General features: G+C 36.8%; 6 protein-coding genes, 3 long non-coding RNA genes and 1 other non-coding gene across 39 annotated transcripts in view; 6 read left to right on the top strand and 4 right to left on the bottom strand.

Moving 5' to 3' along the window:
- Positions 1–68,085, top strand: part of lrrc7 (leucine rich repeat containing 7) — a 154,166-nt gene extending 86,081 nt beyond the window's left edge. For 6 of the 17 annotated variants that reach the window (XM_017304405.2, XM_008406230.3, XM_081606037.1 and 3 more), the window contains 32 exons: positions 1,231–1,433; positions 10,910–11,027; positions 12,390–12,468; positions 14,679–14,768; positions 16,042–16,098; positions 16,879–16,942; positions 17,922–17,996; positions 18,087–18,231; positions 18,976–19,048; positions 19,900–19,917; positions 23,322–23,451; positions 23,957–24,072; positions 24,299–24,368; positions 26,790–26,889; positions 28,038–28,162; positions 28,914–29,132; positions 30,211–30,384; positions 31,676–31,787; positions 32,915–33,140; positions 35,233–35,739; positions 35,849–36,073; positions 36,434–36,668; positions 37,650–38,000; positions 39,121–39,366; positions 45,515–45,727; positions 47,805–47,972; positions 48,923–49,042; positions 49,161–49,371; positions 51,294–51,544; positions 53,072–53,164; positions 59,712–59,786; positions 63,154–68,085. In XM_017304405.2, coding sequence (XP_017159894.1) covers positions 1,245–1,433; positions 10,910–11,027; positions 12,390–12,468; positions 14,679–14,768; positions 16,042–16,098; positions 16,879–16,942; positions 17,922–17,996; positions 18,087–18,231; positions 18,976–19,048; positions 19,900–19,917; positions 23,322–23,451; positions 23,957–24,072; positions 24,299–24,368; positions 26,790–26,889; positions 28,038–28,162; positions 28,914–29,132; positions 30,211–30,384; positions 31,676–31,787; positions 32,915–33,140; positions 35,233–35,739; positions 35,849–36,073; positions 36,434–36,668; positions 37,650–38,000; positions 39,121–39,366; positions 45,515–45,727; positions 47,805–47,972; positions 48,923–49,042; positions 49,161–49,371; positions 51,294–51,544; positions 53,072–53,164; positions 59,712–59,786; positions 63,154–63,264 — 4,986 coding nt within the window. In that variant the 5' untranslated portion in view covers positions 1,231–1,244 and the 3' untranslated portion in view covers positions 63,265–68,085. Of the gene's footprint in view, positions 1–1,230; positions 1,434–10,909; positions 11,028–12,389; positions 12,469–14,678; positions 14,769–16,041; positions 16,099–16,878; positions 16,943–17,921; positions 17,997–18,086; positions 18,232–18,975; positions 19,049–19,899; positions 19,918–23,321; positions 23,452–23,956; positions 24,073–24,298; positions 24,369–26,789; positions 26,890–28,037; positions 28,163–28,913; positions 29,133–30,210; positions 30,385–31,675; positions 31,788–32,914; positions 33,141–35,232; positions 35,740–35,848; positions 36,074–36,433; positions 36,669–37,649; positions 38,001–39,120; positions 39,367–45,514; positions 45,728–47,804; positions 47,973–48,922; positions 49,043–49,160; positions 49,372–51,293; positions 51,545–53,071; positions 53,165–59,711 lie in introns of all 17 variants that reach the window. The other 11 variants (XM_008406225.3, XM_017304407.2, XM_081606040.1 and 8 more) reach the window with 11 other exon arrangements.
- On the top strand, positions 2,760–4,433 carry LOC145551397 (uncharacterized). Of its 2 annotated transcripts, XR_014087218.1 has the most exons (3): positions 2,760–3,254; positions 3,743–3,857; positions 3,952–4,433. It is a non-coding gene; the product is annotated as an uncharacterized LOC145551397 (long non-coding RNA). The 2 variants fall into 2 exon arrangements; XR_014087217.1 differs by having other exon boundaries at positions 3,743–4,433.
- LOC145551399 (uncharacterized) lies at positions 49,615–53,059 on the bottom strand. The gene is made up of 2 exons (XR_014087220.1): positions 52,721–53,059; positions 49,615–51,574 (listed from the first exon to the last, which is right to left on the bottom strand). It is a non-coding gene; the product is annotated as an uncharacterized LOC145551399 (long non-coding RNA).
- Positions 68,086–72,758: 4,673 nt separating the features above from the next.
- LOC103463088 (discs large homolog 1-like protein) lies at positions 72,759–194,895 on the top strand. Of its 13 annotated transcripts, XM_008406246.3 has the most exons (26): positions 72,759–73,040; positions 74,461–74,631; positions 78,972–79,719; positions 80,194–80,290; positions 107,067–107,510; positions 110,565–110,687; positions 142,304–142,357; positions 146,154–146,204; positions 149,700–149,824; positions 150,139–150,308; positions 151,432–151,568; positions 151,725–151,869; positions 154,764–154,896; positions 157,846–158,002; positions 159,393–159,495; positions 172,339–172,453; positions 180,193–180,375; positions 184,169–184,232; positions 185,669–185,684; positions 187,393–187,434; positions 187,712–187,762; positions 188,554–188,655; positions 188,938–189,110; positions 189,188–189,297; positions 190,221–190,312; positions 190,935–194,895. In XM_008406246.3, the coding sequence occupies exons 1-26, from the start codon at positions 73,022–73,024 to the stop codon at positions 191,039–191,041; spliced, it is 3,732 nt and encodes a 1,243-aa protein (XP_008404468.2). In that variant the 5' UTR covers positions 72,759–73,021; the 3' UTR covers positions 191,042–194,895. The 13 variants fall into 13 exon arrangements, with proteins under 13 accessions (XP_008404468.2, XP_017159944.1, XP_017159943.1 ...); XM_017304455.2 differs by lacking the exon at positions 110,565–110,687 and having other exon boundaries at positions 72,761–73,040; XM_017304454.2 differs by lacking the exon at positions 187,393–187,434 and having other exon boundaries at positions 72,763–73,040.
- LOC103463089 (uncharacterized) lies at positions 110,574–118,088 on the bottom strand. Its single transcript, XR_533455.3, has 4 exons — positions 117,640–118,088; positions 115,175–115,285; positions 110,861–110,957; positions 110,574–110,743 (listed from the first exon to the last, which is right to left on the bottom strand). It is a non-coding gene; the product is annotated as an uncharacterized LOC103463089 (long non-coding RNA).
- Positions 194,896–197,780: 2,885 nt separating the features above from the next.
- meltf (melanotransferrin) lies at positions 197,781–210,708 on the top strand. The gene is made up of 16 exons (XM_081606042.1): positions 197,781–198,398; positions 199,332–199,486; positions 200,396–200,495; positions 201,684–201,866; positions 202,979–203,135; positions 204,341–204,408; positions 204,478–204,662; positions 204,976–205,141; positions 205,939–206,090; positions 206,171–206,267; positions 206,334–206,528; positions 207,498–207,651; positions 207,844–207,911; positions 207,985–208,172; positions 208,706–208,898; positions 209,793–210,708. Exons 1-16 carry the CDS (start codon positions 198,344–198,346, stop codon positions 209,852–209,854), a joined length of 2,178 nt encoding a protein of 725 aa, XP_081462168.1. The 5' UTR covers positions 197,781–198,343; the 3' UTR covers positions 209,855–210,708.
- Positions 210,709–210,992: 284 nt separating this feature from the next.
- On the bottom strand, positions 210,993–212,221 carry LOC103463091 (protein NCBP2AS2-like). Its single transcript, XM_008406256.2, has 2 exons — positions 212,065–212,221; positions 210,993–211,993 (listed from the first exon to the last, which is right to left on the bottom strand). Exon 2 carries the CDS (start codon positions 211,943–211,945, stop codon positions 211,640–211,642), a length of 306 nt encoding a protein of 101 aa, XP_008404478.1. The 5' UTR covers positions 211,946–211,993; positions 212,065–212,221; the 3' UTR covers positions 210,993–211,639.
- Positions 212,222–212,799: 578 nt separating this feature from the next.
- fkbp2 (FKBP prolyl isomerase 2) lies at positions 212,800–214,385 on the top strand. The gene is made up of 2 exons (XM_008406258.3): positions 212,800–213,377; positions 214,009–214,385. The coding sequence occupies exon 1, from the start codon at positions 212,925–212,927 to the stop codon at positions 213,339–213,341; it is 417 nt and encodes a 138-aa protein (XP_008404480.2). The 5' UTR covers positions 212,800–212,924; the 3' UTR covers positions 213,342–213,377; positions 214,009–214,385.
- A 565-nt stretch (positions 214,386–214,950) lies between these two features.
- ncbp2 (nuclear cap binding protein subunit 2) lies at positions 214,951–219,337 on the top strand. The gene is made up of 5 exons (XM_008406259.3): positions 214,951–215,111; positions 218,079–218,165; positions 218,254–218,348; positions 218,478–218,616; positions 218,878–219,337. The coding sequence occupies exons 1-5, from the start codon at positions 215,037–215,039 to the stop codon at positions 218,974–218,976; spliced, it is 495 nt and encodes a 164-aa protein (XP_008404481.1). The 5' UTR covers positions 214,951–215,036; the 3' UTR covers positions 218,977–219,337.
- A 5,244-nt stretch (positions 219,338–224,581) lies between these two features.
- Positions 224,582–224,745, bottom strand: LOC145551539 (U1 spliceosomal RNA). Its single transcript, XR_014087412.1, has one exon. It is a non-coding gene; the product is annotated as a U1 spliceosomal RNA (small nuclear RNA).
- Positions 224,746–253,415: the final 28,670 nt, after the last annotated feature.

The following is a 253,415-nucleotide window of genomic DNA, read 5'->3' as shown; positions in this document are numbered from 1 at the left end:
TTTCCCAGTTTTACATCTCATTTCAAATCCATTTTGATTTCACAGCCCTGAAGGCTGAGTCCACTTTGTTCCCTCTGTTAAAGCTGCAGTGAGTACATATTTATTAAAACTGTCACCATGTTGAGGTAAAACGGTGTGAGAAAGAAACTCTGCGACAAAATCAAGCCGCAGTTTGCTAAAATGCAACGGAGGAAGGTCTCAGCGCTGTCAATCAGGCTTGTGTACGCGCTGCTAAGTGTATTAATGGTGGAGAAACAACTGACTCTTCCAGGAAAACATCATCAGCGGCTACGCTAACTAGCGTCAGCATTCACAGCAGGTTATGTTGTCATGAGCCAGCTGTAGCTTAGCAAAGAATAAGTGAGAGTGTGAGAGTGATTGACAGCGCTAAGACCCGCCTCCTGTCTCCGATTGGTTATATACTAGAGCGCGATTCTTTTCACAGATTTTCCGTCTCATGCAAAGTGACAGTTTCAACATATATGTAACAAGTAAGTTTTTATGAAAGTTACATACTGCAGCTTTAAAGGAAAAGTCAGAAATCGTACGACCAAAGTTTTGCTGAGTTGTTCAAATCCAGTTTCCTGTTAGTGTTGAAGATAGTATTTGTATTTGGGGGGTTTTTTTATATTAAAAATGTCTTTAAAATCTTTATCCTGTTAACACCAGAGTCAGTTGATAACCAGTTAATTTTTTTAAAAAGTTCTTGTTCCACTGGCAGATTATTTCACTTGTAATAAAACATTTTTTTCGTGTCATGAGTGAAATTATCTCCCAGTGTAACTGGAACGTCTTCATCCGCATTAAGGAATTATTTACTTAAAAACAAAATTTCTTAAATTTAGACGAAAAATTACATGTAAGTTAGTTTTGTCTTATTTCACTAAAATGTTTTCTCTAGAAACTAAACCAAAATCACTTGGTAAGATTTTGTGTTTTTGCAGTGCACTGTTACTAAGAGTGAATCCCAGACTATTAGAACCAAGACAGAGTCCCAATTTTTGATAATAATGTTTTTAATGTGAGAATTTGCAAAGATTTGTTTTTCATTTTACAGTCAAAGTGTTGCGTTTTAGTTTCTGTTCTCACTCATCAAAAACACGTCAGTCTGAATTAATGCAGCTCAAACAACTCGTGGCTTTTAGCACCAGCTCAACATTTTTTATGATTCTCTTTTGGAATAAATGTGTAAAATTGAACATCTCCCACCTCTTGTTGTTGTTTTTACAGTGCAGTGTCTGGAGATGACCACCAAGCGGAAGCTGATTGGCCGGCTGGTGCCGTGCCGCTGTTTCCGTGGTGAGGAGGAAGTGATCTCAGTGCTGGACTACTCTCACTGCAGCCTTCAGCAGGTCCCGAAGGAAATATTCAGCTTCGAGAGAACCTTAGAGGAGCTCTACCTGGACGCCAACCAGATCGAAGAACTACCCAAGGTGAGCTCACCTGGCCACATGGTCACCTGGTCGCTTGCTCACCTGATCACTTGATCACCTGGTCACCTGACCACCTGCTCACACTGCAAAAACTGAAATCTTAGTAAGATTAAATATCTTAAATTAAGGAGATTTTTCTTGTTTTCTTTCTGACAAGATAATTTTTCTCACCAAGAGGGATTTATGTTAGAATATTTTTCTTATTTTAAGTGTTTTTGTACTTAATTATCTCAGTAAGATATAAAAGCTTAATATTAAGAAAATATTACTTATTATGAGTAAATATGTGCTATAATCTAGAATATCAATATTTACCAATCAAACTTCAAGTCTAGAACTTATTTTATATAAGTAAAAATTTCTTATTTCAAGCACATAAAGCGAAATCACATACTTAATGAAATGTCTTCAGATAATTAAAACAGACTATGTCCAAATGGAATCCTTTGTGTTATTGACAATGAAAAATAAAAACCCCTATGAACTTATACTCTTGTATAAGTTGGCAGAGTGTACTGGAAATTATAATTTAATATTTAAACGGTTGACATTTAACACAACAATTTCAGAGACAATATCAGTTTATATATCAAGATAATTCTTGGCATGTTTCCATCTGCTAAGGACCTTCTTAATCTGATCTTCTTGATGCAAGATGTGGGACCTCTTACTGACATGTCATTAAATTTCTATTGATGTGTGATTTGAAATGGCTGGTATTCCACACAATGAGATTAGAATCAACAATATTGATTAGCTCAATGTCATGATAAATATTTTAACTTTTGGTTTATATTTCAAATTCTTACTTTATAAGTTATTAATATTAGTTTGAACAATATTTTATTGTTCAAACTAACAATAACAAGTAGTCCTTGTTTGATTTAATTATGACATCATACAATCCAAATGGGAAAGCGCCCAAAATGGCAGTGAGATAGTATTAATGTTCGATACAACAGATTTTCTTTCCGATCCGATACCGAGTAAAATTTAAGCTGGTATTAGCAATACAGATCCCATACTTTGTGCAAAGACAGTTAATTTGTTTCTTAATTAAATAAAAAATAAATGTAATCCATATCTTGGCTTCATAAAAAGAACACAATGTACTCTAATGCACTCATTTTAAACTCAGAAGTACATTGAGAACAATCTCGTTTACTATAAACTATTTTAATTCAGCTGAAATATACAAAACATGTGAAAATCGAGTTGCAAACTAAAAAAAAGAAAATTAGTAAAGTAATAACCCTACTAAATACATCCTTGTTTAATTATTAAAACTACTATAAAATGACAGCTGAAATAGCTCCATGGCACTTTTTTTTATAATCTGTCAACATGTTCATTTCTGAGTGAGTGAGCGTCAGCAGCACGCTGCGCTTGGGCATTACGTCCTTACACATTACATACTTACCAAGCGGAAGAAAAAGTAGTTCCCATTAACAACGTTTCATTTAGGCAAGATCTCAATAATTTAGTTACTTTTTAACGTACTCTAGTTAATCTACATTATCTAAAATTACTAAAGTGTTGAAAGTATTGATCCTTGGATCTGACAATAGATTTTAAAGAATTAAGTTCTGGTATCGGAAGAATCGATATTTCAGTATCAATCCGCACATCACTAACGGCAACGCCAGAGATCATTTAACTGCCCTGATTAACGGTTAATTCAGTTGCAACAGCCTAACTAAGCTTTTATCTACTGTACTTTTATAAGATTTTCTTTTGGCAAATTCTCTAATCTCGGTTGGACATGAATGACGATGGAGGACTTTTTTACGTGTATAGACCCTACAGCTGCTGTACTCAGAGGTAAGTTTAAAGTTGTCTGTCTTTCTAAGATAAGCTAACTGAAGCTAGTTAGCATGTCGTGAAATGCCAATTTTCATCCGCGGTTAAAGAGCCGCTCTTGTGAATGTGAGCTTTGAACAGTTATTAACCACAATAGCTGTGGCTTAAAAATAATATCGACACGAGTTCTTGGTAGCTTCCATTTTTTAACATAGCTAAGGTGGCTTCTCATATAGCTTCTGATTCGGGAAATGGTTAAAGGGCAATTCCGCCTAGTATTTCACTAACTGAGGCTGTTTGATGTGCTGTAATTTAAAAACTTAAATACAATGAGTCTACAAGGTTAGATATTCCACACTGTTACCAGAATATTTTAAACACTATTTTTGATTGGTGAATTTAAGTAGTCCTTGTTTGATTAAATTAAAATAACTTTCTTGTCATCTTGAATTCATGCAATATTGTAATGGAGCACATGAACTAAAATAAGACTTGTTTTATTTTTCAAGTAAACCAAACTGTTGCCATGGTGAAGCCTATGCCAGACACATCGTCAATCACGTATTGCACCATCTAAAAGAAACTTTGGGAATTGCAAGTGACGGCGTCCTTCACATTCTTGAGGTAAGAAATTTATGATACTGATTCATCATTACACTGATTAGTCCCTAAAACGTGGTTTGTTTTGTGATTGTTTTTCTGTCTGTGCTCCAATTAGCAGATGACCCAACAACTTCAAACAAGACCACTTTTCAGCTCTGTGGTGATCGTGAAACCAACTTTCTACTGGCCATTGGAACCATGCCTGCCCTGATCTTCTGAAAGGAGGACATCACAGCTACTACACCTTTCAGCATCCGTGTGTGTGGCCACTCCTCTCTGTGCTGCTGACAGACGTCTTGAGAACAGCGTCCGTAACTGAGGCAAGACTTCCACATATAAAAGGCTATGGCTGATAGGAAGAAGTTCATTGCGGAGGAAGCTCCTATTGTTGACATCTAATCCCAAGATTTTTTTTTTGCTTTGGACAATTTGGTTTGCTTGACTCTTAGTGCGGCAGATGTGTCAGATCGATATTGTTCTGTCATTTTACAGGATTGTTTCAGAATCAGATGCCCATCCAGACTTTAAATTCTGACCAGTAGTCATGTTTTATTGTGTTTATGTGAAACTTAAATGTAATAAAGATGTTAAAAGTAATTGAACTTATGTCTTCATTTCAGCAAGCCAATAACATCTCTTGTTCCAGTATTCACAGGATCAATTTTTGGATGTTTGTCTTAGCATAAGAACCTTGAGTAAAGCTGTGACAAAATATATATTTTAATCCTATGCAACAATAAAATAAACTAGATTTAGGTATATCACTGCAAAAGTCCCCTTTCAAAACAAGAAAAAAAAGTACAAAAATAGGGTATAATTTTCTTAAAATAAGAAAAATTATCTGCCAACAGAACAAGAAAATTTATCTTGTCAAGATTTTCCAAAACAAGAAAAAATATCTAACCAAGATAAACCTACAAATATCTTAAAATTAGTGTATTTGTACTTAAAACAAGCCAATTTTACTAATACAAATAGAATATATGAGATTTATTTTCTTAATACATAGAACATTTTCCTTAAAATGAGAAAATTTTACGCTATTTCAAGAAATTCAGTGTCAAGTAACATTTTCTTTACTTGAGATAATTTTTCTTAAAATAAGATAATATATCTTACTCGTATAAGTAAAATTGGCTTGTTTTAAGTACAAATACACTAATTTTAAGATATTGTAGGTTTATCTTGGTTAGATATTTTTTCTTGTTTTAGAAAATCTTGACAAGATAAATTTTCTTGTTCTGTTGGCAGATAATTTTTCTTATTTTAAGAAAATTATACCCTATTTTTGTACTTTTTTTTCTTGTTTTTGAAAGGGGACTTTTTGCAGTGCACCTGATCACTTGATGACCTGGCCACCTGATCACTTGATCACCTGCTCACCTGGTCGCCTGCTCACCTGCTCACCTGGCCGCCTGCTCACCTGGCCACATGGTCACCTGGTCACCTGGCCACCTGAAAACCTGATCACCTGCTCACCTGGTCGCCTGCTCACCTGCTCACCTGGCCACCTGGTCACCTGATCACTTGATCACCTGGCCACCTGGTCACCTGGTCGCCTCCTCACCTGGTCACCTGGCCACCTGATCACCTGCTCATCTGGTCACCTGATCACCTGGCCACCTGCTCACCTGGTCACCTGTTCACCTGCTCACCTGGCCACCTGCTCACCTGCTCACCTGGTCACCTGATCACCTGGCCACCTGCTCACCTGGTCACCTGTTCACCTGCTCACCTGGCCACCTGCTCACCTGATCACCTGGCCACCTGCTCACCTGGTCACCTGATCACCTGGCCACCTGCTCACCTGGTCACCTGATCACCTGGCCACCTGATCACCTGATCACTTGATCACCTGGTCACCTGATCACTTGATCACCTGGTTGCCTGGCCACCTGATCACCTGGTCACCTGATCACCTGGCCACTTGATCACCTGGTCAACCTGGTCACCTGGTTCCGCTCCAGTTTCTGGTTCTCAATCTGAAAACATTTTCTATGACGTCGTCTTACAAGTAGCAGCTTTTATCTCGATTAGTGGTGGAACTCTGCAGGTATTTTTGATCAAATTAATGTAATTAATTTATTGCATATTTTAATTGGAAATCATATATCAACAAAATAAGCTGCATTTTCCCATTTGTGCTGCTGAATTATGGTATTATTTAGGTTATTCAACCATCAGGTTGGTGTAAAATGACATTATGATTCATTTTCTAAGTGTTTCAGGAACTTTCTCTCAGAATTTTGACTTTCTTTTCAAGTTTATTGTGTTGTTTTTTCTCAGAATTCATTTTTTCAGAATTCTGACATTTATCAGAGAATTTTTACGTTTTTCTCTGAATTTTTTCTTTTACCTCAGATTGTGAGTTTTGATCTCATAACTGTGAGAAAAAAGTAAAAAAAAGAAAAAGAAATGTGATCTAAAAACTCTGAGTTTAGTGTCAGAAATCTGAAAATCTAAATTCTCAGGAAATTTTTTTTTAAATTCTGAGGTCAGAATTTTGAGAATAAAGTCAAAATATATATATTTTTCCTCAATCCTTTCCTGTGGTTGAGATAAAAACCTGCTTGTGGTTGAGGATCCTCCTTCTTTCAGCTCCTTTGGTTCTCAGCTGGAGTCTCTGCCCTGATCAGAGGATTTTAAGCATCTTGTTCATCTGCGATGGGAGGATGGAGGATTTTCTGGCCCGACCCACTTGGAGGAAACGCCAAAGCAGAGGCAGAAAACACGTTAGGGGCAGTTTTATCCCCTCTGGTCTGAGAAATGAGCCTGAAAGTGTAGCTGGGGGAGGAGAGAGGATGTTTCCTCCCCTGGGTTTCTGTGCAGCTTGGTTAGATATTCATACGTTTGAGAAGACAAGTTAAAATATTCACCTAAAATCTGTAACAAGACAGATTTTAGGTGAATTCACATACTAATCAACATGTGTTTCTGCTGCAGATGTTCAGATTTTGTAAAGAAAAAACAATCATTAACATTTCCTTCCACTTGTGTTTGGTCCAGTGCAGAAACTTAGTGCGCTGAAATAAGGCAACGAGTAATTTCACGTAACTTTAGCTTGTGTTGAGGCAGTAGTTCCTTGAAATTGACGAAAAAGAATAGTTAGTTATGGAAATATGTCTTGTTGTAAGTATCTTTTGATCAGTGTTAAGGAATTATTGACTTAAAACAAGCCTCTAGCTGTCTGAAAAGTTACTTTTACGTTAGTTTTTTTTTTTTTTTTTTTAAGTGCACTGAGATATTTGCACTAGAATTTATTTAAAAAAAATACTCGGTAGGATTTTCTGTTTTTGCAGTGCAGAATTGGGGAAAAAACTGCCTTTTTTGGGGGAAAATCCTGGAAAATCCAGTTTTATATTAACATTTTGCAAAGAACTATAATTGCACTTGTATAGCCTTTGCTGTTTATTGACCAGGACTCTTTTGAAAGCGAAATTTTTAATTACGATGGCAGTGTCCTGGTTAAATAAAATAAAAATAAGAAATGCTTCATCACAAGAAGTCCCAGTCAAACGCGCTCTTTGACTTGATGAACTGTGTGACCCGTTGGGTGAATAGCTCAGTCTGGCGGTGGCTCGCTCGGCGCCCTGCAGGTCGAGCAGCCGCTAAACGGCCTCCTGATATCTCAAGCAGAATTAAAGGTGCTGTTTATAAGCGGGCTGTCACATGTATTGGTATTCTGTCCTGGTTTAAATGACAAAGATGGTGAATTGGATTTCTAAATTTAGCCTGCTTGGATGGAGACCAGCTATTATGTCTTTGTGAGCGGCAGGCCAAACGTGCATTTAACCGAATAAATAAAGAGTCTGCTCGGCCATGACAACGCGTGCCAGCATCGTGTTCAGCTGCTGATTGATGGGCCTGTATAAGTGAGCTGGACAGGCCTTTTCATGTGTTTGAGTTCGTCCCGGCGCGAGCCATCATCTCCACTTATTTCAGAGGCTGAAGAGCCGGATGCGACTGTGGCAAAGCTGCTAAGATATGGACAAATAAAATCAGTACAGACGTTCGATTTGTCCACGACATCAACCAATATATTTACTAGGGCTGTAGTGATACAATAATCTCACTATACGACGCGATACACGATATTCTGCTCACGATACGATATATATTGCGATATTCAGCAAACGACACATTTCAATACACTTTCGCGATTTTCTGAAATATTTTAGAGGGACAGAGTGATTTTGGTGACATTTTGTGACTGTTATAGAGTTGGACTGAATTAATTTAACTGAAAACTGATTAAAAGCACCAACTACACAATACCTGGACATGGACACAGACTTAAAGTCGACAGCTGGACAAAATGAATCAAAGAAGTGGTGAGAAAACATGTTTCCTATAATTGAAACAGTACAAACTGTAGCTTACATGCATTTGTGAAGTAAATAAAGTGCATAAAGTACCTGCTCTGAATAGTTTGATACCTTTTTAACACTTAACATCTGAAGGAATCCCTCTAAGCTTGATGACCTGATCACTCTCCCGGCGAAGCAAGCAGTGAGTGAGCCAGGTGACAGTTGGATGTTACGATACTTGCGGATGAATATCGATTTTTTTCTAGGATAGAAAATATCGATATATATCGCAAAATCGATATTATTACACAGCCCTAACATTTAGGAAAAGTATTATGGAAAATCAACTTTTCTGTGCTTTGCAGCATGTTTTAATGTGATTCCTTCATCAAATACATGCATGTTTGAGAAATCGTTTAGTAACCGTAGCAACCGTTAATCTGTGCAGAACACCTGGGGGATCCTCCTACAGACTAGCCAGCAGCAATTAGCAAACGCCTGGTGGAACCGAACATCTGCTGAGCTCGTTATGCTTCTCAGAGAAACGCTGGGAAAAATGTTGGGTAACACTTTGTTTGAAGGGGGGTGCATAAGACTGACATAACACTGTCATGAACATGAAGAAGTCTTTATGAATGTTGTCATTAAATTGTGAGGTTGCACAGTGGCGCAGTTGGTAGAGCTGTTGCCTTGCAGCAGGAAGGTTCTGGGTTTGATTCCCGGCCCCGGTCTTTCTGCATGGAGTTTGCATGTTCTCCCTGTGCATGGTGGGTTTTCTCCAGGTACTCCGGTTTCCTCCCACAGTCCAAAAACATGACTGTCAGGTTAATTGGTCTGCCTAAATTGTCCCTAGGTGTGAGTGTGTGTGTGCATGTTTGTTTGTCCTGTGTGTCTCTGTGTTGCCCTGTGACAGACTGGCGACCTGTCCAGGGTGACCCCGTGACCCCGCCTCTCGCCCGGAACGTTAGCTGGAGAGGCACCAGCACCTGCTGACCCCACTGAGGGACAAGGGTGAAAGAAGATGGATGGATGGATACAAAATCATGCAAAGTTGTCACTTTTAATGGGCTTTTAATGCAACTTTTAGAGCAACTTTGATTTAAAGTGTCATTATTTACCGAATGACACTTCATGACAACGTTCATAAACATTCATAAGGACTCATTCATGTTCATGACAGATGTTATGTCATGTTTATGAACGTGTTATGTCAGTCTTATGCACACCCCTTCAAATAAAGTGTTACCGCTTCTTAAAGAGACAGAGGCCCAATTTTAAGGCGTTAAATTACAAAGTCAAATTTGGTTTATGTAGCATTTTTATAAACAACTCAAGGTAGCATAGTTACTTTATTGTGCTCTAAAATATATTTATTTATTTATGCTTCTATTATTTATGTATGTATGTATTTATTTATTTATTTATCTATTTCTTTATTTATTTGTTTATTTTCTTTCATTTTCTTAACTTTTCCATGCCAAAAAAAAAAAAAATGCACCAAATGAGCCAATTTCTGCAAATTTTGTTTCATTACAATAAATAAATGCTACAAAAATTGACAATTAAAATTTAATAGGTGAATCAGATTTTTTTTTTCTTGCAGAATAAAGCGAGCTCTCTGCACTTGCATTAAAAAAAAAAGTTTATCCCCATTTATGCATCAGAACATTTCGTCAGTCGGTCGATAAAGAACCGTCATTTATTTCCCCCAAATCTCAGTTCTGCTTTCTTCCACAGCGATTTGGGGCTTTTTGCATAATATATGTCGATGTGCATATTGGTTTCACGTCTCTGGAAAACTGCCGTAAACTGTTGTACGGGTTATGTTTTAGTGTAAATTCAGAGAATCTATGAAATGCTGCAGTAAATTAAATTACTTTAAACCTGAAACAGTGGAGAGACGAGGACAAACCCACTGAACCAAATGTTCAAATTACCTAAATCTGTTTGGTGGTTTGAAAGTAACAAGTTGAAATTTAGGTTTGTGCCTTTTTGTGAGACGTTTCTTCACTTATTTTGGGGGAAATTGTTAAAGATTTCACCACAACATTCAGCTAATTTCTCATCTTTTCATTTCTTTCTTTGAAGGAATGGAAACTAATTTGTAGCAGCTCTTGAATCTAAACTCTTCAGGCTTCCTAAAACACCTGGCAAAGATTCTACTGACAGATTATCGTCTTAAAAAATAAAATAAAAAAAGGGAGATTTGGTTTTAGAATATTTTTATAATATTTGAATTGGGTTTATTGCATTTTTAGCTACATTTTTTGTGAGAAATATTAGTTACATCATTAGCAACTCGTATATATTCGCGTTATGTAATATTCAGCATTTTAATAATGTTACTAAATTCTGCAATATTCAACTCCACTGAGTCAAAACTGTGTTTTTATAAATTAATTTTCAGTGATGCAACATATTTGTTGATGAATTTGGTCATTTAAACATTTTTTTCATGGTATTTAGAGAATTTAAACCCTCTAAATTTGTTTTTATCAATGCTCTATTCACCATTATTTGTGCTGCATTTCCTCATACATGATACTGAACGCTGCTTCTTTTTATTACTCTTTCGTCCTCCAGGGCAACTGTACTGGGAAAATTAAATCTGCATTATTTATGGGAAGAAGCAGCTAAACAGCGCAGCTTATAGCCTGCAGCAAACTTTCAGTTCTCTGTCTGGTTATGTGGCGTCCTGTTTGATGTCTGTTTGACTTCTTCATGCGATTAAAATATTCTTTTGTTCTCCATTGTTTTCTCTCGCAGCAACTCTTCCAGTGCCAGGCCCTAAAGAAGCTGAGTTTGCCCGATAACGACCTTTCCAATCTTCCCACCACCATCGCCAGCCTGGTCAACCTCAAAGAGTTAGACATTAGTAAAAACGGTAAGGTGCTCAGAACAGATGTTGTAGTAAAATATATTGTAACTACAGCTCAGAGAAAATATTTTAAAATGCTGCTGTTACTTTATAAATCACCACAATACATCAAAGACGTGCTGCTGTTGTTGTATTAACTTTCCAAACCTCTCAGGTCTTTTGGTTCTGGAACCAAAAATGTAGAAACAGCATTCAGCTTCTATGCACCACAAATCTGGAACAAGCTTCCAGAAAACCTAAAAACTGCTGAAACACTGAGCTCCTTTAAGTCTACACTTAAAAACCCACCTGTTTAGAGTTGTTTTTGAACCATAATCAATGAAACGTGTTGATGTGTATTTTTACACATCTATATGTAAAAATAATACATGAATATTATATAATAATGCAATAATACATTACAAAATGTAATGTTTACTGGTTTTCTCAACTGTTGACTTTGTATTTTTGTGCTTTTATGATGTAAAACACTTTGATCTGCTGAAATGTGCTATTTATTGTTTACATCCGGAAATTTCACGCATGCACACAAATTTGGAGAGCCAAAACACTCGACTTCAATTTGCGGTAGAACGACTCCGTTAACTAATGTAGATGTAAGTACTACTGATTAATGCTTTGCGCCACAGCAAAGGAGAAAATAACGCGGAAAAAACGTTGAAGAACAACTCAAAACCACTTTTTTTTCTCGCTCTCTGTGTCACTTAGTCGACACAGAGACTCGTTGCCATAGCAACTGACAACAACACCGCTTTATGTTTCAGGATTCAACACCAAAAAAACACCCAAACATTTTCCACACAAAGAACAGAACATGCAGTACGTTACAGTTTTATGTTTTCAGGTTTGATGTTTGTTTTGTGATTATTAATAAGTGATAGCTGTGGTAGATTAGCCACCGCTGCTAACAGCTAAGCTAACACAGCGGTGGTTAATTAGCTAATTTAAACACCTGCTCTACTGATGATCTGTCAGGGTTAGTGTTTAGGTTTCCTGTTTTATTTTTTTGTAACTGAACCAAAACACAGAATTCTGCAGCACATCTACATGTTAAGGTTCTCATAGTCATGCTAGCATGACTAGCCTACTTTCCTCGCTCTCGCCGTTTTCTTTCTGACCTTGTTATCTAGTTATTGCAGTGTTGCAAAGCACTGCGTCCCTTTTAATTTTGTATATCAGGCGTACAGTTACGGTTTAGGGCGTTTTATTGATAACTTAACAGCAGAAGCCAATGCTAATCATCGTTAGCCAGCAGCTCTTTGCCTTCCAGCAGGGAGATCTTGGATGCATGACGTCACATTGCAACAGGTCCATGCAAATAAACCTTATTGATTGATTGGAACGTGATATTATGACTCACTCCAACAGGAATCCAGGAGTTTCCAGATAATATAAAATGCTGTAAAGGCCTGTCTGTGGTAGAAGCCAGCGTCAACCCCATTACCAAGTAAGATCCGAATACTTTCCATCTCTACTAACCTGAACCTTTCTCTTTATCCTGGTTTGACTGAAACAACAGCAGCTTATTGTAATGCCTCCACTTAGCAGCTCGGGGAAAGTCTCACTAAATAACTCAGAAATATCCTTAAAATAAGTTTCTTTAACTTCCCGAAGGAAAAAAATGTTTCTTTAAAACTTGTAGACATAAAACCTGAACACATATTGAAGTATGGATCCACCACAGGGTTGAAAGATTGACAATTACAAGAAAAAACTGACGCAGCTCTTGACTTGGATTCTTTTTAGTTAGTTGCCTTGATTTTTTCCTTGAGGTTTTCAATTCAGATAAAATTAATTTAATAGAAATGTTGCTGTTTACTTGGCGACTGTGGCTTGAAGGGAAATTGTGAGTTTAATTCCAGTTTCCAAAAACACAAATCCTATATTTGGTCTATTTTCTGGTGTAAACTTATTAGTATACTTGAAATAAGACAAAACTAAATTTTAAATAACTTTTAAAGGAGCTTGTTTTAAGTAAATAATTCCTCAATATTGATAAAAAAGTGTAGATTTAACTTAAAATGTTTTATAATCTGCCAATAATTCTAGCACTTTTTAAAAATCTATATTAATTTAAAACAAGCTTCTATATATTGCTGATGAGTTTTGTCTTATTTGAAGTATATTAAGATATTTGCACTAAAACCTAAACCAAAATTTTAGCTCTATTATGAAAAATATGAGTTTTTGCTTGAGCAGTGACAATACAATGCACAGAATAAATAAACACATTTAACCAAACAACTTATTCCTTTCTGGTAGAATAATGAGTTGAGTTGACCAACTTTACGATCTAAATTGTTTCTTTACGGAATAAACTGTAGAGTTTATATAAAAACATTACTTTTTTCATGGTGAAGTTATAAACTTTATGCATTTACTTGTCATTTTGAACTGTTAATAAAACCAGAGAAAATTACAAATAGACTTATTGCCTGATCTAAACCCCATGAATGTCGTTTCTTATCCGTTTAATTAAATTAAAATAACCCGATTGTTGGTTATTTTTTTAAACTAAAACTTGATAGAAGCACCTTTTGATTTAATTTAAACATTTATTTGCGTACAGTAAGCCAAAATTATACCTATCTTTGGTTGATTTAGGTCTTAAGTAATCTTTTATTTTACCAACATGTATTTTGTATCTGGGGCTGCACAGTGGCGCAGTTGGTAGAGCTGTTGCCCTGCAGCAAGAAGGTTCTGGGTTCGATTCCCGGCCCCGGTCTTTCTGCATGGAGTTTGCATGTTCTCCCTGTGCATGGTGGGTTTTCTCCAGGTACTCCAGTTTCCTCCCACAGTCCAAAAACATGACTGTCAGGTTAATTGGTCTGTCTAAATTGTCCCTAGGTGTGAGTGTGTGTGTGCATGGTTGTGTGTCTCTGTGTTGGCCTGCCTGACAGACTGGCGACCTGTCCAGGGTGACCCCGCCTCTCGCCCGGAACGTTAGCTGGAGAGGAACCAGCACCTCCTGACCCCACTAAGGGACAAGGGTGAAAGAAAATGGATGGATGGATGGGTATTTTGTACCTGTAGCTAATTTGGAAGTGGCCCAGTCAAAGTTCAGACTCATAATCAAAGGAATTTTCTCAAATTTTAGTAGAAACTTTTGATTGGTGTAAAGTCAATAAAGATGTTTAACTTACCCCTGCTTTAGGTGATGATTTAATCAGTAAACCAAAATGACTGGAGTTTTTTTATTTTTTATGTGAAAAATGTTATTTAATGCGAGCATTTTTATCTGAACCCAAACTAATTAAAAAAACAAATACAGGCTTTGTTTCCTCTTTTATTACCCAAGTGAGACGCCTCATAATAATTAATAAAAAATATCCAGACACTATGCAGTCTTGTCTCCGTTATGCCGTCTCATCAGATCTGCATATTCACAGGAAGTAAACGCGTTTACCGCTGGAGTCTCAGGTGTAATTACTGCTGCTTTGTGATGCTGAAGTGCTGCGGAGGAAAATGCTTCTTGTGCGTCTCTGAGCTGCTTGTGCAGCAGATGAGTCATCTGCAGGCCAGCAGTGGTTAGCTGCTCCTGCTAGCTAGCATGCTAGAAACCGGTCCTGTTTCATTCAGTTGGAGCCGAGTGAAACGGCTCCAGTTTGTCTTTTGTTTCCTCTCCTGTTGTTTTTCACTGAATTCTTCTCGTCTCAGACTCCCAGATGGTTTCACGCAGCTCCTGAATCTGACCCAGCTCTTCTTGAATGATGCCTTCCTGGAGTATCTGCCCGCTAACTTTGGCAGGTGAATTAAAAACGCAAAATAAAGTAATTTTGTCCAGTTTCTAGTGCGAATACCTTAGTACATTTGAAACGCATTAAAACTAACTTACAAGTAACTTCTCAGCAAGACGCATGAGCTCGTTTTAAGTCAATAATTCCTTAATGTTGATTAAAAAGGTCCATTGGCAGTTTATTCCACAATCTACCGGCCGATACACCGTTGCCTAGCAACCCCAGCCCGACCCGTCACCTAGCAACCAGGTTCCAGTTCCATTGGCAGTTAGAACATGGAAACACTGTCATATTGTAAGTTAAATAATTATTATTGACTTAAAACAAACTCCTGTATCTCCCTGAAAAGTTACTTGTAATTCAGTTTTGTCTTATTTCAAGTGTACTAAGATATTTGCACTGGAAATAAGATTGAAAATACTTGGTAAGATTTTGAGGGTTTTTAGTGTAAATTTGTGTTTTTTGTGTTTTTCGGGGGGATTAAATATTTATTCACTATCAAATACTTTTTTTTATAGTTTTTAAAGTTCACAGCTGAATTTTGTGTTTAGCATATTTCTGAAGATGCCTTCCTTGTACAGGACATGCATGAGAATTATGCCCTTAAGGCTAATTTTAAAGCTTATATTTTAGGAAGCATTATTAAATATGACTATGGAAATGCTGTGGGATACTGACCTTGCTTCTTATTTATAATTTATACAACTTTTTCTCAGCAAAAAAAATAATAATTTAAGCACGTATGTTATTACTGCACTCTTTTTCTTGGTTTGCTTTAAGTTTTTTTTTGTTTTTTTTTTTTGAGAAAATTATCCCGTAAACAGAAAAAACAGCTGATCTAATTAAAACAAACTCAGTTAATTTGTTACAAGTAGTGAATGTATATTTTCCCAAGTTTATTAAGTTGTGTGGTTACACAAGCATAAATATATTGCATTTCATAAACTTAATGTAACAAAATAACTCTTTTTTTTTTCAGTCGGAGCTCCATTGGTGACAATATTTGTTAAAAATAAAAATAAAAACACTGATTTCTGGATGGAACTTTTTTTTCACACCATTTTTTTTTGCTAAGTCTGTTTTTGTATTTCCTACTCAAAACTTGCGTTTTCTGATGCTTTTCTTTTCACTTGATCTTATTTTAATTTAGTTCTTTTTTGTGTTTCCTCCTGTTGCATCTTTGGATGTTTTTTATTTTAGTCCCTTTTTTGTATTTCCTACTGTTGCGTCTGAGTGCAAATGGAAGGAATTAAGTTTAGGCTTTTCTTCCATCTGTTATTCAGGCTCTCCAAATTACGGATTCTGGAGCTGAGAGAGAACCACCTGAAAACCATGCCAAAGTAAGACAGGATGCCATATGTATACTTTACTCTGTGTGTTGGAGTGAAAGAGACAGACGGATTTAAAATAATAATTCTGCAGCTCTCAAACATAAAGAAACTGAAATAAATATTAATATTTACTACTACAGGGATGTCCAAACTTTTAAATTAATAATAGAAACATGAAAATACATTAAAGCAATTCAAATTGTCTGATTTTTCTTGTTGTTTTGTAGAAAACGGATGTTATTTATTGTATATCCAAAACTTTAAAGTTATTTTTGCCATTTTCTGAATTAGAAGAAATTTCTTTTGGGCTTGATTGAACAAATTTATTCTGTCGAAGAAAAATATTTAAGTTTGTATTTCAAAACTCTTGCTATATTAAGTCCAGTTAATTAAATTAAATAAAACCTAACTTAGTCTAAGCAAAATCGGCTTTACAGTAATAGACTCTATATAAACTTTTGGTTACAAAGAAACAAATACTTAACATTTTTGTCATAAAATGTTTCTGTTAGTAATACTTTTACTGTATTTAAAATTAAAAGTTGTGACGGATCGGCCACACAAAATCACTCCCAGGGCCACAAATGGCCCCCAGACCACACTTTGGACACCCCTGTACTAGTATGTTTCTATCACTATCACACATAGAAATGTAACTGTTTTTGTTTTGCTTTTGAGAATGCACCCTGAATTTTAGATTATTTTTAAAAAATAAGGAATCCCACTGTGAGAAAATGAATATTTAATAAAACTGAAGTCACAGAACTGTTTCCATTTCCCTCTGGTGAGGTCCATCCACAGACTGACACAGCTGGAGAGGCTGGATCTGGGCAGCAACGAATTCTCCGAAATGGTGAGATTTTAATGCAGATTAAATTACACGTCAGATTGTGAGCTGGAATAAAAGTAAAAAGAGAAACAACAGAGAACCACTGAGATTAAAGGAAGCCTGTCACCATCTGTTTAGACACAAAGTAGAAAACTGCTTGGAGTTCTGCCAAAGTTTGGCTCTAAGATCTTAGGTACCAATCTGTGTGAAAGTGACAATAAATTGACGAATTAAACTATCATATTAGAGTCTCTGCTGCTTTTTTTGGCTTCAATTTTTCACCTAAAATGCTGAATGAGAAGAAGAATCGTTCCAGTTCCTTGTTTTAGGAAATACCAACATTTATCTATTTCGTAATGTATTATCCACAGCGACATGCTGGATAGTCATTTAAATGCAGAAATAAAGTCGTGTACTCATGATTTTTGACAGTCTGAGGTTAAAACTACCTGTTATCTTTGTACAGTAAATGTACAAAATGCTTTTAATTTACTTAGTGAAGAATGTTGTAAAATTCTCAAACAGAAATCCTTGCTTCTCTTTTTATATTTGTATTTCTATCACTTTGCTTCTTACTGGTGCAAGTCTTTTTTTTTTTTTTTCTCATAAATTGAACCATTAGCTACACGACAACCCGACCCGAGGAATCATCTAAAGATGGTTCAGATTTTACAAAAGCGGCCATCTTTACTCTTTACTCGACCCAAACTCTTCTATAGTTTATTTGCATTTGTAAACAGATATTTCCAAAAAACCCTCCTCTAGTTGTAGTGTTCGCAAAATTAAATATATAAACTTTATACAAAACTTTATTTGCCATTTTAAAAACACAAACATCAACCCAAACAACGCCAGACCAGTATTTTATTTCTGTTTGAGTCCTGATTTACAGACCTGCGTTCTCTGATGCTGGATAAGATTTATTAGCGTTTTCATGCGTTTGCTTCTTGTTTTTTCCCATTATTTGCATTTGACCGTGTGAAATCCTGTTTTATCTCGTTAGCCAGAGGTGTTGGAACAGATGCACAGCCTGAAGGAGCTGTGGCTGGATAACAACTCTCTACAGTCTATACCTGGGGTGAGACAACGTTTCGCAGTAAAATCGGAGCATGGGAGCAGAAACGGCACATTGTGGCAGACCTTAACTTGTTCGTCCGCTCTCCTGCAGCCTATAGGGAAGCTTCGCCAGTTGCGGTACTTGGATTTGGCCAAGAATCGCATTGAGACGTTGGATAGTGACGTCTCAGGCTGTGAGGCCTTAGAAGATCTGCTGCTCTCCTCCAACATGCTGCAGCACCTGCCAGACTCTATAGGTACTTCAAATCAACCTGCTTATTATTCACAGTAGTTCCTAAAAAAAGGGCTGTTGGTCTTTTTGTATCATTTTCTGCCAGTCTGCTACAAATCTGCATGTAATTATCTATAATTATCTAAAAAATGTAAGTGGTAATTTATGTAAATGATTGTGTTAAAGGGGCAGTTCGTTTCTTTTAGCTGTACATCAAGTTATAATCCTGTTAGCTCATCAAAAATAAACCTGGAGTGTTTCCTTGATTCTCTCATGCATGTTTGAGAAATCCGTTCGTCTCCATGGCAACCAATCAGCTGTGCAAAACGCCTGGGCGGACCTAGCTCCGCCTTCGAGACGCAGCTCCGCCCCCACTCAGCTCCTTCAGACTAGCCAGCAGCAATTAGCAAACACCTGGTGGAGCCGAAACTCTGCTGAGCTCGTTGTAGGAGCTGCCTCTCAGTGAAACGCTGGTAAAAAACGTAGTTAAAGGAGCCATGCTGTGATGACTTCCTGAAAGCAGAGTTTTTAAAGAGATAGGCCCAATTTTAAGGTGCAAAATATCAAAGTAACATTTCTTTTAGGCCATATATGTAGCATTTTTAACAACTAGAGTTAAAATAGTTACTTGGTTGTGCTGTAAAATGGCACAAAGTGCCTGGAAAACACATAATACTTCCTCTTTAAAGCAAAAGGGATGAAAGCTTTTTGGTTTGTAGCTGCGTAGGTTTCGTATGACGCATGTTTGCACCGATGTTTTTGCGTTTAGGAATGCTAAAGAAGCTGACCACTCTAAAGGTAGATGACAACCAGCTGACCTCACTGCCTCACACCATTGGGAGGTAAGAAACCAAAACAAATCCGACTCCTCAGCTGAAGTCACGTTAGCTTGCAGCAGCGTTCAGGAACTTTTTCACATTTCACCATCACAAACGTCAACGATTTCAGTGGTATTTTAAATAATAGAAGTAGCAGACATTTGTATACGGTAAAAACCAAAATTATTCTGATTTAGGTGATGAGCTATTAATTTGAGCAGCATGAATCCTTTCAAAAAGAATTTTTTTCTTTGATTGTTTTTTACCTTCAATTTTTAATTAAATGTAAAAAAAAATAGAACCTTTATATTGTTTAGATTTTGAGAGATTTCTGTCAGAAACGGTGTTCGTGTTTCAGTAAAAATACTTTTAATTGAATAGTTTTGTGCCTTTTTCAGGTCCTCCAGTCTTAATTCTTCAGTATTATTAAAGTCCGTTTTGATGCCTCTGAACCAACTTTATGTTTAGAAAATCTGGTTTTCTTTTTAGTTTTCTGTGGCAAAATGCCTCAAACTTGTAAAGGTTGGATGTGAAACTGTTTTATTTGAGAGCAGTCGGTTGCACTCAGTTTTATTTTATGGAATCAGAGTAAAAGAGGCTAAATACACCATCAGCACTAATCCCACTAAAAAAAAGTTAAACTTGTGGTTGTGATGTGACAAAATGTGAAAAGGTTTACAGATTATGAACACCTTAGTAGTATTCTTTGTTTCGCTTTACTTTAAATCCTCCGTCGGCCGACTGTTAGTAGTTTATGAGGGTTTGCAGGTGAAGGGGTGTGTCGTTAATCTTGTTTATTGCTGTGTTGTAATGCTGGCTGATGATTGGTTGGGGGGGGTCTGTGTGTTGTGTTTGCTGCCGTGCTGTGGCGTTAGTCCGAAGCCAAAGCAAGGGTGAGTAACAAGAGCCTTCTGGATCCGAGGGCTTGTTCAGAGACAGATGTTGAGCTGTGCTGCAGATACAGAGAATCAAAGCTTGCTGCCACATGCTGCCAATATGGGGAACTTTTCATGCCCGCAACAATTACATGCAAACATAAAAAAAAAAACGATTCTTATCTGTAAAGTTTTGATTTAATCTCTAAATATGATTCATGTGCACGAAATGAAAATGGTTGCATGTAAAGTTACTGCAGTGATATGGATGAGCTGAAAAAAACTAAATCTTACCAGTTGTTTTGGTTTCGTTTCTAAAGGTTAAGGTAATTTTATTTATATAGCACATTTTCAGCAGCAAGGCAAAAACAAAGTGCTTTACAGGAATTAATAACAAACCAAAGGAAGGAGCAAAAGAAGAAAAAGCTAATAATGTTCATCCAAAGTTTATAAACTAGATGCTTCTAGTGTAAATTACATTAGAAATAAGACAAGATATATAGGATCTTATTTTAATTCAATAATCCCTTATTTTGGATTGAAAAGTACAAGTTCCACTGGCAGAACGTTTCACCACCGTTACCTAGCAACCCCAGCCAAGCCCAGGCCGTCACCTAGCAACCGAGTTGTAGTTCCACCGGAAGATTCTTTCACTTTTAACAAGATATTTTTCCATAAGTGTAACAGAAATAATCTGCCAGTGAAACTAACACTTTTTCATCAATATTAATGAAATAGTGACATAAAACTAATATCTTTATGAAATGTTACTTACAAGTTTGTTTCTAGTGTAAATATCTTAGTATACATGAAATAAGACAAAACCAACTCACAAGTGACTTTTCAGCAAGACATATGAGCTTATTTTAGGTAAATAATTCCTAAGCACTAGTTCCACATGCACATTATTTCATTGACATTTTTCTCATGTTATAATTAAATAATCTGCCAGTGGAACTAGAACGTTTAATCAATTTTGAGGAATTGTACTAGAAACTAGACCAAAAATAATTGGTAAGATTTTTAATTTTTGCAGTGTTTTTTTTTTTTTTTTTTTTTGAGCTCATAATAAAGGTTAAGCAACATTAAATGTATTGTTTTCTTTAAAGAGATTTGAGATACAATGATAAAAATATGTGAAATGAATCCTGTATTTTTATTATTATTATTTTAATACGTTTATTGACTCACTTCATTTGTGGAAAGAATCATTCAGTTCTTTCCTTGAATTTTAGAGTTAAACTGAATGACTGTAGAGATTCGATTAAACTGTATTTCTTCTAAGCTGAACATCTTTGCCAGATCTGTATCTGAGCACTGAAAGCTTCCTGTCTTCATGAACAAGTCCCAGGTTGTAGTCTTGATAAGTAGTTCTGTAGATTAATTACTTCCCTTTGAAGCTCCTTATTGTTTCGTATCCGTTGTTTGAAGTGTTTCTTACCCCTGATGAAAACGATCCCTTTATTCTGTGTCTTTTTTTACATTTTTAAATAAGCTACCACATAAGTTTCATACAGTGTGAACTTTTATTTCATTTTTTTTTTTTGTTTTACTTCCTTCAACCTCTTTAAAGAGACATGAGCTTTGAACCACAGATGTCATATTTTAAAGCCAAGTAAAATAGATTAAAGGACCTTCTCTGCTTGTAAAAAATGAAATTGTCCCAATGGCGGGTAGATTGAATGTTTCTGCTGACGACTTTCATCAAATGCTGGGAAAAAGTTGTGAAATTATCATTTTGTTTTTACTTTGGACTGCGCTGGAGACGAGAAAGCAGTTACCCCTGTAATTTATTCCTAAAGCAACATTTCTGCCACTACCTGAAAATTACCATTTTTTCACATGCAAAATTCTTGTTTGTTTTAATTTTGTAGCTTTTACAGTTTTAGCTTAACATTTTTCTATTTTGGGCTATTTTTCATGTGCAAAAATCTGATAATTTTGATAATTTTTAAAATGGGGGGGTGGGGGGAGTTAGAAATATGACTTTTAATACTGATGAAAAAATCCAAGTTACTTCTGTTACGCTTATAACATGGCAAAAATGTCTTGTTATAAGTGAAAGAATCTTCCAGTGGAACTAGAACCGGGTTGCTAGGTAACGGGCTGGCCTTGGCTGGGGTTGCTAGGTAACGGGCTGGGCTTGGCTGGGGTTGCTAGGTAACGGCGCCAGTGGAACTAGTACTTTTTAATCACAAATAAGGGATTGTTGAATTAAAAATAAGCTCCCAAATCTTGTTGTGGATAATAACGTTGTGCTTAAAGAACTGTGAATAACTTGGTGGCACTTCATTGTGGTTTTGAACCTCAGTTCAATTAATGCAAAAAAAATTTTATATATATATATATATATATATATATATATATATATATATATATATATATATATATATATATATATATTCTCAGTTATCTTGAATACAATGATTTTTTTGTTGTTGCTAATTTTCACTGGATGTAAAACTACGTCTTGAACTTTACTCCCAACCAGATAGTGGCTTCATTTGAAAAAAGTTAAAGGAAACAAAACAGAAAAATTGGATCTAAAAAATGACATCTTGCTTAGCAGAACCTTTATCTTAATTGTAACCACAATAGGAAACACAAATGCTATTCACTATAAGCTAACCTTGCCTTACACCTCTCCTCGTGTTTCCTCCCATCTCATCTGCTCCCCTTTAGTCCGCATGGTAGTCCAGATGGTCCCGTCTGTTGAGAATAATAATAGCAGACTAATGTAATGTTAACAGTGGCAGTACGTGAATGTAAAATTGTTGTCTCATTAGCATTAGCATGCTGTTACCTCGGTGTCAGGACAGAGAATACACACAAAGGGGAGTCAGGTTTTCTACAGTAGATGTTACAGTAGAGAAGCTGGGGTCTATAAAAATGTACAAATATTGTTGACATACTTTTCTAGATGATTGATTTCAAGCCTTTATCTTTAATTTTAATCATAATTTAATAATCACTTGGTATTGAACTACAGCTCCAAATTCACACTTACAAAAGTTTTAACATTTTTTGTTTTGATTTTTAAAACAAACTTATATAAATTTTCCAGAGATTTTACTCATAAATACTTCATAATAAAATTACTCAAGTAAGAATAAAAAGCACAGCATGGGAAAAATACTCCTAAAAGTACATTTTTTTCAAAACATAATTGAGTAAAGATAAGTAGTTACTACCCGACTCTCATTGTGTGTTTCTATCATAATAAAGCAGAATTTTGCAGGAGGCCTAATGCTGATCTTTGATTAGATTTTAAAATGATTTTGTTTCTCGTTTCAGTCTTTCCTTAGAGTTAGTTTCCAGTTGTAGAGAGGAATAAGTTTTTAAAACTGCCTCAGACATTCTGCATCTTTCAGAATGACTCTTTTCCTCTTTCTGCCACCATGTCCTCTCCTCGTTTTCTTCAGCCTGTCTCTGTTGGAAGAGTTGGACTGCAGCTGTAACGAGTTGGAGTCGCTGCCTCCCACCGTCGGCTACCTGCACAGCTTGAGAACGTTTGCTGCAGATGAGAACTTCCTCACGCAGCTGCCGCGGGAGGTGAGCTAATTCATGGCAGCTTTAACGTTGACATAAAGCAGGTTAAACAACATGTAAGATATTAGATTTAAGATGTTAGTGTAATCAAAAAACAATTAGAAATATTTGCTAACGTCACATTTTGGACATTTTTGTGCTTCCCACTGCTGCTTCTGAAAACAGCTCATGTGAAAATAAGTTCATGTTTTTTGTGTCTAAAAAAAATGAGGTGATTTCTGAATGCATTTGGTTGCAATGAGTTTATATTCATTTATACATGAATATAAATTTATGCTGCACATATTTACGCATTTGTATTTGCAAAAACCTCTGCACCACTTTACGTAGCTCTAACATGCAAAATCGCCACGCACACAAACGTAATCCTTTGTCACTTAAACAAAAAAAATGCATCAAACTTCTCATTTGTTTTGATAACGTGTGTGTGTGTGTGTGTGTGTGTGTGTGTGTGTGTGTGTATGTGTGTGTGCGTGTGTGCGTGTGTGTGTGTATGAACCTGTGTTAGATCGGTAACTGCAAGAACGTGACGGTGATGTCACTTCGGTCCAACAAGCTGGAGTTTCTGCCTGACGAAATCGGACAGATGACCAAACTGCGCGTGCTCAACCTCAGCGACAACAGGTACCGGCGTGAGCGCGTCGTCACCAGGCGAAACTTTCTCAATGGCAGCTCCACTGCCCTCCTTCGCACTGCTGAGGCGGCCTGTGGTTGCTGTGGGAACCGGCGAGTGTGTTGCCATGGTTGCATGCTCTGCAGGCTGTACAGTGCGTGGGAACATGAAACATCTCCATTCTTCACCCGCTCCCCCATCCCCTCCTTCTTTCTCTTTCTGTGTCTTCCTTCGTAGGTTAAAGAATCTACCGTTTACCTTCACCAAGCTGAAGGATCTGGCAGCTCTGTGGCTCTCAGACAATCAGGTATCTGTCCTTTACCCTGCAGGAGAACACACCGGCGAACCCACATGGACCCCTGCATGTTATTGCTCACATCCTGAAAATGTGCACAACGCTGGAGAGCAAAAAGACGATTATCTTTCATGCCATTCATAGCCGCGCCGCCGCGGCAGAACAGCTCCATTAACTAAATGAAGCCTGGACATGAAGGTATTCTTCACTTAGTGCTACGCGCCACAGTAAGGGGAGAAATAAAGCAGAAAAAAACGCTAAAGAACAACTCAAAACCACTTTTTCCTCGCCACACTCAGACTCGTTGCCATAGCAACTGACAACAACGCCACTTTATGTTTCACTCAAACATTTCCCACACATAGAACGGGACATTCAGTCCTTTACAGTATCATGATTTTTATTTTGCGATTATTACGAAGTGATCACTGTGGTAGGCTAGATATGCTTGCTATAAGCTAAGCTAACAGAGGTGGTTGATTAGCTACGCTTGCTATAAGCTAAGCTAACAGAGGTGGTAGGCTAGCTATGCTTGCTATAAGCTAAGCTAACAGGTGGTAGATTAGCTACTCTTGCTATTAGCTAACAGAGGTGGTTGATTAGCTACTCTTGCTATAAGCTAAGCTAACAGAGGTGGTTGATTAGCTACTCTTGCTATTAGCTAAGTTAACACAGGTGGTAGATTAGCTACTCTTGCTATAAACTAAGCTAACAGCGGTTAGCTAGTTTAAACGCCTGCTCTGCTGATGATCTCTCAGAGGTGGTGTTTATGTCGCCTTTTTTTATTTTGTAACTGAACCAAAACAATGAATTCCTCATCACATCTACATGTTAAAGTTATCAAAGTCAAGCTAGCATAGCTGACCTACTTTCTTCTCAATCGCTATTTTCTTTCTTATTTAAAACTTTTTCCTCACCTTGTTATCAAGTTATCATAGTGTTGACAATTAGCAGCAAAGCACTGCATCCCTTTTTCTTTTATATATCAGGTGTGAATTGAAGTACTTAACCGCTGAAACCTATGCTAATCATCGTCAGCTAGCAGCTTTTTGCTCTCCAGCAGAGAGACGGAACGGGATCTTGTGCGCTTGGGCTGCAAGGGGTCCATATGCAACAACACCTTGAACTAATTGCACTAGAAACTAAAGCTAATTAATTTTTTTAAGTGTTAAATTGCGCAATTATCTGGTCAGTGGAAATGCAGTTATAGACACAAACAACAATTTAAGATGATGAAATTATTCTATATATTCTATAAAATATAATTTTTTTAGACTTGATTTTTTGCCATCTTTACTTCACCTAATTCTCTTGTAAAATAAACTTTGCTACATGGAAGTGCAGTGCTGATTTATTTCACTACCTTTAAATCCTAATTTAATTCCAGGCTACACTACGAAGCTTCAGAATATTTTAATACTTAGAGTTTGATCAAATGCTATAAATTATAATAAAAGCCATTACAACAGTGAATCTTAATGTCTCTGTTAAAGTCAAAAGCACATTTAAATTTCAAATGTTGATGAAATGTCAAGGCAAACATATATTTCCATTTAAAAATGTTGCTAATGTATTCACACACTTCCACAAATTTCAATTTGGACATTATTAGCATATTACATATATTACTAATCATGCACATTAAAGTTTCATTAAAGGGCCACTGGTTATTTTTGGAGTCAGTTCCCCGAATTGATATCTATCATATTAGGGTGCGTCCACACTGCAGCCTGAAGTGACTCAATTCCGATTTTTTGGCAATTCCGATTTTTTTTTTTGCCAGGGTCGTTCACACTGCCAGTAAATGCGACCTGTATGTGTTCTGCAGTGTAAACTGGCAAACAACCTGAAGTGTCCCGCATGCGCACTAGAGGGCGCCATAGCGTCAGCGTTGTCAGTGTTCTGCCAACCGCCATAAAAAGAAGAAGAAGAAGAGCTCAGTGTTTGCGGAAGTAAACATGGAGGCTAACGGTGGCGCTTAGCTTATATATTTGAAGTTGTTGTCCAACCGGAGCAGCAAATTAACAACTTAATCCTCATATAGTCCGTTATGGTTGTTGTTTTTCTTCCCACTTGCGCGTATCAGGAGCAGAATAGTGAGATTTGTTGGTTGAGAATCAGTGACGTTCAGTTCGGATGAATGCGACCTGGACGTTATGGTCGCATTTGAATCGGATACGTATCGGATTTGGGTCACTTTCTGAAAAGAATCCGACCTGAGCTGTTCACACTGCCATGAAAAGATCGGATACAGGTCGCATTACGTCAAAAAAAATAAAATCGGAATTGGGTCACTTCAGGCTGCAGTGTAAAACTTAGTGTTGACAAAATTAATTTTTGATCTAAGGGTGACCTAAGATTTGGCTTGTTTCCTCTAACAGTAAAAAGGCGAGTGGAGAAATGAAAGTTTGACCGTTTGTTTCTGTTTTCCAGTCCAAAGCTTTGATCCCGCTGCAGACGGAAGCCCATCCAGAAACCAAACAGAAAGTTCTGACCAACTACATGTTTCCGCAACAGCCCAGGCATGACGAAGGTAGAAAATATCTGTTTTTATGTCGCAGAAAGTTTGAATGTTGTCATGTGATATTTTTGGTTTGGACAACATCACTGGGTGATCCTGAAATATTGATAAAACCAAAACATTTAGGACTTAACCCCAATCTTTTTAAGGTTTAAAAAAAGCCAAACTGAAAGAGCAAAACTTAAACTTACCAGTGAAATTTAGATTTTGAAGAATACACAGTTCTAGTTTTGTTTTATCCTTCTACTTGCTGCTGTAAATATTCGTTTTTTATGTCTTTACATTGCATAACAGTGAATTATCCTCTGACTGTTTTGTGATGCTTTGCAGCTTCAGTGCTCATGTAATTCCCCTGAGGTTCACAAATCATTGTTTTTAAATAATTGTTAGTTTGTTTGTTTTTTAAATTGCTTCTCAAATATTACAAAGTGTGCGAGTAACAAACAGCTGCTGCTACTCGCTCAACACTGAAATCATAATAATAAATTTCTCTTATGAAAACTAACACAAAAATAAACTAAAGTAACTTTTTAGCAAAATACTGGAGCATGTTTTAGATGAATAACTCCCTAATAGTTGAACTGGCAGATTATTTCACTTATAAAAACCTTTATTTTGTTGTTAAAATGTGAAAAGCATCTTAGAATATTACATTTTAGATATTTTGAGATTTTTTTCATGTGCTTCAGTATGCCATAAATAAATAAAAAAAAGCTTATAGCTAAAGCGTCGTCTCCATTAAGGGCATTGGATATTTGTTAACATGATTCTGTTCATAATGCTGAAGCAATATTATTTCAAAGCACCCATTAATGTTTTTATATGTATATTTATTATTTATTGAATTTTTATAACATTACAACATGATTATTTCACTTAAAACAAAAAAAAATCCCATGTTAAACGTAAAATAATCAGTAATAAATACTTTTTTTTTTTTCCAATATTAAGAAATAGAAAAGATCATTTATGTAGCTAAAAAGTTTCTTCTAAGTACTTTTTGTCTTATTTTAAGTCCACTAAGATATTTACATTTGAAACTAGACCAAAAATACTTGGTAGATTTTGTGTTTTTGCAGTTTAACATGAGGTTAAATCTGTTTATCTCTGTAAAATTCACCCTCCGGTCTATTAAATGTAAATTCTCTGTATTTTTACAGATTACCAGTCGGATAGCGACAGCTTTAATCCTACACTGTGGGAAGAGCAGAGACAGCAGAGGATGACTGTGGCCTTCGACTTTGAGGACAAGAAGGATGAGGAAGACAACTCTGGGAAGGTCAAGGTCCGCTTTTTGCTTTCTGACACTTTTATAGCTGTTTAATAATAACTAGCATGATTAAAATCTTAAAAAGAAAACTAATAGTGTTTTCTTTTTAACTGCATTTGTCCAGAAATCTGGCCTGTAAATGTAGATGGATGCTTTTAATTTGTAATCAGGGTAAAAATTGTTACCTACAAAATTTTCTTTTTTATTACTAAGTTTTAGTAAAAGGTAAAACCAGGTTCATCCAGAGACTTTTACTGAAAAGTTGCACCCAAATCAGTTTTTATTCGTGGCTGAATATAGCAAGAATTTAGAAAGAAAGTGACCCAAATCCTGTTTGTATTACTGAAAAAAATGTATCAAACCCAAAAGAAACTGAAAACTAGACATTTTTCTTTTAATGCAGCAAACATGCAAAATCTGCTGCAGCGTATTAGGACCGTTGTGACAGTAATCTTATAAATTATCCACAAAAACATGGAAATTTCCTGGAAAAAAAATGACATTTTCAGATATCAAAAAATGTCTACAAAATATTTTCTGAATTTCAAATGGCAAAAATTTTCTTTTGAAGAATTTCCAGAAGCTTTCTAGAATATTTCTGAGATTAATAACAAGATTTCTGACATTTTGGCAAAATGTTCTCCTTTTATTCTACAATAAAAATCAGACTGTTTGCTGTCTTGATTTTACATTGGAGGTTTTTTTGGCTACAGTTTTGGACAAACAGTTTGGACAGCCCTGACTTATCGGTTTCTGTTGGCTTCAGGTGGAGATAAACCTGAAGCGCTACCCGACGCCGTACCCTGAGGATCTGAAGAACATGGTTAAATCAGTGCAGAGCCTTGTGGGTAAAAGCATGCATCCAGGACACGGGCACCAGCACCAGCTGAGCTCAGGCACCGCCACCTCAGCAGGAACCAACATGGAGCATGCTCACCTCAGCAAAGAGCAGTACGAGCCGCCGTGGCCCCTGCCCCCGAAAGAGGTGAGAAACAGGCGGAAAACTGCAGAAGCTTCCTCAGTATTTCATGTCTTAATCTGAATTTTACATTGTTTTTACAAAATTTGGATTTATTTAAACATGATTATTGCCTAAAATATTCAGATACCAAAGAGTTTAAAGCTACAGTGTGTAACTTTCATAAAAATTATATTTATTTAGTAAATGTTTTGAAACTGTCGTGGTACAAGGCAGATAATCTCTGAAAAATTGAGCTCTTCTGCTTCTCCCACTGCTAACTAGAAACAACCAATCAGAGCCTGTAGGCGGGGCTTAGCGCTGCCAGTCATGCTGTCAGTCATAACGCTGCTATAAAATAAACAGTTTCTTTTGGTGATGACACACATCAAAATGTATTGTTGATGGTGTTTCTTTATAAATTTGTGATTCTGTATTTCTATGACGTAAAGCACCTGCTGCTGAAATGCTCTACACAAATAAATTGATTGATTTATCCGCCATCAGTGGTGGCCATGGCAACTGGCCAAGAGGGAGGACAGGAGCATTTCAGCAGCAGGTGCTTTAGAAATACAGAATTAGAATTACAAATTTATAAAGAAACACCATCAACATTACATTTTGTATGTGTGTCATCAACAAAAGAAACTGTTTATTTTATAGCAGCGCGTTCACGAAGCTGATTCACAGCGCTAAGACCCTCCTCCTGGCTCTGATTGGTTGTTTTTGACCGGGAGCGGAGCATTTCTTCAGACAGCAGCTCAGGGAGGAAGAGGAGAAGTTCAATCTTTATCTGACTCATCACTACATAGAGACAGTTTTCACAAATATGTAAAAGAAAAACATATTTTTTAAAAAGTTACGCAAGACGTCGCCTCTCTATTTGCTGCTTTAACTTTTCGGTGAACGCTCGCCAAAAGGTTCAGGCGTTCATTTTTGAGGTCAGACACTGATGTAGTCTCATTGCAAATCTCTTTGTCAGGTTTAGACGTTGCCATGGAAACGGTTAGAGCGCCTGAATTACAGCCTCTGAATCCATGATGTTGATGTGAAAATGAAACGCGTTTGACCAAAGTGTGTCTTAACCTCTTCTTGCTTTGCTCAGTTGATGCAGGTGTTTGATTCGTTTGACGGACGAAATGAAACTGTTTGCCAGGTGACTGACAGAGAGATGCAGGACTTCTCTCAGGCTCAGCTAATGGATCAAGGATCGATGCATAATTCTGGCATCGACATTCCCAAGAGGAAGGACAAGGAGGACTTGACAGAAAGCTCTGAGGTACAAAACTAACGGCGCTAGCTGATAAAAACAAGAGTTAAGTGTTTACTGTGGGGTTGTTCTGCTTTTCTTCGTGTTGTTTAATACAAGATTCATGCAGTCATTGAAGGGATAAAACATTTTTTTTTACTGAAATGAACAAAAACATGTTGATGGGTCATGATGCTGTGCTGATTATTTGAAAAAAATATATTTATTGACACCATGCACCCTTCATATTTAAACTTTAAAACTGATGTTGCATAAAAATCTAACATTTTTTTCAGTGTTTAAATCCTCTGTTAGTAATTTATTTAGACAAAAAATTTAGAGGCTTCAGATTCGAATTAGCTTCATTTTAGATAGCAAAAAAAGCAGCAAATATAAAACGCTGTTTTACAAACCAATAATTTACTAAAAGCAATAGGCTTGTCCTATAAATCTTTACATTTTTTACAGGTTCTGAGTATCTATGAAGTTTTGTAACATAATCCAGGCCTTTTTGTCCCAGCTGCTGGGTCTGTGATCCTTCGTAAAAGGATGTAATGCCATGTTGATGAACAGGAACTGTGAAATTAAGCAGCACACTGTAAAAACACAAAATATTACCAAGTAGTTTTGGTTTAGTTTTTAGTGCAAATATCTTAGTACACTTGAAATAAGACAAAACTAACTTTTTAGCTAAATATAGAAGCTTGTTTTCAGAAAATAATTCGTTCTAGCTCCACTGGCAAATTATTTCACTTAAAAATTTATTGTTACAAGTGAAAGTTACATGTAAGTTAATTTATCTCATTTCAAGTGAACTAAGGTATTTACACTAGAAAGACGACAAAAATTACTTGGTGAGATTTTGTGTTTTTGCAGTGCAGAGTTGCTGAGTGTAATATATTAGAAGAAATTAAACTTAATTTTGCGCTGAATAAATGCACTTAAGTTGAAGCTGCTTTGATGTCTTCCATGGTTTTATGTCTTTAATGTTTTTAATTTCTTTTTATTTCTTTTCTACGTTTTAATGATGTAAAGCCCCCCAGAAAACATCCCAGTTAAACGACGTTTAACTGAAATCCTAAAGGGGTTTTAATGTTTTTATCTTTTTTTTTTAATCTCTTTCTCACTGTTTATTCAATGTCACATGCTGTTTTTATTTTAATTATGTAAAGCACTTTGAAATGCCTTGCTGCTGAAATGTGCTATACAAATAAAATTGGATTGATTGATTGATACTGTAACTCTTTCAAAGTGAAATAATGCTTAATTTACTTTTTGTTCCTTTTGCACATCTTACCTGGGTTTGTTTATCGGTGCTCAGGACTCGATGGGCGGCTCGCCTAATGACATCCGTATCTCCGACATGCGGCCGACGCTGGTGGAGCCGCCGATGTACAAACCAAAGGTGGTGCTGCTGGGGAAGGATAAGAAAGGTACCGCATCATGCAGAGAGTCGTAATCACAAAGCTGCAAATGATAACCTAATGGTTTTATTTTTAGCAACTGTGAGGCTTGTTGCAATGGCGTCCATCAATTAGTCACAATGTGAGGCAGATTAACTGTAACAAAAATAAGGAACGTCTTAATTTATTCAAATTTACAGCTGTGAAAACGTTCCTTAAAAGGGACGCATGATGATAAATTTACATTTTGCGTGTTTTTGTGCTTCCACTTGTGTTTTTACTGCTCCTGAAAGCCGCTTAAACAGTTTTTTAAAAAGCCGTTTTTTGGCATTAAGTTCATGTTTTTTGGTGTCTGAATATTGAGCCGTTTCAAAAACTTGCCCCTCCCCTCACCTAGCAACCCAGCCCGTTACCTAGCAACCCAGCAAAGCCTAGCCCGTCACCTAGCAACCAGAGAACTGAGCAGGCTAAAATCTCAGTATGTGAGAATTATTTGGTTAAAAAATGTAGTGAACCTTAGGCCGATCCTAATCTGCTCTAAAAGCATCTGAAAACTGTATTCAAGTAAGAGCAGCACCACTTCAACTTATTTTTACACGAGTAAAAGTAAGAAGTATCCAAAATTACTCAAGTAAAAAGTAAAAAAGTATTTGGTTACAAAGTCCACCTGCGTACAGAGTATCTCATCAAATTATCTATCATTTAACATTTAAAACTTACATCATCCAAAATATATTTTGTTTTTTTTTTTAAGAACCAAAATGTCAATAATTCATATAATTAACAAAAAATAACATAAGAACATTTTTCAAAATCAGTTTCTTTCAATAAAAAACGTATAAACTTTAACACAAACTGCAGGTGTTTGTGTCTGGTGAATCTTTTCCAGAAATTTTACTCATGTTACAGTAGCGATACTTCATAGAAGATTAACCAAGTAAAAGTAGAAAGTAAAGCACAGTAAAAATACTCCTAAAGTAAATTTTTTTCAAAAAGGTTCCTCTAGTAAATATAACTAGTTACTACCCATCTCTGCTTAAACCTAAAATGAAACAGTAAAATCAACCAAAATGTGACCTTCAGAAGCACAAAGCTGTTTATTCTGCGTTAGACGTGTTGTGCAGGTGAGACGTTTGTCCTTCTGTGTCCCCGTCCAGAGTCGACAGACGAGGAGGTCGATAAGCTCCACTGTCTGAACCACAGTGGCTCCTCGGCCACCTACTCCGACTACTCGCCCTCTCAGGGCTCCTCAGGCTCCTCCAATCCCTCCGCCAACACACACTCACACACACACACACACACACACTCTCATGCGCACGCACACACTCCTGCCCTGCCCGCCCCCAGTAAGGACCAGGCCCCTCAAACACACTGGACCAACAGGTAAACACACCGGCTTCTCAAAAGCAAAACACCTTACGGAGGTTTTCTGTCTCGTTGCTACAGGAAACATCTTGGTTCACCTGAAGTAAGACAAAAAGAACTCAAGTATATTTTTGAGTTAATATTGATGATAACATACGAGCTCCACTGGCAGATTATTTCACTTATAACATGTCTTGTTATAAGCAGTGGCGTCACAAGACCTGTTTTATGGGGGCCCGAGCCCCTGAAATATTATCAACCCCCCTTTGAATAATTTGGTGGGTTTTTTTTGTTGCTGATATAATTTTTTATTTGCCAACAAATTTAATATAATGTTACCAGAGTATCAGTTTAAAATGTCGTTTTTAAATTAAATATGATCATAAATCTGTCAGTTTTCCTTTACTTTATATTAAAACAGTCTGGGAAATATTGCTGTACTTAGAAGGTGAGCAACATTTGCTTGGAAATCATTTTATCACATTGATTAACTATTTATAATCACATTTCATAGCATTTGTACTATGAATACCGTTTTAAACAGTAGAAAAGCAACGTCTTTGTTTTTGTTTGAGAAATTTTGTACTCGCCTGTTCATCTCCTGGGGACTAAGCCCCCCCAATGTTTAAAACCTAGTCACACCCCTGATTATAAGTTAAATAATTCACCATTTTCATTGATATTAAGGAATTATTTATTTAAAACAAGCTCATATATCTCGCTAAAAAGTCTCTTGCAAGTTAGTTTTGTCTTATTTCAAGTGTTTTAGAGTATTTCCACTAGAAACTCGACTGATACTTGGTAAAATGTTGTGTTTTTGCAGCGTATGTTCTCATCAAACATCTCATCTATTATCTAATTTTCTCCAGCAGTTTTCTCCATCTCTTGCATATCTCAACTCGCTCCGTCTTTTCTCTTCTCCCTCCATCTTTGTGCAACCTTCTCGCCTGTCTGTTTGCTCGTGAAGGTCAGAGAGTCTTGTTAAGATGCTGCAGATTGCCGTTCAGTTTGTTCCTTCTCTGGTTTGAAGAGGCTTCCTGTGTGGGATCCACTGTTTGGAGGCGCGCTGCTTTTTGCACAGAGAGATGAAAAGAACCAATTAAAGAGGCATGGCTCCTCTGCGGAGGGTATTGCACATTAATGATATAAGCTGACGTATGTGGAACTGGGAATCGCATTAAAAATTAATATCAAAACGTGTTTTGAATCTGGTTTCTGACTCGCAGTAAAAAAAAAATGTAATCTCAGATCGCAAGCCAAATCTCTTACATTACGGCCTCAGGCGTGATGATTAGTTTTTATTAAAATCAGACTGTGTATTACTGACAAATAATTAAAAATATTTTCAATAAAAGAGATTTAAATCTTGTAAAAAAAATTCTTAGAATATCTATTTGTTAAATAAATCAGGTAGCAGTTATAATTAAATTATATGATAAATAGAAATCATTTTAATTTTTAAGTGAAAGTCATCAACAAATAGAAAAAGAAGGCGTTTACTGAATGTTTTGTGCTAAAACTTATTTAGTATCTACGGTTAATTTAAATCAACGTTGTGTATTTTTATGGAGGACTGAGAAACTCTGCTAGTTTGAGTCTTCAGAAATAAACATATGCAGATACAAAATGTGTGGGATCCCTGAAAAATTACATTTTTGCATCTGATAATCCAGATTTTTCTGGTGTTTGACTTTGAAAAGCTCCTGCACTAGAAACAGACTTCCTCTTTGTTTCCCAGTCTTTCTATCTGACTTTTATTTTGTAAATTTTTTCAACATTATATTAGTTATTTCACAACGTCTGTTCAGATCTCAGTCTCTACGATGTGTTTTTTATTTGCCTGCATCCTCGTGAAACATATTTGTTTACAAAGATGCAAATGACAGTGAAAAGAGTTTGAAGGCACTTGCATTTGGCATCCATCCTCTTAGAAACATAATTACTCCAAACATGGTTCTCTGCCCAGTTGATGTTTAGGAGGAACATCGGGGAAAGCTGTCGGGTCCAAGTGCCAGTGGGTTGGACTGCAGCACATGTTCACGATGCACCGACTATGAAACAGTTCAGTTTGTTCTCTTTATGTGACTCCTGATATGTTTTATTTTTGTAGACTTGCACAGTCATTCCCAAAGCCTATTGACTCCAAGCCCCTGCTGTCTCAGAGAGAAACCCCTCCGTCGGGAACGCTGCAGCAACGGGGAGATCGGCGTCCGCTCAGCGAGCCTTTTGATTGGTCGGAGGCTCAGCACTATGACAACACGGGTTTTGACGCTGAGGAGTCTCCGATGAACCCGACGTCCTCTAACACGAGTCAGGGCAATCCGCCGCTGGGCTCCAAACCCCGCAGCCAGTCGGCTCATGGCCGCCGGCCCCTCCTCAGGCAAGATCGAATCGTAGGAGTCCCCTTGGAGCTGGATACCCAGACACTCCCCTACCACGGAAACCAGCGCTCCACCCCGGATAACGACCCACAATCCTCTGGACCTTCTTCCCAAAACCCCTGGCAGAATTGGACCAGGACGCCCAGCCCGTTGGAGGACAGGACTGCTTTCCCCTCAAAGCTGGACCTGACGCCAACCTCAAGCCCCAATCCTGACCGCAAGGACATGGACTCACGGTGAGCCATCGGACTTAATGGACTCACAACTAATACTGGTTTATGGTTTATTAGATTAAAATTAGTTCCAATTGATTATCTGATTTTCTGTTTCTGTTATAATTTCCAGACTGGAGCAGGGCTCAGGACCTTTGCCCGGATCCTGGACGTATCACAACAGCCAGGGGGAGCAGATCAGGAAGGACCAGCTCACCATCAGCGGGGGAAACAAGGTCACAGTGGTGATGAGTAGAAGCTCCGACCGACTTTCCCCCATGATGAAGGAAACCAGATCCAAGTTTAAGAAGTCCCAGAGCATAGATGAGATCGACATCGGCTCCTATAAAGTCTACAGGTCAGTTCAGTGTTCATATTCAGTCTGAGAGTCAAGAGAGACTTCTAGAGATTCCTACAGTCAGCGATTTGGCCTGCTGATAACGATTTTAGACAGTTCTGATTATGTTCAGGAATAATCTTCAAAACGTTTCTTTATAGCCTCCCTACCATTAATTGTAATTAAAATAATATATTATTATTAAGAGAGTAAACTGTGTGTGAGAGAGAAGCCCAGTTTTCACAAATATCTCCTTTTTGTTTTGAAATTATACTGAATGTAGCTAAAGTTGAGTTTCTAACATGATACGTTCACTGATCAGAAACAAGATTGGATCTTTGAGTTTCTGATGTTGCCTTGTATTTTCCTCTTTCTTCCCAGTATTCCCATGGAAAGCTACAGTTCATCCATTGAGCAGCAGACCAGTTTGGACCGCCCAGAGCTCCCTGGTTCCATGGAGCAGACCAGCATGTCTCGGTCTCAATCTGCCCCCATGTTAGATGACGAGCTGGGCTTCCCAGGACACGGAGGCGGCAACCAGAATCAGTCTGGGCAAAATCAAAAACCTGCCATTCCTCACAAGGCCTATCATTTTGACCAGAACTACAACCCCCAGGTCAGAAATGCATATATATATATATATATATATATTTATATATATATATATATATATATATATATATATATATATATATATATATATATATGACATTGTGTCTGTGTGAGAAAATATAGATATCGTTTACATCCAGAAACTAACTCTGCAGGACAGAAAGTTGATTCTCTTACCTGCTGCGATAGAACAGCTCGGCTAACAAAATGAAACCTGGAGACGTAGGTCTTATTAATTTAGTGCAGTGAAAATCACACAGACCAAACCTATTAAAGAGCAACTCAAAACTGACACTGTCTGGCTATGCGCAGATACGTTGCCATGGCAACTGACTGACAACAGCTCCACTAATGTATCGGCATACGTCAACATTTCACACACAAAGCACATTACATGTCATTCGATTACAATTTCATGCTTGTTTAATGTGTATTATTGATAAGTGATAACCTGAACACAGCAGTGGTTGATTAGCAAATTAAAACACCTTGCCTTAAAAAAAAAAACGTAAACTGAAGCGAAACACTCCGAATTCTGCAGCACATCTACGTGTTAAGATTGTCATAGTCAAGCTAGCATAACTGACCGACTTCTCTCTCCCTCGCCATTTCTTCTTTTTTTATTAAAAAAAGTGAAATGTGACACCGTGGAGCTTGTTATCTAGTTATCATATTGTTGACATTTAGGAGGAAATCTCCACATCTCTTTTTCCTACAGATGTCACACGTGTAGTTAAGATTTAGCGCATAATGTTTACACCTTTACAACTTTTGTGGTAGTCATCAGTGCCGAGCAGGTTTTTCCCTCCAGCAGGAAACTGAGGGGTGGGATGACGTCACGTTGCAACGTACTTAAAAAATGTTTTAAATAAATGCAGCATTTTGGGGGTAAATTCAGATAATTCTCAAATACCAGGTTTAGTGTGTCAACGATGATGCCTGAATCCTTTCCACTGACTCATTGATGAACTTTCTACCCAATCAGGTGACCATAGATCGCAGAATCCCTCCTCCATTCCCCAACACACCAGATTATGTAAACCACTCCTCAAAGGCCATGGATTACTTGAGTCAGCCGGGAAAGACGCTACCCAAGGAGCTTGTGAGTCCTCGGTATCGCGCGTATCCACCGCTGGAGATGTTTTCATTCCCCCAAGCCCCAATCAACCAGGACGGCCCGTCCAGCCAGCAGCAGCAAACTATCTCAACTCAGCGCTCCAGGCCAGGCTTTCTGAGGAGAGCCGACTCTTTGGTGAGCTCCACTGAGCTCGCCTTGTTTCGCAGAGTTCATGAAGCCCAGCAGGAGGCGCTACAGGAAGCTCAGTACAAGCATCAGGTAGGAGCCAGTCAAAAAAAAAACAAAATAATGCCTCTTTAAAATTCATCGCATATCATGTGCAACATCAAAAATGTGTTTATGTTAATCCACACAGCACATGTGCTGCTATAAATATATGAAAGCAATTACGGTAATCAAAAACAAATCTGTTAATCTTGTTGTGTTGAAGTATTTTTTTTTTGAGTGATTGCAAATCTTTTCTGTTCTAATTATTACAGTTGTTTTCTTTTATACTGTTCATAAAGTGTGCACTGCAAAAAACACAACGTCTTACCAAGTAATTTTGGTCTAGTTTCTATTGCAGGCAGTATATTTGAAATAAGACAAAACAGACTTATAACCAGACGTTTCTGCCATTTTATAAGTGAAATAATCTGCCAGTGGGCCTGGTACTTTTCCACCAATATTAAGGAATTACTGACTTAAAACAAGTTTCTTTATCATGCTGAAGAATTACTTATAAGTTTGTTTTATTTTAAGTGTAGCAAAATATTTGCACTAGAACCTAAATCAAAAATACTTTGCAAGATTTTGTGTTTTTACAGTGTATTTTGAGGAAACCAAATCTTTCTTCTTTTAAACTGTATTTCTGGCCATTCCATCAAAAATACAATTACTTTTGTGTTTATACTCTTATTCCAACAGATTTAATTTAATACAGCAATAAAATAATTTAAATCAGTGAACACCAAATTAGCTAAATGTACATTTTTAACAGTGTATGAAGGCCACTGCAGATAGACGAAATTAGTACATTTCTAACAAAAATCTCAGAAAAATCTTCGAAATTTCTGAGCATGAAAAGTCAAAAATGTTTGAGAAAAAATGTATTGACTTGAAACAAACTCCTAAATCTTGCTGAAAAATTGCTTGTAAATGAGTTTTTTCTTATTTCAGATCAGATATTTGCACTGTAAACTAAACCAAAATTACTTGGTAAGATTTTGTGTTTTTGCAGTGTGTGTCTGATACATGAAGATTTTCCGTCTTATCAAAAGATAAATGTGTATCTTATTTCAGTTGTTTGATTTAATTTATTCTCCTGATTTGCTAATACAGGTGCTGTGCATCGATTGTGATAAAAACAGGCTAATGTAATTTGTTTGCTTGGACTCAGACGGACCCGCCTCATTACAGTCGGGCTCTTGCCTACTCGTCCCCCATGGAGCATTCTGCCCTCTCCAACATGTCCGACAACCAAAATCAGATGATGCACAACAAGAGAAACGGTCGCTACGACGACGACTACACCACTTATCAGGAGCAGAAGAAGCCCATGATTGGTTATCCGACCAAAAGTCTGACTCAGCGTCGCCCCCTGTCTGCTCGGAGCTACAGCACCGAAACGTACGGAGCATCTCAGGTAACGCAAAAATAAAAACCAACCCTTTAGCAGCTTCTCTTTGCTGGGTTTTGAGTTTTTGATTTCATCCATATTTAAATCAGTTTATATATAATTAGATATGATATATAACTTTTGTTTTGGTTAAAGTGAAAGCAGTCTTCCCATCTATAAAACAACTTTGTTTTTCAATGCTTTCTACTATTTGTATAATTTACTTTCTCAGAAAGAAAATTTTAAACGTAAACTATTACTAAAAGAAGAAATATTTACTTCTCAGTGGCAATTTTCTACTGATCATTATGTGGCTTCTACCTCTTCTTATAGTATTACAGAAGAAATAAATATTGTTTCCTACAACACATGATAATAAAAACCCACAGAAATGAGATCAATCAGAAAAATGAAAACATATTTAAGCCTGGTCTATGTTTTAGATTTATATTTAAAGAAAACAATAAACACAGATACAAATTATTAGGATCTTTTTACAGTTGTACTGTAAGAAATCCTAATATTATCTGAAGTATTGTAACAACTATAGATATGTTTACATTTTCTTTATCACATGCATCATTTTAAAGTTATTCACTGTCGGCTTTCAGTAAGTTAGCCTCACCTGTAAATGATGTAAGTAGTTGTAGGGATTCATAAATAAATCGATGTAAACATGGAGTTTTATTCATAAGCTGAATGAGACGAGGAAAACTTTTTTTTATTTCCTTAGCATGCAGAGTATTAGATCTTGTTTGGTGTTAATTAGTTGGAGTCGGCCTGTTGAAGCTTCCTTTCAGCCAGCTGACTGGCAGAATGTTGCAACAGATACAGGAGAGGCAACTTTAAACTAGTAGCATTTTGTAGCTGTGACTTTTTTACACTTATATGTTCAGTACATTTTGCATGATAAAGTGACTGATTTACAATTATATGTTAAGCATAAGGGGCTGCACAGTGGTGCAGTTGGTAGAGCTGTTGCCTTGCAGCAAGAAGGTTCTGGGTTCGATTCCCGGCCCCGGTCTTTCTGCATGGAGTTTGCATGTTCTCCCTGTGCATGGTGGGTTTTCTCCAGGTACTCCGGTTTCCTCCCACAGTCCAAAAACATGACTGTCAGGTTAATTGGTCTCTCCAAATTGCCCCTAGGTGTGAGTGTGTGTGTGCATGGTTGTTTGTCCTGTGTGTCTCTGTGTTGCCCTGCGACAGACTGGCGACCTGTCCAGGTGACCCCGCCTCTCACCCGGAACGTTAGCTGGAGAGGCACCAGCAACCCTCCCGACCCCACTGAGGGACAAGGGTGCAAGAAAATGGATGGATGGATGTTAAGCATAATTTACATGATGATTATTATTAATTGAATTGAACATGATAGTATATAATTACACAGGTGAAGTGAAATATATTTAAGTGCGAGACGTGATTTATTTGAATAGAGGAAGTCTTTTATTTTGAAGAATGCTGGTTCTGTTTTGTCACCATCTTGCTTTTTGGTGACTTTTGGTTGCTATCTGCACATCCACTCCAAAGACAGTACCAATGCTGTGCCCAAACAAAACAAATGCAGGAAAAATGACCCAATTTCTACTACTAAATTATAAAACCCTAGAAGAAATTATAAGTCAATTAAGCTCCAGTTCCTGCTGTCTGGATGTCCTACCCACACATTTCTTTAAGAAAGTCCTGCCTGTTGTTGCTAATGATCTGATCCAAATAGTCAACTTATCGCTCTCTTCAGGTGTTTTCCCCCAGGCTTTGAAAACAGCAGTTATCAAACCACTTATAAAAAAGAATAATCTAGACAAATCCCTACTGCAGAATTACAGGCCGATCTCCAACCTCCCATTCATCAGCAAAATTATTGAAAAAGCTGTTTTTAAGCAATTAAATAACTTCCTAACAATAACAAACTGCTTTGACTCCTTCCAGTCTGGTTTTCGTGCTCACCACAGCACGGAGACGGCCCTTGTAAAAGTGTTCAATGACATCCATATAAATACAGACTGTGGGAGAACCACAGTGCTGGTTCTGTTGGACCTCAGTGCAGCTTTCGACACTGTTGACCACGACATTTTACTGAATCGACTGGAGAGTTGGGTCGGACTCTCCGGTCCAGTGCTCAACTGGTTTGAATCTTACATAAAGAACAGGGATTTCTTTGTTTCAATTGGAAACTTCTCATCAGAGAGGTCAAAGGTCACATGTGGGGTACCCCAAGGTTCAATCCTAGGACCCCTTCTTTTCAATATTTATATGCTCCCACTGGCAAAGATTATAACAGGACATAGGATTAGCTACCACAATTATGCGGATGATACACAGCTCTACATCACGATGTCACCAGGTGACTCTGAACCCATCCAATCACTGAATAGATGCTTAGAACAGATCAATGTGTGGATGTGCCAAAACTTTCTCCAGCTAAACAGAAACAAAACTGAAGTTATTATCTTTGGACCTAAAGAGGAACGAACTAGAATCAATGCACAGCTTCAGTTATTACAACTAAAAACCAGCGATCAGGCCCGAAACCTGGGAGTAGTGATGGACTCTGACCTGAACCTTCAGAGCCACATTAAGACAGTCACAAAGTCGGCCTTCTATCACCTGAAGAACATCTCTAGGATTAGAGGACTTATGTCTCAGCACGATCTAGAGAAACTCATCCATGCATTTATCTTTAGCCGCATTGATTACTGCAACAGCGTCTTCACAGGTCTGACTAATAAATCAATCAAACAGCTGCAGCTGATCCAGAATGCTGCTGCTCGGGTTCTCACTAAAACCAGGAAGATAGAGCACATAACACCAGTTTTAAAGTCCCTACACTGGCTCCCTGTAGCTCAGAGGATAGACTTTAAAATACTGATGTTAGTTTATAAATCTCTGAACGGTTTAGCACCACAATACCTTAAAGATCTGTTATTACTGTACCAACCATCTAGACCCCTCAGATCTTCTGGTTCTGGTCTGCTCTGCATCCCCAGAACCAGAACCAGACGAGGAGAAGCAGCATTCAGTTTCTACGCACCACAGATTTGGAACAAACTTCCAGAAAACTGTAAAACAGCTGAAACACTGGGTGCCTTTAAATCTCAACTTAAAACCCACCTGTTTAGAGTTGCTTATGGCTAAATTAGGGTTAGAGTGCGGGTTTTGATGTCTTCCATGTTTTTATGTCTTTAATGTTTTTAATTTTTAATTTTTTTTTTTTTTTTTTTTTTTTTTTTTTTTTCTTCTTTCTTTTATGTATGGGGAAGAAAGTGAAAAATGAGGGTGGAAAACGATGAAAATTAAAGTGGAATGGAAATGGAATGGAACCAGTTAAAGTCCGCGGGAGGGCAGACTCCTCTAACTATAAGTTAGTTAAATTCTGTGTGGGACGGCGGCGTCCTCTGGTAAGGGAGTTTGTTTTTTTTTTTTTTTTTTTTTTTTTTTTTTTTTTTTTAATTTATTTTTAATTTTCTCTCTTTCTCACTGTTTATTTCTGTTTTTGTTTTGGTTGTGTAAAGCACTTTGAAATGCCTTGCTGCTGAAATGTGCTATACAAATAAAATTTGATTGATTGATTGATTGATAGGTTACGAACAGCCGTCGCCGTTTTTCTCTTCAATAAAAACTGAACAGAAAGGTTCAGTAAAAGTCATACGAGCCTCCGTCTTGTTTGAAGAAACCTTCACTCCGTAACAGTAGCTTCTCATTAGCTAGCCCACTTGCTACCTGGAATAAGAGCCCAAAAGCATCTATTCCATCTTCCATGAATTGGGTAATAATCTTGCAACTGTAGTCAAATTTTATTTCTTTTGATGCTGTTCAGAGACCTGAACTCAGGCGTATTCAGTTGCTTATAGGTGTAATAATTCCTGGAACATGCAGAGAGATGGCCTATTTTGGCAGAGGAGTTTAAGTATCTGGGATTACAACAGCTTCTCGATTCTTTCCTTTAATTATCTCGGCGTGAGTGAGGATGCTGTTCATCCTGTTTCCTTGTTTTTAAGACCCACTCCTTCATAAATAATCCCTTCAAGATATTCTGGGTTCGTTACAAGTCAGATGTTCCTAAAATACCCACAGAGATGTGTCCAACAGCATACCTGATTAGATGGCGAAGCATTTCATCTGCTGTCGTTCAGCAGGAGAAAGTAGGGCACTTGGTGCCTCTGTGGCTGTTTGCAAAACTCAAATTATATGTTTTCACTACAGTGCTCGTTTTGTTTAAAGTATTTAGGTTTTATAAAAACTGATTTATTTACGTATTTGTTGAAACTGTCATTGTGGCATTCCTTTTTCCAATGCTAACTAGAAACAACCAATCAGAGCCAGGAGGCGGGACTTAGCGCTGTCAATCATCTCTGTTTTTGAGAGCATTTTCGCATATTGAAACATTTAGAATATGTTTTATTTTGTTTTTTTTCTATTGGAATGTTCTGACCAATATGTAGACATATTCCAGATGAGTTCAAGTACTTCTTCAATAACTGTTACATTTATTTTGTTTGTATTAATGAGCTGCACAAATCTTGATTCTTAAAATCATTACAATGACACTCTATTAGGGCCTTTGTAGACACAAAAAATGAGTCAATTTACACCACAAAACTTAGAAATTTCTACATTAATTTAATACATTTTCTAGAAAAAAAACTTGGACATCTCTGAGTTTGAGAAGTTGAATATTTCCAAGAAAAAAAACCCTGAAATTTTGAGATTATTCTCTGGAAGTTTCTAGAAAAAACCTGAAAATGTCTAAGTTTCAAAAGTTAGAAATGTTTCTTTTTTCCTAAAAAAAAAAAAATTTTGAGATTAATTGTGAAATGTTTGTTTTTTATAGCATTTTTTTTTTACTTTTTAGACACAAAAATAAATTTTGAGATTAATCTCAGAAATTTTCATGAAAAAAAAAGGAAAATATTTCAGTTTCCAGAATTTTTCTAGCCAATTCTCGACTTCTCAAACTTAAAAGTTGTATCAGTTTTCTTTCTAGAAAAATCCTGAGATCTGCAGGCTGATTGCTGTTAATAAAAGATAGCAGGGTTGCACTATGCCTGTCGCAATAAATCAGCTATAAATGAAAATAAACTCAATCATTTCCGTTTTTATGATTTTTCCGTTTTCTTTTTTCTCTTTGTTGTAAAAACTGAATGACCAAAGTTTCCAGTTTGGTGTTTTGGACTCAACTTGCTCTGTTTTTGAAGGACGGTTTTCTTCACAGAAACTTGATTTTGTTGTTTCTGCTGTTTTGTTCATTTCTTGCGAATATTTAAAATGTCTTCCGGTTCCGGTGTTAAATGTTCATTAGAATTTGAAGGTTTGAGAATCAGTTTTCGCATTATTACGTCATTGCTTTTGTATTACTTGAAAATGATCTCAACACAACAATATTATTGTTTATCGCAAAAACGTCTGGGGCAATTTATCGTCCAACATAATGTGTTATTATGATAGGGTCAGGTTGTACCGATTGCAGTTTTCTGGCTTATTACCAATATTTTAAAATCCTGACTAATTTTTTTACCTATTTTTATTTACTTTATGCAATTGTTTTTTTTTTTAAAGTTCTATTTGTTTACACTCTTTTCCTCTTTTCAGTGATATTTAAAAAAAATGTGGTAACACTTTATTTGAAGGGGGGTGAATAACACTGTCATAAACATGTCATAACACCTGTCATGAACATGAATAAGCCTTCATGAATATTTATGACTGTTGTCATAAAGCGTCATTCGGTAAATTATGACACTTTTAATACAAAGTTGACATTATTCAAAATGTCTTTGTTATGACAACTTGACATTAACCAAGAAATCATTATTGTTTAAACTTTACCTTTAATAACATAAAGTTACCTAATTTTTAAAGCGCAATCAGTAATACTATTATAACAAATTTATAATAGTAATGATTTCTTGGTTAATGTCAAGTTGTCATAACAAACACATTTTGAATATTGTCAACTTTGTATTAAAAGTGTCATAATTTACCGAATGACGCTTTATGACAACAGTCATAAATATTCATGAAGGCTTATTCATGTTACTAACAGGTGTTATGACATGTTTATGACAGTGTCATGTCAGATTTGCATCTCTATAAAAACATATTTTTGCAGCAGTTCCATACTCTGCGCTCCCTTCGCTCTCTTCCCTTTGAGTTTGTACATTTTGCCCCCCCCCCCCAGGCCCGCCCCGTGTCAGCTCGCCCCACCATGGCCGCCCTGCTGGAGAAGATGCCGCCCGACTACACCCTGGCCACCTGCCCCGAGAAACCGTCTGAGGACACCATCAAAGTGAGACCCGTTGTCCCGCAGAAACCCGAGGACATCACCTCCAAGATGCCCGCCGACTGGAGGCAGCAGCTCCTCAGACACATAGAGGCCAAGCGGTTGGACAGGGTACGTCCACCACCCCAGAAAACATGTTTACAGCACACACACACGTAAACACACAGCACTGAGAAGCCCCCTCTGTCTGTGTCCGTGTTGGTCTGTGTTGTAAGGTTGTAAGGCTGCATGTGTGTCCACTCCACACTGTCGCTGTCAGCCTGATCAACCGCACACTCGCCGATGGATATGTGCTTGAAGAGTCACATTTCCTTACATTCAGTTCAGCAAAACCTCCATTCTACTGAGCAATCTGGTCCTGCCTCATTTTATCCTTTTCTTTTTTTATTCAAGGTGAAAAGTGACTCAAACATGATGGCGCATCAGTCGGGTCATGGTAGATGGAAAAACTGAGGAAATTTCCAGCAAAACATCTTTGAGATTAATCTCTAAAATCTACAAGAAAAAACTATTAAATGTCTAAGTTTGAAAATTTGCTACAAAAACAAAGACATTTTTATACCTCTGAAATTTCCTGGAAAAAAAAAACCTAAGTTAAAAGTTACATTTTTTCAGTTTTAAAACTCAGAAATGTTTCGTTTTTTGTAGAAAATATTTTGAAATTAGTCTCAAAATTTCATAATTTTTTTCTCCATGTTTGAAATGCTTAAAATTTGCTAGAAAAAGCAGAAATTTTGAGATTAATATAAAAAAAATTTAGAAAAAAAGTCAAAACATTTTTAGCTTTTGGGAAAAAGTTTTTTTTGATTAATTTCAACATTTCCGTTATTTTTTCTGAGTTTTAAAAAATTTAAATTTGCTAGGAAGAACTGAAAATTTAAGATTAATCTCAAAATTTTTAGGAAAATGTCAAACATTTTTCATTTTTGAAACTCAGGTTTTTTTATATTAATGTTTTGAGATTAATCTCAAAATTTTAGGGTTTTTTTCTGTTTGAAAAGTCGAAAATTTGCTAGAAGCTCCTCCTACTCAGTAATTTTTAAACATTTTTCACTTTTGAAACTCAGAAATGTCCATGTTTTTTTTCTTGCTTCCCCCCCCCCTCACCCCCCCTCTAAGATTTCACAGAATAATCTCAAAATTTCTGAGTTTTATGTTCAACTTTTCAGGCTCTGAAACTTCAGGATTTTTTTTTCAGAAAATTTCTTAAATTAGCCTTGAAATTTCTGAGTTTTGTTGTGGAAACTGACTCCTCTTTTTCTGTGTACGCTGGCCCTAATACAGTGTCATCTCTTCTCTAAAATCCCAGTGATTTTAGAAAAGAGATTTTATTTAAAATTGACAGAAAATCTCAATATAATGCTGAAATTCCTTTTAATTGTTGTCACTTGTCTGAAAAAAGTTGGGAAATCCTCTAAAGATGATATTTTGAAGTTTACATTGTCTTCACATCAGTAAAGTTGAAAATTAACTCCCTGTACAAATATAAAATATTTACTTTCAAATAATTTGTCTGTGGAACAGTTAAGGCCAAAAATATTCACACCCCCCGGCTGTAGATTCATTTGGGGAGGCGTCTCTGAAAAGAAAACAAAACCATGTAAAGTCAAATATTGCAGGTATGTTTACACTTTACCAGAAAAAAGGCATTTGTAAAATCATTTATGTTATTCTCAGTAATGTTTGGAAACTTATTAATTGGTATTACACCAGTCCAATCCCTCTTATTGCAGCTGAGCAGCTTGTTAAGTTTTCCTTACCACCATTCTGCACTGATTTTTTTCATTTTATTTTTTCTGAATAAATTAAAACGTTCAGACAGAAGCAGGAGAATTGGGCAAAACAAAAAGGTTAAGAAAAATAGACACAACTCTTATTTAGTCATGCAGAAAGCTACATCTGGTTTTGATGATTTTTCCCAGGAGCATTTTAAAACTCGTGGTTAGGTGTTAAGTTGCTGGAATGAACTGATCCACTTCCTGTTTTGTGCGTATTGACCAATCACTAGCTAACATTTTTCTGTGCTTTCAGCAACTCTGCACTGTTGTTGTTGTTGTTGTTGACTTTATATCAGTGTTGTTGTTTGTTTTGTTGTGGAGCTGTGCTGGCTCGCTGTGTTGGCTCCGCCCCCTTCCCCCCTCCCCCCCGTCATTCACCCATGTCATGTGATGTTGTCTCCTCCAATCAGAGTGGTGTCCTAAAGCACAACACGCTCACCCTGGGCATGCTCTATCAGGGCGGGGGTCACGGCCAGGGGCGCAGCACCACTTTGAACTTTAACCTTTACAATAACACTAGGCATGAGCCCCCTGCTGGCCGCTGGCTGCCACTACCTCCGCCTCCGTCTGCCATCACCGTGAGTATCCTGATGAGAGAACTGAAACCTGATTACAGTCACTGCATACATGTGATCGCAAAAAGCTTTGGGGAGCTGCAGGCGGTGGTCGTTTTAACCACATTAAACGTTCTTTCTTTGTTTTGTGACTGTTTGTATCACTGTTTAAACCTTCATGTTTTATCCAAACCACTTATATGAATCTAACAAAGTAGTATGGACTACATTTGTGGAGGAGGATTTGGACTGCTGGGGGGAATCGAGACGGTTTTCTCAAAATCCTGATTTTAAATTGAGAATTTTGACTTTAAATTAAAAATTCTGACTTTAAGGCTTGTGACTTTTTTTCTAAAAATTTACATTTTTGTCTCAGAATTTACCTTAGACTCTGAATTCTGACTTTTAAATCAGAAACTGACTTTTTTTTTTCCTGAATTCTTTTTCCGAAAATTTGTTTTCTGAAATTTTTGACTTTTTTCTCAGAATTTTGACTTAATTATGAATCAAGCTTTTCCTCTCAAAATTCTTATTTTTTTTCCTTAAAATTCTGACTTTTGATCTGAAAAGATTAAGTAAATCTGTCTATTTGTGACCAGATTAAACTTGAAGTTAGCTTCAGGTTTAACAGTTTTAAACTTGTTACAGTTTTACTCTACAGAAAAACATACCGATAAATTGTTGACTTCTGTGAAACTAGCATCTACGTTTCAATGAAAGAATCTCAAATTCTTAAAAGTTGCATCAAAGTACTTTGGTTAAAATCTTATTTTTAAGGTATTTATAATATTTGTTGAAGCTCGAGAGTAAAAAACAGACATGCCTGACTTTGTGTTGGTAATTAACTGATTTTAGTTGGAAAGTATAATCTTCCAGCCATAATCCTGTTAAAAAGTTAATCTCACCAGCTGCAGCTCAGGAGAATCACTGCTGTGAACCTTTTCAGTATTTTTCTGTCCGTCTCTTTTCCCCAGACGCCTTCTCAGCAGGCTGCAATGCTGGATAATGACCAGGAGGGGGTGACAGGGAGCAACCAGTGGGCTCCCTACTCACTCGGTCGAAGAGACGTTCCACCTGAGAACCTCATGAAAAAGGTAACGGATCGATAATCGGTGAATGTAAACCCAGTGAAGTCAGACATGAGGAAAGTAAAACCTGGTTTTAGGGAAGTTTTTGTGACTAATTGTCATTTCGTGGTTCTTGTTCCCACAGGGCGGACATCCACACAACCCCTCCCATCAGTCACACAACACCATGATCGTCACCTCCACCTCCTCGTCCTCGGCCGCCGCGCCTCACCGCGTTGTCGGGCAGCAGGTTTACGACGGGATGATGAACAAGGGGGGCCAATACCAGCAAGGAATGTCGCTGTCAGTGGTACCAGCAGGCGGTCCGGGCCAGTACCAAGGCAACGTCTCACAGGGTAAACAGCAGATCTCCATGCTATGCTTTAATGAGCTTTATTTTGCACAGTGGCGCAGATGGTAGAGCTGTTGCCATGCAGCAAGAAGGTTCTGGGTTCGATTCCCAGTCTTTCTGGATGGAGTCTCCCTGTGCATGATGGGTTTTCTCCAGGTACTCCGGTTTCCTCCCACAGTCCAAAAACATGACTGTCAGGTTAATTGGCCTCTCCAAATTGCAAATTGCCCCTAGGTGTGTGTGTGTGTGTGTGTGTGTGTGTGTGTGTGTGTGTGTGTGTGTGTGTGTGTGTGTGTGTGTGTGTGTGTGTGCGTGTGTGTGTGTGTGTGTGTGTGTGTGGTTTGTGTGTGCATGGTTGTGTGTCCTGTGTGTCTCTGTGTTGCCCTGTGACAGACTGGCGACCTGTCCAGGTGACCCTGTGACCCCGCCTCTCGCCTGGTACGTTGGCTGGAGAGGCACCAGCACCTCCTGACCCACTGAGGGACAAGGGTGTAAAGAAAATGGATGGATATTTTACATTTAATGCCTTGCAACACATGAAATCTTACCATTTTTATCTTACTGTACTTATAAAACAGTTGCAGTGAGTAAAAGTAGCTATTTGAACTTATTTTAACTAAATAATTCCTTAACAGTGATGAAAAACTAGTAGATTATTTTTCCTGTAACAAGGGAAAAATGTCTTGTAATAAGTGAATTAACCTGCCAATGGAAGAAGGATTTTTTCAGCAATATTAAGAAATTAATTAGTTGAAATAAGTTCATTTTTATTGCTGAAAAGTTTTCTCTTATTTTAAGACATTTTCCCCCATGTGCCTAAAATCAGCTCTGCAAAAACACAAAACCTGATGAAGTATTTTAATCTAGTTTCTAATATCTTATTTAAATAAGAGAACTAACTTTTCAGTTGAAGCTTGTTGACAGTGAATGATTATTTAAAACTGGTAAAAAAAGTACTAGTTCCATTCAGCTGTAACAAAGGGCTAACACTTTTTCATCAATATTAAGGAATTATTTAGTTAAAACAAACTCAAACAAAGTTTTCTCTTCTTCCAGTTGAGCTAAGACATTTGCACTAGAAACTAAATTAAAGTTACTTGGTGAGATTTTGTGTTTTTGCAGTGAAACGTATCAACATCCTTTGACTTTTCTAACATTTTGTCATATTGATGAAGTATTTAGTGAATACAAAATACTTCATTTTTGTGATGTGGAAGGAAATTGAATGGTTTTGTAATCAGGAACACATGAAGAAGTCGTGTTAAAAGACCAACATTCTTCATATTAAGTCACTTAACTTCTTATTTTGACTATGATGTTAAAAATCTTTTAGAAAACAGTCTTAAAAGATGAAAGTTGGCGTTTGAGTGTTATCAGTAGTGCTTTCCAGTAACTACCTGGTCAAATTTTTTAATTTCCTGTCAAGTTTTCTTGGGGAAACCAGACATTTAAATGAGAAACCAAACTTTTGTTCATTTTGAGATTAATATAAAAAAAAAATTGGAAAAAAAGTCAAAACATTTTTCTTCTTTTGGGGAAAAGTTTTTTATCTTTTTTATTAATCTCAACATTTCCGGGGTTTTTTCTTTGTGTTTTAAAAAATAAAAATTTGCTAGGAAAAACAGAAAATTTGAAATTAATCTAAAAATTTTTAGGAAAATTTTAAACATTTTTCATTTTCGAAACTCAGGGTTTTTTTATATAAATGTTTTGAGATTAATCTCAAAATTTCAGGTTTTTTTCTGATTGAAAAGTCGAAAATTTGCTAGAAGCTCCTCCTACTCAGTCATTTTTAAATATTTTTCGCCTTTGAAACTCAGAAATGTCCATGTTTTTTTGTTTTTCCTCTAAGATTTCACAGAATAATCTCAAAATTTCTGAGCTTTATGTTCAACTTTTCAACTTTTCGTTTTGTGTTTTGGTCAGGCCTTCCCTCCCCTGGCCAGGCGTACCCCAGCGGCGGCCTGCCCATGGCGCTGTCATCATCTGGGAACCAGTCTCAGTACAACCCCCACCCCTCCCATCAGCCGGCTACCAACCCGCAGTACCACGTGAATCAAGGCATGAGCCACAGCAACCAGGCCGTCATGGCGACCCACACCAACCCGCGGCCTCAGAGCGCCCGCTGCCTGCTGCAGACCAAAGGCCAGAAAAGCACCGACGGTTTCCAAGAGCAGGTATGGAGGCAGGCTGTGCTGGTTCTGCTGCTGCTGGGCACACAGGAAACGTTGGCATTCATCAAATACAGCAGCGGCTGATTTTCCACAAGCAGATTTTGATGCAAAAGACATAAAGTCAGTCTTACCAAGTACGTTTGGTCTCGTTTATAGTGCAAATATGTTAAAGCAAAACTAACTTTTTAGGAACATACAGGAGCTTTTTTATGTAAATAATTAATATTGATGAACTACTTCCACTGGCAGAAAAATATATTGTTTTAAGTGAATTAGTACGGTTTTTTAAAAATTAACATTAATGAATTATTTACTTAATTCTCAGCCTCTATATCTTGTTAAGTTACTTTTAGGTTTTATCTTATTTCAAGTGTATTAAGATGTTTGCTGATAGCTTGACCAACATCACTGCAAAAACTCTAAATATTACCAAGTAATTTTGGTTGAATTAAGACAAAACTAGCCTAAAGTCAATTTTTTAACAAAATATAGGAGCTTGTTTTATGTAAATAATTCCTTAGTGGTGACAATTTAATTCCACTAGTGGATTTTTTTCACTTATAAAAGGAGAAAAATGTCTTGTTATAAATTAAGTGCCAGTAGTTCTTTTTTATTATTAATGTTAAGGAATTATTTACTTAAAACAAGCTCACATGTAAGTTAGTTTTATCTTATATCAAGTGTACAAACATATTTGCTCTGGAAATTAGACCAACAATAGAATTTAATAGTTTGACCAACGTCACTGCAAAAACACAAAATCTTACACAAAAAGTGTTTTTGGTCTGTTTTCTGTTTTCTCAGTACACTTTAAAAAAGACAAAACCAACTTAAAGTAACTTTTCAGCCAGAAATAAGAGCTTGTTTCCAGTCAATAATTCATCAATATTGATGAAAAAATACAGTTTCCCTGGCAGATTATATCGATTATGACATGGAAAAAATATCTTGAAATAATCTGCACCTTTTCATCAACATTAAGGAATTATTCAATAAAAACAAGCTCCTATATATTGTTGACAAACTGCTTGCCATATTTCAAGAGTACGAATATATTTTCACTAGAAACTGGACCGTAAATACTCTGTAAGGTTTTCTCTTTCTTTTAACGACGTCGCTGCAATGAACAAGCAGCGAGTATTGATAAAATGTGGAGATAATTATGTAACTTAGCCTCACGGAGCCTCAGTCTGTGCTGAAACGGAGCCAGAGGTGTCGGTCGCAATCAGAAACGCTGCGCAGATGGAGAGCGCCGTCCCAGTTCAGAAAGGGACATGAAGTCATTTGCACCAGTCTGCACCGCGACCTGCCTCCAGGGTTTTCTTTTTGTTTTTCTTGTTTTCCCCCCCCTTCATTGCAAGAGATGGCTTCCCATTATGCCACACAGCGTTACTGGTGGCCTGGTTGTTCCAGATAGCCGCCGAAGCGCCGCTCCTCGTGTTTGTTTGCTCTCTGCAGTTTTCGCCGTGCGTGCGTTTCACTTTCAGCTCTCTCTCTCTCTCTCTCTCTCTCTCTGCTCTTCCTGCCCAGCTGTGTGTGAGGATAGAGAAGAACCCCGGCCTTGGCTTCAGTATCTCTGGCGGCATCAGCGGCCAGGGGAACCCCTTCAAACCCTCCGACATGGTACGACCTGACCCAGCCTGTCAGCCAATCACAGCCTCCTCAGCACTACCTCAGAGTTGCCATGGGAACTGCAGCTCGTTACCGCAGTGTTTGTCAGCGAGGCAGAGAGGCCGACGTGGTTAACTTACAGTGAATGTTTTTGTTTTTATAACCAGCTGAGGTTCATTTATTGGGCTTAATTTGACTTAAAGAGGCAGGTTGTGTTTGTTTCCAGGCACATTGAGGCATTTTGTAGCTAAACTAACCAGTTCCCGAAACTTGTACTCTAGTAAAAAGTAGCCAAGAAATTACTTAAGTAAGAGTAGAAAAGTATTTGGTAAACAGTTTACTCAATTACTGATCAAATTACCAATCATTTAATGTTTAAAAATATAAAATTAAGTCAAGATTTTGGTATTTTAAGGACCAAAAAGACAATAATTCATCTAGCAATAATTAAATTCTTTCAAAATAAAACTTATGAAACTTTAACAAAAAGTGGAGGTGTGTGTCTGTGTCTGGTGAATTTTTGGTTAAAACACGTTTGTTTTTCATTTAGCGGGTAGAAAATCCAGACATTTTACTCAAATAAGGGTAAAAAATACTGCGTAATAAAAATATTTTATTTTTCAAAACAGTTACTCAAGTAAGTCAATACTACTAAACTCTACGATCAAGTAACTTTATTACCTTCAGTTGTTAAAAAATGCTATAAATGTCAAATATGTCTTGAAATTGGGCCTCTGTCTCTTTAAATCCTCGCGCTGTCTCTGAAGTCATCACAACATGGCTCCTCTAGCAACCCTTTAAAAACGTTTTTATCAGTAAAGTAGCTCGTATGATGAGCTCAGCAGATCCTTGAGGTGTTTGCTGATTGCTACTGGCTAGTCTGAAGGAGCTGAGTGGGTGGGTGGGCGGAGCCCTGTGAGGAGTCTCCAGGAGGAGCTGCGCTTTGGAGGTGGGGCTACATCCACCAGTTTTCATTTAACCAAATCTGATTATTTTTTTCTTAAAAATAGCTGAATTTTCGCATTTTCACATTCAAATGCTTGGAAGCGAAGCAGGTGAGGCAGCAGCGAGCTGAACCTCACCTGGGATTGCGCAACCTCTCGTTACTGCCACTCTATGACAGCATGCTCCGACCTGTCTGTACGCCAATAAAATGGTTAAAAACATTTAATGTATGAACTGATTTTCCATAGTTTAGCTTATGTATTTAATGTACTGAGTTTTTATTGTCACCAACTGTGTGTGTAACGTGTTTCGTGTGCTGAGGAGCGATCAGAAACGGCAGAGAACAGATTCGAGGTGAGGCAGGCAGTTCTCCTGCCTCATGGCTGGGGGCGCTCATGATCCCAGACATTGTGACTGCACAACTGCAGAGTAAGAGACGGTAACAGTGAGCTAGCCATACAGTAGCTGCGCTGATACAGAGAGCGAGAAAGACGTGGTTTTGAGTTGTACTTTAATGGTTTCTTAATTTGCTGTTAAGCACAGCACGAAATTAATAATATCTACATGTCTAAGTTTGATTGAGATAACGGAATTATTCTGCGGCGGCGCGGCCAAGTACGCATGCGCGAAATTCCCTTATGTAAACAATAACATGCAGGGGGTCTAGATTTGTAAATCCGATTATAATTAAGTCGGTGCCTCACCAGCTATGAACCTCACCGCACGTCACTGACGTCCACCTACCTGAATGGTTGCCATGGAGATTAAAGGATTTCTAAAACATGAATGAAAATCTCAAAGCAGTGCTCCGGGTATGATTTTGATGTAAAGCTACAAAAAGCCGATTTAAGCGAGCACTGGCCCTTTAAATGTATTAAAAGTGTAACTGAAATTCATCAGGTTAGTAGAAAAAAAAACCTAACGTATTTTCCGCCGTCCGTCTGCAGCTGTTCTGAGCCGCCTTGTGGCGTCATCAGACTCAGATCTTAATCTCTTTCATCGACGGGACTTCTAAATTTGACTGGGCCCGTCTGCAGCAGCCCGAGCCCGTTGGGTCGGAGATCCCCCAGGCCCGCTCTACAAGGCCATCTGTCCCAGAAACAAGACGCTCCGCTCGGCCTCAAGGAGCGCGGCGCCGCACCAAAACGCTGCAGCTGCTTTTTTTAGCCGCCCGCTCGGTTCTGGGACGCTGTGGGCGATTTTAGATGTTCGCTTTGATTCAGGGATGGAAGGTTTGACGTTTTATTCTGACAGGACGTCCCACTCTGAGGACGAAGTTTTACTGTGAAGGTAGAAGGAAAACTGTCGTTTAACTTTTATATTAAGGTCGGGTAGCTGCTGACTTGAGCAGTTATTTAATAGTTCCTATTATACCTGGTCATAAAGAGGCAGCAGAGTCTGCAGATGAACTTTGAGTAAGTCATGACAGAATGCATGTTCTATAAAAAACACCTTAAATTACGATATTTTATTGTGAAGTTAGTAAGTAAACTTTATTTATAGAGCACCTTCCTCAGAAATCAGTCTCAAAGTGGGAATTATTTACTTTAGAAAAGGTTATAGGTTTACTTTAAAACATAATAAAAAGAGCATTACTATGTAAAATTGAGGGCTGCACAGTGGTGCAGTTGGTAGAGCTGCTGCCTTGCAGCAAGAAGGTTCTGGGTTTGATTCCCGGCCCCGGTCTTTCTACATGGAGTTTGCATGTTCTCCCTGTGCATACGTGGGTTTTCTCCAGGTACTCCGCTTTCCTCCCACAGTCCAAAAACATGACTATCAGGTTAATTGGTCTGTCTAAATTGCCCCTAGGTGTGAGTGTGTGTGTGCATGGTTGTGTGTCCTGTCTGTCTCTGTTTGCCCTGCGACAGACTGGCGACCTGTCCAGGTGACCCCGCCTCTCACCCAAAATACTAGCTGGAGATGGGCACCAGCAACGCTCCTGACCCCACTGAGGGACAAGGGTGTAAGAAAATGGATGGATGTAAAATTGACTCTTTTAAGCTTTACATCATGTTATAATGTTATTAACTCATGAAAAACATACCTGGAAACAGTTTACTCTCCCATGGCAACCAGTCAGCTGGGTGGACCTGCTGGCTCCTTCAGACTAGCCAGCAGCAATTAGCAAACACCAGGTGGAGCCGCACATCCGCTGAGCTCATTATGCAACGCAGGTCAAAATGTTGTGAAAGGGTTAACAGAAGAGCCATGTTGTGATGAAGGTGGAGTCACAGAAAGACCAGGAGCTTTTAAAGAGACAGAGACCCAATTTCAAGGTTTTAAGTTACAAAGTAAAATTTATTCTAAGTCATATTTGGTATATATAGTAACATGGTTACTTGGTTGTACCATAAAATGGCAAACACATAATGCTGCCCCTTTAAGGTGTTGGAATAACCCTTAAAAATGTAATTAAATTTAATTGGGAATCTGCAGAATATTATCCAGTTAATCTGAAATTCTGTAAATATGCTACAAAACACTAGTAAAATATTTTAAAGAAGTGGATGGAACCACCTTTTCCTTCAACTTTACAGTATTTTACAACTGCAAGAAAACTCAGTAAGACCCACTAGAGTGAATTATTCTGCAAAGTCCTGTACATCTTAGCATGGAGACGGTTATATTTCAGGTGAAACAGCCTGTAAATCTATGAAGAGCTTTAAAATACTAACTCTCTGCGTTCCAGTACAAAACAATTATTGTTAAGTAAAACATCAGCAAAAATGTTGCTGATTTTCACTCATATTTACCCCGGATGTAGCAAACGGGGTGTTTTGTGTAAAAGAACGATTCCAAGTTTTGGCCTTTTAAATTCACAAAATTACACATCAGTGCTTTGATTACCAGAGCTAAAGACGTACAGTGACACTAATCCTTAGTGCGGTAGCGCCCTCTAGTGTTCAGCTTGATTTTTGCATTATTTTGAAATGAATGATCTCAACATGGTGTGTCAAACTGAAGGTTCTGGGGCCAAATCTTGGCAAACAGCTTCTTATGTGGCCCTCTGGACTCCAGACAGGTGCAGCAATAAAACCTGATGCGCTTAAATATTATTTTATCAGTTTTTTTTTGTTTGCTGCCAAACAGTCAGTCCCTCCAGTTTATTGCAAGTTTTCCACAAAGAATGGTGAAAAACATTCGGCTAACAGATGCTAACTCCCACCTCCCTCAGCCGTAGCAAGGAAATCACATTTACTGCCATATGAAAGCACAAAAATGTTTAATATATCTCCAGAAAACAATCATTAAAGAGGGACGGATCAGTGTGAAAGCATATGTAGAGCAGAACTTATTTAATGTGCACACAGCTATTGATTAGCGTTAAAACAGTTTGTTAAAAGGTTTTTATCGATATGTTCTGTAATTCAAATGGCAGATTGACATCCTTGACGTTGGACCTACTGTACAATGCAAGGCATAAATGTAACGGTTTCCATAAACGTCGCCTGATAATAAATGGGAACTTTAATTTGTATTTAAGTGAAGAACTAAAAAGTGACGCCTAATTAAGTTCAAGTCACAGCAGAGTATTCTCTGAGTCGGGTTTGGTCCGTTGATGGCACCTGCAGAAGTCATTACTCGGTGTCTGAAGAGCAGCAACAGTAATCCTGCAGGATTGACTTAGAAAACCGTAGCGGCTCTCGGCACCTCCGGGTCCGTTTCAGTTCTGGTTAATTAGAGCGCAGTAAGAAGAAACGTTGCCTCGTATTGACCGGATCTTTGATCTGTGTCGCTTTTCAGAAGAAACTGTTTCCTTCCTGCCCGTCTTTCTTCTCCTATATATGCATTATAAACGGTTCTCCTCTGAAAGGTAAAACTGACAAAATGGAAACTGGAATTCAGAAAACAAATTTTGCTACCTGAAACAAGTGAAAACAAAAACTGCAACTATAATATAAAACTATCTTTTCTTTTAATTTTTGTATATACAACAAACATTACAGACTGACAGAAGCCAAAAAGAGGTATTAATCCACAAAACAATGAACCAGATAATAGAATAAATAACAAACAAGTAGGTTTACATTAAAATGGGAACATTTGAAACGAAACAGAACATAATCAGCTGGTGTCACAACAGAAACAATGAAATAGTTTAACAGACGCGGATTAGGAGATACTTTTTTCAATTATCGTCTTTTTGCATTATTATTTTTCTATTCTCTTTTCTATACGGTTAGATTATCCCAACGTCACAGACATTTTGGGTAGAAGAGGAAAAAAGAGGGAGAAAATAGAAAGCAAACAGATAAATAAATAAAAGTACATCCCAGAATGAAGAATAAATAAATAAAGGATAACTTTAAAAAAAATACACTCTGTGATCTTATTATCAGGCTCTCCCTTTTCCTCTCTCCTCTCCTGGTCTTTGGTGGCACTAATTACCTAAAACAGACTGAAATTATAGATATAATAGTCTTTGTTTTCAGTTTTATGACTCTTTCATTCCACGATTTTGCAAAAAAAATTAAGTAATTTTTAAAAATCTTTTGCTAAAATGTCGTCCAATTAAAAGGTTGTGTTTTTCTGTGATGAAAGATGAATTTATTTCAAACTAATGATTGTTCTTTCACCAGAAATGCCCTCCGCTGGGGACGTTGTCCTTTAAAACTCCACTTTTTTCCCCTTTTTCTTATATCACTGTTGCACACTAAGCTAACTCTGATTTAGCTGCTAAAACCTCATCAGTTTGTGGAAAATATTTCTCCATTTTTCAGATTAAGACCATTTTAACGATACCTTACTTTGTTGCGTTTTTCAGCTATGTGTGCAACTGTTACTAACAGCTGAAGGCATATTTCCTTAAAATATACAGTGAGCTTTATCCAATCAAAGACTAATCGACTCCAAGCAAATGTCAGTGAAATCATTGTCTTTTCAAGAGTCTGCTTGGCAAACCAACCAAGTTTGTTGTGGGATAATTGAAGTATTTTACCGTCTGTATGAGGCTCACTGTATGATTGTCAGTTAACCCCTATTTGTGTCTCTTGCTGTGTCGACTCACTCACTGTAGTGTCCTGGATGGTGCTGCACCGTCTCTACTGCATCATTTCTTTATGTGTGGTTCTCTCGTGTCCCTCCTTAACGGCACGTTTATCTGTGTTCAACATGTAAGCCGCCTGTTGAACCGTGTGGAGTTTCTGCAGCTGCATTGTCTGACTCCTCTGTGTTCGAAAACATCTTTCAGCTCTGGGTGAAAAGATGTTGGTGTTTTTACAATCTCTGCCTTGGGTAATTGAGAGAAAAGGAACAAACATTGGGGTGGGGGCGGGGGGTGATTGCTGATATCAACTTATTTCCAAACCCACACATATTTTCCTTCCCATATTCTTGAATTATTTGCGCATTGTTTACTTTACTACATTTTTTGCTATAGCCAATAAAAGCTATTTTCTTTGAAAAATGCTAAAGCAGTTTCTAAAATATCATAAACAATCTTTAGTAGTACTTTTGCAGTATTTTGATTCCTTTGAGGGAGAAATCTGATTTGTTCAAATCTTCGTTTTGTGTTTGGGGTTGGGTTGGATACTGAGATGAGCATGAGAAAGGCAAAGATTCTAAACCATCGTGTCCCTGTGTTGTCCTAACGGTGTATCATTTTGACTTATAGGGTATCTTTGTTACTAGGGTACAGCATGACGGGCCCGCCGTCTCCTCACTGAAGCCCGGAGACAAGATACTGCAGGTAACGTCCTCCCACTCGTCATAACGTCAGGCTGCAGTCAGCAACATCCGACCTTTTCAAATAATGAGGCAGCATATTCAGCAGGACATAGAGCACAGTTTTCCATACAAAGATGGTATGAAATCTCATCTTGGTAGCAACATGCAGTGCCTATAGTCGCGTTGCCAAACCGCTAGCCAACGATAACGACCATCGGTTTTGGCTAAAATGAGCTAAATCTTTAATGTATACGTGATATATGAAATTGTCAACACTTAGATGACAAAGTCAGGAAAAAGTTTTAACAAAAAAATAGCGAGGGAGACAGAAGTAGGTTAGCTATGCTAGCTTGACTATGACAATCTCAACATGTAGGTGTAGCTGTGGAATTTCATGTTTTGGTTCAGTTAGATAAAAAATGGCGACACACACACCAACTCTGACAGATAATCAGTAGAGCAGGTGTTAAAATCGCTTAATAATCGCAGAATAAACACATTATTTAGCAGTTATTAATGTTTTTCTCTCAAACAAAAACACATTTTTGTTTGCAATATTTTTTTGTTGTTTTTTTGCAAACAAAAAAAACATTTCTCACACAGAAATGTTTCCCAAATATTTTTATGTGTGGGAAATATTTGCGTGTTTTTTTTTGTGTTGAAACCTCATACCATAGTGGAGCTTTTGTCTGTCAGTTACTATGGCAACGGATCTATGCGTAGAGAGCAAGAAAACAGAAAAATGCGAGTGGTTTTGAGTCGTTTTTCAATGTTTTTTCCTTGTCATTTTTCCTTTTCTGTGGTGCGCCGCACTAAATTAATAATAACCTAAATCTCCAGGTTTCGTTTCGTTAACGGAGTTGCTCTGCCGCCGCAGCACGGCTATGGATGGCAAGTAAAAGAATCATCTTTTACCAAAAATGTTTGGTCATTTTTCTTTTCTCAAAACAGCAAAACTTTGTTGATCATGATTGATTTGTGAAAATAATTTTTTTTAAAAAGTAAAACATCTAAGAGGTTTTTATAGGCACTGTAGCTGTAGTAAATATGAGGATTTATAATGTAAAAGCTCCACATTTGATTCTGCTTTATATTCTGCCTCGGTATCACGACCATACAGATATCTGGCATGAACTTTCTCCCCCCGACTGTTTCATTTTTGTTTTCATCATTAGTTTTTAAAGCTTAAATATTAGAGCTATATTCTTTAATAAGAGATCTATAACATATTAACTACAAACTCCATGTTTAATATAAGTTATAGACCATAATGTAATGTAATATTACAATCCTAACTTGTAGGAATTGTCGATAAATAGGAATAAAAATCTTCTGATCTTCATAATGAATCATGTAGTTCTGTTGTTTAAATTATTTCACTTTTAACAAGGCAAAACTGTCTCGTTATAACATAATCAATCCACTTCTTTCCTAATTATAAGGAATTTTTGTCCTAAAACAAGCTCCTATATATTGCTGAAAACTTACTTGTAAGTTAGTTTTGTCGTTATTTCAAGCTTACTAAGATATTTTTTCTAACAACTGGACCAAAAATACTTGGTAAGATTTTGTGTTTTTGCAGTGCAGAAGTCGATGCTGGTAACCAGCACACGCCTATTTGCACTTTAGGTAAACAAGCAATTAATCAATAACAGTATATATGCAGATAAACACGTGATCAGTATCAATAACTAATAAATCTGGTAGAATATTCAATAATTTCCCTGAACTTTGATCCAGAACCGCACGGCATTCTGGGGGATTTAGGCAGAGGAACGGCTTTAGCCGCTCTCACAGCAAAGGGTAGTGGAATCAACTCACTCTCTCACTCTTTGGTTACCTAGCAACTCACTCACTCTTTGGTTACCGTAGCAACAACCTTTTGAGTAACTGGTTTCCCCACCATGCCTCATAGCTACTTAAAAATAGAGAAAAACGATATTCACACCACCAGTTTGGCAGCATTTCATACATTAAAAACAGAAAGCTAATCAATAATGATCAATATCGACGGATAAGAAACTCTTATAGATTTTCATTTTATCCTAATACTTTAATACTTTCATTTTCTACAGAAGAACTCATACAGTCGTAGCTCAGTGTTTCTCAAACTGTGGTCCGCCCTCTGGTGGGCCTGCCAGGTACTGCATGTAAAGTGATGATCGGCGGAAACCGAGTCATTCCTGCCGAGAGTTTTCATGAGTCGTTCACGAACGATTCAATTCTTTTGAACGCGTTTCAGTGGGTGAGAACTGTTCTTTGTTTTTTACGACTTTGCTTCCTTATAATGCAAATCCGGCCCACCACAGCTTTTTATGTGGCCCCCTGGACTCTGAAGGGACATTCATGGAACAGGATGGCATCATGCTTAAATATTATTTTATCAATCAAATCAAAGCAGTTTTTATCTGTTTACTGTCAAATTACATCAATCAGTCCCTTCTGTTTCTTGCGAATTACCGTGGAAATTCACGCAAAATCAACAAATCCCTGCACTTTTTGTGCTAATACATAATTGTGAGTTTATTGCAGAATGTTGGATCTAAGTGATTGTTTACAGTGTTTCTTACTAAACAGCTGCTTCACTTAATCTCAAGTTATAATCTATAATCATATTGCAAGTAATAAAAAGCTGCATTTACCATCAAACATAAGTACAAATATTTCTAAATTATTAACACAAACACTTGGATTTTTATTTCAAAAAATCACAAAAATAATTGCAAAATCCTAGAAAGACTGAAAATTTGTTTATATTTTAACAGTTTTGTTTGCGTGTTTTATTAATACATTCTGGGACAACCGGCCCTTTAAGAACAATCATGATTTTGATTTGGCCCAAAATTAAAATGATGTTGACATTTTAATTTTGATGTTTATCACGGGGCAATTTAAGGTTAGCTGGTCTGTGATTGTTTGTTAAATGTGATTCTCAGCCTGAAACGGTAACGTAGCTCAATGCAGTCGTTTAAACTGGATCCCAAAGCACAAATAAGGACGGCTAAAACTTCAATCTTTCGGTTTTTTGAACATTAACAGATCGATCAAGATAAGAAATCAGCGTCATCTATGTTCCCCCCGCCTCCTCTCTGTTGTCTATCATCTTCACTCCTAAAGTTGTACAGTTTAGCTGGATGAACTCATCTGAAAACCCTTTTTTGTCTTTACCCCTTCTCTTTCTACAGCATGACTGTGTAGCTCCTCCTCTTCTCTCTCTTTTCCCCCAACAGTGATGTGTTACTGAGCTAATGATGGCAGTGACCCTCCATCCTACCACAAAACACTCACACATTGACATGTGTATGGAAAATCTGCAGAACACATACCTCTATACACACATGCGCACACACACACATTGCTGTTGACTGTGCTGCATGTTTGCCTTGCAGGCTAACGGACATAGTTTTTTACACATGGAGCACGAGACAGCCGTCTCTCTGCTGAAGAGTTTCCCTCGGACCGTGCACTTGGTGGTTCTGAGAGACGGCAGCACGCGATAGAAATAGTTTTATAACAAACAAACCCCACTTCCCATCTCTACTCATCTCCATTCAACTCTACCCCACCTGCCCTCTGCTGGAGGCTTGTGGAACTGACATATGAGCCGTCTTTTTTTTTTTCTTCTTCTTCTTCTTGGTTTTTGTAACCTTTTTAAAGGAACACACAGACATATATTTGCCTATTGCTGGACCAAAGGCAAATACTAGTGCCAAAAGTACCATGGGAAACATCTCTTCTCTTCTGTCTACCAGAGGTCAGCGACCTGATTGACGGACGGACGGACCATGAAAGGATGCAACACTTTTCAGTTCCTTCAGGGCTGCTGCAGTTTGGATATTGTGGTTGTTTTCGAATGAGGCAGTTTTTCCATCAGCCAATCACATCTTTGTTGTTTTTTATTGGAGGATTTTTTTTTTTTTATTTCTTTTTTTTTTTTCTTTCCTTCACTTTTTTCTTTTTTGGTTAACTCCAGTATGTAACTTTTTTATTTTTTACATATTTATTGAAACTGTCACTATTTCATGACATTTTGGTACAAAACAGATAAACTATGTGGGGAAAAATGACCTGTCCCAATGCTAACTAGAAACAACCAATCAGAGCCAGGAGGCGGATCTTAGTGCTGCCAATCACTCTCAGAGATGGGCACAGAACCCAAATATTAAACTCAAGTTAAACTAGCACTACTTCAACATATTTTTACTCATGTAAAAGTAAAAGTAGCCAACAAGTAAGAGTAAAAAAGTATTAGGTAAAAAGTCCTGAGTAACTGATTAAATTATCAATTATTTCATATTTTAAAATGACATCATCAGAAGGGACAAAATATAAAGTTAAATAGAAATTTGCTAATTTAAGGACAAAATTACCAAAATTCATATAAGTAATAAAAAAAATTCCAAATCACTTTTTTTCAATTAAAAAACTTATGAAATTTTAACAAAAACTGCATGTGTGTGTCTGTGTCTGGTGACTGTTTTTATTAAAACATGTTCGTTTTTCATTCAGTGGGTAGAAAATCCAGAAATTTTCCTCAAGTAAGCGTAGTGATACTTTGTAATAAATTTACTCAAGTAGAAATAAAAAGTACAATGTCTGAAACTACCTTTTTTACTCAAGTAATTGTAACTCGTTTCTACCCAACTCTGATCACCCTCCATCTGATTGGCAGTGCTACCACAGAGCGAGCTGCAGCTAAAGCTAGTTAGCATGGCGGATAAATGTTTTTCCTGTAATGGCAAGTTGTTTCTCCACCGTTACCACATTTAGCAGCATGACCATGAGGGTGATTGACAGCGCTAAGACCTGCCTCCTGGTTCTGATTGGTTATTTTTGGCTGGGTGTGGTACATTTCTTCAGAAAGCAATTATAACTTTGGATCAGAGCGAGAAGATCGATTTCCTTTCACAGATTATCTGTTTCATAACAAACTCTCACAACATGGTGGCAGTTTTAGCAAATATTTAAAAAAAAAATTTTTTTTAATAAAAGTTACACACTGCAGCTTTAAATGAATGTGTAGCATCTTGTTCATTGCCTTGTCAGTAGTTCTGTTTTTTATAAAGCTTCTTTCTTAAGCCTCGCCCATCATTCGCGTTTATTTAATTTCTCGTTTTGTTTTTTTGTCTTTATGTTTTTTGCCTCCAGTGTACAGATAACTTTCTGCCTTTTTGTACATATATAAAGATTTGGCTTTCCTGAGCTGCACTCTCAGTTGGGCCCAGACTGAAAGCTCTAAAGGTTTATGATTAGTATAACTGTTAATAAACTATATTCAGATTTTTTTTATTTCCTGCAATTTTACAGGAGCCATTTCTCTGAATGGATTTATTTCTTTTTTTTCCTAAAGTACACCACTGTTTTACCTGTAAAGAAAACCCTTTTCATAGAACATCATTGCTGATAGTTTTTAGGTTTGAGAAGTTTCGCTTGCACAGCTGTGTGGAAAAGAGCTAAAGCAATATTTCTGCAGCTATTTGCAGCTGAGCCAACCTTGTCCTCTAGTGCCATCTACTGTACAAGTCATGCTAATGTTTACACCCACACTGCCATTCACTTGAACTAATAGGGAAACACAAAAAGAGCCCTGTGCCCCCGCACTCCCACACTGCATTTGCACGCCCTGTGCACTGCTGCATTATGGCGCCCAATTTGTATCAGAGAAAACAAATTCCTACTCCTTGATTTATCACCAGTGATAACAACCGTGCCATTGTTTGAAAGCCCAGCCTTCTTCCATGTCCAGATTCTTCTTTTTTCAGATGTTTGACCTGTACAATAGCCGGGCTTTTTTCCATTTAAATCAGACTTGAAAGACCAGACATTTGAATACGCTGATGTTTTTCCATAGAACTGTTTGGCTTTAAAAAGTCAGTTTTGCTTTGTCGTGGCTTGGATGAGATTTGAACTGAAATCTGGTGTCATGGATTAACAGTGTTGTACTAATGGGACAAAAATTGGCACCGATTGATGATCAGATCTATGTGGAAGAGGATTATTGCCATTTAAAGAAAAGAATCTTAACGTCAAAATTCTGACTTTAATATCAGAATTCTGAAATTAAACTCAGAATTTGAACTTTTTTTCTCGGAATTTCGACTTTTTTTCTCAGAATTCAGATTTTTTTTTCTCCTTCAAAATTCCAACTTTTTCTCAGAAGTCTGACTTTTTTCTCTATCATTATTGATTTGAAACTCAGATTTTTGTCTTTTTTTACTTGGAATTTTGACTTCTTTTCTCGGAATTCTGATTTTTTTTTCCCTCTTCAAATTCCGATTTTTTTTTTCCTCAGAATCCTGATTTTTTTTTCCTCTCAGAATTCCAATCTTTTTCTCAGATGTCTGACTTTTTTTCCTCTCAGAATTATGACTTTTTCTCTCTCATTACTGATTTCAAACTCAGTTTTTTATCTTTTTGGGAATTTTGACTTTTTTTCTCAGAAGTCAGACTTTTTTTCTGTCATTACTGATTTAAAACTTAGTTTTTTGTCCTTCTCAGAATTCAGATTTTTTTTTTCAAAGTTCAGATTTTAAACTCAACTTAATCTTTTGAGATCAAAAGTTAGAATTGGGGCTAAAAGTCAAAAATCCAGAAAGAAAAAGTCCAAACAAAAAGTTGCAATTCTATTTCTTTTTTCCTGCAACCCTAATCCTCTTCCATAGATTTAAGTCTCAAAGTGTTTGTTGTTTCAGTGCCTTGAAAAAAGTATTCATACCCTTTCAACTTTTCCACATTTTATGTTATAACCACAGTCTTCATTGTATTTTAAAAGGCTTTGGTACAATGAATCATGTTGTTTTCAACATAGTAAAAACTCACTTTTCACTCAATGAAAACTTTAAAAAAATTTTAGATATATCTATCAATTTAGACATCTATAAACCGATTTTTCTCTTTTTTTAGTTCTTTTCAAAATAGCCTACACTCAGTCAAACAGGATGTTGGAGGAACCTCTTAATTACGTCTTTCCACAGATTATTCGCTCCAGATTTTGACTAGGCCAGATCTAAAAACTCCATTATTTCATAATTAGTCACTACTTTATGAATAACGAAAAAGCTGTGGTTGTAATGGCAACATGTGGACAAGTATAAAGTAGTGTGGATACTTGCAATGCACAGTAAACTTCAACTTTCCCTCGAATATTTGTAGCCTGAAGTGGGAAAATTAAGTTTAAAGGAAGAAAAAAACGACAACTCATAATTCTCTGTTTTTGGCCAAAGATTGATATACTGAGTTGAATTGATATGACAAAAGTAACAACCTTAAAAAATAAAAAGTTTTATTTTATGTTTACATTTTGTCATATGATAGCATCTTTCACTTTGCTGTGCCCATTATGTGTCAGTCACACTTTCATACGGACACAACACGGCACAGTTTAAATATTGTGGTTGAGAGATTGAACCCTATTTAGAGTTTGAAATATCAGAAGTTATTATGATGTGAACAGAGACAAATGTTTGATAATATAATTATTTTTTACTCTATGTTTCAGGTAATTCTTTCTAAATATATTGATATACCTTAGCTTTGCTCAAAACTTGTGATATTTTGTAAAGACACTTGTATCAAAGATATGGATAGAAGTACGCACAGTGTGACTTAAAGACCTACACAAGTACTATCCAAAACTTGTACAAAAATGTATTTCTACTGTAATTGTGAATTTGTGTTATACAAATGCATATTATTATATATATGTATATGAATATAAAAAACACCCATTTTATATGTGTTTAGATGATATAAGAGATGAACAAATGAGGACGGTTTCACTGTATATAAACTGTGAATGAAATATAATTTAAAATTACTCATATTGATTGTGAATGTACTCATGCTTTCTGCAGTACTTAACACGTACCCAACTTGAATGCTGCTTCTTCTTCTGTAGTGTGACAAAAATGTACTTTGACCTCCAAGGAGAGAAACCCTGTCGAGTTATGAGTTGGACAAATTTTAGTGATGATCTTACAGAACTATTTATTTCTTTATTTATTTGCACATGCAAGTTGAAAATCCTTCCAGTTTTAAGTTTGAGTATCAATGCGAAGAAATGCAATTGCTGAAGTATATATATAATATATATCATGTGTTTAGAATGCATTTTGCAGACACTACCTGTACATACTATTTAAGATACAGTTTTTACAACAACAAAAAAAATATATGTATAAAATAGAAAAAATGCTGTGCAGCGATTATGCTGGAGCCATTTTGGGCTTCGGGGCGTACCATTTTTTCAATATATAAGAAGTGTTTTGAATAATGTACTAAAGTCTCTATTGTACAAATAATAAAAATGTCAATATTGGTAATGTTTGGTTTTTCTGGTGTTTTACATTGTTTTTATTCTTTCTTCGAATTGTATTTCTTTTCAGAATGGAGGAGAATGGAGAGATGAAGAAAATGTTGAATAGTAAACATGAAAAAAAGTGGAGATGGAGAAAACATTAATAGAAGATGGGAATATGAATGTAGGACTACATGACTGACATAAGTAAAAAAGAATTTTGTAATTATATTTTTAACATTAGTAACATATTGATTCATAAATGAATCAAAAATGTATGCATATTAAATATATTTAAATATTTTATATTTAAAATACTCATATATTTATGAATATATTACATATATTTAATTTATATAATTTTATATTAAATGTAATAGAAAATTATATTTACATTTATAATGTAATTTATAATATAAATTGTGGATGGATGGATGGATGGATGGATGGATGGAAACTATTCATCCTCACAGCACCAATACATCAAATCCTTAAACAATTTTTACGTAAATGTCATTTTTATATTATACATATATAAATACAATTCTTATATAAAAAATATAAAATGTGTTTTATAGAATATTTTTATATAAAAGTATGATTTACTTCATTATTTTAAAAAATTATAGATTGCTATCATGTAAATTTTTATAAGAATTTGTAATAAAAATTTATTACTCAACCTCATTGATCACAACTCATGATGCATAAAAAGTCTTTATATAATTTAAATAATTGTAAGTTATTTAAAATAATTTATGACAAATTATTTCATATAATAAAATATATTTTAAGCACCTCCCCACCCCACTAATGGACAAGGGTGTACAGAAAATGGATGGAAAATATATTTTATATTTTGTTGACATAATATTTGATAAAATAAATAAACAGGGCTTTTTTAAAAGCTCTAGCATTTGTTATATTTGTCATATTGCATGGCAGAAAAGTAAAACAGCATTTTAAAGAATGTCTTGGATTAAAATTTTACTAAGTAAAATTTGATTAAATACAACATTTGGTGGCTTAGATGCTAAAATATTTCTAAAAAACAGCATAAAAGTTCAATTTCAACTTTGTTTTACCCAAGCTAATGCTTTGAGAATGCTGATAATATAAAATTAGATATAAAATAAGAGATTAATGTAGATCACAGTTGTTTTTCTGTGGGTTTTACCTGAGCAGATGCTGCTTTGTCTCCCAGTTCATTAGTTTAACAGCCTGGAAATGTTTTCATCCTTCCTGATCCGCCCTCTCAGCTTTGTTTGACATTTATCTGAGTTGAGAGGGACAGTTCATCCCTCGTGCTCCAGAAACCAACCCTGAGGGGACAAAACCAAAATATCCATATCTTTTACACATACATAAACTCATAGTTTAGAAATCTAACGTAAAAAAAAATGTTTCACTTTAAACATGATGAAAATGAGAAACAAAATCTTGCGAAGTTTTTTGGTCTAATGCAAATATCTTAATACACTAGAATAAAACTTACATGTAACTTTTCAGCAAGACATATGAGCTTATTTTAAATCAGCAATTCTTGAATTTTGATTTAAGAGTTCAAGTTCCACAAGCAGACTATTTAACTTATTGAAAACATTTCAAAACTTGATTTTTTTGTTTTACATTCTTTGGAAGCGTGGAGAACAGTTAAACATTCTCACACTGCAAAAACCCAGGTTAAAACTTTTAGATTTTACTTATTTTAGTTTCATTTTTAGGTTTCATACAGCCAATCCTTCATTTTCTGACTTCTGCCTTGTTCTAAGTAGATCATTGAATATTACACTGCAAAAACACAAAATTTTACCAAGTATTTTTGGTCTAGTTTCTAGTGCAAATATCTCAATACACTTGAAGTGATTTACAGTAACTTCTCAGTAAGATATAGGAGCTTAATTTAAGTCAGTAATTCTTGAATTTTGATGAAAAGTAATTGTTTCATTGGTTGATTATTTCACATACAACATGAAAAAATGTCTTATTATAAATGAAATAATCTACTTCTTTCCCAATTTTAAGAAATCATTTACTTAAACCAAGCTCCAATATCTTGCTGAAATTTACTTGCAAGTTAGTTGCATCTTCTTTGAAGTGAACTAAGATATTTCCACTAGAAATTAAACCAAAAATACTTGGTACGACTTTGTGTTTTTGCAGTGCATTATTCTATTGACAGACTTTCTTTGCTCTTTCCTTCACATCTAATTTAACTTAATTATATATTTTCTGACTTGTACCATTCCCTGCTGCTGCTCTCTCAGCATCAGTAGCCTTTGTACTAGACTGACAATAAACAATAGAGTTTAGCATTACACAGACACACACAATTGTGTTTTCATGACTTGTGGGGACTTTACGTTGACTTCAATTCATTTTCGAAAGTCTAACCCTTAACACACCCTGAACCACCACATACCTAACCTGAACCCTAATCCTAAACCTAACCATCACAAACCTAACCCCTCACCAAAAAACAAGAGAAAATGTCCCCACAAGAAGCTGTGGTCCCCACAATTCCACATTGTACACAGGTCCCCACGAGGACATAAAAACCTGGTTCACACACACACGTCCTTTTGTTCCCTTCCTCTTTAGTCTGTATTTTACACACTGGCTTTAAACAAAAATGGTACTTCTGTATTCTGAGAGCCCAACCCACTTACATAATGATGCATGTATTTCTACCCACACTGATGCCGGAATGAGTGTGTGAATGTGAGTGTGAGAGAATGTGTTTTGTTCACCAACCACAGCAGTCAATAATAAGCTCTTGTGACTGGATCAATAACAACACCAGAGACTCTGACCTGCATTCAGATGATGATAAACAGCCAAATCTATCCAACATGCAGATTTTTTTTTTATTGTCTTTAATTTTCAGTTTCTTTGAAAACATAAGAGTTACATTTGTAAGTTTGGTTACAGCTGAACGAGATTAAAATATCTTAGTTAGCATGCTACATTTGAAATTCGGAGAAAAATTTGTCGATTTGGAGAACTCTACTTGGTAATCAAAGCTGAATCAATAATAGTTTGTGCTTGGCTTCGGTCATTCTGAAAATGCATGTGATATATTTCATGTATGGCAGCAAAGCATCACTTGTACTGATTTTAACCTTTTTTGACAAAGACAGAACAATATTAATGCAGCAATAAATAAATTATTAGATATTAAGGCAAAAATGTGTCATGATTCTGGTCCGTCTGCCTGCTTTGTTTTCCTCCTTAGCTTTCATCTCTCCAATCATGCTCGTCTGGTTCAATAGCTACATTTACTTGAGTAACTTTTTTGAAAAATTTACTTTTAGGAGTATTTTTACTGTGCTGTACTTTTTGCTTTTGCTTGAGTAATTTTATCTCAAAGTGTTGTTACTCTTACTTGAGTAAAATTTCTGGATTTTCTACTCTAAATGAAAAACAAACATGTTTTAGCCAAAAATGCATCACAGACACACTGCAGTTTGTGTTAAAGTTCCATAAGTTTTTTTATTGAAATAAACTGATTTGGAAAAATTTTCCTTTGTCTGATTGTGTTTTTGTTACTTTTATGAATTGTCATGTTAGTCGATAACATGCCAACATTTCCACTTTATGTTTTGGTCTCCCTGATTATGTAATTTTTAAATATTAAATTATTGATCATTTGATCAGTTACTTAAATACTGATAAAAGTATTTTTAGTAAAAATACTTTACTAAAAATAAAGTATGCTTTATTTTTACTAAATAAAGTATGTTATTTAGTAAAATACTAAATATTTTACTAAATAAAATATTTAGTATTTTATTTACTAAATATAATACTATATTATATATAGTATTATATATAATATAGTATATATAATACTATATTATAGTACTATATATACTAATACTAAAAAATACTTTTTAGTATCTTTACTAAAAAGTATTTTTAGTAAAAATACTTGTACCAAAAAGTATTTGGTAAAAGTAATTTTTACCAAATACTTTTTACTCTTACTTGAGTAAAGTGTTTGGGTACTCTGCCAACCTCTCCTTAAAATCTTGCTGAAATGTTCCTTAAAAGTTAATTTTGTTTTATTTCAAGTGTACTAAAATATCTCCACTAGAAACTAGAACAAAATACTTGGTAAGATTTTGTGTTTTTGCTGTATTTATACTGCCTTAGATGTGAAATGAATTGTAAATTTGTGTGTATGCGTGTGTGTTGACTTTGCAGCAACAAGCCGTGGCTAGAGGTTAGCTTTACAAACCACACATTTTTCAGACCCGCACGGGAACGAACAAGCCCAGGCCACTGCTTGGATTACACCTGTAACATTTCTCTACCACCCACTCGTTTTAAACAACTTAAAAACAAACAAATATAAATCCACACAAACCAAACACAATAAGGGCAAGAGGCAGCTTTCTGAGTCTATATCTAATACAGATGAGAGATCTGTCAGGGGAAAAAACTAAATCTTTTACTCTGCTGTGAGTGGATTAGGTGTGGATTCAGCGCACACCCTGAAATAGATGGGGCGTTTATCCACTGCGCACAATATAGCTGTTTAACATCACAATACCAGCAGGACACACAAGCTCCTTATAAAGAGCCTCTTTACTGACTGTGTGTGTGAGTGTGTGTGTTGGCCAAACCGGTTGGACCACGTCAAGACACCTGAATGAAGAAATGGAGAACTAGTTTGACCGGGATTTACTTTAAAGCGAAAGAAAAAATAAATAATAAAAGTCAGGCGTTACCGGCGGACTACTAAGTTCAGGTGTTTTATCGTTTATGTCAGCGAAAAGCAGCGTCTTTGTTTGTTTGTTTGTTTTGAACAAGTTTCCTTTAGCTTTAAGCGACCAATTGTTGCGGAGACATTTCGGTGTCCCAGTTTGGAGGAAGGCTGCGGCAGGACAGACGCACACATCTGTAATAACACGCACACACTCCCACACAGCAACACAAGCTGCGCTGCGCCTGTCACCATGCCTGTGCGACAGAAAGGTAACTCAACTCTTTTTTATTAAATATCCTCCCGTTTTATTGTTAACTTGCAGCTCGTTGAGAAACTTAATACCGAGCTTTTCCTTATTCCAAACTGTTGGAAATAAATCGCCTTTAGCGCTCGGAAAATGTCGCGTTGATCGGATCCTGTTTCGCCGGTGCACGAACTTTTCTGAAACACCCGCAGTTTATGGTTTAATTGTTCACTGCTCTGATATGTGAAGTAAATAGAAGCTATTTGACCTTAGCAGTTCACACTAACGATTCCAATGCACATATATGAGTAATAAGGGTTTAGCCGACAAAAAATGTTGTGGTCGTGTCATGTCCCACTGTATCATGTTGAGGAGCGCTGTAATCGAGAGTAAATGGCACCAACAAAGAAGACGAAGAAATCCTACATGGTAGGCTGGTTTTTCGGAGTCATGTATCCAGGCATATTAATGGAAAGTTGAGTGGAAGAAAAAAATAGGGCAGAGAAAATCTCACAAGCACCTAGCATGACTGGATTGTTTTGGTGTTTTCAAATCAAAGTAAATTTAGAGATTCGTAATCCACGTTGCTCAATGTTTGATGATTGGGGGAGTCCACTGTGTTTTACAAAGTCCCAAAAAATGGAAATGAAACTTTAGATATAGATTTAAGAATATTCTAATTTCATTTTCCAGCAGGACTTCGCGACTAACAATTGTACCAAAAGTTTCAATTCCTGGACTAACTGATCAACAATTCAATTAAGTTTTGGTAAAAGGAAGATGAAAAAAAATCTTTACTAAGTATAATAATTTTACAATTTTCTGAGAAACTGAAGGTTTGGGTTCTAATACCAAAGTTATCAGAAGTAAAATATTCGACATATATTTCTGTTTGTGTAATGAATCTATGCATTCGTTTTACGTTTTGATTATAACTAATTGCATAAAATTTTCAATGTTATTTTAAATTACTGTGATGTGTTTGCATTTTAAGTCCAATTAAATTAACCCAGGATACTAAAATGAAGTTTATTTCTAAAGTTCAAAGGTCACACACATTTACAGGTTTGTTTTTCCAGCTGGACCAGTTGCTTGCAGGAACTGCTCCATATTGACATTTGTCTTCAGGCAACAGAAAGATTTGGAAACACCTGAATAAGAACATTACTGAGGCTGTTCTTGTAAAGCTACTTTTAAAAACAAGGATAGTTTACATAAGTTTGAAACCAATTTGTGACATAAATTAAACCTGTTTTATTTTATTTTCAGTGTATAATCATATTATTTCAACCAGGTTTAATCCAATCCAGCTCTTAAACCACAATAATCTACAATTTTATGAAGGCTTTTAACGCAAAATGCATAATCTCCTTACTTTACTTTGGATTTGGTCTTATTTTGTAATGTTGATGTTATTTGTGACATATTTTATGTATTCTCATAAGATGCCCAGCGGGCCCTGGAGCTGCTCCAGCAGTACCGGGTCAAACTGAACCAGAGACAGCAGAACCAGAGTCAGAGCAAACAGGGTTCTGCAGAGGAGGACCGTCAGCTGACGCAGTCTTTGGACCGAGTCATCAACGTCTTCCAAAGTCAACTCTTCAGTGCTCTTCTTGGTAAGAACATTTTGCACAACAAATAGGAACCAGCATCATTTTTTCCTTTTTTAAATAAAAAAAAAGGAGTTTTAGGCTATGAAATGACTAGAAAAGACTGACAAATTGTGAAAAAATGCATAAATAAATGGGGAAAAATATGAACAATGGCGCATTCAGGTCATTATGGAAAGAAATAAATCTGTGGAAAAAAAACCCAGAAATTTTTTAATTAATTAAACTCAGAAGTCTTTGAGTTTGAAAAGTTGAAAAATTGCTAGGAAAAAACAACTCAGAAATGTTCAGATCGATGTCAAAAATCTTCTTCCTAAAAAAATTAGTAAATTTCCATAAAAAAATTCTGAAATTTTGAGATTATCAGAAGTTTTCTAGAAAAAACTAGAAAACTTCTCAGTTTGAAAAGTTGAGAAATGTTTGCCAGAAATTTAATTTACTTATTTTATTATCTGTCTAACATCTCCGTCATAAATATGTGTATCTTAATGATATATTGTTTTATCTATCCTTTAATATTTTTACTCTCATTAAAAAAATAACACCAGTTAGCATTAAATTCCAGTTATTTTCTGTACATTAGTTCTAACTTTTAGCAAACTGCATCTGTTTTTCATAGCATGAAATATTTGGTAGTGTAAACAAGAATATCTCCATTTAAAGTGAAAACCAGTCAGCCAGAGGATCAGATTCGCCTACTGAAGGTATCTGACTTTACATCACCTAAACTACCAAATATCTCTTTTTTTACATGTTTCTGAACTTGTTTGCATAATTTGTTTACATGCCGCTCACCTTTCACTCATTTTCCTCTCTGGTGATAAAGTTGCATCATGATGATGGAAAATGTTTTGTAGTTTAATTCTCTAATTCCTTTAATGAACACTTGATGATTTATAGCAAATGATTCATCTGCAGCTAAAAAAATACTTCTAACATGTGAAAAGCTTGATTTAGCATTAATACAGTGCTTAATACAGCATTAATCTGTTGGCTATTTATTTCAAATTCAAACATATTTTATTAATCCCAGAGGAAAATTAAATATGGTTAGATTCTTCAAAGGATCTGCCAACAGCCAGATCTTAATCTAAACATTTTACAGATTTTTATATTTAAATTAAAACATTTTATTTTACAGATTTTGGTCTAATTTCCAAAGCTTATTTTAAAAATTCCTACTTCAATTTTCCACAAACCACAAGTGTGTCTTTGTTGTTGATGATGATGAATTTTATTTCAGACAGACATTTCACCAAGAGGGAACAAAACATAATAAAAAGTAGAACTTTAATAGTTTTTAAGTGTAAATACAATGCCGTATTATCAAATGTACATGTTTACTCAAACATGCAAATACATCACTTGTTTGGTGATTATGAGTCTGAGAAGAAGTAAGACGTTCTTTTAAATGTTTTTGCGGCATCACAGTTTCCTTTCTCCTCTTTATCTCTTACTAGGCTGTAAAAGTTACCAAACCTTTTGGAGTTTGCTTTGCTGATATGAGCGATGATTTATTACTTAATTGCCTTTGCATGCATACAGGGAGGGGAAGTAAAACCTACATCTTGTGCTACATTCACAAAGTGGCCGTACTGCAAGTGTTACCAAGTGTTTTTGGTCTAGTTTGTAGTAAATATCTAATTACACTTGAAATGAGACAAAATTAACTTAAATGCAACTTTTTAGCAAGATTCAGGAGCTTATTTTATTGAATTGGCAGATTATTCCACTAATAAGGCAAAACTGTTTTGTCATAAGTTATATAATTTACTTATTTCCCATTTTTGAGTAATTATTTACTCAAAACAAGCTCTTATATCTTACTGAAAAGTTATTTGTAAGTTAGTTTTGTCTTATTTCAAGTGTAATAAGATATTTACACTAGAAACTTGACCAAAAATACTTGGTAAGATTTTGTGTTTTTGCAGTGTAGTGGTTTTAATAAGATAAGTGGAAGCTGTTTTAACTTTTCCTTTGAAGGTATGAAAACATGAACACTTTTTGTTGCAGTATTCCATCTGTACACTTGAGGGCCTCAGTGCACCAGGTATCTGTTTGGCTAGCAGTGTTTACATCGAGATGTTTAGAGATTTTTATTTTAATCATATCTAAGTGGCTATTTTCTGAAGGACATTTTTGTTTGCAGTTCATTTTATTTGCTGTTTTATTTTTTATATTTAAAATGTCTTCCAGTTACAGTGTTAAATGTTCATTAGAATTTAAAGTTTATTGATCTTTGGGAATGTGTTCTTTCATAACATTATGTTACTTGAAAATGGTCTCAAAACAACAACATTATCATTTATCGCAATAACTTCTGGGACAATTTATCGTACAGAAAAGTTTGTTATTGTGACAGGCTTATTTGCACATACCTGGTTCTCTGTTTTGTATATTATTATGTTGCAGCAATTGCTTACAACAAAAGAAAACATTATTTATTTGCGTCCCTACAAATATTTAGAAGCATCTACAACTATAAATAGTTGTAAAACACTTTTATCATAATGTCTAGATATGCTATTTACCTTTTGATTAAATTAGTTTTGCTGCCTTTCATGCTTTACAGAGGTGGGCAGAGTACCCACAAATTGTACTCAAGTAAGTTAAACTCCTTCAACATATTTTTACTTAAGTAAAAGTAAAAAGTAGCTAAGACATTACTCAAATAAAACAAAAAGAAAATGTATTTGGTAAAAAAAATTCTACTCAAGTGCTGAGTAACTGATCAAATTATCAATCATTTCATATTTTAAAATTACATAATCAGATGGTCCAAAATATAAAATTAAGTTGAATGTTTGGTATTTTAAGGGCAAAAATGTCATTAATTCATATAAGCAACAAAAAACAACAAAATCAGGCAAAATAATTTTTTTCCAAATCAGTTTCTTTCAATAAAAAAACTTATGAAACTTTAACAGAAACTACAGGTGTTTGTCTGGTGAGTTTTTGGTTAAAATATGTTTGTTTTTCACTCAGTAGGTATAAAATCCAGAAATTTTACTCAAGTAAGAGTAGAAATACTTCATAATTAAATTACTCAAGTAAAAGTATTTTGTACAGCACAGTAAAAGTACGTAAAAAAGAAAAAGTTATTCAAGTAAATGTAATTAGCTACTACCAGCTAAGAGAGATCAGCAGCTGTCACCTTGACTAAATCTGACGGAGAACAGCGTGATTGCAAAGAGGCTTGTAAGAAGGAGCAGCAAAGGTGAGGAAGCTAAAGCAGCTTGACCATAAAGCTCAGTATGACATTTGCTAATTGAAAGGTGAGTGATTAGCAGATGTGATCTGGCTTTGAGTTTGTTCATTCTCTAAGGAGGAAAGGACTCTGTACTTTCTTTTGCAGCCAGTTTGAAATAAAACAATGGTGTTTCCCTCGGTGTTTTATAACCCTGGTGAGCATCATGTAAGTTTGAACAAATATGTAAAAAAAATAATAAAAATGTGCAAAAGTCTTCCAATAACATAATTAGTGATATTTTCAAATTTCCTGTCAACTTTAAACATAACTCAAAAACCTGTTTGACTGCTGCAAAACAGTCGAAACGCTGAGGAAATAAAGTTGGAGGTTTACATCAGTCCAGCAGCTTCTTCCCCTATACACTGAATAAAATACAATAAATAAAGCGACAACTCTCAGTGAAGAGTTAGCAACAGTTAGCAGCAGTTAATATTTGTAAAAATAAACATAGCTAAAAAGTGCAACATTAATTATAACAGTTAAAAACTTATACAAAACATGGCAAAATTACTCTTGAAACTCTGTAAATGATTAAATTTGTCTAAATAAAATATGTGTTAAAATATAACACTTGTAAAGAAAACACAGAGCAGTTACCGACGGCAACAGAACAAAGGGGGAGGAGCTGTCAGTCACTGGTTGCTACGGTAACCACCAACTGTCAAGAGCAGCAGAATGAACTTCGATACATTTTTAGCAAACGACTGGAGAAACAACTTCATGATTAAGTAAAATCAATTCAAAGAATAAATAAACAAATTTGGACAAACTTGACATCTATAATATTGTTAAAATAAAACTCTGGTACACATTGACCAATGTATTTGATGTGTATAATTTTGGCACTCATCAGAATATAATGTTGACTGTATGGTGTTTTCTTTATAACTTTGTAGTTTTCTGTTTTTATTATGTAAAACACTTGAAGCGCCCTGCTGCTGCAGTGCGCTATACAAATAAACCCTCTACTACTGAGCTTAGGAAGTTTTCTCGGGTAAACCTCTGGTGTTAATTATTATAAGTATTACTGCTCCTTATGAACTGTTTAATTTCATTAATTCTTTAGTCATTGTTCAAAGCTCTGATGTCTCCACAGATATACAGGAGTACTACGAGGTGACAGTCCTGCAGGACACTCAGTGTACTGAGAAACTTCCAGCTCCAGCAGAACAATCACCAGCAAGTCCTTCGAGTCCCCCTGCCTCTGGAGAACCATCCAAACCCAGCAAGACCAAGCCTATCAAATCCACCTCCCTACCTAACCAAGATGGAGAGCCTACAAAAACATCGTCTTCTCCTAAAAGACAGCCCAGCTTACCACAGTCTCACTCCGCCAAAGTAAAGTACCGTGCTCCTCCTCCACCAGTCCAACCAGGAAGCTCCAAGTCTGCAGAGGTGGTTATTTCCAAACCCTCTTCACCCAGTGTTACTGTCAGCAGCGTGGAAACTCCCAATGTTCCCACTAAACCATCTCAAAATGGAACCAAATCGCATGCGACCGACGCAAAGTCACAGAGTACAACAACCCCAAAAAACCCAGCTGCCTCTAAAGACCTGAACCTGGTGACTGTCTCCGCGCTCGTCTCCAGCACCATCCAGGGTCTTGTGTCACCAACCACCCCAGATAAAGCTACTCCTACTAGCATCACTCCAACCACCAGTCCTGGTCTAAATACAGGCTCGGGAGCTGGTGTTTCTGCAGCTGCTTCCATCAATAAAGATCCAGGAACAAGCGTCGCCAATGCAAGTAAAAGTCCAACGAGCCCCAGCCATGGAAAATTCACATTCGAGAGCAAAAGTCCAACGAGTCCTTCAGCAAAACAAAGCAAAGGATTTCCTCTTAGGTATGCTAGCGCTCTTATTTCCCTGCTGTTTGAGCAGTGGTAGTAATGCATTTGTTGACAGTTTTGTTATTGAGTAGGACACATTTAACAATAAGAAACAGTTGTCCAAGATGTAATATTAAACGATTATTTTAGTGATCGAGTAATCAATCAGTTGTCCTGTCGATTAATTGACAGTAATCAAATGGAAAACTGTCCTGTTCTGTAGTAACCACTTAAGAGTAAGATGAGGACGAGTGTGGCGCACCGCATTTTGACGTAAACTTTTTGTGTGTGTGTGGCTTCAAAAAACACTAAAGCAAAGGACATAACTTCAGTGTGTTTAATAAAAGCTTGATACAGATACTTAATTTTTTTTATTTATAACAAAAAGCTGTTTTTAATTTCAGTTTCTGTTATTTTGTTAGTTTTAATTAACTTTAAAAACCTTGGTGAGTTCATGCGCTGACATTTCTTTCTTCTTTCTGTTCCCAGTCCAACCAGCCCTGGGCAGGGAAAGGCTACCAGCGATAGCCCCGGCTACGGACCAACCTGCTCCAAGTCGCCTGCAGCCCCACTGGCCTCAAACAAGGTAAGACATTTCTTTATTCTGTGTCTGTGCTGAAGGAAACGTGGAGAAAGTAACTCACTGGTGATGAGCGACTTTAGAGTTTGGTTATGATTTGGTTCCAAAAACGAAACATTCGCCTCTTTTTTTCAGATTTTTCTTTTTCGTTTCATTCCTTTGCAAAGTGCTGGCTGTTTTTAAACAGTTGCATTTTCATGGCTTGCATTACATTATGTGACATGGCAAGTGGTGTCAGTTCACTTTGATACGATAATATGGTTTAGCATTATGCAAAAAAAAGAAAAAAATGTTGGATGATTAATGGAAATAGCATCGCTGGTTTTGACTTGCTGCTGTTTCTGGAGATTTGGCTTGGGATTTATTTGCAGTTCTTATCTAAAGTGTACTTTTTAAGTTATTTTTACAAAATCTGTGAAGAGATATCGGCTCCTGCTGGTCTGAATTGTTGGCATTTCTGTGCTGCTCAGATTCAGTTATAACTGGAAAGAGAAACTTTTGACCAAAATGAAAAATACAGGTGCACTAAATTAGGACATCATTAACAAAATAAAGTTAAAAATGAAACTCAGATATTATATAAACTAAATCAGAGATTAAATGAATGTGTTTCTTTCTGCTACATTTGAGCTCATAACTTAAAGCTACAAAAAAAATAATAATTTCAGACAATTTGGAGAATTACATAAAACAAAAAAAAAAAACTTTTTAGATATTTTATGGCCACATTATCTCCTATACAAGCGTGAAAAATACTTGACTTGACAGTTTTCCAGTAGACACAATGAGAAAAAGACACAAAACATTATTGCTAATTGAGATTCACGTCTATGGAGAATTTTACCAAAACACAACAACTGAAGGAAAAATAAAAGTTGCATAAACAGCAAAAATAACATGAGAATTGGAGATGTGGAAATTTTAGATTAATCTAAAAATGTCTGAGTATTTATTTTTTTACCTTTGGAGCTCAGAAATTTCCAGAAATTATCTCCAAATTTTAAGTGTTTTATTTTTTATCTTTTGAGATTTGTCAATAAAATGATGGGAGGTACTAGACTCAAAAATTGCAGAGCAATAAGTCATGTTCAGTTGAGTTCATGTACTCGACATTTTAGAAAATAAAGAACTGATGATATTTTTGCAGTATCTGTGAAAAAGTTTGTTAATGCTCTTAAAAGTTACAATTAACATTTTAGCTTTCTGAAAAACATCAGAATGAACAGAAATAAATTAAATTAGTGAAATAAACAAAATTATTGACTTCCAATCAAAATTATTATTAATGATGTGTGACTAAAAACATGCTAGGAAATAAAAGTTACATCACTGTGAAGATTTTGGAGCCTCAAGATAATTTCTACCAACAAACTTGAAAGTAGAGCATCTTTGCTATACTGCTGTCACTGTTCACTCTATCTAACCCCCACTTCTACCAGAGACTTGACCTGATAAAGCAGTGGAGAGTGGTGTGTGTGTGTGTGTGTGTGTGTGTGTGTGTGCGTGCGTGCGCGTGTGTGTGTGTAGTATCTGAATTTTTGCATGCGCTCATGTCTGTGTACACATGTCTGTCTGCAAGTGTTTGCCTGTTCATCCATGTGTGTACACCAGTCTCTAGATGCCTCCTGTTTTCTTTCTTTTTTTTTTTTTTATCTGCTGAGTTTGGTTGGCGTGCGTACGCGGATGTATATTTATATACACAGATAAATCTATTTCTGAGCCGTGTGCTCCTCTGCGAGGTCAGAATGTGGAAACCGGCTGCCATTAACCGAAGACGGCAGCTGAGAAACCAGAGAGCGGGTGGAGATGCTACGCTATGGTTACCTTGATTTAGCTGAGCGCTCTGGCGAAAGGACAGGTGGAGAAACGGGGTCAAGAGAAACCGAGGGATAAAAAAACAAAGACAAAGAGACGGCAAAGAGCAACAAATAGCTGTCAGGATGAGGAAGTTGGTCCTGGGAGGTGATTTGGTGAAAGTTAGCCAAGCAGACTGGTGAGGATGGACTGCATCTGCATCCTCACTACGAAGGTGAGACACGAACTTTCAAACCAGGCGATGACTTGAATTTATCCAGTGATTGCAAAACTTACAAGTTTACGTTGTCGTCTTATCTAAGAATATAGTAATAAAACCAAAATTACTTCCTTCCCGGTGTAAGGAAATATTTTTTGTGCAGTCTCTACTCTTTAGAGTAAATATCTTTGTACAGTTGAAATAAAACAAAACTAACTTACAAGTAACTTTTCAGCAAAATGTAGACTTGTTTTAAGTAAATAATTCCTTTATATTGATGAAAAAGTGCTAGTTCCATTGGTAAATTGTTTTACTACTGCACCGTTACCTAGCAACCTCAGCAAAACCCTGCCCGTCACCTAGCAACCGAGTTCTAGTTTCGCTGGCAGTTTATTTCACTTCTTTATTTCACTTGAAACTTGTACTTTTTCATCAATAAAAAGTATATTTACTTAAATAAGCCTCTATATACTGCTGAAAAGTTAATTTAATGTTTGTCTTACTTCAAGTGTAGATCCTAGACCAAAATTATTTGGTAAGATTTTGTGTTTTTATTGTGTCATAGCAACACGAAGGTTTACCTGATGAGTCAAATTAGCCCAATATAACTGGGAACAGACTGTTTACTTGTTGCTCTAATTCAGCAGAGTCAAACTCATTTTCATTTTGGGCCATATCAAAAATCTGAATGTTCTTAAAGGGCCGGTTGTGCCAGAGTATATTGATAAAACCAATTTAACTGTTAAAATATCACTAAATAGCTGCTCCTCCAGGATTTTGTGGTTGTTTTGCAGATTTTGTGGTGCCCATTTAGAAATGTTTGCAAGGAATTTTTACAATATTTGCGCAGATGTGTGATGTTAAATGTGACTTTATTACTCGCCGGATCATTTACGGATTATAACTTGACATCAAGTAGGCTGAGGCCGGAGTCACTTAAACACTCAATGTTTTTGACCAATTTTGAGAAAATTTGCAGTAAAAAAAAATTTGGAGATTTGTTGATTTTGTGTAAATTTTGCAGATTTGTGAAAAACTGAAGGGATTTATTGATGTAATTCAGAGCCTAAAGGGCCACGTAAAAAGCTAAGGCGCGCCAGATTTCGCCCCCGGGCCTTGAGTTTGACACCTCTAATTTCTATCTTTCTATCTCAAAGAAACAGATTTTGTTTTTAGTAGCGGTAATGGAAATCTTGAGCTGTTGTGTAGCTGTCAGTTGAACAACATGTGGCTTCCCGAGAGGCAAGAAACTGGGTTGACGGGACAAACAAAAGACTGCCTGACCCGATGGGAACGCACCAGTTCACTGATCTCTGAAGGAGAGAAAACACTGCAAAAACAGGATGGAAAGCAAGCTAATAAGCTAATATATTAAGCATTTATGAATACTCTTTTATTATTCTTTTGATGATTTATGGTAAAATAGACTTATGATGACGTTGTAAATTTATTTAAAAACTCAAGAGGGATGCCTATGTAAGAAAAATCTTTAAACTTTTGTAAGCAAACCTTAAAATTTGACATTTTTTTTTAGAAATTAAACTATTTTTGAGAATGTATCAATAAAATAAAATATTTTTCTGATATCTGTTGTGTTAGCAACTAGCATTTTCACACACAACTTGCATGTTTTTTAATAACACAATGTTATCTCGTTGGTGCATTGCCACACTGATCCTGCAAGGTTAAAGACGGCGACTTTTGTGACCTTGAAAAGCATGGATTGCTCCACTAAGCCCCCCTAACCCATTAATCTTGCCAGCAGTGGACTTTTCCGAAGTAACCTGGCGAGTCTTGAAAAAGACGGCAGGGATTCCATCTCACATTCATTCACTTAATCTGGTTTACCTGATTATGGTGAGATTAAAAAATGAGAGGGTGATGGCTGAGGTTACAGCAGGAAACCGTCGCGGCACATTCCTCTGAGTTCCAACTTTTACACGTTTCTAGTGTGACAACAGCAAAGTTGTAGTATGTAACTTTATAAAAATATGTTTTTTTGCATATTTGTTAAAACTGTCACCATGTTGTGTTACGAGACCGATAATCTGAAGAGATCAAGCTAATCCACCTCAGCTCAGTGCTGCTACTAGCTGAAGAAATACACCGCTCCTGCCCAAAAACAACCAATCAGAGCGAAGAGGAGGGGCTTGGTGCTGTCAATCAACCTTATGTACTTGCTGCTAAATGTGCTAAAGGCAGAGAAACAACTCACCATTACAGAAAATTCATTTATCTGTCAGCAGCTATGGTAATTAGCATTAGCATTCACGACAGGATCTGCTACCAGGGATAAGCTTACAAGTTGATTGACAGCTCCAAGTCCCGCCTCCTAGCTCTGATTGGTTAGGATGGTTTTTTCACAGATTGTTAGTGACAGTTTCAACAAATATGTAATATTATATATATATATGTATGCACCATGCTAACTAGCCTTAGCATTTTTAAATAGGTTTAAAAATTACAAATTTCACTTAAAACATGGGAAAATGTAATCAATATTGAAAGAAGGTCTTATATCTTGCTGAAAAGTTACTTGTAAGTTAGTTTTGTCTTATTTGAAGTGTAAAATCTTTGCACTAGAAACTAGACCAAAAATGATAAGTTTTCTGTTTTTTCAGTGAATATGTTTTGATTTTAGAATATTTGGTATTTGACTCATTCTCAGTAAGTATTTCTTCGATCTTTCCCAATCCTCTTTCCCTCTTTGATTTAGCGAGTCTTAAATGCAGCTCTGGTTTTATCAGTAATTGCCGTTTGGCTTTTCTGTCACTGTCCCATTATTCGTCAGGAGTGCTGGAGTTCCTCCTAAGAGGCTTACCTTAGGCTCCTAATAGACTTTACGAAGGTGGAGCTATTTTAGGACGGACAAAGAAGCGAAAAGCAAAAAATAGAGACGAATGCACTCTGACGTTTACTGCATGACGTTGCTGCGTACTCAGTTTTATTTGGCTTTTTCAAACTTCGTTTTGCCTAAAAATGACACTGCAGCTGACCTTTCATCCGGCTGGCGCTGTGATGGGACTTGGAGGAGGGGAAATGACCAAGTCGTGATTTAATGGGGACCAGAACCTCCAAATGAGATGGAAACAAGAGATCTGGTTCTGAGTAGGACTAACAAAGGAATGTAAGACTCTGTTTACCTCCATCTACAAAAACTCGAGAGAAAAGATGAAAAGTCTTAAAGGATTTGTGAAGTAAAGGAAAAAACCGGGTCGGGGCTTTGGATTTACCTGCTGGTCCAGCATGCATGAGCGCTACTTTTAAAGATGGAGCACAGCAACTCTACTTCTGCAGACTATGTAACGTATTTATTTTGTTCAAAAAATAAATTTAGTCCTTTCATTTTTTAGTTTTTATAATATGACTGATGAAAAAAATGTGGAATTTCATTCATCGTGTTTTTTAAATTTAGCTTTAAACGAGTTGATTTTACATCAAGCACATTTCTGTTCTATTATATATATATATTTTTTAAATGAGGTTCAGAGTAAAGACAAAACTTACTCAAAAGTAACTTTTTAGCTTGTTTTAAGTCAATAATTCCTTAATATTAATGAAAATTTACTAGTTCCTCTTGCAGATTGTTTCACTTATAACGTTAGAAAAAAGTGAAATAATCTTCCAGGGGAACTAGAACTGCGTTGCTAGGTAACGGGCTGGGCTTGGCTGGTGTTGCTAGGTAACGGGCTGGGCTTGGCTGGTGTTGCTAGGTAACGGCACCTATTTCCCTTGTGAAATAGGTGAAATAATCTGCAAATGTAAGTGCAACTTTCTCATCAATATTAAGGAATTATTTACTTTAAAAAAGCTGCTATGTCTTGCCGAAAAGTTACTTGTAAAGTCACGATATACAAACCAATTAATCGCTTAATAAATTAAACGATCTCAAAGATTTATTGTTTTTCTCTTGTCTCTTTGTACCAAAATTGATTTTCAATCTGGTGTTTTGGTTTCAAAACTGGTAGAAAGAGACTTCATAACGCTTTTTATTTATTGTTTCTGATGTTTTGTTTATTTATTTTGGATATTTAAAATGTCTTTCCGTTCCAGCGTTTAAATGTTCATTAGAATTTAAAGTTTATTGTTCTTTGAGAATTACTTGAAAATTGTCAACAATATTTATCGCAATAAGTTCTGGGACAATTTATCGTCCAGGCTGGGCCTAATTTCAATATTTATTGTAGAATCTAGACAAAATGTTTCTGTTTTTACAGTGCATATAAAGGCACTTGACTCAGTCAGATTCAGCTTAAGTAAGCAGACATTAACAACTTATTTCCTTAAGCAAAATTACACCTTTTGGGGCATCAAAATACAGAATCTTGTCCATGTTTTAGGAACTGTGTCAGACGTTGTGTGCAGCAGCGTTTCTGGCTGACGTTCAAGAACAGCTGAGTGACTGAAGCGCATTAGTCGGTGGAGGAGTTGTGGATTCACTAAGCTTAGCACCTTGCTAACTGTTTCAGAGAAACCACACGCTTCAGACAAAGTCTGCTTAATGCAGCACTGCGCAGATTTACAATCTAATATTACAAATATAAATAGAAAGTTAAGTGGACATTTTGGTATTTCAATGACAACAATTCATATAAATAACAAAAAAATAACAAAATTAGGGAAAATAATTTGTCTCCAAATCAGTTTCGTTCAATAAAAAACCAATGAAACTTTAACAGAAACTGCAGGTGTGTGTCTGTGTCTGGTGAATTTTTGGTTAAAACATGTTTGTTTTTCATTCAGTGGGAAGAAAATCCAGAAATTGTACTCAAGTAAGAGCAGAAATACTTCATAATTAAATTACTGAAGTTATTGTAATTGAGTAATTGTAACCAGCTACTGCTTATCCGTAGTAGGAAGGAAACTACAATAGTTTATACAGTCGACCCTGAGCAGCAAATCCCATTAGGTGGACGACTAATCTTTGCTATATGCAGACATTCACCACAAGAACAAGAGGAGATATAAAATATAGAAACAATTCATCTGAAAACCAATTATTTTCCAGCTCCGTTTTTAGTCGACAGGAGTCAGACTGATTTATTTATCCCGCTGAGTCTTGGACTCCATGATGTTCTGCCAAACCAGATCGCTCATCCGATCCGATCCTCACATGATTTTGTGTCAGCGTTCCAAAGAGTTTTCCTGTAAATGATTAATGCGACCGAAGTCAGGCGACTCTGCAGCTCCAGCACAGTCGGCTCTCCCAGATCTTCTGTTTTTCTGTCCTGGTGCAACGTCGAATCGTCCCCCAGGCAAACACAACCTGAAACAATTAGTTCCCATATTTCACTTTGTCTGGTTAATTATTGTGCACCAGAAGCTAACATTATTACTGTCGCTCAGCAGGTGTTGAATCAAAATCTGTCTAGTTTGTTGTTCCGCACTAAAAAAAAGAAGAAAATGGAGCTCCAAATTAAAAAAATTACGATAATTTGTTGCATGTAATCGAATTAAGTTTGTCAAACTTTATTAAACATTAACCTTTGCTTGGATAAACGTAATTTAGTCACTCGTTAATGAAATGAATGACTTTATTTTTAAGTTGGATCTCCATTTTTTTCAGTGTGGTTTCACTAAATCGGCTTCACATGATACATAAATAAGACAAAGATACATATTCATCTAATTTTTTACAAAATAGTTAATATAACAACGATAATGCAAAAAATAACAATGATAGCTTAGTCAGCTTTATAGAAGAGGATTAGGACCTCTAGGGAAAGAAATCACAATTTCAAACTTTTTTTTTTTAGAATTTTGATTTTAAACCCAGAATTTGACTTTTTTTTTTCCCTTGAAATTTTGACTTTTTTTTCCCAGAGTTTTGACTTTTTTCAGAATTCTGACTTTTGTTTCTAAGAATTCTGACTTTTGTTTCTAAGAATTCTGACTTTTGTTTCTAAGAATTCTGACTTTGATCTCAGATTTCTGATTTTAACCTTCTGAGATCAAAAGTCAGAATTCTGAGGAAAAAGTCTGATTTTGTTTTTGCCCTAATATTCTTCCGTATGTCATAGTGAAGATCTGCTCTGTTGCCAACATAAAATAAATATTAAAGTTGTATTTTGCTGGATTATTAAATATTAATTTGCTGCATACTTCTCTTTCTTCCATCAGGTTTCATTTTGTTTGTTTTCTTAGTTTTGAAAACCCTTTTGAAAAATAAATCAGACTATTTTTTAACGCTTCCCCTAATTTCTTCCATTACTTTAATAAGTATTTATAGTAAATGTTTGGAAATGTAATTTTAAGAAGTTAAACACATTTTTTGCATAATCAGGGTGATTTACAGGAAGTAAACATGTGGAACAGACAAAATCCCAGAAAGAAATCTAGAAATATAAATGCAGCATCTTAACTTATCGATTAAATTCTTACTGTCTCGTCTCTTTTGGTGCCAAGTTTCAGTCTTATCGTCGTGTTTTGATCAGGTACTTTGCTGTAAATCAGTCAAGATTTGTCATAAATTGGCAAAATCACGAGTTGATTTATTTTTAAAAGCTTCTTATAAATTAAATATAGTAAATGCAACATGTGTAGCATCTTTTCTAGTGTTTGTTAGCAACAAGCTAACAAAATTAGCTTCAGTTGAGTCAGTTTGGAGCTGATTTATTTATTTTTTACACTATTTGTTTTTAAAGCTTAATGAGGTTCAGGTCATTAAATAGTTGAATAACTTCAGATATTGCTGTGTTCATGTTTTGCCACATAGTGGCACTGTATGAATGGATGTTACAATTTATGACCCCAACTGAAGAGCCATAAAATGCTTCCTAATGCAAAACCTTCACATCTACAACTCGGCTTCATCAGCAGCTGAAACGTCTCTTAGTATCTATAATTACTAAAGGCTCTAAAAATAACCTCCCGCTAATATTTCCCTTCTGCCCAGTTGATTCTTGCTGGGATGTTTCAGAACCGAGACGATGATGGACCCAGTTATCGGTAACCTGAATTCACAGCTGCTTAAACAAATTTTAAATGTTGCTGCCTGCAGTTGTTGGGAATTGCTCGACGTGGAGAACGTTTCGATTGGCTGGGAGAGAGCGAAGAGACTGACATGCTAGCAGTGTGGTTATTTCTGTGCTGGCTGACCTACTAATGTTTACATGCAGTGCATCATTAGGAGGCTTCCAGCCTCATCCTGACACGTTTTTAGTTTTTATTCTTCCAGCATCTGGAGAGATGTTGGTATTAAAGCCAGTTTTAAAAATTACAGTTTTTTTTTTTTTTGCTTTTGGCTTTTTCTGTGTAAATTTTTACTGTGTATTTTTAGTCAGAGCTGGACAGTAACTTGTTACATTTGCTCAGTTACATTTATTGAGTAACGTTTTTGAAACAAAATCTGCATTTTGGAGTATTTTTACTAGGTTTTTATTTCTACTTGACTAGTTTTATCTTCTCTTGGGTGAAATTTATGTATTTTCTACCCGCTGGATGAAAAACAAACATGTTTTAACCAAAAATTCACCAGACACAGACACACACCTAAAGTTTTTGATAAAGTTTGTATAAGTTTATTATTGAAAGAAACTGATTTTTAAAACGTTTGGTCTTTTTTTTAGTTATATGAATTATTGTCATTTTTAAAAATACCAAAATCTCCATTTTACTCCTTAAAGTAATGTTTTTCTGAAGTTACTCAGGTAAATGTAACTAGTTACTGCTCAGCTCTGCTGTAGTTTATAAAGTAGATTTTTTGTCACAATCTTTTTCCGTTTTTCTTTTTTTTCCGTTGTTTTCTTTGGTGACCCCAAGTGATGCTTTGTTCTCTTCCTGCTCTGCATTCTCCCACTTTCCGTCTTATTTACCGTCACGCTGAGTTGTTTGTTTTCAACTGAAGGTGAGAAGCCAAAGGCAGCCGCAGAGACACCACTGTGTGTGTGTGTGTGTGTGTGTGTGTGTGCGTGTGTGTGTGTGTGTGTGTGTGTGTGTGTGTGTGTGTGTGTGTGTGTGTGTGTGTGTGTGTGTGTGTGCGTGTGTGTGTGTGTGTGTTGTAGCCCAGATGGCCCAGCCGTCAGCATCAAGAGCCTCATCTGAGCTTGAGTTGTTTGACTTCCACTGCCCTTCTTTCTCTCTTTCTTCTTTTTTTTAATAACTCATTTCTCACTGAAATCAAAAATGTTAAACTATCTGGTTTCATTTAACTAAAAGCAAATTACCAAAATATTGCTGCTTATATTTAATTTACTAGTGAGCCAGTTGTTAATTGCCTTCTTTGTTCTTTTTTGGTGTCTTAATAGTTTCCATATTAATCCAGAAGGTAATTTGTTTAATTAAATCAGCTACAAACAAAAACTAGAAACTTTTGTTTATTGTTATTTATTTGGATCCTCATTGACCATTGCAGAAACAATGACTACTCTTCCTGGAGTCCACATCATAAACAAACAATTTATTACAAAAATAGTTACATGCACTTGACATAATATTAGAAAGATGGCGTGTTAACTCATAAAAGCACAGTTTTAGCACCTTATGTAATGTGTATAATGTGTTTTTGCAGTATGCTCTACTAGATTTGGTCTTTTTTGGTTTTTGAACTGAACCGAAACACTGAATTCTGCAGCACATCTACATGTTAAGGTTTCATAGTCAAGCTAGCATAACTGAACTACTTCCCTCTCGCGCGCTATTTTTTTCTTAATTAAAACTTTTTCCTGGCCTTGTTACTTAGTTGTCAGCACTGCATCCCCTTTTCTTTAATATATCTGGCATATATTTAAGATTTATCATGTTATATTGATTACGTGACAGCTACACAACCAATGCTAATCATTGTCGGCTAGCAGCTTTTTGCCCTCCAGCAGGGAGATTGGGACGGGATCTTTAACCATGGCGCCGGTCTGGACACACCATGAGTTAAACTGTCTCTAAACTGGATAGTTCATTATTAGTTTTAATACTAACGCATAAAAAGGTTGGCCAGAAAGTACTGTAATGTTCTCCAAAAGGCTGAGTTCTCAGCAGTTTAGATTAATGATTATTCTTGGCAAAAAGGAGGGCAGCAGACATAAAAAAATAAAAAAACTCAAGGCAAGGACCAGCTGGGTCAAACTTGTTTCCAGCTGAGAGGATGGCGAGCCACGATAAATTATTGCCTGATTATAGAGGCTAAAGCAGAGTCAAAATTCTTCCTCTGGGGCTGGAAGTTCGAGAAAAAAAACTTCATACAAGTTGATGTTCATATTATGTTTACTGGGACAGTGAATTAAACCTAAAACATTTATTTAGAAGAATATCTAACAGTGTGAAACTGTTTCTGCAGGGAAAGTAACCAAAATATTTTCATTGTGAATCACAAACTGCATTTAATTTTACAAATGTGAGTAAAAAAAGTCACTTTTGCTGTTGTGGTGTTTGCATTAAATAAGAGAAGCAATTAAAATCACACAAGAATAATTTGTCCAGCGATGAGTAATAGAAAAATAAGCCACGCGAATAAACTCCAACCACTTCCTGTTGTCTTCTTCTTCATGGTTTCTGACAGAAGTAACATCCGGCTGTTGATCATGTGACTCATGCGGAAAAAAACTGTATCCATTGAAGTTTTGTGGAATAAATCAAATTTGATACGAAAAACAAAAACTCACCTCAACCTGGAGCCAAAAATCTTTATCAAAAATGATTTTTTTTCTTCAAATTGGCAAATTTATTTTCGAAATGTCAAAATGCGCAAATATATTCTCAATGGAAACACAGCTACTGATTTATGTTTAAAAAAATTTATGAAAAAAGCTGAAAGGGCATCAGTCGTCTTTGTTTCTTTTGTTATTATCCTTTAACCAGATGATTTGATTGAGAACAAATCCCAATTTTCAACGACGACCTGCTCAGAAAACATGTAAACATCATACAACAAAATATCATAAACAGAGAAAAAGTAACAAAATACAATCATATTCACACTAAACACAAGTAAACAGTTTTTAAAAGTATATATATTGATCGATTACGATGGTTTTGACCAGAGGTGAGTACAAAAATGTACTCACATAAGATTAGAGCAACTTCAACATATTTTTACTCAAGTCAAAGTAAAAAGTAGCCAAGAAAGTAATTACTTCATAAAAAAAGATTTGGTGTAAAAAGTCTAGTCAAGTACCGAGTAACTGATCAAATTATCAATACATTTAATTTTATTTAAAAATGACTTCATCATCAGATGGACCAAAATATAAAGTTGAGTGAAAATGTTGGTATTTTAACGACCAAAACAACAAAACATTCACATAGGTAGCAAAAAAAACAAACTAAATCAAGCAAAATAAAATGTTTACAAATCAGTTTTTTCAATAAAAAACTTATAAAACTTTAACAGAAACTGCAGGTGTTTGTCTGTGTCTGGTGAATTTTTGGTTAAAACGTGTTTGTTTTTCACTCAGTGGGGAGAAAATCCAGAAATTTTACTTAAGTAAAAGTAGAAATACTTCATAATAAAACTACTCAAGTAAATGTAAAAAGTACAGCGTAGTAAAGATACTCATAAAAGTAAACTTTTCCAATAAAAGTACTTTACTCAAGTAAAAGTAATTAACTGTAACTCTGTTTGTTACTGAGTTGGTACTGAAGCTTTAATGTTTTTTGCAAGATGACAACTTTTCAATTTAACATTATGTCTTAAAACATTTATTATTATATTAGCTTAAAGGAGGCGAACATGACACAAACTGCAGAGTTTGCACATTTTACTATTTAATATGGTTTATGTGCTGAGATAGCAGATGTGCAAACACTGAGGTGTTGAGTTGAAACCTGCCGGGTCATCGAGGAAAAAAAAAAGTTGCTTAGCTGTTAATGAAACTCTGCTGGACGTTTTCTAAAAATAGGCTGCAGCAATTAAATAATGTACATGCAAGTTCCCATCACCAATGTCTCACTGTACAGCTGACCTCTTACAGTTAATGAATTAGATTTTAAAACGAGGTTCCTTTCATCACACTAAGGTTCAGACCTTTTGATTCTGCAGCTAAAGCTTCATAATTCTCCAGTTCAGCATCGGCTTTGTTTTCTTAAATGAAAATTTGCTCCAGCTGCAGGTCCTTTCTGAGAATATCACAACAAGCTGTGGAGTGTTTTTAACCAGCTGAAGCATCAGAATGGCAGCTCTGTGTTTTTCCATTTTGTTCTATTTTTGCTGCCGTTTTGCTCCAAATGGCCTTTTTCAAAAAGAGTCAAGGTGAAAGTGGCGATTGAACACTTTACACTATTTATACCTCAAATAAAAATGTTTCAAGGAAAGACACTCCAAAAACACGAAATCTTACCAAGTAATTTCAGTCTCAAGTTTCTAAATATTTCAGTTCACTTGAAATAAGACAAACTTACAAGATATAGCAGCTTATTTTAAGACAACAATTCCCCAATTTTGATGAAAAAGTTCTAGTCTAGACTTCCAGATGAGAAGGTGAAGCAACAATATTTGCTTAATTTCTTCTCTTTCGGCAAATGTTTTGACTTGATTTAACTGTTTAACCCGCAGTCTTAGCGCGACGCTCAGGAAGAGCGCAGCAGATATCACGGTCGGCCAACTGGTTAACCCATCAGGTAAAAAGCTCAGATGGGATCCAAGCGACCGCTCTTTGAGCTACAAGGGATCAAACGCCTCTCATTCATTCTCAGCTTAATGAAAAAACGGCAAATAAATAAAAGTAAACTGACCAATAGCATTACACATTGTGCAAACGGCAGCACTAAGGTGCCAGATTGCTTAGATTGGCATTAAGACTAAAGTAACCATGGACGTTCAGACAGTAATGAGGGAGGCGATTTTATTGGTATAGATTCGGTATTCATAGATTTTTCTGTGGACCACAACTCCAAATTATTGCTGAAGTAGTTCCTGTTTGTGTCTTACTACTTAAATCTATGATATTTAAAAAAACGCAGCTTGGTAAGCTGAAATATTGAGACGCGATGGTGATTAATACGATATTAGCTGCCGCTTGCAAAGCAGCCAATCAAGGAGCCCCATTTATTTTCCTTAGTGCTGATTGGTTGTAGCCCCAACAGCAAAGAAAAGGAAAACTATGAATGTTAGCTTTAGTGTAAAATGCTAAAATAATAATAGTTTGAAGTAAATTTCATACATTTTCAGCTATTAAAATGTCCCAATTTCAAGAAAATCTTGTCTCAAGTCTTTACTACACAAACCTACATTGAGCCAAATAAATTACCGTATTTAATGGAAACACCACAACTGCAAAATTATGTTTGTTCAACATTAGCAGAACATCAACAAAGATTCGCTCCTTTAGAGCTAATCTAAAAACAGACATCTGTGACCTAATGCTGCATCTATTCAGTTGATTTCACTTTAAAAATGGCTGCTGCGCCACAAACAGACAAGGATAGAAACCAAACGTGTCAGTTTATTGTATGACTTTTAATGAGGAACGATTGGAGAACAGCCGTTAATCATAACAAGCCCTCGGTGTAATGGCCGATTCGCAGCGTTAACGTTCTTACACTTTATAAGTAATTGTGATTAGAAATTAAATATCGCATCGTGGCGAAGGCACGCGTCTAACCAGTGGTAACCATGGAGGCAATGCGGCATAAAACACTGGTTAGCATCTCGTCGTTTGTACGTTTTTAATGCTGCTCCGATGTAAAGGGGAAACGCTGTTTATGACATAGTGAGATAAATAATGTGTGAATTCAGGCAAAGTCGGTAATTTGATCAACACATCAGGAGGGAGCAGGTGCGGGTCGGTTTCTAAGCTAGCTGTTTCAAACTTTTGTCCGTCTATGAGCCCCAACCAGGTGTATATTACGTTCACAGACAAATTAGCTCGACTCGAACAGGTAGAAACCAAGAATAAACAGAAAAAAACAACTTTGGAAAACAGTTTCAGTCGCTCTGTTCAATACTCCGTCCCTCATTTCCGACATCCGTCTTGGCGCCTCGGATGATTAAGTGATGTAGTTGCAAAGGGTCAATTTCTCTTTCTGTGTCTTTGTTTCTATTTCTCATTGATTTTTGTGTTGGGAGGCGGGCTAAGGGAGTCAGTGGAGCGAACCGGGAGAGAAAGAGAGGGAGAGGAAGAGAGGGAGAAGGACAGCGAAAGAGAGGGAGAAGCAAACAGTCATACAGACAGAAACAGAGGAGACACAGAACCGGGACTGCCGCTGCTACCGAGGAGGACTCATACATTCTGACACACATTTTTTTAAATTTTATTTTATCTTTTTACTGCACACACACATACAGCCAGGTCGACACACTCCCAACTGAAAACACACGTGCTAACCCACTTCGACACACACATCTACACATGCTGAAGCCCAGGCAGACAGGGACCATGTTGCTCCTCGCGTCCTGACCGGCTATGAGGATCCCACTGATGAAGATGATGCTGATGAGAGCAATGAAGAGTGTGAGGGAGAGGACGCCGGCCTGCCACAGCTGAGGGTGGCGGTGGGATTTGGCGAAGGGGGCGCTGGTAGAAGAGCAGGGGACGGCGGGACAGGATGGAGCGCGGTTGATACAACACATGCATGTGCATGTGTGTGTGTGTGTGTGTGTGTAAGCGTGAGCAAGCGCGTGGAGGTGTGTGAGTGAGGAAAAGTGTGCATGAAGGCTAGGATGCCCCCCCAGCGTGGGACCAGCTAGCTAACGTTAGCCACATGTTGTGCCACTGCAAGGTAGCATGCACCAACAACACCATATCTCTGATGTTTGGATGCAAGGTAAGTGGAGTTGGGGAGTGGAGGAGAGAGAGGGGGGGGGGATCTGGTCTGAGAGTTTGTTTCCTGCAGCACAATGTGAGAAAAGATGACAAAACCAGGAAGATAAAACCCGTTAGTTTGATATGTTACAGGATTCTGTTGGATTTAGTTTCAAAAAGAAAGTTTCCTCCATGTTGTTAAAGTCGGAGTTGTGTAGTAACTAGATATGTTTATGTTTACTTAAGTTAGTTTTGTGGAAAAGAAGAAACTTTTAGGAGTAAACATGTTTACAAAAATTCACCAGACACAGAAACACACACCTGCAGTTTTGGTTAAAATTTCTTATTGAAAGAAACTGATTTAGAAAAATAATATTTTTCCTTATTTTGTTATTTTTTGTTACTTAAATGAATTATTGTAATTTTTGTCACTTAACTTTACATTTTGGTCCATCTGATGATGTAATTTTTAAACATTAAATGATTGATAATTTGATCAGTATTGAAGTAAACTTTTCTACTTGAGTAATTTCTTGGAGTTTTTACTTTAATAAAAATATGTTGAAGTAGTGCTACTTTCACTTGAGTACAATTTTGAGGTACTCTGCCCCCTTCTGGTTAAATGAGAGTACTGCAACTTCTCACTGTAAGATCGCAGGTCAAAAGGTCACAAGCTATTTAAAGTTCCTGTTTGCAACCAGAATGACTGAAGGGATGTTGGGAAGTAATTATTGTGTAGTTTAGGATCGTGTTGATGTTAGCAAACCATTACTGATTAAATTTCCGACAAAAAGTTGAGAAGATTTGCAGGAGTCCCAACAGACAGGAGACTTGTAACGTTACCTAAAATAAAAAAAGACATCATATGTTGTAAATTAAAGCTGAATCATACAACTTGTATACTTACTTATCTTATGACAGGTATCATGTAAGACAGATAATCTGTGGCCAGAACTGCAGAAATGCACCACTCAGTGAGAAACAACCAATCAGAGCGAGGAGGAGGGTCTTAGCGTTGTCAATCATTCTCATGCTCATCCTGGTTCACCACAACTTAGACTGCAACGAATGCTAATGCTAGTTAGCATAGCCTCAGATGACTGTTTCCTGTTGTTTTCCCGCCTTTAGCACATTGTAAATGAGGTTGATTGACAGCGCTAAGACCCTCCTCCTGGCTCTGATTGGTTGGTTTTATCCAGGATTGGTGAATTTTTTTGAGGTGTAGCCCAAATTTTTTCACATTTTACCTCTCACAACATAGTTAAATTTTTAATAAAAGTTATTCACAGCATCTCTGAAACTAATTAATATTTTAAGGTATTTTGGAGACATTTGCTCTGTCGAATATTTCCAAAGCACACGTTTCCCCTTCTGAATCGACTTTTCATTAAGAAACTGTTAAACTTCTTATTCCATTGAATTTCTTACACGCTGATTATGTAACATTAGCGAATCAGTACAACCTAAATCATCTCGCAAAGTACTCTGAAACCACTGAGCGGAAAAACCTGCGCATCAAATATTAAACTTCCATCCAAACAGTTTAAGCAGCGATTTCTTTGACGTGTTGGTGCATTTTTAAATAGTACATTCATAAAGAGCACTAAGAAACCCACACCTGGTTGAGCTAAAGCATGGGAGACACAAACAGTCCACTTCCTCTCCCCGCTCTTTTGAGTGTTGAGCGCTTTGGGCTGCAAGGAGAATATTTAGTTCCCACAAGTAAGTGTGCAATATTCTGCTATGATAAAACCGCAGGACCCTGCTTTTAAATGAGTGCATACATTCATGGCTACAGTGCAGCACTGAGGCTATAATGATATGTATGGACTCTACTTCTGTCCTATTAGATCATCTCAGCGTGACAGCCTGTTAGATAGAGGCTGGCCGAGAGACAACAGCTACACTGCAGTCAGCGAGGGAACAACGAGTCAACAGAAGCGCGCTCAGCTGAAAGAGCCGGAGTTTCGTCCTCTACAAGTAAAGCTAGGCAGGATATACAGATACAGAGGATATACAGAGACGAGGATACATTGGGAATGTGGAGTCTGCAATGATTTTGTTTGGAATTATGTTACGTTGTTTTGGTTTGTTGATCAGATGCTAAGTGTTGAAAAGGCTACTTTGCTAATTGAAATGCTAAAGATTTAAAAAAATAAACACAAAAGTATAATTTCTTTCTTTTTTTTCACACATTAGCTCAAACTGTCACCAGGTCATGACAGGTTATGAAGCAGAAATTATAAGGAAAGATGGCTCCCGCACAAAATCAACCAATCAGAGCCAGGAGGAGGGCCTTAGCGCTGCCAATCAACCTATTGTACTCGCTGCATTCCAGTGACAAATTGGGATTGTAGTGTGTGCATTGATTTTGATTGGAATTATGTTATGTTGTTTTGGTTTGTTGATCAGATGCTAAGTGTTGAAAAGGCTACTTTGCTAATTGAAATGCTAAAGTTTTTAAAAAATAAACACAAAAGCTAAAGTTTAATTTCTTTTTTTTTTTTTCACACATTTGCTCAAACTGTCACCAGGTCATGACAGGTTATGAGGCAGAAATTATAAGGAAAGATGGCTCCCGCACAAAATCAACCAATCAGAGCCAGGAGGAGGGCCTTAGCGCTGCCAATCAACCTATTGTACTCGCTGTATTCCCGTGACAAATTGGGATTGTAGTGTGTGCATTGATTTTGATTTGTAATTATCTTCTTTGTTGAGTCTCTTTGTCAACTGTTGCTTAAACTCTAGCGAGTAAAATTTAATTTTTATAGCACTTTTCTAGATAAAAAAAACATTTCAACGTTGTTAAAATTTAACATGAAAGCTGCAGTATAATAATCTGTTTTTTTTAACATATTTGTTAAAGCTGTCACCATTTTGTGATATATGAAAAGACCCAACCAAGATCAACCAATCAGAGCCAGGAGGAGGAGGGACTTAGCGCTGTCAATCATCCTATTCTAATTGTTGATAAATGTGCTAATGGCAGAGAAATAACTTACTGTTCTAGGACACCGTTTATCCACCGTCAATGGTGGCCAAGCTAACTATGGAGATGAGCAATGCCACATGGAGAGTGATTGACAGCGCTAAGACCCGCCTTCTGGCTCTGATTGGTTGTTTTTAGTTAGCGCTGGGAAAAGGCAGAGGAGCTTGTTTTGTTTTGTTTTTTTTCACACAGATTATCTGTTTCATACCATACTGTCATGACATAGTTTCAACAAATATATGAAAAAATACTTTTATAAATATTACATGTTGCAGCTTTAAGACAAGATAAAAAAAGCAGATTTAGTTTCTCTGTTCAACCAGATAAATCCTTTTTTTAAAATCATCAATTATTTAAATAAATAAAAAAACAAATTGGTGAAAGAGTTATATGGTTCATACCGTTATCAGCTTTTTGAGCCCCGTTGCCATAGCAACGTAACAAATGATATTTAGGTGTAGGTTTTTTGTTGTTGTTTATCACAAAAAAGACATCAAACGACTAAAGAGATGTGAGAGATAATACTAAATAAGATTTAGATAGATAATCTAACACTAGATTACAGAACTAAATACCAAATTAGCCCTCAGATTGTAATCTAGGCATCTTTTTTTTTATGAAACAGCATTTTCAGCTAGGATACACTTAACACATAATTTGGTATTTTTGCGAGTTTTTGCATGCTTACTTTAGGTAAAATTTAGTTCCTCTCTGTTAAATCTGCAGACTGTTTATCTCTAGACTCCCATAAGGAAAAGATAATATGAATCAATTTTAATGCGACTGAGACGGGCGATAAACGACCAAACATAAAACATGTTGCAAATAAATTTTAAATGCATGAGAATGAGCCGCTTTTATTTTTTACCTCGCCTGCCATGTGTCCATTTCTGAGTGTGTTTAAGTGCCTCAGAAGATAAATCAAGCCCACCTTAACTAGGTCAGACATTTGAACACATTCAAAATAGATGAATCTGTTCTTCTATTTCTGTAAAGGTCTGCGTGTTTGTCCGCGAGACGCTTCACAGACTGCTACCCCTCTTGAAGTCGAGCAGGAAAGAAATCTTCCTTTAAATCCAGATTTTATTTGATTCCTGCTTAAATTTGCCAAAAACCTGAATCTTCTGTGGGAAAATATTTGTTTTGTTAAATAAAAACAACTCAGTTGTAACATTTATGTCATAGCGGTGCCACAATTTTAAGGAAAAGCTTTTAGAATTCCTTAACAGATATATTTGGAAACGTAATCATATTTCTGACAGTGTTAAAAGATTTTAGCCGCTATCTACCACCAATAGGTGCTTTTTTTGCTGCATGCAGACCTACAACGCATTAAAGATAGCGATGTGAGGGATGGAGAGAATGGAATGATGCAGGGAAAGAGAGAAAGATGCAGACGTGTGTGTGTGTGTGTGTGAGAGAGAGAGAGAGAGAGAGAGAGAAGTTCCTTACGGCAGAGGATCCCCTGCTCTTTCATATCTCACCAAGCGTGACTAACGCCTGGCTTTACTCTGTCACACACACACACACACACACACACACACACACACACACACACACACACACACACACACACACACACGTACCAGGATGCTGAATCTGCTCCCAATCTAGTCACGTTTCTCTGGCTATGCAGGACTGGCTGACACACTAACACATGACAGCAAGCGTGTACACACACTTCACATCTTCCTGCGTCTCTAAATGTATGTATGTTAGTGCCAGAGAGTGTGTGTATGTGTGTGTGTATGCGTGTGCGTGTGTGTGTGTGTGTGTGTGTGTGTGTGTGTGTGTGTGTGTGTGTGTGTGTGTGTGTGTGGTCAGCGGGCAATCTGCAGGCTTAGTTCTGATTAGGAAGGCTAATATTTGTATAGCCAACACACAAATACAAAAAGAGACATTTTAAACTTCTCTTTTATTTATATATTCATTCATATTAGATGTGTTTTATCGTCTAAATAAAAGTAGAAATGGTTGAAATTACGGTTAAGTACGCGTGTGTTTGTGTGGCTAAGTGCAGAGGGCAAGCGCGTGCAGCGTTGTGACAACGTTCGAGCCAGGGCTCCCTCATGGTCCTAGCGCCCCGCCGCTCAAACGCTTCCCGCCACATTATTTTTCCCGGCGCTTTTGACTAATTACCGACATGACAGCGAACAAAAAAACATCATGGCGAGAGGGGGAGAGAAAATAAACCGGGCTGAATGTCATGAGAAGGGTAAGATCGGCTCGTTTGGTCGATGCTGGCCTAAATGAGGTTAAAGTGTGGAGCAGTGGAAGTGGGTTTGGGGCATGTCTGTTTGAATTCATAGGAAGTGGATGTTGTAGTGTTATGCGCTCCCCGGTGTAAAGCAGCCGCCCACTGCCTGACTAAAAAACCAAAACACAATTTCAAAAATAGACCTTGTTCTGACCAAGAGGATAGTCCGCTCTATGATCTCTTTTTTTCATATTTTCACTCATTTTCTTCCATTTGCCTCAATTATTATCATATTTGTATTATTATTATTAGGAAAAAAATCTTTATTGGATTTTTAAAATTCACACCTGAGAAATAGCAGAGTACCCAAAAATTGTACTCAAGTCAGAGTACTTTTACTCAAGTAAAAGTAAAAAGTAGCCATCCAAGAAATTACTCAACAGTAAAAAAGTCTACTCAAGTACTGAGTATCAGATCAAATTACCACTTAATACTTAAAATACTTAAAAATTACATAATCAGACAGACCAAAATGTAAAGTTAAGTGAAAAGTTTGGTACTTTAAGGACAAAAATGACAATAATTCACATAAATAGCAAAAAATAACAAAATCTGGCTAAATAAAATGTTTCCAAATCAGTTTCTTCCAAAAAAAACTTATGAAACTTTAACAAAAACTGCAGGTGTGTGACTGTGTCTGGTGAATTTTTGGTTAAAACATGTTTATTTTACGTTTCCTGTTTGTGATTAAAGATGTATGATTGATGCTTAATTGGCGTAGTGAACTAACTTTTGAGAGGATTTTTTTTCTTCAAATTGCTCCTTTTCACTCAAAACCTTTGCTCAGGTCAACATGAAATAAATAAATAAGTTGCAAATAGGCTTGTCGCAAAAAAAAAGAAAAAGTATTTTGAAGGATAAATTGTGCCAGTAGTTATTGCAATAAAAATATTGTGTTGAGACAATTTTTAGGTGATATATTCATAAAGCCATAATAATGTATTTCCTACACTTTATTCTCAAAGTAATAAAGTTTAGGTTTTTACAGAACACTACATGGGAACTGGACAATTAAAAAAACAACAATCAAAAATAATAATTAAAAATTAAAAACCCACACAACCGAAAACATAAATAAAATGCATTTGGATGGAAATTATCAACCTAATTTAATTTATCATGCAATTATTTGATTAATCTTATTACAGCATTATTATTTGATATGTTTTATCACTATAATCAAATTTTTTTAATATAAATAAACTCTTATCCACACACAGTGTTGTGTGTTCTTGCTGTCTGTTGGCTACCTACAGAGAGGTCAAAAGGTCATGGTATTAATACTGTCTGTGTGGCTGTCTGGCTCTCTGCAGGGGAGGTGAATCTGTCTCTTATCTTAGCTACAGGCTCTGTTTGTCTGATAGGAGCGTTAATTTATCCTCGCTTACTGTACCCTGAACTCGCCATGACGCAGCTACACCCTGAACAAAGTCGGCTCAGAAACTTCTGCTCTGACTTTATGACATCTCGTTAATCACCTGGATTTCAAAATAAAAATACCTTATTTATGAGGTCTGTTTATATTCAGTATTCTCAAGAATGATTACATGGAGGCTTTAGCTGGTTTGCTAACTAGCAAGCAAACTTTCCTAGTAAACTATTGGAAAGGTTGCTAGGAAGCTAGCCGTCCTAGCTTCCTAGCAATCTAGGAAACTAGCAACTTTCCTATACAAGACACTTGTAAGTTAGTTTAAAATCATTGTTTGTTAAAAATAGATTTCAAAATTGTCCTATTGGTCTATTTTGAAATTTTTTAATTCATTTGGCAGGAACAACATACGCTATTTAAAATACGCCAGAATTAACCAAAATGCCTTTTTTCCATCTGTTGACATTAAGTAATTTGTCTTACTAAAAACAAAGGTTATAAAAACAAGGTCAAATGACTTAATTACATACATTTTGTCAATAAATACAAACATCAAATACAAAACAAAGGAAATTACAACACAAATATTATGACAATATAAGAAATCATTAAACCTAATTTATTCCTATAAATCAGTACATGATATTAGGTGTTAATATTTCTGTAGATTTCAATCATGAAGTTTTCCTTTTGATCTTTTAGCTCTTTGTGTTTCTTTGTGAATGAATAGTTTAATCTAAATCAGTGGTTCTTAACCTTTTTTGAGGTACCGAACCCACCAGTTTCATATGGGCATTCACTGAACCCTTCTGCAGTGATGAATAAAATATGATTTTCCCCCCCAAATTCAAGACATATCGGTGACCCAACTAGAGTCTAGTCGGGTCACTCCATGATCACTAAGTCTTCTTAAAAGGTAGAGTCTCTGAGAACAGTTCTTCAAAATATAGTCAGTGTTTTCAGCAAAGTTGAGCTGAATGTCCAGGAACGACCCAAGGCATTTAAAATTTGCCACAGTTTCGACAGGTTGGCCACCGAGAGAAACTGGAACCACTTTAAGGTTTTGTTTAGATCATTTAATTACCTCTACATTCTTAAGAAAATGAAAAACTAATAAGAAATAAATACTTTGCGATATTCTGATTTAGTAATGTCATTATATTAGTTGTGTTACCACCCCCACGCCACTAGAGGCAGTAGCAACCCTGAAAAAATGCGACTAAGGAGCAGATTTAGAAGTACATAGAAAGCTACAGAGTTAGGTAAAAACTGTGAGCTTTGCTGAAGTAAATAAAGACACAAGTTCAAATCCATGCTGAGAGTGAAGCTCCTTCAATCAGGGCTTCTCCGCAGCTCTGATTGGCTAAACAATGTAACATGATCCTCTGATTGGCTAAGCAATGTAACGTGATCCTCTGATTGGCTAAGCAATGTAACGTGATCCTCTGCATTAAGTGATGGCAAAGCGAGGGGTCATCACGATTTTACACAAGTGAGTCTTTACCTCCGCGGCAGAGGCTCCGCCGAACCCCTGAGACCGATTGATCGAACCCCTGGGTTTTGATCGAACCCAGGTTAAGAACCACTGATCTAAATAAAGTTACCTTGACTTGCCCTCCTTGTACGAATTATCAGTGCCATCAAAAATTGATCAGATGTCCTTGCAGATTCACCAAGGGCATATATGAGCCTAATCCCAGCTCTGCGTCAGAGGAATTATGAATGCATGTGGTTTGGATGAGTGGAAACCATGAAGCAGAATGTCCTTGAACGCCCCAGAGAGAAATGTACCTTGAAACGATGCTAAATTGTTAAACAGCATTCTTCACAGAGTAGTACGACTTCACTGGTGTCACTGAAAATCCCTATGTGAGCATTTAGAGATGTGGCTATGAGAGCCATAAAATATGAATGGGATAAATGAATCAAGTGTGAAGTGTGCCAAAATGAAACTGATTTAAATTAATATTTAAGGAGACGTATTAAGCAAAATTCACAGTTATCACATTTTTGTACTTCCGTTTGGGTTTCTACTGCTTCTAAAAACAACCCAAGTGCTTAAAAAAAACCAACAAAGAGTTTTTTGGCAGTAAGTTAATGTTTCTTGGTGTTGAGAAAATTAGCTTTTGTACAAATCAGCAGGCACTGCCCCATTACCTAGCATCCACAGCAGAGTTCCGCTCGTTACCTAGAAACCACAGCAGAGTTCCACTCGTTACCTAGCAACCACACCAGAGTTCCACTCTTTAACTAGCAACCACAGCAGAGTTCCGCTCGTTACCTAGCAACCACAGCAGAGTTCCGCTCATTACCTAGCAACCACAGCAGAATTCCGCTCGTTACCTAGCAACAACAGCAGAGTTCCGCTCGTTACCTAGCAACCACAGCAGAGTTCCGCTCGTTACCTAGCAACCACAGCAGAGTTCTGCTCGTTACCTAGCAACCACAGCTGCTCAGCATGTTTGGTCTGCTTTTTTTACCGCTGTATGTGCTGCAAAATGGCTGCTAGAAAAGTATTTTGTCGTTGACTAACTGTCCAGAAACCACTTGCTGCTTTCTTGTTGGTTGTGCAGGAGGCCCCACTACTGCTTTTCAAAGACGTACAGTTGTGAAATTGCGCGTCTGTTTGCAGACATTTTCACGTGCGAGTGAAAACGTTGAGTTAGGGATTGAGTCAGCAGCAGTTTATGAGGATTTAAAGTGAGAGGAGGTCCTTAAACAAAGAACTGATCACACTGAAATCTCATCTAAGGATGATTTTGTGTAAAACATTGAATTAAAATGTTTTGGATAGGCCATAGACTGATTCGAACCCGTACAAAGAAGCATAATAGGTTATCTTTAATGAGAAAACTGCTAAATTGTTTGTTAGCTTTTTTTCTGATAACATCTATGCCCTTTTCCTTTGGATTTGTGGTGTTGACATTTTAATATTTGCAAATGTAAAATGTCTTAAGGACGTTCAGTGGCTTGCATTACCATGCAAAACATTATTTCTGTTGGTTTAAACAGCTAAGCAGTCTGTCTGCATAAGAACCACAAAGCTTTTTAAATGAGCGCCTCACACATTTTCCAGCAGATTCTCACTGTACCTTCTTCACCCCAGGTGAGGATCAAGCTGCGCTTTCAGGATATAATTTATAAACTTGTCATTTACCGAATGGAGGGAAGAGATTGTGTCTAGATTGTCTTTAATTGGAGGCGCAGCTTTTGCTGGAATTACTCTGTTATCTTGATGTGAGCCACGTTTTGTTTGTCGTGCAGCTTGAAGAAGCCATCTGTTTTTCACAGCACATCCTGTTTTCTCAGATTGTTTTAAGTCCAAAAGCAAAACATAAAATAAAAGATTAAAGTCCATGGAACCACTAAATTAGCTCAGTGAGTAAAGGAGTTTGCGCTGATGTAATTTTTCGTACTGATGGTTTTCCTCCAGCTGAATGTTATATTCACATCTGGCATCACAGCGTACACCCCTCCCCCACCAGCTTTCCTTTTCCTCTCTGTATTTTGTCCTTTATAGGAAAATAAAATGCCTAATACTTCATAAAGGAGCTGCAGAGTGTTTGTAAAAGCTGAGTTAGAGGAGAGCGGTTGGTGTGGCTCTGAAAGAGGCATGATGATGATGTACAGTTATGAGGAAGAGAGAAGGAAACTGTTCCTCCCTGAGGCGCTCTAGTCCCCTCTTCACCGTCCTGGCTCAGTTTTTTATTTATTACATTTTTTTTTCATGTTGCCTGAAAACTTCTGCTTCAAGCCGTGCGTGTGTCAGTTGAGGCGGTCACGCATGTGCAGGTCGGGAAGCTCAGGAAACAATTACTGCCATGCTGGGTGTACACCTGCATTGGCCCGTGTGCTTACACTAAGAAAATGTCCGATCTAACATCTAATTACACATGCATGTGTGCACACACTCACGCTCTGTTTGTCTCTTTAAAGGAGCAGTACTACGTAAAATCAACGGGTTTTGTCATGTTATGATGTTATTGCCTCAACAAAAACATACCTGGAGTGTTTCTTTGGCTCTTTAATGCTTGTTTGAGAAATCCTTTAGTCCTCAGCTCCTTCAGACTAGCCATCAGCAATTAGCAAACACCTGGTGGAATTGCTGAGCTCATTATAGGAGCTGCTGCTCAGAGTTTGTAAAGAGGCTGAGACCCAATTTCAAGGAGCTAAATTAGGAAGTCAAATTACTTTTAAGTCATATTTGATATAGACAACAACTGAAAATAAAGCAGTTACTTGATTGTGATATAAAATGGAAACATATGTCTGGAAAATACATAACACTGCCCCTTTAAGGGTGACGCTCTATTCTTTTTTTACTCTTCTAAATCTTGAATCTAAATAATTTACTTCTAATTATTAACATCTATTTTCTCTTTTTCTTCCTTTGTGTTTCATTCCCTGAACCATGTTTTGCCTTTCCCTTTCCTGCATTTTCTTTTTACTTTCCCACTTTTTAACCCCTCCATCGCTGTAGAAGTATCGATATCAAGAAGAGGAAGGGGCTTCACCAGGTGCGCCAAGACTCCACCATCACACCTGCCATCAGCATCCAATGGGAATAGCCGGAGAGATAACGGACGGAGGGACTCTGGGGAGGGACGGAGGGACCCTGGCGAGGGAAGGAGGGACTCTTGGAAGGGACGGAGGGACTCTAGGAAGGGACGGAGGGACCCTAGGAAGAAGTGGAGGAACCCTGGGGAGGCAGGGAGGGACGCTAGGCAGGGACAGAGGGACTTGGAGGCGAGATGGAGCAAGGAGCATGGAGCGAGAACGGGACCGATCCCTGGGGAGGGACGGCTCCCTCGGTCGCCCCGGTGACCTGCGTGGGGCGGAGCTGGTGCAGGTGGCGGAGCGGCAGCTTTCCCAGATCCAACATGTCCACGGATACGTCACTCATACACACATCGCACCTGCTCAGGTAACTCCATGTGGCGCCCTGTGTGACTTCAGTAGTTGTGTTCAGTCGGTGTCAGAGATTAGTCGCATGAATGTCATTTTTTGCTCACTGTGGACACTCAAGCTGCGTTCACACCAACCCTGTCTGGTCCGCTTTAACCGAACTCCGGTCCGGTCCGTCAGAAAGTCCAGTTAGTTCATGAAAGTGTGAAAGCTCAATCGAACTCTGGTAAACCTAAAACCTAGATTTTGGTTTAGTTGACGTGAACCCTGGTGCAGTTTGAATGCATATAAAACAGTCAACTGGAGCAGGAAGTGGACTAACAGCACAGGGCATTCTGGGTAAATAATACTAAAACAAAGGGAAGAGTCTAGCGATGCAAGGAGAAACGGCTCGTAGTCTTTTACTAAAATCTGACTCCACTCCATGTTTGTTTACATTTTGTGAAGAAGGAAGTTTCAAAAGTTTTTGTGTCGTTTCCTTCAGTGGTTCTTGGTACAGCGCCCCCCAAGGCCAGGAGGGGAACTGGAATTTGTGAATTTGAACCACAGCAGCTGAAAATGTAACAAATGTTGCCGTGTTTTTATTCCCCAATTGAACCAAGACTAGCGTATTATCATTATGAAAACCTGATAGTCTGGTTTAAAAAACAAGATTTTTTTACAAAAGTTGCACACTGCATCTTTAAAGACGTGACTTTCAAATTACGTCGAACATAGTGGACAAAGTCTGGAGCCAACGTTGTCTGAATTCACCTTCAGCCACAAACGTTGTCTTTCTGTCAGGAGAAAACTTCTGCAGATCTGCGCTGAGGCTCCTGCCCTATTTTTCAGTTATAAATACTTTGTTTCATTGTCTTTGTCTTCTTAAATCCTCCTTATTTTGGTAGATTTTAACACATCTGCATCGTTTTTTTCTGTCTGACTTGCATTTATTTAGATTTTATTTCAACACCACTGCTACAGTAATTGGTGTTTTACCAACTGGTGGAGTTAAATATTGACTTCCTATCAAGTTGGTGCGACTAACATGTTTAATTTCTTCGTCTTTGGCTTCATTTTCATCAGATCACGATGTTCTCCCTCTTCTGTTTTAATGCTCTGGCATGTGTGGTGGGTTTAATTCTATAAAATCTGTCTCTATGTTTGATAGAAACACGTCTGTATTTGTTTAGGTACGTAACAGAGCTGAGTGTGTTTTGTGTTTCCATCTTTGTGGGAATAAAATGTCAGAACCAGCAGTTCAAAGGTTAACCAGGTGGAAAACTTTAGCCAAAGCCGAAGAGATTCGTTGTTGCAGGAAAAGTTGTTGTGCAGCTCCACCTTGTGACTAGATACCACTCACTCCAAAATCACAACAAATATGTTTTACTGTTAATTTTAAAAATTAAAGCTATTTATTCTGGGGACATTTAGGATAACTTGACCTTTATGACATCACAGCATCATTACCTCCATTATCATCAATGCTTTCTGCAGACTTATCACCTGTCTGTCTGGATAAAACTCCTCCGTCTGCGGTCAGCGTGTGTGTTTGCTGCTGGGATTTTGGGTTTATTTTGAGAACTTCTTCCCAGATGGTGTGTGTTTATTTGAATGCGTGTGACCACAGGTGCTGGATCTGGCTTCCTTTGGTATGACAGATGGACCAGCCATCTTGTCCTCGCCATGTAAATGTTCCTTTCTCTGTCTCTTCTCCCAAGCATTCACTCACACAGTCACGCTCCGCATAACCCCGTTTCCAAAAACTGCAAGTAGGGCCACGTGAAAAATCTGTGGTGTCCAAAAAAACGTAGAAATCTGGTGTGCTTAGTTGATTAATGACGAAAAGAAAAAACAAATACAGGCTCCTGAGTTTGAGTCAGGTTTATTTTACCAGTTTGGGCGACTCTGGTGCTCACTTCATGGCAGAAATCTAAAACTCGATGTAATGCTCAGCAGGTAAAATCGCTCATTTCATTCACACAGAACCCAAATACCTGTGCAGAGTTTTGTATTTTTATCAAATCGACTCGTTTCTGTTCATCCATAACTTCTAACCATGTTGCATTTTTCATTTGTGAGAACAGAAAACAGTTTTCCGCTTCATCTCGAGCACAACAGCTTTTCCAAATCTGCTTTTGTCCGTTTTCTCTTCACATCCCAAAGCATAACTTTATTTTCCAGAATGTTTCAGTTAATTATTATTATTATTATTATTATTATTATTAAACTGAAATGCAGCTGAATGTACAGTCAGATGTAGATGGTTAATTTTCACACCATTAACAGAAATCCCAATTGATTTTCTACTTTAACATGTTTTCGGTCGAGAACATCAACATTATCAACTTTAACTTGTTTAGTGATAATATAATTATCCTAAATGTAAGTGCAGCTCAGTTGTTAAGGCTGCAGTATGTAAGTTTTATTAAAATTTAAAGTGTTTTTTACATTTTTGTTCAAACTGCCTCGATGTCGTCACAGAATGAGACGGAAAATCAGTTTAAAAAAAAAGAAAAACAATTTCTCCCACCTCTTCCCTGAGCTACTGTTGCTCCGCTCCCGACCAAAACAACCAATCACAGCCAAGAGGAGGGTCTTAGTGCTGTCAGTCATCCTCGTGAACATGCTGCTAAATATGCTAATAGCAGAGAAATAACCTGCTGCTACAGTAAAACTGTTAATCCATCATCATTGTTGACTATGCTTACTAGCCTTAGCATGATTGTCAGTACTAATACCCTCCTCTTGGCTCTGATTGGTTGTTTTTAGTCGGGAGCGGTGCATTTCTTCAATCAGAGCAGGGAGGTGGATCCTAGCGTTGCCCATCAACCTCATGTAGGCGTTGCTAAATAAGTTAATGGCAGAGAAACAACTTCCTGTTACAGGGAAACAGTTTATCAGTTACTGGTGACCATGCTAACTAGCCTTAGCATTCACAGCAGGTTCTGATGACAGAACCATGACTGACAGCGCTAAGACCCTCCTCCTGGCTCTGATTGGTTGTTTTTGGTCAGCAGCGGTTCATTTCTTCAGATTTTTGTAACGCTACCCCAACTTTGACCAACTGTTGGGCTGTGTCTGTACGCTGTAGGTAGACTCACCTGAGGCTCCGTTTGATGATGAGGCGTGGCCTCACCCAGAAGGCGAGAGGCTGAACGAGGTTCCAGCCCCGCCTTTCTCCTCCCTGTATTCACAAAGCCACTCCTACTATCAGGTAATCTTTGCTTTGTGGCCATTGCATGTATTCATGGCCTCAAACGTCACGCATGCCTGGTTGGTTCCCAGTAATGAGCATGCAGTTATATTTTCAGCATCCATGTTTTTATTAGTTGCTGGAGTCAGTGATGTTTGAATGTTGTTACACGTCATACAGTTAGAAATACTTACAGCAGTCCCAGTGATTTTATTAGCAGAGGGAATCAGACATCAGGGGGAAATGCCTCCAGAAGGGTTTTAGAAGAAGGAGACATGAGTGGACTGGAGTCTGTTGAAAATTTAAAACTTAATTATACAGAGAAAATATTGCCATTTATACGGTGGCGTATTGGGGTTGTTGAATATACAAATTATTTTAGAAGGAGCAAAATGCCAGCACAAAAACTCATATTTTAAGATGAATTTCAAAAATAAAATAAATTAAAAAAAGGAAACTTTCTGAGAGCAAATTTTGAGTTTCAACTTCCATGTTTGTCCTGGAAAATTTCAGAGATTTATCTGATGTTTTTCTAGCAAGTTTTTGACTTTTCAAACTCAGAAGCTTTCTTGTTTTCTGGAGTGAATCTAAAGATTTCTGAGTTTTTTTCTCAAATTTTCAACCTTTGAAACTCAGAAATGTCCATCTTTTCTTTTTTATCTTTCTTTTTTTTGGGAGAAAATTACGAAAATTTCCTTATTTTTTCTAGAATATTTTTGAGATTGAACTCAATGGGGAAACTTATTCCTCCATTGTTTTCTATCAACAGTGGCTCCAATGCGCCGTCGTACATTTATGTTATTTTTACAATATGACAAAAGATATTCAAGCGATATGTTCGCCTGTGTTGGCATTTAAAAGCGGTACATGTGTCTCTTAAAACTACATTGTATTTCTGCATGTATATTTTAATATCTGGATTATTCAGTTATGTATATATGTGTTGTAGAAACAGTGCATGTGAATGTTAATGACAGTACTGATGTGATATTTATTTTTAATAATCTCATTTCATACCTAAAAGCTTTAAAATATTACATTTGGTTTAGTCTCTTTTGTTTTTGTTCATTTTTTTTGTGTGCGTCTGTAAATCCAGATCATTATTAGAACTGGGAACATATTTTACTTATTTTACTCACTTTAGTTGCAGTTACAGTTTGTAACCTGCAGGCGGCAGCAGAGGACAAACTACAGATGGGGACTGAGTTAATTCACAAAACCAAACAGATTTATAGTAAATTATCAATATATGGACGGTTTTGGAAGGCTTTAAACTTCATTAATTGGAATTTATTGTGAAAAACATAAATCAAAATTAATATAAGTAATTTCTCATGACAAATGATAAATGACACAATAAATGCCTACCGTAATAGGAAGTCCCTTGCTTGTTTTATTAATAATTTCTAATATTTACAGTGTATAAAACTACAACGTAGTAGTAGTTTTACTACAGATTGGTTATTTAACACCAGTGTTTTAAATAACGCCCTGGCAGTTTTTATAAATTGTTTTAAATAGCCGTCATCACCAATGTTTATTCCGATATTTCTGCTTCTGAAAGCTGGCATAAACCTTGCAGTGAAGTGTCGGAACGAGGGCGTAACGTGTCGCTGCACATAACTATGGGCTCACATGATTGCATCGCAGTTTATTTTAAACATATGTCGCCGTTTCCAGGCTGCGAGCGGTGCTGAAGGATGTTACTGGTAGTGTCAGGTTCTGATTATTATAGACGTGTCGATACAATATGAGAACACAAATTAGATTATCTGCAAGCAAAAATATACACCAGAAGATGTTGTTGAGTTTCTGGTGAAAATATGTTAGGAGACCTGAAAGAAGACAAACTTACCTTTTCAGCAACATATAACATTAACAAAAAAGTACAGTTTAACTGGCAGATTGCTTCACTTATTTAAAAAAAAAGGTGCCGTTACCTAGCAACCTCAGCCAAGCCCATTCCGTCACCTAGCAACCAAGTTCTACTTCCACTGCAGATTGTTTCACTTATAACACAGAAAAATGTCTTGTTATAAGTGAAATAATAGGTACTTTTTTCCATTTATATTAGGAATTATTAGCTCCTATATGTTGCTGAATATTTTACATTTGCTCTACAAAAACTGAATTGAATATATTGAGCCCAATCTTCCACACTGCACTGCAAAACCGCAAAATCTTAAGTATTTTTTATCTAATTTCTTGTTTAAGTAATTATTTTCTTAAAGCAAGCTGCTATGTCTTGCTGTAACTTAGTTTTGTCTTAATTCAAGTGTACTAAGATTTTAACCCAAGAAGTTAAACTTGTGTAACTTTTTTTCTGCTGCGTTTTCACCACCCTGTTTGGATAAAAAGCAGCCGGTCTAATCAGAACCAGTCACTGAAGATGCATGTTTGGATACGTCCTGATTCACCGTGTCGACCTGCGTAGAGTTTACCGACTTCCTGCCCGCCTGTCCGATACATCAGCCTGATTAGTGCCTTCAAAGCAAGCAGCCAAACCAATCTTTTAAATAACTCCCTGGTTAAATTTACTGCTTCTTCTGCAGAGGTGGAATGCTGCAGAACCGTAAAGTCTCATTTGTTTCCTTCAAATGCCACACATACGGCAGCATGTTCACTTAGAAACCTTTGCGGCTTTTAGTCATTAAGATAATGCGGATAATTAGGAAGGAAGTAATGGACAGTGATGAAGGGAGTGGCGAAAGACGAAGGGAGAATTACAGACGGACTGATGCAGAGTCTGTCTAGAGTTAATCATTCTGCCAATCAACCGATTCTCCACTCCCCAAACGATCTGCTCTTCCTCCCACTGCCTGAAACTCGGAGCAAACGAGATTTACGCAATAGGTCATCTGACATAAAACTTTGAAAAATAATCACTCTCTGACTCACCGACTCACTCTCAATACTTTTTAACAATTAGGTTATATTTATACCTGAGGGATTAGTACATTTATTTTACATTTGCAATAACGTACAACATTGTGCCACATAGATTTCCAGTGAATTATGATGCATAAGTTTGAGAGAAACTTTCAATCAAACTTCAGTTATTTTCCATATTGTGCTAATAAATTCTGATTCCCAGAATCTGTTTTGTTTCTGCTTACAGACAGAGTTGGGTAGTAACTGGTTACATTTACTTAAATCAGTGGTTCTTAACCTTTTTTGAGGTACCGAACCCATCAGTTTCATATACGCATTCACTGAACCCTTCTGTAGTGATAAATAACATAGGATTTTTTAAAACCCAAATTCAAGACATAGGGGTGACCCAACTAGAGTCTAGTCGGGTCACCCCATGATCACCAAGTCTTCTTAAAAGGTAGAGTCTCTGAGAACAGTTCTTCAAAATATAGTGAGTGTTTTCAGCAAAGTTGAGCTGAATGTCCAGGAACGACCCAAGGTATTTAAAATCTGCCACAGTTTCAACAGGTTGGAGAGAAACTGGAACCACTTTAAGGTTTTGTTTAGGTCATTTAATTAGCTCTACATTCTTAAGAGAATGAAAAATTAATAATAAATAATAAAGACTTTGCGGTATTCTGATTTAGTAATGTAATTATATTAGTTGTGTTACCACCCCCACGCCACTAGAGGCAGTAGCAACCCCGAAAAGATGTGACTAAGGAGCAGATTTAGAAGTACACAGAAAGCTACAGAATTTGGTAAAAACTGTGAGCTTTGCTGAAGTAAATAAAGACACAAGTTCAAATCCATGCTGAGTGGAGCTCCTTCAACCAGTCTATTTAAATAGACTGAATTGATCTTGTATCATTATTAATATGATAAACAAAAACAAAGTCATTAAACAAATCTGTGTGCAGTTTTTTCCTAAACAAACAAAGTGCAAATCATTCTAATTTGAGAGAAAATCAAATGATAACTCAACCTTTTGTTAGGCTGATCTGAGAAACTACAACACAAAAACACAGTAGAATATGTCAAAGAAATGATATGATACCAATAATGACTATTGATATTGTTGATATTTTGGATCGATCCTCTCTCTAATAACAATTAAATCTTGCGGTTTTAAGTTTGTGGTTACAATGCGGCACCGTTTGGATCAGATTAACGTGTATAAACACGTTTCTGAGGCACAGTATACATATATAAGTGATATTAAGTTCATTCCTTCTAGTAAACAGTATGTCTGTCCTGACGTTATCTCCTTGCTGCTGCTTTCTTCCTCTGCTAAGGCTCTGGTGTATTCCTCTTTGTGTTTGCTATTTACCATGAGAGCTTGACGTAGCTTTGCAAAATCGGCCTTACCAGAATCTGAAAGCGGTCTAATGGAAGGGCTGGGGGGAAGCCAAAATGATTAGGAATGCTAAAGGAGAGAGTCTCTCACTCAGTGCTCCTGAAAGCACCAGGATCGGCTTAGTGATGCTGATAACGCTGATATTTATTACATCTGTTGGGGTTTTGTTTGACAACCCTTGTTATATATTTACATGTACAAGCTGGATGTTGAACACAGTGATGTGAAGTTACGTTACCTGCTGAATGTAACTGAAGTGGTTGGAGTGTGAGTCCAAACTGAGTGCTTGCAGCTTGTTTAACAAGTAAACACAGTGTTTGCCTCATAGGCTGCCACTGGCATCCTGTACCTGTAATGATAGAAGAGAAAATTTGGCTTTCTCAGCAGTGTGACATTAAACATTTATGATGTGTGCTTTATTTAATTGCTTCTGAAATATTGATAGAGTTGGCATTCACTGGCTGACATTTGACTTAAGGGAGACAAGTGCACGAGGGAGAGAGGCGCATTAAGGGTTGAGACACGGTCAGTGTGCCACTGGACTCAACTAGCCTCAGCTAGCTGCTCCGTGTTAGCCGCACACAAGTTATATAATTGACTGGCTGCAATGATATTCAATGAAATCAGTTTTTGTATCTGTAAATGGAGATAACACATAAAAATAAATATTCCTTTAATGGATAATAAATAGTTCATAGATATGTTAAGTAATCTCAGAACACTTTATAAATCATTAATAACTGATTATTATGCATTAGTTAAGGCTGAGAAGGAGACCAAATCTACTGGTTTCTTTTCAAATAGTGAGCCAAATTTGTTCACAGATTTATTTTAATCTAGATTTTGTTGTAATGAACATTTTGTATTGTCTTTTAAGCTCAATAAGCCTTTGTGAGTCGTTCATTTTTCAGTCTCATTCTGACTATTAATTAATGAATAATAAAGAGTTATTAACAACTACTAAAGTGTTTATATATTAATTGATAACATGTGACAAAGTGGTTCAGTTTGTGTTTACCACTTGTCCCTTTTTCTTATTTTTGACCACACTCCTTCATAATCTATAAAATATTACCTTATTATGCCCTTATTCTTTTACCCGTTGTAGCGTTTTGTGTTAATTTTATCTGTAAACTGGATGAACTTATAATCATAGAGACGTAACCAAGAGGTTTGTGGATTTAAAGGCTCAAGATTTGCATTCAGTCTGAATTTAATTGTATTCTAAGAGAGGAGTCCACATTTTTGGATCAAACTTCAGTTATACAAAATATCCAAACAGCAGAATATTGAAATGACTTAAAGGTTGGTTATCCAACAGGAACAAGGTTTTGTGATGCACTAAAAAAAACAAAAACGCACACTGATAATTATAAAAAGCTTCTTAAAGTGAATTTTTTCACTCAGTGTCACTTAAAGTGCCGTCAGTCAAGGCAGCCACTCCCCTAAACACCATCTTATCTCTAATAAGACTAATATATAATTAATAATTGCTATCAGAAAGACTGCATGGCTCTGATGGGAAAGAGAGACGAAGCTGCTGGTTAATGGATTCATGTTCTGCCTTCGTAATGCCGTTAGACCTGTTGAAACTGCTTTCATGAGTATCACTCTCAACGAGACGAACTCTGAGATGCATAAGAGCTTCAGATTTTAACAATGAGGATCAGAGAAGCAGGGCATCGAACCACCGGCCCTCTGAATTGCAGCCTGTTGTAATAACAGCATGAGGGAAATGTTCCCACTTTATGATACGTTTGTTTTAAATTCAGGCAGACTGTCCAAAACCCAAAGGTGCAAACAGTTATTACATTTAAAAGCACTTCAGGATTCTACGGTAACAAACTAGGGTCATTTTTTGATAGTAAGAAAGGAGCAAATCTCCACCAAAACCTCACAAATTTTGTGATTAATCTCAGAGATTTGCAAGAAATAACTAAATTTTTTTGAACTCCAGAAATAAAAAATTTGCAAGAAAAAAAATTATGAAATTTTTTATTAATTTCAGAAATTTTCAAGAAAAAGTTTTAAATGTCTGAGATCCAAAAGTCAAATGTTTGCAAGGGAAATGATCATGAATTTTTAGATTAATCTTAGAGATTAAAAAAAAAAACTTGGAAATTTTTAAACTCCAGAAATCAAACATTCTTGAGAAAAAAATATATAAAGTTTTTAGCTTAATCTTTGCAAGAAAAAAACTGGACAATTTCTGAAATCCAAAAGTCATAATTTTGCAATAATGAAAAAAAAATCTCAAAAAGATCCTCAGACATCTTATAGGAAAAACTTGGAACTTGATGAGCTCCAAGAGTCAGAAATTTACAAGAAAAAAACAGAAATTCTGAAATTAATCTCAGAAAATCGATAGGAAAATTTCTCAAAAAGTCAAAAACTTGCGGAAAAAAAGAAATTGAGATTAATTTAATACATTTTATAGAAAAAACGTGTACATTTGCAAAAAAGTATATATAAAAGTTGAAATTTTGAGATTAATCTCTGAAATGTGAAAATTTCTGAGCTCCAGAAGTAAAAATTTAGCAAAAAAAAATCTGAAATTATAAGATTAACCTCATTTTCATGAAAAAAAAGTCAAAATAACAGCATAGATTTGAATCCTTTTGCCCAGTTTTCATTCACTGAAACTCTCCTGGTGACAATAAAACATTTTATGCTGCTGTTATTCCTTTTTGCCCCCCAAATTACCTGAAAGTCTGGTTGACAGACGCTGACATTGAGTCTCCAAAGCTCTCAAAAACAGACTTTAGCCGTAGAAACTTCCCGACCAAACGGGCCGACCTGCGCTGGCTCCGAGTTTTACAGAATCTGCAGTAAAACTCGGCTCAGAAGTCCAATGGAAAGTGTGAAAAATCTCATCCATCCCAATGCGAGGAAACAACACATTAGTCAGGCTGCGTGTGCCAGGTGTATTTTCAGGCCTCTGCAAGCTGTTGCCGTGGCAACGGTTCCCACGGAGACGCGGGGAGAAGCTGTGACATGGGGGGTGAGGGGGGGTCCTGCCCCACCTGTGGCTAATCCACCGGGAGGCAAACGCAGCCGTGTGTTTTTAAATGTTGAGCGCTCGACTTTGGGGTTATTTAGATTTTTACGTGTGTTATTGATTATTATCATTATTTTCATATATTAGATTTTTCCGTTTTCTAGCCGTTGTGTTTACTTGTTTATGTACGCTCGTGTTTGACAGAGAGAGGAGTGTGTGGGAGAGCTGGGTGCTGCAGTCTCTGAAAAACAGCCTTAGGAGAAGATCTCTATCGCTTCCACAATTATGCACACACACACACACACACACACACACACGCACACACACACACACACACACACCACACACACACACACACACACACACCACACACACGCTGAAACACCACATCTATTGCCATACATTTTCACTTCCAAAGTTTGTTTTGTGCATCAAATCGTTCTCCGCTTTCCGTTGAACTCGACCTGCAACAGGATTAGAAAATGTTTGGAGTAAAAGACGCAGGGCGGTGTCACATGATTGGCTGGCTGGATGGTAGGGGGCGGGGCTTCCAGCAGTAATAATATCTGACAGTAAGGGAGAGGACAGCATCGGGTTGCAGCTGAAATAAAAGACTGTAAAAGACAATTTGCTGAAAGACAAGCGGGAGAAAGCAAACGCAGGTCAGTTGGAGGCTGCCGAAAGAAAGGAGATAAATATGCAGAGTGAAGCGGACAAGAAGGAAGACTTGGAGGAACAGCAGAGATGTAAGAGGGAGAGAAGGAGAAGCAGAAGAGTTGGAGAATGATTCCTGCTGCCAGCCACCTACTTCAGATGCTCTCATCCTCGAATGTTTCTCTCCACCTCCCTCGTTTCCTCCGCTCAGCCACCCATCACGCCCTCCCCGCTTCCTCCTATATTTAATGGGAGAAGGCACAGTGACAGGGGGAGATTGACTGGTCATCTTGGACTCGCAGAGAAGGAGGGAGGGAGTGAACTCCCCTAAATAATCAATCCTCATATCCTGCCGCTCGTTCCCCCTCACTCTTTTTTTTTCTTCCTCTGACGAGGGGCAAAGAGGAAGCAGGAGAGACGGGAATCTGGACGCTTGGGGAAGTGGATTCTGGACGCTTTCACCTGGGATGATGGAAACATTCATGGACAACCACAGCAGGCAGCCAGCTGGACAAATATCCGCCTCGCTTCTTCAAATCTGATGAGAAAAACTGAGAATTTTTCCAAAAATCAGAAAAAAACATTTTTTGAAAAACAGAAATCCGACTGCAGATTTTTTTTCTGGGACGAAGAATCGGGGATGAAACGGTGGAAAGGAGATAAAATCTAAGTTGGAGTCGAACAGCTGGAACTATGAACTACATTTTTGGCAACAACACCCTGTACCCCCGCAGCTCCAGAGTGGGCGGGGCATCTGGAGGTCAAGGGGCGGGGCTAGGAATCAAGCAGAAGTTGGGACCGAAGCGAGGCTCGTCGGAGGAGCTGGCGCCTCCACACACGTCGTCTCCGTCCACCTCGTCTCCGGCCTCCTCCTCTCCCTCCACCTCCTCGTCTCGCTGGCAGCAGCTCCTCACCTTCTTCTCCAGGAGGAGCGCCTTCACAGATTGCATCAACTCTAGTCAGGTAATGCGGCGCAGCAGCCGCGCGCTGATGGAGCGCTAGGGTCAGAATAGATAACACAATAAAAGAAGGAAAAGCAGCAAATTTCTGCCAAAAAAGTTTGAGATTAATCTGAAGAATTTTCTACAAAGAACTGGAAAATTTCTGAGCTCCAGAAGTTGAGAATTTTAGGGAGATTAATTGCTGAAAATGTGGAAAGAGAAATTTCGAAAAGTTGAAGTTTAACTACAAAGAAAAAAGAAAGGAGGAGTAAATTTAGGCCAAAAAACTTAGAAATTTTAAAGTTATTTTATAGAAAAAGTTGGGAAATTTTCTGAGCTCTAAAGTTTAAAAAGTTAAAACATTTTCAGCTATTGGATCTCAGAAATTTCCAAGTTATTTCTGGAAAATCTCTGAGAGTTTTCTTAAAATTTATGAGTTTTTCTCCTGCACATTGTTGCCTTTGTTAGCCCAGAGATTTCCAGGTTTGTTCTGAAAACTTCTGGTATTTTTCTGAAAATTTCAGAGGTTTTCTACCAAGTTTTTGACCTTTCAAGCTCACAAATTGCAAAGTTTTTTTTCTAGAAATGTCTGAGCTCAGTCTCAAAAGTTTTGACTTGATTTTGGCAAGTTTTCAACTTTTGGAGCTCAAAAACTTCCAGTTTTATTTTTCCCAGAAAATTTCTTGTATTAATCTCAACATGTCTGAGTTTTGCCTTACAAATTTTCAACTTTTGGAGCTTAAAAACTTCCTTTTTTTTTTTTTTTTTGAAAATTTCTTGTATTAATCTCAACATGTCTGAGTTTTTCCTTACAAATTTTCAACTTTTGGAGCTTAAAAACTTCCAGGTTTTTTTTCTAGAAAATTTCTTTTATTAATCTCAACATTTCTGAGTTTTTCCTTACAAATTTTCAACTTTTGAAGTTCTGAAATGTTTTAAATTTTTTTCCAGAAAATTTCTAAAATTAGTTTTAAGATTTCTCAGCTTCTTCTCGCGCATTTTTGACTCATGGAGGTTTGAAATTCCCAGATTTTTTTCTAGAAATCTTCTGTTTAATCTCAGAGTTTTTATTGTTTGTTTTCTTTCTGCAGTTGCCCTCATTTGCCATCACGGCATGCTTTAGTGAAACTCAGATAAATAGTTTGGAGTTTATGGGGAATAAGAAAATCTGGAGTTTCCTTCCTGAAATGTGAAGGAGGTTGAGTCAGCTGGCTGCTTTCGAACTGAAGCTGAATCACGTTGCGGTTAGGATTTCTGATGAGGTTGTCATGGAAATGAGACGTGGTGTTGCCATGGCGAAGCTGTGGTTTAGCTAAGCCGTCTTCATGCTTCTGAAATGCAAAATTACAGATAAAGTCTGTGTGACTTAAATGAGGTTCATCATCACAGCAGCTCATTCAGAAAAGCGTTTAAGATCATTTCTGCTGCTTCTTTATAAAATACGAGAAATGTAGAAATATTTCACTTCTACTGGAGCAGTTTGAGATTTTTATACTTAGTAAAGTGTTTTACACGTACATTTTTAATTTATCTATTAGTAAGAAATTAGTTAGGTTATAAGTGAGTTTTTCTCACTTATAATATTACATTAACATTATAATATTATGTTAAATACTTAATATTTTAATTATTTTACAGGAACATATATATATATTTGCTCCCTAATTTAATTCCTACACTGCAAAAACACAAAATTCTACCAAGTGTTTATGATCTAGTTTCTATTGCAAATATTTTAGTTTTGTTTTAATTCAAGTTTACTAACTTATAAGTAACGTTTTAGCAAAAATGTTGGAGTTGATTTTAGATAATTAATTCTTTAATATCGGTGAAAAAAAGTACTACTGGCAGATTATTTCACTTATTACATGAAAATAAATGTCTTGCTAATTTATTTTCATGTTATAAATTGTTAAATAAATATCTTAGGTAGTTATTTATTTACAAAAATATACTTAAGTTAAATCATTTAACATGCAGGTTAATTGCTTCTAACTTGAAACTACTTATATAAAAAGAAAAATATGTGATTGAAACGGTTCCTTCTGCGTTTTATTTGTTTCTTTGTTCAAACTGACAGAAAATATCCAGAATTTTTAAATCCAAAAGTTCACACCGCTCGTTTAAAATCAGTACAAACTAATTGCTGAGAATTAGGTTCTGTTCACTTTTGGTTAAAGCAGGATGTTTAGTTTTACAGTGTATGCTCTTTTTATCCAACCCTTTTTCTCAGTTAAATTTGAGCTTTAATTGTTTGAGTTTATGATGTTTCACATGCAGCATCTTTTTCCAAACTCTTATTTTCTCTGAGGACAAACTGACCTGAACTCTGAAAGCCATTGTAAAACCTCTGCAGTGACGGGAGATAATTAGCCATTAGTGAGGCTAGCTCACATGCTGACGTTGGTTATTAACCAGAAATAAGCTAAAATCACACTGCAAAACCACAAAATATCACCAAGTGTTTGGTTTCCAGTTCAAATGTAATAAAACAAAACTAACGTTTAAGCAAGATAAAGGAGCTTGTTTTAAGTAAATTATTCCTTAATATCGATGAGAAATGATTGTTCAGCTGGAAGATTAATTCATTAATAACACGAGAAAAGAAGTTATTTATAAATATAAAAAATTAATGACTCAAAACAAGCTATTATATCTTGCTGAATAGATATTTGCAAGTTAGTTTTGCCTTGTTTCAAGTGAACTAAGACATTTGAACTAGATAAAAAAAATACTAGTAAGATTTTGTGGTTTTGCAGTGCGATGTGGAAGACTTATTTAGAGAATATCTAAAATATTCAGGATGATATAAAAGATTTTTTTAAAGTGAATTATTCCTTAATATTCATGGAAAAGCATTAACTGATTTATTCACTTATAAAAAACATTTTTACGTTTTATAAGTGAAATAATTTGCCAATTGAACTAATACTTTTTAAATCAATATTGGAGTTAAATAAGCTCATATATGTTGCTGAAAAGTTACTAACGTGTTAGTTTTGTCTTATTTGGACTGGAAACTACACTATAAAAACTTGGTAGTATTTTGTGTTTTTGCAGTGTTCACATTAGATAAAATAATAGATATAAATACTGCTGTTTGCTCTGATTCTTCTGTTTGTTCCCATTTACTTCAAACCCCTGTGGTCTGTAATAAACACAAATAGGTACAAATAATTATTAGTTTATCATATAAATCAATACACCATGTATTTAAATATTTTTGCCTTAATTTAGCAAAAATAAGAAGATGCTATTTGTCATCATTGCTGTGTTTAAGATTAATTTGATCATCTCCTGGTGTTGAATCTTAATCTGTAACGTTGATTCTTCTGCAGTTTTCAGCGTATTTACAGCTCAGCCCATGGAAAAAGATTTACCCGCCCCGTTGTTGTATTGGCTGGTGATTTCCCAGGGTGTTGCTGTTTCCCTCTCAGAGGCACTTACTGCCAGACTGATGGGTTTTTACGCTAAACACACACACACACACACACACACACACACACACACACACACACACACACACACACACACACACACACACACACACACACACATCCTGCTGTTGAAGCTCTATAGAAAAAGCTGTAAAGATGTTTTTATGTTTGTTTACTTAGAAGTAGGGGTGAATTTAAAACAGGCTGCATAGAGCAAATAAAATGTAAAATAATTTACTTTAAGAAAGAATCGCACTTCGAAAACAAAGAATTGCTGTGAAATTAGATTTTTAAAATTACTGATTAAAGGACAAAATAAAATAAATCCCACTTCTCTCATCACCTTATTATCTTTTTACAGAGTCTGTTGTCTAAGCTTTGTTGGCTTTTGAGACTTAATTTCTCCAATTATTATGAATATTTAAACGTTTATGATGTGTGAGAAATGAACACAATAGTAATAAAAAACATTATCTATCTTCTATTTTACAGTCAGGCTTTTCCAAACCAGTATTCTTTTAAAAGATTTAGTTGTTACACTGCAAAAACATAAAATACTACCAAGTATTTTGGTATAGTTTCTAGTCCAAATATGTTGGTACACTTGAAATAATTTAAAGCTAACTTACAAGTAACGTTTAAGCGACATATAGGCTTATTTGTTTGTTTGTTTGGGTTATATGAAAAACATGGATCATATAAATATAGGTGCTTGTTTAAATAAATAATTGCGTACTATTGATGAAAAAGTACTTGTTCTGTTGGCAGATTATTAAGTCTTTTTTTACAACTGCTACTGCGCCGTTACCTAGCAACCTCAGCCAAGCCCAGCCCGTCGCCTAGCAACCTCAGCCCGTAGCCTAGCAACAGAATTCTAGTTCCGCTGGCAAATTATTTCACTTTTAACACAACATTTTTCCCATGTTATAAGTGGAACTAGTCCCCTTTTTCATCAATATTAAGGAACTGTTGAGCTAAAAAGTTACATGTAAGTTAGTTTTGTCTTATTTCAAGTGTACTTAGATATTTGCAGTAGAAATTAGACCAAAAACACTTGATTAGATTTGGTGATTTTGTTGCAAACGCAGCTTTATTCTTCCCCTGCCTTTACTCGTTCCTGTGTAATTGATTAGATGTAAAGTCGAGGTATGCCTGCAGAGAAAGCTTTAAAAGCCATGAAGACGTGTTTAGTGGTCAAAGTAAATGGACGGAGCTGGGGGCGATGCTGATTCCGGGCATGGAAATAACGACCGGGAGCGAAATCCCACCACATTTTCTGTCTAAAACTCCAAAATATCAACCCAACACCCTCACAACCAGAACATTTAGAAGCATGTGAAGCAATTATTCCAAGAGTTATGCGTCATAAACGTAAAAATCTGACAGATTTACTACATTTAGCAGCTGATGTTGCTGCTTTTCACCCAGCAGATTTATGTCAGGGCTGAGCGATTAAAGAGAAAATAAAAGTTTAAAATCTCTTTAAATGACGGGCAGAGTTCAGTTTTGCCTGCTTAATAATACAACAATGTATTAGGGGCACACGAAGATAAAAAAAAAAAAAAGAAAACATGAAATTACAAAAATAAAATGATAACATAAACCCGTAGGAGAATAAAGTCGTAATAACAAAAGAAAGTCTCAATATATCAAGAATAAACGCAAATAATGAGGATAAAGTTATAAAAATTACTTTATTCTATTGCAACTTCACTCTTGTGATCTTTTTAACATGGCCTTAATACTCCGTCATACAATAATTAACAAAAAAATTTAATGAAATTTGTTAATCATTTAAATCTAAAACTTAAAAATGACTGAATTGTTATCTTATTAAAAGAAAAACAATTTCCAAACTTTCATAGTCATCAGTTGGACACATTTTTACCATCCTTGACTTGTGCTGAAGGGCCAAATTAAACCATTTCAAGGGCCTCAAATGGCCCCGGAGCCCCACTTTGGACACCCCTGGGTTAGCATGAAGCTAGCAGACAGAAGCAGGTCTGGGTTTAATTTTATTCACACATTCCTCCTGTTGCCTCCAGCTTTATGCAGGCCGGTTTTAAAATGGAAAACTTGCATGTGATCGATTGTCAGGTGAAATGAGATCATACTTTTCACCCTACGCCTCCCAACACGCGTCATATTCAGTTATAGAAACGCTTGTTGTCGTTCTCCAGCTCAGGAAACTTTCCACTCCCTCCGTATCTTAAAATGCAGAGCAGTGACTCTAGATTTATTAGTTGCAACAGATATTAAAACCAACTACTTTGGGATCATTCAGGCTTAATCTGCAAACACACTTATTTGAGAAACTTAGATTATTTACCAAGTTTTTTTTTTTTTTGTAAGAAATGCCCATTTATTTTGTCTTTAATATGCTCAATCATTTGAGAACTGTTCTCAGACAGATGGAGGTAAAATGAGCAGCATGGAAACAGAAACATGTTCAGACTTGCTGAAAACTCTCATGTGGTTTGAATTCATGATTTCTGATCATTGTCTTTATTTAAATTTCCTTACTATAGAAATGTGTGTTTTTTTTGTTTTTTTACTATTATCACTTTTGCTGTTGATTTCATAACTATTGTTGGTATTGTTTGTTTGTTTTGTTTTCATCTTAAGAAACTTTTGTTTATCTTGAAAAACAAAAGATTTATTAGAATTCCAAGTAGAAAACTTATATATAAAGCACAGAAATGGAGCAAATCCAAAGAAACCAGAGGCAGAAGATCTATTTTTTTCAACGTTTTTAGGCAAAAAATAAATAAATAAAATTACACAAGCCATTATTTAGGAAAATTTCAAGAAAATTATAAGTATAATTAATCCTTTTCGTTCAAAACTTCTGCTTACATCAACCTGAAATGTTAATTTTTGACTGTAAATGAATGAGATGACTTTAGAAAGAGTCTATGAATGTGTAGACGTTTGTGAGCTCGGATGAGCTGCTGATGATGTCCGTGGCTGCATGTGGCATCAGCTGTTGTCATGGCGATACTATTCTGGCGATCGCTAAGCAGAGCATTTGTTCAGGTCTTCCTGTGGGAGGGAGAGCGAGTCAAGAAAGATGGGGGGGAACTTATAAGTAAAAATACATATATATATGCTTTTTTACCCACTTCTTCACACACACACACACACACACACACACACACACACACACACACGCATTCATACACATTCACACACACACTGACTCGCTGATGCAGCGAGTTCAGCATTAGCTTTGCAGTGCTGAGAGGGTGTGAGATGTTGCATCACCTTCTGTGTGTGGGAAGAAGCCTGCATGTCAGCTCTCTCCCACACACACACACACACGCACACAGACGTCTCCTCACACACACACACACACACTCCCCATCAGTCTGCTTCCTCCAGCCTGTTCTGTCGCTGCTGATATAATCAACAACGACCAATAGCAATCATTTAACATGGCCGCTCGCTAACGATGCTGGACCCAGCAGAATAACATCTAGATGAGATTTCTATAGAATAGTTTGAGATGCGATGCAGAGTTAAGGTTTTATCACAATATTTTGTTGCGCTGTTGCAACAACGATGCTTATTTTTTAGGCAACTGTACGGCTGACTCAGCAAAACACAAATCCTGCTCTTGGAAATGCGTTTCTTTACGACACCAGGCACACAAAGAAGAGGGATTTGTATCTATCCCTGACGCAATAAACAATAAATCAATAAATCGCGTCATAAATTAAAACGAGCTCAATAATTTTCATTTACATGATTTATTGTTTTTCACTTTCTACAAAAAACTGGATGAAAATCGTCTTCAGTCTGGTTGTTTGGTCTCAACTATTCCTTGTTTTGAATGATAATTTTGTTTACGGAGACTTTATAATTAATTTTATTTGTTCTTTCTGTTGTTTTGTTTATTTATTTTGGATATTTAAAATATCTTCCAGTTCCAGTGCTAAACGTTGATTAGAATGTAAAGTTTATCGATCTCTGAGAATCAATCAGAATGTGTTTTTGCATTATTACCATTATATTACTTGCAAATGGTCTCAAAACAACAATATTATCGTTTATCGCAAAAACTTCTGGGACAATTTATTTTCCAGAAAACTTTGTTTTTGCATCACTAAACTGCACACAATAACTGCCATTAATTATATTTTTAACTTTGATATTTATTGATACCCTTGGCATATGCGAGGTAAGCAGCTAATTAACACCATACGGCCCCAATTAAAATCTGCTTACAGCCCCAAAAAGGCTCAGAGCGGCCCTGGAACCGGAAAAAAAAATAGTAAAACCAGCAATCTCAACAATATGGACAGTTTTTGGAGTGTTTTAAACATCATTAATTGGAATTTATCTTCACAGCGATAAATTAAAATCATCAAGATAAGAAATGTATCACAATAAATGATAAACTGTACGATAAACGCCCAAACCGGGACACAAGTAATAGTTTGAATATTGAACAAACAGTGGAGAAAATGGATAAACAGCAACAATAGTTTCAGCTTTTGGGGGATTAAACATCATTAATTGGAACTTAGCTTGGCAGTGATAAATATTGAATAAAATTTATCACAATAAATGATAAACAATACAATAAACGTCCACAAGTAATAGTTTGAATATTGAACAAACAGTTGAGAAAATAGTAAAACTAAAACTCACAACAATAAGGTCAGTTTTGTTGGAGGTTTCAACATCATTAATTGGAAATTATCTTGACAACAATGAATTAAAATCTTATCATGATAAGAAATGTATCGCGATAAATGATAAACGATACGATAAATACCCACCCACAAGTAAAACTTACTCTCTGGATTGAATTAATTAAATTTTTTGATGTGAACGTGCTTATGCTGAAGAGATTTCTATTTATGAGCGTGAATATTATTCCTCAGCATTATAATAATAATAATAATAACTTTCTTACAGTCACATATAAAACCATTGCATTTAGTGAAAGGCTCTTGATTGGGATTTAGCCACATATTTTAAGTAAATATAAATTTTTTTGACATAAACGCTATCCCAACTTTGCAGGTTAAGTTTTATTTTTATTAAATATCTGATACCTTGTAACACTGATGAATGGTATCTCTGACATCAGTGGTAATGACAAAGCTGATATAGCAAAGCTAGGAGCTAGAAACCTTCATAACGGTGCCATTTAATATGTGTGTAGATGTAGCAAAAGACATCAACGCCTTGGATTTACAGGCCTTTTTATATGCGTGAAGAACATTTATAAATATATTAAGCCGCACTTTAATGGGAAATGGTCGTCTTGAAGACACAGAAGCTAAAAAAAAACGTTTCACACATCAGCAAAAATGTGTCTTATGATATAAATAGTTCATTCTTAATTTTTTATGCTTGTTTTATCCTGCGTGGTTTGCTGTCATTATGTGAGAGACGCAGCCTGCCAACCAGGAGAGAGATAAAAGTCAGCCAAGAATAGCTAATTTTGACGTCTGGATAAATGTTTTAACGGTGGGACTTTTGGAGTATGAAGAAAACCTCAACTTTTAGACAATATGGTTTATTTTTACATTCAGTTATTGTTCCTTTAAGAACTCATCGCAAACTGTCTAAACTGTGTAAACGATGGTAATTCCTCAATTAGTAAATAATAGATGGACTCAGTTTAGTGATTTCCTGGTCATACCAACCTTTTAAAGCAATATTCACCCAACCGCACTCATAAGTACTCTGGCTGAACAATACGACTGAAAAACCAGTCATGATATAAGCGTGTCATATTAGTCGATATCTGAAATTATTGTTTTTATTTTTTGTTTTAAGTATCTAACAAACTACCAAACTGGTGGCTTGAGCTTTCCTCCTTTATACAATTTCCACTCCATGTTGTTGTTTTTATTTTTAAGCAGTTATAAGGCCTTAAACTTTAAACTTGTGCTGCTTGAGTTACTCAACAGGTTGTTGCTAGGTAACCACAGAGTGAGTGAGTTGCTAGGTAACCACAGAGTGAGTGAGTTGCTAGGTAACCACAGAGTGGGAGAGTCAGTTGATTCAGCCAATATGTGAGCGGTTGAGCGTAGCAGTGGGCAAAATGGACTCAAAGTTTTATTGTGATATTTTGTGATATTATTGAAATAATGATAAAAGTGACAATAAGAAGTATTTATTACTTCTCTTGACTGAGACTGTAATTGTACGGCAACCATACGCCCCAAAAAACACAAATACTGCTCTTGATATTTGTAATATTCATCTTTAGGACACCAGTCACATAAAGAAGTATGAATTGTGTCGCTAAACTACACACACTGATTGCATTTATTGATTTTTTTCCCCCCCAAATTGTCTGATATTTACTGATGGTTTCGTTGAACAAACAATGGAGAAAATAGTAAATCCTGACAATATGGACAGTTCTGGTTGTTTTTAAACATGATTCATTGATTTATTCTTACAATAAAATCAAAAATTCTTATTATAATAGGAAATGTATCCCAATAAATGATAAAGCCAATAAATGATGAAGCCTTTTTTCCTCTGCCTACATCCCCCAGAATGCAGTGCGGTTCTGGATCAGAGCTCACTGAATATTCTGACTGAGACCGTACTTTAGTGCTACATAATTTTGCAATAAATGAGCCAGTTTTTCAGTTATTGTGATATAATTAAACATTTATGTTCCCTGTAGTTTATATTGTAAAGTTCTACAGCAACGCTGTATGCTGATGACATACATCTCTATATTCCTCTCTCCACATGGCCTGTGTTCACAACACCAGTGAGTGTTTGGCTGTTAGTTTTGCTCCTAAAAAGGGTGATTTTAAATTTCTACTCTTAACTGAAACTGAAAAGGCAGAAGACTGAAGTGTGTGCAGGAAACCTGGGTGTTGTTATGGATTCAAGCCTAATTTTAACAGCCTCTTTAAAAATCAATCAGGCAGCAGCAGGTCATCCAGCAGGCGGCTGACGGTTTTATGACCTGTGCCAGTAAAATAGTTCAGCTCACTCCAGTCCAAAGATACATGTCAAAACACGGATTTTAAATTTGTGTTACTGGTCGACGAAGCTCTGGGTGGTTTTCAACCTAAATGCATTTCAGTGACGATGCAGACGTCTCTGACCTCAAGATAAGGAGAGGTAACATTAACGTCCCATAAACACTAAATATTCATTTATCAATTAATCGTATTATTCTGTTATCGCCATTCCTGTGTGTTTTCAACTTTACCTCATATTTAAAGTACATTTAATGTTTTTAATGGTATTTTTCTTTATGCCTGTTGCTCTTTTCTTACAGAGCACTTTGAGTTATGTGATGTTTAAGTGATTTTATACCGTTAAACTCGTCTTGCCTTACCTTGTTGAAGATGTAATCATCTCAGCTGGTACGCTTGAAGAGGCGGACGTGGCAGGGGGCTTGTGCCAGGGATAATTGAGATAATAGTTACTTTTCCAACTGGAGGCAATCGGCCACTCATAATGGGTGGAAAATGATTAAAACAGGGCATAAAAGCAACAAAAAAAGCTACTTTTATCTGTTTTAATACTGCAATTTCTACACAATTCATCTGAAATACTAAGTCATACTAAGAAAAACTAAAATACACAAGAATAAAGTCAGCATCATGAGAACGGAGATGAACTAGAATCAATTTTAAAAGTCATATTATTACAAGAATAAGGTTAAAATAATATGAGAATAAAGCCATTTCAAGAATAAAGTCGTACAAGAATAAAATTATAGTGTTACTAGAATAAAATCAGAATATTACCAGAATAAGGTTATAATGTTATGAGAATAAAGTCATATTCTTGTAACATTACTTGCGAGAATCACGTAATATTTCAACTTTATTTAAAAAATGAAGATGAAATAATACAACAATAAAGTCATAATATTACCAGAATTTTATTCTCATAATTGTATTGTGTTGTATTTACTTAGCCCTAATACTCTGGTGCAGCTATGCATACATTTCTTATGTTTATCTATGAAAACGCAGGCTGGACGTAAACAGGCGAGGAGCGCGGTGAGCCCGTCTGCAGCAGGCGATGACGATCGTTGCCTCCACACAGATAACGTTGCAGCAGCTTCACTAAAAGCCCTGCAGATAGGAAGAGTGAGAGCTAGGATTTCACCAGGAAGAGCAGGACAGGAAACAGGAAGTAGTCACAACAGCGCAGTGAAAGACAGACTCTCAGTTACAGTTGGTCTCAGCCTGAGGAAAGGATTTTCCCAATAGATTCACCTTCTGGAGTTCACCTGTGAAAAACAGATTCCTCTGACTCTGCTAGAAATATCCCACTATTCCTCTGTTCAGCCTGCATTAAAATCCTGCTTGTACTGTTTGCATTAAATGCAATTTAATGACTAATTCAGTAACTAGAATCTGGAGCAATGTTGTTATAGATAGTGAAAATTGAAATTGAGAAATAAATAAAACCTTTAATTTAATGGGGAAAAACTAGAACTATATAAAACTAACTAGAACATAGATCGCTAGGATTTAAAATCCTTTGTTTTTGTGTTAATTAATTTATTTATTAGACTTTTGAATTGGGGCTGCACAGTGGCGCAGTTGGTAGAGCTGCTGCCCTGCAGCAAGAAGGCTCTGGGTTCGATTCCCAGCCCCGGTCTTTCTGCATGGAGTTTGCATGTTCTCCCTGTGCATGGTGGGTTTTGGTGGGATGTGAAATTCATATTTTTTTCCCCCCAACACAAACAGTTTACGTCAGTTATGGCACTCCATATTTCTCCTGGTGTCACAAAATGGTGACAGCAAAAGTTGGAACAAAACACAAGTCAGTCAGTTCAACAATAATTTAATACTTTTACAAAAATATTGTCTTCTATTGAGTATTTATTACCCAATCGATGTATTTATCATCACAACAAAATACTCTGACCTTTTTGAATTAACCAAAATTACAGATAATTAAAACGAAACAATATTTAACTAATAACCAGATTTGGGAAGTAACTAGTTACATTTACATAGTTACATTTTATTGAGTAAGTTTTTTTTAAAGTGTACTTTTATGAGTATTTTTACTACGCTGTACTTTCTACTCTTACTTGTGTAAATTTCTGGATTTTCTCCCCACTGAATGAAAAACAAACATGTTTCAACTAAAAACTCACCAGACTCAGACTCACCTGCAGTTTCTGTTAAAGTTTCATCAGTTTTTATTAGAAGAAACTGATTTGGAAAAAAATAAATAGTTTTCCTTATTTTGATATGTTTTGTTTTATAAATTATTATAATTTTCATCCTTAAAACACCAAAATTTCCACTGTATATTTTGGTCCGCCTGATGATGTAATTTTTAAATATTAGGTGATTGATCATTTGATCAAACAATAAAAAGTATCAAGCACACTGTAAAAACTAATTAAAAATAACTGAACAAAAGTAAAAAAAATCTATAAAGCTATTGATCCACTCTTTGGTTTTGTATCAGCACGTTTTATAGGTGCACTTAAAGCTTCCCAACATTTTTAATTACGGTTTTGTCCCCATTTAATAAATAATGACATGATGGGATCTGCGGGTTTGCTTAGATTTATTTATCGATTTGCTAGCAGTATTTTTTATTATGTTTATAAAATGAAAATATAACTTCTTCTGTCAGCTGTAAATGATTTATTCTGCCATGTTGTGTGTGGCTGGTGGTGTTATACATGATAATGAACATTCAGAGTGAGGCATATTGTGCTGGTTTTAGTGACATATATGCTACTTTTTTGTTATATTTCAAACTAACTATATTCACATGTCAAAAAACATGAAATTGTTTTAACTTTGTGATTACATTTAAAGATATGTAAACTAGGACAGTTTATTAAGTGTTAAACATTTATAGAAATCAGGGGGAATCTTTATAGAGCATCTGTATTGATGCTGATATTGAGATTTTTACTCTGGATTTTATACACAATAAAACAAAGTTTGTGTTTTAATTTGGTTGAGAAAATGTGAAAAAGTCTTAAGATATATGAATATATTTCCAAAATACTTAAACGACATTTTTGCTTTTTATCCAACATTATATTTAGCAGATCTATTATTTTATAAGACATTTATTTAGGATCTAATGTCTTGATCAGCTTCAGTAAAGAGGTCGTGCTGTTTTCTATCTGCGGTTAAAATGTGACTGTGGACCACAGCGCCCTCTGCTGGTCACTTGAATATTGCAGTTTAAAAAACATGGCTGAATGTTTTTAGGTTTTATTAACCTTGACAATTAATAAGAGAACTAATAAGAAATTACTAAAGATAAAGCATAAATTAATTTATAAAATAATTTTGCTATTAGGTGAGTAAGCTTGAATATTGACAAAAAATTAAGCTAAAATTGTCCAAAAGTTCATTTAATAAATTTGATCACATCATCTATTTAATGTTAAGAGGAGGAGGATTATTCTCACACTTTGTATTATTTTATTAGTTTAATTTGTTTATTTAAATGTATTTAATTAATTAAAAACAAACATCATACAGTAGAAACAATTAAAAATGCCAAATCAGTAAGAAAATTGTAAAAGTTACTTTTTTGGATATGAAATAGAATCATGTGAATCCATATGAATTGAAGTTGTTTTTGTTTAGTTTTGTTCTTTTTTTGTAAATCCTGACTGTTTGAATATGTTTCTTTTATAAAAAGGGCAGATATGATCAGATTTTTTTCTTATTTCTGCTGCCTTTCATTTTATTGATTTTTATATTTTCTCTGTTGTTTTATTTTTAATGAAAATGAAAATTAATGAACACTGGTGTTATGTACAAACACCATTTCTATGGGGAAATTACAAATTAGCATACATAATTAAAAAATCACTACAGTTCATACAAAATGTTGATATATCTATAAAATATATAATAATTAAATATTTCAGTTACAACCGTGTGGCTCCTCAAAAGCTTTTCAGCTTTTATGAGTTTCACTCTTTCACATAGAAAACAAATCTGTATTTTCACGTGTCTTTGAAAAGTATGTCTGAAAGAAGAGATTTACCTCATTTTTATGAGGTAAATCTTGTTTTCTTTGCTTATTTAAATCATATCAGTTCGTGGAGCTTAGTGTTGAAGTTAATTTACAAAAAAGAGGATTTTCTCTGTGTAAAACTCTGATGTTTTTGATTTCTCTTCCGTCTCAGCTAATTTATTTCCATTCCTGACTTCGCTCTTGTTCCTTCCTCAGCGCCTCGCTCGCGCAGCAGCGTTCGTTTAGCGCTGTGATGCTAACAGCCCTTTCTCCCTGCTCATTCTCCCCTGACTTAGTGGTTCGCCTGCAGCGCTAGCAGCACTTTACACAGGGAACACACATCCACATTTATACCCGCTAAGTCATGGAGTGTTTTCTCTCTCTGCATCTCTCTGTCTCTTCTAGATGGATGGCTCTTTGCCATTTCACTCATTTATTTATCTACATAGCCCTCTTTTTCCTCTCAGCTCGTTTTGTTTTCGGGCGAGTTTTGGTATTAGCTGACATTATAAAAACATACACCTCTTAGTCATAATTAGATGTATTTGTACAAGTACATCTTTTCAGTTTAGGACATTACCAAAGGCTGGAATTGCTCTTTTCCAAATAACAAGGCGGTTTAATCTCTATGGGGAAATTTTACTGCCATAAGTAGAAAAATGTCCAGTTTGAAAGCAGGACTTCATGTCTTTGTTCTCTAAACTTCTGCTCTCTTTCAAATGTTCACTGTGCTCTCTCAAACCTTTCTCGTCACACTCAAAACTTCTCTCCGCTTGCTTGCGAATTATTTTCTGCTCTCTCTCGAAACAAAACCTCTCGTACCGTCACCTGGCAACCTCTCAGCCAATAGAATGAAAGCTTTGTACTGGGTGTGTTTGTTTCCTTCTAGTGGGCATGCCTGTGTGGCCACTACCGATTGTAGCAACTTGTCCGGAGGATTTTTCTCCCATAATTCGAGAGCACCCATTTTCAGTCTTAAAGAAGGATTTAATGTGTTTTATTCTCAAAACTTCTGCTCTCTTTCAAATATTCACTTTGTCCTCTCGCTCAAAACTTCTCTGCTAGCAAACGTCTCTGCTCACTTCATAATTTTTGAGTACCCACCTATGTCTACCGAAACACACCTGTGCAGTTGTTTGAGAATCTGGGAAAAGCATTATAAGCAAGCTGATGAACACATACACTCATTCACTTTGAAGGAAGATCTCAGATAAAGTAGGCCAACGCACAGAGACACACTCAAACCCCGTAGTGCAGCCTGCCTGGTATTGCTTTAGAAGAACAAGACAAAGGTTGTTGGAGGCGAGCGTCCTCCACCAATCAGGGATCTCCTACTATTGTGCGCTCTCTCTGAGCTCCCAGCGCTGTATCAGTGTCCCTGGTTGCCTATCGATTAGTCATGCCTGGCTGCTGTCATGTGCAGGAGTCCAGGGAAGTCCCTAATTGGCCAGTCCGGGAATGAAAGAGACAGAGAGGCAGACCGGGGCAGACACTGTCAGAGGGAGGTAGCTCAGAAAGATGAGCGAGGCTTGCAGATAGATCTGTGAACATAGAAGCAGCCTGTTACCAATTTATTATAAGATTTTTACCAATTTAGATTGGGTAAACGTGGACAGACAAAGAAGATTTAACTTTTCCTCTTTGTTGCTGCCGGGTCAGTTACAGTTTTTAGTCTGTACTTTGTGGAATATCCTAACCAAAGCATGACCAGACCTGCCAACACGACTTGGTGAAGATGAGCAGAAAGGTAGGTGGATCAAACGAGTGACCATGGGAGGAGAAACCTTTCTGAGCAACTGGCAGAAATCTTTACGTCTGGACCAATACCTGAACTGACGGGAGCATCACTCAGGAGTTTCTTCTGCTTTCTTCTTGATTCAACACTCATGGATTATACGGAGATTGTTGTACTTTTAAAACTGAACATCTCCCTAAAGGAGGATGGTTTACCACTCAGAGATCCATCTGCAATATTGTTTTAGAACTTTTGTATGTTCACCAGCTGTAGATACTGAGAAACACAAACAAATAAGACAAAAATATCCCTGGATGTACAGAGATTTGCTCAATTGTCTGAAGATCATTCCTCTGAAACGAAAAATGTAACAAGAATACTACAACAGTAGTATTTTCCAAACCTTTGTCACAATGACCACCTACTTCCATAGTCATGAGTTTTGTTGTAGCCCCAAAAAGCCCAGCTCCTCTAAGGGAAAATCTGCCAAAGGGAAAGGAAAATCAGGAAAGAGCCACTCCAAGCAGAACCAGAGTTTACTTCAGGTGGCAAATCACCAAACGCAACCTTCGCTGCTACACTCACCAAAGCGTCTACCCCATTCAGGCAAACATGGCTGCCAATCTCAGAAACACCTGCTTCCTTCTCCATCTCCTAGCTACTACCACATAGCACCGCCATCTCCAAGTCATCCGGTTGGATGTCCGTTGGCGCAGCAACCACCAAACAACCTTCTCCTCTCGCCAAGCCACAGCCAACTTCATCTATCGCCAAGTCAACACCAACTCCGTCTATCCTCCAGCCACCAACAGCTCCATTTATCTCCAAGCCACCACCAGCTCCACGTGTCGGCGAGTCACCATCAGTTGCTTCATCCACCTCAGAACCATCAGCCATGCTTCCCACCAGCCTCACCTGGTCGTCTGTTTACCTCGCCTTCATCCAATCAGCTCTACCAGCAACACCAGTGCCAATCGTCCAGTCACCATTCGCTGTTCCAGCAGTGCCAGCAGCAGCAGAACTGCACCCCTCCTCTTCCTCATGCCTCCCAGTCGCTGTCCATCCACCCGTTTCACTCGCCCCAGCTGCCGTTGTGCTCCGGGTTAGGAGGATACGGATGGAGCACACTGCCCACCAGCCTGGCCACCAGGACTTCACGAGGGAAGTTTTCCAACCTCAGAGATAGTGTGAAGAAGAGTCCCACCAAGAGCAAAGGCAAGTTTGGTGGCAAGCCATGGCCCAATGACACATATATCTGGACTGCGCATCCACATGTGCCGCTCGGACACCACTGTGTACCGATACACACCCATATGCAGGTAGGTTTACGTGGTTACAGATCTAATAAGGGCAGCATCATGTTACAAAGTTATAACATCAAAAACATGCCTGGACTGTTTACTTGATTTTCTCATGTGTTTTTGGAAATTCCTTTAATCTCCATGGTAACCATTCAACTGTGCATAATGCCTGGGCAGATTTAGCTCCGCCTTTGAGGTACAGCTCCTCCCCCATTCAGTTCCTTCCGACTAGCCAGCAGCAATTAGCAAACACCTGGTGGAACTACATATCTGCTGGTCTCATTATACAATCTAGTTCTCAGTACATTGGTAAAAATGTTGTTAAAGGGTTAATATAGGAATCATGTGATGACTTCCTGTAGGCAGAGTTTACCACAGATCAGGAGTTTTTAAAGAGACAGAGGTCCAATTTCAAAAGTATATATATCTTCTGATATATATATATATTTTTTTTTAGAACTGAAGTTAATATAGTTACTTGATTATGCTATGAGATGACAGTATGTGCCTGGAAAAAAACATAATACTTCCCCTTTAAGACATTGATCAGGTTCATGTACATTTGAATTGTAAATGCACTGATCCACTTTTTTTACTTCTGATTCCAATTTCTGAGGATTAACATCAGCCAATACCGATCTAATACGGTATCGGTATCGGAGAAAAACAGCCAAATGGACTTAAAATGTTTCTGTTTTTAAACAGGAACATAGATATACTGAATTTAAAAATATTTGTTAACTGTGCACCAGTTCAGCACACTGAAATACATCACTAAATTCAAAAGTTTGGTCAAACATGTAAAAACAACTTTAATTTGTTCACATTAATAATAAAGAAACTAAAACTGACAAATCAATAGGTTAACTACCTTGGTCAAAAATATAAACATAAACTGAATCAAATCTTCTTTTAAATGGTTCACAAAATGCATTTAGGAATTATAAATGTACTGTAAAATAAATAATAAAGCATGACATCGCTCAGAGCATAAAGTTTAGCATTAGGCCGATACCAAAATCGGTACAAAACAGATATCAATATCGGATCGGTGCATCTAATCTCTTAATTTTTTAAAACTAAAAACAGAAAAATGTATGTGTTATGACAATTTTAGCAAACAGCCAATGAGACATAACAACATGATGATAAAAGCAGCGTAAGAGTTGCAACTAAAGAGATTTTATGTGTAAGAGCGCTGTAATCTGAGGGGAATAATCCAATGGAGCAGCTGCCTGTGAATGACGGTGAGGTAGTAAGTGCAGCGGGTGCAATGATCAGAGATAGAAGCTACTGATAGCCTGATTAGCGTGATTAGCCTGGCCATTCTGATTTGATTAGAGTCACGCTCCTTCTGATTAACTCATTAGTCAATTAGCGTTGCGTTGCAGATTAAGATGGACAGAGCGAGCCGCCATGTTGGGAGCTGACAGTCGTCCAAACCAGGCTGATGTGTCGCATGACATCATGCAGCAAGAAAGACGATAAAAGAGACAAAAAGGATGAAACAATTGTTATTTTATGGCTTATTGGTTTCCATATTCTCTCCTTCTATGTGTATGGATACAATTTAATTATTTTTACCAACATCTATTGGGCATCATTTCATTTATTCTGATCCGTAATTTATTTTTACTCAATTGTTATAGACAGCAAACATTTGCTTCAGTTGAAACAAGATATTTACATGTAATCGTCTAAAAAGACACAAACGTACATTTGTTTTCTCACTTAACGAAGTTAAATCAGACCAAACTTTTCTTGTTTTACGTTAGTTAGAATTACAAAAATGTATTCTATTTGCTAAATGCCAGAAAATGTGGCGAGAATGTTCTTTAGAAATTTGTTTATAACTTTGTTTTACATGATGAGGAAGAGGATCAGTGCCACTGGAAATAAAAAAAATTAAAAGGATTTTGACTTTTTTTTTAGAATTCTGATTTTAATCTCAAAATTTTGACAAATTTTTCTCAAAATTCTGACTTCAATCTCGGAATTCAGATTTCTTTTCACAGAGTTATTCTTAGATTACATTTTAAAACACAGTTTTCTCTTTCACTGACAAAATGTATGTAAACTTTTTAATAGACAGTGATTTTGTCTTTTTCGTTAAATATCACAGACGGACACACAGTCCGTCTGTGTGTGGCATGATGGCGACATCTGACTGAAGGAGTTAATCACTTGTTTGTCCGTCGGTCTCTGCCTGATGAGACGAACCGGGTTAGTCTGAACCTCCCTAAGCTGCGGCTGGGCTGAACCGGGTCGTAATGCCATAATAACACAGCTGGTGTAACCGCAATTATATAACAACTAACAATCACTCTATCTGGATATGGATGCTGTGTGTGTGTGTGTGTGTGTGTGTGTGTGTGTGTGTGTGTGTGTGTGTGTGTGTGCGCGTGTGTGTGTGTGCGCGTGTGTGTGTTTGTTCTTATGGCCTTTTCATGAAACACAACTCAAACACACACACACACACATGTTGATTATATAAGCATGTGGCCTGACTTGGCGTGTCAATGAAAACACCAGACAGAACACAGCTGACTGGTTGGATTGGTGGCTTTACAAATCACACACACACACACATGCACGTTCACACACACACACAATCGTGTTTTCATCACTTTTGTGGACTTCACGTTGACTTACCATATTCCTAACCCTAACACCTAACTGTCACAGACCTAACCACTAACCCAAAAACAACAATTTCCCTCATAGGGACCAAGAAAATGTCCCCACAAGGGGCAATGGTCCCCATAACCCCAGACAGAAATAGGTTCCCATAAAGATATAAAAACCTGGTACACACACACACACACACACACACACACACACACACACACACCCAATACTGCCACAGTTGTGAAGGGGTCAGATAAGGTTACCAAAACACGATGGAGTCGTAACTGTCAGAGATTTTCAGCTAATATTATCATCAGTCAACACTTTGTAAGCGACTGCGTTTTACTGGAAAAGCAAAATAGAGATTTTGTTAAAATTTTTTGATAACAAAACAAGTTTATATTAAAATAAAAACTTGCAATTTTTTTTTTGAAACAAAATAGTTTTTGGATTGACTTTAAAACACAGTGAAGTAGAAGTAGTTAGTGTTTTAGAAACACATTTAATAACAAAATAAATTAATGATCTTTATTGTAAAAACATTTTTGTACTTCTAAGCTTAGAAAATACATTTTCATTATTTTGAAACTATTTTGTATTCAAGAATAATTTTATTTATTGTGTCTTAACTTTTTGGTGAACTTGAGCTCTTTGATCTGAAATGTCTAAAATTATTATGTGACACGATCACAAATGTTTCTTTAATTTGTTTTTTTCTTTATTTATAGCTTTATTGTTTTTGTTTTTTTGCCAATTTGAAAATCATGTTATTTGTACGGAAGATGATTGGGGCCATTGAAAAAAAAAATCTAAAGTCTGACATTAATCTCAGGATTCTGATTTTTTTTCTCAAATTCTAAATTTAATCTCACAATTTTGATATTTTTTCTCAGATTCTGACTTTTGATATCAGAAAATTAAAGAAAGATTTCTGAGAAAAAAGTGAGAATTTTTTATTAAGCTTTTTGTTTTTTCAGTTTCCCTAATCCTCTTCCGTATACTTGCACACCTGTGTGTTTGAGGTCTTGCAGGTATGAGAAAAAGGAGTAGATTTCTGCTAAAAACAAAAAAAATTTGATTGTCAGACATTTTCTGGAAAAATAAAAGAAATTTCTGTGTTTCAAAGGTCGCAAACGTTTGACTTTTTGAATTCAGAAACTTCCACATTTTTTCTAGTAAGTTTTAGAGACTAAGATCAAAATTTCTTAGTTTTTTCTCGCAAATTTTAGACATTTGGAGCTTTGGCAAAATGTTCTTGTTTTTCGTAGAAAATGTCTGAAATCTATCTCAAAATTCTTTTCTCAAGTATCTGACAAATATTTGACATTACGAATTTGGAAACTACTTAAGTTTTTCTAGAAAAAACTTTTGCCAGGAATGTGCACATTTTTTATTTTATATTTCACATTTGAGCTTGTGTTTTCAACTAAAATGTTTCTCTGGATTTTTATTATAGTTTTTTTTGTCTTTCTGCCTTGTTTTACTTAGATGTAGCTTTTCCGATTAATTTTAAATCTCCAACTTTTGATGTTTCCAAAAATGATGCACTTTTCTAAACAGTTTCTTCTTCTTCCCACCCATTTTCTGGCGTTCACACGGCGATGACACCAGCTGCAGCTGGCAGCTCTCTGTCTCCATATCCATGAACTCCACTTTGCCGCTCTGAACCTTCCCCCACTTCTGCTCTCAGCTCTGTACATTCATCTTTTTCATGTATTTTTCCTGCTTGCATCTGTCTGCACCCTCTGCTCTTCCTGGTTGCTGCAGAGCGGGCAGATTGACTCCTCCCACCGTACCTTTAATCCCTCCGAACACCCCCACTCTGTTCCCATGTGGGATCAAGCCTCCAGTTTGACTGACATGCAGTCAGACACGATGGACGGACAGGGAGAAACACATGGATTCAGATAAAGTGTGTGTGTGTGTGTGTGCGTGCGTGTGTGTTTGAGAGAGAGATAAAAGCGAGAGGAGATAAAGGGCGATGTGTGGAACAGATTAGTGGAAAGCGGTTGATTCTGCTGCCGCTCTGTTACACATTTATACTTCGACGTCAGAGCGGACTGTCCATTTGGTTTATGAGCTGGTTTTGTGCTGGTTTAGTTAGTTTTCTAACTTTTTTTGCTGTTGGAGAAGTTGTAGCTTTTACTCAGACTAGCTGTCTTAAAGATGGAGGACCGGACAGAAATCAGGACTAGAGGAAAAGCAGTGGATTGATGCAAATATCCACTGCTATTGCTGATATTTTCGGGGTTCAGAAACAATTCCAACTATTTATTGTTTATAATCCAGTGGGAGAAGTAGCAAGATAAAGAGAAGTAGCATAAAAAGTTGGGTTTATGAATTTAAAATCTCCAGAATTCAGCTGGTAAGAGTCTGATAATATCCTACCGCTGGAATACGATGTAAGCTGTTAACTTACAGCGTTAAATTCAGTTTACGGCGCCTGTAAAGTGTTTTTTAAAGTGCAGCATAGCGTGGTTGTCAGTGCTGTCCACTATCAGGGCTGTGCAGCATGTCATGTGGCGTACGCAGTCGCTCCATGGTGGTAATCCATAGCAGATGTACTCAACATGCTGTACCAAAACCTGAGACGAGTAAGTCCTGAACCGCTGCCTTCGCTTCGGCTTTCTCAGCTCTCTGCGACCCGGTTTTATTTTCAGACATCTGAGGTTGAAGTCACTGAATTAGTGTGTTTTTTTGTATGTGTTTTTTTGCAGGCCAACCCCCCTCCAGTGGTGGTCAATACCGACAGCGTAGACACCCCCCCATATGTGAGTACAGCTTTAATTACATTGATTGAATCAACAGTTTGTGTTGGAGCTTCCTGATAAGGAAGTTCTACATATGCAATATTTCTAGACTCATTTGAGGAATTATTGTTATTTTTTTAATGATATGTCATTCAATTTTGTGGTCATAAGAACAAAAAAATATGTGCAAAACATTTGAGTTGCACATATTTAGAGATTTTCTGTAAACTTCACTGCAAAAACACAAAATAAGTAATTTTGGTCTAGTTTCTAGAGCAAATATCTTAGTATACTGGAAATAAGATAAAACTATCTTACAAATAACTTTCAGCAAGAAATCGCAGAAAAAGTACCAGTTTCAATGACAGATTATTTCACTTATGACACGATATTTCTCTCACATTATAAGTAAATTAATGTGCCAATGGAACTAGAACTTTTTCTACAATTTTAAGGAATTATTAACTTAAAAACAAAACTCCTATATCTTGCTGAAAAATTACTTAAAAAATTAGTTTAGTCTTATTTTAAGTGTGTTAAGATATTTCCACTAGAAACTGGACAAAAATACTTGCAGTTTCTGAAAATGCTACCAAATACTTTTGATTTTTGATAAATATCTTAGTACGACAAAACTAACTTGCTTATCTTTTAAGCAAGATTTAGGTTTTAGGTTTTTCCAAATTAATCTGCCAATGGAACTATAACATTCTCATCAATATTAAGAAATTATTGACACTAACAAGCTCCTATATATTTCTTAAAAGTTATTTTTAAGTTAGCTTTATCTAAGCGTACTAAGACATTTTCACTAGAAACTAGACCAAAAGGACTTTGTGTTTTTGCCGTGTAGGATAAAAAAAGCATAAACTTTTTAATGTATTATTTTAGGCTTCATCAAGGTAAATATTGGCAAACAGTGTGTCTCTAAAATGACGTGTAAAGCTGTAAGCTTCTCCTCCTGCAGCATGAATTTGTGTAATGAGCGTTAAACGTTTCTGTCCAGTAAATTGGTGCGTTAAAGACAGCGACGGCCTGGTTTAAACAGAACTCTCCGTCTAGAATGATATGAATCCAGATGTCATCTCTCTGTTGGCCAGCTGCTGCAGGGAATGAATGTGTTGTTGTTAGATAATTTTATTATGTAATTACTGTGGAACTACTCCCTGCTGGACTGAAACTGAAAGAAATTACGAGCAGGGACAGATTCCCTGTAGCCGAATGATATCACTGTTTGCACTTTTAGTTTTTAAGATAAAAGGCATCACATGCATGTGTAACTATAACCCTTCCATGTTCGTCTCAGGTCCAGTAGGTCGACTTCATGACAGAAAAACTCAGGTTCACTGAATTTATTCTAACAAAAGAGGAAAAAAGTTTGTGGTTAACATCAGTCCAGCAGCTTCTGCCTCTTTATAAACAAATAAATACAGTAAATAATCCAAAACAAACTACAAAACAACAGCTCCCAAGGGACAGTTAGCAGCGGTTAACAGTCGTAAAACTAAACGTAGCTAAAATGTTCAACATGAATGATAACAGTTTAAAACATATATAAAATGTCGCAAAAATTACTCATGAAATGCTGTATATGATTAAAATTATCTAAAATATTTGTTAAAATATAATATTTCTAAAGAAAACTCAGAGCTGAGCCTTATACTTTGTTCCGTTACCGACGGCAACAGAACAGAGGGGGAGGAGCTGCCAGTTACTGGTTGCTACGGTAACCACCAACTGTCAAGAGCAGCAGAACTTAAAATACACCAACACATTTTCTGGAGAAACAACTTCTTGACTGAACAAGATAAATTCAGAGATTATGTAATACATACATTTTGAGAAACTTCACATTGTTAAAATAAAACCCTGTTTAGCAAAAGCTAAATAAAAGGGAGTATTTGTGCAAGAATGAACTCTGTAATGTCACTTTTTAAATTATTAAGTCACTAAGTTGCAACGTTCAGTCAAAATGGAGTACAGGCGCACAACACATGGCGGTTTTAAAACAGCAAAAAATATAAAATCTAAAGTAATCTGACTGCACAAAGACACAGATTACAGCCAGGCGGATTACATTGGCCCCTGGGACGCCAGTTGACCATTGCATGTGTGCGCGCCTGTTTGCCCCACTGCATGCATCTGAAAAAGACATTCAGTACCAAACGTTGAGCATGTCTGGAAAAACACGTCTGTGTTTGCTTCTCATTCGCTTCAGAAATCCACAGCCTCGTATCTCTGCAGGACTGAACGATGTCGACACGTTTTTAAGGTTTTAGAGTCAACGTTTCTAAGGGACACTTTTAAACGTGACGTCAGAGATGCTTTAGGGATTTTATTCTTCAGGATTTATACGTCATTCATAAATATTATCTAAATTCACTTTCATAATCTTTAATGTGTGACCTGTGTGAGTGTACAAATAATCTGATCAAGTTAATACTCTGATTTCTTTTAGGTCAATGTAAATGTTTCGCTTTAGTTTATTACACTAGCTGAATTCACTGATGGCTTTGTTTTTGCTAAATTGAACAAAATTCACTTTTTTAACAAGAGAAGCAATGCTGAAAAACACAGTACAGGAGACATCAAGATCTTACGTTATATTTCTCCTAAAAGGTTTCATTTTGCCTCATTTTTAAGCCATTGAAAGGGTTCAATGGGTTTAAAAAAGATTTGAAACAAAAAACAAAGTAGAAAAATATATACAGCAGCAAAGCCGGAGATGTTTGTATCTGGTTTAAAATGTATCTTTACAGAAATATCTACCAACTTTTGTTGAACGATAAATTGTTCCACAAGTTATCGCGATAAACGATAACGTTGTTTGGAGACCATCTTCATTTTCATTTGATATAATAGCGATGGAAAAATAATCCAAGAACACATTCTCAAAGACTGATACACTTTAAATTCTGATGAACATTTAGCACTGGATTTGGAAGACATTTTAAATATCCAAAATAAATAAACAAAACAAGTGAAAGAATAAATAAAATGAATTATGAAGTCTCTGTAAGCAAAATTGTCCCTTAAAAAAGGAGTTAGTTGAGACCAAAACATGTTTTTGTTGTCCAATTTTTGGTTGAAATAGAAAAACAATAAATCATGCAAATGGAAATTATTGAGTTCATTTTAATTGGTCATGTGATTTATTGATTTATTGCTTATTGTAACAGGCCTAATCACAGATGCTTCTATCATATCGTTATTGTGAAAAAGTTCTTATCTTGATAAAAAATTTTGATTAATCATGACAATAATAAATTACAATTTAGGATGTTTGAAAATCCTCAAAAGTGATTGAATTGTTATTTTTTATTTTTACCAATAAATATCAAAGCATTCAAAACTGCAGTTAAATATATTTACTTTTAGGAGTTTACTGATAAGAATCCAACTTTTTTAGTTATGGATGTCCTGAAAAATCCTGTTTTAAAGTGTGCATGTTTCTTTAACAGCAGCATTTGTGTTAATGGGGATTTGGCTGCAGTTATAGATACTTTAGTCACTTTTATTATCACAATTAACACACCAATGTTAGCCACCATTACTTTAAAGTTTATTTAGAAAACAAAACTTTTATTCAAAAAAAGTGGAAATGCTTCTTCTGTTGTATATTCTGCATGGATTTAATATGAATATCTCTTTAAACTTTTCACATTTTGCAAAAATAAAATGTGTTTAATTAAATATGCATAAATAAACAAGTTATTGGGAATCACATTTACATTTTAATTTGAGACAAAACTGTCTTTAAATTTCTTGATAAAGTAGTAATTTATTGTTTTTATTCGTGTTTCTTTTTGTCTCACAGGTCAATGGAACAGAAGCAGACTATGAGTATGAGGAAATCACACTGGAGAGGGTAAAACAATAATACATTATTTTACACACCAAAAAGAAAACGAAACAAACATTTTTTTTACATTTTTGCAAATACTGTTGTCTCTAATTTTGTTACGAAGAGCAGTTTGTGTCTGACATGGTGATGTACACAGTCTGGAAAATGTATTATCATTCCATTTTATTGCTTTGCAACCACACACGTCTGTGTAAAATGAAAAGAAAATTATACCAATCTGCAAAGTTGGTATAAAAAGAGCTAAAAGAAACATAAAGGAGAACATTAATCAGAGAGTTAGCCAAAAGAGTTATGGTAACTTTGGAGTATTTGCAGAGAAACTTTTGTTGGCAGGGAAATTCTCCAAAAATGTTGCCTTTATTGATGAGTAGGAAGAAAAAAAAGCTGCTGTTGAAAATAAATAGAAAAACCATTTACATTTTTAAAGTTCTTCATGAGACCAAAATTTAACTTCTTGGTCTACATCCATTCTGTTTATGGAGGAAAACTAACACTGTGCTCATTTTTTATTTTATTTTATTTTTTAATACAGTGATGGTTGAAAATGTATGGAAGCCCATTTGTGCCATGAAATAAAAAATAAAAGCCCAACAGGAGGTCAAAATTTTACTTTAACAGTCATAATTATGTGATTCGAAGTCATAATTTTAACTTTCAACGTCATGTTTAGGAGCTATAAGGCTATAATTTTGACATTCAAAGTCATAATTATGCCACTGAATGTCATAATCAAAGTCATAATTAGGAGATTCAGTCAATTTTAACTTTCAAAGTCATGATTATGAAATTCATAGTCATAATTTCAATATTCAAAGTTGTAATTTTTACTTTCTATCTCATATTTATGACTTTAAATCTCAAAATTCTGACTGAAAATCAAAATTCTGACTTCCTGTTGGACTTTTATTCTTTCTTTCTTGGTGAAAACGGGTTCCCATAGGAACATGCATAAAGGGGAATTAGTTGAAGGAATTGCAGCCTGTTTTAGTCATTCTGTCGAACATTTCATGGTTGTTTACATCATTCAAAAATAGAACTTCCTTCTCCCTCACGTTCACATCATTCCTCCTCTACCTTCATGTTATTATTTGTCTCTTCTGTCTTTCGGCCTAAGCGTTTTTGTCCATTTCTAAACCTTCTCCGCTGCCCTCCCCATTTCTTCTTCATCATCACCCACTTTCCTTTCACGGGCCTCAGCGATCCCTCTTCCCTGATTGTATTCCCTTTATCTCTTCCCCAAGGCCGTCTTTCTGCGTCTCTCTCTATCGCTCCATTCTCCTGTGACCTGGTTCTGTCTGCTTGACTGAATCTGCTTTAAAGTCACCACAGACACACACAAACACAGCCGCAGACATTACGCTGGATTTAAATCCATGACGGCGCATGGGGGGAGAGTAAAATAAAAACGTCAGTGTGTGAAATTGTTTTACAAAGAATATCTGTTCTGGTTAGGGTTTGTTTTAGACTTTTTGTTTAGCAAAAATAAAAATTTTGCACAAATTTATGTGTATTTATTCACACAAAATATGATTCTGGTAGGTTATATTAAGTTGTTTACATTCTGTTTGTTAGAGATGTGAATATTTCAGTGTCTGGTGATTCGATTCAGAAAACATTATTAATTCAGAAACCAGTCTAGAAATTCTGTTTAAATTAAATAGACTAGAATAAATTTCTTGAGCATTTTAGATCAATTCGGAATTCCTACAATTAGGACTTGCGATTGTTTTTCTATTTATTTATTTACACTAAAACAATGTACAACATGCCATTAACCTTTTAAAAGGAGAAATGCATGGTACATTACAGCAAGAAATGCTAATTTCCACCTGCAGACCCTGCACAGGTTAATGTAATAAAGTATGATTTAACAGATTATGGATCATACTTTCACTAAACTGAAAAGCCAGTTTAGTGATTATTCAAATGTCACCACAACTAAAAAACAAAACAAACTACTAACTAACAGACATTTGTAAACTAAAACATGTTATAAATGACAGAACAGCAGCCAGTTTTTGAATATATACACTGTATTTTTGTAGGGTATTCATGTTCGTGTGAGGTTTTTATTTTTAAACATGAAGTTTTAATCCTCTGGATAACTGTGTGATAATGAGAAGTTTCATAATTTTATTTCTATTGTTTCATATCTAATATTCATCTTATTTTAGGGGGGTGTATTAATAGAAAATTCACATTTTTCATGTTTTTGTACCTCCATTTGTGTTTCTACTGCTTTTAAAAACATCCCAAGCGCTTAAAAAAAGACACTTATCAACTTTTAGGCAATAATTTAATGTTTTTTGGTGTCTAGAAAAGGACCTGTTTTGAAAACATTCAGAAAGTAACGTCACAAATCAGCAGTCACTGCCCCTCGCCTAGTGACCCCAGCCAGGTCCAGCCCGTTACCTAGCAACCCCAGGGAATTCCAGCCTGTTGCCTAGCAACCCACGCTGAGTTCCAGAGCGTTTGGTCAGTTGGATTCAGCATAATGGAAGCATAATATGTCACCATTAAATACTAAGCTAAATGTATTCTTTAGGAATAGTGCCAAAACTTCTGTGTTTCTGTGTTTTATTCATAAAGAATAAATCATATTCTTTATGATTTATCATAAAGAATATTATTTTAAGCGCGCTGTTCCTATGTCATCAGGATTATATGGAATACTTTTACGATCATTATTCTGCAGTGTGTTTCAGCCACTTTAGGCAGGTTAGCCCAAATCCTGTGTGGTGATTATTTTGTCATCTGGACCCGCTCAGTGGGGTTTGTGCCGAGTCTTTTTGGACGTCCGTGTTTCTGTGATCGTGTTACTTTTGTAACAAAAATAGTTCCAGCCAGATTGTGAGACCAAACACTGAGCAGATGAAGAAAACAACAGGTCATATCAGGAAGAAAAGAACAAAAACAACAACAAGGCTTATTTTAGAGAACAACCTTAAAAAAAGACCTGCTATTTCTATAGAGTGGAACATATTTCATGTACAAAAAAACACAAACCTATCATTTTCTAATCGTTTAACTCTGGTATTCATTTATTTTCCTCTTCTCCTCAGAAAACTGTAATTCTGAGTGAAACATGAATATTCAGCTTTTGCAAATGTGTTTGTTCCTGCATGGTCCAAGTATCTTGTTTTATGATATTGTGGTTTCTTTTTACAAATTGTTGGAAAAACATGACTTAATTGGTTTAATTTTAACAGAAAATCAATGTTTTTTTTATGTTTTTCCTTCTATGTGTTGAAAATGTCTAATGTTTATTCACTTAAATTTTTTGTTTCAAACTTGGACTTAAACAATATATTTTTTCTGCTCTTGTTCTGCAGTTTGCTGCTTTACAAACATGCCACTTGTTGCTTTCAAACTGAGATTTTGCCAAATTAGAACCAAACTTTTAAACTTAAACAAATTTGAAACTCTAGTGGACGCAAAAATTGTGCATATAAATATTTTTGCCACCAACATGGCCTCTGTTTCTGTTTTTATGAGCAGGGTAACTCAGGACTGGGCTTCAGTATTGCTGGCGGCACAGATAACCCCCACATTGGAGAGGACCCATCAATCTTTATCACCAAAATCATCCCTGGAGGAGCTGCAGCCCAAAATGGACGACTCAGGTAGAATCATTGCTGTTAAATTAAATGTTTTTACCATCATGAGTTAACATGCATCAGGACATTTTTAACATTTTTAAATAAAGTACCTGATGTACTGTATTTAAATTTGGTATGAAATTTTGAAAAGTAGCTAGCAGAAAGTTAGCCTTTAGAAAATTAGATGTGTCACATCTTAATTTATTCCCCAGGGAAACATTAACTCCTGGTTGTGTATTTAAATATTTTGGTGTGAGATCTTGCCCGTGTAATAAAAGAGAAATTTATGAGCGGTGATGAAGACGTAAGCAAAAACATAAAGAAATGTTGCTGTGCAGGGTGAATGACTGCATAGTCCGGGTGAATGACACGGACGTGAGGGAGGTGACTCACAGCGGGGCGGTGGAGGCGCTGAAGGAGGCGGGAGGACTGGTCCGGCTCTGCATACGACGACGGAGGAGCCTCGCAGAGAGGATCATGGATATCAAGCTGGTCAAAGGGCCAAAAGGTGAGCTAATGCTAGGAACACATCGAAAACTGGAGTAAACAAACCCTATTGTCTTAGTTTTAAAGCAGCGCCGTTGAGCTCATTTTCATTCTGGGCCAAATCCAGATTATGAATTCCCTCAAATGTTATGGCAGAATGTATTTATAAAGTTACCCATTTAAAAAAACTGTTAAAATAAATAGCTGTCTTTGCATTACTTCTGAAAATGAAATAATATTAAACATCTTTTCACATTCACTGGAAAATTAACTGTCAGAAGTTGTATTAAAATCAACTTTATTCCCTCATCAAAAACATACCTGGAGTGTTGTCTTGATTCTGTCATGCATGTTTGAGAAATCCTTTAGTCTCCATGGCAACCATTCAGCTGTGCAAAACGCCTGGGTGGACCTAGCTCCGCCCTCGACGGTGAAGCTCCTCCCCCAGTCAGCTCCTTCAGACTAGCCAGTGCAATTAGCAAACACCTGGTGAAACTGCTCATCTGCTGAGCTCATTATACTGGTTAAAATGTCAAAGGGTTAATAGAGGAGCCATGTTGTGATGACTTCCTGAAGACGGCGCTTCAGAAAGAGAAGACATTTTTAAAGAGACAGAGGCCCAATTTCAAGGCGCTAAATTACAAAGTGAAATTTCTTTAAAGTCATATTTTATATAGAAATATGCAGCATTTTTAAAACTGAAGCTTTTGATTGTGCCTGGAAACACATAACAGGTCACATAATTGAATTTATCATAATACGTCACAAGTAATTGAAGTAACCCACGAGCTTTGAGTTTGACACATCTGATTTAATAATATAAGATATAAGACATTATTCTTTTTTGCTCTCACTCATAGCTTTCTCTAAAAATACCAGTAGATACTTAAAATAGAAATGTAACATTAGTCGTCCAAATTATCTCATGAGTGTTTTTCAACCAAATATAAAAGTAAAATCAGTCAGCTCAGGAAGCAGACAGCGTGTGAAACACTAGAAGGCAATAATAACAGATATACTTCAAATGTTTAAGTTCCCAGGAATAGCTAAAAGTCTGTCAAAATGTATTCAATTAACTTTTTAATGATAAGGAACATTTAGTTGTGCCTTGGTGGCATTCATGACCTTTAAATGTTTTCTCTCAGGTTTAGGGTTCAGCATAGCAGGCGGTGTTGGAAACCAGCACGTTCCTGGTGACAACAGCATCTATGTGACCAAAGTCATCGAAGGAGGGGCTGCACACAAAGACGGGCGGCTACAAATAGGGGATAAACTTGTTGCTGTAAGAAACGTTTTTTATTCTTTCTATTGTGTTTTCTCCTTTAGGTTCCAGATTCAGACACAAGTTCGCTGTTTTACACCCGCAGAAACATTTTATAGCTTCGTTTCTGTGGTGTTTCCGATGTTTAATCATGGTTTTTTCTTATTTTCTATGAAGGTAAATGCTTCTTGCTTGGAGGAAGTGACTCATGAAGAGGCAGTTGCGGCACTTAAGTCCACTCCGGACGTCGTGTACCTCCGTGTCGCCAAACACAGCTCCCTTTTCATTAATGACAACTTCCCTCCACCCGATGTCACCAACTGTGAGTACAAACCTCACATTCGCTCTGCAAGCTAATGCAAAGTCATAACTTTATACAGTTTCTTCAAATATCTTTTTAATGCTAGCAAACAGTCTGCATACAGTCATCTTAGGCATCAGTTGTGTTAGGTTTGGGCCTTTAAATTCATTTAAATAATTTTTCCTTTAACAAATTAATGTCAGTAATAGTAATTGCAGTTCAGGGGTCTGTACCCTTTACAGTACAAAGAGACATTTTTGCATTTAATTAAATAAAACTCATTAACTTGCAATTTTGTTTCTATTTTTTTTATTTTAAAATACAGAAAAATTTTACATTTTTGCAAAAAGAAGAGGGATATTTTTTGAAAGTGTTAAAAACCTCATTGTTTCCAGTCTAATGACAAGAAAACAGATTAAAAGAAATGTTACTGGTTCTCTTAGGGTCATTCTGTTGTGGAAACGCAATAAAATTATTCTATAAAAATACTAAAAAACACTGCATGTTTAATTGGCTCTGTATTTGAAGTGCAGGTATGATAAAAATTCACATTTGTAATATTTTTATACTTCCATTTCAGTTTCTGCTGCTTCTAAAAAAAAAGTCCAAGCACTTAAAAAACACCTAGTCGGTTTTTGGCAGTAAGTTGATGTTTTTTCGTGTGTCTGGAAAATGATCTGCTTTCATAATGTAACGTCACAATTTAGCAGGCACTGCACCTCACCCAGTGAAGTCCAGCCCGTTACCTAGCAACCCCAGTGAAGTCCAGCCCGTTACCTAGCAACCCCACCGTAGCCCAGCTCCGTTACCTAGCAACTCAAGAACTGAGCAGATGAAAATCTCCTTATTTAAGAATTATTTTGTGTACAAAATGTAATGAAATGTTTTGTTCAGCCCTTAGACATATGCTAACCTGATCAAGGAAGCACAATGGGTCACTTTTTAAAAAAATAATTTGTTCTTTAGTCAGTGTTATTAAGAGCCAATAAACTGCAACAAGAGCCACTTGCAGTTTATTGTGGATTATATTTTATGTACAAAACAATATATGTAATCCTCTCTCGTACTTTCTCACACGTCTTTTAGAGCATTTGGTTTTAATCATGTGGCTGCTCCAAATTTCACTCAAGCTGAAAAAATGTAGCTTTATTATGAAAAGTCAAACTGATGTTTGAGATGCTAAAGTTTGATTAGCTTTAGCATATCATCCACTAAAATAATTCAAATAACAGGCAAAATGTCTCATGGATAAACATAACAGATTGATATCCGAGGCATAACACATGAAGGTTTCCAAGCAGCCATTTGTAATTGCAGCATAGCTCATGCTATTTCTCCAAAAACTATTGCGGTTCAGTGAACTGTGTAGCTCTAGTTGAAACCTTTGCCACACTGGGACACACTTTTGTTGCCTTGCAGCAAAAGCATAATGGGTTTGCATGTTCTTGGTGTGGTTTCTGGGTCATCCAGCCTCCTGCAGTTCAAAAACGTACCGTCTAGATTCCCCCTGGGTTGTTTGTCGTGTGTAGCTCTGTGTTGTCCTATAATGGACTGGCAACCTGCCCAGGGTGTAAATTTCTCATTATTTATCCACTGGGAGTTTCCACCATAACTCTCCCAAAACCTTCAAAGGATTCATCAGATGTAGAAAATGAAATTCTGGTTTGTGTTTCAACAGAACAATTATCCAAAAACCCAAATCAAACTTGTTTTTGGAATAAGTGGAACGCCAACATTAAACTTCTGGAATGGCCTCGTTGTTAATACGTTTTAAAGTTGGTCTGTGCCACAAAACCAACCAGTTTAAGTGATTTATGCCTTTTCCGATAATAAAAGTGATCAATTATCCTTCAAGAATTATGACAGATTGTTTCTCTGCAGTTGCTGTTGCGTAGAGAAACCCACAATTTCATTAATTATAATACATAAACTTTGCTCTCGCCACTGAAATTATAAAGAATTCAGGTAGAGCAGAAGTTAAACAAGAAAAGAAACAGCGAAGGTTTGCTCCTACGCATGAAGTCTTTAAGGCTTTGAATAGTGAGGCGTCAGAGTGACTCACCCATGAATCATAAACTTAAAAGCATCCAAGGTGAAAACGTCAAAAGATGACATGATGTAAAAAAAAAAAAAAAAAAAAAAAAAAAAAAGTTAAAATGTGGAAAGTAAGACGGAGTTTGACAAAAGGCTGGTGTATCTGTAGGACTTAATAAATGAAGTAAATCAGGTTAATTTACAAAGATTTTGTGTCATGAAGAATGGAGCTGAAGCAGAACCAAACAATGAGGCGTGATTAAGAATTTAATAATAATAATAATAAAATATCAAGTGATTCTATCTAGAAATTAAATTCTTTTACATTTAATTAGCTTAATACAGCAGTGAGGTCCTACTGATGCCAATGTATTTTTTAAAGATCATTACACTGCAAAAACACAAAATCGTACTTAGTAATTTTGATCTAGTTTCTTGCACAAATATCTTAGTACATGACAAAACTAACTTTCAAGTAACTATTCAACAAGAGATAGAAGCCTGTTTAAGTAAATAATTTATTAATATTACTAAAAAAAACATTAGTTCAAATGGCAGATTATTTCACTTAAGACAATTTTTCCATGTTATAAAATAATCAAGGGATTATTTATTAAAACAAGATCCTATATCTTTCTGAAAAGTTACTCGAACATTAGTTTTGTCTTATTTTAAGCGTACAAAAATATTTGGAGTGGAAACTAGACCAAAATATTTTGTGTTTTTGCTTCTATGAATCTAACTTACCATTAAATATTTTATTTTTTTTAACCGTTTTTAACTAATATAGGTTGCTTTTTTAATGCAAACTGCAGTAAGCTCCAAAATTATGATGCTTCAAACATTTTTGTTTGATTAAAAAACTGTTTGTTTTCCACCAGCATATTCCCCACATCAGGACAACCACGTTAGTCCGTACATGAGTGGGAGCCAGTCCGTAAGCCCCGCCCCTTTGACCACGCCCAGATACTCTCCGCTGCCCAGGAGCCTGACGACAGACGAAGACGTTCCCAGGTGAGAATATTATTGACCCCTTGGACGTGACGTCACGCTCTTCAGAACTCCGCCATGACGAACATCAAAACAACCAATCCGGTCCTTTAATTCTAGTCTAAAAACAGACATCTGTAACCTGCACTCATACACGTCATTGAGGTGTGTATTAATTAAATTCCCTCTGAATATCATTGATGGCCACACTCCAGTCCAGTAGGTGGCGGTAAATGGGTGCCAATCCGCCAATAAAACACAAAAGAAGAAGAAGAAGAAAAAAAAAAAAATCTGTAACCTAATATCGCTTTTAGTTAGCTTATAGCTTATTTCACTTTAAAAATGATGACAGGTTGCTGCGCGGCCGCCTGCACAAACAGACAACAATGCAAACCAAACTTGTCATTTTATTGTATAACCTTTGATGAGGAAAGATACGGCGGCGATGGAGAGCAGCCGTCAATCATAATGACTGGCAGCCCTCGGTTTAATCGCGGATTTAATGCGAACTCTTTTTACACGGTAAGAAGACTAACGTTCATATACTTTACATGTAAGTATGGTTAGAAATATAGGGAGAAGGTACGTGTCTAACCGTAACCATGGAGACAATGCCGAACCGTCATGTAGCCTAGCATGTATGGAAAAAACTGGTTAGCGCCCCGTCTTCTATAAGTTTTAATTCTGCTCCAATGTAAAAGGAAACGCTATTTATGACATTGTGATATAAATCACATGGTATGAATTCAGGCAAAGTCTGTAATTTCATCAACACATCAGGAGAGAGGAGGTACGGGTCGGTTTCTAAGCTAGCTGTTTCCAACTTTTGTAAATCCCGCCGTCTATGAGCCCCAACCAGGATTGTTACGGTCACATAAAAATTAGCTCGACTCAAACAGGTAGAAACCACAAATAACCTGGCAAAAGCAACTTTGGAAAACAATTTCAGTTGCTCTGTTCAATACTCCCATCCTAAACTTTCGACGTCTGTCATGGCGCCTCGAATGATTAAGTGACGTAGTTAAGTGACGTATAGTTAATAACTATATTCAATCTAATCTAAACTCATTTTCTTTGTGCTTGCCTGTCTGTTTCTCTTTCTGGTTTGTTTATTATTATCCTTCTCAGAGATTTATTCTGACCCAAAAGCCTTTTTTTTTTTATCCAGTTATGACTTGTTGAGGTTCCCGTATGAACTGCGTGACCTCTATCATTTTCTTCCCACTCTGCAGCTGCTTGTGTGTGTTGTTAGCAGTGAAAGGCAGATGGCTGTGTGAATTCTAGTCCGGCGTGTAAACTCGGGTCACATATGTGCTCATATACACACAAACACACTCAGATCTCCTCCCAGTGCTGCTCCACTGTCTTTAATCCATTTTAATGGAGGGATTAAAGCCCATCCAGCCCTCATCACTCCACTGGCATCACCGTGGTTACCGGAAAATGACTCATTTCGTCACAAACCTTTGGGCCAATGAGCGAGCGTCGACTATAATAAATCTGATAAGACCCAGACTGAATGCAGGATGGTCATTTTGACGTCTGCTTTTCTCTAGTTGCTATTTTCTCACAGTAGCCATGTAAATTTAACAAATTGTCCACTTAAATCTATTTTTGTAGCTTTAATCCGTCTCTAACTACTTCTAAATTGAAACATTTAATACTTATTTGGTTGTAATATTTTCCCAGTTCTAAATTTTGTTTGTTTCATGCAGTATACATAAAAAATAGTTATGAAGACGTATGTTTCTGATGTTGCTATGTTTCTATTCAGAGTTAAAACCAGCGTTAGTAAACTTGTTATACAGCTAAAGTAAATAAAAAAACAGAGGTAATGTACATTGTTCGGGATTTTTATCAATACTGAGGAATTATTTACTTAAACCAACCTCATATCTTTCTGAAAAATTACTTTTTTGTCTTATTTCAAATGTACCAAGATATTTACGATTAGCAAAATGCATTTATTATCATAATAAATGATAAATTTCTCATCATGATAAGATTTTGATGTATTGTTGTCACAGTAAGTTCCGACTAATAATGCTTAAAACCTTCTAAAAGTGCCCATGTTGTTACGTTTTACCTTTTTCTCAACTGTTTGTTCAATAAATGTGTTTCAATAAACATCAATACATTTGAAGATATGCAGGGAAGCACAATATATCGGCACCAACATCGGTATCGGCCAACATTAGTAATTATTTTAACATAACGCTATCTGTCCAATAAATTAAACTGGGCCAATATGAATAACTAATATTTAATTGTATCTGTTTCTGATTGGGTTTTTTCCCCAAAGATGTCAAAATGACGGAAATATTTGTAATATCCGTAAATATCAGTTATCAACCATAAAATTGGTAAATATTAAAAACTGGACATTGATGCCGACCCAAATTTTTGTATTGGTGCGTCCCAAAAAATTTGATTTACTGAAGCTAGTGTGCATTTTAGTGATATAAATTAAGCTTCTGATGTGATGTGACTGATGTCCTAAAGAAGAGTATTACAAATGGGAAGCCAGGAGTGTCCAAACGTTTTGCCAAAAAAGCAAAATTGAAATGGACAATATTTGAGTAAAGAAAATTAGTCAAAGCAATCTGTACATCATTGTGGATCTAAAATAAGATAAGATAAAATAAAATAAGAACAGGGTTTTGCACAGTTTTAAACAACACGTAAATATTTTTTGGGGGGGAGTTTTTTGGCCTAGATTTTGTTTTAAAACATTAATTACATAAAAAATACGTGTGTGTAAGAATACTGGTCAGTTGTAGGAGCTGCAAAAAACTGAGAAAGTGTTATCCTGACACCTGCTGGTGAACGTAATGCATAACGTCAAAGTGAAATTCTTCCTCCATCTGAAATGTTCCATTTCCATCAGACCAGTTATTATCATGTGATAGTATGTCAACCTGCACACCGTTTTCATTTGTTTCACCTCTGCTCTGTGGTTTGTGTTTCTCTCAGAGAACCCAGGCGAGTGGTCCTGCAGAGGGGATCCACGGGTCTTGGCTTCAACATCGTTGGAGGGGAGGATGGTGAGGGGATCTTCATCTCCTTCATCCTGGCTGGAGGTCCAGCTGATCTGTGTGGAGAGCTCCGAAAAGGAGACCGCATCCTATCGGTACGAACTAAAATCTCTTCCAGGGCGGTTTTGGTCTCCATTATGATTAATAATTGCAACAATTTTACTTCTTTTACTACTAAGCTTACATGCACACTGCAAAAATATAAAATCTTACCAAGTACTTTTGGTCTTGTTTCTAGTGCAAATATCTTAGTGCACATAAAATAGGACAGAAGTAACTTTTCAGGTTGTTTTAACTCAATAATTTCTTAATATTGAGGAAAAAGTACCAGCTTCACTAATTAATACTTCACTGATTGGAGTTTTTCGTTTTCTTTTTTGGTAAATTGCTGCAGCTGAAATTAAGGATGTCTTTGTTTTCATTCATATTATTATTTTTTTGGTATTTTCTGCCAATTTTATAATTGTCTGATTATTTTTACCAAACTTAATTTTATTTTCTGTTTCATCATTTATCTACCTGTGATGGTTGTTGTGAAGCACTTTGGTCAGCTGAGGTTGTTGTAAATGTGCTATAGAAACAAACTTTGATTATAAGTGAAATAATCTGCCAATTGAACATCACTGCAAAAACACAAAATATTACCAATTGTTTTTATTCTATTTTCTGGAGCAAATATCCTATTACACTTGAAATAAGACAAAACTAACTTTTCAGGAAGATATATCAGCTTGTTTTAAGTCAATAATTCCTTAATATTGGTGAAAAAAATTCTGGTTCTCCTTGCAGTTTTAGTATACAGCAACAACACGCTAGCTAACTTTAAAACGGCAGCAAAGAATGCGGGTAGCCATGGCAACCAGTGACCATTTCAGTTATAACAAGTCCTGTTTTCCGTGTTATAAGCTAAATAATCTGCCAAATTCACAATCAGTAGTAGCAATTTTGTACGACAACTTATCTTATCAAGCTGTGATAAACAGCTGCAGCGTACGACGCCGGCTGACGTTAAAACGGCAGCGTACGACGTGGGTAACCATGACAACCGGTGACAGTTTTAAAGGCCGGAATTCCATTTTAAAACCTGCAGGATTCCTCTTTTAGATGTATTTGAAACGCCTATATGAATCTGGAAAAACAAAACCAAATTGGAGCATCCTAGCCAACTGCAGCCTGTTTGGCTGCGTGAGTTGAGGCAGGCTGGCCTGGTTGTTTGTCGAACTCATATTCTCTGGAGTGTGGATGTTGAAGATTCAAATGAAAAATGGTTTTAATTTTTTTAAGAAGGGATTCAAGATTAATATAATCCCCAGACTGCAGAGGTGCTTAATATCCCTATAGTTATTATTTATTCATGCAAGAGCACTCTGGAGAATAATTTTGATGTATAAAACACACAGATGCCAGCCGGACTCACTGACCCACTAAGATGCACTTTGAATATTAGGATCTGGGCTCAAAGAGTTTTGTGTTTTGTACGTGCAGGTGAACGGGGTGGACCTGTCCAGTGCAACACATGAGCAGGCAGCTGCAGCTCTGAAGAATGCTGGACAAACAGTGACTATTGTAGCTCAGTACAGACCTGAGGGTAAGTAGAAGAGATGTGAGAAACTGTAAAGCTTTAAATCACAATCTGATGAAGAAGAGTGGAATTATAAATGTCTTAGATCTGTCTGTGCCCGTCTTTTCTTGGGTAAACTTACCACAGAAATGTTGCATTTCAAATTCTTAAATAAAATATTTAGTCAAAGGTAGAATTCCTATTTTAAAGAGTAAAAGGTAAGGAGAACCATTAGTGCCATGTTTGTGCCATTTTTGGATTCAAAATTTGGATTTGCTTTGTGAATATTACAGTCATGTTCACTGGTACTATTTTTAAACAAATGCACAAAAATGCTGCATTTATATTTGAGAAGATCCCCATTAATAAAATTAAATAAAATACTCTTTCAGCACCTACGTTTTCATCACAAATATGCACAAAATTGTGTCAATATTCCACTTTTTCAAAATAACATTATTTTGCGATTGCCATATTTCCATTTAAGTAAGGAATGGAATTAAAGTTACACGTGAATAATGTGTTTACACAATAAGTCATTAAAAAAACCTGCCACACTCCATCTACTTCCTGTCGTCTTCTTCTTCCTGGTTTGCGCCAGTGGTAACATCCTGTTGCAGTTTTTCAAAATAAACCAATTTTTACAGTTACAGTTCTATTTTGTTTCTAAGCCTCATCTTGACTCCTGCTCCAGATTTCTGCAGCTTGAACACAACTGAACAACTTTTGGCTTCTCAATCTCAATCCTGTCTAATACTTCTAACCAATTTAACTTAACTTTACCAATCATCTTTCCATGAAAAATAGTCAAATCGATTGATATTAAATGGATTTAAAAAATATTCTGTAGTTTCTCATAAGCTTTCTAACCAATGTTTGAGATTTCAACAGAAGATGTAAACACATCCAAAAGTAAAATCTTTGGTTGCTCTTGCTACATCTAGTTGTTGAGGATGGGTTGAGGACCTCCTGACTCAGAAGGCGTTACCTTGGAAACCAGGCTGTAAATAATGAGTGGTTTAGGGTGGGGGGCTGAACATAGGTCACACAGTTATAAGTCAGTTTACAAATGGACACACAGAGACATTTTCACCACATTTGTCCCTGTGATCCCTGATTTAGTGCTGGAATGTATCTTCTGGAGGAAGATGTGGGTTTGATGTGTTTGTGTGAGGCCATCATGAAATATTCAGCCAGAGAAGCCAGAGCTTGCTGGTTCTCTCTCTGTTTGCTCAAGTTCACCTCTTGACCAGTTTTGTCACGAAATTTAACAATTTTATTCATATTTATTGATGTGATTGGAAGGAATAATATTAACATGACCAGTTTTTGTTCTCAATGTCATATTTAGCTTTGATTTAAGAGCCTGATGTGTTTGAAATTAAACAAGTCAGAGTGCTTTTGTTGTAAGCCACTTTGATTTTCACTTTGATCTCAGTGCTGCATCTGTTGTTTTATGCTGTTTGAAAAGTTTCTAACTTTCATACATTTTCAACTTTACATCATTCGTTGCCATCGGCCTTCAAATGGAGCTTACTTTAGTTTCAGGAGTTTTCACTTATGTCACCATAATAAATGCTCATGTGAATGCGTAACATCATGGATTAAGCTGAGCATTAAAACATTACTATGAAGACGTTTTGTTATCTATTTTTTCATATGTTGGGCTAGTAATTATTTCAGAATAACATTTCAAAGCCTCAAAAGCCAGAGTAAACAGTCCAATACCAGCCAGGGCTGAGGTTGTACGTACCTGAACTACCAAATATAAATGCAAACAATTACAATTAATTTATGGTTTATTAGATTAAAGTTAGTTACAGTCGATTAACTAATAATATCCACTTGAAACTTCTTTCACTGTTGTAGTTTGGCCTCCGTCCAGCAGAGGGCACCACTTAAACTGAGTCGTTGATATAGAATTAAAGATGGCGACTGAGTGGTGCCAGAACAGGAAAGAGAAACGGTCCAAACGGAGTCCGATGTGGGATGAAAAATTAACTTTATTCGGTTCTGTTTTGAGAGGTGAGGATGATGTGGCGGAAAAGCAGAGAAAAAACATGATGAAGCTTATTGATTGATCATTAGTCAATCGATCAGATCAATCCATTTTACATTAATTCTTTAATACAGGCTGGAACTTTGATTTAAGCTGCATATTTCTGTTTGTGTGTTTTTTTGGGGGGGATTTATGTTAATGAAGAGTTCCTGCAAATGAGCGAGAAACTGTCAGCTATAAATATTGTATGAAATGCTAAGAAGAATAAAAGATAAAAGAAGCTTCATCCAGCAAATCTCACGCAAAAACAATCACTGGAGTAATAATTAACAACAAGACGGCATGCAGGTATAAAACAGAGCTAATTACATCAACTAACATGCTCCAAATTAGTTAAATTAAACAAATTTCATGTGAGTTTATGGTAAGGAGATTATCTGCTGATATCGATTTAGTGCTGCAGATTAGTAAATATGTGGATATTTTGTGTTTTCTGGATAACTTGAAGGTTGAACTGTATTCAAAAACAGTTTACTGCCAAACAAAACTTACATTTTTTCAAAAACATGACTTGGTTATAGACTCTCTGCATTACTGGAAATCTGTTCAGTTTCATTGTATGAAGGCTAAAAATGAAAGCAAAAACATATAATGTAATCTTATTGCTTTAATTTGAAACCAAGAAGGAAAATGTACCATATTGTAAATTTAATATATGTCGTTTACTTGTTGTTTTGATTTTTACACCTTAGTTAAGCTAGCTTCAGTGTGGTTAATTTTCTGACTGTTAAAACTGATCTGGTTGAGTTGGGGGTAAAATTGGTCAATTTCTCTAATAGTTAGAATTTGACAAAAGTATTTTGTAATATCTACTGCAGATGATTTTCCAGTTTAATCAGTCAGTGTGTGATAAATGTAATCCTATGTAGCTGCAGTATAAAAATAGAGTTTTGAACAGTTGTCTGAACAGATGGTTTTGCAGCTGATGGCTGGGAGAAAACATGTTTGTTTTCTGCTTAAAATCTGCTAAATGTGAGTCATTTAAAGTCAGAAAAATCATGTCAGACTGCGACTACGGGCCTGGACCTGAACCTGATGAGATTTTAACAAAATAATCTTAAAAAACGTCAGCACCAAGTGACAACCTGCATGTTGAAAACTGACATGACTTTAAAATAAACTCATTCTTCTTGTAATATCAATCAGCCAATTCTCAAAGTGAATTTTCATCTCGCTGCCTCTTACACAGCGATTCTCTAAAGCTAATGTTGATTAAGCAGATTAGTGTGTGTGTGTGTGTGTGTGTGTGTGTGTGTGTGTGTGTGTGTGTGTGTGTGTGTGTGTGTGTGTGTGTGCGTCGTGACACTCCTACAGTCTTTCCTTGTGACTGTCCAATGAACTCTGCAGCAAACCTTCTGGCCACGCTGCGTTTTGGTTCAGCTCCTCGCTGGCGCCTGCTCATCTGAGGTCCATGTTTGTCCCGTTCCCATGGCGGCGGCGTGCCGCTCTCCCTCTGTTTCACATGCAGCTCTTGCCAAAAAGACAGGAGCTCATAACAACCTCCAGCAGCAGGAGAGGAAAACTGTCTGTGTGTGCAGGTCTCCTCCTGTTATTGGTATTAAATATGGAGCTGCAGCCAAACACAGAAAAGCACAACACAGCTAAATATGGTGTGTGTGTGTGTGTGTGTGTGTGTGTGTGTGTGTGTGTGTGTGTGTGTGTGTGTGTGTGTGTGTGTGTGTACAGATAGATAGACATAATGTAGAAAGATACAGGGAGGGAAAAATAGCTGATTTCAGCATCAGAAGTAGATTTGTGTTTGTGTATAAAATCATTTCATACTAAGTTACCATCCTGAATGTGTTTATTGTAGCTATTAGCAAGTATAAATATATATAATATTTCTGTTACAGCTAATAACCAATATTTACCAATATTAGATATAGTTCACTACCATTTTTACACCTTCGGTGGGGAAAACAACCAGATAAACAGATAAAAATAAATATTGGTTGTTCATATCAGCCCAGTTTTATTTACCAAACCGATAGCGATATGTAAAAAATATGACCAATATTGGCTGATACCGATGTTGGTGTCGATATATCGTTCCTCCCTAATAAATACACCGTTGTGTTTAAAGTGTGTCTAAATGTAACACACATTTAAAAAATAACATCAACATTAGGTCTGAATTGATAATTACTTTAGTAATTTATTATTCTGACAATTTAAAAATATTCTTATTTTGCAGATTTTTCATTTAACCACTCAAGTTTTTGGTTTAGAAATACATTAAAATATTAATAAATAAGAAATTCCTCCTATAAATACAAGAATAAAAACATTCTACCTTGAAATGCAACAATAGTTCCACAAAATATTGTGATAAAATTTTAAACCCATATCGCCCAGCTCTTCGCTCAACTATGATTACCTTCACACTGCAGAAGGTAAGGTAAAGAAAACACGAAAACAGGTCCGTGTTTTCTTTTTTTGTTTGGTCGTTGTTCACAGTTCAACCTTAGTGTCCCGCATGCGCAGTAGAGGGCGCAATAACGTCACACTAGAGGGCGTCCTCAGTGTTTTGCCAACTGCCATAAAAAAGAAAGAGAAGAAGAAGTGTTCAGTGTTTCCGGAAGTAAACATGGATGCTAGTGGTGGAGCATATCTTGTGATTCTGCGAAGTTGTTATCCGACCGGAGCAGCGCATTAACAACTCAACCCTTTACAGTCCGCCATGGTTGGTGTTTGCCTTCCCGGTTATACGTATCAAGACGCAGAACAGTGACGTTTGTCGAGTATCGGTGACGTTCAGGTCGGGTGAATGCGATCTGATTCAGGTCGCATTTGAAAAGATTGTATCGCATTTCCAAGTGGCCCGGGTCACATTCGGAAAAATGCTTACCTGTGTTGTTCAGACTGTCATGAAAAGATCACATACGGGTTGCAACGGGCGCTTCAGCCGTTTGTTTAGCGTTGCCTTGGTTACCTGCAAGTCTCCGTTTATCCGTGATCAAACATGTTTGTCCATTAAGATGTCAGTTTTCTGTAAGATGTTTGTTACAATTTATGTAGGTTTGAGGCAAAATACGGTAATAACAGCGAACCTGAAGCAGACTGAAAGCAAGGTTCACCAGTTTAAAGCAAAAAAATATATATAATAATTATCGATATCGACTGATTTGAAACGCTTATATTGTGATATGTTTTTCAGCCATGTTGTCTTAATTAAGACTCACTTCAAGCATTAAAAAAAATCCCACATATAGGTCCAGCATTACTGTTTCAGCACCGTGGATTGTTTTTTTTTTCTCTTCACTGCATTTTATAAACACACAGTCTTCATACACCAATAACATCCAACATACACTGCTCAAAAAAAATAAAGCGAATGCTTAAACAACACAATATAACTCCAAGTAAATCAAACTTCTGTGAAATCAAACTGTCCACTTAGGAAGCAACACTGATTGACAGCAGGGACCCTCGACGGGTCAATCAGTGTTGCTTCCTAAGTGGACAGTTTGATTTCACAGAAGTTTGATTTACTTGGAGTTATATTGTGTTGTTTAAGTGTTCCCTTTATTTTTTTTAGCAGTATATATAACAAGAAAGGTTGGAGAGAGGAGAATGTAACTGATTGAAAAGGTCTGAAACTGAAATCCTCAGCTTCTTTTTTTTTTTTTTTAAGACCTCTGTGTTCCCGTCTCGTTTCCGTTTCCTCGGGTTTCTGGTACCGTCGATGTTTGTGTTGATCACAAGAATATCTTGTTTGCAAAATAAGCACTAAATGTTCCAGAAAGGGCTGACCTTTGGGTTTCATATTCTCCCACATTATTAAGTTTCCTCATGTTTGTCTGTTACGCAGAAGTTTTTATTCGGTGGGATTACACTCTGCTGTCAGCACACACACACACACACACACACACACACACACACACACACAGAGGCGGTTTCTGTCAGCAGCAACACTGAGGTGATGCAGAGGGGATTATTCACTCCTGTTAGCCTACTTATTAAACTTTGCATGTGTGCGTTGTGCGTTTGTTGTCATTTGGTGGATTAGCAGCTTCTCTGTGTTTTGGCTTTTAAATGTAAGTTGTAGAAAAACTGTTGACTAAATACTCGCTCTCCTGGCTCCTTGCTCGTCTCTTGAACGTGCTCCTCTTCTCCACCTGTCAGCTCCTCTTCTTCTCCCCGGTTCTTCTGCCGTCTGCGGCAATGGTCTGACTCACCGCCCACACAAATGTGATCTCGGGGATTTGAGGCATCCGTTGTAGTGGGTAGATGACTGATTTGAGATTTGCTGTGTGACGCAAATCACCGTTTTGACTCTGCAACTAGATTCCAGCATAAAGAGACGAGATTTAGTCTCTGTTTTTCGCTTTTCTTTTCTCATCTCTTTTGCAACTTGATCATTCTAATCAATACCTGCATCTACTCTTTAATTATTGATGAGCCTCAGTGCCAGCACTGTTATTTTTAGAACCTGGACCTTATATTCCCCGATGTATGTTATATTATATAGGACTGACTTAAAAGGAGATTTTGTGTGTTTTTTTGGAAACATGAAACTAAAATGGATCTTTTATTGGATGTTTTTGAAGTAAAATCAAAGTATGATATATTGCAGCATTAATTAATTGAATAGTATGTAAATAAATGTAGTATTTTCCAGTATCAAGTTTTAGGGAGGTAAAATTGCTGGAATTATTTATATTTTACAAATCTTGGTAAAGGAGAAATTACATCCTACATATTTTTATATATATATATATATATATATATATATATATATATACACACACAGTTGAAATCAAAAGTTTACATACATTGAATAAAATGACATAAACCTTTTTTGTTTTAGGTCAGTTAGAATTGCTAAAATTATTTATATTTGATAAATGTCATAATGAGAATTATTATGACTAATTATGTCTTTAAATCAGATGTTTACGTACATTTTCTGAGTATTCTAAGATCTTACAACAGCTAAAATATGACGCTGCTTCTTGGTGCAGCGCCCCCACAGGCGAGGAGGGGAACAGGTTGTTCAGTCAGTTTGGTTGATTTGACACAGTTCAGTGTGAAAGCTGAAAATGTGACAAATGTTGCAATTTGGCCCCCAATTGAACTGAGTTTACCCGTCTATAAGTTGCACTTAAAAGCCTTTGATTTGATCAAAAAAGCGACAGTGTGCCATATTTATCCGGATCGCTTTATATGTTGTTCTGGAGTAAAACAGCGCCCTCTAGTGGCTTAATATGGGTTAAATCTGGTTGTGCTTTCTGACCTCGAAGCGATTTTGTGTGGCTCTCTGTCAAAATGTTTTAGTTACATTACGGCTACCGGAGTAATACGTACTGTGCTTTGACTGACTGGCTTATCTGACTGTTTTGTTTCGCTTCCTGCGCCTTACAGTCCGGTGAAAAAAATATTGAAAATAGACCATTCATTTAACTGTTTGCCTTATAATCCAGTGCGCCCTACAGAAAATACGATAGTTTGATAAAAACCAAAAGATTTTGAGGCAACGAGATATTTTTCAAATGAGAAGAACGACCGGTAATTAGATTGTTCAGTTTAAACAGAGACGGTAATTATTACCACAGTCTGTTCTCAAACATTTCCCTTAGGCAGGTTTTCGGTTATGATCCAGAGATGCTTAAACAATCAACAGAGAGCAGAGAGAGATATCTGGAGGGGAAGTATTGGTGCAGTGCTCACAGCCCTGGAGGCGCGATCTGCCCATCTCCAGAGGTTTCCCGCCCGATGCACACAATGCAGAAAACGGCAGCTGTTCAGTGGAGAAACAATGCTCCTCCTGGGAACAAGGAGAGGAAAGGTAGATGTAGGAAGCAGGGAACATGAGCCCCAGAGCCATTTGTCTCTGTCACCACCCCCTCCCCCTTCTCTTTCTCTCTTCATCATCCTCCTCCTCCTCACTTCTTTCCCCTCTTCTCCATCACTCTCTTTCTCTCCATTACATCGTTTTCAGTTGCTCTTAACCCGATAACGCTGCTGTATGTTGACAGAAGAACTTAATTGCGGATTTTGTGAGACTAAATTGAAAGCTGAGGGGCAGAAAATGAAAATAGTGACTGTTTGGAATATTTCGGTCCCTGGAATCAGTATTCAAATCGCTTGGTCGGGGCTTTTTGTGTGTCGTGGTGCTGAAGCGACTCCCCAGGCCAAAGTAGGGCAGGAGAGCCTGGCACCGACTCAGCTTCCTGCATGAGTGACCTGAGGAAACACTGTGTGTGTCTGTCAGTCAGTATATGTGTGTGTGTGTGTCTCCGCCCTACAGCAAGAGAGGGGGAGGAGCAAAACGAACACGCTAGTGAGCGAGGAGTGGAGTAAGAATAGGGAGTTAGCATCTGTTGTTTCTGGCATCTGAGCAGCTCTGGACTCGTTCTAATGCACACTAATTCATTTTTAAATTTTTTTTTTTCTAATTTCCTCTCTTCACACACACACTGCATATCCCCCGGCCCCTCCCACACACGTTGCTGCTCTCTCTGGCTTTCCCCAGCATCTCCGCTCTCCTCTTTCTGCTCCTGCACATCCCTGGATTGTGAGAATCAAACGTCTCTCTCTGTCGCGCAGTCAGACTCTGATCTGAAAGCCGCCGTGCCTGCATCACGTTGTGGACGCCGGCCGTGTGTGAGTACAGCCGACACGGAGACAAAACGATCGCTTGACAGTTTGACGTCTTGCCTCTAGTATGGATGTGACTTTTTCAACTTGAAGGAGTGATGGCTGACTGAACTTTTTGCTAGAAAATGCTAAATCTACAGCTTCAGGTTCTGCTCTCGTCTTTCTTTCTCGTTGCCTTTTGTGCTTCTAAGGAGTCAGGAGGAATAAAATCTCATCTGCAGCCTCGGATAAAAAAAGAGGAACAGTTTTCCTCTCCATAACTTTTTCATGAGTCTATCAGAAACGTTTTAGCTGCTCTCAATCAAAACTGCACTCATTTTTCATCTTTTTGCCGATATAAAACTTCCAATGTTTTTTATTGGTTTTGTTCTTTAATGTGCAGATTTATGTCGAAGTACAAAATTCATCATTTTTGAGCTGGATTACAGAAAATGATGGTATAAATCTCAGAAAATGCCAAACTGGGGTTTGCACTGGAAAGACAAACAGTTTGAGAGAGAAAAAAAAGGAGAAAATGTTTCTGCAGAAGGTCGTTTTGTTTTTCCCGTTCTTTCCAAAGAGCTAATAGAAGCAAATTTTCCTCATTTTACAGCCAAATAAAGACATAGGATTTTTTTTATTTGTGATTACGTTAACAGAAAATAACAAACTAAGCACTAAAGCATATAAATATCTATTGGTATAAATTATGTCTAATTTTACTTTAACCATGTTTTGCATTGGCTAGTTGCTTGCATTACATGAAATTAAAAATTAAATTAATCTCTATTTGAGATGCAAATGAAGCTGAGCTGAAATTTTTTGATAAAATCATAGATATTCAGCATCCAGATTGGCCCAGCTCGCGTGTGCAGATGCATGACCGCCTGTACCTTGAGTGTGATTGAATTACTCCGGGTTAATTAGATTGTGTCGTCCACAGTAATGGGTCAGACACTCACACAAGGACATCCTTCAGTGGGGGGCTTTTTGGGTTTATTACTGCTGCTGGAGCTGAGTGGGAGACGGTCAGCACAGATTTATGACACATTTCTGTTTTTTTGTGTTGCAGCTTTGGATTTAAATACTGCAGTCCACTCACTAGAGAGTCCACTAGTTAGAATCCATCAAAACAGCAATCATCCCGCTATATCTAAGCACATTTTTATATAATTAGCCCTTCTACCTTGAGCATTTCCATAATTGATGTGCATTCATAATTGAAGAGGCACAATGACATTTTTATTGCCACTAGAAAAATTGGGTCAGGAACTTGAGTGTTTTTGCTGCACACAGCAGAAGGACGCTGAAACGCTGGAAGGATTGGACTCTGCGCTGATTGGCCAACCAGTTGCTCTTCTGCAATTTGGAAAACAAACTGAAAAACTTACATAGAAATATTCTCATATCGTCTCTTGTTTTTTAAGGTTTTACACCATAATAAATGTTTTATCGTAGTTTGTGAATGCAAATTAGTACTTTTAACAAACTGATTGTAATATGCTTTAAAGCTGCAGTTTGTAACTTTTATAAAAAAAAACATATTTTTTTATAACCGCCACCGTGTTGTGACAGTATAAAATGAGACGGATAAAATGAGAATAGATCAATCTCCTCCTCCTCCCTGTCTGAAAAACGTACCGCTCCCATCGAAAAACAACCAATCAGAGCAAGGAGGCGGGTCCTATCGCTGCCAATCAACTTGTCAACACTATGCTAAATGTGCTAATGGCAGAGAAACAATTTACCAATCAGAAAAACCGTTTATCTGTCGTCATTGGTGGCTATGCTAACTAGCGTTAGTATTCATGACAGGATCTGCTATCAGGAAGAAACTTAATTTCAAAGTTTTAGTTCCCTTTGTAGATTATTCCACTTGTAACATGACATTTTTCCCATGTTATCAGTGAAATAATCTGCCAGTGAAGTTGGTACTTTTTCATCACTATTAAATAATTATTGACTTAAAACAAGCTCCTATATCTTGCTGAAAAGTTTTTGGAAAAGTTAATTTTGTCTTTAAGATATTTGCAATAAACCAAAAATACTTGGTAAGATTTTGTGTTTTTTCATTACAATCATTTATTTTAACTTATATTTTATAATAATGACCAAAAAACCCAGATATTTTTTTTTTAAATGTTCTGGATTCCATTTTTTTCTCTTCTTGCCTCTTAACTTCCTGGTTGGAGGGAAGGGATTTAGTGCCCCCATACCTAATGGATAAATTTGCTGCTCTGTGAAACCATTTTAGCGCTAAAATGTGTAATTATCCCAACCAAGAATAAAAGAACAAGTCTGACATTTACAGGAAATCCCTTCCCAAATGTTCGATTTGGCTCCACCTGCTGTGTTTGAGCATTTCAGCCAAAGGACTAATAAAAGCTTAATGAGTTTCTGCAGCAGCGACGCTGCATCACGCCGAAGCTGAGCCACTGAACGTCACTCTGTGACATCATCACTCGGGTTTTAACTGGACCCATCCGCTACGACTCGCACATTTTCCACACCACAGCCGTTTATGAAGTCATAAAATCAGATCCTCATTTGAATCACGTGTGTTTATGAAGTTGATGAGTTTTAGGGATTTTATTTAGTGAACTTTGGTCTCTATATTTCTTCAAAATGCAGATTTTATTAGCGGTTGGCATGTCGAGGAGAGGAATTATGATTTTGTTTTAAACTCCCCATGTCTCAGAAGTGCCACGTTATTTCAGAAAGTTTCTTTTTAGCTTTCTACAAACTACATTAACCAATCTCGGAGATTAATACCTAATCAGAGCTAATAAACGTAAGAATGAGAGAACAACACCGCAAAAACACAAAATCTTACAAAGTATTTCTGGTCTAGTTTCCAGAGCAAATGTCTTATTACCCTTGAAATAAGACAAAACTAACTAACAAGTAACTTTTCAGAGAGATATAGGAGCTTGTTTTAAGTAAATACTTCCTTAATGTTGATTAAAAAGTTCTAGTTACACTGGCAGATAAATGTACTTGTAATAAGACATGGGGATAATGGAGAAAATGTGTTGTTATAACTGAAAGAACCTTCCATTGGAGCTAGAACTGGGTTGCTAGGTAACGGGCTGGGTTTGGCTGGGGTTGCTAGGTAACGGGCTGGGCTCGGCTGGGGTTGCTAGGTAACGGCGAAATAATCTGCCCGTGAAACTGCAACTTTTTCATCAATATCAAGCAATTATTTACCTAAAACAAACTTCTGTATCTTGCTGATGAGTTACTTTTAAGTTGATTTGTTTTGATTCAAGTGTACTAAGATATTTGTGCCAGAAACGAGACCAAAAATACATGGTAAGATTGTGTTTTTGCAGTGAAAAAATGATTAGTTTATAGTCATTATAGCAAAATTGTGAGACATTCAACAGATTTTTCTTATAACTACAGAATATGTTCATCAGAATAACCTCAATAAAATAGAATATCTTTAAAAAGTTTAAACTATATCAGCAATTTATTTTCATATATGTGTTATGTAGCTCTACCAGATGCACAGAGTTGTATTTTAACATGTTTTGGTTAATTTGTTACTATTATAACTTACAAAAACCCTAAATCTAAGTTCAGCTAATACAGAATATTAGATAAAACCAAAATTTCTGAAACATAAATGATGTTATGGTGAAAGTTTTTGTTTCACTGGCAAATTATTTCACTTACAACATGGAGAAAATGTCTTAGCTATAATAATCTGAATTAAAACAAGCTCTTCTGTCTTGCTGAAAAGTAATTTATGAGTTAGTTTTGTTTATTTAAAGTACAATAAGACATTTGCACCAGAATCTAGACACAAGTACTTGGTAAGATGTTGTTTTGACAGTGTTGCTTGATTGTACTTCTAAAATCTCTGTTTGTTCACATTAAGGCGTCGTTTGTGCTTCACTAAACTTCTTGCGATTCTAATGAATTTTAAACTTCTTTTTGTTGAACTGAAGTCATTTGTGGAAATGTGATTATCACTGGGAATGATCTTCCGCCCCCCCTTTTGGCTCTTTTTATTATTTTTTTGTCACGCTCTGCTCTTCTCTTTCATCTTCTGAACAAAAATGATTGAACTGCACAGAATCGCTGCTTCCAATCTGGAGCAGCAGGTATTTTATTTAAAAGAAAATGCCCTGAACCAGATCCCACTTGTATAATTACTATTTTAAAAAAATGTGCAAAAAGAAAAAAATATTTCTCTGGGGCTAACACTGTTTCCTCCCTGTTTTTAGAGTACAGTCGATTCGAGGCTAAGATCCATGACCTGAGGGAACAAATGATGACCAGCAGCGTCAGCTCCAGCTCCACGTCTCTCCGCTCCACGCAGAAACGCACACTTTACATCAGGTACTGAAAGCCAGCCCACAAAACCCAGAGACGTCTGATTCTCCAGTGTCCTTCTCACTGAAAAGAATCTAATCTCAGCTGCCTGCTCGTTTGTGAAATCCAGAGAAAAGGGTTATCGCTGATAAAATCTCCATTAGATTTAGTGGAAAACGCAGCATTGTGTGTCTCCTGTCTCTTGTCCGGTCCTTGCCTGGCTTGTCTGAATCACCACATCCGTCCTTTACGTGCCCGCTCTGCCGGGGCATCTAAAGGAGACAGAGGCCCAATTTCAACTCCTTAAATTACAAAGTCAAATTTAGTTTATGTCATTCATAACAACGTAAGTTAGCGTGGTCACTTGACTGCGCTATGGAGGGATTGTTCGTATGTAAACACAGCGGACACAACAGCAAAAAGAGCCGGGCCGGCCTCTAAACGCTCCCTGGTTGCCATGGTTACCAGCATCTATCTTGCTGTTTTGTCATTAGCTAGCATGTTGTCAGTCAGTGGACTACAGCTGTTTATCACAGCGTGATAAAACACGTTATTCTACCAAATTGATGTAAATGAGATGCGTCTTAATGATCCGAAAGCTTTAAATGCAGGTGAGTCGATAAGTGACGAGAGAAAATGGCCCACATGTCTGACTTTTTTTTGGTCACAATTGGAGGTAAAATGAAGATGTAGCTGCATCCAACAAGGCAGGTGATGGATGCAGCTGCATCCATCCCCAGTTAACACCAACTGCCAAACAGCTAGTAGCTCAGTGCTCCAACGTCCGCACATTAAAAATGTAGCAGGTTGAACGGGATGCGGTGTGCTAAAAATGACAACTGCAGATGTTCAATGCAACTTTGTATGGGAGTTTCGTTGGGCGATGGGAGGTGATCTGCGCTGGTGGCGAGTTGTAAATCATTTTATTACCCTAATTGTAAATAGTCTTAAATATTTAGAATAATGTAATCTTGCCTGCCTGCAGAAGGTGATATGCGCAGGAGAGTAGCTGGCTGCTGGCGCAGCGTGACGTCGACTGACAATCCCTCTATGAAATGGAAAACACGTAACACTGAGCCTTTAAGTTTGACGTTACATTGCAGTTTTAGACACTGTGTTTGTAGAAACTCTCTAAATCAATTCCTTAAATGCCTTAAGTTATCTAATCACTGGTCTTAAATGTTGTCGCAGGATTATTCTATCTTGTATGGAGCTAGCTGCTGATAAACACAAGCTAGCTAGCTAACTAGCTGGTGTTTTTTTTCTATCATGGGTAAGTGCAAATGTATCACCAGCTGTGCTGCTTGACGTTCATTAGCTTAAATATCACTCACGCTAGCATAGAAAAGGTCTTAAAATGTCTGAAATTTGACTTTCTGTTTGAAAATAACCAATCAGATTTCAAGTACTAGAAAAATGTCAAACAGGAAGTGATTGGTTCAGCTGCTGCTGTCGGGTGTGACAGATTTGGGGTGTTTGATGCTCTGGGCTGCTGTTAGGTGTCCATGCATGTACATACAGTATGTCTGAACACATCGAGTATTTGTAACAAATACTAGTGCATTGTGTGTAATAGACGGATTAACCTTTTCTGTTGCCTCAGTGGAAATGTCACTGACACAAAGTGACATACGGTATGTCCTGTGTGTGGAGCTGCCCTCTGTGGGAAAGGTGTGTGTGTGCGTGCGTGGGTGTGTGTGAGTTGCTGCTGTTCTCCTCCCTGCTTCTCTGACTTATTTTCAATTCACACCATTATGGTCTATTTTAAACACACTGCATGGCTCAATACTCTGACACTGCAACTGTTTACGACACTGCGGAAGGATTCACCTGAAGAGGTGATGGTTGGTGCAAGGTATGACAATACCGGAGCACTTTATGTTCTGCCGTTTCTCAGTGTTTGGCTTCAGAAAGATGGGAAATATTTGACGAGTCCTGGCAGAAATGTTTCACAATCAATACTAACCTGCGAGGGCTTGAGGATTTAATGAATTTGTAACAAATCGAGATGCGTAGAAGCTCAACTGGGGCTTGAGGTATGTTTGAAGGTTTTGAGTTTCACTGTATACTGAAAAGGGCATTGTTGTTTGCTGGATGGATTCTTGCAGGAAGTATTGATTTTTAGTCCTTTTAAAATGACCGGACAGACAGGCTTTATGAAATTTAATGTCATACTTTATGAACTATCTAGAAAAAGTGTTTAATTAAATGAGATTTTAACTGGGGCTGCATTCACACCAGCCCTGTTTAGTCCGCTTTAATTGAACTCTAGTTCAGTAGGTGTGAATGCATAATCAAACTCTGATTTGGACCAAAAACGCAAACTCTTGTCGTTCTACAAACCTCGGTCTGGGTTTGGTTGAAGTGAACTCTGGTGCAATTCAAATGAGATCGCTCCAAAAGCAGGAAGTGAACAATAACTCAGTGCATTTTGGGTAAATAGAACCAAAACAAACGCACTAAGGTAGTGCTGGCAGGAGAAATGGCTTGTGTTTTATTTTTTACCGAAGACAAAAGAAATCCTATTCGTTAAAATCTGATGCCACCCCATACTTTTTTACATTTCCTGAAGAAGAAAGTTGAGCTTAGTGTCTTCTTCTGTTGTCTTTGTGTCGTTTCCTTCAGTGGTTCTTGGTGCAGCGCCCCCACAGGCCAGGAGGTGAACAGGTTTTTCAAAGGGTTTGGTAAATTTGACTCAATGCAGTGTGAAAGAGAACCGCAGCAGCAGAAAATGTAACGAATAGAACCGAGTCTGCTGGACTAGCAGGTGTGAAAACACCTTTACATTCAATATTTCACATGTTCATATCACTGTTAAATCGAATCAGCTTAAAGATGCTGAATGTTAGAGGTGTGTGATCCAATACCAAGATCATCAATACCAATAAAAAAATGTATGAAACTTTCAAACTGCAGGTGTACTTAATACAGTTTTCCCCAAACTTTTTCCTGTGAGGGCCACATAACTTTTCCCTTTTCTGGTGGGGAACGGAGTCAGTTTGTAACAGAAAAAGTGTTACACGTTTATCACCTGCGCTGCCGAAAATTCTTGACGGGGTGCTGGCGTGTTACTGGATTGATTTTTACCCAGAAACAAAAAACCGTTAGTGAAACGGTCACTGGGACTGGCTAGTATATATTCCATTGAGGGAAAGTAACTTTCACATAAAGGCTCGTTTTGAAGTATAAGCTGCTACTTACAGGCATTGCTTGGAAGAATTCGACCTGGAATGTGGCGTTCATAACAAACACGTGTGTTCATCTGCTCTACCGCTAGCAAACAACCGTACTGTTTAACATAAAAGTCAAGCAGTTCCCTAAAAGTCCAACAGATGGCAGCAATGCGCCATGCAAAACAAAACACCCACAGTTTACAGGACACACTTCCTGCTACAGAGCCCTCTGGTGGTTGAAGAAAAATCCACATATAAACCGGAAAATACAATATAAGGAAAAAAAATCTGAATGCTCTCTGGTATTGTTCAGGAGGCCGGACCAAATGGGGAGGCGGGCCAGATCCGGCCCGCAGGCCGTAGCTTGGGGACCACTGACTTAATACTTATTATTTATCTGTGTTACATCATCAAACTTCTGACCTTGAGGCGTTTTTGTGGTTTTTTCTTTAAATAATTTTGTTAAATTAAATTGAAGTATTTCAATCTAGTTCTGGGCTGTTTTTCTTTAGATTTGTCCAGAAATGTGTCTAAGATTTGTTCAAAGAGATGCAGGTGCACTAAAAGGACAAGAGGTTTATGCTGCAGTCTGTTTTCATATAGTTGCCTGTATTGTCCGATCTCGCACAGAAGTATTATACATCTCCTTTTGTTTCACACTCTGAAATAAAGCTGCATTAGCAGAAATCCCATCTCAGCTTTTGGTGGAAAGCTAAACATGAATGGAGTAATAATTTAACTCTGCAGAAGTCCCAGTCAGCCACAACAGAAGCTTATTTAACAAAGTAATTGTGTTTTTGTCACATTATTGTAATTATTAATGTTTGTTCTCCCTCTGGAGTCATACCGCGGAGATTTCCACTCACAAACAAATAAAATATGTCAAAACTAAGAGCCGGTAATTGAATTAGAAACACATTTAACAATTCTACACAACATCCCTCAGTGACACCTTTTCTTTGTCTTTTTTTGGTTTCATATCATTGGGGATGTTTGCATTTCATCAGTGACTTGGTATTTGACTTTATACCAAATAAATATTTTTTACTCTTACTTTAGTCATTTCTTTGATTACTTCAGTACCGTTTCTGGTTTCCACCCTGTGGTATTTTCTACAGTCTGTAAGGTCACAGCGTTACACACAGCAGTAATTAATGCATGTCCTTTGCTTGTGTAATTACATTTCATTAGTTTCCTACACAGGAATTACACAGTAAAATTAAAGTTAAATCAGCTGCTTATGTTAAATATGGTGAGTTTCTTCATCATCCTAATAAAACCTGCCAGCTGGATTCATGTGCAACGTGTGAAACACTTGCTTATATTCTGCAGCAACAGTAAAACAAAAAAGTAAAACAAAGGAAATAAATACTATGAATGTTGCTTCTAGGCAACAGCTGCCCTTTTATTTTATGCATGCGGTAATGGAAAGTTACCTCATGCTTTAAGTATATATTTATTTTGTTGTTTTTTTTAAATTAATTTTACTATTTTAAAAAAGGAACAAAAAGGTCACACAAGGTACCATGTATGTTTCATGTTCTGTTAAACTGTTTTTATTGGCAATTATAATACAAGAACTTAAAAATAAATTCATAGATATGAAAATAATGCAACGTGTCAATATGCAAATGCTAAACTGCAGTTTTATTTGCAGAAGCCTTTCAATAAAAAGCCTAAAAAAGCTGTTTCAATATTAGTTTCCACAATTCTGAGACTACAGATGATGTTTTGTGATGAAGGCCTTTTTCGTAAACAACAAATAAATCATGTTTTTTTTCTTAATTACAACAAATTACTGACTTATCTCTGCAGGAATTTGACCTCTATTCTTACAGGTTAAATTAAAATAATGCTGATTTTGAAACTTTGGCTAAATTTGTTACGCCATCTGGAAAACTCCTTTTTTTGAGCTGCAAATAAACAGCTAAAAAAAAAATTAATTTGGATGATTATGTTTCCGTATTTTAATTTAGGATTGATTTATGCGCAGGGAAGTGGTTAAGTTTCAGTCTGAAGTGCTGGTGAAAATATTCCCACTTTCCAAGTGTTTTCACATTTCGTCAACTTACAACTGAAAACATTTTAATTTAAATTGTAGGCGAACACACAGTCGTGAAGTGGAATGGTAATAATCCATGACTGTTCAAAACGTTTCTACAACTAAAGATATAAAATGTTTATATGTATTAGTGATTTGACTTTGATTTTTATGGTCACAATTCAATTCATAGACAAATTATGATTCAGAAACCAATTTTTCTATTCAAATAATCGAGAGATTCTGTGTAAATTATGTAACTTAAGGAAAAAAACTGTGATTTTTTCTTTAAATTTTAAAAGAACTCTACTGTATCAAATGGTATCAGTTTATATTTGAACAGAAGTATGTCAGGGCATAAAGTTCTGTAATTTAATTAGCTGTATTTACAAGTAATCCCTCCATATAACACATATTATTACATATATTTATAATATATAATGTATGTCATGTATAACATAATATTAACGCTATATTAAATCTTAAGTGTATGCCTGATATATAAAAGAAAAAGGGACAAAGCAGTGCTTTGCTGCTAATTGTCAACACTATGACAGCTTTATAACAAGGTCAAGAAAACGTTTCGATTAAGAAAAAAAATAATAACAAAGTAGAGGGAAGCAGTTCAGTTGTTCTTTCTTGACTTTAATAACCGTTAATTCCGCAGACACATCAACTCTGACAGATCAGAGCAGGTGTTTAAATGAGCTAATCAACCGCTGCAGTGTTAGCTTAGCAGCTTAGCTAAGCTAACACTGCTAGCTAAGCAGTGTTAGCTTAGCTAGCTAACAGCGGTAGCTGATCTACCACAGCTTTTATTAAACTTAAAACTTATCAACATAAAACTGTAACGTAGTGAACGTTTTGTTCTGTGTGTCTGAAATGTTTGAGTGCTTTTTGGTGTTGAATCCTGAAACATTAAGTATCGTTTTTGCCCGTTGCCGTGACAACGAGTCTGCGTGTAGCTCAGCCGGCACAGAGAGTGAGGGGGAAAAAGCGGTTTTGAGTTGTTCTTCACAGTTTTTCCGCATTATTTTCTCCTTTGCTGTAGCTCAAAGCATTAATTAGTCGTACTTAACATCTCCAGGTTTCATTTAGTGAACGGAGTGGTTCGGCCGCAGCAGCGCCGCTTCCAGGGTTGTGCGCATGCGCGAAATTTCCGGACGTAAACTATAACTTGCAAGGGGTTCATATGTGTAATTATCTGGTCTAACAGCACTTTTTTGTGCTCCTCTTTTTCTAATATTTTAGTACACGTTTTCTCCATGTTATTCAGGCGCTGTTAAAACTCTGGGTGGCGTTTTTTTGACCTTTCGTCAGGCTATTTACAGCTCCATCTCTCTCTCTCCGTCTTCTCCATCTAATTTCGTTGTCACTCACTCCTGTGCCTTTGCCCTGTTTTATTGATGAAGCCAGGAAGGACATTTGGGAATTCAGTTTATTTCAGCCCTAGTTGCCTTGCATTCACACAGTTGCACAAACATATTGCTGGCCTATTTTTCCCAGGTCTTTTCCCTCTGGAAGAGTTTGCTTCCTGCAGTCACACACACACGTTACCTTTCAGACGTAAGAGCAAGCATGAATTACACAGAACTGGATAAAAACCCTCCCTCCTAACTGTTTTGCTTATTAAGTGTTTAAATATATGAATAGTGGTGCTTAATCTGAAGACACATTTTCACACAGGTTAGGAGGAATATTATACTAATCTTGCAAAAACCACTGTTGCCACTTTCCAGTCCAAATATTTTAGTACACTTCAAATATGACAAAACTAACATTTCAGCAAGATATAGGAGCTCGTTTTAAGTCAATAACTCCTTAATTTGATTAAAACACACTAGTTCCACTGGCAGATTGGGAAAAATGTCTTGTTGTAAGTGAAATAATCTGTGTTTTTTAATCAATATTAAGAAATTATTGACTTTAAAAAAAGCTCATATAAATTGCTGAAAAGTAAGTTATAAGTTAACTTTGTCTTATTTCAAGTATATTAAGATATTGGCACTAGAAAATACATCTAAGTATTTTGTGTTTTTGCACTGTAACAGCTCTTTTAACAGAACTGACTGTTGGATGCATCATTGTCCCAAAAGACTGTTGTTCACTGCAAAAACACAAAATACTACTAAGTATTTTAGTCTAGTTTCTAGTATAAATATCATAGTACATTTAAAGATAGATAAAATTAACTTAGAAGGAATTTTTAGGAGCTTGTTTTGAGTCAGTATTTTTTTAATACTGATTTAATGAAAAGTACTAGTTTTATTAGTTCCACTGCCAGATTATTTCAGGACATTTTTCAGTGATTTAAGTGATAAGTGGAGCTAAAACCTTTACATCATTTTTAAGGAATTATTGACTTAAAAGAAGCTCCTATATCGTCCTTAAAAGTTACTCGTTAGTTTTGTTTTATTTCAAGTATACCAAGACATTTTCACTAGAAATTACATCAAACATACTCGGTAATACTTTGTGTTTTTGCAGTGTAATCTGCCAGTGCATTAAATTTAGTCTGTTTCCCAATGAATGTCTGTTTCTTTTGTTTTCAGAGCTTTGTTCGACTACGATGGAAGTGCTGCAGATCTGAGTGCGCCCAACCAGGCCCTGCCGTTCGGCTTTGGGGACATCCTCCATGTGAGCAGCGCCGGCGAGGAGGAGTGGTGGCCCGCCCGCCACCTCAGCCCCCCACCCCCAAACTGCCCTGAAGTGGGACTCATCCCCAGCCGAAGGAGGTCAGAGCGCGAAGGCGTCGGTGGGGTTCACAGGCTGTGTCTCTGGGCAGCTGATGGGATTAGTAAAGCAGTGATCCTCAAACTTTTTCCTAGAAGTTTCCCCGCAGTAACGCAACATCTTAATTTACACAACCTGACACACAAAGATCCATCCATCCATTTTTTTACACCCTAGTCCAGGGGTGTCAAACTCCAGTCCTGAAGGGCCGCTGTCCTGCAGTTTTTAGATGTGCCACAGGTACAAAACACCTGAATCAAATGGCTTAATTACCTCCTCAGTTCTCCAGAGCCTTGCTAATGACCTAATTATTCTATTCAGGTGTGGTGCAGCAGAGGCACTTCTAAAAGTTGCAGGACACCAGAGGACTGGAGTTTGACACCCCTGCCCTAGTCCCTCAGTGGGGTCGGGAGGGTTGCTGGTGCCTCTCCGGGTAGCGTACCGGGCGAGAGGCGGGGTCACCCTGGACAGGTCGCTAGTCTGTCGCAGGGCAACACAGAGACACACAACCATGCACACACACACTCACACCTAGGGGCAATTTAGACACACCAATTAACCTGACAGTCATGTTTTTGGACTGTGGGAGGAAACCGGAGTACCTGGAGAAAACCCTCCATGCACAGGGAGAACATGCAAACTCCATGCAGAAAGACCGGGGCCGGGAATCGAACCCAGAACCTTCTTGCTGCAAGGCAACAGCTCTACCAACTGCACCACCGTGCAGCCCTACACACAAAGATTAGTCTCCTAATGTGACTGGCCACAATAAAACCGTGACGAAATCTACTGGGGACATTTTGAGTTATTTACCTGGTAGAAAACAGAAGGAAAGTGTTTTGTGCACCAATTATGCACATTTGTAATGGAAATGCAGCTTTTTTCAATCTAAACCGCAAACAGAATATGCACTGAAGAGACTTTTATTAACATTCATGAAGATGTGTGAAACCTCAAAATATCCCGTTCTGGAGTCAGAAGCTTTTACCTGTAAAAGGGAAAGTTTAAATAATGCATAGAAATGATGGCAGCAGTGCAGGAGACTGTTAAATAAACACCTAAAGGAAGGAAAATCATTACAAACAGGGTGAAGTTCAGTGCCAATGTAGGTTTTTTTTTTTTTTTACAAATCAGTTACATTTACCTGAGTAGCTTTTTTGAAAATATTTACTTTTAGTTGTATTTTTACTCCATTGTATTTTTTACTCGAGTGGTTTTATTATGAAGTGTTTCTGGTCTTACGTGAGTAAAATTTCCTGATTTTCTACCCACTGAATGAAAATCAAACATGTTTTAACCAAAAAATTCACCAGACTCAGACTCACACCTGCTGCTTCTGTTACAGTTTCATGAATTTTTTATTGAAAGAAACTGATGTGGGAAAAAATTATTTTGCCTAATTTTATTATTTATTTGTTATTTATGTGAGTTATTGTCAAATTTCCATTTAACTTTATATTTTGGTCCATCTGTTTATGTAATTTCCAGATGTTAAATGGTTGATGATGATAGTAACTCGGTTTTTGAGTAGACTTTCTGCCAAACACTTTTTACTCTTACTTGAGTAAAATGTTTGGGCACCTCTGGAATGAATGAATGAATGAATGAATGAATGAATGAATGAATGAATGAATGAATGAATGAATGAAAACTAAATGATTGGGGAAATTTACACTTCAAAACTGAATCATTTTGTCTTTTAAACGTTTAAACTTGAAGAAACTGCATTTCTACAACAACTACAAAACAACTCTTTGTTTAAATATGACCTAGTATATATAAAGTATTTAATTTATATGTCAAAACAAATGATTTTTATTCTGAATAGACAGTTTAAGTCAGTGCTAGTAGGAGTAAAATAAACTAAAATTGAATAAAATAGGTTGTTTATCTTGGTCAAACATGTAAAAAATAAACTTAAACTTTCTTTCAAATGGTTTAGAAAGTGCAATAATGCAAAATAAACAAGAAAGCATAGAACTAGACTGAGTAGATCCGCCCTGATGGACACACAATGTTAAAAATGATTCGCTTTTGTCTTGCAGAATATTTTTCCAAAGTCATAAAGTGTCTTGAAGTTGATTTTTGGGAGATGTGGGTCAGAACGTGTAAATGACACCCAGGAAATCTGATCTGACAGGGGCGACAGTTACATAAAAAGAAATGGCAAATGTGTTCTGGCATGTGCAGAGAATCTATGTCTGAAATGTTTCCGACTTTAAGAAATAACATCTATCAGAAACTCTTCTTTGTTCATAACCGCTTAGAAAAACATCTGGACGTTTGGGTTTTCAACAGCATGGATTCTGGGTTTATTAAAATGTTAAATTAGATTTAGAGGTCTGGAAGATTTTTACTTACCTGCAACTTAAAGTTTTCACTTTTATTTTGTTGATTTTGTAGCTGATAAATAATTTATGAAGCTGTTCAGTTGCAAAAAAATAGCAACTAAATGGAGGAAATTGTGAATTTTACATAAAAAGAAAAACTTCAAGTTTAGAGAATGTTTTTCTAATGCATAATGAATGTTTGTCGGTTCTCTCTTATTATATATTTTATTATATTATTTTATTCTGATGATGCAGACACATGCTTTGCAACAATAAATACTTTATCTTTGAACTGAGCACACAGATTTTTCCTCTAGATTTACTTTTATGTAATTTTTTTTAATTATTCAGTGTCGTTGCAGTTTATAAGTAGATAAATTCATCTGAGAAGAAAGCTAAAAAAATCCTCCTGGTCTTGGTGACGCCATTTCGTCAGGCGGCTCACAGATGCTGACAGGTTTCTGAGGTGTGAGGAGTCGGTTTGGAGGAGCGATGTTTCCCAGTGTCACCTGCAGAGGCAGGTGACAGGGAGGCAGGAGAGAGAAGTGTTAGGGACTGAGAGGGAGGGAAGGGGGACGAGTCGGAGGCAGGGAGGCGAGGATGAGAGGAGACGGAGCAGAGGAAGGATCGTCTCCCTGATGGAGTGGCTACGCTAGGGCTAACTGACTAGCCGCTTCGCTAACAGTCCCAACGCTGAAGCATTATTTCATAAAACGTTTTGGAAAAAGTATAAAGGTGTTTGTCATGTTGGCCAAATGTCTTGAGTGAAAAATACCCCGTACCAATCCCATGTTTTGTTTTTAGAAAAGGACGTCATTCTTTGTAGTTCCAAAATTTAACAGGAAAACAGACTTTTAAAACTCAGAACATTTTTATGCTTTTTATAGAAAATGTTGGTGATTAATCTCAAAATTGTAGTTATTTTCTAGCAAACTTTCAACTTTTTAAACTCAGAAAGGTCCATGATTTTTTTGTTTTTGTTTTGTTTTGTTTTTTTCAAGAAAATTTCTGAGATTAATTTCAAAATATTAGTTTTATTTTCTGGCAAATTATAGACTTCTCAAGTTCAGAAATTTCCGATTTTCTTTCAGAAAATCTGACTTTTCGAACTCAGAAATTTTCTTGTTTTGTCTAGAAAATTTCCGGGATTAATCTAAAATTTTCCACGTTTTTTTTCTAGCAAATTATTTACTCTTAAAACTCAGGAATGTCCATGTTTTTTCTAGGAATATGAATTTTAAAAAATGTCTTTCTAGCAGTTTTTGACTTTTCAGACTCATAAATGTTTTTTACTAGAGAATTTCTGAGTTTCCTGCTGAAAATTACTCCTCCTTTGTTTACAATGGCCCTGATGAATTTTGTGTGTTGAGATTTGTTTTATTTCTTATTAGCTTCTTAAGGAAAACATCCGTTTCTTCTCTGTAAGTGTTGATTTCTGTTTTTGCTCATTTTGTTTCTCTCACAGAGCAGAGAAGAAGGAAAGGTCGAGGCTAAAGATGGTCAGAGTGTCGAGGTCTCAGGACAGATCGGTGAGTTTGTGCATCTCTGTGACCCTAAACGTTTGGCCGTTTAACTGTCGCAGCTCATTTCTTTGTAACAAGTGAACAATTTAATCAATAGTTTGATTCCAACTTTCTTAAAGTTGTCATTTTGCCTGAAATGGTTCCAACTTACAGCAAAAACCTGAAACTGAAATGTAACAAAAATAAAAAGATTTTCTTTTCACATAAAAGCTAGTTGTTAGTATTTTAAGATGCTACAATAACCGACATAAAGATAATCCCTCTTGTCGTTTCAGTCGATGTTTCTGGTTTTTCAGCTTCTCATATTAACAAAGTTTGGGACCTAAAACCTGGAGATTAGCAGGAATAAGGATTTAGCTTGTGCCAAGTTCACGTAAAACTGAGAAAAACTCAAAAGACTTACTTTTTTATTTCATAACCCAAATGTCCTAGAAAGTACAAACAATTATAGAGCTCCCAGATTGGGAACAGGTGCATAAGCAAGTGAAATATTGCTTTAAGACGAGAAGCACTTTCTTATTGAGATACTTTGCATAATTCACATTTTGGACCTTTTTGTATTTCCATTTGGGTTCCTACTACTTCTAAAAACTGCCATGGTACTCGGTTTTTGGCAGTAAGTTGATGTTTTTTGGTGTTTGAAAAATGAGCCGCTTCAAAAACCTCCAGCATGCAGTCATTGCACTCCGTTACCTAGCAACCACAGGTGAATCCCAGCCTGTTACCTAGCAACACAAGCAGAGCTCCAGGACATTTAATCAGCTGGTTGTACGACTGTATGGGCTGTACAATGGCTGCTGGAAAGGATAACTGTTATGTTGTCTTTTCATCCAGAGACCACTTATTGCATTCTAGTTGGTTATACAGGAGGCTCCACTTCTGCTTTTCAAACATGTACAGTTGTATAGTTGCGCGTCTGTTGGCAGCCATTTTCACGTGCGAGTGTAAAAGCTGAGTTGGAGGGAGGTTAAAGTGACCATAAGATTAAAATCTCATTATCTAAGGATGATTTTGTGCAGAAATCCTGGCCTTGCATGTTGAAGGAAGCACAATAAGTCACCGTTAAATGTTAGAACTTGATCGGATCTGAGGCTGCAGCATTACTTGAGTGTGCAGATGAGCTCTGACACAAATTTTAGCACAAGCTATTGATAGCACTGCGCTGTCGGCTCGATCTCACCCTGCCTCTGTTTTCTTCACGCCGTACGAACTGCTCCGCCACGTGATGAAGAAATGATCATTAAAAGTGATCACACCCTCACACACACTTCTTCTCTCGGTTATTTGCATAGCAGACTTTCAAACCGTGTTTCTACTGACAACACACACACACACACGCACACACATACACACACACACCACACACACCACACACACACACACACAGTTTCATTGTCCTGTGTGTGGTGATTAATGATCTCCTCTCTTTCTTTCTCCTCCAGGATCAAGAGGATAAAGGTGAGCTACCCAACTATCGCTGACACCTGCTGGTCACTATGTGTAACTGCTTGTCCTGATACCATAGTTGTGACCTTTTTGATAGAGAATAACCAATAATATCATCTCAAAATAGTTCTAATTTATCACTTTGTTGTGTAGTTTTCTAGATTAAATGGTATATTAGTGATGAAATTCATAGATTGCTTTATTTTCATCCAACTAGACCTAATTTGTTTTTAATTCCTGAATAATCTTCTGCTTTGTTTTTAATTAACTGAAATCATCTGAATCTACCCTGTTTTTGCTTTTCACAATGATTCCTTGTTAAATCAAGAAACGGTTCAAGTTTTATTTCTGTGTCTTGCAACACAGAGTTTTTACTTCCTCGTTTCATGTTCTGCAGATCTTTGTAAAAATAAAAATCTGCTGAATCGAGAAAGGAAAGCTGCATTTGCAAACTGGAGGTTTGGAGTGGAAAGCACAGAAGTCAAATAAATCATCTTTTATTACATCAGCACAGCCCAGAGGCCGTCTCTGCTTTGAAAGCAGCTTTCGTTTTGTAGCGTAGTGCAGATCGTTGTGCTAACATCAGCTTTTAAGCTGCACCAGTCAGAATTTTATGCCTGATTTCTGAGTTTTCATAATTCAGACTTTTCTTTAGGAATGAGAAGTATAATAATGTTTCACTGCAAAAACACAAAATCTTACTAAGTAATTTCGGTCTCGTTTCCAGTGCAAATATTTTAGCACATTTGAAATAAGACGGAACTAACTTATAAGTAAACTTTACTGTAAGATATAGGAGCCTGATTTAAGTCAATAATCCTTTAATACCGAGCAAATAAAACACTACTTTCTCTCATTATTTCACTTATAACATGGAATAAATGTTTTATTGTAAGATAAATAATCTTCCAGTGGAACTAGAACTGGGTTTCTTGAGCAAATAAGACAAAACTAACTTGGAAGTAACTTTTCAGTGAAATATAGGAGCTTTTTTTAAATCAGCATTTCATTAATATTGATTAAAAAGTATTATCAATCAATCAATCCTCTTTATTTAAACACAATTATGGTCCATTAACAGACAAAACAAGAACAATAAAAAGAAGAAAAATAAAAAATGTATATATATATATATATATATATATATATATAAGTTCTGTTGGTGGATTAATTTTGTTGCACTTATAAAATAGGGAAAATGTCTTGTTATAAGTGAAAGAATCTTCCAGTGAAAGTACACTGGGTTGCTAGGTAACGGGCCGGGCTTGGCTGGGGTTGCTAGGTAACTGGACGGGGTTGCTAGGTAACGGTGCTGCCAGTGGAACTAGAACTCCTATGCTGAGAAGTTACTTATGTGTTTGTTTTGACTTATTTCAAGTGTACCAAGACAATTTCTCTAGTAACTAGACCAAAATACTGAGTAAGATTTTGTGTTTTTGCAGTGTCACTATTTACAACAGAGAAAAACAGCTGCTTAATTTTGGCTTTAAAATGGTTGTGCGTCCAGAAGACTGATGACTAAATATAAGACATTTTATTCGTGTAGGGGTGTTTGTGTTCCTGTGAGGTGTGTGTGTGTGTGTAATTGTGTGTGTGTGTGTGTGTGTGTGTGTGTGTGTGTGTGTGTGTGTGTGTGTGTGTGTGTGTGTGTGTGTGTGTGTGTGTGTAATTGTGTGTGTGGATGTGTGTGTGTTGACTCTGACCTGTCTTGTCCTTCCAGCGCTGGTAACCTCTGGCACCAGTGATAGTGAGAGTAGTTCCTGTAAGTGTAGATCCTCCTCTGTCCTCCATTTCTCCGCTGCGCCTCGCTCTACATCCTCTTGTGTTTTCCATGCCGTCTGTCCGTGGGTGTGTGTTTCTCTGTGTGCGTTAATTATGTGCATGTGGGTTTGTTTTGTGTGCAAGTCCTATTTTATTTCTCTACTTTTCCAGAGCTGCTGGAGAAGTTTTCTTTCCAAACGTAGAAGTGGGTAGGAGTTTGGTGTGGTGTCAAAAATGTGATCATTAAGCCTTTAAAGTATTTGTTTCTGTTTGAACAGCTGGCCAGGAGGAGATCCTCCTTACATACCAACCTGTTGTGCAGCAGGAAGGCACGTAAATTACTCTTATTTTTACTTTTTACTCAACTTTTTCAGTTATTTCTATAAAATATGAATCATTAAATCACCTGACAGCATTTGAGGTGCTTTTCCCCCAAACAGCTTCCAGTCGGGAACTCAGACGATGCTACAAATATGCAAAGAATCGTCTCATTTTACATTTTTCTACTATAATACTATTTGTGTCTTCAATAATTTATTTTAGCTTATTGTACAAGAGAATATTTCGATTTTTCTTTTACACAGAAACAGAAAACTCAATTGGATTTTAACTAATTTATTAGTTAAATTAGTTAACTAATAAATTAGAAAACAAAGAATAAAAGAATATTCTTTGAAGAAAAGAAAACAAAGAATTTGTTTTCTTTTAATAAGAAAACAAATTAAAAGAAATGAGAATAGATTGAACATCTTTTTTTCTTCCGAGCCCAAAATAATTTTCAAACTGGATTTATTTGATTTAATAATGTGCAAAACAACTTTTAAGTTTTGGCTGTACAGCGATTTAAGATTTCATTACTTCTCTGTTTAGTTAAAATTATTGAAGCTGCAGGATCGGATTAAAGTGTAAAACGTTTTCTTGGTCCGGTTACATTGATCTCTCTTGTATTTTTACACTTAGAGTTTTTAAAGTATAATTTTTTGGTTATAACGACTAAATTTTATTTCATAAAACATCAGCAGTGAGTGAATTTATTTTGTGAAATGATAAAGATTTTGTCAGATTCAGCCCGTTTTCCTTTTTGAAATCAAACAAACGTCCTTCTTTTCACTTTTCCCAGTTAATTACACGCGGCCAGTCATCGTGCTCGGACCAATGAAGGATCGCGTCAATGATGACCTCATCTCTGAGTTTCCTGAAAAGTTTGGGTCCTGCGTCCCACGTGAGTTTCTTGATTTGTTTTAAGTCAATAATCTCTTAATATAGAGGGAAAAGTCTTAGTTCAGCTTTTAGTTTTAACGTGGAAAAAATGTTTTGTAATAAACGTAAAAATCTGCCAGTAGAACTAGTTTTTTAAAACAGTATTGAGGAATTATTTTGTATCTTTTCTCAAATGTAAAAGATATTCACACTAGAAACCTGACAAAATATAATTTAGATTTTGTGTTTGTGCAGCGTAACTTTTATATTTTTGCCTGATCTGAATCTGTGTGAATCCCGTTAGACACAACACGGCCACGGAGAGACTACGAGGTGGACGGCAGAGATTATCACTTCATGTCCTCGAGAGAGCTGATGGAGCGAGAGATTCAGGAACACAAGTTCATCGAGGCGGGGCAGTACAACAACCACCTCTACGGGACCAGCATACAGTCTGTCAGAGAGGTCGCCGACAAGGTGAGGCCCGCTGGCCGCGCGCCGGCAGGAGGGGCGCCGTGAAGGCGGCTGATTGTCGGACTCTTGCTCCCCTGCAGGGGAAACACTGCATCCTGGATGTTTCTGGGAATGCCATAAAGCGTCTCCAGATGGCGGGCCTCTACCCCATCGCCATCCTCCTTAGACCACGAAATGTCGACAACATCCTGTGAGTAGCAGAGGCACTGAATGACGACGCTTTTACGCTTTTGTTTTTTTAACAGAGAAAGTGTTTTGTTTTAGTTAGGACTGGACGATACGGCTGAAAAATGCATCACAGCATAACAATTGGTGGCATTTCTGTTTTAAATGTCAGAAATATTCAAAACTGGTGACACGACCTTTCCTGTTTCATCCAGTTTTCATTCCACGCTGTTGTTTTTTTATTTTTACGCAATAAAGGGAAACCTTAAAGTGCTGCTGGGCAAGTTACTAAATCATTAGTTCATTGCTAGGTAACCATAAGTCGTTGCTAGGTAACCATAAGTCATTGCTAGGTAACCATAAGTCGTTGCTTGGTAACCATAAGTCATTGCTAGGTAACCATAAGTCGTTGCTAGGTAACCATGAGTTACTCAGAAGGTTTTTGCTAGGTAACCATAAGTCATTCTTAGGTAACCATGAGTTACTCAGAAGGTTGTTGCTAGGTAACCATAAGTCGTTGTTAGGTAACCATAAGATACTTAGAAGGTTGTTGCTAGGTAACCAGAGGGTGAGAGAGTCACTTGATTCCACCTTACTTATTGTACTTATTGTAGTTTACTAAAACTAATAATATAACAACTGAAATTTTAGAAAACATTTTTTGTAGAATGAAATAAATACGAACAATAATTAACTAACTGGAACTGTGCCGTGGATTACATTTATAAAACTAAAACATACTGAAATTATAGATGCAACATCCTTTGTTTGTGTGTTTATGAATCTATTTATTAGCATTTTGAAAATTTTCACAATATGTTTTTCTGTATAGAAATATACTGCAGATTTTCTGCACCACATTCCTTCTTGTTTACAACCTCAGGTTGAGTTTAGTTCGACGCCTACACGTAAAAGTAAAATCATGTTTTCAACGTTTGCTCTCTGCAGAGAGATGAACAAGCGTTTGACAGAGGAACAGGCGAGGAAGGCCTTCGACAGAGGCATCAAACTGGAGCAGGAGTTTGCAGAGTTCTTCACCGGTTAGTCAACTTACACACACACATAAAAAACAATAATATGAATATGACTTTTTATTTAAGACTTGTAATTTTTCTCATCTTTTCCCTGAATTTATTCCTTTCTGCATTTGCCTTTTCGTTTGGTTGATGTAACCGATTGTAGAGTTACATTCAGTGGGCACTGCGTTGTTACCTAGCAACCCCAGTTGATCTCCATAACATTTTGTCAGCTGGTTTTACCGCTGTATGTGCTGTGCAATGGCTGCTGGAAAAGACAAGTGTTCTTTCTTGACTTGCTGTTCAGAAACTACATGCTGCACTTTTGTTGGTTGTGCAGTAGGCTCCACTTCTGCTTTTCAAAGATGTATGGTTGTATAATTGCGCATTTGATTGCAAGTTATTTTTACATGCGAGTGTAAACTTTGAGTTTGGGGGGCGGGGCGTGGATTTAAAGTCACAAGAAACCATAAAACAAAATAGGAAGAACTGACTAAAATTTCATTATCTAAGAATTACTTTGTTCAAAAAATAGGGAGAACATGTTTAGTGATTTATTTTATTTATTTTCTGCTCCTTCCTGCTCAGAAACAACCTGTACTTTGTTTGTAACCCACTGATCTCTCTGTGTTCGTCTCTCCTGCAGCAATAGTCCACGGCTCTTCTTTAGAGGAGATTTACTCGCAGGTGAAGCAAATCATCGAGGAGCAGTCGGGTCCGTACATCTGGGTGACCACCAAGGAGCGACTCTGAACAAACACACACATCCATGCACACACATTGCTGTCTCTGCACTTCCCACTTGATTTTATTTTTTTCTACTATCAGCCTGCTTCCTCTGTTTTGCATTGCTGCACACACGTGTTTCCACACAAGCACACGATGTCGGCGGCCGGGCGGACGCGGCGCGGCCGGGACTGTCTGGGACGGCTCCTTCCTGCAGCGGGAGGACCTCGGGTCGGTCCGGCAGCCTCCGGGTGGATCTTCCTTCAGCTTGGTTCCTTAATGTTTAAGGAGTTGGTTCAAATCAAGGCAACTTGCACCATGATCTGATTTATTTCACTACTGTTCTTCTTATTGTTGTTGTCGTTGTTGTTTTCATATTAACAAAGAGTAATGCATTCATGTATCGGTTTGTAATGATAATATTGTCACCAAGAGGCAGACTTTTGCACGCTGTAGCTTTAAGAGCATGTTTTTGGGACAAAAATCTTGATCTAACTCCCTGTCTGTCTTTCTGTCTGTCATTCCACATGGCATCGGGTATTTTTAGAGTTTCTTTGTCTTTTTTTACATTTTTCATCCCTCCGCATCCTCATTTTCTCTTCCTACACTCTAAAATCCTTATATAGGAGGTGAAAATATTTATTGTAATTCTACCTTCCCCCGCCCTGCGTTTCATCATCACACTGCAAAAAACCCCAATAATTTTACCAGGTAATTTTGGTCTAGTTTCCAGTGTAAATATCTTGGTAAACTAAAAATAAGACAAAACTAACTTATAAGTGACTTATCAGCAAGAAACGGGAGCTTATTTAACTAAACGATTCCTTGATATTGATGAAAAAGTTCTAGTTCCACTGGCAGATTGTTTCACTTGTAGCAAAGTACCGTTACCTAGCAACGCCAGCCAAGCCCGGCCCGTCACCTAGCAACGCCAGCCAAGCTCAGCCCGTCACCTAGCAACGCCAGCCAAGCCCAGCCCGTCACCTAGCAACCCAGTTCCAGTCCCACTGAGCGATTCTTTCACTTATAACGACATTTTTCCAAAGTTCCAAAGTTTTCCAAAGCTACAAGGATAACAGAAAGAAAGTATTATAAGTGAAATAATCCGCCACTGTAACTTGTAGTTTTTCATCAATATTAAGGAATTATTTAGTTAAAACAAGCTAAGTTTTGTCTTATTTCAAGTGTACTAAGAAACTAGACAAAAATACTTTAAAGATTTTGTGTTTTTGCAGTGCAAAAGCCAAAGTGTTGAGAAGCTACTGTTTATGGATGTAGCATGAAAAATATTCATAATCACTTCATAGATTTCTGATCACCTTAATTTTAAATGTAACAATTATATTTCCTTCATGCAATATAGAGAATTATATCAAAGTTTTGTAAGCGTCAAAATATATTTGAAGCTTTGGGTTCATATCTTTTGCTAAAATATTAATATGGAAACTAATTCAAACTAGAAACCTGACCATAATTTTCACCTCAATGCGAATATTTCCAGCAGCTTAATGAGCAAAAACATGAACTATGTTTGTAGTAAAAACAGTCATAATTTGTGTTTTTAAATATAGTTCTTAAATATTCTGAAAAGACAATCAAAAGCCTTTGCTTTGCTGCCGTATTTGGGAGATTTTACTCGATATTGGAGTATTGGGATGGGAAATTTGTTCTTCTAAATCAGGGGTGTCCAAAGGGTGCCGCAGGGGCCATTTGTGGCCCTTCGACTGATTTTTTGTGGTCCTCAACAGTAGTTAAAAAAACAATACAAATTTGCTTAAACTTTATTTTAATCTACATTAAAAATTATTTACATAATTCGGAATGGAAAATGGTAAATACTGCACAAAGTATTCATGTTTTTACAGTGAAGCTTGTGCAATAAGTAGAGCCAGGCTGACTTTGGGGCACAAAATTTGACTTTTATTCAATTTATTAAACTCAACTAAACATTTTGAAAGTAAATAACTCAAATCCTGTTTTTATAACTGAGATCTAATTTGTTCAGCCCAAATTTAAAAACTAGCTGATTTAATACAGCAAAATTATTTTTTTATTGTTTTGATAATAAAAATAAACATGAATTTTCTTCAATTAAATAATAACGTGGACACGTTTATTTGGTTGATTTTTCTTGGCCCACAAGTACTTTTGACTGGACAGAAAGTTTGGACACCCCAGAGCTAAATGTGTTGGTATGTTTTCCACTCGCCATGCTTAGTCAGTAAATTTGCAGAGTTGGAAGGAAATTTGAATAAAACATAATAAAATCGGATCAATCTGACTTTTTAGCAGCTCAGAGAAAACATTACATTTTAAATAAGAAGAAATTTTATTATTTTTAAAACGCTGTAAAAGCGATTCTGTCCAGTAATTCCAGGATTTCTCCTTTTTCTGCCTTTACCTCAGACTTCTGTCTCCTACACGCTCTTTGACCTTTGACCTTAAGCAGTGTAACGCCTCCTTCATCATCATCATTGTGACTCCTTCCCTCTAAATGTAGTTGCACTAACGAGGGCTGATTTCCTAAAGCGTCTTGTGTGACGCGTCTTTCTGTTATGAAGGAGATTTTGGTGAAGGTTTTTATTTTTACACATTTTTAGTAAACAAAGATATCAGACAGAGTGTTGGGGCCATGCTAAGAAAATAAAAAATAATAAAGTTAAAAGAATAAAGTTTAAGTTATATGAAAATAATGTTGCAGTATTATGAGGTAGTTGTAATATTACGACTTTATTCTTGTAGTTTTATTATGAAAATAATTTATATTAAGTTGCATTAATAAAGTCATAAGTTGAAACGAGAATAAAATCAAAATATGAGGATAAAGTCATAATGAAAACAATTTTATCGCATTATTTTTTATTTTATTTTTGTACAACTGTATTTTGGTAATATTGCAATTTTATTCTTGTAGTTTTATAATGAGAATAAAGTAAAATTAAGTCGTATCTATGAAGTAAAAATAATGAGAATAAAGTTTTAAAATATAATAAAGTTGTAATATTACGAATATTACTTCATTATATTATTTTAAGTTTACTCTTGTGCTACTTTATTCTCGTAATTTTATGACAAGAATAAAATAAGTTGTGCTAATAACTATAAAGTCGTGTTAAAGTCGAGATAAGATGAAGTTTTGATATTATGACTTTATTCTCATATCACTACAACCTTTTTCTTATAATTGTATTTTTTTCTACGTCTGGTCCTAACACTTTGTCATAAATCCACTGTACGTTTTTTTTATTTGTATTTTTTATTTTTGACTGGCTGTGTGACGTCAGCACCACCTGCTTCGTTTCTCTCCTCTATAAAAACCAGCCGCAGCTTTAATTTCCCTGTCGTCACGGAAACCGAACCTGCAGCCGCATCGTGACAGGCCGATAACAATAACCCGACGATCAGCTGCTGCTTGACGACAGAAACTCGAGATGCTTTTGATGACGCAGCCCTTGCTCGTATGGACCTCGTCAGCCACCGTCTCCCCTTAATCCACGTTAATCCCTCAAGGCGACTCCTCCAAGCTGACTGGAGGACGGAGGCGTACAGAGAGGCCCTTCTTTCAGCGGCGGCGCCCTGAAAACGCAGAAACTTTCACCTCGTTTTGAGAGCTTTAACGTTTCCTCTGTTCTCCTGGATTTACGTTTCCTTGTTAATCCCAGTAGATTATTTGTAACCGTCGGCTGAGAGAACGGGAACCTCCGTACGGCTCTGGCTGCGTGTTTCAGCCGGGGGGACTGTGCCACTGTTTGTTAGCGTAAAGCACCGATGCAAAGAATCGATTAAAGAGATGTATCTATATCTAACATAATATAATATTTATCCCTGCTCTAACTGCCTATTTTGGTACAAAAATAAATAAAAGGCTTTATTGAGCTTTACTGCAGTCCCTTTAACTGTGACAAGAGACGACTTTTCTTTCCTTTTTCTCTGTCAAATGCATAAAAATGTTTATATTTTCCTTTCATTTCACATCTACTGTGCATTTATAGTGATATTTTGAATGACAGCAAACTTTTTGGTGGTAAATCAGTTGAAAATTTGCAGTTTTTTCATCCAAAGTGCGGCTCGGCGGCCATTTGTGAATAATTTTCAAAAATTCATTTAAAAAATGATAAAAATTTAGCCGATAGATGGGTTATAAACGATGTTTATTCAGAGATTTTTACGGAAATGATGCACCAAAATCAGGTTTTATTTAATCTACCAGCCTTGACTAAATATAACAAACGTTTTTAAACAAAGGGACCGAATCCTGTTCCTCTTACTGAAAATAAATTTGTTCCATCGAGTCGAAGAGAAACTGAAAACGATGCTTTTCTTTTAAAACAGAAAACGTGCCAAATCTACGACGGCACGTTGTAGATTTATTTAAAAAAAATTAAAGTAGTAAATGTCCACTAAATCTCAGAAATTTTCTACAAAAAACTTTTTCAAATGTTGACAATTTTCAAGTCAGAAAATTCTACATTTTTTTCCAGAAAATTTCTGAGATTAGTTTCAATTTATGAGTTTTTTGGTGGAAATTTACGACTTTTCTGAAATAAAGTAAATTTAGCTACATTATTTGCTTGATTTTAGGTTCGGTTTTTTAGGCGTCCGATTACTTTTGGTTCAACAATTTTGGCCCAAAAAGTTTGCACACCCCTGATCGAACACAAAATTCAGTCAGTAAAACCTGCAGGTAAATAAATACGTTTAAAAAGCTGCACTTATCGGCCACTTTATGATATTTTAAATTAATTCTCTGTGACATCGATTCAACAAGAGCATTAAAAACATTGATTCTCCGTGAAACGCTGCTGAAAATGTTGCTAAGGGGTTCATGAAGGAGCGATGTGGTGATGACTTCCTGAAGTTTCTGAGTTTCAGAAACGGCAAGAGTTTCTTAAAGAGACAGAGGCCCAATTTCAAGGACTGAAACTGTAAAACATTTTTTTAGTCATACCTGCTATATAAGTAGCATTTCTATGACCGCTGAAGTCGACATTGTTACTTTTCTATGTGGCTGTAAAATAAGAAACGTCATCTTTAGCGCTAAACTAGTTACAAATGGCATCTTATTGTCTTAAATGGCAAATTATGTAAATGATGGTACAGGTCACTTGTATAATAACTTTTTTTAAAGATGCTAGGATACCAAAACAAAACATGTACATTTTGCTTTTGTATAAAATTCTTAGATAAAGAGATTTTGAGTATTTTAAGCTCCTTTTAGAGCGATTTGTTTTGGGGCCTCCTGTCACTTTAAAGTTTACACTCTTCACGTAAAACTGGCTGCAAATAGATGGGGAATTATTCAACCGTTCATATTTGAAAAGCAGAAGTGGAGCCTCCTGCACAACCGCCAAGAATGCAGAAAGTGGTTTCTGGATGGTAAGTTAATGAAACGCTTGTCTTTTCCAGCAGCCATTGTACGGCTGATCAAACGTGCTGGAGCTCAGCTTGGGTTGCTAAGTAACGACGCAGGAGCCGTGGAATATTTGTGACGTTACATTCAGAAGGTTTTTGAAATGAATTATTTACCAAAAACATTAACTTATTGCCAAAAAAACATCTGGGTGTTGTTCTTTTAAGCACGTGGTTCGTTTTTAGGAGCAGTAGAAACCAAATAAGTACAAAAACAAACGTGTGAACTTTGCGTCATAGGTTCCCTTTAAACAGAAGTTGTCAGCTGTCAGTGTCTTTGTACCTCGACGCCTGTCTGCTGTCAGCAACCACAGTGAGACTTTCGGCCTTTGACATGTCCAAGGTTCGCGTTATCACGCCTTCAGGTCGCTGAGTTCCTGCGTTCAAATGTCCAACTATCCGGTAAAGAGGGCGAAATATCCGGCCGTAAACTGATGTCAGAAATGTGTTGTTTTATTCAACTTCAGGGTGCGAAGAAAAAGCAGCTTTTTATTATTATATAGATCTCATTGTGGCTAATTTAACTCCTTTATTGCAGCAGAAGAACGAGGGATGCTCATGTGAGGACAGTTAGGAGGGTTTTATTTTTGGAGCACATCAGCTGATTTACACTTTAGCTGTCATGTCTGCCTCACATGACCAGAACTGCTGCTGTAAACTTTAAACTCGTGGTTTTTTTATATAACTTATTTCTGAAGATTTTTGGAGCTAAAATGTTTCTTTTATTATTTTTTTAAACAAAGTTGCAGCTATGACTTCCTGATCCCCAGGAAAAATGTGGAAGTCTGGACAAACTGCTTTTATGATCTTCAGGCTTTTAATGCAACGTGATCTAAGCGTTTGTGTAATTTCTAATGATTTCTTAACTCCATTATTCATAATTGTCCAGTTTCCTGCTGAGAATATGATGACATTGTTTCTGTGAGGCTAAAATCTATTTCTCTTATCCTTGTCTATAATAGAGAAACAGTGTAATGGATTCTTTATGTATATTTTAATATCAGGGACTTTTATTTTAGATAAAAATCTGGTTTTCACTACAAGGTAACAAAAATATCTGGTCTTCCAAAATCAATCCTGAACTTCTATGGCGGGTTTCTGAGTCTGATTACCAAAATCCTGCAAAACAAAACCTCAAATCTGAGCAAGTGACTGTAGACAGTAATTAACTGCAGTTAATTGTTAGGGTCGGGTAGGGTTAACGTGTCTTTTATTAGTTTTCTCTTCTCAAGTTAAATTCTGACTTTTTTTAAATCAACATTTGACAGGAGAGGATTGGAGCCACAGAAAAACAAAACAGTCTGACCTAATCTCAGATTTTAATCTTCTGAGATCAAAAATCGTATTTTCCACGTTTTTATTATTTTTTTTTTTTTTACCAGAGGCAACAATATGTGCAGATTATTTCTGAAAGTCACATAAACTGAAAAGATAAAAGCGTTTTGTACAGAAAACAGAGTCAAACATCCCGGACATGTTGGCAGGTAAACAGTTTTCCGTCGAGTCGGGCACCAACATCATCCTCACTGTGCTGGATTAAATCCGTCCTTTGCCACATCCTTAATGGAAAAACACCACCAGGAGAGGCGGGCGGGCAGGTGAAGCGGGCCGGGCTGTAACAGAGCCTCTCTGTCCGGCCTCTGGCCTGCAGCCAGGCCGCCGCGCCGCGATGGGCAGGAAAACGTGAAGCCGTTTGCTGCGCCTCTTAAACGGAGCTGTAAACATTCCCGGAACTGCTGGTTCTGTTGCTGGAGACTTGGGTTGTAAACCTGCGAAATCACAGCGCTGACCCGGTTTGACTGCAGGACTTTAAGTAGAACACCGGAGATAAAAAACGGACTTTGATTCTGGAGCGAACATATAAAGTGGAGAAGCGCAGAAAGGGGTTCAGTGAAACCCGGAGGAAGCAAAGCAAAAACCATGACAACGTGGAAGATAGTAGGAGCTCTGCTGCTGCTGCTGCTGCTGCCTGCAGGTAAGAGCTGCTAAAACACGAATTAAACACACTGCGCTGCAAAAACACCTGATATCACCGACTATCTGGTTTCTAATGCAAATATCAGATCACAAAGATTCATTACAAGTAACTTTTCAGCGAGATATATGAGCTTGTTTTAAGTAAATAATTAATATTAATAAAAATGTATTAACTCTACTGTTATTTCACTTATGACAAAAAACATTTCCTGTGTTAGAAGTGTAATAATAACTCATCAATATTTAGAAATTATTGAAAACAAGCTCCTGTGTCTTGCTGAAAAGTTCATTATGTCAGTTTTGTCTAATTTCAAGTTTACTGAGATATTTGCACTAGAGACCAGAAAACTTGGTGAGGTTTGATATTTTTACAGGATTGATAACTTGGCCAACATCACTGCAAAAAACACCAAATATGACAAAGTATCTGGTTTCTAATGCAAAAATCTTAGTGAACTTAATGACAAAAAATAACTCACGAGTAACTTTTCAGCAAGATTTAGCAGCTTGTTTTAAGTAAATAATTCCTTAATATTAATAAAAACGTACCAACTCCACTGGTATCTCACTTACAGCAAATATTTCCTGCTATAAGTTAAATAAAAATGTTCCAGTGGAACTACTTCATCAGTATGAATGTTAAAAAGTCAATATCATCAGTATTGTTAAAAAGTTAATTCAAAGTTATTTTGTCTTATTTAAAGTTCACTAAGATATTTGCACTAGAAACTAGACAAAATGCTAGTTTTGTGATTTTGTGTTTTTGCAGTGTAACATACACAGCAGAAATGCTGATTTTTTTTTCCCATATTCAGAGTTAATAACATAAAAATTCAGCATTGAAAAGAAGCCAAGCAGCCTCTGCAACAGCTCTACGTTTCCAAGTCCTTTCCTAACCTGCTCAGGTACAGAGTAATAATATCCTTATCAGTGTTTTGCCAGCGGACCATCAGATGGTGCACCGTCTCAGAGCCGGAGCAAACGAAATGCCAGGCCATGAGCAAGGCTTTCTCCCAAGTCTCCATCCGGCCCTCCATCAGCTGCATCAACGGCCCAGCCGTCCAGGGCTGCATTCAGAAACTACAGGTGGGATTTTAGCTGCTACGAAACAATAATTTACTATTTATGACACAAAACACGGCGCAAACCAAATTATTCTGGTCTAGTTTCCAGTGTAAATACCTTAGTTCACTTGAAATAAGATAAAACTAACTTACAGGTAAGTTTTCAGCAACATGAAGGAGCTTGTTTCAAGTCAATAATTCCTTCTTATTGATGAGAAATGACCAGTTTCACTGATTACTAACATGGAAAAATGTCTTCTTACAAGTGAAAGAACCTTCCACTGGAACTAGAACTGGGTTGCTAGGTAACGGGCTGAGCTTGGCTGGGGTTGCTAGGAAACGGAGCTTTAAAATAACTGAAATAATCTGCCGACTAGAACTTTTTCATCAGTGTTAAGGAATTTTTGACTTAATATTAATGAAAAAGTACCAGTTCCACAGGCCGATTATTTTACTGAAAACAAGGTAAAAATAATCTACCAGAAAAACTTATACCTTTAAAATAAATATCAAGGAATTTTTTCCTTAAAACAAGCTCAAATGTATTTAGTTACTTGTAAGTTAGTTTTATTTCAAAGGTACGAAGACATTTGCACTAGAAATTAAGGCAAAATTACTTGGTTGTTTTGCAGTGAAATAATCCGTTAGATTAAAAAGTCAGGATTAATATCAGGTAGCGGTCAAGTTCAAGTAAAGCTGGAATAAACTGTAACTGTTTATTCACAAAACCTACTGTTGATGCTAAACAGTGTTCTTTTTCTGAGGGATGTGACGTTTTAGATTGTCTAAAGCTTAATAAGTACCAAAAATAGCAGAAGCAACAACAAATATTGTCTCTTATTATTTATTAATTGCCCAATTCTTCATTTTTCTCTTCTTTTTGCACTTAGACTCAAAACATTCCTATATATGCTGTTATGTCTCTCTGCAGAAAAAAGAAGTTGATGCCTTGTCCATGTCTGGCTCTGAGATCTACAATGCGATGAAGACTGCCACCTTCAAGATGGCCGCCAGTGAATCAAAGAATGGTGGTAAGACTCAGCTTCTTCATTCAAATGTGATTTGGTGAGATACAAAGTTTGCTTTTCAGTATTTCTCTTCCTGTCCTGCCCTAAAAACAGAATATACAAATTGTTATTACGGTAGTTCAACTTCTATGAATGTAAAACCTTAAAATATTATTGAGAAGTTAAAGCATTCAGGCTATTTTTTGTACTTATATCATTATAATGACTGATTGCTTTACATATCAGAAATGTACATTGTGTCTTGTTATCAGAAAATGGTAACACATTATATATGTGGAGATAACTTAATATCTGGAGTATTATCTGGGTGAGTTGTAAAATGTTGATGTATCTACATTGTTAGTTACATCACCTGTTATATCTGGATGGTAATCTCTGTATTGCATGTGGTACCTTTTGAAACCTTACTGTACTTTGACCATTAAGAAACTGTCAGTGCTCTGATGATAAGTCTGCAGAACTAAAGGTAAATGGTACCATACAGGTTCATGTAGAGGTCACAAATTACACATGTACACAAAACTTAATGTAAAAACAAAAAATTATAATTTCGCAATTGCCGTGTTTCCATAAAAAAAACAAAACGTAATTAAACTCACACTAGGTTTATTCAGCGATAAGTCATTAAAAAACATGTCTTACAACTACTTCTTGTTGTCTTCTTCGTGGGTTTCGCCAGTGGCAACATCCGGTTGTTGATCATGTGTCTTATGTGATTAAAAATAAAAAATCTGTTTCCATTGCTGTTTGGGAAAATGAACAAATTTCTATACGGTCAAAAAACCACCCCATCCTAGCAGAAAAACGAGATTTTTAATTGCTGTTTCCATTATGTAATTTTATTTTCGAAATATTAAATTGCGCAGTTACATATTCAATGGAAACGCAGCTTATATTCAGTTAACATAAGAAACAACAACACAATTTCGCTGTTTGCATTAAATAAGAAACGCAATTAAAACCACTTGAGAATAAGAAGTAAGTCAGTAAAAAAACATGCCGCCAACGTCCTCCAAGTACTTCCTGCTATTTTCTTCTTCGTGGGTTTCACCAGTGGCAACATCCGGTTCTGGATCACGTGTCTCGTGGCGCGTCAGAACTTTTTTGTTATCGAAAAACGAGTTTTATCGAGTTGCTTCCAAAATGTCAAACTCGCTGCTCGCTTCAGTTGTTCCGCTGTTGTTTCTCCAGATACCAGCTCCTACTACGCCGTTGCTGTGGTGAAGAAATCTAACTCCGCAATCAACATAAACAACCTGGCGGGGAAACGGAGCTGCCACACCGGGAAGGGGCGAACTGCTGGCTGGACCATGCCGCTGGGATACCTGATCGACCAGGGCTTCATGTCTGTGATGGGCTGCGACATTTCAAAGGGTAAGAAGTACAATTATTTTGGATGCATAAAGGATAAAGAGCGCATGAACAGAAAATGTTGTGAAACAACTGCTATTTAAAACATTCATTACTACTTTTAGTTGCTCGATTTTTTTATATGCAGACATGTTAAACAAATTATGTACCAGAATTTCTGCTCGTTTGAGAGGAAAATGGGATTTCTAATATTGACTTAAATAAAAATAAGGTTTGAGTCGATGATGTAGTTTTGTTGTTCTACAAAAATTACCAGAGATTCTTGTTTTTTATGTAGGGTAAATTTCACTGACGTCTCATTTGGCTTTGTTTGTGTGTTTTGTTCTTTTCTTATATTTATTTGTTCTTTTTTCATAGCAAATAGATCGTGGATACACTGCAACAACACAAAATCTTTGATATAGTTTATGGTGAAAATATCTTACAAAGTTTGAAATAAGACAAAACTAGCTTACATGTAACTTTACAGCAACATATAAGAGCTTGTTTTGAATAAATATAAGTGATATTCCCCATTGCAATTGTTGAAAAGCAGCCATTTTGAAAACTGCTGCAAAAATTTGACACTGCTTGCCACTTTTGCCTGTTTTCCCTGTCAAAGCTGAAAGATTAATATTTTTGAAAACCAATTTTGGCTACAAAAGTTTCATAATCCATTTTAATTATTATTCTTTCAGTTGTTTTACTTATTTTGGATATTAAAAATGTTTTCCAATTCCAGTGGTAAGAGTTAATTAGAAATTAAACATTTTTTGAAGGGGCGTACTTCCATTAATATGCCATCAGTAGTTGAAAATGGTCTCAAATGGACAATATTACTGTTTATCGCAATAAGTTCTGGGATAATTTATCATCCAGGAAAATTTGTTACAGTTATTAGCAAGTTATTAGTGAAAAGGTTTGCCACTGAACTAGTACGTTTCAGCAATACTAAGGAATTACTGACTTAAAACAAGCTCATATGTTTTACTGAAAAGTTACTTGTACTTGTTTTATTTCAATCTCACCAAGATATTTGGCTCAGAAACTAGAGAAAAAAACTTGGTGAGGTTTTGTGCGTTTGCAGCGTGAGGCCAAGTTAAGTGTTTTTTGCTTTTCTTTATGTTTCTCGTCAGGTGTGGCGAATTTCTTCGATGCCAGCTGCATCCCTGGAGCTAACGAGGCTAGTGACCCGGCGTCTCTGTGTCAGCTGTGCAAAGGAGATGGAAAAGGACAGCATAAATGTGAAATGAGCGAGCAAGAAATGTACTACGGCTACGAAGGAGCGTTCAGGTAGCACAGGCATTCATTTTATCAGTCAGACTTTATTCACAAAGCACCTTTTTAAAAGCCAGGTGTGATTAAAAAGTGCTTTACAGAGGTCAAAAGGAGAAAGAAAAACATAAAAAAAACAAGCATACAGACAACACTGCAAAAACACAAAATATTACCAAGTATTTTTGGTTTAGGTTCTAGTGCAAATATCTTAGAAATAAGACAAAACTAACTTACATGCAACTTTTAAGCAAGATATTGGAGCTTATCTGAAGTAAATAATCCCTTAGTATTGATGAAAAAGTGCTGGATTCACTGGCAGATTATTTCACTTATATCACTGCACCGTTACCTAGCAACCCCAGCCAAGCCCAGCTTGTAACCTAGCAACCGAGTTCTAGTTCCACTGGAAGATTAGTTCACGTTTAACATGGGACACAATGTCTTATTAAATAATCCACCACTGAACCATTTGAAAGAAGGCAGTTTAATTTTACATGTTTGACCAACATAGTCAACCTATTATTATTATTATTATTATTAATAATAATCATTTTCAGTTTCTTTATCATTTATTCTACATTGGATGTTATTTTTGTTGTACTGACAGAACAAATTAAAGTTGTTTTTGCATGTCTGATCAAGCTTGTGAAACTGTTGGTGTGTTTAAATGTGTCATACATGTGCAGAGTTATAAAATAAATTGGTAATTTAGTACATTTATGTTTGCTTTTAAAAAAATGAAACATCTTCAGTTAATTCAGCGGCATTTCTCTGTATCAGATCGATATCAGCTGATACTAAATCTAGATATCCGTATCGGTATCGGAAGTGAAAACGGTGCATCAGTTCACCCCTAAGAGCAACTATGGTGTTCAGTAAGGGTCAGTTTTAGATATATTGGAAGATGCCGTGTTAAATAAACTAGTTAGAGCATTTTGGTTCAACAAATACTTTCAGGAAGAGAAGATTTGTTTAAGTTCTCTTTAGTTTTTTCAGTGTTTTAGAAGAACGTGATGCAAATATGAATCTAAATGTTCGTTTCTAAATATGCTTGAACCTAAATATTTAAATTAAAAAGGAAAAATAAAATGAGGTCACTGTTTTAGGTGTTTCTAAAGAAGTAAAGGTGCAAAGATTTTTGAACATTTTGATTTTGCTGAGGTTTTCTGACAAAACTGCAATTTAAAAACAGAATCTGTTTGTTCTGATGTTTTCTCTAGATGTTTGGCTGAAGACGCTGGGCAGGTGGCTTTCATCAAACACGATACTGTTACAGAGAACACTGACGGTGAGGACTAAGACAAGCTTCTGAGTGTTTGTGATAAGTAAACTGGCTGAGCTGTTATTTGTGCTGCAGGTCACGGCCCGTCGTGGGCCCAATCCTTGTTATCGTCGGATTTTGAGCTGCTGTGCAGAGACGGGACCAGAGCTGCGGTCTCCCAGTGGAGTCGGTGCCATCTGGTTCGCGTCCCGTTTCGTGGCGTCGTGGTTAGCAATGACATCACTCCCTCTGTGGTTTTCAACATGCTAAATGAAGGCCTGGTACGTAAAAAGTCCCACAATCCAACTCAAATGTACCTAGCAACCCCAGAGAACTTCAGCACATTACCTAGCAACCCCAGAGAAGCTCAGCCTGTTACCTAGCAACCCCAGAGAACTTCAGCACATTACCTAGCAACCCCAGAGAAGCTCAGCTTGTTACCTAGCAACCCCAGAGAACTGAGCAGACCAAATTGTTATTATGTAAGAATCATTTTGTGTAGAAAAATGTAACGAACATGTTTTGTTTAGTCCGTAGGTCGACCCTGACCCGTTCAAGGTCACCTTTAAGAGAAACCCTTGTCTCTTTTTTTAGGCAAAGTCAGATTTCAACATGTTTTCTTCAGCGGGTTACGGTGGGGAAAATCTTCTGTTCTCTGACTTAACCACCAAGTTTGAAGTGATGGAGGCCGACGACCCGGTCAGGTGGATGAGCACCAACTATTACAACGTCAGGAAAGCCATGGACTGCACACCTCAAGGTGAGCTGCACCGCTAACACCTCATTTAAAGCTAAACAAGCTAATGCTAACGTTTCAAATAGCATAAAAAATCACAGTAATCCATTTAACTAGTTTATAACGTTTGTTACAAGAATGTTAACATGAATTTGTTTCCCACAAAACAAAAATGATAAAACCATAGAACACGTTACATTTACTCTGTTACTAGAGAAACTTTTTACTTGAGTAATTGTATCATGAAGTATCTCGACTCTAACTTAAGGAACAACTTTGTTTTAACCATAAACTCACCAGACACAGACACACACCTGTAGTTTTTGTACGTTTTACATGGAAATAAATTTATTTAGATACATTTTTCTTTTGCTGGATTTTGTAATTACGTTATTTATGTGACTTATTTTCATTTTGGTCCTTAAAATACCAAAATTTCCTCATAAATTCCTCATAAATTGTATAGTTTCTTTTGAACCGTAATAAATGAAATATTGACCAATGTGTAATGTTGGCACAATCTGATATTTACTGGTTTTCTCAGTTGCTGGCTGCATGATATTTTGTTACTTGTATTTTTGTGTTTTTAAAGCTCTTTGATTTGACTTGTTGCTGAAATTTGCTACACAAATAAACTCGATTGATTGATTGATAAGTTTATGTTTTGGTCCGTCTTGTTAACGCAGCACTTGAGAAGCTTTTTCACCAAATACTTTTTCACTCTTATTTGAGTAATTTCGTGGATGGCTACCAGTTTCTCGGTGCTCAACCTGCCGCCTCTGAGTGAAACAGAGCAGAAGGTAACTGAGGGTTTTTTGCAGACATCCCCTCTACCATTCGATGGTGTGTTTTGTCGAGCGGAGAGCAGCAGAAATGCGCCGATATGGGCGTCGCCTTTAAGAGCAAAAGCCTCACTCCCGCCGTCAACTGCATCCACGGCGCATCTCTGGCTGACTGCATGACCAAGATCAAAGTAACTATAACTACATCATATTTAGCCGTGCTGCTTGCATCTAAAGAATGCTGCAGCCTCCCATCTTCATAATGTTGCAGAACAACGAGGCGGACGCCATGACGTTGGATGGAGGGTACATTTACACGGCGGGTAAAAACTACGGCTTGGTTCCCGCTGCAGCCGAGAGTTACACAGGTAACAGAAACCAGACGCCATGTTTCCTCAGTCCGGCTCTCATGCGTCCCGTTTTCTCCTTTCTAGACGAGCGTGACGGCTCCTCATACTACGCAGTGGCAGTGGTGAAGAAAAGCAGGGACGACATCCGTAACCTTGACGACCTGCGTGACGGTCGCTCCTGTCACACCGGCTACGGTCGCACCGCAGGCTGGAACATCCCCGCGTCCGCGCTGATCGAGAGAGGACTGATCAGCCCGAAAGACTGCCAGGTTCCCCAAGGTCAGCGCAGGAGCGTCGATCGATTATATCGATTATATTGATTATATCGATTATATCAATACCGGTGTTGGATCCATACTTTATCCATTTGTTTTTGTATTTTAGTTTCTAGGGCTGAAACTATTAATCAGATTAATTGATTATTGAAATGCTGGTTTAGTAATTGATTATTGGCGTACAGAGTTGGGTAGGATCTAGTTACATTTACTTGAGTAACTCTTTTGAAAAATGTACTTTTTGGAGTATTTTTACTACGCTGTACTTTGAGTAGTTTCATTATAAGTATTTCTGCTCTTAATTGAGTAAAATTTCTGGATTTTCTTCCCACTGAGTGAAAAACAAACATGTTTTTACCAAAGATTCACCAGAAACACCTCATGTTTCTGTTAAAGTTTCATCGGTTTTTTTATTGAAAGAAACTGATTTGGAAAATTTTCCTTTCGCGTGATTTTATTTTATTTTATTTTTATGAATTATTGTAATTTTTGTTCTTAAAATAGCTACATTTCCACTCAAATTTACATTTTGATCCATCTGATGATGTAATTTTTAATATTAAGTGATTGATTATTTGATCAGTTACTTTTTACCAAATACTTTTTTACTTTTACTTGAGTTCAGTTTTTGGGTCATTAACCACCTCTGAGCTGAGAACAAAATAAATATGTTTACCCAAAACTTCTGTCAACAAATGTCAATTTTAGCTTCACTTGTTGTAAATTAGGCGAAATTCTTCATGGTAACTTGTTGCAGAGCAGATACAAAAAAAAAAATACATTATTTTGCATTTTTAACTGAAACATTTACAAATAGATTGTGGCGTCTCGGTGCTTTCAGCTTGGTGATTCTGTCAGACGGTACAAAACGTTTGAGCTGACATTAAAATCCTCATTTGGACTCAGATTCTGGTGACTCCGGTCCTGAACTGCCCTGCTCATCTCTGTGTTTTCTGCCTCCTCTGATTGGTAGCGGTGGGAGGATTCTTCGAGAAGAGCTGCGTTCCTGGCGCCAATCTGCACGGCTTCCCCAAGAACCTGTGTGATCTGTGTGTGGGAGACGACTCGGGCCAGAACAAATGTGAAAAAGGAAAAGATCGGTACGACGGTTACGACGGGGCGTTCAGGTACCGAAACCAATCCTGGTGTTTTTAACACTTCTTCAAATAATGTTTTGGTGTTTATGGAGCCCCCTAGAGGACATGGGGGGGAATTTATGTACTTTTCTCTCGCAATAATTTACTAGTTGTGTCATGAAACAGAGAGCTTTTCCGCTACGTTTTTATTTAAGGTGTAAAAACGGTAATTTTCTCACTCAGGTGTCTGGCTAGCGGCGACGGAGACGTGGCTTTTGTCAAGCATTCCACTGTCTTCCAAAACACCGACGGTGAGAAACCTTTCAGAAATCGTCTCGGAGGTTCTGACGGCTCCAGGAATTAACTCGACCGTCGTCGTTTCAGGTCATTCGTCGGAAAGCTGGGCTGCAGGTTTGCTTTCGACAGACTTCCAGCTGCTCTGCTCCAAGGGAACCAAAGCCGAGGTGTCCCAGTACCGGCTGTGCAACCTGGCCAGGGTTCCCTCTCACGCCGTCATGGTGCGACCAGAAACCAACATCCACGCCATCTACGGGCTGCTGGACCGCGCACAGGTCAGGACAGTCCACAGCTCAGTCAAAACGGCTAAAACTTTGACTTAAGTCTGGGACAACACGTATTATTTATAATAAAAATGAATCTTTCTCTAGAAACTGAGATTTGTCATTTCACTTTTTGAATTTACATTACAAAAATACACGAATCACAATGTTCCCACTAAACCAGAAATATAATTAAAATTACATGAATAAGTTTGTTCACGCGATGTGTCATGAAAAACTACTTCCTGTTGTCGTCTTCTTCATGGTTTCTGCCAGTAGTAACATCTGCTGTTAGATCATGTGACTTGTGTGATTTGGAAAAAAAAGTTTCCATCACAGTTTTGCGAAATAAAACCAATTTTGATACGGTCAAAAACTACCTCATCCTAGCACAAAACGAAAAATTTACTTTCAAAATGTCAAATTGCACAACACAACTGGTGTTACTGTACAGAAAGACTTTATGATTTAAACCAGACTTTAACGCTTCGGCAGTGATTCTGTGGTTCCTCCAGTTTCCTGCATTTCTTCCTTTGTCTCTGCAGACCCACTTCGGCAGCGACACCGGTTCTGGTTTCAAGATGTTCGACTCTCAGGGCTACGAAGGCTCAGACCTGATTTTCAAAGACTCCACTGTTCGCATCATCGGCGTTGGCGACAAAAAGACGTACCAGGAGTGGCTGGGTCAGGATTACATGAACTCGGTGGAGGACCTGGAGTGCAGCTCCTCCAGCACAGGTGAAATTATTTGGTTTTCTGAGAGAAACATTGATATTCAGACTTATTAGCAAAATTAATCAGACAGATTCTACTGTAATCCATGGATTCCATTTAAATTCTAGTTATGAAATGATGCAATCAAGTCGAGTTTATTAGTCTGTTTCTGAGGAAACCCTGCCAGTTGTATGGAGTCGCTTAGTTTGCTGCAGTCTTATAGCAGCAGAACTTATTGATTTTGCAGTTCTGAATTTTATAGATATTCCACATGCTAAGCTGGTTTTAACAGGGAGACGCCCTGATCCTTAGTAGGATCAATATTAACAGAAAAATAAGTAAATTTACGCCCCAAAAACTGATTTCTTTTTTTTTATTAATCTCAGAAATGTTCTAGAAAAAACAAAGAAATTTCAGAGTTTCAAAAGTTGAAAATTTGCAAGAACAAAAATCAGAAATTTTGAGATTAATCTCAGAAATGTTTGTGGGAAAAAATGTGGAAATTTCTGAGTTTTAAAAGTCAAAAAATTTCAAGAAATTTTTTTTGATTTTGGCATTGATCTCAGATATTTTACAAAAAAAAAGGATTGTTTTTATCTCCAAAAGTAAAAAAATAAAAATTACTAGAAAATATCAGAAATTTTGAGATTAATCTTAGAAATTTTCTCTAAAATATCTTAGAAATTCTAAATTTGATAAGTGGAAAATCTGCTAGAAAAAAACTCGTAAATGATTAGATTAATAATAAACCGATAATGAATTTACATATAAACCCCAAAGTGCTGATTAATCTTAGAAATTTTCCTCTCTTTTTTTCATTTTATAACTTTTTTAGCTCAGAAAAAGTTATGTTTGCCAGTCTATTAAAATAGCCCTCATATAAAAATGAAAATGTATATTTTCTGATTTTCGTTGCAGCCGTCTCGCTGCTGCTGCTGGTTGCGTTGCTCAGCCTCACGTTGACCAACGTCTGGATGTAACGCCGCAGCGACTCCAGATTCACCTCCACACCTGTGTTTCTTCTTCACACACATTATCCCACACTCTCAATCACCTCACCATCACTTCTCTTCCTCTTTTTCTTTCACTGCTTTTCAACTCGTTTGATTGCGGCCTAGTTAAATCACAGTTTGTAGCTTCAGGCTAGTTGCTTTCTAGAAACCCAATCCAGTTTGTTTGTGTGTTAATTTACAATCTGGGGACAGAAGAGCTGATTGGAGCAACACAGAGAAACGGAGCACATTGTGTTTGTTTGGCAGAGATTTGACAACATGTGAGAAGAAGACGGAGGGCGCCATTTTGTTTACGGAGGGTGGGTTGCCATATCAGTGCGTATGCTGCCACCTGTTACATTTACACAGGGCCTCGTCAAAAAGCTGATTTTTAAAGTTTACAAAGGCCACTTTAAATAGGTTACCATCATATTTACCTCAAAGGAAATTCACTAAAACTCAGCAAAAACTTTGGTTCAGTTATTATAAAAAAATGAAGCTTATTTCTCACTTCTTCTGACCAAAACAAACAAATCTTCATATGTTTCTTATTTTTGTTGCTCCATTTTATTTTGCTTTAAACTGCTGATTGTTGTGTATTTTCCTACAATGAAAGCTTTATTTTTATATGACGTTCAGGTGCCATATCAGTGTATATGTACTGACTCATGCTGTCAGACGTTGATGCATTCTCTTCCTTCTGATAGAGATTTATTTCTTTGTGAAATGATGAAACGTGTGACTAATATTTAGTTGCCAGGCCAGTGTGCCTGCATAAGTATTACTGCATTCAGCTGCTGCTGTTCTGTGCTTGTCTAAATTAAATAAACATGTAAGCGAAATGAACTGAGTCATGTAATTTATTCTTTAAAGTATTTGACATTTTCTCCAACTATGTCGCTGCTTTTCTTATTTTGCTGTTTTTTTAAATGTTTCCTTCTCATTTCCATTTTCTCCAAGTTTTATGCTGAATGTTTTTGCTAAATGTCTAAAAATACAAATTAGTAAATTAAGAAAGTTGGTGGAATAATTTCCGATTTGATAGTTTTTCTCACAAACCTCAAAATATTGCCAACTCCAAATTGTCTTTATATATTTTGCATCTTTAGTCACTTTGGAAATAATCTGTCATAAATTAGTCTTTATTTAAACTGTAATGGCAGATAAATTCATTATATACACATACAGATACATCTTTACACATTTAAAAACGTTTCCAGCAGAATATGTTTTACAGTAGAGCTGCAGCTCTTTGGCAGGACGGCAGTTTGTGAACTGCACACTGAAAAAACTATTTAAAAAACAAACATTTTGTGTAGATTAAGGTGGCTATAAATAAAAATGAAGCTAAAGTCACTATGTTAAAGGCATTTGATGATGTTTCAACTGTAAAAGTGAATAAAGTGATATTATCACGGCTTTACTTGCGGTTTTTGACTTTATTCTCGTAGTAGCTTTTTATTCTACTTATTGAACATCGATATCATGGTTTATTCTCGTAAATTTTATTTTATTTGAACTTTTTTCTTAGTATGGTCCTGAATGTCCGTCGTAGGAATATTCCAATATTAGTCTCTCCAATACAATAAAAACCATTTCCATGTGTTTTAAAAACAAAAAAGTGAAGTTCATCTTAAAACAAGAGAAGGTGCAAACCAGGTGTGCTTGTCAGCTTTGTTGAGGCAGATTGTTAGACTGATATTTCCTCATTCAGACCTAAACTCCAACATAATCATCAGTCCTTCCAGCAGCACAGAAACGCTCCGGTCTTCTCTACTTCTTGATCCGCCTGGAGCCATCTTTCCATCCGTCCTTCACCTCCTTCACGAACGTCTCCCGGACTCTCCGCAGGCGGTTGCTCGCCTCCTCCAGGTCGCCGGGGACTCTGCCGGCTTCCTGTCGGACCTGCCGCAGCGTCTGGGACCGCATGACTCGCTCCGACGTGTCCCGGCCGACGATCTGAGCCTTTGTGAGGGCGTACGCCGTGAGCTGAGCCGCCCTCCGGATCGGACGGGACTCCGCCAACTTCTCAATAACCTGGAGGTTATTGACGAGATACGCTAACATGCGAGATAGCATTTTGTCCGCAGTCGGTTAGCTGCTTCTTCTTCTTCTCTTCTTTCAACCCTGCAATGATATCAGTTTTCATTAAGGATATAAATAATATATATTTTTATGTCAGTACAAATTTTACTTACTTCAGCTGAAGTTGGATTTAAATGACATAAAGACACAGTGGCTGTTTGGTAACACAAGAGAATCTTCTTCTTCAAGGGTTACGGTAATCTGCATTCAATTGAGTTGTTTTACTGCCCCCTGCTGGATGTCAGGGATATTTCAATCCGCAGCCGAGAGTAAAAAAACAGGCGAAAACTGATGAAGGGCAGGAGTTCACTTTTTTGTTTCAATTGAAAACTTTGTGATACGCTTACAAAGTTTTAATTGTTGAGTTGGGATATTTTACTCATGTTATTTTTCTGTTCTAAACTTGAAAAATGTGTTCCCCTTGAATTGTCTATAATAACAATATTAAAAAAACTAACAAAACTGAGGCTGTCTTGGAAAATGCAGCAGAAATATAAATATGTCACAATTGTTAACATGTATAATTGTTTATGTGTATGTATATATGTCCCTCCCTCTTTGGTTTTCATTATGAAATTATAATAAAAATTTCACAATACATATTACATTATTAAATTAAATATTAATTAAAATGAGTGGACACTTATAAACTGTAAACTTTATTATATTACATATACAACATAAAAAATACAAATGTAAAAAAAATAAAACTTTTCTACTTTACAAAAAATAAGTATTTATAAAAATAATTTAACTGTTTTCACTGTACAAAGCTAGAGACGGTTTTAAAGAATAAAAGTTATTTGACCGAAATGTTCAGTCCCAATATCCTCCGGAATGTTCATGCGGTAACACCATGTGGTGAACTACATCCGGTCGTACTGCTCGTACATCCGTTTTTGAGAAAAGGATTTTCTAGCTCTCTTAATTTGTTAATTTTGTCGCACTTTTTCAGCGCTCCTTCTCTGTAACCATGCGGCTGCTGTTGCTGGTGGTAATGGCGGCTCTCTCCCTCGGCCCCGCGGCGGTTCGCGGAGCCGACAAGAAGAAGCTGCAGATCGGGATCAAGAAGCGAGTGGACAACTGTCCCATCAAGTCCCGCAAAGGTGACGTGCTGAACATGCACTACACCGGCAAGCTGGAGGACGGAACGGAGTTCGACAGCAGCATTCCCCGGGGCCAGCCGTTCACCTTCACCCTGGGAACCGGCCAGGTGATCAAGGGCTGGGACCAGGGCCTGCTGGGCATGTGCGAGGGCGAGAAGAGGAAGCTGGTCATCCCGGCGGAGCTGGGCTACGGAGACCGGGGAGCTCCGCCGAAGATCCCCGGAGGAGCGACGCTCGTCTTCGAAGTGGAGCTGCTGAGCATCGAAAGGAGATCGGACCTTTGACGTAGAAATAAACGGCGACTTTAAAGAAGTTTATAAGTATGTTTTGTTTTCTTACATGTTAAAACTGGTTTTAGTTACTCAGTTACATTTACTTAAGGGAGGGGGGAGCAATTTTAGGGAGTATTTTCACTAATATTTTTATTTTATTTAGTATTTCTACTTTTACCTGAGTAAAATTTCTGAGTAACTTAAGTGAATGAATAAGAAGCTTATTTTCAGACATGTTTATAGTAAGAGTAGCACAAATTCAACATATTTTTATTCAAGTAAAAGTATCCGTCCAAGAAATGACGTGAGTAAAAAGTATTTGGTAAAAATTCTGCTCAAGTAACTGATCAAATTATTACTCAGTCAAGTACACCACTATGTACTTGGAAGTTGACTAGGTAATTCACAAAGCAGATTAACACACATTTATATTTTTTCATGTTTTTATTTTACCTAATTCGATTTTAATTAATCTCTTATTTCAAATGGGTAAATTTTTCCCCCCCAGTTTGTTACTAAAGCAAACTGGTTTTGCGAGTGACTCTTCTTTACATGTACAGTGCTCAACTTTTACGTTTCTGTTTTCTGTTTAATGTGAGATCTTCCTCTGCAGGAAATCACAGAGAAAATTCAGATTTGGCTTCTTTCTGTTATCTGAATATTTTATTTCATCTTCTAGGATCCAAGAATTGCTGCTGCATTAAATGGAGACCGCCTGACTTATGAAGAATGAGCAAGAAGATTAAAATCAAAACCAGGGAAATGAATCTAAACCCCAGCAGAGCCTCTGTTCTCCTTTTAGTAGGACTTAAATGATCGGATGATGTAATAAATAATGATATTAGGCAGTAAAGCCCAGCTTTTGTTCAGGATGACATCACACCACTTCATCTGTTGATTTTTGCTTCATGAAAACTTGTTTACTTACATTTCTACATTCCTCTTTCACAAATGATTGACAGTAAATCAGGTAAAACTGAGGCAGGGGCCAAGTGATTATGAATATTTTTTGTTTTGTAATTACAATAAAATGTTTCCCTAACTTTTCCCTTTTAAGCGCTGGTGGTGATTATTTTTATGTAGGTTGTTTAGCTTTAGACAATTAATGTCTTCTGATTGTGAAAGAGCATCTTGAACACTTCTGATTTACAATAAACCAACACTAAAGTTTAAAATTCATGAAAATAAATGAAATGTGTTCATAATAAGTCAAAGTAGAACAGAAGATTACTGAAGGCACTAAACATATAAAAAGATAAATTACACCTCAGAAATATTTTAAAATGTTAAAATATACTATCTTTTTATGAATTTTAACAAAAAGAAAAGAGTGATGATGGTTCAAGGTGCTGTTGCATACAAGATATATTTTAATCCAGGCACACAAGCTGAAAAACTAGTTAATGTAAATAAAGTTTAGAGCAAAACGAGAATTAACTGTGCGAAAATTTAGTTTTTTTTTCTCACTAAGAAAATTAATCGCGGGAAAGGCTGGTGTGTAAGTTATTTTATTGTTATAGCTGCGGTGTACGCCACCACATTAGTACCCATTATGGAGTAATAGCTTGCTGCCAGCAGAGGGCGCTGTTTATAACACTCTGTGGTGGCGGAGCCTTTTAACAGACGCGCACCTGAACCGGAAATTCTTGTGTCCCGTTTCCGAGCGTTGAAAAAAGCAGCACAGGGCTTTGCTGCGATTTCTCCACAATGTCCGCGAAGCTAAACGCTTTGACTAGCGATTCGTACATCGAGGTCAGTCAGTACAGAGACCAGCACTTTAAGGTGAGTGAAGAAGAAACGTCTCGACAGCGACGCGGAAGTTAAATGAGCTAAAACCGTTTTTCAAGTTAGCCAACTGTGAAGCTAACGGCTAAGGTTTTTGAATGAACGCGGTTGTTGCTATGATGTTATTTAACCCCGAGATACACATATATATTATTAGGGGCATGCCATAGCAATGCATAAGGAGAGCAGTACTGACTTGCGAAGCAAGTCAGTACTGCCTCCATGCATTGCATGGCAGGCACCTATTGTTCTACACCCAATAGAATGTCTCTTTATTATTTATTATTCTTCCATCACCGTTAATGCGGCTCGTACCGCTGCGTGCCCACCCACAAAAGTGGTATCAAATCGTGCGGCTCGATGCCGAGAAGGGAGCTATTACTTTTATAGGGGATCGGAGTTACGACGGCGACGTAAAAAGCGAAAAACGAGCGAAATTTCCAACTGCCGAAACGTTAGAGTGTAACTGAAACCAACTGCCGCTTTTTAGAGTGAGAAAGAGGGTGGAATTTTGACCCAAAAATAATTTTGAAATCGTTCTCATGGCCGTAAAACTTATGCTATTGGTATGAAAGTTGGTCAGGAGATAGCACCGCATGTCTGCTCCGGTAAAATGTTTTCGAAATTTCTCTAGGGCTTACGGTTTTCTGTCCAGGTGCTTCAGAGCAAAGTGACGGGACATGACCAACTGACGCTCCCCCTCAGTGTTTAATATAGGTTTTTGAAAAATTACTGAGATCTGCACACACCATTTTTCTCTCATCAGTGCAATTATTGTGAATAACCTACAGATATGAATCACAGGACTATCGGAGACGACAAGTAGCCCTCTCATACGCTTCAAACGGTTTTTGGATCGGCATAACGGTTCCCGAACGGGAAGGGGTCGTTCAGACTGCTTTTTTCATTTAAAGTGACTGGGTGTTCTCAAAGTTGCATGAAGTGTCTCTCACACACACACACAGCAGTTGGCAGAGGCTTGATCGCTATGGCAACTGCTGGTTTGGCCTACAAGGTCTCTGTAGTTCTAAACATGGTGGAACACCTTAATACAGAGGGCAGAGCAGAAGGTCAGAACTACAACATGGCGGATCATTCAGTTATTACAGAGGAGGGCTGAGCTGGAATGTAGAGCTACTTGCTGTTTTGGGCATTATATTGGTGGATTAACCAAACCACTGTTACACATTGGATTAGTGTGTCTATTTAAAATGAAGCTTACTGAAAATTTCAAAATAAAAGTCCTGACATTTTTTACATCAGGTTATTGGTCTTTTGGGCTTTATGGGACTGGTTTAAACAAACCAGAGTTGCACATTGAATTAGCATGGTCATTAAAATGAAGCTTACTGAAAGTTTCAAATTAAAAGTCTGCCTATTCCTCTAGTGTTAGTGCACCGCCGAAGGCGGTGCAATAATATTAGCCTTTTTTATGTTATTTATTTCTCAGGATAGTGAACTGCCTTGCTGCGCAAGGCAGTTCATTAACATTAGCACAAACATTAGCATTTGAGCCCCCTTGACTACATGCTTCACACGGTTTTCGGATCACTCTAAAAGATCCTGAATAGGATGGAGATGTTTGGACTGCTTTGTTCAGATAAACTAACTGCTTCAAACCGTTAGAATCTGTTTATCCCTTTGTGTCTCACTCACACGATAGTTGAGCTGCTCTTTAGAACTACAATGACTGAAGGTCAGAACTACAACATGGCGGAACTCCCAAATGTCACATAGGGATGAGCTGGCTCTTAGATCTGCTTGCTGTATGGGACTTTATATAGCTGGATTAACCAAACCACAGTTACACATTGGATTAGTGTGTAATCCACTGTAAATAAAAAAGCTATTGTAAAGCTATTGTAAATAAAGCTTACTGAAAGTTTCAAAATAAAAGCCTTGACATTTTTCACATCAGGTATTTCCTCTTTTGTGCTTTATGTGACTGGTTTAAACAAACTACAGTAACACAATGAATTGGTGTGGTAGTTAAAAAGACGCTAGCTGAAAGTTTCAAAATAAAAGTCTGCATATTCCTCTCGTGTTAGTGCACCGCCGTAGGCGGTGCAATAATATAAGCTTTTTTTATGTTATATATTTCTCAGGATTGTGAACTGCCTTGCGCAGCAAGGCAGTTCATTAACATTAGCACAAACCTTAGCATTTAACTTCCTTTGACTAGTGTACTAGCACTTTTACCTAAAGTTAGCTATTAGCTAATTTTTTCATTTATTAGACATGTTTAGTATACTGAATGGAGTAGTAAAATTAAAACAACATGGTCCTGTTGCTCCACATGCTACTGCCAGCATTTAGGCTAACATTAGCATATTGGCTAATTTTAGCTTATGCATTAATTTTAACATAATGAATGGTACAAGTACAGCTTAGTCAACATGCTTCTTCCTCTCCACAGGTTATTGACTACGTTGCAGCTTTCTTTAGCATTAACGCAAATTTTTAGCATCGTAACGCTGGCTCAAAGCCGACGTGCACACTTTGGCATGCCCCTTTAAAATTTCTGCAGGAATTTTCTAGTTTATATTGCTGCACATATAAACAATAAATACTGACTTGTTTAACTGTATGATATGAGAAAATGTGCCTCAGAGTTTACAGTGGTTATATTTAGCTCCGTAATTAGCGTCTTTCTTCTTCTACCTTTGTTAATAAAGCAAAAATAAATGGAAGGAAAATATGTTTTAAATTGTAATTTCCAGCTATTATTTAATTTACATTTTCCCATTTTGCCTGCTTTCATTTTGCGTGTTTTATTCGATTATAAAGAAATTCAGTTTAAAATTTGAACTCGGTAAAAAAAGATTATCAGTTTTTAGTCACATTTTTTAAGATACTTTTTTATTATCACAAAATTTACAAACATTGTTATGATTAATGCATAACAGATTAATTTTAGATGGGATTTGAATTTTAGTCACATTTTTCCTGTTTCTCCTGCTGTAGGGGAATCGCTATGAACAGGAGAAGCTGCTGAAGCAGAGCAATACTCTGTATGTGGGGAATCTCTCCTTCTACACCACAGAGGAGCAGGTACAACAACCCTCAGTTATAATCCGACTTTAAAGTTTCATTATAACATTTCCGGTCTATTTATTTTCGATTTGTGCTGTGAAAACAGGTGCATGAGCTGTTTTCTAAATGTGGCGACGTGAAGCGCATCATCATAGGTCTGGATAAAATCAAGAAGACGGCTTGTGGATTCTGCTTTGTAGAGTATCCTGTCAAATGTTAATGTGCCAATCAGAGAAAACATGAAGTTTCAACACCCAAAATGTGTTTGCCTGACTGTTTTAACAAACCACAGAGTGTGTGTGACACACACCTTAGCTACTGTTGCATCAGATATTACACGCGGGGAGACGCGGAGAACGCCATGCGCTTCGTTAACGGCACACGGCTGGACGATCGCATCATCAGGACGGACTGGGACGCTGGCTTCAAGGAGGGCAGGCAGTACGGCCGCGGGAAATCTGGAGGACAAGTAAGAAGAAGAACTTTAAATTCATTAGAATTTAAAGTTAAATTCATTAGAATTTAAAGAATGTGTTCTTGCATTACTTCAACCATTATATTACTTAAAAATGGGCTCAAAGCAACAACATTATCGTTTATCACAATAACTTCTGGGACAATTTATCATCCAGAGAAACTTGTTATAATGACGAACCTGAACGTAGTAAAATATCCTGTCTGAGTCGTTGTCGTGTTTCACGGCGCCTCTGGTTGTGTTTGGTTTCTCCAGGTCAGGGATGAGTACAGGCAGGACTACGACCCGGCCAGAGGCGGCTACGGTAAGCTAGCTCAGCAGCATCGGAGCACAGAGAGACCGAACTCTTTTTAGACGGAGTCGGCCCGATCCCGACCCGGACGGATTCATGTCCCAGCAACATCTGGAAAGACGCTAAAAAAGGAGGAGAAGAAGGAGAAGGAGAACTTTACAGGTGGAACTTAGAGCTGAAGATGTGAAGGAAACTTACTTTGACTAAAACGCATCTTTGTCCAACGTAAACAGTTTCAGGTGGAGTGTTTTTTCTTTTTAAATTATTTTTTTCATTAAAGTTGAAAGTCCAATAAAAGAAATGATAAAGTTTTCAGATTAACTCTCCCTGACTAGAAAGCATCGCTTCCTCTGAATTTCTTTACCTAAATGAAACTTTGTCAAACTGTTTACCATTAATTTTAATAAATATGTTTTTTTATAATCCGTTTGCTGGAGTTTGAAACATTTTACAATAGAATTACAGGATTTCCTTTCAACTTTTATTTATTTTTGTAGCAAATTTACAAACTAAACTACACTGTAGATGGAAAAGTTATGAAAACGAAAATATAGTTTTGTTCCCTGGTGGTCAGTAATTTATTTTTTCCAACAATTAAATTTTTTTGCAGTGTGACCTGTTAATATACTGCTCAAAAAAATAAAGGGAACACTTAAGTGTTCAAGTGTTCCCTTTATTTTTTTGAGCAGTGCATTTTGTTCATGGTAAAAATGCAAAGCCTCAATTTTGTCCAGAAAGTAACAAAATCAATCTAGAAGCACCTAAAATATGACAAATGCAGATTGAATTACACCTGCATTAAATCATGACCAACTTATATGTCATTGTTTATCATAAAAAATCAATTTAGACAAAATTTGAGCTTGTTTTTTCAGTATTCATTGACATTTAAACATAGTATCCAGTGATTTAGGGTTTCTGAAAGTAGTTTTTAAAGTTGTAATTCACTATTTGTACTCTGTAGACACAGCTATCTAATCGGCTTTCTGCTTTTTATTAATTTTTTTATTAAACTGATTTGATTTGATTAGGACAGGTCACGTTATAATCAACATTACCACAATTCATGGGAGTAAATTTACATAATAGCTAAATTTAATCTTTTTTCCTAAGACAAGTAAGCACAAAAACTAATATTTCAATATAGAATTCATGGGACAGAACACGATACACACATCACCAAAAAAGAGAAACGTTACAAAAGAAATAACTGACAGAAACGATATAAAAAACAGGATTTAAAAAACGCAATAAGCTGTTTCAATTATTTACCTGTACTAATAAGAAGGAACACTAGGTGGCAGTGTAGCCTGTTGCTAAAGAGAAAAGATCGATTGGTATTTTAACCCTGTATTTTATATATATATACGTTTTCAGAAAGCTAAATTGAGCAATAAATCTTTATCCAAACTCAAATAAAAAGCATAATTAATGATCTTATTGTCTTATTTAGTAACCCGGAACAGGGATTGGAGCTTGGAACCCAGAAAAATTACATTAGTAATGTTTTAGACTCTTATTCTTCCAAACCAGAAAAAAAAAACGATACTTATTATAATAGGAGTATTTAGTTTATTTACTTTGGATCAACATTATTGTTGCTGAAAATGTGCTATATATATATATATATATATATATATATATATATATATATATATATATAAAATTAAAGGTAATTTTAGATATATAGCACATTTTCAGCATCAAGGCAATACAAAGTGCTTATTACCTTAATCTCTGCACACTTTACCTTAAGCTTAAGCCTATGAATTAAATTCAAATTAAGAAAATGTTTAAAACTTAAAAACATATGAGTTGTGGGGATTTTAAGATGGACGTTTGTCTCTAATCTCCTTTTCTCCACTGCATCTGGATCGTCTGAAAGGGATTTAAACCAGTTTTTATTATAACAGAGAATCTCCACACCATCTATAGGAGCTGCAGTCGTCCAGCTGGGGAGGATTTTCCATTTTTTATGCTTCAGCTGAAAACGATGGAGCTCTCTGAGCCGGAAAACTGACTCCAGTTCATGTTTGGTTTTATTAGAAAAAGTTCAGACGGGGTCAAGCTGGAACTGAAGAGAGACAAAGGCGGAAATGATGGAGACATTATGTAAAAAAAAGACTGAAAAATGGAGAATAATACCCATAATTCCATTCTTTGAAGGCGGAATGAAGCAGTGATGGAATAAAATCATCCATCAACACAATAATGATCCAATTAAATCAGGAAATCCTGCAGAGAAGTTCACATGTTATGTCTAGATCCTTATAAGGACAGAAATTATTGTTTGGTTTTAGTTTCATAATCAGTCCATTCACCTTTTTGTCTGATCATTATTTTTTGTTAATATAATTTAGTTTACAATTTTATCATTTAAAGACAATTTTGTTTGCGGACAAAAGAGGAGAAAGTGGATCAACAATCTACCGCTAAAACCGGAGATCCGGAAACTAACAGCGCCAGTTTGCAGCGCCACTTTCTAACAGGTAAGGATCGTTTAAAATCCATTTTCCATCCATCCATTTTCTTCCGCTTATCCGGGGTCGGGTCGCGGGGGCAGCAGCTTCAGAAGGGAGGCCCAAACTTCCCTCTCCCCAGCCACCTCTTCCAGCTCCTCCAGGAATCCCAAGGCGTTCCCAGGCCAGCCTAGAGACATAGTCCCTCCAGCGTGTCCTGGGTCTTCCCCGAGGCCTCCTCCCGGTGGGACGTGCCCAGAACTCCTCACCAGGGAGGCGTCCAGGAGGCATCCTGACCAGATGCCCGAGCCTCAACTGGCTCCTCTCGACGTGGAGGAGCAGCGGCTCTACTCTGAGTCCCTCCCGGATGACCGAGCTTCTCTCTCTAAGGGAGAGCCCAGCCCTGAAATGCATTTTCATTTATTTTATTGGACAGTTACTTAGACGGACAGCCACTCTTATATAAGGTAAGATATATTATTTTTACACCCTAAAAATATTCTTGGTAGTCAATATAGTTTGGTTGTCCCCAGAGAGCTAATGTTGTTAGCAGCTAGCTCAGTGCCGAGTCCCTGACAGAAAGTATAATGTTTACTCAGTGGGACTTTCATGCTTTAAAAAAACTGTTAAATAAATTAAACATAAGCTACCCAGCTGTTACTTTCCCCCCACATGGTTCGTGTCAGGACAGAACTATATGAATCCAGCAACAACTCAACGTTAACATGCAACTCCAGCATGAATTTGGGTTAACAAGCTAAATAAATGATTTACCGGCAGATCCAGGCTCATGGAAATAACATGGGTTATTTATAGATTGTTGTTAGCAATAGCATTGTTATCATAGACTAATTACTTAAAATGGCACAACTCACTACTCACCGGCAGAAACAGCCATGCAATGTTTCTTTAGATCCTAAATGGTTGACCCAACCTGGAACAAAATCATTTTATGCTCCAGGCTCTTGAAACCTTTCATGGCTCGTCATATAATATGAGATCTGCAGCTCCAGGTAGTGAGTTATGTGGATCTCCTCGACACCAGGTAAATCCTCAACATTATAAGAGAAGTCTTTTTTACTGATACAATACGGATCGTGTCCTAAATATACACGTATTTTCTCGAGATACAGCGTAGAGATCCAGCCTATTTAGGGCATTACTTCCGGGCCACCATCTGAATTTCCCGCGTCATCCGGGTCACGTGTCTATATACCAATATATATATATATATATATATATATATATATATATATATATATATATATATATATATATAATTCCCTTCTCACCCTCCGCGGGTGGTCTGTTTCATCCTCTGAGCTCGGGTCCTCTACCAGAGGCCTGGGAGCTTGAGGGTTCTGCGCAGTATCTTGGCTGTGCCTAGAACTGCACATTTCTGGACTGAGATGTCTGATGTTGTTCCTGGGATCTGTTTGAGCCACTGCTCCAGTTTGGGGGTGACTGCCCCGAGGGCCCCGATGACCACAGGCACCACTGTGATCTTCACCTTCCAGGTCTTTTCCAGTTCCTCCCTGAGGCGCTGGTATTTCTCCAATTTCTCATGCTCCTTTTTCCTGATGTTGTATCACTTGGTATTGCTACATCCACCACAACGGCTTTCCTCTGTTCTTTATCCACCACCACAATGTCCGGTTGGTTCGCCATTACCATCTTGTCTGTCTGGATCTGGAAGTCCCACAGGATCTTAGCTCGGTCATTCTCCACCACTTTTGGGGGTGTTCCCCACTTTGATATATATATATCAAAGTGGGAACACTTTGATATATATATATATATATATATATATAGGGCAGTGGTTCTTAACCTTTTTTGAGGTACCGAACCCCCCAGTTTCATATGCTCATATGCGCATTCACCGAACCCTTCTTATCTCCCCCTCGCCGACACACAAAATACTTTGCGGTATTCTGATTTAGCAATGTAATTATATTAGCTGTGTTACCACCCCCACGCCACTAGAGGCAGTAGCAACCCCGAAGAGATGCGACTAAGGAGCAGATTTAGACTATAGAATTTGGTAAAAACTGTGAGCTTTGCTGAAGTAATTAAAGACACAAGTTCAAATCCCTGCTGAGAGTGGAGCTCCTTCAATCAGAGCTCCTCCGCAGCTCTGATTGGCTAAGCAATGTAACGTGATCCTCTGATTGGCTAAGCAATGTAACGTGATCCTCTGATTGGCTAAGCAATGTAACGTGATCCTCTGATTGGCTCAGCAATGTAACGTGATCCTCTGATTGGCTCAGCAATGTAACGTGATCCTCTGATTGGCTAAGCAATGTAACGTGATCCTCTGATTGGCTCAGCAATGTAACGTGATCCTCTGATTGGCTAAGCAATGTAACGTGATCCTCTAATTGGCTAAGCAATGTAACGTGATCCTCTGATTGGCTCAGCAATGTAACGTGATCCTCTGATTGGCTCAGCAATGTAACGTGATCCTCTGATTGGCTAAGCAATGTAACGTGATCCTCTGATTGGCTAAGCAATGTAACGTGATCCTCTGCAGCAAGTGATGGCAAAGCGAGGCGTCATCACGACTTTACACAAGTGTGTCTTTATCTCCGTGGCAGAGGCTCCGCCGAACCCCTGAGACCGACTCACCGAACCCCTGGGGTTCGACCGAACCCAGGTTAAGAACCACTGATAATTTACTGCCATTTTATTTATAAAAGTGCTGTACAAACATTTAAGTATTTTGATGATTATAGCTCACATTTGAAGAAAAGCCCAGCCCCAGTTTCTCCTTAAAATTAGATTTAAAAAACATCGGTTGGAGAGCTCCTATTTCATAAATCACTGTATTAATGCAAAGCAGGGACTCTTTCTAAAGCTTTCATTTTGTCACCTACCTTCAACTGTGTTCATGTTTTAGAACTGAACTCAAAACCTCTTCTATAAAGGAATAAATCTTCCTGGACGCCTCCCAGGTGAGGGGTTCCGGGCACGTCCCACCAGGAGGAGGCCTCGGGGAAGACCCAGGACACGCTGGAGGGACTGCGTCTCTCGGCTGGCCTGGGAACGCCTTGGGATTCCCCCCGGGGGAGCTGGGGGAGGTGGCTGGGGAGAGGGAGGTCTGGGCCTCCCCTCTGGAGCTGCTGCCCCCGCGACCCGACCCCGGATAAGCGGAAGAAAATGGATGGATGAAAATCTTCCATGTTACCGGTATTTGTCATTAACAGTGAATCAGGGGAGAGCGCGAACGCAGTCCCCCACTACCAGAAATTATGCAGTCGAGATTCCCACATTTGGGGAATTCGCAGGGGTCAGCACAGCCGAAGTGCAATGGCTGAGCCTCACCCTGGGTGAACCACCTTCATGATCATGGTGTCTCCCCTGCCAGGTAAGTATGAGTTGCTCTTCTCGCTCGCCGGGATGTCTTTCGCTGACATACCCGCATGACTCACGGTGCCGACACATTTTTATCTTAAATAAAATAAAAACAGAGCTGAGTGGCTAGTGTCCCACCAGCTAATACATTCTGGGATAACTGAGCTGTAGAAACCAGGAAAATGCAAAGATTTAATGTTCAAAATAACGTTTTGATTACCCACAATGCATTGCTACCAGCAAAGAAACAACTGACATATTTTTACTGTTTAAACATCTTCCAACGCCTCAAAAACCAGAGATAAGGAGTCAAATAAACGTTACCGTGTTACTATCAACTATTTTATAAACAGAAAACAAACATTTTATTAGTTTTTCTTTTACTTACAGTTCAACCACTTCGTTTCTTTATGACGAGCTGCTGCTGCCACCTGCTGTTCATGAGGAGAAACTGTTATAAGTAGCGAGGATAAAGACCAAACTGATTCGATGCAAAGGGCCACAATAAGCGACTCTTCCTCTAAACTTGTTTCTTGCTAACAGGAAACAAAATCAGTCACAAAAGAAGGATGAATGCTATTCTTCCTGCTGTTTTGAACTAATATGCCTTTCAAATATTCACAGCCTTGTACTGCTAGGAGCTGCAAACATTTGAGGTATCAAATCAAATCACATTTTATTCAGCAGCAAGGCATTTCAAAGTGCTTTACATCATAACAAACACAAAAACACAGAGTCATGCAACATAGAGTCAACAACCAAAACATTACATTAAGTCAGTGCCATCAGCAAATTCGTAATTAATTACATTTCAAACTCTAAACAGGTGGGTTTTGGTTTTTAGTCGAGATTTAAAGGCTCTCAGCGTTTCAGCTGTTTTACAGTTTTCTGGGAGTTTGTTCCAGATTTGTGGTGCATAGAAGTTCAATGCTGCTTCTCCTTGTTTGGTTCTGGTTCTGGATGCAGAGCAGAACCAACAGCTGATCTTTAATGGACTGTGGTGCTAAACCGTTTAGTGATTTATAAACTAACATCAGTATTTTATAGTGTATTCTCTGAGCTACAGGGAGTCAAAGTAAGGACTTTAAAACTGGTGTTATGTGCTGGATTATTTTAGATTATTTTAATTTATTAGTAATATCAGAAATTGTGGAGTGAGTACACAGGATTTAGATCAACATTATACTTCCTAGATAACTTTTATCCAGAGAGACTCAAACTGCTGCAGCCCAGAAAAGAAATTAGAATTAGAATGACAACGAACTTAGAATCCAGAAATACAGGAACAACTTGGTTACTTTTTATACTACCTGTTAGAAACCGTAGAGTTTTCACTATTTAGAGACACTTTTGGATCGAGACGAAGTTTTAGGCTCCTGTTCTCCCAACACAGAAAAGTAATCAGACCCGAGGAAACTGGTCTGAACAGGAGAACCTAGTTTACATACTTTAGATCAACATTAGATTCTTTTTCTTTTTTGCTCTTTCTTTTGGTTTCTTATTTTTGCTTGTATTTCCTTTTAATTCATGTAAAGCACTTTGTACTGCTTTGTTGCTGAAAATGTGCTATATAAATAAAATTACCTTTACCTTTACAAATTTAAAATGACTTAAAATAGTAAAGTAAGGAATTTTGGCATTAAAAATGTGTAGGAAGCCTGTAAAAAAACACAAAGAAAATCAGATTTTTCTGTACAGGACCGAAAGAAAACATCACACAGCTTCATATTTTATTTAGTTTAGTTTCAGTCTGAGTTTTTCAAACTGATCAGAGACTAAACTTCTCCTTTCCCACATGTGGATCTCATTAATTCAGAATAATCCACTATTTTGTGACTAATTTGGATTTTTAGTAGAATAAAATCTGTGATTTTAGCTGAATTTTGGTGCCACAGAGGAAGAACTTATCTTTTTGATGCTGTAACTCGGTGTAGATGTCACTGTTATTCTTGGACTTGCACCACCGAGTGCAAAAAGAATCACAGAAAAGGATTTGACAGACAGGTAGCAGCTGAACCTACGAATCTTTTCTTTTTCCACCGGCTTTAATGTTTCATCATCTGCTGTGTTATTCAGTTTGTCATCCGGCACTCTGACAGGTGAAACAAATAAAACTGGAGCTTCAGCAGCAGGGATTTAGGTTGAATCTTTTAGCATAACCAAATATCCAGCTCTACAATAAATCAATGCTAACCAGAGTTTTTCTTTCCTTTTCTTCTTTTTTGAGGTGGCATAAAAATAATCTTCTTACAATCTCAATCTAGTGATATTTATTTGTTCTGTCCTATGGAAAAACATGTTTAAAGTGAGTTTGTGGGTCTTACTTTTCTTAGAATACATTAATCCAAATGTAAGTGGCTTTTAAGGGGAAGGAAAACCTTACTGAAAATGACTGGTGTAAAAATGCACATAAATTATTTTAAAAAGTCTCCACTGCTGTGCAAATCAAAAACACTTAAAGCAGCAGTAACCTGCTATAACATCGTTTGGGAATATATTTCATTTATAGATATTTCTGGCACGTTTTCTACCTGATTATGCTCACCTGTCTGAAGCAACAGCTATCTGATAAAAAGCACACAGATCATTTTAAACTCTTAAAATACATTTTACATCTAAATGTGCAAGTACATATTTTAATAAGTTGTTTAAAAAGACTATTTTTATGAGTTTAGCCTCGTAAATGGAAACCAACAAGCTTAGAAGTTGCTTTCATGCAGGCCTGCTGCTTGAGTCAGTCACAGAAGTTTTATTGTTATAAATTATAAGAATTTTGATTTATTATTGATTTGATCAATTCCAGTTAATGACTTTTAAAACCCCTGAAACTGTCTGTATTTTTGGGATTGTCACATATAATTCTCTCCCCTGAAGTGTAACACAAATTTACTGAAAAAACTTTGAAAGTGAAACATAAATTGCTGAGCTGTCTCCCACACAGCTCCTTCAGACTAGCGGCAGCAGCAATTAGCAAACACCTGTTGGAACTGCGCATCTGCTGAGCTTATGCAAACTACTCACACCTAAGCGTTGTAAACGGCATAATGGAGGCGCACTGTTGTGATGGTGAGCTGAAGGCGAAGCATCGGAAAGTGTCTTAAAGAGACAGATACCAAATTTCACAGCATCAAAAAACATTTAATTTGAGGATTTTTTCACACCTGATAGTCTGGTAGATTTGGAACCAAATTTGCAGCATTTGTTACATTTTCAGCTTTCACACTGCATTGTGTCAAACGAACCAAACCGTTTGAAAAGCCAGTTCACCTCCTCGCCTATGGGGGCGCTGCACCAAAACGGGAAATGACACAAAAACTTCTGAAGACACTGAGTGCAACTTCCTTCTTCAAGAAATGCAAACACAAATATATTAATATCAGATTTTAGCGGCTGTAGGATTTCTTTCTTGTCTTTACTGAACGACCATGAGTCATTTCTCCCACTGGCGCTGGGCTAATGTGTTTGTTTTGGTTGTATTTACCCAGAATGCCCTGCGCTGCAGTCCACTTCCTGCTTTTGGATCGGTTTCCAGTCCGCTTTGCATTATATGCATTGGAGCCGTTCCAGAGTTCACTTCCACCAAACAGACCGAGTTCTTTAAGTGGACCAGAATTCATTTACACTAAATGAACTAAACCTGAGTTTGATTGAAACAGGGCCAGTGTGAACAAGTTATTTTTGATATGCACAGCATTTTTAAAAACAACTACAGCTAACAGAGCTACTTAATTGTGCTATAAAATGGCTCCATGTGCCTGGAAAACTCATAATATCCGCGTTTAAACCACTTGCCAGTCGACTCTTTGCAGCTCAGGGATTCTGTCTGTCGGATCCGCTGGACCCGGGAGTCTGGCGGGTCGCTACGGCTCGGAGGTTTCTCTGTGGTAAAATACTGGTTGTAATATCACGCTCCACATCACACTCAATACCCTGCAGTTTCTTCCTCTCATCCTTGTTGCTCAACTCCTGCCACTATGATCCTCTTGTTCACACACTAAAGAACGACGTCAGCTGAGGAAACACTGAATTTCATCACCTGGAAATCCTATGATTCTCTTTTTAAAAAGTAAAACAGTTTCTGCTCCTGCCTTTGATATCATCGTTGTGGTCGAAGACGTTTTATGTGCGGAGGCTTTTCATGCCTGAACTGCTCTTCACCTGGTCCCTACTGTAATAATGTTCAGACTAATTAAACTCTCTTGTAATTGGAGGGGAATATCTCAGTCAGTTTTGATCTCAGCTCTGTCCATTTCCTTCCAGCGATCGATTCATGTTTTTTTTCCTCCTAATAGCATTAAGACTTCGTTTGAAAGCCAAACGCATGCAGTAATTCTCTAATGTACAGAGCAGGTAAACACTGTTTGAAGCCACTTATAAAGGAGATCGTTGATAAAATGTTGCTTTTTTCACAGTTTTTATTTACAATAAGGTGAGTTTACTGAAATTACAAAATTTAGGTAAGTTTACAAGCAGATTCTTTGCTAAAATCATTTTATTTTTGTTTTTGCGTGGTCATTTATTCTACTAAATAAACCCGACTCATCCGCAAAAGAAGGATGTTGACATCACACAGCTAGGCCTTCACAATAAACAATCAATTACTGTGCATAATAAATTAAAGGAGCTCAATAATTTCCATTTGCATGATTTATCATTTTTCTCTTTTCTCACTTTCTACCAAAACGTAGAAAACAAAAGTCTTCAGTTTGGTGTTTTGGTCTCAACTTGCCATTTGCTTGAAAGACAATTTTGTTGACAGGAACTTCATAATTCATTTTATTTGTTGTTTCTTCTGTTTTGTTTATTTATTCTGGACATTTAAAATGTCTTCCAGTTCCAGTGTTAAATGTTCATTAGAATTTAAAGTTGATTGATATTTGAGATTCTGTTCTCCCAGTGTGTTATAAGCCTGGCGGGCCACCAGGCTTTACTTGCACCCCGTCAAGCAGCATTATTTATTTATTTGTTGTTGTTTTTTTCATGCACCAGTAACAACCAAAGACGGGTTAAAGAGCGGTGAGTATGTGAACACATTGGGAGAATGAGGTCAGATGTCTTTTATTTTAATTTTATTTTATTCACCCAGACTCCGTAACCACTTCCTGTCTTCACCGGTCCACACGCTAATAACTTCAGCTGATAGTTATTAGCTAAAGTTATAGCTATTAGTTATAGCTATACGTTATAGTTATAGCTAATAACTATTAGCTATAACTAATAGCTATAGCTTTAAGTTATAGTTATAGCTATTAGTTATAGTTATAGCTATAGCTATAACTATAACTAATAGCTATAACTCACAGATCAAGTCTCTGTGACTTGATCTTCGCACAGAAAAAGGATCCAGACATTTTGGACACTTTAATTAGGATAAAACGACTCAAGTACAAAAAAATATATATTTATATTAATTGTATTTCTTTATGTTAGCCCTTGGTATTCTCAATTAGCTAGTTATATTTTCTAATTTCCTGTCATCTTTAGGCATTTGTTCACTCAAATTGCCCTAGCGCCCAAACTACCACCAGGCTTAGCAAGTTTTCTGGGAGAAATATTTAAATGCTCTATATGCTTTAATAGCTGACATATGACTGTGTGATTGGTTAACTCATAATTTGTGTTAAATAAGTGAAACATGTAGTACCTTGAGTTATATTAATTAAAAATCTATCATTAAATATTTGTAAAACTGTATTGCCCAAGAAGTTAGAACTTGAAAATGATTTTTATCAGTCTAAATGTTTTAAAATATCTTCCTCTTTTAGCCTTTTTCTACACTGTTTTGTGCCTCCTAGTGCAAAAATGCAGGTGGAAACATGGGGAGGCAATTAAAATCGACCTAAACTGAAACCCATTGTCACCAAAACAAGTCCTGACATGTGAAACTTCCTCGCTCATTTATGGAGCAGATTTGATCGGACCAAGCTGCCAGTAAATGGCTGCTTCTCAGCAGGCTGAGGTTAATATTTATTGTACTCTGCCCAGAAAGTGGCTCATGATGTCCTGGACTAACCTGCTATTGACAAATGAGCAGAATCCTGCAGAGCCAATGTCATCCACGGGGTTTGACACTGTCACAGACCTTCAGGCAGGCAGGAACGTGTCCCACCTTAAATAGCCTCACATTGCAACTGTCTTTGTCACCTGGTGTGGGTGTGCTTGTGTATTTACAAGAAGGGTTTGGCCTTTTCCTGGCTTCAGCCTAAAAAGTGTGCGACTAAAAGTCAGGTCTTAATCTTTTTACAGGGATGACAAAGTTTTAAATTTAAAAAAATTCACTGTGGTTTATTTTTATTCTTTTTAAACTCTCACATAAATAATGGCTACAAACAGATGCACAATTACACAACCATACATCTTTGAAAAGCAGAACTAGAGCCTCCTGTGGGCTGCACAGTGGTGCAGTTGGTAGAGCCGCTGCCTTGCAGCAAAAAGGTTCTGGGTTCGATTCCCGGCCCCGGTCTTTCTGCATGGAGTTTGCATGTTCTCCCAGTGCATGGTGGGTTTTCTCCAGGTACTCCGGTTTCCTCCTACAGTCCAAAAACATGACTGTCAGATTAAATGGCCTCTATGTTACGTCCACCAAGGACACAACATATTTAGGACACGAGACAACAAGGTGAGGGTTTAACAAAATGTTTATTTATAAATTTTCTTCACGTTGATTTTCTTAATTCAGCTCCCCTGATTTTCTGCGAAGAAAATAATGTTAAGACCCTCAAATCCCGTGTTCCCAAAAGTAAAGAAAAAACAAAACCCCAAAAGTATTAAAATAAAGGTGGACCTGGTGAGCCGATCAAACGGAACAAAATGGTACAGCAGGGGGCCAACCCCATACAGGGCCGTCGAAGCCCCTACTGGTACCGGACTACAGCAAAAAGAGAATCTAATCAAAAGAAAGATCGAAAACAGGACAACCGGTCCCACCAGGCCAAAATCACAAGAAAGACAAACAAAAGCTAACAAAAATACCGCATGGCAGGCTGGAGAGTCAGCTGCGGCCCACAGCGACTGGACCTGCGCGCACCGCACGGATGGAGCAAGTGGAACGAGCGGAAAAGGTGGAGCTCGGAAAGGATGATGGCGCTCCCAACATGCCGAAAGCCAGCCTATTTATAGGCGGACCAACAGCGCCACAAATTAACATAATTACGTGAGCAAAAAGGAATTTATCCAAACTCCAAAATAGATTAACAAAAGGTCATTCAACTAAAATCTATAAGAAAACAAGGAAAAGAAATAGTCAAGAATAATAATGTGCCCGCAGCACATAACACTCTACAAATTGCCCTTAGGTGTGAGTGTGTGTGGTTGTGTGTCCTGCGTGTCTCTGTGTTGCCCTGCGACAGACTGGTGACCTGTCCAGGTGACCCCACCTCTCACCCGTTACGCCAGCTGGAGAGGCACCAGCACCTCCTGACCCCACTGAGGGACAAGGGTGCAAGAAAATGGATGAATGGATGAAGCTGCACAACCAACAAGAACGCAGCAAGTCATTTGTGGATGGCAAGTCATCAAAAAACACTTGTTTTTTTTCCAGCAGCCATTGTAGAGTGCATACAGTGGTAAAACCAATTGAGCAAATGACTTGGGTAACACTTTGAAGCGGTGTGCATAAAACTGACATGACACTGTCATAAACACAAAGGAGTCTTCATGAACGTTTGACTGTCATGAAGTGTGATTCAGTAAATGACACTTTCAAAGGAAAGTTGCATTAAGCCCATTAAAAGTGTCATTATGACTTCATGACTACAGTAATAAACATTCATGGAAACTCCCTCATGTTCACGACAGATGTTATGTCATGTTTGACAGTGTCATGTCAGTCTTATGCACTTTGAATAAAGTGTTATTATCTCTTGGAATGCAGCTTAGGTTGCTAGGCGACGGGCGGAATTTTGCAGGGGTTGCTAGGTAACGGGCTAGGCTGAGCCGGGCTTACTAGGTGAAAGGTCAGTGCCAGCTGGCTTATTGAAGGTTTTAGAGAAGTGTTATTTTCCAGATGCCAAAAAACATGAATTCGTTGCCAAAAGCCAGCTGGGTGGTTTGTTTTGTTTTTAGAAGAGGTAAAAACCCGAATAGAAGTACAAAATGTGCGTAATACGTCTATTTTAAAGCAAAACTTTTATTCATGTAGAGATGTAGGTCTAATGTCCACATCAGAGGAGCTTGTTAGATAAAATGCCCGTGTACATAATGTTTTAAATGAATTGACTGCGCTGACCCATTTCAGATGCCTCAGTGCGGTGTGGATCATACGCCCTCAGTGGGACCTTAATGCGTATTGATCGAAGGAGGCCAGTAGGCTGAATTTAATGCACCGAAAAACCAGTTAATTAAAATACTTCATGACAACTTGAGTCAGAGCGACGGGTCTGCAGTCATAAAGAATGTTTTCTTTGGCACACAGATGATGCTTATGGACTTTATGGGTCTGGTGGCCTTTTCTGCTTTCCAATCCACTCTGTGTATTCAGGATGGACAGACAATAAAAAGTACATTAAGAACATTATTTGCTCACTGTAAATATTTATTTTCCCTTTGGGATCAGTAACATGTTTTTGAGTTTGAATTGAATAGCTTAATTACACCTAGAATTATGTTTTCAAGTCTATTGAAATAGGTTATAAACCAATATTGGAATATCTCATCAGACCATTAAAGTATTGGTTTAATGTAAACTATTTCTAATACCTTGAACTATTAGGCACTTTTAATCTGATAATCGAGCTTCATCAGAACAGATTTTATAATTTATTGATTATGACCAGTGTATTGTAAGTATTACATGTTTATTTCATAAAGTCCTGCTTTCCAACACCTCTAGGTTGAACGTTTGACTGTCATGAAGTGTGATTCAGTAAATGACACTTTCAAAGGAAAGTTGCATTAAGCCCATTAAAAGTGTCATTATGACTTCATGACTACAGTAATAAACATTCATGGAAACTCCTTCATGATCACGACAGATGTTATGTCATGTTTGACAGTGTCATGTCAGTCTTATGCATTTTGAATAAAGTGTTATTATCTCTTGGAATGCAGCTTAGGTTGCTAGGCGACGGGCGGAATTTTGCAGGGGTTGCTAGGTAACGGGCTAGGCTGAGCCGGGCTTACTAGGTTTCAGTTATTTTTGTGTACAAGTTAGTTAAAATGCTGAAGTTTCGGCTCACATTCCTTCAGACTTTGCATGTTTGTAGTCTGAAAGTTTCAGAGGCGTGTTGCTTTCTCCAAAACAATAGCTAGCAGCAAATTATAATAAATATAATAAAACATTTAAGAGGCAACAGTATTTTCAAAGATGAATAACTGGAAAGGAGGAAGATATTGCTTGCAGCTCTGCACTGTTTGAATATTTCAGCAGCGTATCAGTTCAGTACTGACAAAGCTTTTTTATTCTGTGTTTTATCTTCTCTTGTCTGACCTTACTTGTTTTTTATATGTTCTCCAAGTGAAAGTAGTCCCAAAAGATAAGTAACATCATTTGTTTTCACAAGACGGAATGTGTGAGGATGAGAAGCCATTCTCGGTTTTACAATAAACCTCCATGAGACGAAGTATTTTTCTAATGTCCAGTGTCACCTTAACCTTGAATTATTGGAATTCATTTTTAAGATAAGAGCAAAAATTACCACTCCAAGAAACGGCAACCCAGACAGGTGGAGGTTGGTCTAGAAAATAAAAAGGATTTATAAATGGACAAAAACAACAATGGCCATTCGGGGTTGCATTCAGGAGTTAATTGAATTTACAGCATTTATTTTCTAGCCATATTGCATTAGAAATAGCTTTGATCTTCCTGGAACAGCACATTTATTATACTGGTAATAGATTTAGTACAGAACCAAATTATTTTCAGGCATTTTCAGGTTCAATGTATTTTATTGGGAATATGTTTGACAGTTCACTAATTTTTATGGTTGGTTGCCAATCAAATTCATCAAGCTGCAATCTGATAGCAAGACATGGAAAAGTTTCTGACGAGGAAAAGACGCTGCTGCAAAAAACCATAGAAGCTGTGGAAATGAAGTAAAATTTGATGAGATTTATATAAAATATTACATATTTTCTTATAATCAAAAGGGGATTGTGATAAAAACTTGTATTATCTGGTAGTAAAGTGATAAAATCTTCTACCACAGAACTCATGGAGATGTGAAATCAGACGGTGTGAGGCAGCATTTATGCTAAATAAATGTACTAATTATTGATTAATGAATAAAAACATTATCAAAGTAGATAATTCCTTCATATTAGTGAAAAACTACTAGTTTCACTGGCAAATTATTTCACTTTTGGGAAAATGTCTCATGAGTAAAATAATCTGTAACCAGAGGTGGGTAGGGAATCCAAAAACATATTTTTAATAAAAATAGCCGTCCAAGAAATTATTCAAGAGTACAAAAGTATTTGGTATAAAGTTTACTCAAGTACTGAGTAACTGATCAAATTATCAATCATTAGATTATTTTTTTTTATTTCCATCATCAGCCGAACCAAAATATGAGGTTAAGTGGAAATTTAGGTATTTTGCAGACAGAAATTAATTACTTTACTTATATTATCATATAAGTAACAAAAAATAAAATCAGGCAAAAGAAAAATGTTCAAAATCAGTTTCTTTAAATAAAAATCTTATAAAACTTTAAGAGAAACTGCAGGTGTGTGTCTGGTGAATTTTTTACTTTTTGTAAAGTAAAAAGTACAGCATAGTAAAAATACAAAAGTAAAAAGCTTTTTTTTCCAAAAAAAAACAACTTAAATAAATGTAATAGTAAATGCCCAATATCTAACTCTGTAAATAAGTAATTATTTCCCTAACACAAGCTCCTGTATCTTGCTGAAAAGTTACTTAGAAGTTAGTTTTGCCTTATTTTAAGTGTACTGAGATATTTTAACTTGGAACTAGACCAAAAATCCTTTGTAAAAGTTTGTGGTTTGCAGTACTCAGATTCTCCAAACCCAACTAAGAATGTGTGGCAAGTGTTAAAAAATATGTTCAGTCTTTCCATACAATAAGGCTAAGCAACAAATCAAATAATTATATTAGGAATCTTGCTGAATGGCCGGCAGTATCTGATGTGGGGGAATTATTTTAATGCTATCTTCGCAGCACAGTAGCAGCGACTGCTGATATGCAGAAGCTTTCATGAGGACATATTCTCTTTTTCAGGGGAAGTTATTCCCTCACACACACACCAACACCTACTGTTGGCCCCCAGGCAAGTCCAATTGTGATGACAGGCACGGCCACCATTATAAGCTCCAGTATGAAATTTAATAATCTCATATCAGCTGAACTCAAGCATAAAGGACAGTGAAGGGGAAATAACCTCTTTTTCTATCAATATTCAGAATGGGACTCAGCAGACAGAACTGTAGAAAATGTGAGTTGAATGTCCTGTGCTTTTTTTTTTTTTTTTTACTCAATATGGATATGTGAAATGTTGATATGAAATCTGAAGCCTGACCCTTCATTTATTCCTCCATTCTTTTTCTACACCAACTTGTCCTTGCAGGGTCATATGAGTGTGTAAGTGTGTGTGGTTGTTTGGATGTATGGATATCTGCATCCAAACGATCTATATCTGCGTTTCCATTACAAGTGTGTGCAAAACTTCATCAATATTCCACTAATGTTGAATAAAAATACCCAATTTTAAAATTCCAGTGTTTCCATTAAATAAGACACAATAACACATAATTAAAATCACACACATGAATACCACTTCCTGTCGTCGTCTTCATATTTTCTGCCAGCAGTAACATCCTGGTGCTGATCTTGTAACTTGTGTAATGTGAAAAAAGCGTTTCCATTGCAGTTTTCTGAAATAAACCAATTCGATCCTAGCAAAAAACCCACCTTATCTTAGCACCAAAATGTTTTATTGAAAAACGAGAAATATTATGCTTCTCAAAAAAATGTAACAAGCAAATGTGGTTCTTCTTTTGTAGAATATGTAATCAGATCCTAGTGATTATAAGTAATTTGTCCTTAATTGATTTTCAACAGATTTTTTTATTACTCATTTCACTTTGTATACAAACAGCTTGAAAAATACTCTGATTATAATTTTTTAGCAGTTTTAAAACAGTAAATTTTGAAAACTTTGGTGTTTGCTCATTTCATAACTAACAGATTTCAAGACTTAACACTTAACTTACAGAATATTCATCATTCTGGTTCGAAACACTTCTGAAGGCGAATTGGCAAACTGTCGCACCGTAGCGTGTCAAGGTTGCAGAAGTAAAAGACAAAAACAAATGAGTGGAAAAAACAAAAATTCAATCAATAAGCTCTTCGTCCTGCTGGGAGGCGGCATTACTGGATTAATGGCTCACAATCAAAAGATAAACAGAAGCATTGTTTTGATAAGAAAATTGTTTTCCTTTTGTTCATGTGTTTGCGTTGCCTTTACATCGGGGAGCATGGTCATGTGAACCTGTTTACATATTAACAGGCAAAGAAATTTCAATATCAAAGGGGAGCAGTTGTCTGTATAAGTGAGTGAATAATTGTGACGGACTCTGCTGAGACTTTTTTGTAATATCAGCCTACTGTGACTAACAGCAGGTGAGAAACTAATAAATACAAACAGCATATTGTGCCAGAAACAGCTGCCTAGTTCTGTTCTCATTTATTTTAAAATAACAAGTTGGCCTAGCATTTATTTGAGTATAAACGTAAACACCAGAGCCTGGCTAATTAGTACTGGCAATTACAAATCTGCACATTTACTGCTAATTCTGCATATTTGGAAAGAAGAGGACAGGGGGCAGATTAATAAAATGTGTTACTTTTTTATAAAGTGAATGCAAACAAAGTAGTTCAAGCAAAGGAGACATGAAAGCTTAAAATGGTTGCATATATACTATATAAAATGTATTCATGAAGAAATGTTATCTTTGCAGCTACGTCGCTAAATCATTCGAGGCGTCATGATGGACGTCTGAAGTAAGGGCCGGGAGTGTTGAAAAGAGCGACTGAAATTGTTTTCCAAAGTTGTTTTTGTCAGTTTATTCTTGGCTTTTACTTGTTTAAGTCGAGCTAATTTTTATGTGACCGTAACAATCCTGGTTAGGGCTCATAGACAGTGGGATTTACAAAAGTTGGAAACAGCTAGCTTAGAAACCGACCCGTACCTCCTCTCTTCTGATGTGTTGATGAAATTACCGACTTTGCCTGAATTCATACCATGTGATTTAAATCATTATGTCATAAATAGCAGCCTTAAAAACGTACAAAACACCACATGCTAACCAGTTTTTTTCATACATGCTAGGCTACATGACGGTACGGCATTGTCTCCATGGTTACCACTGGTTAGACGAGTACGCTCTCCATAATGCAATGTTTGATATCTTTCTAATCATTCTTACTTATGAAGTATATGAACGTTAATCTCCTTGCCTTGTAAAAAGTGTTAGCTGTAAATCGGCCATTACACCGAGGGCTGACAGTCATTATGATTAACGGCTGTTCTCCACGCCGCCGAATCTTTCCTCATTAAAAGTTATACAATAAAATGACAAGTTTGGTTTCTATCCTTGTCAGGTCGCTGCGCAATCAGCTGCACAATGACCATTTTTAAGTGAAATCAACTAAATAAAAGCCATATTAGGTTACAAATGTCTGTTTTAGACTGGCATTGGTTGTTTAGACGTCTGTCATGGCAGAGTGGGCGGAGTTCAGGAGAGTGTGACGTTGCATGCAAAGGGTCAGTAGTTGGATTCACAGAACGGATCAGATCGATTCCAAAGCAAAGATCAGAAGCAAGTCCTTGCCCCAGAACTACAGCGAGGTTCTGCTTGTCTCTCAGAACATCAGTCCGTATTCAAACGGTAAACTTAGCAGCTCAAAATGACTTGTAGTTTCGTAAGGATACCAGTCGGCGTGTTTTTCCCGCTCAGCTTCGGACTACGGTACTTGGTGACTTGCCTCCCTGGAAATGATTTGGACAGCAGTAACTCTCAGGCTGAGAGCAGCTTCTTGGGAAATGATATTTCCTCTCTTCCAAAGGAAGAAACTGTCCTGGACAGGAAAGTTTTCGCAGAGGAGGAGGAAGTTTTCTTGATGAACAAGAAAAACTGTAACCAGGAAGAGAGCAAGGTCTTTGAGAACAGCTTTTCCTCTCAACCCAAAGAAAAACCTTTCCAGGAAGGGAAAGTTTGTTCAGAGGAGGAGAAAACTTTCCCAGAGTTATTTCGAAGCAGCTGTTGGTGACACAACAGCCTTCGCTGTGCATTCATCAATGGCAGGTGTTGTACTGACTAAAAGGACATCGATAAACTGTCTGTTGCCAGAAAATATGATGGTTCCTCCTGCCACTGCTGTTTGTCCTACCCCTCCTGCCACTGATGCCAGTCAAACATTTAAATAAAGTATTAATAATAAATAACAATGAGCAGTGATAGTCTTAAGGACACGCACACATTCAGTCTGAAGGAAATGTTTGAATTAGGTGCAGATGAAGCTGCAACTAATTCAGCTTTAACTTTATTTATTTATTTACTTATTTTATGTGTGTATTAAATTTTTTAATCTGGAACCTGAGTCCGAATTTCCTTGTATGTCGAAATGGGTTACAACCGACCCCACACACGTAAAACCTGTATCATTTTCCATAGACCTCTACGTTTGCCTCAGTCCTCGTGCGCACAAGGGTCAAAACGTGATGGTGTCTTGTTAAACCCTTGTGTGCTTGAGAACTGAGGCAAACGTAGAAGACTACGGCAAATGATACAAGTTTTATGTGTGTGGGGTCGGTTGGACCTCATTTCTAGACACGGGTAAAACGTGATACGTATAGTATCTTGTATAAATGTGATAGTATCTTGTGATAGTATATTGTTAAAACGTGATACGTATCTTGTTAAAACATGAGTTTCTTGTAAATGTGAGTTATCTTGTTAAAACGTAATACTTATATTGTTAAAACGTGATAATATCTTGTATAAAAGTGATAGTATATTGTTAAAACGTGATAGTACATTGTTAAAACGTGAGTTTCTTGTAAATGTGATAGTTATCTTGTTAAAATGTAATACTTGTTAAAACATAATACGTATCTTGTTAAAACGTGATACGTATCTTGACATGATGGGTGTCTTGTATAAACGTGATAGTATCTCGTATAAACGTGATAGTATCTCGTATAAACGTGATAGTATCTCGTATAAACGTGATACGTATTTTGTATAAACGTGATAGTATCTCGTATAAACGTGATAGTATCTTGTTAAAACGTGATAGTATCTTGTATAAACGTGATACGTATCTTGTATAAATGTGATAGTATCTCGTATAAACGTGATAGTATCTCGTATAAACGTGATAGTATCTCGTATAAACGTGATACGTATCTTGTATAAACGTGATAGTATCTTGTTAAAACGTGATAGTAACTTGTTAAAACGTGATAGTATCTTGTATAAACGTGATAGTAAAGGTGATAGTATCTCGTATCAACGTGATAGTATCTTGTTAAAACGTGGTAGTATCTCGTATAAACGTGGTAGTATCTTGTTAAAACGTGAGACGTATCTTGTGTAAACGTGATAGTATCTTGTATAAACGTGATAGTATCTTGTTAAAACGTGATGCATATCTTGTTGAAGCGTGATAGTATCTTGTATAAACGTGAAACGTGTCTTGTATAACGCGATACATCTTGTATAAACGTGGTAGTATATTGTTAAAACGTGATAGTATCTCGTATAAACGTGATAGTATCTTGTTAAAACGTGATAGTATCTTGTATAAACGTGATACGTATCTTGTATAAACGTGATAGTATCTCGTATAAATGTGATACGTGTCTTGTATAAACGTGATACGTGTCTTGTATAAACGTGATACGTGTCTTGTATAAACGTGATACGTATCTTGTATAAACGTGATAGTATCTTGTTAAAACGTGATAGTAACTTGTTAAAACGTGATAGTATCTTGTATAAACGTGATAGTAAAGGTGATAGTATCTCGTATCAACGTGATAGTATCTTGTTAAAACGTGGTAGTATCTCGTATAAACGTGGTAGTATCTTGTTAAAACGTGAGACGTATCTTGTGTAAACGTGATAGTATCTCGTATAAACGTGATAGTATCTTGTTAAAACGTGATGCATATCTTGTTGAAGCGTGATAGTATCTTGTATAAACGTGAAACGTGTCTTGTATAACGCGATACATCTTGTATAAACGTGGTAGTATATTGTTAAAACGTGATAGTATCTCGTATAAACGTGATAGTATCTTGTTAAAACGTGATAGTATCTTGTATAAACGTGATACGTATCTTGTATAAACGTGATAGTATCTCGTATAAATGTGATACGTGTCTTGTATAAACGTGATACGTGTCTTGTATAAACGTGATACGTGTCTTGTATAAACGTGATACGTATCTTGTATAAACGTGATAGTATCTTGTTAAAACGTGATAGTAACTTGTTAAAACGTGATAGTATCTTGTATAAACGTGATAGTATCTCGTATAAAGGTGATAGTATCTCGTATCAACGTGATAGTATCTTGTTAAAACGTGATAGTATCTCGTATAAACATGGTAGTATCTTGTTAAAACGTGAGACGTATCTTGTGTAAACGTGATAGTATCTCGTATAAACGTGATAGTATCTTGTTAAAACGTGATGCATATCTTGTTGAAACGTGATAGTATCTTGTATAAACGTGAAACGTGTCTTGTATAACGCGATACATCTTGTATAAACGTGGTAGTATATTGTTAAAACGTGTTATGTATCTTGCTAAAACGTGATATGTATCTTGTTAAAACGTGTTTCTTGTAAATGTGAGTTATCTTGTTAAAATGTAATACTTGTTAAAACATAATCCATATCTTGTTAAAACGTGATAGTATCTTGGATAAACATGATACGTTTGTTGTATAAACGTGATAGTATCTTGTTAAAATGTGATAGTATCTCGTATAAACGTGATAGTATCTTGTTAAAACGTGATAGTATCTCGTATAAACGTAGTAGTATCTTGTTAAAACGTGAGACGTATCTTGTATAAACGTGATAGTATCTCGTATAAACGTGATAGTATCTTGTTAAAACGTGATACGTGTCTTGTATAAACGTGATGCGTCTTGTATAAACGTGGTAGTATATTGTTAAAACGTGTTATGTATCTTGCTAAAACGTGATCGTATCTTGTATAAACGTGATACGTGTCTTGTATAAACGTGATAGTATATTGCTAAAACGTGATATGTATCTTAAAACGTGAGTTTCTTGTAAATGTGAGTTAACTTGTTAAAATGTAATACTTGTTAAAACATAATACATATCTTGTTAAAACGTGATAGTATCTTGTATAAACATGATACGTGTGTTGTATAAACGTGATAGTATCTTGTGATAGTGTTTTGTTAAAATGTGATAAGTATCTTGTTAAAACGTGAGTTTCTTGTAAATGTGATAGTTATCTTGTTAAAATGTAATATTTGTTAAAACATAATACATATCTTGTTAAAACGTGATAGTATCTTGTTAAAATGTGACCGTATCTTGTATAAACGTGATACGTGTCTTGTATAAACGTGATAGTATATTGCTAAAACGTGATATGTATCTTAAAACGTGAGTTTCTTGGAAATGTGAGTTATCTTGTTAAAATGTAATACATATTTTGTTAAAACGTGATAGTATCTTGTATAAAAGTGAGTGCCTTGTATAAACGTGATAGTATCTTGTATAAACGTGATAGTATCTTGTTAAAACGTGATAGTATCTTGTATAAACGTGATACGTGTCTTGTATAAACGTGATACGTGTCTTGTATAAACGTGATACGTATCTTGTATAAACGTGTCTTTTTAAAACGTGATAGAATCTTGTTAAAAAGTGATGGTATCTTGTTAAAACGTGATAGTATATTTTTAAAACGTGATAGTATCTTGTATAAACGTGATACGTGTCTTGTATAAACGTGATACGTATCTTTTTAAAACGTGATTGTATCTTGTAAAACGTGATAGAATCTTGTTAAAACGTAATAGTATATTTTTAAAACGTGATAGTATCTTGTTAAAAAGTGATGGTATCTTGTTAAAACGTGATAGTATATTTTTAAAACGTGATAGTATATTTTTAAAACGTGATAGTATCTTGTATAAACGTGATACGTGTCTTGTATAAACGTGATACGTATCTTTTTAAAACGTGGTTGTATCTTGTAAAACGTGATACGTATCTTGTTAAAACATGATAGTAATATTGTTAAAACGTGATACTTGTAGAAACATAATTTTATAGCATTCGCACTCTGAGCATGGATCCTAAACAGAACGGGACGGCACAGAAGGAAACGTGAGTCCGGTCCTCTAGCTGTGGCAGCGTTACTAACTGACCGTCTGGATCGAAGATGAAGTTGGCTTCCTGTTGTAGCTTCTGATTCGGGAAATGGCTAAAGAGCGATTAAAACGGAGGCTCCGATGTATTTGCTGAACATTTTCTGTTCAGATTTTTATTGAACAATAGCTGAATAACGGCAACGGCTGTTCATAACCAACACCCGTTCAAGCAACCGAAATGAACAGAAGGCAAGACAGTGGCAAAAGACAAAACTAGATCCTGTTAAGTATTCTTCAAAATAAAAGACTTCCTCTCTCCAAAATAAATAATTTTTCCTCTTAATTATGTTTCACGTCACCTTTTTGTAATTATGTACAATCAAGTTAAATTCGATGAATAATAATAATGTAAATTATGCTTAACATATGACTGTAAATAAGTAATTAATCATGCAAATTATGCTTAACATATAAGCGTTAAGAAATCATCTGTTCTGCTTTAAGAACGAATATACATACACTTCAAATCTGGACTAGATTATTCTACGCCAATAGCAGAATATTTCAAGCCTAGTTTGTGATTTGTGAAACCTTTATTTTAATTGTGAAACTTTAGTAATGGGAGATTTAAAAACCTTTTCACATCTGGAATGCATTAGAAATTAACTCCTATCACATTTGCAATGTTTGCTATTATTTTAACCTTCTGTTTTCTTTCATTTTTTGTCCAAGAGCGCCTGCCTTTCTGTTTGGATGTTGTGGCTGACAGGGATGCATCAGCTGAAATAATGCTGCCAACAACTTTTCAGATTCAGATTAATTCTCATGCAACATTGCTTCAGAGAATAATAATCTATTCCAGGTAATAATGTCTATTAGCTTTTATAGATTAAAGATGCTACCCATTTCCTTAATTAGTGTCTGAAATGAGACACTGATATGTCTCAGTGATATTACTAATAAAGTTTACAGAAAAAGCACACAAAAAAACCCATGAACAAACTGCAGTCGTATAAATTTCAGTTGGACTTGAATGTTCGAAATATAAGTTGATAAGTCTCTCATTCTCTTTTTGACTCTATTTTAATCCATCAGTTTCCTATAGAAATTGCTTAAATCACAGCACAACACAAGAGAGTGTCTACTTTTGAGTAAAGCTCAAGTAGGTCTGGCTAAAAAACATCACAATATAATCATTTAATATCAGTGATTGATAATTATTGATTTTTTATTTTATTTTAAATATGTGAAATACTGCCAAACTGTTGACATTATCCACAATTTTCACCCCACAACATTTTTAAGCAGTTATAAGGCCAGAAATTTAAACAGCTACTGCACATGCCACTAAAAAAGGTTGTTGCTAGGTAACCAAAGAGTGAGTGAGTTGCCAGGCAACCAGAAAGAGAGTAAGTGAGTGAGTTAGAACACCGCACATGTTGCAATATCGGGCCAAGACAATCCAACATGTTGAATCTCCCCAATCTTAAACCAGAACGGTTCTGATGTCACAATAATCTAAGATTGTCAAAAGGGGGAAATTGGGACATACACTACATCACCAGAACATTTTGGAAAATGGATACTACCGTGGGGATCCCACAAGCAAACAGAAACTTTGACGAAACTGTAAAGACGTCAGCCACTGTAAAGAGTAACGTTTCTCTTTGGGTGTTTTCACACCTGATAGTCTGGTAGATTCAGTGCGATTGCGGACCAATATTGTAACATTTGTTATATTTTCAGCTGCTGCTGTTTGCTTTAACACTGCATCGTATCAAGCTAATTTAGAAACCTGTTCCCTTCCTCACTGGTGGTGGCGCTACACCAAGAACCACTGAAGGAAATGACATGAAAACATCTGAAGAAGACACTGAATATAACTTCCTTCTTCACCAAATGTAAACAAAAATGGAGTGGCGTCAGATTTTAGAGGTTATAGAATTTCTCTTTTGTCTTTGGTAAAAAAAAAAAAAAACACGAGTTATTTCTCACTACCATTAAAATCACACATTTGTTTTGGTTGTATTTACCCAGAATGCCCTACTTTGTAGTCCACTAGCTGTTTTTGGAGTGATTTGACGTTCACGTATGCATTCGAACCGCAACAGAGTTCACTTCAACCGAACCAAGACCTCAGTTTGTAGGCGGACCAGAGTTTGTTTTTTGGTTTGCATCAGAGTTCATTTGCACATTCAGACATCCCCCGATAAACTGGACTTCCTAGACAACCAAGCTGGAGTTTGACTGAAGCAGACTAAACAGGGATGGTGTGAAATCACTCTTAAGTTCAGGTGATTGATAAGAGCAAAATCCAAGCCATCATGACTTCCAGTGATATTCAGATGTGAAGTTTCTGGTCAACACATTGAATTGTCTGAACAAACCTAATTTAGATCTGCGAGGAAAGTTTAAAAATGCTTCCTGACCTGGTGCAAAGTTTGCTTTTCACACTTAACAACTTCCAGCTCTTCTCCACCCGTCTTAAAAGGGAAGACCTGACACATCTCCATACCTGCTGGATCATCAGAAGTGAGAACGCCATGCTTTGCAAATCTTTTGAGGTGTGTGACCTGAAAGAGAAACGATCTCAGATCACATTCCTCATCAACCCATTTACTGCAGAATCAGACTGCGAAAAGGTCCTTTTGGTGACAGATGATGCAGCCTTCCAGCTGGAGTAGAGTGAACTTTGGGAAAATGACAGATGAAATATCATTTGAGAGAGGAAACCGCTTAGTTTCAGAACACTGTCCTCTAAGCCAATGTAAAACAGGCTGAACTCAACCTAATGATGTTTCAGTCCACTTTGGTTGGTTGGTAAATCCTGTTTTCTTCACTTAACAAAGTGGAATTTAAACGTCTGTCCTTACTGACATATTTAAAAGAGAGCGAGCATCAAGTAGTCACAAAGATGTACAATTTGGGTTTAGGGAGAATTGTGAAATTTACCAAGGGAAAAATGAACTTAGCTTGAGGAAGCAACGTGTTGGAACCCACATGTTGTTTGACTGTTTGTCTTCATTTCTTAACCTTTATTCTCATTAATGTTCAGCCCTTTGATAAATTTAAAGGAATTTAAAAGTACACTTGGTTTGACTTTCTTTTGAACTGGTTTGCCACTTGTGACTGGTCCTGTTTTTGCACCTTACACAGTCTGATTCTTCTTCATGTTCCCAGTTGCTAGTACACTGACACTGAGTTTTAGTTAAAGGGGACCTATTATGCAAAATTCACACATTTTTGTACTTTCATTTGAGTGTTTATTGCTTCTAAAGACAGACCAAGTGCTGAAAATAAAACCAGACAGTTTTTGGAAATAAATTAATGGTTTTTGGTGTCTGGGAAAGGATAAATTTCAAAAACCTCTGGAATGTAATGTCACAAACCAGCCTGTTACCTAGCAACCTCAGTGGAGTTCAACACGTCACCTAGCAACTCAGCCGGTTTTTATCGCTGTAGGCGCTGTACAATGGCTGCTGGAAAACACAGCAGTTTTATTGGTGACTTTCCATCCAGAACCCACATGCTGCATTTTTGTTGGTTGCGCAGGAAGCTCCACTTCTGGTTTTCAAAGATGTACGGTTGTATAATTGCGAGGCTGTTTGAAGCCATTTTCAGGTGCGGGTGTAAATGTTGAGTTGGGGGTGCGTGGCTACAAGCGGCTTATTTGCATTTAAAGTGACAAGACGCCTTAAAACGGTTCATTCTGAATGGAGCTCACCAAACTAAGAGTGATTTTGTGAAAAAAAAGAGTACCCTCACTGTTGAAATCACTGAAGCATTTTAGGTCACCTTTAAGTGTGTTTGCCACTATCACTCCTACACGCTGCTGTACACAGGCTTCGTTCTACCTGGGGTATTGCAGGTATTTTTCTTACGTAGCACTTCAGAGTCATTCTCCTGTCATCGTATCACAAATGAACAGGTGCCTCCTCTCATTTTTTGCTGCCAGCCATCATCCCTTACCCTACATGCTTTGTTAAATATGATCACACAGCGGCTTCATTGTTGCTGGCAGTCCGCTGTACCAGCGAGGAAACAAACCAGCCGGCACACAGCTCATTCTGGCTTCGCACCCAGGTCTTGTTAGTGTTCATTTGAGGGCTACATACTGCAGGGAAAAGGGCCATGTGGAGTAGATTCATGCCAAAATAAGCTGCTCTATCTGCACCTGTATAGCCATGCATATGCAAATGATATGTAAATCATTGTAGTTTGCTCACATTATGCTTATTTCATAGATGGATTGAGACTGATCGCGTTCCCAGTGCATTTAATTTAAACTCCTCCACATCACACCAAAAACTGACTACTTTAAAGAGATTAGTTGGTTTTTATTAGAGAGGATCCATCTTCAGCATGAGGAAAACTAGAAATAAGCTGTTCATATGCTAAAGAGCCAAAATGCTGCGGAAAAAAGTGGGACTCATACATATTCAGTGATTTTGTTTTTCTTCCATTTGTCAGGTTACGCCTTCAAATTTCAATGTCCTTCATTTGAGATTATATGTGACAGAACAGCAGAAGGAAAAAAAGATGGTGCATGGATTTAAATTATGCTTTACAAATGAAATCCTAAAGCAACAACCAAACAGTCACATTGTAATCACAATAGTTAATATAATATCCGTTTCCTGAAACGCTGTATCAGTTTATGCCAAATTTGATGGGAGACGCATCTGTCATGAGCTGGTGGGTTACGGTGAGGAAGTGGATGCAGCTTGACCCAGGATGTGATGAAAACAATGATGAATTTAATGATAATGATCCAAACAGAGAACAGCACGGGGAAACAGGCATCAACGGGAACAGACGACATCAATAGACAAGGACCTGACGAAGAACACAGACAACAGGTGAGACTAAATACACACGGGGCAATCACTGAACGAGACACACCTGGGAGACAATCAACGGGGAAAGACGCAGAGACAGGACTAACAGGGAACAGGATCACACAGAAACTCGAAAATAAACACATAGAAATACGGATCACGACAGCATCTTCCAGACGGTTCCACTTTTGTCTCGTTAGGTCAAGGAATATTTTCTCAAAAGTCATAAAATGTTCTTTTGTTTGTTTGAACATTAATTTATTTTTGTTTTTGTTTTTGCCCCCAAATTTTCTCATGCAGTTTCTTTGTTCCCGTTTTGTCACAAACGTTCAGCTTAATTAATAGAAGTGAGATAAGTTCAGCGAAGGTCCATGTTTTCTCTACTTGTGGTTTTTAAATCTCACTGTTGCTCTCTGGAATCAAAAATCGTTCAAAACAGTTTTCCAGACTGATAGATTTTATTGTTTTTGTTTCTCATCTGTTTATAGTTTTATCGCGATTTGAGGTGTTGCTTTTTGACATTAGATAAATTCTCTCTAAATTCTCTTTATTAAGGCCACTGTATTCTGGGAATAAAGGACTAAATCTCCACTAGAAAACTCAGACATTTTTTATTGATTTCAAAATTGTTCTACAAAAAAACAACAAAATTTCTGAGTTTTAAAAGTCAAAAATTTGACAAAAAAATCTGACATTTTGGGAATGAGCTCAGAAATATTCTATTTAGAAATTTCTGAGTTTCAAAATTTCATTTTTTTTTTTTTTACTTTTGAAGCTCAGAAATTTTTTCTTTCTTTCTCCAAATCTCAAAATTTTAGAGTTTAGTAGCCAATTTTTGCCTTTTCAGGCCATTTCAGACTTTTTTCTAGAAAGCTTCTGATATCAATCTAAAAATGTCTGAAATTTTTGCTCCTCTTTTCCTCCCCTGTGTGTGATTGGCCTGGTACGCAGCCGTAGTTGTCAGGCCAAAGTAATTAAATTCAACTTAATTTCCCCCAAAATAAAAAATAAAATAGATATTTAGTTAGTTTATGATTTACTGTGCATTATGGTTATATTTCTGATTTAAATTTATTTTAAGAATTTCAAACTTAGAAGTGTGGTGAAATAAAAATAGTAGAATCCAACGATGTTGATAAGGAACTCAGTAGACTTTTATAATTGTAAAGATTTTAAAAAAGACAAAAATCAGAAATGTTGTGTCAGTCGATGCATTCATTACGTAGCTGAAATGATTTCAACTAGAAAAAAAACATCCTTATTACAAGATGATTTTTTTTAAAGGTTTCTTGTCTTAAGAAGTTTTAACATCTTGTCATAACATTTTTGTTTTAATGAGTTTTGTATCTTGTTAAAATAACTTAACTCTGACTCTAAATCTTCTTTTTCTAGACGATGATCTTCCCAGGAGGTGTTGCTGTTTTACTGCGACGGCTTTTCTCATTCAAATGAGAACATATTTTGGTTTTAATTAGATATATATGTCATTGTAAAAGATATAAAACTCTGGATTTTTACGTCTCACTATAACAGGGAAGTTTCTCATTTTAACAATTTGCTGCTCCTGAGTTTATTTCCTGGAGTTTAAACGTGGTTAATATGGATTGTTGAAGAAATGTGTGAAAGATTTGCTTTGGTTTTGGTTGGATTTGTGGGTTTTTGGGGTTTCAAACTTATTTTGGTTTCCTGTCTCTCTTTCTGAAAGTAAATTTGAGCATTGTGTATTTTTTTTTTTGTTGATTATAAATTGTTAGCCTGACGGGATTTGAACACTGAACTTCAAAAGTCAAAATGTTTTCTTTGCAAGATTAAAAGTACAGATTCTGGATTTTTTTTTTTTTTTTTTCAGACAAAGACGCCAGATGAGAGAAACAAAATCCCAGTCTGCAGATTTACTTCTGCAACTGAGTACTGAGCCTTGTAAGATTAAATAAAATTTCTTCCAAAAGAACTCAGGTGCATCTTTTGAGGATTTATCTTTGCACTGCAGTGAAGTTATGAGCGTTGTCTTTATCCGGGGCCTTTTTGTGTTACGATACCTTACATTTGCATAATAACTGCAGAAAACAGGATGATTTCTTTCATCCAAAGATCTATGCTAGTTTCATCTGTTATTAAAGAACAAACTTTGTTCATTTTTTAGTGATTTCTATTCTGAAAATCACATCAATAATTCCTAACCTTGCAGAGGCAGACAAAGATCAGCGGAAGTGAAGACAAGCAGAGCTAACGGACTGACGCGCCTACTCATGACCTTCACTGTTTCCACCCAGCCTGAAGGTCAGCAGGATGTCTGACTTTCTGTTCTCAGAACTATTTCTCACTTATCTATATTTGTAAACCATGCATCAGTGCAGACATTCACCTGGTGTGGGTTTTTGAGATTTCATGGGATTTCTGCATTCCTTAAACCAAAACAACAACAGTGCACACATGCACACTGCAAAAACACAAAGTCTTACCAAGAATCTTTAGTCAAGTTTTTAGTGCAAATATTTTATTATACTTGAAATAAGACAAAACTAACTTACAAGTAACTTTTCAGTAAGATTTGGGAACTTATTTTAAGTAAAAAATTCCCTAATGTTGGTGTAAAAATACTAAGTGAAATAATCCGCTATATGGAACTAATACTTTTTCACTAATATTAAGGAATTTTTGACTTATTGACACAAAACAAGCTTTGGATTTAAAACCTAACCCAGTATGTTGGGCCAAAAACCATAAACCTAAAACTCAATCCCTTTGTGTTAAATCAACCCAGGGCTTGATCCAGGTCTGCGTTAGCAAAAACATTAATAAAGTTGCTTTTTAGAGTAAACAAACACAGAGAGATGCTGATAAACATCCGAAATGGCACTTTATATGCCGCTGGCACAAAAAAACAGAAAGGAATATGAGGTAAGTCACACTTGAATATTCATTAACCCAAGGTTTGAATAAATATTCAGAGTTTAAAAGCTGTGGAGCGGTGACAGATTCAGAGAAGGGTTTTTTCTGTTTGCTTTGGTTTGTGTAGATTAAATACAGTCTTCACTACTTAAAATTAAGATTTTTCTTTTATTTCTCTGGCTCAATATTTTTAAGGAAAACTGTTCAAAAGACTGGTGATTTTGCTGAAGGTCGAGCTTCTCTGTTTCTGTAGAGATCTCAGCTGAAGTTGGTAATAATCTCTGCAGAGGTTTTGATTCTGACCAAAAAATGAAGTTCACTTAGTTCAGAAACATCGAAACGACAAGAAGTGCACTTTATCGTGCGATTAATTGATTTATCGTTTATCGCGACAGGCCTACATAGATAAAGCCACCGAAGGAGCTTCTAATGCAACTAACTCTTTTCTCCTATAGAAAAGCAGCTCTCTTTCCTTTTGTCTCTTTATACTGTCCTTTCAAATCCCCCGGGGCCAGTGACAGATGGCCTTTCATACAGAACACAAGTTCTGTATGAAACGCAAGATATTTGCTGTCGCCCCCTGCTGGTCAGGAGGAGTAAATGCTGTAAGTAATGACTCCATACAATCTACTGGGTTTCCTTTGGTGCAAAATTTTTAAACAAATGTAATAATCCTAATGCATTGATAGCTTGGATCAATAGTAATCTACGACTTCATTGAAACAACTTTTTGTAAAATGCCTTGAGAACAACATTGTTGTGAACCAACGTTATAAGTTTTGAAAGTTTTTGGTATCTACTTTTGGGGTTCTGAACCTTTTGGTGTCTACTTTTGGGGTTTTGAACATTTTGGCGTCTACTTTTGGCGTTTTGAACATTTTGGTGTCTACTTTTGGGGATTTTAACATTTTGGCGTCTACTTTTGGGGTTTTTAACATTTTGGCGTCTACTTTTGGGGTTTTTAACATTTTGGCGTCTACTTTTGGCGTTTTTAACATTTTGGCGTCTACTTTTGGGGTTTTGAACATTTTGGCGTCTACTTTTGGGGTTTTGAACATTTTGGCGTCTACTTTTGGGGTTTTGAACATTTTGGCGTCTACTTTTGGGGTTTTGAACATTTTGGCTCTACTTTTGGGGTTTTGAACATTTTGGCGTCTACTTTTGGGGTTTTGAACATTTTGGCTCTACTTTTGGGGTTTTGAACATTTTGGCGTCTACTTTTGGGGTTTTGAACATTTTGGCGTCTACTTTTGGGGTTTTGAACATTTTGGCTCTACTTTTGGGGTTTTGAACATTTTGGTGTCTACTTTTGGGGTTTTGAACATTTTGGCTCTACTTTTGGGGTTTTGAACATTTTGGCGTCTACTTTTGGGGTTTTGAACATTTTGGCGTCTACTTTTGGGGTTTTGAACATTTTGGCGTCTACTTTTGGGGTTTTGAACATTTTGGCGTTTACTTTTGGGGTTTTGAACATTTTGGCGTCTACTTTTGGGGTTTTGAACATTTTGGCTCTACTTTTGGGGTTTTGAACATTTTGGCGTCTACTTTTGGGGTTTTGAACATTTTGGCGTCTACTTTTGGGGTTTTTAACATTTTGGCGTCTACTTTTGGCGTTTTTAACATTTTGGCGTCTACTTTTGGCGTTTTTAACATTTTGGCGTCTACTTTTGGGGTTTTGAACATTTTGGCGTCTACTTTTGGGGTTTTGAACATTTTGGCGTCTACTTTTGGGGTTTTGAACATTTTGGCGTCTACTTTTGGGGTTTTGAACATTTTGGCTCCTACTTTTGGGGTTTTGAACATTTTGGCTCTACTTTTGGGGTTTTGAACATTTTGGCGTCTACTTTTGGGGTTTTGAACATTTTGGCTCTACTTTTGGGGTTTTGAACATTTTGGTGTCTACTTTTGGGGTTTTGAACATTTTGGCTCTACTTTTGGGGTTTTGAACATTTTGGCGTCTACTTTTGGGGTTTTGAACATTTTGGCGTCTACTTTTGGGGTTTTTAACATTTTGGCTCTACTTTGGGGGTTTTTAACATTTTGGCTCTACTTTTGGGGTTTTTAACATTTTGGCTCTACTTTTGGGGTTTTTAACATTTTGGCGTCTACTTTTGGGGTTTTTAACATTTTGGCGTCTACTTTTGGGGTTTTTAACATTTTGGCGTTTACTTTTGGGGTTTTGAACATTTTGGCGTCTACTTTTGGGGTTTTGAACATTTTGGCGTCTACTTTTGGGGTTTTGAACATTTTGGCGTCTACTTTTGGGGTTTTGAACATTTTGGCGTCTACTTTTGGGGTTTTGAACATTTTGGCTCTACTTTGGGGGTTTTTAACATTTTGGCTCTACTTTTGGGGTTTTTAACATTTTGGCTCTACTTTTGGGGTTTTTAACATTTTGGCGTCTACTTTTGGGGTTTTTAACATTTTGGCGTCTACTTTTGGGGTTTTGAACATTTTGGCTCTACTTTTGGGGTTTTTAACATTTTGGCGTCTACTTTTGGGGTTTTTAACATTTTGGTGTCTACTTTTGGGGTTTTTAACATTTTGGCTCTACTTTTGGGGTTTTGAAAATTTTGGCGTCTACTTTTGGGGTTTTGAACATTTTTGTATTGGTTGTTGTTGTTTTTTTGTTTTT

This window comes from Poecilia reticulata, chromosome 4 (genome assembly GCF_904066995.2).
Source record: "Poecilia reticulata chromosome 4, P_reticulata-male-v2, whole genome shotgun sequence".
NCBI lineage: Eukaryota > Metazoa > Chordata > Actinopteri > Cyprinodontiformes > Poeciliidae > Poecilia > Poecilia reticulata.
The sequence above is the reverse complement of the archived record's forward strand: the minus strand, read 5'-3'. Positions and strand labels throughout refer to the sequence as shown.

Coding starts and splice junctions, on each gene's coding strand:
- LOC103463088 (XM_008406246.3), top strand. Junction 79,720..80,193: donor AGCAAAGGATTTCCTCTTAG/GTATGCTAGCGC, acceptor TTCTGTTCCCAG/TCCAACCAGCCCTGGGCAGG. Junction 142,358..146,153: donor GCGTAGACACCCCCCCATAT/GTGAGTACAGCT, acceptor TTTGTCTCACAG/GTCAATGGAACAGAAGCAGA.
- meltf (XM_081606042.1), top strand. CDS start 198,344: ATGACAACGTGGAAGATAGTAGGAGCTCTGCTGCTGCTGCTGCTGCTG. Junction 200,496..201,683: donor CAGTGAATCAAAGAATGGTG/GTAAGACTCAGC, acceptor TTGTTTCTCCAG/ATACCAGCTCCTACTACGCC. Junction 205,142..205,938: donor CATGGACTGCACACCTCAAG/GTGAGCTGCACC, acceptor GGTTTTTTGCAG/ACATCCCCTCTACCATTCGA.
- LOC103463091 (XM_008406256.2), bottom strand. CDS start 211,945: ATGCTATCTCGCATGTTAGCGTATCTCGTCAATAACCTCCAGGTTATT.
- fkbp2 (XM_008406258.3), top strand. CDS start 212,925: ATGCGGCTGCTGTTGCTGGTGGTAATGGCGGCTCTCTCCCTCGGCCCC.
- ncbp2 (XM_008406259.3), top strand. CDS start 215,037: ATGTCCGCGAAGCTAAACGCTTTGACTAGCGATTCGTACATCGAGGTC. Junction 215,112..218,078: donor ACAGAGACCAGCACTTTAAG/GTGAGTGAAGAA, acceptor CTCCTGCTGTAG/GGGAATCGCTATGAACAGGA. Junction 218,617..218,877: donor GCGGGAAATCTGGAGGACAA/GTAAGAAGAAGA, acceptor TGGTTTCTCCAG/GTCAGGGATGAGTACAGGCA.